Genomic DNA, 283243 nt, shown 5'->3' on the forward strand with positions numbered 1-283243 from the left:
ATAGAACATCACCTTTAGTCCATCCCCTCAGTTGAAAAATTCTAGCTCTGCCATTGTATAAAATATACATTTTGATCAAAACAATGTATGTGAATAGTTTCAAAATTAAATTTGGACACTAAAATCAAAATGGAGGAACGAAGTAAGTATAATATGTGAGGATTTGCTATTTCTAAACCAAAGTGGTGAACCGACGCCCAACATAGATCATATATTGCTAATTTTATAGCTTTAGTTTTCCATTTTATATATATATATATATATATATATATATATATAAATAAAAAAAGTAAAACTTGGTAATCCTTATCCATATTAGTTATTGACTTATTGCCATGGTGTTATTCGTCGGTGAATTTATTATTTCAATTTTCCAACGTGCTCGTATACAAGATTACAAGGAATATAGTCATGGAAAATTGGAGATGGTTTTAAACTTTTTTAATATACATACTCCATAGTATAGAACAAGTTTTTAGCTCTTTAATTATATGCAATGAAATTATCTTTTAAACTGAAAGACATTGTAATATTTTCTTTTAAGCAAAGCTGAACAAGAAGTTAGAGTAGTGTTGAAATATAAATTTCCAAACAGCACATATAAGTGTTCTACATTTGAAAAGAAGATAAAGTTAAACACTTTATAGGCTAAGATGCTAATCCTTCTATTATCATATGATTTGGAAATGAAGTCTCCTTTGGTCTTGTGAAGTAGACTCTCACTTTAAAGTAAAGTTGCCATGATAAATCTCATTTATTAATAGTAAATCATAGTGCCACATCATACACACTAGAAATGTAACCAAGATAATTATATGTTCAATTCACGTTATAAAGCACAGTTGAATGAATGTCAGTTTCCCAAAACCTAAACATGCTTCTCTCATATAGCCATATCAGATCACACCTACAAAAAACGAAACCAAGTTAATTACATACTCAAATGGTAACCAAGATAATTATATATTTGATTGTCATCCAATCAAACTAAAAAGGGATGATTAACAGTGTGTTTGGATAACATTAGAGGAAGGAAAAGAAGGGGAGGGAGGGGAAGAGGAGGGGAGGGAAAGGGAGGGGAGAGAAGAATGGTGAGTTTTCCTTCCAAATCTCTCCATTGTTGGAGGGATCATTTTCCTACAATTTAATCCCTCCATTTCTCTCCCCTCCAATTCCCTTCCTTCCTCATTTGTTATCCAAATGAAAGATATCACATCTCTCCATTTCCCTCCCCTTCTTTTCCTTCCATTTCTTTCTATCCAAACACACCGTAAGTCTCATTTTCTAATATAAATGTAAAAATTAATCTCTTCCTATCTACAATGATACACGTTTAAATTATCATTATCTTAATTTATAGGGAGTAATCACCGCCTCTAAGAACCTGTTCACATTTACTTAATTTCAGTTTAGTTTAGTTCTGTTCAGCTCCTAATTTCCTTCTCTCAAAAAATATTCAGTTCAGTTCAGTTCAGTTCAGCTCTAATCAGTTCAGTTCAGTTCACTTCAGCTCCAATCAGTTCAATTCAGCTCATTTCAGTAAATGTGAACAGACCCTAAGTCATACTTACATCATCATAATCATGCCACATCATCCCTGATCCCTCTCTTAGCAATATTTGGTATACATATTGTCAAATTTCAAAATAAAGAAAAGTACAACATAATCTACTGACACATTAAATAGCATTATTGAAAATCTACTTCACGCAAGAATGAAAACATCTAGCACTATAAATGTCAAAGAAAAAATATCCTAAATATTGAATAGAGTAAAAATTTCAGGATACTATCAAATAATAAAAATTTGAGTATCATAATTAAAGAGAATAAAATACTCCATTAGTTTTAAATTTGACTATATATAAGGTTTAAAAACTTAAGTCGCGACATGATGAAAAGAATAACAATAGGGAAGAGTGAAGGCGGGAGTGTAATTATGTTGTAATGTTGTAAAAAGGTAATAATAAAATTAAAATATTATAATTTAAAGACAAAATCAACAAGTTAATTTTAAGAAAATATATTCTAATTCTTTTTTTTTTTATGAATAATAATATTCTAATCAACAAGTTAATTTTAAGAAAATATATTCTAATTCAATTCTTCTAGAACATCTTTTCAACATCAGTTTTATTTTATGTTAAGAAAATATATTCTAATCAACAAGTCAATTTCAAGAAAATATATTCTAAAAACCAACTTCATATTTTCTAAATTTAACCAAATGTTCACAATAAAAGAGTTAAGCAAAAAAGTGGGTACTCAATTCTTCCTTTTTTCACCGTTTAGGTACTCAATTATTTTTACTTTGCTTTTGGGTACTGAGTTAATAATTCCGGCCAAAAAAATTAAATCATCCAAAGAATTCAGTACCTTGGGTTAAATAATTGAGTACCTTTGGTTAAGAGCATGTGGGCCCCACCCGAATAAAAAAACGCGGGTCACATGCACCCATTTCTTTCCCTTTCTTTTTCCTTTGTTCCCCCTTTATTCTTTCCAAATCGGGAAAACACTGCTGCATCGCTTTCGAAGAACAACGAGCATATTGGGCTCGATTCTGGGGAAAACTACACCTTTAGCCGCCATTTTTTTGAGGTAAGCTCAATTTCTCATCGTTTTTGTTGTTATTTTGATATAAATTTTGGATTTTTTGCCCAATTGTTGATGTTTGTTTCGACTTAGGGTTTTCGAAATTTTGGGGGGTTTTTTGAACTGATTGATTATGGCGAATGGTTGTGTTTTTTGTGTTAAATTTGTTGCTTTGTTGTTCGATTAAGCTTTGATGTTGAACCTTCTTTTTCAGCTTCAATAATTCTTGCTCCATCTTCAATTTGTTGTTAATCATCAACACCATTTCATCCTTCACTTCAATAGGGTGAGGCATGTCAACCCATTCCCATTCAAAGTAATTGCATCCATTGTAGTATTTGTAATTCTCACAAATTTTAAACCTCATGAATGGGTGCTTGATTGTCCTTGATATCCTTTGCATAGCCTTTCTGTTACAGTGGCAGCAATCCATGATATGCACCTTTTGGTTTTTGTTTTTCCAAATTTACAGGAGGAAGAGTACTTTGGCTGGACTGAAGAAGCAGCAGCAGGGGCAGACTTGAAGTACCACCAGCAGGGGAAACAGCAGCAGCTTCCGCTTCTGTGATTTTTTTTTCTTTTCAATTTTTCTTCAAAATCTGGGAAAACATTGCAGATAATTTTGTTGATGAATTTTGTTGCGAAGTACCAGACTTGATGAATTTTGTTGCTGGGTATACTGCTACAGATTATTACTTCCTGTTTTTGGTGTTTTTTTTTTTTTTTTAAATTGAATCAGGGACAAAAGGTTTTGGATGAATTTTGTTGAGCAACAATGGTGATTCTGCCAGGTTCATGGCCTTATAAATACAGAAAATAACGGCTAGTTTCTTTGTCAATTTAATGCATTTATTATTTTTTTTTAATTTAAAAATATTAATTTTTTAATTAGGTATGGTTAGTGATGAGTTAAAGGTGAGTTAGTTCACCTGAAAAACACTTTGAGTACCCAAAAGCAAAGTAAAAAAAATTGAGTACCTAAAAGGTGAAAAAAGCAAGAATTGAGTACCTAATTGTACTCTTAACTCACAATAAAAAGTCTAGAATTGCTTTTGTCAAAAAAAAAAAAAAAAGTCTAGAATTGTCAAAATATTCTCATTCGCATCAAACTTCTAGTAATTGGATGTGTATATCAAATCTCTTTCAAGTTTCAACTAAACACCTTATAAGACTTTGAGTTTAAGTAACTTATTTCCCTTAATTTTGTCGGGTATTTATTTGTTGTGGGCCCAATTAGTGAAGACTAAATTGAAACTTCTGAACCACATTCTTATATTTCATTTACTTGCGTGCTTCCTCAAACCCAAACTTTTTGCCTCATCAGGGCCCAAAAAAGGAACGAAGAATCAACCTTTACGTTACTTGCGTGCTTCCTCAAACCCAAACTTTTTGCCTCATCAGGGCCCAAAAAAGGAACGAAGAATCAACCTTTACGTTATTCGTGACCTCAAAAAAATGCCTTTTATTTATTTATTTATTTATATTTATATTTATTTTTTTAGTTTCTTGCTCGTAAAAGTGGCTATAACAACACTTCAATTGTATTACTGATTATTTGATTAAAGTACGGAGTATTTTCCTAAAAAAAAAGGACGGAGTATTAATTACAAGTACTAATTAATTTTTTTTTACTAATTGCAAAATTAATACTCTCCCCGTCCCAAAAAGAACGACCCATTTGGTCAAAATTTTGTCCCAAAAAGAATGACCCATTTGCATTAAAACACCCACCAATTTGCTACAATATTTGTGCAAATTAGCTTCCCCATATAAAAATTTGATTTTCCATGTTACTTTATTACTTTCTCTCTCTATTTTTTTACAAACCCCATATAAATTTATCGTTCCAATATACTTTTACTTCTTTTTACTTAACTTCCTTAATATCTGCGTAATCAACCCAAATGGGTCGTTCTTTTTGGGACGGAGGGAGTAAAATATTAAGTATGTGTCAAAAATAAAACATTAAGTAAGATTGTAAGAGAGTTAAAGATAAATAGGTACTCGTATAAATTATACGGAGGAAGAGTAAGAAAGTAAGAGCCTGTTCTCTTACGTTGAAATTCAGTTCAGTTCAGCTCAATTCAGTTTGGTTCAGTTCAGTTCAGCTCTTAATTTCCTTCTCTTATAAAATATTCATTTCAGTTAAGTTCAGTTCAATTAGCTGAGTTCAGTTTAGTTCAGTTCAACTGATTTCAGTCAATGAGAACAGACCCTTAGTTTTTGTAGGATTTAAGTAGAAGTGAGTAAGTGACTCAAACTTATTAAAACGATTCAAAATTAAAGTTGAGTCGAATTTTTCAGAATCAGGAAGAGTATTTTAAATAGAAACTACTCCATACTTGCTATGTTATATTCCTATCTATTAAAATCACTTGAAATCGGAAAGGAAGCTTTAACCAATTAAGCTATCCCTCACTCTCTCTGTTTTTTATTATTTGCAACAAATGAATTTTTTTTTATATCAAATGATATACTTTTATTTGGAAAATGATAAACATAACTCTTAGGGCTATGTTTAAAAAACTAAAAATTAAAATATTAATGATAAAATAACACTTATTACACCAATCCGCGCATGATTTGGTCAAGAATTCATAACCTAATTCCATTTTAGGAAGTATATTGAAAGCTTATATATAACCCTAAGCCCCTAAGGATAGGGCTACATATATCATTACCCTTTTTCTGTTTCTTTCATCATCATATGCACTTTTTGTCTTTTTCTATTCATTTAACACCCACAAATAAATTTTGCCTGCTCAGTATGAGTCCATGTCAAACTAACTTGTTACACATAATATTAATATGAAACAGAAGTACTCTATCCGTTTTAAATACTTGCCCTACTTTTCTTTTGCGACCGTTTTTAAATACTTGTTCCATTTTCTTCTTTGGATAGCTTTTATAATATTAATTTATTTTTCTCAACTAGTAGAGCCAATTTTATTACTTTTAGATTCTCTCTTCTCCAATTTAGTTATAGTATTTAAAAACGGAGAAAGTAGTAATTTAGAGCGTAGCAACTCGAGGCCACGAGGAAGTAAGCAAATTGTCTTCACTCATCCTGTGAAGCTGTGACCCCCACACGCACCATCAACCGCCTATATATTCGCTGCATTCTAACCAACCTTTCTCGTATCTTTTCCAATACCATCACCCCACCCCAAAATTCACCATTTTTGTTCTCTGTTATCAAAACCCAAACATGGAAAATCTAACTCTCACCGGATTCCTTAAGGACGTCGCCGGAAAATTTCCCAACCGGAGAGCAATTTCCGTTTCCGGCAAGTTTGATATCACCCATTCTCGCTTAAACCAATTGGTCGAACATGCCGCCTCCCGCCTCCTCGCCGCCGGCGTTGTTCCCGGCGATGTCGTTGCCCTTACCTTTCCTAACACCATTGAGGTATACCATTTTTATTGATTTATTTTTTTCCTAATTTTTTTTATTAATTGGTAAAATTCAGGGTTCTAGTTTCCTTAATTCTGTGTAAATTTAATGGTTTTGCCTTTTATCAATTTTTGCTGAAATCAAATGATTTATTTGTTTAATTTTAATAAATTGATATGCAATACGGTAATACCAATCCACTTTATGTTACATGAACAATTGAACATGAATATGTTCTTGTAAAAAAAGACATATTTGTATGTTTTACTTTTATGTAAGTTTTAATTTTATAATTTTCGTGAGTTTCTTTTATCTTGGTAATATTCGTGAGTTTCATTATGTTCTTTAATATTTGTCTCTTAATGCACATTATATTTTGAAACTACACATTTCTGACGAATAATAAGATTTCACACTCGTATGTTTAATTTGACTCCGCACCCATTTAATACTACTCTGGAATAAAGTTAGTAGGGAATAAAGCAAGTAAAAAACAAATTTATAAGAAATTGGAGTAACAAATTAACAATCAATGAAAAATGACATATTTTTGTTTGTTAATTCTTAACTATTACTTAAAGTTATGTTAATGAATGGACAGTTTGTGATTATGTTCTTGGCGGTGATACGAGTTCGAGCCACGGCAGCACCATTAAATGCAGCCTACACAACAGACGAATTCGAGTTCTACCTCTCAGACTCAGAGGCAAAACTCCTCCTTACTTCTCCGGAAGGCAACACCGCATCCGAAACCGCTGCTGCGAAGCTCAGTATTCCCCACGCCACCGCATCCCTCACCTCACACGACTCCGACCTTACTCTGTCATTCACTCACCCTGAATCGAACCCCGACTTCTCGGTCACCTCACTCGTGAACGACCCTTCCGATATCTCGCTCTTCCTCCACACCTCCGGAACCACCAGCCGTCCCAAGGGGGTCCCACTGAGTCAGCTTAACCTGGTCTCAACAGTCCGAAACATTAAAGCTGTGTATAAGCTTACTGAGTCCGATTCGACTGTTATTGTGTTACCTTTGTTTCATGTTCATGGATTGATGGCAGGACTACTGAGCTCACTCGGTGCTGGCGCAGCTGTGACTCTCCCCGCCTTGGGGAGATTCTCTGCGTCGTCGTTTTGGAGTGACATGAAGAAGTACAACGCTACTTGGTATACCGCTGTTCCAACGATTCACCAGATCATACTTGATCGCCACCTGAGTAAACCCGAAACGGATTACCCAAAGCTCCGGTTTATTCGGAGCTGTAGCGCTTCATTAGCCCCGACCATTCTTAACCGGCTAGAGGAGTCATTCGGTGCGCCTGTTTTGGAAGCGTATGCAATGACGGAGGCAACCCATTTAATGTGTTCTAACCCGTTGCCTGAGGATGGGCCTCATAAGGCGGGTGCGGTTGGGCGACCCGTGGGTCAGGAGATGGCGATTTTGGATGAAAATGGTCAGGTTCAAGGGCCTAGGTCGAAAGGAGAGGTTTGTATTCGGGGTCCGAATGTTACAAAAGGGTATAAGAATAACCCGGAGGCGAATAAGGCGGCTTTTCAATTCGGGTGGTTTCACACCGGTGATGTTGGGTTTTTTGATGAAGATGGATATTTGCATTTGGTGGGTCGGATCAAGGAGCTCATTAACCGTGGAGGTATATATCATTTATCTCTTGGGTTCTACTTGTTTAAAAGCATTAATTTGTTAATTGTGATTTTTTAATTAACAAGGGTGAATTTTATAATTGAAATTTTGTTTTATGGTTTGCTTTGAGAACACACTTTTGAGGGAGTAGATTAACAAAGTTCGTTATCTAATTAGTTCGGAGTTTAACAAAATAAGAAATGTCTTGGGTTTCGCTTGTTTGTGTTAAATTACTAAGTTTGTGTTAAAACTACTATGTTTGTCAAACGTGTTACGTGACAATACTTAATAGGTGCCGTTGTCAAGTCGTTCCAAACTTAAGTAGTGTTTAAACCTTGTCAATTAAATAATTATAGGAATCTTGATATAACTATATCCTTTAATGCGCTATGTACATAAGTGGTTACGGCTATCCTTAGATTATGACACCATTGCTTTCCATGTCTTAGACTCTTGGCTCGTAAGAAATTCCAAAAGCGTTTATTTCAATGGAATGTGACCATGCAGGAAAGTTGATGGGATATGGGTTTCCTAATCCTCTACCTACCTGTGACGATTTCATTGAGACGTGTCTGGTATAGCTCTAGTCTCTACATCCATGTTATTCACCTTTGTTCCTAAATAAGAGATCACATTTTGATGGGAGTCGTACATGAATTTAAAATAAATCTAGTTAGAGTACTCCATATGTTTGCAGCAATGGTCTAGAAAGTAGAGAGGTCTTTTTTCAAGGATGTTGGGAGTGTACACTCGAATCATCTTATACTTGCCTATTTAAATTAGCCGCGCCGCACTTGGGTAGGTGAAACCGTGATAGAACGTAACTTTTCATGGTTGGTAAACTAAGTTTTCTTTAAACTAGTTTTCTTGGTCAGCCAAGGTAGTCACTGTCTTTTTGTTATTCAATGGACCTGCTTTTTCCTCACCTTCGTTGGTTTCTAAATAATGCTCCACTTGGTAATTTACATGTGTGACTGTATACATTCAAGTTGAGTTAAAAGTTAAAATGTCTGATTTGTGGAGTTGCTACCCAATTTTTTTCAGGGGAAAAGATATCACCAATTGAGGTGGATGCAGTGCTGTTGTCCAATCCTGACCTTGCGCAAGCTGTTGCTTTCGGGGTCCCCGATGACAAGTATGGAGAGGAGGTATGAACTAATTTCCATCTTTCTTGAGTTTAGGTTATAAGCAAGATTAGTTGTTAGTCTCTGTCCTTTCATAATTAATCACGAAATGTTCATTCAAAGAAATGTCTTGCATATCATGCCATTCATATGACTTGTGGATGTGGTAAGCTTATTTACTTGGATGTTATGGATATTACTTTTATACACCAAAAGACAATTACACGTGTAGTTGAGTCATTACATGCCTCATGATGATGTGGTTGAGAGGTAAAAGGCATGAGCTGTTGTGTTTGATGTTTCCAGGATCGTGTGTGGCTAAGTTGGATTTCCAGAACCGAAATTGCCTGATCAATGCCTTCTATTACCATTTATGTACTTGATAATGATGTATGCTTCGAGGAATTTGATTCCTTTTGTTAATATGCTCTGTTAATGATGCTTTAAATGGATAAATAATCACAGAATGCTTTTTTCATGGTTAATCAACCAATTGACTAAAAAAACGCGCTGCAAAAAGATGGGGGAGGAAAGAAATTCAGCTGTCTAATTACTTGTATATATACCATTATACAACGTGTTATACTAGTGAAATCCATGGATTTATATGAATATCCTCTCTTTGTTATACGTTGATGAAGTTTTTTATCATTGAGAATCTGGAATTTGTTTGCTTAAATTTATTTGATGATGTTTGTGTTATCATGGTTCTTGCTGTGAACTTGTGAGGATTGGATAGTTGTTGATTTATTACTGCTGCATGGACAGATAAATTGCGCAGTTATTCCAAGAGACGGAGTGGAGATTGATGAGGAAGTGGTGACGAAATTCTGCAAGAAAAACCTGGCATCGTTCAAGGTTCCTAAGAAGGTTTTCATCACTGACTTTTTACCGAAAACTGCAAGTGGGAAAATCCAGAGAAGAATTGTGGCTGAGCACTTCCTAGCTCAGATCTCGACTGCTAAAGTTCCCAAGTTTGGGGCTTAGTGAACGAAGATGCAAGCCTTGTTTTCAAGGTGCCCTGAATTTGACGATGTTCAATGCTGTGGACCGCTTTGAATTTTAGCTAATCAGTGCTGTCCATTGGAATGAACATTGTTATGTTTGAAAATGTTATACCTTATCCTTGTATAGGTTATGGATACAGGGTACTAACTACTAAACGATATATATGTATCAGCGATAAAACTAAGTCATATTAGGATCAAAGTCGAATGATAAGATAATATGTGAAGACTTGGTTGATTAATAGACTTATTTTGTATTTATATCTTTATTTGTTAATGCCAGAAGCAGATCTTTAGTTCTTTAAAAAGCTTGCAAAAGTATCAGGGTATCTCTTAATTTGAAATATCTTACTAGTATATAATTTATTTTAAAAAAAATTCTATGATTAAAACTTCTGTGTTCAAAAAGAATTGTCACATCGCGCTGTTCTGCTCCTAACTTACTAGTCATGATAGTTGGGTTGCTTTTATTAGGCTGTCAATGGTAGAAACTTTGATCGGAGTCGGTCAAATGCAGCATGTCCATGCAAATCACAGCTACACAACAACATAGTATAGAGAAAATGGACTGATGAATCGTGTGTAGTTTGTAGAAAGATGAAAAATGAAGTGGACCTATGTAATAAAGATTTGGAGCTCAGAAAAAGATATGCAAACAAATTAAACTGAGTTTTGGCCACACAATTATGTGTGCTTTGCATTGCAAACAATCGCTAGCCGTGTAGTTATTTGGTTATTTGGGTGTGGTTCATTGGTTTGAGTTTCATTTTCACGGTTGCTTTCGAATTAGGGACACATAATTTCCTTTCATGGCAGATTGGCAGCTCATAGTTATTGTCCCATAGGATGAACAATACAAGAATTTCTCGAGTTTTTTTGAATTTCTATTTTCCGCATAACTTGTTTTATTGTATATTGTTCAAATTTGACATGCATAGTACTTGTGATGTTGCTGTTTTATGTGGTGTATAAACTATTAAACTACACAAACACATTTAAAAATATTTTAATAACGAATCTACAATAGTGATATACTGGGAGCTCGATTTGAAAAATCAACATCAGATTATCAGAAACACATTTATTTGAGAGTAAAAGTGATAAGCTCGTTAGGCTTGTTATTATCAAATATAACAATATCTACATCCGAGGAATCTTGTTATAATCAATATTATGCATTGGGCAGGGTTTTAATCAAATTATTTTTGGAAGATATAACTTTTTATATAACCCTTAACAAAATTGTGCAACATCCTCAACATATTTGTATTGTGTATGCAAGATTTTCGAGTTACTGAAATTGGTGCCAATACTTTACTTTTGATTCCCAAATGAAGTTTGTTGGGACGAAATCTTAAAGTCTAAATCCTCAATCTTTACGCACAATTTACTGATCCAATTAGGTCAATTAGGGTTGTTAAATGCGAGCAACCAGGTTTGTAGGTTGAGAGTTCAATTCACAACTATCCCGGTAGTTTTTCTTACTTTTGGTTTTTTTTTTTGTTTTTCAAAAATATCATGATACTCTAATAAAAAAGTTAATAATATTGTGATAATTTTGAAAATTGAAAACTGATACTCTAATAAAAAAGTGAAAACAACTCTTTCTAGCTTTCTGCTTTTGGTTTAACAAGCCTGATGAACCAGGTTGATAGGTATGCCTATGGGTGGGTAAAAAATCGGATCCGATCCATGTTCCGATCGATTCGATCCGAAAAAATACCGGGTGCCAATTTAATTGGGCTTTGATCCTCTTCTCAACCCTCTCTAGCTCACTCCAATTTCATGAAACATTTTCATATTAGCAGCCCACCCCAAAGTGCCTCCTTTGAGTCCTTTCTCAAATCGACAAGTCTCTCACTTTCTCTCTCCTCCCATTCTACAACCCCTGCATAAACCCCTAAAAACTCGTTCTTCTTCTTCAATCAACAACTGTAGCAATCAATTTGAGTTAAATCAATAAGTTAAAAATGGTGAGTAAAAGACAGAAAGAAGCTCGAAAGAAGTTTAAACAAGAAAACCCAGGTTTATTCCCAACACCTGAACCAACTCCCCCTAAAGATCCCAACAAAAAGAAGAAGAACAAGAACAAAAACAAAAAACCCAAATTTAAGCGTGATAAATCTGACCCCAAAACCCTAGATGATAAACCCCGTAAATCTTCTTTTACTAGAAAACCCTTGAGAGTTCCTGGGTTAAAGCCTGGTGATTGTTGTTTTATTTGCAAGGATTTGCATCATATTGCTAAAAATTGCCCTGAAAAAGCTCAATGGGAACGGAATAAGGTATTTTTCTATCATTTTCTGGGCATTTGTAATTATAATTTTGATGGAATTTGATTTTCTTTGTGAGATTGAATGGAGTATGCATTTGATTGAAATTTTGTTGCAATTAAGATTCTGTATTGGCATAAGGGTGATAATAGATGATTTTTAAGTTACATTATAATCATTAATTCTCGAGGAAAGAATGCAAGTTTTATCTGTTAGAATGTGAAGATTGTTTATTGAATTTCTGGTCTTGATATTGGTTTTTGGTGTATGTTTATACTGTTTTGTAGATATGTTTGTGTTGTCGACAACGCGGTCATAGTCTGAAGAATTGCCCCAACAAGAGTGAAGAAGTTGTTGAACAAAAGTTATGTTACAATTGTGGTGAAACTGGGCATTCCTTATCAATGTGCCCTCGACCACTGCAAGATGGTATGCTCATTTGTGCCATTTGATTCTCCCTGTTGCACTTGTCTTAGATTGATAATTATACTGGTATGAAATGTTAAAATAACTTTGATTTATGCTAGTTAGATTGAAATCGTTTATTGATATGGTAAATTGTTTGAAATTTGATTATAATTTATAATATATTGGTACACATGTTGGGCATTCGTTTGATATATATTTTAGTTTTAGATAGAACTTGCTTAGGTGTAATTGGTAAGCTGTGTTTTGGCGAAAGGAGATTGTCTCTTAAGTTGTTTGACACTTAAAACTCTTTTATATAATCTATATTCAATATCATAGATGAGACTTGGTCTCTTGTAGTTGATCTGAGAGAGCTAGTCATTCCGTGTTAGAAGTGCAAAATTAGATTCAATATTCTGTCTTTTTGTTTCATACTGTTGGAACATCTATTCTCATCGTCCTGTGTTTGTAAGTAGACCCATCATCGAAACCATATTCTTCATGGTTGATATTGGGGGTTGAATCGGTTGATGTGCACCCATTTCAGGAAAGTTCAGCACCCTATCTAATGTAGTTAATGATCAGGTATAGTGTGAACTTGTAGAGCAGATCAAGCTGGTCTAGAATGACATCACTCTTTTATAAAACAATAAATGCTGGACCAAGAACCTTCAGATTGCTTCAAGCCATTGCTTTCCCTGGTTTTTGTTCTTTGTTTCCTCATTCCAAAGTACCAGAGTTTACATGCGTGATTCTTTCTATACCTTTACATAATTTCCTTCTTTTAATGCTGTCTGGTTTGTGGTTTCTCTCCACACGTCAACCCATTACTAGTTACAAATAAATCACTTAGGCAGAAAATGCTTCATCATGATTGCTGTCTCCTGTCACATAACTTGGTATCATCTTGCTTTTCATGTATTCCCTCCATTGCAAATTGTTTGCATAGATTGACTAAATGTAGTTTAATGAAGATAGATGTGATTTTACCCGTATCTTTGATGGTTTGTAAATCAAACAAAGTGTACAGAGTCTTTTAATGGTTTGTAAAATTTTCAGTACTCGTGTTGAATCTTACACCACCTTGAGATTTTGGTCCGAAGCTTTCTCTTATTTATGTTATTCAAACTTTTTGCTTGTAATAGTCCACACCACCTTCCATGAACTGAAGGTCATCTAGACTTATTATATAGCGGTGTTATTACATACATTTCTTCAGTTTATCTTCAGATTAACTCTGTTTTTACTTATTAACTCTGTTAATTTTATTCTCTTTTCTTGGGGTTTATGTAGGTGGAACAAAGTTTGCCTTATGCTTTATATGCAATGAACGTGGACATTTGAGTAAGAACTGTCCTAAAAATACACACGGGATATATGTGAAGGTAAAGCTAGCTTTTGTACATAATTGCAAACCAACACATTTTTATTTTTTTTAATCTAGCTTATCTACATTGCATTATATTCCAGGATTTTGCTTACAAGTGTAATGTTAAATTGATGGGCAGGGTGGGTGCTGTAAAATATGTGGCGGTGTAACTCATTTAGCTAGAGATTGCCCAGACAAAGGAACTGCTCAAGCTGCTGGAAATAAAAGAGGTAATGATCAGATTCTTCTACATATAAATTGCTTATGCAGGAGACTTGAGTTATGAACATCCAATTGAACACATATCCTGAACCTTCTAATTGAAAGGGATGATTTGACCTAAGAAAGTTTGAGAATATATGTATACATGTGTGTTGTTTTTCTCTTTTTATACTCCGCAGGTCACTTTTGATTTGGCATCATTTCAAAAAAAAAAAAAAAAAAATTAGCTTAGATACCATAATCCGTTACTCTGTATTATTTAAAAATTTTCATCACTACCCCACAATTCCAAATTTACAAAGAAAGATTTGTTTTTTCTTTGTTTGTTTGTTTGTTTGTTTTTTTTTTTTTTTTTTTTTTCATTTTCAGGATATAGAAGTATTTTGTGATTCTTACAAGGGTGTCAATATATTATTTGTATGCTGAAGGGGTAGTAAATATTAGGATTATGAAACATCGCTTGTGAAATTCATAGGGGTAATATGTGAAATTCCGAATTTTGACTTACCAAATCATAATGGACTATCATTGTAGAATGAATTAAAACAGAAATGTAGCCATTTTCGGATGGAGAGTGTTATACTTCTCGTCTTCTTGATCATCTGTATCACCATGATGGTGATTCTAAATGCATGTCCATTTCATCTAGTTTAATATTATGAGATATCACTTGTTAGTCATGATGCTATGGAATAAAAAAAAAATTCATTTGTGCTGCTGTATGCAACATCCCACAGCGTCTGATATTTGCTTATATAATGTTTCATTATCAGTATCTATACTAGAGCAGTCACAATCACGAGTTACAAAGCTCTATGGTGGGGATGATCTTGAGGATGACTTCATGTTGGAAGAAGACAAAAAAGTCAAGAATGACTTCAAGAACACTGAAGGTGATCTTGCATCTGAGGAAAACCATAATCATGCAAAGGTAAAGAAGAAACAAGGGCCAAAAGTGGTGAATTTTGTAGGTTGACATTGTTGATCAGAAGTTGAGGTAATTCTTTATTTTGTAAGCAAAAGGCAGATACTTGTAAAATTTGATATAAAAGTTTTCTTGTTTTTGTATCATGCTAGATATCCCTTTCTCTTACTCTTTCTTGGAAAATTTTGTTTCGGTGTTGAGCATTTTTGCATATTCGGCCTGTAAGGTTGTATGAGTTTTGTACTTTTGTATTTCTATGGTTTTTTCTTCACATTCTGCTCTTGTCTCTTGATTTTTTCCCCCCCTCTTTTTTCTCTTTCCCCACGCTTCAATTAGGATTACAATTAATGTGGTATCCATAGCTTGGTCTAGTGGCCGGAGTTTCACTTGGAAATCTTGATGTCCCAAGTTAGAGTTCTTTCCCTTATGCATATCGGGACTCAGGAGCCTTGATTATGTTCGTAACAGACTAACAGTAGTGTGGAAAAGAGTGCTATTCATGACAAAGCATTAGACCACAATTAATTTATCCACATTTGGAAGAAAATTTGTTAAAATTTTAAGATTATCTATTGAAAACGTGGTTGAACCTTATAATTTGCGAATTTGAATTATATGTATATGTATCATGTATGTCAACTTAAATAACGAATCAAGAATAATGTTCTTCTGGATTTAGTCCAGCCCATATCAAGTATTGCTAACCATTTTTGACATTGTCAGCTTTAACATTAAGGAAGAAAGTGGAGACCATTACATTTGGGTTTATACAATAAGAGTACTCTGTTTTTATATCAACTTATTTGGGAATCATTAGAATCTTTCTAATTTTTCAAGCAATTAAAAGAGAATGCTTTGTGTGTGTGTTTTTTTTTTTTTTTTTTTTGGAGTTATATGATAAGAACTAATTAATCATCAAATCCAATCTAATATAGAATTGTTTTAGCTAAAGTACAATTTTATTTATTTCATTTTATTTTATTTATTTTTTTTGAGTTACAAAAGGAATACAAGTTTCAAATGGGGTGAAATGATTTTAACTTAAGACTTATCGTATAAAAATAATATCAAATGTAAAAAACAATTAAAGTTTAAAGTTGCTAGTTATATCAATGCAAGTTATAGTTAAAGTTGCAAAAAACAATATTAATTTTAAATTAGTGAATGGGTACAAAATAAATCATCTTTTATCTTAAATCTCCATATTTGTAAAAATAAAAAGTGGATTAGTAGGACAAAAATGTCAAAAATATTAAAATAAATATAGTCAAAAGGTTGTAGGACGTGACTTGTTAGCTAGCTTAGACGTGGCAACAAGAACAGTTCGTCGTAGACATGATCAGCCCTTCATTTGCTTATTTTTGGGTTGCACTTTGGTTTTCATTAGCTGGTCATTTTTGTACGTGATTAATTTTATTAATTTATTTCTTTGAATCTAATTTATTTTATATATTTATTAATTTCTCTTCATTGTCCGCACTTTTCTGCCCCCCTCAAAAACTCACCCATTCATGGTTGCCCTTTAATCAAGGATCTCTCTTCTCTTTCTCTATCTACATTCCTCATACTCTCTCCCTTTCTCTCTCTTCCCTTTTCATCTTCATTTCTCTTGACTCTACCTTCGTTTCTTCATCTTCGATTGTGTGTCAATCAAACTACAACAAAATGGTACGTTTCTTGATTACTTCTCATCTTGTTTTGATTACATTCGTGCATATAATGATATCATTTGATCATCTATAACAACGAGGGTTATTGTTATTAAAAATCAAGATTCGCGAAAATATGGATACAAACATACTCAGAACTAATCATCAATTTGCATGTTTAGGTCCACTAGTTGTAGAATATTCTCTATATTTTTTAAAGTTATATTCTTTATGATCATTGCCATACTGCCATGCATGATGCAACATGATCATCTATTTGTTTGAATTAGAAAAAAAATATCACAATCTTAGGATGTTATCATTATATGTTGTTGGAAACATTTAGCGTTGATCGATTTTATCCTACAAACCTTCTTTTTTCATCAATTCATTTGTGTTATTGGATAGAACTTTGATCAATCTAGGAGAATGATATGATTTCGCAATTGACTAATGTAACAAAACAATCTTGAAATGTTCTTTGCTACGGCTGACGGGAAGCTTGTATATGTAATTGACTAGATCAATTCCGATTTATATTCATCTAAAGTCAAATCATTATGATAAAATGAAAAGGTAAAAAAGAAAAAAAAACAATTTATTTTTCTTACTAGTCATTTAAAACATAACTATTTTGATTCAATGAAATCACTTAATAATCTTTGTAAGTTACCTTACAACAAAAAAAATTACGAGTTGACGACCATTTGTCACATTCTTGCTATTGTGTTACTATGTACTTCCTCTATTTAAAACAAAATATAGCTCACCATGAGCCTTTGTTAGTCACATAAATAATGAATGACTTCATTAGATGGACGTACAATTAGGACCGGAAAAAAATATTAATTAGAAGTTAGGATTCTTTTGGTCAACCTACATCATAGACCATAATGAACAACATTGTTCAATTATTCATAAGTTTGGTATTAGACATCTGTCGATACAACATACTTCCTCCGTTCTATTAATATTGCAACAATGGACTTTTTGCACTATTCATCACTCTTGTTTGACCGTATAATATAAATTTATACGTTAAGCAAAATGTAGTGATGTGGGATCTTATTGGATTCGTCTCATAAAATACTTACACAATATATATTACCTTTTTTATAATTTTTACTCTTACACAATTATAGATATTTAGCATATAAAATGTGCTTTGGGATGCGTAATTTTCTCCATGTTGCAACATTAATAGATCCGAGGAAGTAGTTAACTCGAATTAAATCTCAATTTTGCTATAGGTAGTGTGAAGCACGTCACAAAAAGTGAGACTATACATTTTCTGTATGAATATTTGTTACATATTCTTGTTTAGCCTCGTGCAAACCATGTGTAATCTATCTATCACAATTACGTAGTATTGAGCATGGTACGTGAATATATGATGAGGATATTTGAGTTACTTTGGGGGGACTTTCGAGTTTGTCAAAACTAAAACAATTACATGATAAATTGATAATCAACAATAGCACTTGTTACATGTAACGTTATTTTTTTTTTGTTGTACTGAATGTTAACCATATGGTGTTGTGATGAAAATGGGAAATTTTCGGGGTCGAAAATATAGGCGAACGCTGCGTCTGGTATGGCTGTGGATGATGAATGTAAGCTCAAGTTTCATGAGCTAAAAGCAAAGAGAACATACCGCTTCATTACCTTTAAGATTGAAGGTCAACAAGTGGTGGTGGATAAGTTTGGGAGCCCTGAGGAAAGCTATGACGATTTTACCAACTCTTTACCTGCTGATGAGTGTCGTTATGCCGTTTTCGACTTCGATTTCACCACTGATGAGAACTGCCAGAAGAGCAAGATTTTCTTCATTGCCTGGTACGTATGCCATTCATTTTCATGTTCTTGCATGTACAACTATAGGTAAAAGTACTAATCATAATATAAATTGTTACATATCTGTTTTGACACTTCGTGGTTTCAAGTAAAGTGAAAATCAAATGAAGAGAACATACACGACTATAGTATGCAATATATCATATATGTACAATACAATACTAAAATGTTGTACATATTGTTAGTGGACCAACTCAACCAAAAGGTTAAACTGATGGTTGAGGTCCATGAATATGTTTTTTTACTCTATCACTCCCCCTCACATGAAAGGTCCTTTGGGTTTGAAATGTGGATGCAACACAGGCCTACCCATACCTGGTGCGAATTAATTCCACTTTGAAGGAGGGGTGGATGAGATTCGAACCCGTTACCTTTGTGTCACGCTGGCTCTGATACCATGTTAGTGGACCAACTCAACCAAAAGCTTACTCAACCAACCGCTTAAGCTTTTGGTTGAGTTGGTCTACTAACACATATTGTTGTCATATATTGATTGACATCATCAGTTGATCATACAGAATATAAAGTTTATAATATCATTTTGACTTTTGACATAATTAATATCGAGTGAAATGCATGTAATATAAATGTAGGTCTCCAGACACATCAAGGGTGAGAATGAAGATGGTGTATGCAAGCTCAAAGGACAGGTTCAAGAGAGAACTTGATGGAATTCAGGTTGAATTACAGGCTACAGATCCAAGTGAGATGAGCTTCGACATCATTAAATCGCGAGCATTATGAACAACGTAACACCTTATAATTTGTTTCGATGAAAATTACTCACTTAATCGTCGGTTTTATACAGCAATTCTACTTTGTTGCTGTTTATTTGTGATCAACATTTGTTGCTTCAAAAGTCCTTTATTCTTAGGGAAAAAAGAAAGGGATCCAAAATGGTTTTTGATTATTTTTCAGAATCGAAATTTTAAGTGTAGTGCAGAGATGTAACATTGTGCACTCTTTAATCATTTTCAGTACTATGATCGGTTGTTTTTTGTGTGCTACTATTATTTGTTATTATTGCCAACCAATTACTTTATTATTGTTCACGAACATAAGTTTTTTAAAACTTCATGAATGATAATTGATAATACGTACTTATAATATCTGGATATCAACTAGCTTAATTACGTTAATTAAAATTCAATTAGGTGACCAATTATGTGTTGCATCATTAATCCTTATTGATTCTCTCTCAAAAATGGCATTCATAATGGGTTAATTGGCAACTTGACCATATCATAAGAAGTGGGCCGCCACCAATATATTGGGCTACACAATTAGGTAGGTTAAAGTCTTTATGGAGGAAAATCCTTCGATAGTTTTTTATGAGGACAAATCCTTCGATTGTTAGATGTTAACGTAATTAACTAAGTTAAGAGAATATTTCGGAGATAGAATTTGTCTATATATATATATATATATATATATATATATATATATATATATATATATAAGAAAAACATAGTAGCATTAATGTTGTATCTTGTGTAGTTGTGTTATTGTGTATGCAAGACACTATTAAGACTATTAATTTTACTCCCTCCGTCCCTAAATTACATTTCTTTTTCTCTCTATTATGTGAGGAATTAATTCTAGAAAGAGGAATGTAATTTAGGGACGGAGGGAATACTAATTTGTAGTTCTGTCAAATAAACAATTGAGTTAAGAAAAGACTTTAGTTGTATTATAATGTAAAAGGTACAACCTGTTATATACGAGTAGTGAAAAGGTTAGGAGTATAATTTATTAACAAATTTTTTTTTTTTTTTTTTTAAATTGTTATAGTTTGATTGACATGTTTGATGATACACAACTTTAATCATTAATTAATATCGTCAATTTTGTATTAGTATGAACTAAAAAATATTAATATTATGAAAATTTACTTTTTCACTAATTCGACAACACACCATAAAATTTGTTTATTATAAGCAATCAAGTTGAAAAAGTCAAATACTCAAATTGTTGCAATTAGAGAAAAAAAAAAGGAGTTTATTATGTATACGTAGTATATGGATCTTAGTTCAAATAATCCATTTAAATATTTAATCACTAATTAAAACTTCTTTCCGTGGACTGAATGAAGGTGGTAGCCGTGGTACTCGCGCACAATTTGCAATTGCAATCCTACAAGTTGTCTGAGAATCCCAAAAACAAGATTTGAAGCATTAAAAATGTGTATCAGATCATCAGCTCGCCTCACACATTTTATTTATTTATTTATTTTTTTTTTTTTTTTTTTTTTGACAACAGCTCCTCACACATTTTAAGGAGACATTAAAGTTCACCTTATCAGTGATTGTACTTTGCTACGTATACCATTTATCATACTTCGTATGATTGATCATTTTGGCCTTTAATTTTGGCAGCATATGGTGCAGTTTATGTGTAAAAATAATCGATCTATTACTGCATACAGAATTACAGACTAAGACATACTTCGTATATTGTTAATAACGTAATAATCAATTGATTCAACATATGATGAACAACGACACTTAATCTAAGATTCACGTTTTTGTGGAATTGAGCTTTTAATAATATAGGACACTTAGTCTTACTCCACAGTAACATTATTAACGTATAAATTGCACGATTTGCGGCCAGCCGGCCAAAACAAATATACAAAATAGTACAATAAGATATTAACATTAATCCCATAAAAGTAAGAAATAAGTCATGAGATTAGAAATTTATTATGTAATCCACCATATTAAGATTATTTTAAATATAAATGTTACGTTAGTGAGAGTAAGATGAACATCAATGGTCAAGACATTCTAGATTACTCCTAGTGGAAAGCATGATTTATTGGTTTTTTAGATTACTCCTAGTGGAATGCATGATTTATTTGTTTTTATAAAAAGTTTTAGTGGGAAACATTGAGAGGAAAACAACTCGTAATATACAAATAAAGTAAATGATGCTTAATAACAATTTGACAGTTAATGTTTTGATATATATATGGTAAGATAAATGACTAAACATTCCAATAGAAGATCTAAAAAGAGTTGGTAAATTACCCCAATAAAGTTGAATCTCAATTATTTAATTAATGATGATAATTTAGAGATTGATTGATGATAAATTTCAAAACAATATGAAATGGGCCTGGGCAACCCGAACAAGGAGGAGGAGAGTTAGGTTCACAAACAAGGCTTTGGAGGTTCCATACTAAAACCAATTGACTATAGCAGGAGTTACTCTTCTACTTTATAAAGTGGAACCATCTCTCCTCTTTCTCCAATGTGGGGACACTCTAGGTTTCAACACTCCCCCTCACTTGTGAGTGTCCTTAGAATTAGAGCACACCAGGCCAGAAAGTACAATATAAATCTTCTTTGGGAATGAACATCCAATAGAGGCCCCTTAACCAGCGGCTGGACAAATACCCAGTTATAAACGGCCCAACAAACCTGGGCTCTGATACCATGATAAATTTCGAAACAATATGAAATGGGTCTGGGCAACCCGAACAAGGAGAAGGAGAGCTAGGTCCACAAACAAGGCTTTGGAGGTTCCATACTAAAACCAATTAGTTATAGTAGGAGTTACTCCTCTACTTTATAAAGTGGAACCACCTCTCCTCTTTCTCCAATGTGGGACACTCACAAGTGATACACATTGGGTTCCAACAATTGATTAGGCAGATATATATATAAACTGTAAACAAAGTACATAATTATGATAGAGGAAAGAGTTGTTTGCAATGCGGGTATTATTCTTACTATTACTAGTAAATTTTCTAAAGTAATCTTTATTCCTTAAGAATAATGTGATAAGAGTTATGAACTATAACTCTTATAAGACTAATATTTTCCGGTGTTATATTATACTTAAATTACTACTGTCTACGTGTAGTAACTAGTATTGTCACGATACTTAACACGATAGTAATAAAAAGTTAAAACTAATTTCAAATTAAGTTATATTAGTATTACAATCAATAAAACTAAGGAAAATATAGAAGTAGAGAACGAAGGAAAAGATGGTTAATTGTACTTGTAAGATAATAAAAAATTAAAAATGCTTATAGTGGTTACAATATGAAATGACAAATGATTAACAAATATAAAATTGTACATAAAATCATGAAGATATCCTTGACATAAAAGATATATCCAGTATTCCAGTATAATCATAGACAATATCCTATAAAGTAATTGTATCAAAGATACTAAAGCGACACAATCTTTTTTTAGGATCAAATTACTCTCAAGATTGTTTGATTTTTTTTATGAATCTAATCGACTTTTTGTTTGTTTTAAGCTCATGTTAACAATTTTTTTATTTTAAAAATAAATAAATAAAAACTCTTTTGGCCAAACTTGGTCATGTTGCATGATTCCCCCTGGGCGTATAAGCCCTATTTTTTTGGCTTGCAAAGGGTAATCTGGAGTTCGGTGATACATTTTTTTCCCCCTCTTAATGATATAGTGGTACATTTTTGTGTACAATTATGCATACATAATGAATCATTAAAGCATTAATTGTCTAAATAATACTTTTGTGTACTACCGAAGTATTATGTATGTAGTGAATCATTAAAGCATTAATTGCCTGAATAAGCTAGGATCATGGTATTTGTGGTCAGATACCTTGATATATATCGTTTAATCAATTAACTAGTGTGTATCCCGGCCCGGGCGATGCCCCGAGTTGCTAATTTGTGTACTTTTTTTTTCTTACTTTAATTTAACAATTATGTTGGAATATTTGTGTAGTTAGTGTGTGTTGTGGTTCGGGCATTGCCTTGAATGTCACTTTTTTTTTTTTACATCATATGTATTTATAATTTAATCTTGTGAAAAATAAATGAATTATATTACCTCTAATTTACTTAATAAATGAAAGGAATATTATAATATTATGTGAAACTTGAAACATTAATAATAGTTGGTTGAGATGGTAAAAGAATTACCTATCTATATTAGAGATTATGGGTTCGAATCTTGTTGTAAACATATTTTATTTTGTTAAATGGAGTGGCTAGCTTACGTTGCGCATATATGTTGGATGATGACATGAAATTGTGACATAGGTACACATAGTTTGAAGAGTGCCACGTGGCACGTTCTTTTAAAAGTACGTAACGCAACTACTAATGACGTGACCATGTGAATCACGAATTTTTGGACCACCATTCTTACACTGACGATAAGGTGGCATTTTATGGTGTCATATTTAATACCATTACTTGTGTAGTGGTGTAGAGTAGGTACTATAGCTACTATAAATATTCTCATTACCTTGTTTCATTTCTTCTCATCCTAGGTGTTTGAAGCCATAAAATGAAATATATTACAAAGTATATCTTTACAAAACACTAGCTTCTTTAAACACATTTTCTATTTGTTCAAACAAAATGAGTTCAATCATTGGTAGCAATGAAGCACAAATTCATCCAACAACCGAGGAGGAGGCCTCTTGTATGGCTATGTGCTTGGCTACGTGGTCTGTTCCGTCCATGGTGTTCAAAACCGTGCTAGAGATGCATGTCCTCGACATCATCTACAACACCGGCCCTAAGGCTCAGCTCTCCGCGGAGGAGATTGTGGCTCAATTACCAACCACTAACCCTAATGCCGCGGTAGCCCTAGACCGTATGCTACGCCTTTTGGCTAGCTTTACTATACTCACTTGCACTCAAAAGGTGGGTTCTGATGGACAGCCTAAGAGGCTGTATGGGCTTGGCCCAGTTTGTCAATTCTTGGCTAAGAATGATGATGAAGTTTCTTATGCTGCTTTTGCTAATCTTATGCATGATAAGATTATCATGGACACTTGGTAAGTTTGACTCGTGTTTCCTTCTATTTCCTTTCTATTCGTTAAAAAATATTCATACGATATTCATTCGATATAAGAGAGAGTTCACATCGGAAGCCATATATATTACATAACCTACTTTATTTTCTTCGTACACATATTATTTTCGTGGTTGATAATCATATTTTGCAACAATATCTTCTAACTTACCTCAAAATATTGCAGGAAACATTTGAAAGACGCGGTATTGATTGGTGGAAATCCTTTTGAGAAGCAATATGGTATGGGCATATTTGATTATCTTGGAACAGATTCGCGATTCTACAAGGTTTTTTATGATGGAATGGACCATCATTCTACCATTGTTATGAAGAAATTTCTAGACATTTACAAAGGATTTGAGGGTATATCATCAATTGTAGATATTGGTGGTGCAACTGGTCTTACTCTTAAAATGATCCTTTCTAAATATCCTTCAATAATTAAGGCTATTAATTTTGACCTACCTCATATTATTAGAGATGCGCCATCAGTTCCTGGTATGGAATCTTCTTATTATCTATTACAAGTATATTTATAGTTTTAATTATTTAATTAATTTATTGTACTATGTAAATCTTTATTGTAGTTTGTACTTTTATTCTTGATTATTATTGGATGAATTTTATTATTTTATATAGGTACTTGCAGGTGTTGAACATGTTGGAGGGGACATGTATGACAGTGTTCCTAAGGCTGATGCTATATTTATGAAGGTATATTTAATAATTTATTTTTTATTTTTCGCTCCCTCCGCCCCTAAATTACATTCGTATTTCTAGTATTTTTTCTTCACATAATAGAGAGAAGTAGGAATGTAATTTAGGGACGGAGGGAGTATTTTTTTTTTTTTTTTTTTGGGTTTTGGTGAAGATTATTTAATTTATTGAACTTTGTTCATACGGAGTAGCCAAATGAAAATTAATTTATTTTTTTTTATTTTTGTTTTTCTAGTTGCAACATTTTTTTTTATAAACAACTTGACTATATATATGATGACTTATACTCCTACTAACGAATAAATATAATTATGTGAGATCTTATTGGAGTTAGTTATTCACTTGCTCTTGAACCATATTTAATTTGTTAATTGGGAGTGTAATAAATTTTCATATACATTATTTTCAGTGGACTTTTCAATCAGGAACCGATGAACAATGTGTGAAACTATTGAAAAATTGCCATGAAGCATTACCAGAAGAAGGCAAAGTAATAATATGCGAGTACGTTGTACCCGAAACACCGAAAACTAGCTACCAAGCTCATACAGCCTTCATTTGGGATGCAATCATGTTAACATTTCCAGACGGTAAAGCAAGAACCAAACAAGAGTACGAGGCCTTAGGCAAAGAGGCTGGATTTGAAGCTTTTCAATTGGTGTGTTTTGCTTGTGATACTTGGGTCATGGAATATCAAAAGAAAAGTGCAAATTAATCGAGTTATAAAATAATTGATATGATGATGAATCAACTTGAAGAAATTTCGTTTGTAATAATCTAGCTATTGTGTAGCTAGAGGATGTTTGTTGGTCGATCTTTTATCATTTGAATGTTTTTACACTTTGAAAATTTTATTTTATTGTCGATCTGCCCTTTTATTTGACACTACTCCGTATGTATGTCTTGCAAATTTCATTATGAGTTGTAATAATACATTTGGTTGTTCTACGTGCAATTATAGATAATACTGGGTTGTGAGCCCTTATTCGATCATGATCATTATCATTAGTCTAAGTACTACTCCGTTACATATTATGTGCAACTTTTGAATTTTTTATATCTTACAATAACTCTCAAAAGTTGCACATAATATGTACTCGTAACAAAGATTAGTATATTATACGGAGTATTATTAGTTTTTGGCCTAAGTAAAGCCTTGGTCATTGTAGGTAAGATGGGATTAGTTGTGGAAAAAGAAAATGTTAGCAGATTGATTGTGAAACTCCTTAATTAAGATTGGCTGACGTTGAATATAAATTATATGCAAATGAACTAATGTGTGAGGGTTGCCTTTTGTTTTATTGATTCTTCTATCTATTATGGGAAAAGGGTCTTTGTCCCAAATGATGAGATAAATAAGCTTCTTTGTTATATATGTGAAACTCCCACTAATGGTTGGTGTTAGAAGGGCATCTTGATCATCTATTGTTAAATTGATTTTACTATTAAAAAAAGATATAAAATAATAATAAAAAAAAAAAAAAAATTCTTATAAAAGATTGGCTACTGCCTACTTGAATTGCTAGCTACGTAGTATTTAGTATCATAATATTTGTCAAGAAAAAATATACTCCGTATTTATGAATTTTAACATGTCATTTCCTGTGTCCGGTATTTTAAACTTGATGTTTCCTCATATTTTTTTATATACTCATACTCGTTTTTGTGGAACTGGCCAGTCATGCGTCTAGATTTATTAGACAAATAGTTTTATGAAATGAGGAGGTCCTAGTAAAACCAAAAAATTAGTATTATTTTCAATTTCATTGAGAAAAAACAATTACAGAGTAACATAGTAGAGTTCATAAGTCTATAATAATATGAGTGTCACAATCTTCTTCCTAAGCAAGCAGTTAAAGTATTAACGATTGTTCTTTCATCAATATAAAATCATTTGTAATAGACTGCCTTAAATTAAGTGCAAAGTCTATTACAAATGATTTTATATTGATGAATTACAAATTATTAGCCAAAAGCATCTTTCATTTAGTTAAACATTTTGTACTTAGCATCAAAACTAATTTTTATATTATAATTAGGTGTTGATTCTCACTTGATTATTTGATTTCTTTGATTTTATTGGGAAAAATTAAAAAAAAGTGGACCCTTGCACCAAATTGACATGAAAAATACTTGTATAACATATATTTGCAAATTGCAACAACCGCTAGAAAAAGGACACATTGGTTGTAGTTAGTGAGTGCCTTATAAATCATGAGATTCTAAATTCAGAAACCATATTAATTTCACATATCCTACAAAATCCAACTAATCCCTTAATTATTTTCCATTCTCTTAAGTTCAAAAGAAAAAGTTTTTTTTGAATTATGGGCAATAATAATGTTACACAAAATGGCCCAACTACTGAAGAAGAGGCCCTTTCTATGGCAATGTGCTTGGCTACTAGTCATGTACCATCTATGGTCTTCAAAGTTGTCCTTGAGCTAAACATCATTGACATCATCAATAATGCAGGCCCTGAGGCCCAACTCTCTCCGGCAGAGATCGCCGCCCAATTAACCACCACTAATCCAGATGCCGCGGTGGTCTTAGACCGCTTGCTTTGCATCTTGGCTAACTTTACTATTGTCACCTTCTCTAACCGTGTTGGGCCTAATGGTCAGGTTGAAAGGGTCTATGGACTTGGGCCTGTTTGCCAATTCTTAGTTAAGAATGGTGGTGGGGGTTCATATACTGCCTTTGCCACTCTCATGTATGACAGGGTTATAATGGATTCTTGGTAAGTGAGACTTTCATACTTGTATGTTTTGAGTTACAAACATGTTTTGTTACAATAATTTATTTCTGGTAAGTAGTGGACTAGTGGGCATAGTGGCTATAATAGTAGTCTTTTTTTCCGTGTGTATCAAATGAATATAATACCTCCTTGAATGTTATGTGCAATTTTGGAATATTTTATATCTCACAAATACTATTGAGGTAGTATAACGCTTTTCTTAATAGAGTCATACTAAGTCCCAAAATAATGGTTGATTGCAGGAAACATTTGAAAGATGCGGTACTTGATGGTGGAGTTCCTTTTAATTAGGCTCATGGTATGGGCGTATTTGATTATCTTGGTACAAATTCAAGATTTTATAATGTTTTTTATGATGGAATGGACCATCACTCAATTATGGTATCTAAGAAAATCTTAGATAATTATAAAGGATTTGAAGGTATTTCATCTCTCGTTGATATTGGTGGTGCAACTGGAGCTACACTCAACATGATTATCTCTAAATACCCCTCAATTAAGGGTATTAATTTTGATTTGCCTCATATCATTAAAGATGCACCGCCTTTTCCTGGTAAGAATAGGTCAATTATTTAAATAATCTTTTCATTTTATTGATTTAAAGATCTTCATTATGAAGTACTAATTTTTTAACAAAAGTTTTTTTTTTTTATTTTGTATAAATTACTCATAATTTTATATAAATAGTCATATATATGAACGATACAAAAGTCACTATTTTACAATTAATAAAGAGACAAAGGAACGTCCGTTCGATACACTTCCCTAAAGTCTTGTTCGTCCACTCCACTTGATTTAGCACTAATTGATCAGGATTACGACATCATTATTGGTTAAAAGTTGATCGAGTTAACATAACATTATAAAATGGATAGGTAATGCTGTAGTTAGGGGCGACTTGTATTACAATTCACTTGAAAAAAAATTAGCTATAATGACTTACAAAGTTAATGTTATAGTGAAGTGAAGGGAGTAGAGTCTTGAAAATTCTTTCCTCAAAATAAAACAAACACTCCTATTTACGAAGTATATTAAAAGGAGTATTCAACAACTAATAAATACTTCGTAGTTTAATAGTATGTATAATATATGATAATACTCCGTAATAATTATCTCTATATTAATGCAGGTATTGAGCATGTTGGAGGAGACATGTACATCAGTGTACCAAAGGGTGACGCTATATTCATGAAGGTGCCCCTTAATTACTTTGAGAGGACTTTTTAATTCTTTTGTCTTTCTTTAACAACACTAAGGTTGACCATATAAAGAATAAAGATAACAAACTAATCACCTTAAGTATTACTATAAGACTTTAGGGAAAATAAGGTTAACCACTAAGGTTGACCACTTATATTTCTATATTTTAACTCCACCATCAATAAGGTTAAAATATATTTCAATAAGGTCCTTAAAATATAGCGTAACTTAAAATTAAAAAAAAAAAAAAAAAAAAAAAAAAAAAAAACCTAGTCATCAGTCAAAGTTAGTCAATGGTATATGATACTACGTATTCCCTGGCCTGAGTGTTTAGATAAGTTTGATTTGCATCAATAACTTTAAACTATTACGGAGTAACGTGTTATAGATTTTTGAGTTCTTAAGGAAGAGAGCATGTCATGTGGCGATTCCCACTATTTTATACGAAGTAATGAAGTATAACAATAAGGTTTATACAAGATTTGGACATAGAATTTCAAGTTCAATATCAAAGACCTTATCACTTAACTATGTCATATTTTTATGTTATTTTATAAATAAAATAATCAAAATGAAGTGAACAATAAATAAAATACTAGTGCAATTTGTTTCAAAAAGAAAATACTAGTACAATTAATAAAATGTCAAGTCATGTTTTTTGCATAGTATAATAAAGTTTTTTTTTTTTTTTTTCCTCCAGTGGACTTTTCATACAGCAGGAAATAATGAACAATGTATTAAATTGTTGAAGAACTGCCATGAAGCTTTGCCAGAAGATGGAAAAGTAATCATATGTGAGCATGTTGTATCAGACGAACCTGGTGAAACCAGTTATCAAGCTCATACAAGCTTTATTTTCGACGCGATGTTGTTAACCATTCCAGGGGGTAGAGCAAGAACCAAACATGAGTACGAGTCCTTGGGCAAAGAAGCTGGATTTGAAGCTTTTCGTTTTGTTTGTTTCGCTTGTGATACTTGGGTCATGGAATTTCTGAAAAAAAACAATTAAATTAATAATGATTTTATATAAATTAAGTTGGCAATTAAATGATCTACGATATTGTAGGCATGTTTTTATTTTATTCGTAAAAGGTAAAACATTATATGGCAATAAAATTTTAATTTATTACTTTCTCGGTGTCTCAATATTTACAACTTTAATCACGTACGGTTGTTTTTCACAAACTATAGAATTTTCATATTTCGGGACTTATATTATCAAGAGAAAATGCATTCATTGTGCACTATCTTATTTGATTTGTTCAAATAAGTATGAGCAATTGAGCATCATGAATTTTTTTGTTTCTAGTCCAAATACAGGCAAAATTGATTTAGTCGTATGTAGCTGCATTGTACGCACGTGAAAAAACAATGCCATACAATTACTGCCAACACTATGGATCGATCATCTCATCATCAATAGTGGTAATATTTTTGCAAGCGTTTGCATGTTCAATTGTTCATGCAAAGGAAAAGAAATAAAATCAAATTAAATCCACAAAACTCGTCAAAAAAAAAAAAAAAAAAAAAAATAAAATAAATAAATAAATAAATAAAATTAAATCCACAAAAGAGCAGCAAAATGTACAAGGTTATTTACAAGAGTAACGGAAGGTCAACCCAAGAGTTGAGCATACCTTTGTTAAGCCCAAAGAAGTTACAAGATATGTACAACAAGAATCGAACCATTGTCACGCATGAAATAAAAAAAAAACCTCATTTACAAGTTTGACCAGTTGATCTACGGCATCTACCCACCTTATTAGTGAGAATATATACTAACAACAATACAAAATTTATATATATAAAATCAAAGAGGTGACTATAAAATCAAAGAGGTGACCATGATTCCGCCTCTACCGTGAGTAAAGATTGGGATATGATCAATCAAAGACTAAGAGCCTGTTCATATTTACTGAACTGAGCTGAGCTGAACTATACTGAACTGAACTGATTGGAGCTGAACTGAACTGATGAACTGAACTGAACTGAGCTGAAATGAATATTTTATGTGAGAGGGAAATTAAGAGCTGAACTGAACTGAACTGATTGGAACTGAACTGAACTGAACTAAACTGATTGGAGCTGAACTGAACTGAACTGAACCGAAAATAAGTAAATATGAACAAGCCCTAAGTGTTGTGTTGCATTAATTGCTTATGGGTTGGCAAGATGGCGCTGTTGGAGACTGAATAAAAGTCAGAGCTTAGGAAGGGTTTCGTGTCCGAAAATTTGTTACAATTATTTTTTAATTAATGGGATATTATTAAATTAATTGTTTAAGTGTAGGATTCTTTGCATCCAAAAAATGTACTCCGTATTAATCAAAACCTTGATAGCACGGAGGGGTTTTTAGAAAAGTGTTTATCGTACACGCCTAAATTCAGTTGTTCAATTTGTTTTTCTGATCATTATTATCTCATAAAATTTAGCCACTAGTCTAAAGAGACTGTAGTATGAGATGTAGGGGAATCGGAGACCATCATTGTCAACATATCATATTCACATACACTACCCATCATCAGAGTATCAAAGATAATCAAAAAGGGGGAAGTGTTCGTCTAACCGCTGTCTCAGCCTTTCTGACATTAGAGTTCATAATTGGTAAAGACTAAAGAGGGGGAGGGGTATGATATGTATTTGTGAAAGCAAAAAAGTATTAGTTTCACCACTAATTAATGAAGAAATTACCAATTTTGTGTCAAAAAGTTTGTTACAAAACTCATGACCACAAATGACCTTTGATTGAAAGTAATTTTTATTGCTGCTCCCATAAACACGTGATATGACTATATGAGTAGGGTGTCAGTTCGGATAATCGGATCGGGTCTGATATAGTCGGGTCGGGTCGGGTAAATTTTTAAAATTGAGTTATACTAAATTATTTTGTCCACGCGAATCCAAATCTGAATCGGATATTTTTCGGATCGGGTCGGGCGGGTGTGCTTTTGACATCTCTACTGAGTGATATGACATCTTTTATTGTATAGCTTAATAGAGAGAGACTACTTTGTAACCCACTAAAGAATGTTAAAAGTCTCATAAATACAACCATCATTAAGAATATCACTTGCATAATTAGTAATCTTCAACTTAAGGTATTCTAACACCTTTATAATGTATCATCAATAACGGAGTTATAAAAGTTGTTTTATACAACTCAAAACAACAACAAAAATAAAGAATTTTAAGGGAATCTTCAACAAGGCTATTAAAGCCATAAACCCAACATAGTAGTTCACTTTTTTTTTAGATGTATATGGCCATATAAAGATTTCGACTTGGTCTTACTATACCTAAATAAAAATCATCATGACAAAACACTTATAGATGAATAGGACAGATTCTTCTTACAACGTATTAATTTATTATATTCTTGTAAGATAAATGTAATCAGACCAAAATTTTTTACAAGATCAACTATATAATGTAGTACTATACAAAAAAAATCTTATTTTATATGCTTCTTATATGTATACTTAAATTGAAAATACAAATTTATTTGTAACAAATAAGTTACACCTTATAATTTATTTAGTATCGAAAATTCTAAACATTCGATTTTTGAGATAGGTGGTCGAGTGGGTATCGAAAAGAGTACAATAAATGGAGTAGTAAGCACTAAGCAGTACGCACTCCATAACTAATTTATTTTGTGATAGTATGGACGTATTGGACATGATCATAAATTTATAATTACTTGTTAATGTCTCAAGTGAAGGATATTAATTGTTTAATCTGTTACAGGGAATACATTTATCTTAGTCTCAAAATGATGGTTGATTGCGGGAAACATTTGAAAGATGAAAAATTTCATGACTCGGGTGTAGTATATATATATATGCATGTTTGATTTATTGATTATCTTGGCACAAATTTCATGGCTTGGGGTACGACCTAGGGGTACACTGAGGTACAACTGTACCCCCATTCCACCAAAAAAATAAATGAAAGAAAGCTGATATTAAAGAGACCGCCTGTATATAATACCTGATCTCTTAGGTGCTGAATCAGATAAACAACCCCTCCCCCCCCCCCCCCCCCTTTTTTGTTATATTTAAAGAGACTACTTATTTTAAAAACTGGTCTCTTACTTGTTAATCTGCTTATTTTTGTATTAGATTCAAAGAAACCGCTTATTAAAAAATGGGCTCTTAGGTAGTTAGGTGTTTTTTATGCCAGATTAGTACTTTTGATCAAATAGACCTGTTACCTGTTTTCACAAATAATAGGTCTCTTAGATAATCTTGTTTATAACCCAAACATGTTTAGTTACTTATTTATAAGCCTTATTCTTAGAGGGTGGATGTATTGCACATGCAAATGCTAATACAACAATAAAATGGATTAATAATGCAATATTTAGTTGGGAAAAATTACATAACTCTACATATTATTTTGTAAATTTTTTTTTATCAAACTTAAATTTGTACCCCAATATCAAAATCCTAGATCCGCCACTTGCGTGTACTAAATATATCATGTATAGAATGATTAAAGTTGATAATATTAATATTATCTAAAGATAATTAATGTAGGGCAAATTTGTTTTTATTTAAATGGAATTAATTAAAATGACTTATTAATTATCTACCAAGTTTTTGTTATACTAGCTTCGTAGCAACAGTTATAGTATTGAAATTATAATTCTTCCAAGGCCACAAAAACTAGCTAGTGCTGATAAGGTTCATATCAATCCAACAACACTAATTATTCAAATTAAATAATTAAGGAATTTGCAATAATAATAATAATAAATGCCCATGATGTTAATTAAACATTATTATACAATGATTATTATTATTTGGTAACTCCGTTGGTTTTGATTAAATTGCTACAATAAACTACTGCATGTAGTGATGTAGCACATGTCTCAACAATTCAACATGCATGCTCAAATGGCAAAACTAGTACTACGTAGTACGTACTCAATATTGGTAACTATGTGGTTCTGATTTGAGTACTACTAATGGCTTAGTGATCTTCATTTAACCTTAACCCATCATAAATTGTTTTATTTGTAACTCATCATGAAGATTATATTCTTATTGTGTAATCTTTTTTTTTTTTTTTTTTTTTTTGAATTTATTTAAATATGTCTAAAAAAAAAAATGACATTTTGGTGTAAAATGCAAACATCTACTTTGCATGTAAACTATAAGTAGAATTTCTACATATATAAAAGCTTTGTAAACATTGACTTGATTGTGGCATTACATAATTTTTAAACATATGAGCCTATGAGGAATATAAATGCAAGTGGTAGCATAAATTTGTTCATAATCTTTTATCTTTAGACTCTATATATGTCTACCAAATCACGTAGGTATTATGTTATAGTAAGTTGTCCATGATTTAGTCAAATACTCAAATACTATTTGGGGACTTTATCTTAGTGCATACATATATAAATGGGAGGGGAAAGTTAAAACGTTTTTTTCAATCACTATACTTGTCTAATTGTATTTGACTGAATTTATCATCTAGGTAATTAATAAAATAATAAGGTTATCTTTATAAGTGATGTTAGCTCATCTGATAATATAGGAAAATTTTCAAGCTCAAGACATTGACAATATATACAAAGTATCAATTATTACATACATAAACAACTCCAAAAATAATTTAGTCCCTTAACATTTATATCTATGTTATACTTGCATGCAGATTAACATGTTATTGCATGCTATATTTGCATGCATTTTATTAACATGTTATTTCAAGCAACAAAGTTTCTGAACTTATATAAGCAACGATGATTGCATATTCATTTAAGCTTTCTTTCTTTCATTCTACCTTTCTCTCATAACCTATAGCTTCTTCCCCTCCTTCTAGTGCTCTAATTTACAAAACAAATATACAAAGTATGAATCAAATAATCAAATCAATTATCTTAACTGTTTTCTTCATCCAAGTTGGGGTTGTAGGACATAATAATGTAAGTTTCTAGCTAGATCATTTCACATTTACATGCATTTGAATTTGTAAGACCATCTCACTATATTATTTTTATTTTTTTGTTTTTGTTCTTAAATAGGTAAAATACATCAATATTACGGTAGCTCAAGATGGATCGGGCACCGTCAAGACCATATCAGAGGCTATTGAAATGGCACCCGAAAAAAGTTTAGCTCCGTACATCATACATATCAAGGCCGGAGAGTAAGTACCGACTATTAATTTTGTTTCAAGTTATATTAATATTTTTTAGTCGACTATTATTATTTCGATCATGACTCATTAAGATAACATATATTCAAATTTAAAGCTTTCTTTTCTTATAGCTAGAGTAAAATTCAAACTAATTATAATAGTAATAATTGAGAAAACTTGAGCTTGGAAATTAATTAATATTGATAAAAATATGCACTAAATGTATTTACTCATTCTAATTTTTTTTTTTAATCTCTGTGAAATAAAATTTTATTTCAGATACGCGGAGAAAAACTTGACTGTTAAACTTCCAAGACAAATTTATGGTTTGTCGGAGAAGGTAAAGGCCGAACCTTGATCACCGGCAACAAAAGTGTTGGACATGATAAGGTCGGAACCGTTGAGACTGCTACTTTTGGTAAGTTTGTTTAATTATTAATTTCCATTAGTTTAGTTGTTTATATTTTGATAAACTATATAATTAAGTTATTCTAGATTATTAATTACGAAGTATTAGGTAGTAACTTTCAACAAATTACCTAAATCACTATAGTGTACTCCGTATAGTAAAATTGAAGTAATCCTGCACACATAGGTCCGTAGTTGGGGCCCAGAGCCCAAGATTGTAAAGCCCAAATTTCGTTCATAAAAGGGCCTCAAAATTAACCGGGAAAAAAATAATCTAAAACAGGGGTTTTTTTGTTTTGATTTATTTTGGCTTGTAATTTTATACTTGTTGAAGATGAATGGGAACAAAATGCAATGGCTTAACATAATTAAACAAGCGATTTGACTATTTTACCAAATATTACTCAGCTCCGTAATGAATAAATTAATTTTTTTTTTGGAGATCTTGTTACTAATTAGTTACATTTAACGGCATATAGCTAGTAAGCTTTCATTGTCTTCTAATTAGCTTTCAAATTTATTGCTACATATGTGAATTTGGAAGTAAAATTGAGGAGGTTAATTTTTCCATTTTGCATACCCTTCAAACTTACAAAAATAAAATCATAAATACATACTTTATAGTATACTTCGTATAGTATAATTGGCTAACTTGTTGTGTACTCTGACATGTCCAGCTGCTTGGGGTACTGGGCTAGTACTTCAAAACATCTCGTTCGTCAATGATGCCGGTCCAATCGGCCACCAAGCTGTAGCACTTCTTGTGGGTGCTGACCAAGCAACGATTTACCATTGTGAGATCAAGGGATATCAAGATACCCTATGGGTATATAAAGGTCGCCAGTTCTACAGAGAGTGTGATATATACGGCACGATTGACTACATATTTGGAGATGCTGCTTGTGTCTTTCAAAATTGCACTCTGTGGGCTCGAAAGCCAATGGAAGGACAGCAGAATGCAATCACAGCCCAAGGGCGTCGGTCGCCAAATGTACCGAAGACGGGTATATCAGTCCACGCATGTCAACTGCGGGCTGTCCAAGAATTGAAACGAGTAAAATCAAAAGTCCACACTTATTTGGGTCGGCCATGGAGGAAATATGCAGTTGTGGTGTTCCTCGAGTCGTTCATAGGCGATCACATAGAGCCTAGGGGTTGGTTGGAGTGGAACTCCACAAGTCCGGTGAATGACTTGTACTACGGTGAGTACCTAAATATCGGTCCAGGAGCTGATATTTCACACCGTGCTCGGTGGCCGGGTGTGCACCCTAATATGACTAGGGTGGAGGCGGAGAATTTTACAGTGGCCCAATTTATCCAAGGACAAACTTGGATAAATGGTACTGGAGTTCCTTATCTCGAAGGTTTATTAAGCTAATTAGATAATTGGTATTTTACTTAATTATTACAACTTTATTTCTTTGTAAGATTGGTGTAATGAATTTGTACAACTCACTGGAGTTCCTTATCTAGAAGGTTTATTAAGCTAACTAGATAATTGGTATTTTACTTGATTATTAGAACTTAGTTTCTTAGTAAGATTGGTGTAATGAATTTTCACAAGTCTCTATTATTTATAGAAAGGGTACCTTCTCATCATGAGTCAAAAATAGCTGGCTTTAAATCTTCTACTGCTATAATCATCATCCCAATCAAAATCGACTTGTGCACTTTTTAACTTTATTAACACAATGGAAGTTATATAGAGCTATCATGCATTATCACGAAATAATTTTTCGTAGTTTCTAATAGTGTATGAGAAGTATATTTATACAACCTAACAATAGATTATGGTTCATGAAATAGGCCCGTAAACTATACAATATACACAATATGTCAATATATATAGGCCCGCTTGTTCTAATGATGATGATTAACTCCTTCTAACCACGAGCTAAATTAATCTTTTAAGGAGAAAGTGATTTTGGAAGTGAGATTCCTTGCTATCCAGTATCCACTGGCCCTAGTGGAATAAGGATTAGGAAATAGTTTTATAGTGGACACGTGTCACGCTTAACTAGATAATAATTCTCCAACAGTTGGCCTACCTTATAAATGAGTAAAAATGTTGTACACGTACTATACGGAATACTACGGAGTATGAGTGAATACGGGATACTTAATTGATCTTCCTTTTCAATGAGTAAACTTATTGATTAATAATCCATTTATTAACAATTGCCTTTTTGCATAAATATTGAACTTTGATTGATAATCCTTTTTTCATACAGGATGATTTTTAGCATGAACATAATCCGCTTCCATTGTGTTATGGTTTTTTTTTTTTTTTTTTTTTTTTTTTTTTTTTTTAATTTTTAATTTAACTAGTTTTTGGGCCTGGGTGATATTCCCGATTATTATATGAAACTAACGGATCATTAATATACATTGTAATTTGTGATTTAATTTTCTTTGAATGAATATGTGTTTTTTTTTAAAAAAAAATTTAAACCATGTGGTTTATACTTATATAAATTTCTTTATATATTTATAACTTGTTTAATAATTAGCTAAGATGGCTAAATAGTCAATTTTGTTATTAGTGGATTGGGATTCGAATCCTCTTGTCTTCATAGCCGTCCCCCTTCTCCTAGCCGCACCTACAGCCCAAAAGGTTTTTCATAAAGTACTTATATACTTATATGGATTACTTACAGATCATTCGTTGGTTGAAAGGTCAACATCTTTAACCATTTGATTTTTAAATTGTAAAAGCGTATAATGTTGATTTACGTATGTGTCAAAGTCTCCATTTTGCATTTAGTCTCCTGGCATTGGGCCATAGTGTCAGCCCAATCAGCATCATAAAAATTCAAAGGTAGCTTGGCCCAAACCAAAATGCAATCATGGGCCTTGCAGATATCAACCAGGCAACGATACATGATATTTTTTGGTGTTTAAAGAGCCACGAGGGCAAGGGTGAGAATCGATCCCAAAATTTCTTGGGATTAGGAGGAACCGCATGAGCTACAACTGATGCTCATATAGTTCTTTTTTTTTAAAAAAAACCCACTTAGGAATGTAGGAGGAAGTAAGTATAGAGTTATAGACCCATATCTTGTTTTTGTTTATACTGATATTATTGATAAATATGAAGTATATTGTTTTATTAATTATATTGTATAAAGTTATTAGTTTTGTGCTCGTGTGATGCTCAGATTATTTATTGAATTTTAAATTTATATGTTAAAATTTTAAAATATATCATTAATACAAAATTAGTTAGGAATTAATGTGTTGTTGTGAAGATTTGCTATCTAGTAAACCTGGAATGAATGATAATAATATTGGTGAAACGGTTCAAATAAATACATAAATTAGCAAAAAAAAAAAATTAAATTATAAAAAAATGTTCAAAGCCCTTTGGCTTGGCCCGAACACAAAACTTTGGGTAATGGTTGAACATTTCTTGTCCCGTAACCTAATATAACCTGATCCAACATACTCATGCCCCGGCCCTAATAGACAGACAGGTCTACATAATAATAAAGTTTTATTAGATTGTGAACTATGTTATTTAACCGATTAATACGGAGCATATAAATTCTATTTCCTTTGCTCCAAAAAATATTATGATATAAAAAATTAATTTATATGATAATTTTTTAGAATTATAATTTGTAAACTAAATTGGAAGGAAAAAAAACAGTTCAGTTTTATTGAAGATTAAACTTACATAGTAGTATATGAAAATCAATCATATAAATCAATCCATATGCGTGGACTATTTAACTAAATTGACGACACCAACTGCAGTACATGTCCATTGAAAAGCTTGGTAATTTTGCAATTTCAATGGAGAAGAAACACTACCATCAGGACTAAATTCATCTTCACAATAACTTGAAGAGTCAAGCCCATCAGCTATTTTCCGAGTAACTTCGAAATAATTTTTGGTGTTGTAATCTTCTTCTACACCTTGTAATTGAAACAAGGTACTTTCATAAGTTGTGTGACAAAAATTTAACCATCCTTTACTAATCTTTGATTTGTGTTGAAGACGTGTGATCAAAGATAATGTATCGGTCATGTTTTGTTTAAAAAGTCGGATGGAATTTAGGCCTAATATGGTAAGATTAGCCCTACCACTTTTAGGGATGGAATTAAGGACATCAACACAAAAGGTGTAATTGCTAACTTTGTCGTTAGCTATTTTTGCGCATGAATCCTCAATCAAATTGGTGTTGTTGGTTTTCGCCGCGACAATGGTTATAGACATTGATAAGAGAAGGAACAGAGCGATGAATTTCAAATTTGAAGTAAAAGAAGTAGCCATAATTACTTAATCGTTTTGGAAATTGTTGATAGATTGTGGTTAGTTGTATAATTTTTAGAGGGTTGATCAGAATATATAGGGAGGAAAAGTACTTCTAAATGATTCTCTATATAATGGAAAAAAAAACTTGTTCCTCTTTTCAACTTCCATAAATAGAATATTTGAAATAAAATAAAATAAAATCCTGATCTTGCGTGTGTAATAATGGTATGAAATCATAATTGTAATAAAATCGGAAAATCTTGTGTGGACTTGGTCCACAATATTGTGGACCCTAGATTTATATACACGTAAGTGACATTATATTCAACATTGTGACACCTAATTTTAATAAAGGAACCTTATTTTTTAATAGAGTACTTTTTTTAAAACTTGTGTAAACTTTAACATTATTATGAATTTAAGTACGATATTATGTTGAATAGTGACCTAATTTGAACATAGTGATTATTATCATTCATATTGACCATTATATTACAAAATTCATTAAAAAAGTTAACCCCTTACAGATTTTATAATGTCACACTAACTTTTATTTCAACATAATAACTTAATTTTAACATAGTAACCTTTTTTTTAATTAATAAAACAATCATATTGTCTCTAATGTTGGTGGTGCACAATAAATTAGTGTAAACCAGGTCCATTTAAGAATTTGTAAAAAAAAAAAAAATAAGGTTCCTTTTTTTCCTTAACAAGATTATACAATTATTACAATAACATCCGCATGATTTGTATTTATGATTTCATGCCATTATTACACACACAAGATCATGATACGGAGTATTACTTTATTTTATTCCAAAATATTCTTTTCATGGAAGTTGAAAAGGAGCCAAACCCAGTTGATAACAGATATCAACAAACTTTTGTTAATATCAACAATTTTTCTTTCTCCTCCCCTCACATGACCAATTTTTCTTTCTCTCTCCTCCATTCCCATGGCCACTACTTCCTTCTCTCTCCTCAATTTTTCTTTCAAATTGGCGTTGTTGGTTTTGGCCGCGACAATGCATTATATTAGTACTTATATACAAAAGTACTATAATATTACAGAATACTCCGTATTATATTAGGATTGTTGTTTTGTAGAAAATTTTGATTAATGGAGGGAATAATTTTACCCAAAAGGGGAATCATGATTTGATTTTATGGGTTTATTGATTTGATAAATGCATTGATTGTGGGTTTGATGAATTTATGAGGATTGATTGAAGATTTTAGAGTAAATCATGACATAATCTTATAAGTCAATTGATTAGTTACAATTAATTGATTGAATCATTTAGAGACATAATTGATTGATTAGTGAATGAATAATGTAGATTTTTTTATTCTCTATAAGAAGAACGAACTCCAATGGTTGTAGCGAGGGACTTGCTTGCAATTTCAAAAATTCCCTAGCTACTAGCTTGACCATTGGAGCTAGAAAACTCAATTAGCTAGTTTGACATTGCTTAGGAATTTAACTTTCCAAACTAAAATGCTTAGAGCAACTTCAATAGCAAGCTAATTGTCAAATTAGCTTGTCATGCCACATAAGCTTTTAAGCTAATTACCATTTAAGCTACTTTTTGCTGTAATGGCTAGCTATTAGCTTACTATTAGTTGTTGGATAGAAAATACATAGAAAGAGCATAATTGGTGCAATGAATATTTTATTTTGGCAAGTTTAATTCCCAAGCAAATTAGCTTGGCAAAGCTAATTTGTCTAGCCAAGCTAATTGAGTTTTCTAGCTCCAATGGTCAAGCTAATAGCTAGGGGATTATTGAAATTGCAAGCAAGTCCCTAGATACAGCCATTGGAGTTGCTCTTACTGCACCAATTAAGCTCTTTTCATGTATATTCTATCCAACAACTACTAGTCTACTACTAAGCTAATAGCTAGTCATTGGAGCAAAAAATAGCTAAAATGATAATTACTTTGGCAAGCTAAATGTTAAATTAGCTTGCTTGTCATTGGAGTTGCTCTAAGCCAAAGGGATGAAAGCTAATTGGGGTAAATTTTGTAAAAATATAAAACTACAACAAAATTTTGATTCATTATAGATACTTTAATTATATAACAAGGTATGCTTCATTATAGCCTTTAATTTTGTAATTTTTTGACCTTTTTTCCCCCGAAAATAAAAATTGCCGAGACGTTTACCATGGTCCCTAATACCCTCCGGGAGTCCAACTGGGTCGGGGGAACAACCCATTATGCCCTTAATTAAACGGTCATTTTACCCGTTCAAACTTGTAGTGATTTCGTAAACTCAAGCCTACCATGGACGTTTATGACAACATATAATGATCATATATTATTTCAAACGACATTCTATGACTCCGAGATGTATCCATTAGGGTCTCAAGGCTTTTCGTCACCGGGCCCCGAAACCTCAAAATTTCCTCAAAAAGAATGGATTATAGCCTTCAATTTTGTAATTTTTTGACCTTTATACGCCCGGAGAAAAAATTTGTCGAGATGTTTACCATGGTCCCTTATATCCTCCGAAAATCCAATTGGGTAGGTGGGACAATCCAATATGTCCTGAAACGGTCATTTTACCCGTTCGCAACTTGCACCAATTTCGTAAACTCAAGCCTACCACAGACGTTTATGACAACATATAATGATCATATATGGTTTATACGGCATTATATGACTCCAAGATGTATCCCTTAGGGTCCCAAGGCTTTTCGTCACCAGGCCCCGAAACCTCAAAATTTCCTCAAAAAAAGAGGATTATAGACTTCAATTTTGTAATTTTTTGACCTTTTTTCACCCGGAAATAAAAATTGGCGAGATGTTTGCTATGGACCCTTATACATACCCTCCAGGAGTCCAATTGGATAGGTGGAACCATCCAATATGACCTAAAATGGTCATTTTACCCGTTCGCAACATGCACCGATTTCAAACTCAAGCCTACCACGGACGTTTATGACAACATATAATGATCATATATGATTTAAATGGCATTATATGACCCCAAGATGAATCCCTTAAGGTCTCAAGGCTTTTCGTCACCGGGCCTCGAAACCTTAAAATCTCCTCAAAAATTAAAGAGTGGATTATAGCCTTCAATTTTGAAATTTTTTGACCTTTTTTCGCCCAGAAATAAAAATTGCCGAGATGTTTACTATGGTCCCTTATATCCTCCATCAGTCCAATTGGGTAGGCGGAACCATCTAATATGTCCTAAAACGGTCATTTTACCAGTTCGCAACTTGCACCGATTTCGTAAACTCAAGCCTACCACGAAAGTTTATAACAAAATATACATATATGGTTTCAAACAATAATATATGACCTCGAGATATATCCCTTAAGATCTCAACACTTTTCGCCATCGGGCCCCAAAACCTCCAAATTTCCCCAAAAAGCGTGGATTATATAGTCTTTAATTTTGTAATTTTTTGACCTTTTTTCCCACGAAAATAAAAATAACTGAGATGTTTACCATGGTCCCTAATATCCTCTGGGAATCCAATTGGGACGGTGGAACCTTCCAATATGCCCTTAAACGGTCATTTTACCCATTCACAACTAGTATTGATTTCGTAAACTCAAGTCTACCACGGACGTTTATGACAACATATAATGATCATATATAGTTTCAACCGAAATTATATGACCCCGAGATATATCCCTTAGGGTCTCAAGGCTTTTCGTCACCGGGCCCGATACCTCAAAATTTCCTCAAAAAGCGTGGATTATAGCCTTCAATTCAATTTTGTAATTTTTTGACCTTTTTTCCCCCAAAAATTATAATTGCCGAGATGTTTACCATGGTCCCTAATAACCTCCGGGAGTCCAATTGGGTCGGTGGAACCACCCAATATGCCCTTAAACGGTCATTTTACCCGTTCACAACTTATACCGATTTCATAAACTGAAGCCTACCACGAACGTTTATGACAGCATATAATGATCATATATAGTTTCAAACGGCATTTATGACCCCGGGATGTATCCCTTAAGGTCTCTAGGATTTTCGTCACCAGGCACCGAAACCTTGAAATTTCTTCAAAAAGCGTGGATTATAGCCTTCAATTTTGTAATTGTTTGACCTTTTTTTGCCCGAAAATTATAATTGCCGAGATGTTTACATACCATGGTCCCATATATCCTCCGGGAGTTCAATTGGGTAGGTGGAACCATCCAATATGTTCTAAATCGGTCATTTTACCCGTTCGCAACTTGCACCAATTTCGTAAACTCAAGCCTAACACGGACGTTTATTACAACATATAATAATGATCATATATGGATTAAACGGCATTATATGACCCCAAGATATATCCCTTAGGGTCTCAAGGATTTTCGTCACCGGGCCTCGAATTTCTGAAAATCTCCTCAAAAAGAGTGGATTATAGCCTTGAATTTTGTATTTTTTTGTCCTTTTTTTGCCCGGAAAAAAAAATTGTCAAAATGTTTACCATGGTCCCTTATATCCTCCGGCAGTCCAATTGGGTAGGTTAACCATCCAATATGTCTTAAAACGGTCATTTTATCTGTTCGCAACTTGCACCGATTTCGTAAACTCGAGCCTACCACGGACGTTTGTGACAAATTATATTGATCATATATGGTTTCAAACGGAAATATATGACCTTGAGATATATCCTATAAGTTCTCAACACTTTTCGCCATCGGGCCCCGAAACCTCAAAAAGCGTGGATTATAGCCTTTAATTTTGTAATTTTTTGACCTTTTTTCTCCCGGAAATAAAAATTTTCGAGATGTTTATCATGGTCCCTAATACCCTCCGAGATTCCAATTGGGTCGGTGGAACCACCCAATATGCCCTTAAATGGTCATTTTACCCGTTCACAACTTTTAGTGATTTCGCTCGTAAACTCGAGTCTAGCACGGACGTTTATGACAATATATTATGATCATATATAGTTTCAAACGGCATTATATGTCCCCGAAATGTATCCCTTAGGATCTCATGACTTTTCGTCACCGAGCCTTGAAACCTTAAAATTTCTTCAAAAAGCGTGGATTATAGCCTTCAATTTTGTAATTTTTTGACCTTTTTCGCCCGGAAATAAAAATTGCGGACATGTTTACCATGGTGCCTTATATCCTCCGAGAGTCCAATTGGGTAGGTGGGACAATCCAATATGTCCTGAAACGGTCATTTTACCCGTTCGCAACTTGCACCGATTTCGTAAAGTCAAGCCTACCACAGACGTTTATGACAACATTTAATGGTCATATATGGTTTAAACGGCATTATATGACCTCAAGATGTATCTCTTAGGGTCTCAAGGCTATTCGTCACTGGGCCTTGAAACCTCAAAATTTCCTTAAAAAGCGTGGATTATAGCCTTTAATTTTGTAATTTTTTTGACATCGTTAATTATAGAACAAGGTATGCTTAATTATTAAACAAAATTTTGACATCGTTTTTAATTTTCAATAGTTTTTTGACCCGGGCGATGCCCCGGATTATTACATGAAACTAAATGATTATTAATTGACATTGTAATTTATGATTTGATTTTCTTGTAATTAAATTTGTTATTATTCATATTGTCATTTGCTACATATTAATATTTTGTGTTAAAAAAATTACATAAAAAATCATATAACTTGGTGGTATGACATTTAGTTCTAGAATTAGGAAGTTGCGAGTTCAAATCTTGTGGATAACTTTTTTAATCTTGTGAAGTTGTTAGAAACGCCTTTTAATATTTTAGTATAGATTGTAAGATTCTTAAAAATAAAAAGACCAACAATAGGAAATCAGAAATAAAGTATTTCCACTTTCATGTTTTTTTTTTTTTTCTCACTTTCATGTTGTCAGTATTCAAAACAATCATGATTTTAATAAGTTTACAAATTTTTTTTATTCATTATATGATATATATTAGTTTTTTTTTCTTTAAATTGGAAACTTAATAATAAAGAGAGGAGTTAATATTCAGAGAAATTCTTAATGGTAGCTTTCGTTTTGCTGTTTTTTTTTCAATACTTTAAAAAAAAAAATTGTTTTATCTTTGGTAGGCTGGTAGCCTTCTAATATTTGCAACTTACATCGATCTGTAACCTTACTAGGCAAAAAAATTAAATAAATGTTAATTTTAACCACATTTGAGGATTTAATCCCAACATGCATGCTCTAGTGAAATCTAATACAAGAGATATTGTCATTATATATATATATATATATATATATATATATATATATATATATATATATATATATATATATATATATATAACTCTTTCATCTAAAGCCCTGTTCACCTAACCTTACAAATACTATAATATTTAGTAAAAATAATTTAAGTTCACTAAAATTAATTTTATTTTAGTACAAATAATTTTATTTTAGTAAAAATTAGTAACTTTAGAGAAGAAATATAATAGAGAATCAATAAAAATAATTTCAATTTAGCAAAAATAATTTCAGTTCAGTAAAATCGATTTTAGTTCAGTAAAATCGATTTGATATCGTTTTTTTTATTTTTTTTTTTTAATTTTAGTAAAAATAATTTTAGTTCAATATATATATATATGGTGAAGTAAACAATCCATTACAACTTAACGAACCAAACACCCCCTTATTGATTTTTAATGGTAAAAATCAAAATTTTATATATATATATATATATATATATATATATATATATATATATATATATATATATATATATATATTACATAATCTATTAACTATTACTAAAACAGAAGTTGCCGACGTCACCATTGCCCACGTGTCGCTTTCTCAATAAAAAATTTCCCGCCTAAATGCAATGATGATGTCATTTTTTTAGAGTTATCATATTTAACATTTTTGAAATTTAAATATTGGAAGCTTCTACATTACAACTAAAACCTATCATTTTATCTTAAAAAATTGAAACAATTTTAAATAGTACACTAATATATAAATGACCTCAGCTCCTACATTGAACTATGAATTAGACAACATTGAACATATACTATATCATAATTTTGATAAAAATAATAAAAATTTAAAAGTACAAAATATACGTTATTCTTATATATAAACATGTATAATAGCGATTTATTTTTAAAATGTACAAATTAAAAATAGGTTTTAATGTTTTATATAAACCGTGCATCGCACGGGGTCTAACCTAGTACCAGTACTAAAACAAAAAGTTGCTAACATCATGTTTTTCCCAAATTGTACACATGTCACCTTGACATAAAATTATTACTCGCCATTGTGCAAGCTTTGATGATGTCATTAATTTTTATTTATTTTTTTCCTTTTGCCTTTGTTTTTTTTGTTTTTTTTTTCAAAAAAAAGGAAATTTTGCAAAAAACCACCTTTTAAATCTTGTTTTTTGCAAATAACCACCTTTTAAAAAAAATGTTGCAATAGACCACCAATTTCAAAAATTTTGTTGCAAATTACCACTTTTTTAGCCAAATTTATCAATTGTTTTACATTGTATTGGTGGTAAGTTGCAACAAAATTTTTAAAATTGGTGGTTTTTTGCAACATTTTTTTTAAAAGGTGGTTAAATGCAAAAAACAAGATTTAAAAGGTGGTTTTTTGCAAAATTTCCTAAAAAAAATTTCAAATAATATGCTACAGTAGAAATTGCTTAATTACTATGTACATAAAAAATTAGCGAAGTAGAAAATTTTAAAAGGATTGATGACATGGCATCATTAATCTATTTTTGTTTTACTCAAAAACATCATTTAATGTTTTGTATTTCCCATTGAAATATTTCATTATTGTTATTTGTCTTATACTCTTATTCTTTCCTCCTTAATTCCCGTGTAATTTTACAAACAGGAATGTAATTTAGAAATGGAGGGAGTACTTATTTATATTCATGTATAATACCCATTTTTCTTAACACGTACAAATTACAAATATGTTTTATAACCTAGTTTAACTCAATAAAAGAGGAATTACACAATATCCAACTCCGCTTAACTAACTAAGCCATAGTAATTTGTTACATGGGTATTATTCATTTTGAAAACATTATTATAAGTAAAATATAGGATATACATACCTTGTTTGTAAGTCCCATTTTTCTTAACTTGTTATAGTTAAATATTACTATATACCTTATTTATCTAACTGAAGAAACACGTCGTATGATATTTAAAAAATATAAAGGTGTGGAATTCCTTTCAAAAATTCTTTCTTGTACTTTTCTTTATTGATTTTTATTTATACAGGACTTGTGCTATCTTGATCAACTTTTCCAATCGATTGATATTAAGTAACTAATGCTAGCCCTCGATTACACTAAACTCAGAAGTAATCGTTTAGTCGAGAATGACCCTAACGTATGCCACGGGATGAAGTCCTTGGACAATGATGTGGTTTTGGCAACTAGCAAGTGCTTGGTAAGCATATATATGGTCCATAAACTTTATCAGATCATAGTAGGAAATTTCAGCGAGTTTGCAGTGCAAAACAAACTAATATAATTCCATGAATGATGCTATCAATTACAACTAGGAATCATTTTATTCAAGCGTGAAGTCTTGAAAAGTATGTTAATGTGAAATGTGGATGAAATTTTCAAAATTAACAAACGTATGTAGGTTACTTAAATGAGAAAATGAGGTTACCTTAATAAGATGAATTATTCTTTCATTTTTTAAACAAAATAATAGGTTTATAGAAGAGGAATTACATAATATGCAACTCCACTTGTACTCTCAGACAATTTGTCCCTTATCTAATATATTTTGCTCAATGCATTTCCAAAAAAACAAAAAAAATCCGCTTAGCTAACTAAGCCATAGTTATTTGTAACATGGGTATTATTCATTCTGAAAAGATTAATATAGGTAAAATGATATAGGATACACCTAAACACGTCATATGATATTAAACAAAAACGTTATGTATTTTAAAGGTGTGGACTTCCTTTCAAAAAAAATCTTTATCGATTTTTATCCATACAGGACGTGCAAGAAGTGGTAGTTTGATCAACCTTTCCAATAAATGATATTAAGGTACTATTGCTAGCCCTTGAAATACGCTAATTAATATCAGTAGTCGTCGTCTAGTCGTGACTCGTGAAAGACCCTAACGTATGCTACGGGGTAAAGTCCTTACACAAAGATGTGTTTTTGCCCTTTTGGCAACTAGTTACTAGTAGCAAGTTAGCAACTAGCAAGTGCATGGCCAGCATATATATGGTCCATAAACTATTACAAGTAGATATCATTCTATTCAAGCGTTGACGTTCAAGACTTGAAAAGTATGACAATGCGAAATGTGGATGAAATTTTCAAAATTAACATTTTATGCTAGTGTTTAAGTATATACGTCCAATTATTCGTCGCTTATAAAACTGGGAAGTATAATGAATTTTAATTCTACAAACACAAATCAAAACACTAATTTCTTTTCTTGTTTTTCTCCACGATTAAATAATCTCTGAAAAAAAAAAAAAACCATATTCCTTACCATCGAGTTCGATGGGAAAATCATATTCTTGCTTACACTACTTATGTGTTGTGGTATGGTTAGTAGTTCACTTGTTGTGCCAATGCGGGCAGTTTGCAGCTGCTGCAGGAAACTCGAGCAGTATCTTGTGCAAACAGCACGAGCGAGAAGCTTTGCTTAAGATGAAGCAGATCCTCACAACCCATAATAGCTCTGTACAATTTGGTTCATGGGTTGGTGAAGACTGTTGTCAATGGCAAGGAGTGGGCTGTGATTATGTCACTGGCAACATTATTCTTCTCAATCTCATTGGCACGCCTCGTAGTCCTCGTGGTTGCTGTAGTCCTCGTGGTTGCTATTTCTATAGCAGATGCCCCGGATTGTTATATGAGTATGGTGATGACAATATCTTCGGTTCGATAATCACAGTTTTGCTAGGACTGAAGCACTTAACTCACCTGAAATTGTACGGCCTCATTTTCGACGGAGATAACGGCGACATTTCCGGATTTGGAACCATGACTCAACTGAGATATCTCAATCTCTCTTCTGTTGGGTTGTTTGGGGAAATTCCTCCTCAAATTGGTAATCTTACCAACCTTCAAGTCCTTGATCTCTCTGAAAATAATTTAGATGAAAATGTTCCTCCTCAAATTGGTAATCTTACCAACCTTAAAGTCCTTGATCTCTCTAGAAATGATGTCCTGAAGATAAATAATATGAGGTGGATATAGTCTTTCTAATTTGCAATTCCTTGAGCTATCCTACTTAGACTTGTCTCAATTAACAGTCGATGCAGGGCAGATACTAAGCCAACTTCCTTCTTTGTCTCATCTTGGTCTCTCAGGTTGTAATCTTAAAAATAACCACTTATCTCATGTTTTCTCCAATGACTCAGCAATAATCCTCTCCATCCTTCATTATCTTGATCTTAGCAGTAATGATCTCAATAACCCACTTACACCAAATCTTGGAAACCTTAGCTCCCTTAGCTTTCTTGACCTCTCTAGTAATATTTTGGAAGGTTCAGTCCCTAATTGGCTTAAGAACATGAGGAATCTTCAAGTCCTTAATCTAGACTACAATGAATTTACCTATGTAGAAAATGGAATTTGGGGGATTATGGGGAATCTATGCAACTTCATACATTTGAATTTATCTAACAATCACATCCAAGGAGAGATTTTAGAGCCTCGAGCAAATATTTCCAGCTGCATTAGTTACAGTTTAGAGTCCCTTGATCTTAGTATCAACAATATTAGTGGTAATTTGCCGTCTTTTTTAGGACAATTGACTGAAATTGAGCATCTAGATATTTCACAGAATTATATTCAAGGCAAAGTCTCACTCTCGCACTTAGGAAGCCTCCCCAAGCTGTCCTACTTGGATATGAGCTACAACAATTTGTCTCTCGACATTCCTACTAACTGGCTACCTCCCTTCCAACTTAATACCTTTAGGATGTCTTCTTGTAAAATCAACCACTCTCCACACTGGCTTCAAACACAAACTAGAATTCAAGATTTGGACCTCTCTAATACTAGCATCTCGGGCGAGCCACATGAATGGTTTATCAACACAAGTAGCCTCCTAAGATTGAACCTTTCTAACAACTTTCTCACTGGACCTCTCCCAAAACAACTCTCTCTAGGTCTGTTGGAGGACTATGAACAGTCGTTTATAGATCTTTCCTCAAACCAATTCTCAGGTCCCATCCTACTTAACTTCGAGAATAATTATTGTGGAATTTCCACTTTACAACTGAACAACAATAGTCTTACGGGACATATTCCTTCATCTCTCGGGAATTGTACCCAATTGCAAATTCTTGATCTTAGCAGAAATAAACTTTCTGGACTAATACCACCTTGGATGAGCAATCAATTATCACATTTGCAAATCCTTAGGCTTCAAGAAAATCAGCTTGGTGAAGCCAATTCTAGAGATGATTCCACAATCTTAAAGAATCTGTGTAAGCTAACATGGTTAAACATATTAGACCTTCAGAGCAACAACTTATCTGGCACAATTCCAAATTGTTGGGAATCTTCTACACAGCTGCAGGTTATAAATCTTTCATCCAACAATCTTTCTGGTGTCATCCCATGCTCTCTTGGAAATATTCCCTGGTTGGAATATTTGCATTTGAGTGATAACAAATTGGGCGGTCACATTCCTTCATGCTTCAGCAACCTCACACTATTGAGATTTCTCAATCTCGGTGGAAATGAGTTAGCAGGGGCTATACCCAAATGGTTTGACACAAGTTTTTCAAGCTTGGAAGTACTCAGGCTGCCACAAAACAAGTTCAGAGGATCTGTTCCTAAGGAATTATGCAGCCTTTCTCATCTTCGTATCATGGACCTTTCTAGCAACCAGTTAACTGGAAATATTCCTCCCTGTTTTGGCAACCTTGTAGGTATGATTTTTCCGGTTAACACCACCTCAGGCAAAGACCTTGTTTCTCCAGATTTACAAAGGGATAACAAAATTAATGAGACTGTGGCAGGAATTGCACGAGAATATAGCAGCGTCCTCAACTACTTGGTAACCATTGACCTTTCCAACAATAATCTTATTGGAGTCATACCCAAGGAGCTTACGAAGCTTTTTGGTGTAGTCATCTTAAACTTGGCTAACAACAGTTTCACAGGCACGATCCCAGAGAATATTGGTGACATGAAGGCATTGGAGACACTTGATTTGTCAGGGAATAAACTGTGTGGAAAAATCCCGGCAAGCTTAGGAAAGATAGACTCCTTAAGCTACCCAAACTTTTCTTTTAATAACCTATCAGGGCCAATCCCAATCACAAGGCACTTCCAAACCTTTAATGACCCATCAATTTACGCGGGAAACCCATACCTTTGTGGAGATCCCTTACCCGATTGCTTGGCACATGACGTGCAGCCTAATCATTCTGACAATCAGGATGATGAGGAGAAGACTAACAAGCTGGAGATGATGTGGTTCTACTTGGATGTGATGTTAGGCTTTGCTACCGGATTTTGGGGTGTCGTTGGAACTTTGTTGCTGAATAAAAGGTGGAGACATGCTCTTTTTAGGCGTGTTGAGGATGCATCCAACTGGCTATACGTGGCTATTGCTCTCAAGGTGTCCAAGCTCAAGAAAATGATGATCAAGCACGACAACTCGAATGAGTGAGCTCTTAATAGTTGAGAATGTGGCATGTTCTTTGTTATGTAAGTGTAACCTTTCATGTATGGAATGGTAGATTATGTTTTCTTTGAGTGTGATATTGTGTTTACTGTCTTTGTACTTCCAATTAATGAAAAACAGTGAGACATTTATCTTAATTGGTTAAACTCCTATATCAATCGTTATCCTTTGTGGATCTCTACTATACAAATAAATGAATGAATGAATAACAGATAAATATATTCAACATTCAAAACAAAGACCAAGAGATATTGAATCATTGATAATGGAAGACTAATATTATAAATTTAGGCCAATTTATTACAGTAAAGAATATACTTTTTTGCACATTATTATTGATAAAGCTTTAGTGACTTAACTAGAAAACAAGGGATATTGATAATGGACTGGCTAATTAGGAAATTAGACCAATTTTTTTTTTTACCAAATTAATAATTCAAGCGCAGCAAAAACACTAATTACTCCACAAAAATAGCTTAAACACAATTACACAAGTAATGGAAAACCAGAAAACTGTATAATCATGATTATATGAAAGAATTAATCAATTAATAAATCAGCAAAAAAAAAATTAAAGCATACATAGCATAAACTAATTACAATTGCAGCTGTAATGAGACTGCCCAGAGAGAGGAGAGAGAAAAAGAGGCAAGTTCTACCTATAGGAAGCAATTTCCGGCCAGTTGAGCTCCGGCAACTCGGAAAAAGACAGAATATTTTTGTCTTTTAAACTCATTTTTTCTGTGAAAGTATGAGAAATTTAGAAATGGTAGTGTAGTGACTTTTTAGACGGATTCACTATACTCTTTCAGGAAAGAATGATGTCTAGACTTATCAATTTAGGTTAATGGGTCGAGTTTGGGGTTAAATTTTGGGTTGTTGGATTCAAGTGTTTAAGTTCTTTTGAGTCAACCAAAATATGATTAATGAATCAAATTGGGTCTATTGGATAAAGTTGGGCTGGGTTCTTTCCAATTACTCAGTTTGAAATTGGATCAAGGGCTTATTCTGATTTAATGAACATAGTTGAATTGAACTGAACTGATTGGAGCTAAATTGAATTGAATTGAATTGAACTGAACTGAATATAGCTGAAATGAATTGTTTATGAGAGAAGGAAATTAGGAAATGAACTGAACTGAACTGAAATTAAGCTAAAGAGATCGGGCCTCAAGTCGAATTATCGAGTTAGGTCAAGAATTGACATGTCTAAAATGACTATATCTTGTTCTTTGAATAGTTTGAAAAAGCAAATTGGGATAAATTTATTATGGAGTATGTATAATGAATGTCATGTTTTTTTTTTTTTTTTTTTTTTTTTTTTTTGTTCAATTTGTATTTTGCATACTTTCCAATGAAATATTTCTATAGTTTTATTACAAAAAAAATGGAAAAATTAAAAATCAAGACAAATCTAATAAGATATCAAGTACGAATAACATAATTGGGTATGAGAAGAGAAACTTCAAATTTATAGAAGTGATAATGCAATATGCATTCCCAAAATTACCCCATCTTAGTTTTCAAAATCTCCAATTTTTAACCTCGATAAGTTCCCAAATGAGAAACTAGCTTTATAGCTTTACAAGATGCAAGTAGTGATAATCAGCCAAAAGTTGCAGCAACCCACATTTTAAGGTTCATATGCATTTAATTTAAGACACAAAATAGAAAAAATCAACGGTAAGTTGGAGCTAACTCATACCTAAATATTTTCAACAACAATTCAACAAAATTAAATAAAAATCCAAACTTTAAAATTCCCATTTTCACACTCTCTCTTCCTCTCACAAAACTCAAAAGAGTTAGTCCAAAAGATATCACCAGCTTTTGCCCAGATTCTCTTCACAATACCTTTCCTCTTTGCTGTTTTTCTCTCTCATCGCCGCCGTTCATTCCGCCTCCGCCGTCTCCGCCACCGTTGATTTGGTACTCTGTTTACTTTCTCTCTCTAGATTCTTTCTATTTTCGATGTTTTCGAGTTGTTTGTTGTGCTGATTCTTAGCAACTGTAAAACCCATTAATTTTATGTAGAGTGTTGATTGTTTGAGCTGAATCTCAATAAATTTTAGTTTGATTCTTGATTTTTTGAGTTGGGGTTGAAAATTTTGGAAAAAGTAAAGAAATTAGAAGAACCCCATTTTGAATTTGATAGTTTCTGATGCAAGTAGGTTGCTCAATTGTGAATAATCTATGGGTAGTAATAGCAGTGAAAGATTGTTGTCAGCTAGGAAATCAATAAACCTAAGCTTAGAAAAGTCGAAATCTTTAGGGTTAGCTTTAGAGAAAGCTGGGCCTAGATTGGAGGAAATTAATCAGAGGTTGCCTTCTCTTGAGGCTGCTGTTAGACCTATTAGGGCAAATGAGGAAGCCCTTGTTGCTGTTGTTGGCCACATTGACCGGGCTGTCGGCCCTGCTGCCGCGGTTTTGAAGGTGTTTGATGCTGTACATGGACTTGAGAAGTCGTTATTGTCAGACCCCAGGAGTGATCTTCCGGGGTACTTGGCGGTACTTAAGAGACTTGAGGAGGCGTTGCGGTTTTTAGGGGATAATTGTGGGTTGGCCATTCAATGGTTAGAGGATATAGTGGAGTATTTGGAGGATAATGTGCTTGCTGATGAGCGGTATCTATCAGAATTGAAGAAATCTTTGAAGGGTCTTAGAGAAATTCAGAATGATGGGGGGAAGACATTTCTTGATGGTGGACTACTTGAGGCAGCCTTAGATAAGTTGGAGGAAGAGTTTCGAAATCTAATTACAGAAAATAGTGTTCCGCTTCCTATGTCTTCTGTTGAGGATCAAGCTTGTATTGCCCCGTCACCTCTTCCTGTAGCAGTGATTCAGAAGCTCCAAGCTATTCTTGGAAGGTTGATTGCTAATAACAGGCTTGATAAATGCATATCAATCTATGTTGAGGTCCGAAGTGCAAATGTACGGGCGAGTTTGCGGGCTCTGAACTTGGATTATCTTGAGATCTCAATAGCTGAATTCAATGATGTACAGAGCATTGAGGGGTACATAGCTAAGTGGGGGAAGCATTTGGAGTTTGCTGTGAAGCATTTGTTTGAAGCTGAGTACAAGCTATGCATTGATGTATTTGAAAGGATAGGATTGGATGTATGGATGGGTTGCTTTGCTAAAATTGCAGCTCAGGCTGGAATCTTAGCGTTTCTTCAATTTGGGAAAACTGTGACTGAGAGCAAGAAGGACCCCATCAAGCTTCTAAAGCTGTTGGACATATTTGCATCGTTGAATAAACTAAGGCTGGATTTCAACCGGCTGTTCGGCGGAGCAGCTTGTGCTGAAATCCAAAATTTGACTAGGGATCTTATCAGGAGGGTCATTGAGGGTGCATGCGAGATATTCTGGGAACTTCTGGTTCAAGTTGAATTACAGAGGCAAACGCCACCCCCTGTTGATGGGAGTGTTCCAAGGCTGGTGAGTTTTGTTACTGACTACTGTAATAGATTGCTCGGGGATGATTATAAGCCACTTTTAACACAGGTTTTAGTCATCCAACGGAGTTGGAAAAATGAAAAATTTCAAGAGAAGCTCCTTATTAATGCCATCCTTGATATACTAAAAGCCATTGAGGTAAACTTAGATGCATGGTCCAAGATGTATGAGGATCCCATCCTTTCATATCTTTTCTTGATGAATAACCACTGGCATTTGTATAAACAATTAAAGGGAACAAAGCTGGGGGGTTTGCTGGGAGAGACCTGGTTGAAAGATCACGAACAGTTTAAGGAATACTACGCTGCTTTTTATTTGAGAGAAACGTGGTTGACGCTTCCTGCTTTGTTAAGCAGGGAAGGTCTGATCCTATTCTCTGGTGGTCGTGCTACTGCTCGTGACCTTGTTAAACGACGCCTAAAGAAATTTAATGAGACTTTTGATGAAATGTATAAGAAGCAGTCAAGCTGGGTTGTGTCAGACAAGGAGTTGAGAGAGAAAACATGGCAGCTTATTGTACAGGCAATAGTGCCTGTATACCGTAGCTACATGCAGAACTATGGTCCTCTGGTAGAACAAGATTCTAGTTCTAGTAAGTATGCAAAGTATACAGCTCAGTCTCTGGAAAAAATGATTATGGCCCTATTTCTTCCTAAACCAAGCAGATATAGCAGCTTTAAAGGAAGGCAATATAGTGGAAAATTCAACAATGTCCCAACCGATCAACAACAACCATCTCCTACTGCTTCATAGTGATCTGAGTGCTTTGGTATTCGTGTCAGCAAGCTGTTCCTCAAGTGTCCAATCAAGTATGCAAAGGCTGATCTTTGTATATATTTTATATCCTTGGAGGTCTTAGTTTGCAGTCTGATATGGCCTTGAATTACTGCTAGACTTCAGTGGTTACTGAGAGTTGTGGCCAGATTTTGGCACACAATTGAGGGCTTTGAGGCTAACAGAGGCGAGGCCAGGCAAGTAAAATTCTACCTCCACCTTCATCAGAGGTAGTATAATGTATAATTTTTGTCAAAGGTATTTAATGTTCCAACCATAGCTAAATTATCATCTAGAGGAAGTGTCGATTCCAGGACCATGAGTATTCCCCTTCCCCCCAGATAAAATCATTAAGTGTATTAGACAAGTGCGTTGATAGAAAACTAATAATAGAACATTCATTCTGTAATTTGTTGTTAGATTTTTCATTTTTGTATGCTTTCTGATTGTGTTGTTTTGGATCTTTTTGTAGAAATATGGAGTTAGTCCATAAGTTTTGTTGATATCCAAAACCACTTGTAGAAATATGTAGTAGTTTGGATCTCTTAGTAGAATTATGTAGTTAGTCCATAAGTTTTGCTGATATCCAAAACCACTTGTCTCTGGGTCTTGCTTTGTGCTTTTTTCTGAAAACAAGTTAAACGACGTTAGCCTAGGTTAAGAACCATGACTTGGAATAAGGACTTGCTAGGTTTGAAGAACAGATCCTTAGATTGTGTATGCAATGTCACTAGATTTAAATGTTATTGATTGATCTTTAAATTGATCAGAGAATAATTAGAATGGTTCTGATGTTGAATTCCCATGTGATTAAGCAACTATGTCTTAATACAGGGGAAATGGATCAAGTTTGATGACTCAGTATATTATCAAATACGAAGTAAATCACCTACTCCATATTAAGCAGCCATAACTAAGTTGGTTCTCCATTTCAAGTGTCTTACCATTTGTAATGAAATTTTGTTTAGCAATGCAAAATGAGAAAAAACATGTGCAAGGACTCCTACATAGTTTCAGTGCAGGAAGGCAATGCAGTATCCCGGACACGGACACCTTCCTCGTAACTATTGTCTGTCAAGTGTCAACACTAAGATGTTAACTCATTGAAGCTCTTATAATACCTTGTCTGGTGACCATCAAAACCCTCCGCCATCTTCCTTATCTGAAATAATCAGCCATTACTGCAGAATTCAGAAATGAGGATGCTGTATAATCTTTTAGTTCCTTATTTGAATGTTGGTCTTAGTTTTAACGCTCCGACTCTCCCACAACAGTCACAAGTTATCCCTGTATGCCACTATCAGTCACAGCACTACGGCAATAATCTCTTCCCTGCAATAACTAAGATCCGGTGGTTATAAATCCGATATGTACCAATCGGTTTGATCAAGCAGTTCAAGTCCTTTTCCAATTAGTGAAACCATGAAAGTAGATCTTTTGCCGGAAGTCCATCTTCTGATTTATAGCAAACTTTAAAATCTCAAATTACTAACCAGTACTTGATCACACATTCACACAATACAGAGTGACACTTCAATGTGCATATTCAATCTACAGAGTACTATTGCAAGAACTGACATTATTGCAATAAAATTGTTGTACTCCCTTCACCCCTAATAATAGTGTAATTTGCTCAATATGACTTACTTCTAAGAGTTGCTGAATAACAAAGATTGTGAAATTCAGTTAATATGTAAATAAATAAAAATAAAAAGTAAATAAAACAAAATTTTATTTAGAGATGGAGCTAGTAATTGGCTTTAACCTGTCCAAAATTATTGAAAGTATTACTCTAAAAATTACATGGAATGTATCAATCAAATCTAACAGTAGAAAAATTATTTTAAATTCATGGATCTAGTAGAAAACGGCTGCTCATAACCTATCCACCATTAACCAATAGCGATTACAGAAAGAAATTACAAAAAAAGTGAAATCTATCATCTAATCAGAAAGAAATTGTTCTTGTTATGAATCACAGGTAATCATCTGCTCTATCTTTTTCTTTTTCTTTTTCCTATTCTTTTCGATCGAAGGAAGAACTATTAGCGGTGGAATTTCATCTTTTCCTTCTATTTTCTGATAACCTTCAACTATGGAATCCATAATATGTTGGCTAGGATACAATCCTTTTTCAAGAAGTTCAAAATAAAATATCAAGGCAAATTTCATTTTTCCTCTACGGCATGCACCACTGATAATTGGCTCATATGCAGGAACTTCCAGTTCGCAACCCTTGTTTACCTTCTCCCTTAACATTCTCACAACACAATCAAAGTGTGTGCTTTTGCACAACATGTCAACTTGATCTTTCTTCAATATATTCTCCCGAGAAATTCCCTTTTCTCTCATCTCAGCTTCGACAGATGATGCAGATTCCATGTTATCTTCTTTGATAAATCCTTCGATAATAAAATTGTAAGTTGAGAAAGATGGGATGAAATTTCCACCTGCTGTGACAATCTCCAGTATCTTCCTCGCCTCAGAAGTTTGACCATTGAGGCACAATCCATGAATGATGGTGTTGTATGTGTAAGCCTCACAAACAATATTTCGGTTCATTATCTCATCAAACACTTTGAGGGCTTGTTCCACTTCGCCCTTCTTGAAATGCCCCCACATTATGGCAGTAAAGGTGGCAGCATTGGGTCTAAGCTTCTTGCCAACCATATCCTCTGAATTACCAGCATTCCTTTTCTTTTTAGAACCAAAATATTGATCAGACATTACAGTTGGTAAGCTTTCGGTTTCCAGTATCTTATCCCACAACTGCCGAGCTTCATCAACCTTACCCTCAAAACAGAGCCATGTCATCAGAAACTTGTATCGGAAATAGTTGATAGAACCACATTCCACAGCAATTTTGAGTTGTTCATAAGCTTTATCCCATGATTGAACATCCAAGAGCTCTTTGATTAATGAAAAGGATGTATTGGTTCCTGGACAAAAGCCCTTTTTAATCATTAGGTTGAACACCTCGATTGCTCTATCCACATCACTCTTATTACAGTATCCATTGAATAACAACAAGTAGGTAACCTTATGAAAAGAAAGTCCATCCTCAATGCTTTTATTGAACAAACTCCAAGCACTCTCGAAATCACCCAATTCACAATACCCCTTTATCAAGCTAGTCATAACATTCACATCCACCGGAATATCACACGAAACCATCTCATCCTTGATCCTCAGAGCTTCCTCCATGTTCCTTTCCTTCACACACGCGACTATAACATTCGTGAAGGTAGAAGCAGAGGGCACATATTTCATACCTCTCATCTCCTTTAACAGCTCATAAGCTGCATTCATGTCAGGTTTCATACAAACAGTTCCAATAACACAATTATATATATTTGCACCTAATACATACCCCAACTCCTTAAACATCCTAAACAATTGCTCGGCATCCTTGAACTTTTTGTTAACAACACTGTATTTTATCAGTACAATAGGGGTATTGACATCTTTAGTTACCCCATTTGAAATCATCTTATTAAGCAACTCCTCAACTAACTGCAAACGACCCCTTTTGATCAACAATTTCAATAGAAAATTTGCAAATGATGGTTTTAAATCAGCACCAAAATACTCAACCATAGCATTAAAACAAACAAGTGCATCACCTATTCTCTGAGTTTGAACATATTTACGCATTAACAACTCAAAAGTTGAAGGTTTTATACAATAATCGAACCTCTCGGCGGTTTCCACCAGACTTTGCACGACTATGGCAGCATCTTTGGGGCATTTCTGACTTGAAATCAACTCAATCATATTCTTCTTCTTAAAATTAAAATCAGCATCCACCAGAATTTGAAGTATAACACAAAAAGCTTGAAATCCAGGATCAAACCCAGGTATTGTCTGAACCCAATTGTAGTAATTTAAGGCATTTGAAGGCTTAACTTGTTTGTTCAATAAAGTGCTGATTACTTGCGATTGAGTAAGAGTCTCGGGATCTTGATGAATTCGTAAATTGGGTTTTGGTAAATTTGCAGATTCAAGATCATTTGAGTCATTTGAGATTGAAGAATCTGAATTGGGTTCTTGGGATTTCTCGGGATTTGAATAAGGAAGAAGGGTTTTGAGTTTAGAGTGAAGAATTGAAGTGAGAGAGGTTGAAGATGAACAGAAATGTTTATGGGTAGTTGAAGATTGGAGAAGCAATGAAGAAATTGTGAGAGATTTTTTCAAAGTTTTCATTTTGCAGTGAACTCTCCCAATCGCAGCAACCATGGGAGCGACTTGTGCGAAGGAGACCCAAAAGTAAAACCCTATTTCACATTTTCACTACTTTTTCTTTTTTTTTAAAAAAGCCAATTTCACTATTTTTTTTTTTTTTTTTAAGCCAATTTCACTACTTGTTCACTTGCACGGCTAGCCAAAACAAAAACACCAAAAGAATTGGCAAAAAAATATTACACATCCAATTTGTCGATTAATTAATTGATCGGTATGAAGCTTTCACAGTGGCATATATTGCAAAAAAAGTATACATTCGATTAGTCGATTTATCAAATCTGTATAAATTTTACGTACTGTCATTTTAACATTTAAGTTGTTAATTGTGACAAATGAGTATAAAATTTTGATTATTTCTTGGATTAGGCATTTAAGGTGCAAGTTAATTTATGTTATTATACACTCTCTTTTGTATTGATTTCTATTTGTTTTAACCAAGTTAATGAAAATAATGATAGAATTAAAATGACCCGAATATTTACTGACCCGATAGTGACCCGACCCAAATGACCCGTTTGCCAGGTCTAATCCCAACCCACCTTCATCTTCTTTAAATTGCTTCAATGGAGAACACCAAATCCGACAAATTCTAAATTCTAAAGGAAAGGTGTTCGTCGTTTGTTTGTGATTTTCGTCCTTCATTGATTTCACCATTGACGGTGCTCATGAGCTTCTTCATCTTCTTGCTCCAATCTCTATTGAAGCGGCTATGAAGCTTCTTTTCTTGAAAATGGCAAAAGGCACTTATTTTAAAGGTAAAATAAATAGAACACCCGATAATATATTTTTCAAGCTTATCACAGTGAGAAAACTTGGATTTCCTCATATGAAATAGAGTTAAATGACCCTTACCTAATGCTAGTACTCATTTAAATCATTCACAAAGCTTAATTTTGTACTTAACTATTATAATCTTGACAATGTGACAAAGGGGTGTTTAGTATTATACTTATCAATGCACAACTTTGACCATGTGTAAAAAAAAAAGACAAATTAATATTTTGTCCAAATTCTACCTGCTGCAACATATTTTAAATACCCCTCTTTTTTTTCCTTTTCTTTTTCTAATCTTCTTTTTTTTATTAGCTTTGGTTATAAAGAGTTTATCTATGATTCATATGTATCCTTTGTATACGAAGAATAGACAAAATGACATGCTAATTTATAAAGGAAAAAAAAGTTTACCCAAAAAATCAAACTTTATATTGAGTATATGAAACAAGAAGTGAAGTGAACATCAATACAGTAAAACAATTAAACACAACTTTGAAATTACAAATATCTACGAAGTAGTACGAACTATCATTTACATTGTACACTTTTCTGCGCAAGACTTGCAGATTTGCAGCAAGTAATTACAATAATTATCTAACCAGCATTATCTAATAATCATTTTCTGGTGTAGAGAGAATCATATAGAGCCTGTAACACCTTCAGCTAATAGAGTATAGGATAATACCAGGCCAAACAGAAATGTCGTTTACCACCAGAAGAAACCTGAAACAAGTACACTTCATTTCATCAGCCTGTTATCGAGTACATTCACAGAATTAAGAATACTAGCAAAGCATAGTACCACTACCATCTAAAATAGCCAAATCCCTCCATTGTTGGAAAGATTTAGAAGGAAAATGGGAGAGTTTCTTTCCCTCCACAATATCAAACCAAAGTGCAAGTTTCCATAGTACTAAAATTGAATTGCAAAATCAGTGTGATTAACTATACCCCTGGAAGATGGTAAGATTCGATTGACCCTGCAATCCGGCATGATGACATACAATTGTTTTCAAGACGAATTTTGAGGTCTGTTAACGTTTCTTTTGTGTGTCTATTTTGAGAAGGGTTGGCACCTACTAAACGACTTGTACTTCGGCAGAGCTAGTACAATAATTCAGCACAATCAACCAGATCAGGGTAGAAATTTGGAATTGAGATGGGGCAATTTATTTAACTATAGGTTTATGGATCCAAGTCAAGAACTACTTTATTCTGGTCATATGTTTTTAGATAACCTTGACCAATGTTAAAAGCTGAGGTAAAAATAGACCATATAGTAGCAGTCAAACTGTAAGGCAAATGCAGCAGCATATATGTCTTGTGAAAAAAGTTCTTAAAAGGCAAACAAAACACAAATATCACACCTCACTTAATGAAGATAGCCGTCTGCCACACGAAACAGAGCATGCCCATATCTTTTTATAGTAGTCTGATTCTCCAGTTAGTCAATTACTTGTGCTTGATCAAGCTGATGGGAGTGTAAACTTTTGTGATATGTCTCCATCTTCAATGTTCTCATACTTTGCTGATGTGAGTTTCCTATTTACTTTTCCTACAGAGTCAGCATACAGGTCATTAATTTTAATATTGTTAAGATGGTGCATCATATGTAAACTGGAAAGGATTTTAGCAAAAGACTTGCAGAATTTTTATAACAAGTGATTATGATCTCACATAAAAGCTATGAAAACTTAGACATGAGGGAGCTACAAATGATCTTCCTTATTAACGGTTGGGTGTTCGAATCCCCTTATCAACGTTTTTATAGTTTATGAGGGAGCTACAAAAAGTGAGGAGGGGTGGAAGGTGATACTTCAACCAGGTAAATTTGCACACATATTCCAGGGTTAAGGACTCAAATTGTATAACATTCCGTGAATAACCCTTAACAGATGGGCTCGGAAAGATTCGACTGAAGGATTCTAGTACAGGATCCAGGCTGAACAATGCACTGAGCAACAAATTGGGAATTTGAGTCAGCAGCACCTGCGTACGCAAGCCTGACGAGCAGCTTACTAAGCATGAATCTGGCATGTTATTTTTTAAATAAATCAATTCGTAGCTATTAGCTAAGAAATCGTAAATGTAATTGTAGGGACTTAAAAATAACATGTCTAGATTTGTCTTCATAGTCTATGCAATTCAAGTAATTAATTCATTCATATGTAAGCAGATTAGACTAGCACACATAATAGAATTGCCTTTAATTATATAATATACAGAGGTCAGCAGAGTAGTGAAGAATTAATAATAGAAGCTAAAAACATTTGAAAAAGTGAACACAATCTGCCTTAAAATTTGAATCAACACAATATCTTCATTATTATAATCAAATAAGATACGATGGAGATCCTAAATGACAGAGATAATATAAGAGTTGCACAAACCTCACACCCATAAAAATATAAAATGACACTTCCTAATCACCAGTAAAAAATCAACTCTAACCTCGAGGCTTTAGGCTTTTCTAGAGCAGCTATGACACTAAGCTCGAAAAATGGCATTCCCTCCACGGCTCCACCCATGGTGGAAGCATATACCTGGGTAATTGTACAGTCTAGCATCAATATAATAATAGGATTTATTGAAACAATTGACAAACAGTAGCTATTTTGTTCAACCTCCTATTTAGTTATTCACCCTTATGCAATTTTTTTTTATTACACTAGTAATGCAATGATGCTAAATTGCAAGGCTAGTAATAGTAAGCAGAATATTCAAGCACATTACCTGTCTGCAAGTCTCCAAAAAGCTCATGCAAAGCAGACCACATGGACTCTTTGCAGAATATAGGTATGTCTGACGGCTAAGAGATTGAAGTCTTTGATGATTGGTAACTTGGTTTGAAATTTGCGTTCATGAGAAAATCAAGAGTCATTCTATCTGGACTAAGACCTCTCTCAAGCATTTCATCGTACATTTTGAAAGCTTCAGGCAAATTACCCTCTTTAAAATACCCAGCAACCAAAGCATTATACATAAGGGAGTTAGGAGTCGCTCCCTTTTCTTCCATCTCTTTGAAAAATTCACGTGCATTTTCTAGCTTGCCTTTCTTACACAGGCCATTCACCAAAACTGTGTAAGTGATTTCATCAGGCATGATGCCTTCTTCTACCATCTCAGCATAGAATTCTAAAGCTGATTGCAGTTTATCTTCCTTCAGAAGTCCATCTATTAAAGAGGTGTATGTTTTCAAATCACAAAAAACCCCTTGTTCGGTCATTTTCTTATGGATTGAGAGAGCCGCTTCAATGTTATTTATATTTCTATAACCACTGATCATGGAAGTATAAATATATATGTTTGGAGACAACCCTGCTTCACACAATTCATCAAAAAGTTTACACGCACTCTTCATGTCCCTTCTTTTGCAAAAAGCGTCAATAAGTGTGCCATATGCAGTTATATCCAATTTAAGACCCTTGCTTATCATCTCATTGAGCATTTTCAAAGCAAGATCAAAATTATTGCTCTTGCAGCATGCATTAATTAGAATTGTGTATGTGAAAACAGTTGGGTAGACTCCTTTCTCACTCATCTCATTATAAACAGAAAATGCAGAATCCAGATCACCTTCCTTCAATAATCCATCAATAACCATATTGTAAGTCATGCAAGATGGTATGAAATTATCTTTCTTTATAAAATTCTCTAGTAGATTCCTCGCATACGATGTTTGCCCATGTTTGCACAATCCATCAATAACAGTGTTGTAAGTGTAATCTGTACAATCAATCCTTAGGTCCACCCTCTCATCAAACAACTTCAGAGCTTTCTCTACCTCGCCTTTCTTGAAATACCTGCTTATTAATACTGTTAAGGTGATAGCATTGGGTTTCACACCCTTAGCAATCATCTCAACATACATGCTATGTGCCATAGCGACATTTCCAATCTTACAATAACCATAAATTAGGTTGTTATAATTAACTACATTAGGTCTGATTCCACATCTTATCATCTTATCCCAAAACTTTTGAGCTTCATCCAACTTGTCATCTCTACAAAGCCAAGATACTAATATGTTAAATGTGGATCCATCAGCCAAACCAGATTCAGCTGCCTTGTTAATTGTCTCATAGGCTTTCTCCAATAACCTACCTTTCAGAAACCCTTTAATCATTGAATTAATATTATAGACACTGGGTTTGATACCCTTTTCAGTCATTTGATCAAAAAGCTCAGATGCTTTCTCCATATCCCCCTTCATACAGCATCCATCAATTATAACTGAATAAGTGGCTATATTTGGTGTAAGTTCATGCTCAGCTAATAGTCTCAAAGCTTCCATCAAATTCTGCTGCTTCACACACGCGATAATAGCTTGGTTGTAGGTACCGGCAGAGGGCACAAAACCTTTCTCTTTCATCTCCATCAACAACTCACAAGCTGCAATACAATCAGGTTTCTTACTAACAACTCCAACAGCACAACTATACACGCCCGGATCTAATTCAACACCCTTATCCTTTGCTAACCTAAAATATCGCTCCGCCTCACTTAGCTCCCCATCTTTTAAGCAAGCTCTCATCATCAAACGAACAGTAGCATTATTCCCAACAAAACCTCTAAAACACAACTTATCATACAACTCCCTAGCTTCTTTCATCATATTCTTGTGAAACACTAACACTTGGATAATATCATTCACATATGACGCCCACACATCAATGTTATTATCAAGCATCCAATTAAAACAACTAATTGCATCATCAAATCTATCAATTGCAAGATATCCAAATAGCAAGTAATTAAAATCTCGTGAATCTAATTCGAAATCAAACCTTTTGGAGCAATCATTGAGGCCTTGAATCATAGTAGTAGCATCAGGAAATTTCGGGGTTGAAACCAATTCTTTCACCGCTGATTGCTGAAACTTTAAACCCCTCAAATTGTGCAGCAATAAACAGAAAGACTCAACCCCATCACCAAAACCTGGTTGATTTTCAGCCCATTTGAAGTATGACATTGCAGAAGGTTGTTCCTTTGAGCTCAATAATTTAGTTGCATCATCAGACTGAGAAAGATTTGTGGGATTTTGATGATTTTGTGAGATGGGTATTTGGGTATTAGCCTCATTTAAATCATTTGAGAAATGGGATTGGTTTAATGATGAAGATTCTGAGACTGGTTCCTGGGAAATTAAGGGTTCTGAAGAAGATAAGAAGGTTGAAGATGAAGATAATGGTTTGTGGGTTATTGAAGAACGCCATAGATTTGATGAAATTCGCAGAGATTTTGCAAACTTTCTCATCTTTTTTGCAGGATTTTGAGCAATGGAGGAATTTAGTGGTGTTTATGAACCCTACTCTTTTTTCAGGGAAACAAAATTGAAGCAGTGCTGCTGTAGTGAGAGTTGCGAGTGATGAAAAGTAATGGACCGGGTCTACCCGAAAATGAAGTGACGGACCGATTCTGTTATCCTGCTATTACCTTTTGGGTTTTTATTCTCTTTATTTACGAGCATATGATACGATACGAGTAGAGCTGTCAAAAACTAACCCGACCTGAACCGGCAATGATTCTAAACCCAACCTCTACCTGGACAATGGGGTGAAACTAGTGACCTGTAATCCGAACTGAGAGTAAGTGTCAGCCGATTTAATCCGACCCAACAACAATCTGAACCCGAACTAGTACTTGACCCAATTAGAACCTGTATCCGAGTCATGGAAGGTTTAATAAAATTTATATATCTTTTGTTCAACTTATATACTGGTACAAATTCGTAACCCACAATCCGATTCAGCTTGTATACCTTTTGTTCTCTATTACTCATATATAGGTTTAATAAAATCTTGATAATACAGATCAAATTATGGAAGACGTAATTATATAGGTTCAACATGAGCACATCGATATTTATTGGAATTGAAATTGAACTAAAACCCAACTCAACACTAACTCGAACCCGAATGTATCATCTATTAACCCACTCAAACTTGACTGACACACAACCCGAAGCTGAAATTGAATCCGATCTGAATATGGCTCGAATTGAACCCGATCTGAATCTGGCTTGAATTGAACCCGAGGACCAGACCTTAACTGACAATGATCTAAACCCTTCTTGTACTCGAATATTGTGGTAGATTATAGCCTTCAATTTTTCCACTTTTCGCCACCGGACCCCAAACCTCAAAATTTCCTTAAAAAGTGTAGATTGTAGCCTTCAATTTTGTAATTTTTTGACCTTTTCTCGCCCAGAAATAAAAACGACCGAAATCCCTTATACCCTCCGGAACTCCAATTGGGTCGGTGGAACCATCCAATATGCTCTTAAAAGGTTATTTTACCCGTTCGTAACTTGCACCGATTTTGTAAACTCAAGCCTACCACGGACGTTTATGACAACATATAATGATCATATAAGGTTTCAAACGGCATTATATGACCCCGAGATGTATCCATTAGACCCTCTCCAATGGTGAGACTAAAGTGAGTTTTTTTAGGATAGATAAGGTATTTTTTGCAAAGAATACCAATAAGTTGATATCTAAACTTAGCAACTCCAAAATAAAGTTGCTAAGTTTAGATACTCAACTTTGAGTCTCATTTGACAAAATCTATGGGCCCTTGTCAATAGTATAATAAGAATTGTAATTTATTTAAGTTTTAATTTTATTTTTTTTCAAAAAAAAAAACTTATAATATGATTTGGTGGGCCATAAATTGAAAGTGACATTAGTATACTCTAGAAAAATAAAAAGTCTCACAATTGGGAAATTAGACTTCACATGAGTTGCTAAATTGAGGAATGAGTTGGGTATCACCATTGGAGTTAAAAAAACAACTCATTTTGTATTTTAATACTCAAAATTGAGTCTCACCATTGGAGATGGTCTCAGGGTCTCAAGGCTCTTCGTCGCTAGGCTCCAAAACCTCAAAATTTCCTCAAATGTCGTGGATTATAGCCTTCAATTTTGTAATTTTTTGACATTTTTTCATCCGCAAATAAAAATTGCCGAGATATTTACCATGGTCCCTAAATATCATCCGGGGGTCCAATTGGGTCGGTGGAACCATCCAAAATGCCTTAAACGATAATTTTACCCGTTCACAACTTGTAGTGATTTCGTAAACTCAAGCCCACCATGGAAGTTTACGCAACATATAATGATCATATATGGTTTCAAACGGCATTATTTGACCCCGAGATGTTTCCATTAGGGTCTCAAGGCTTTTCGTCACTGGGACCCGAAACCCCAAAATTTCCTCAAAAAACGTGGATTATAGCCTTCAATTTTGTAATTTTTTGACCTTTTTTAGCCCGGAAATTGCCGAAATGTTTACCATTGTCCCTAATACCCTCCGGAAGTCCAATTGGATCGGTGGAACCATTCAATATGTCCTTAAACGGTCATTTTACCCGTTCGCAACTTGCACTGATTTTGTAAACTCAAGCCTACCACGGACGTTTATGACAACATATAAGGATCATATAAGGTTTCAAATGACATTATATGACCCCGAGATGTATCCCTTAGGGTCTCAAGGCTTTTCGCAACCGTGCCCCTCAAAAAGCGTGGATTATAGCCATCAATTTGGTAATTTTTTAACCTTCATTCGCCCAGGAATAAAAATTGCCGAGATGTTTACCATGGTCTCTCCCTACAGGAGTCCAATTGGGTCGGTGGAACCATCCAAAATGCCCTTAAACAGTAATTTTACCCGTTCACAACTTGTAGTGACTTCGTAAATTCAAGCCTACCACGGACGTTTATGACACCATATAATGATCATATATGGTTTCAAACGCCATTATATGACCCCAAGATGTATCTATTAGGGTCTCAAGGCTTTTCGTCACTAGGCCCCAAAACCCCAAAATTTCCTCAAAAAACGTGGATTATAGCCTTCTATTTTGTAATTTTTGGACCTTTTTTCGCTCGGAAATAAAAATTGCCGAGATGTTTACCATGGTCCCTAATATCCTTCGGGAGTCCAATTGGGTTGGTGGAACCATCCAAAATGCCCTTAAACGGTAATTTTACCCGTTCACAACTTGTAGTGACTTCGTAAACTCAAGCCTACCACGGACGTTTATGACAACATGTAATGATCATAAATGGTTTCAAACGGCATTATATGGCCTCGGGATTTATCTCTTAGGGTCTCAAGACTTTTCGCCACCGGACCCTAAAACCTCAAAATTTCTTTAAAAAGCGTGAATTATAGCCTTCAATTTTGTAATTTTTTGACCTTTTCTCGCCTGAAAATAAAAATTGCCGAAATGTTTACCATGGTCCCTAATACCCTCCAGAAGTTCAATTGGGTCGGTGGAACCATCCAATATGCCCTTAAACGGTCATTTTACCCATTCGCAACTTGCACCGATTTTGTAAACTCAAGCCTACCACGGACGTTTATGACAACATATAATAATCATATGAGGTTTCAAACGGCATTATATGATCCCGAGATGTATCCATTAGGGTCTCAAAGCTCTTCGTCACTGGGCCCCGAAATCTCAAAATTTCCTAAAAAAACGTGGATTATAGCCTTCAATTTTGTAATTTTTTGACATTTTTTCGTCCGGAAATAAAAATTGTTGAGATGTTAACCATGGTCCCTAATACCCTCCGGGAGTCCAATTGGATCGGTTGGAACCATCAATGCCCTTAAACAGTAATTTTACCCTTTCACAACTTGTAGTGACTTCGTAAACTCAAACCTACCACGGACGTTTATGACAACATATAATGATCATAAATGGTTTCAAACGACATTATATGACCCCAAGATGTATCCATTAGGGTCTCTATGCTTTTCGTCACTGGGCCCCGAAACCCCAAAATTTCCTATACAAACATGGATTCTAGCCTTCAATTTGGTAATTTTTTAACCTTTATTCGCCCAGAAATAAAAATTGCTGAGATGTTTACCATGGTCTCTCCCTCCAGGAGTCCAATTGGGTCAGTGTCACCATCCAAAATGCCCTTAAACAATAATTTTACCCGTTTACAACTTGTAGTGACTTCGTAAACTCAAGCCTATCACGGACGTTTATGATAACATATAATGATCATATATGGTTTCAAACGGCATTATATGACCTCGAGATTTATCTCTAAGGGTTTCAAGACTTTTTCGCCATCGGGCTCCAAAACCTCACAATTTCCTTAAAAAGCGTGGATTATAGCCTTCAATTTTGTTATTTTTTGACCTTTTTTTCGCCCGAAATAAAAATTGCCTATATATTCATCATGGTTTCTTATACCTTCCGTAAGTCGAATTGGGTAGATGGAACCATCTAATATGTCCTGAAATGGTCATTTTACCCGTTCGCAACTTGCACCGATTTCGTAAACTCAAGCCTACTATGGACGTTTATGACAACATATAATGGTCATATATGGTTTCAAACGACATTATATGACCCCGAGATGTATTCCTTAGGGTATCAAGGATTTTCGCCAGCGGGCTCCAAAGCCTCAAAATTTCCTTAAAAAGTGTGGACTATAGCCTTTAATTTTGTAATTTTGTGACTTTTTTTCGCCCGTAAATAAAAATTGCCGTGATGTTTACCTTGGTCCGTAATACCCTTCGAGTTTCCAAATGGGTTAGTCATTATGGAACCATCCAATATGCCCTTAAACAGTCATTTTATCCGTTCACAACTTGTAGTGATTTCGTAAATTCAAGCCTACCACCGACGTTTATGACAACATATAATGATCATATATGGTTTCAAACGGCATTATATGACCTCGAAATGTATCCCTTAGAGTCTCAAGGCTTTTCGCCACCGGGCCCCTGAAACCTCAAAATTTCCTTAAAAAGCGTGGATTAATCATATGACTATACGAGTAGATAGTAAAGATGGTTGTGACTTGTGAGCCGTATATCTTGTCAACTCAGCCTAATCAACTACACATATAGTCACTGAACGTGTTAATTTACCGTATTAAAAAATGGCTTAGGCACAACTCAAGTCCACTTATCATCGGGTCATGTAGTATTGTATTTGCATGATTAAGTCAAATTTCACATGTTTTAAAATGGTTTATGATGTATTCATGATGGTCAATGTCTTACCAACTACCAAGCATATCAAAAACAAATGTGGACTAGGCATATCAAAAACAAATTACACGCAAAATACCATTCCTAATTAACCTATACTCATGATGTACCTTGTATTTTTTGTTCATTTTTTTCTGGTGCAAGTGTCATGTTTAAGTTTAATGCATACCATGAACATCTTCTTTCTTTTATAGTGTGTGAATAACTAAAGGTTTGCACCACAATAAAAGAAAAAATAGCACAAATCAGTCATATTAAACAAAGTTCTTTACTTGGGCACTCCCAATATCAACTTATTTCTGCATTATATTTGTCCATAGAATTTTCTCATCGAAAAGCTTCTGGCGTACCATTCAAATTTGAAAGCCAAAAAAAAAAAACACACATAATTTCTACTTTTTTTTTTTTTTTTTACCTATACACGTAGTATTACCAATAAGCTAAAGTTAAAGGTACCATCTGATTCGTGGAAAATTGGAAAATCATTTTATATAAGTAGGAATAAGAATAATATGGAGGAATAAATTCCCAGTCTCACTAAAATCTCTACATATATCTATCTACTGTCCTGTATAGTCTGTAAACTACACTCTGATTGATAATAATAACAAAAAATTGAGCATAAGGAGCTTGGTCTAATAAATAACAAGAACTTTTATGATTTTCTATTTACCTATCTAAAGCGTTTAGACCTATCTATTGCTGCTGGGTTTGATTAGACCAATAATCTTTCTCCCACTTTTCTACCTGTTTCACCGCATTGGCTTTTTTCCTCAGAAAACCTTGAAGAGCAGTCGGGTCATAAGGGGGTGGCATGCTGCATGGAGCTGTATCTGAAGGACCCTTTACCAGAGATTGCATCATAATCTTCTTCTCTGATTCCACTGCAGAGCACACCATAGTCTCTGAACAAAGCTCGACAGCATTTTTGGATATTGTGGGTTTGAATTTTAAGAGCTTAGAATATTCAGTAAGCAGGTGCAACATGTAATCATATACATAGTCCATCTTCAAATCTTCTAGAATGAAATTGCTGGCAGTCTTCCCAATGGCCTGGGCCTGATAAGTACATGAAAAAATAATTAAACAGATTTCAAGGCTTATACTAATGCATTTTCATCCAAATTCATTGCAGCACATGACAACCAAACTAAAGACTGATACATTAGTTTTTTTATGGAGGAGAACTTGATATCAAAATTAAGAAAGTAGCGAAAGTCTGCTTAAGCAATTAGCAGTTTTAGCACTTAGTTGGATTCTAGTAGTTCATAACAAAAGCTGAACTGTGAGTTGCAAGAATTACTCAGATGAGTATTTGATCCATGTTTAAGGTCTCAGTTTCATCAAGCAATGAACAATTTCTGAATTTTGTGTAAGTTTACCAACATTGTTCATTGCTTGATCCATGTTTAAATTTCCTATAAGTTTACGAACTATGTTAAGACTGTTGTTCAAGTTTCTTTCAATATGCTTGGAGGACACACACAAATCTCTCCAACTCCACTATCTATCTAATTACTCTGCTCAAAGAATCCCCCCTTGTGCAACATTTGTGACTCCTATCACATAGAGACCAACTCTGACATTTATATTAAGTTTGAAAGTCCACATCAAAGGCCAAGAAATAACTCCAATAGAACTTCGTAAAGAAGACTTACCTTTTGCATGTGATTATTCCCCCATTCAACAGCGAACTTAATAGACCTACACTTGTCGTCCATACTGATAGGCCAATAGTGCTCCAAAGGCATCAAACTTCTCGAGAAGAAGTCATAGTACAATGGTTTCATTATCAAAGAAACAGAATCACATGCAAGGATATACTTCTCACTGACAGACCATGCTGATCCTTCAATGTAGATCTTGTATCTAGTCAAGACATACAAGAAAGATATTACCAAATTTTAAGATAGTCGATTCTAGTAAAGCAAGATCATTCTGAGAAACTAGGAAATTACTCATGAAATATGCATGGCATGTACCTGTCTACGCATTGGCTTGCCAAGTCTGACTGTTTAAATCCTTCTTGTGCTTCTTTATTCCAATCCTGCATTTGTTTTTATGGAAAATTGTCAATAGGATGTCAATTCCCACTCTGATTGGTTGAGAAGCAAGATTAAAAATCATATTATCACTTTAGGAAGTTATCCTATGATATCATAATCAAAATTAGCACTAGGCACCAAGAATCGGTAATAACTCGGAGTAATAGCTAGCGTGGAATACTGAAGGAAACTTACAGCTCCTAGAAAGAACAAAAAAATTGAAAAATGATTTACCTGTATAAACAAGCGAGCATTCCAGTCCTGCCTGTCAGTAACATTACACTTGAGAAGGTCCATCCTGTGTGGAGCAACAAAGGGATTTCCTTTCCAAAAAGCATAAGGTTCTCTCTCCTCAAACTTCATCCGCTTGTTTCCTTCTTCTAGGTCCTTTGATAAAAACTCCCATGGCTTCATTTGAATCTCGGCCCTACGTACACATAATGTTCAGTGCTAAATTTCGCATAAAATTATATAGATATAAAATTGCTATTGCAATTCTGGCTACCCAAATTTCTTGTGTATCACACATTCACACAGGGAAACTGGCAGCTGATATGCTCACATGCGGATTGAAATATTGGTGAAACTAGGATGTGGCTAATCAGCCAGTATCATCCTAAAAAAGCATTACTACTAAGTTTCACATGCATCAGGATTTCTTGATGTTAGAACCGGATTGTATAAGAAAATTCATTATTTATTTAATTTAATTGAAAAATGAACGTTGAACCAAATACTAAATGAACCACAAAGGACCTTAGAGGCAACCTAATTGGCAGTGGCAAAGTGTTGTAAAAAGTCTAATGAAAGTATGCAGCAGTTACCAACCTAAGGTGGTTTAAAATATAAAGATGTAATGACAAAGATATTAATGTTTGCCAAGGTGAAGCCATTGGGCTCTGGGAATGTGTCATTGAGCAATTAGGTCAAGGTCAAGTAATACAGCCATCCTGCCCAATCCCTCAGGAAGTTAAAAAGGTTTCCAGCTCAAAATAAAAAGTCAGAGAACATATATTTACCACCTGGAAAGTAACTTCTATATTGAATCGCAAGCTTATATTATAGCAACATAAGCAGCTATGCAAAATATGTAAACTTACCATCCCCAAAAGGACCAATCAGGGAATACGATGTCCCAAGTTCTATCATCTCCGCAATAACGAAACAGTGGAGGAGGAGCCCCATTTTTGGGATGATGAAAGCGTTTAGCTATTACTGGCCAGTCAACACAATCAAACATGAGCTCTAAATCTGGCACTCTACCAGGGTACCTCCTTAACAGCTGTAAAATTCCCCAGAGGGTGAAAACATCTCTGGTTTGCCATGACTTTTGATATCTCTCAACATAGGCCTTTCCATTAGATATCACCAATCTGAAATTGGCAGTTCTTTTAGCTGCCTCCACCATCTCTCTTGTTACACCATCCTTCTGCCAAGGCCGAAGATCTTCATATATCCATCGAAAGTATTCAGGGCATGTGGGAGGAGGAGGAGCATCAGGATCCAACTCTAGTTTTTCAGGATAACCTGCTGGGCAGGTTTGTGTCATGTTATCATCAGAACATTGAAGTGGAATTACAATTTTCTTGCGAGCCTTTTTGGGTGTCTCAGAGGTCGTATTGTTAGAGCTACTTGAAATGACAGTTGAAAAAGCTTGTTGCGTGGATCTTTCAACATTAGACTGCAACCAAAACCAAGATAAGATACATGTTAACAGTAATGTAGAGAATGAAGTATTATACTAAGTAAGTTCAGAATGAGAAAAATATCAACCAAAATCAGATTAGAAAACCATCACCAAGCTAGTGGCACTTAGTACATTTGCAGAACTTCTTTCATTTACGAAGAAATACTAGTCACTGCACTCAATGCTATGCAACCACCCCAAGTTAAGTAAAGTGTAAAATACAAATTAATCAGAGTAAAATAAACAGAAACTGTTCCAGACATTTTGTTTATGTGCTAATCATGCGAAAACTATTCCTTTTTCTCTCATAAATACGCTACTTATACTGGAAATTTCAAGATAATTTGTTATGTATGAGCTCTAGAGTCAATAATCTGTGACACTGCACAGTATGTCAGTACATGGCCTTCATCGCTTCATGACATAACTCTCTAATTAAGAAAATAATTGTCCTGATCTTTAGACTACTAGATTATCAAGTGTCATTACTATACTTGACTATCAAATATAGTTTAATAAGATGTGGAAGCATTATTAATAATTGAGGGTCTTTTGGATCACTACTTTCATTAGATTGTCAGGAAATTAGAAAAAATACAAAACTTTGGGAATTTGTGAACAAGAAATCAATTAAGAAATGTAGGGAATAAAAAAAAAAACCAACCACTGTACTTCCTAATACACCCTCATGATATGCAATTTTCAGTTTTTTCACAAAATACATATGGGTGTTTTAGTATGTACTCGTACTAACATACGAGTAATTTATCCAACCTCATATACATCATTGCATTACATAACTTACACTAGACCAATTTTTGTAGATACATATGGGTGATCTGGAATGTACTCGTACTAACCTACACGTAATGTTGTCTAAAAAAAATAAATATCAACTTTTATCAGTTTGTATTCATGCTAACATAGAAGTAACTTTCAACAATTACGTGATTCCCTTCTACAAAGGTGTCAAAAACTAATTCAACTTAAAATAACTCGATCCAGCCAAAGTGACCCAATCCATAATTTGATGTCACAAAAATCTAGCATGAATCAAATCCGAAATGCTTCAACCCAAACCCTACCAATGACCCAAATTAACACCTCGACCCGTCTACATCAATGCATTTAATAATTTCTACCCGTGCTACAATGTCACGCATGCTAGTGTTTGAGACTTTGAGTGTTTGGTACTCCGTAATTGGTTTATTACCGTTTAACGCAGTACAAAACAACAAAGGGGTAATAACTATGAGTCCACGTGGAGTCAAACTAGCAAATTAATTTTCTTAAGATTCACATGTGATTTGTCCACGTGTCACATTGAGTTCCTCATTGTGGACCCCACTAACCTACTCCACGCAGCAGATCTCGGCCATCTTCTTCCCTCACCACATTCTTCTCTCTCTTCCCTAAAAAAAAAGTACTACTCACTATTTTTAAAATTAAATATTCCTGATTTATCACACGACGTCGTTTTTGAGTGCAACTCCTTCATAACGCAACTGTAGATTCTTTTTCCAATCCAATTTCAGATTTTTCCAACATTGTGTTTAATAACACAATTGTACGAGTACATCTAATACGAAGTAAACAAATACTGTTTCCGTTTTTTATTAATTGCAACATTTACGTGTTCGAGATTACATTTTATAGTAATACTATTAGCAACTTTTCATACAATATCTTTCTATAGTAAAAATATAAATAAAAATCATACAGAGTAATTTAATTTTTTTGACAGAGTAATTTATTATAATAATAAAATAAAATTTTGCACTAAAATCCGCCAAATAGAAACGTTATTAATCAAAACAAATTAAAAAAAAAAAAAAAAAGACTTACAGAGGAATCAAGGAGACGAGTAGAGAGGAAAGCACCGACGAGAAGAGAGAGAAACAAGAAAACAACGATCGAAGATCTAGCAGGAGAGTGTATCATTGGCCGAAAAAACATCTCGAATATATGCCCAAAATACCCCGATTTACTCGATTTATTCACGAAATTGCCATTCATCATCTTACATTCGAGCTCCAGAAACCAAATTGAGCTTCAATCAAATAGAAAATGATTTGAAAGTAATCAACCAGATCAGTTTAAATACAAGTACATTAAAATGAAATTAATTGATTGATTGAAAGAAGAAAGAAAGAGGAAGTCCGTGAAAAAAAGGGGTGGAGTGAGAGAGTGTAATATAATTGACGAAAAAATGGAAAGAAAGAAAGTGTAGAGTGGAAGAACGTGGAAGAGGAAAGAAAAAAGGGAGTAGTAGACTCAGACAAAAAAGAGTGAGGAATTGAAAAATGTAAAGTGGGGTATAGTTTTTTGTATTATGGTTTGTCTTTTTGCTTAGATGTTTTAGTATGGGTTGTTAGGATCAATTATTTAAGTTATTTTGGGGTTAATCAATTTGGATACTAATGCCTTTTATTATTCACTCTTTTTGACTTGTACTCCGTATGCTACCAGGTTCCGTTCTCTTCATCTTAATTTTGCTAAATTTTTTTACTGAACTGAAATTATTTTTGCTGCACTTAGGGCATGTTCTCTTACGTTGAAATTCAATTCAGTTCAGCTGAGTTCAGTTCAGCTCCTAATTTTCTTCTCTTATAAAATATTCATTTCAGTTCAGTTCAGTTCAGCTGAGTTCAGTTCAGTTCAGCTGAGTTCAGTCAATGAGAACAGACCCTTAAATTATTTTTGCTGAATTTAAATTAATTTTACTAAATTGAAATTATTTTTACTGATTTCTTTTATAATTCTTCTTTAAGAAAACTGAATTTTACTGAACTGAAATTATTTTTACTTAATATTATTTTCTTAAGGCGAAAATAACAGGGCCCTAGTATATGTAATTTTATGGCTTGGTAATCCTAATAGATATATGTGAATATATACATACAAAATAACTTGATTTTATTGGACATTAATTGTGATTGTTAATATCTTATCTTCCCTTCCTAAGAGTACTATCAAGCATTTTCTTCAATAACTTGACTGATTAACTGATTTATGACTAAATTGTTAATTTTTCTCATTTAAAGCAAAAGTGAAATCTCATATTAAATTATATTAATAGAAAAATAAAACAATTATATACAAGGGTAATTATATAATTGAGAAAATTGTGAAAAAGGACTTTTTAAGTGAAAACTTGTGAAAAATGACCTTTTAAGTTGTATTTTGTTTGTACGGGGTACTTGGGTGGGCTTGCGAGGTGGTCAACACCGGAGCTCCGGCGTTAACTATCACATGTTAGTCACGTGACTTTTTTTAAAAAAAATTAAGAAAACCCCTCAAATTTCCCCCCTTTCTCGACCTTCGTGAGAATACTATACGAAAGGGTTAGGTCGAGAAATGAGGGAAATTTGGGAAATTTTTATTTTTTTATTTTTAAAAAAGACACGTGACCAATACGTGATAGTCAACCCCAAAGCTCCGGCGTTGACCACCATGCAAGTTCACCCTAGTACCCCATTCAAACAAAATACAACTTAAAAGGTCATTTTTCACAAGTTTTCGCTTAAAAGGTCATTTTTCAAAAAGTCGACCACTTAAAAGGTTGCTTTTCACAATTTTCTCTATATAATTTAAGTTCTTAGAAATGTAAAGCATATACATTAAAAAACCTAAATATATACTTTAAAATCTACTCATATGTCAAAATCATGTATCAATCTATGTAATTAATGTTTTATTATTTTCTAGTTAGTAATCTGCAAATTTAAGAAATTTATATCATTTTCCTAAATATAATTAAAGGCCTATAGTGTTAATTTTATATAGTTTAGCTTGTTAAGATTGTTGTGTAGAAGTTGATGTAAATGCACAAAAGGTCAATCACCGGCCCCCAATTCTACGGAGATATGTCATAACCATTAATGTTGGAAGCATTCTACATGTTTTGTTACGTTACTAATGGAAGAAGTTGGTTTAAGTATTAGTTTTATTTTATGGGTTTTTAGGGAGGTATAAAATTATAAATTACTTTATTAGTAGAAGTACATGTCCTAGCTACATGCTACATGTAGTGGCATGTAATGGGTTTATTCTTAATTTAGAGCAACATTAAATTCGATTGGTTATCTACAAGTTGTTACTATCTTAGTTGAATACTCAATCAATCACAACCCCAAATTCTATGGAGTTATGTCAAACAATAAATCAATGTAATTTGTTTGAGGGGAAGAAAGGATTGAAGACTTGAAGTTAATAATATGATGTACAGCTAGTCAATTATGGCTAATTTGACTATATTGGTCTATTGTGTGCTTTCAAAAAAGGACTAATATGAATTGGTTGTTAGGTTTGCCAATACAGTGGAATTCTTCCCTTTCTTTGAATGTTTGGTAATACTACTATTTCATTTTCATTATTGTGGTTTATAACTCCTTCCATTTCCAAATACTTGTAACTTGTAAGTATATTTGAGTTTGCATGTAATCCTACTTTTAGGAAAAGAATCTTAGTTATAATAAATATGAATAATAAACTGATGGGTCAAGTGGGATTAGTAGGCGTATCTTACTACTATCTTTACAATTTATGAGATGGAAAAAAAACAATAGAGAATTAGTTCAATTGGTATTGGTAGAAATAGAAACAATTAAATTATAGTGGTTTTATACTAAAAAGAAAAGTGTTGCAACTATTGGAGGAGAGCACTCTGTATTAATTTGTCTAAGGTGTATAATGTCGGTGGTATTTCATGATTTGTATCTATCTAATGTAGCAAGTACCTATTTGAAATTTCAAGCACAATGATTTACCCATCTATCATGTAATGTATAGTCTTCTATCAAATAAATTAGTATGAGCATTTTCTAGTGATTTTAGAGTGGAGTTTCATGTTAAAATTGTGAGATGAATTTGACGTTTATGGAGTGAAAAGTTGAAAACCTTATGGATCTCTTTTACGAGCGACAATGTTCAAATCAAACAAAAAAATTTACAACTAGATAAGTAAAGATTGAATACCATCACAATAAGTCAAATCTTATCAAATCAGTTAGAATAGTGTAAGACAATAATACTCATAATCCCATGGGCGGAGACAAATCACAAGACATGCAAGGTAGCATCAATTACCCTACAATTAACATCATAGTCTGTACTTTTTCTCTAATTATAGACCCACCCCAAATAAACAGCAAATTGTCCTAAGTTACGTTTCTTATACGTTTACATCACTACAAAAGTACAAATTATAATCGTGCAAAGTGGCCCCTATAAATCACAAATTCAAAATACAAATGACAAGCAACTTGTTTTACATTCATTGGCTAAGCTAGGTTTATTTGGTCCAGCACCACTTACTTAGCCATCTAGCTAGATGAGACTCATGAGAGTCATGAGACTTCTTGGAGAAACTGGTTTTGGGAGGGATGTAATGGACTAAGACGCACGGGGACAAGCGTATTGTGGTGTTATGTCTCGGGCTTACATATCATGGCGACGTGGATAGGAGCCTAGTAGGATTAAAACGGGGTCAATCTAGTTGCCTCTGTTGGATGAAGCTCTCCTCACCAGATATTATGCCACTCTCACCAGCACAGATCCTTCCAGGTGAACCATAAGGATAAAAAATGACCGCGCTCAACTGGTGGACCACAAGGATTGAACCGAGCAACTGGTGGCATAGGGCATACCAGTACCACTATCAGAAGACTCAGAGCACAAAAATATTGTTGTGATGATGAGAAAATACCTTGATAGTAAGGTAAACAAGCTAAAGACGCATCAGGAAAACCACCGCTCAGGCACTTCAGGGCCTGCAAACACATAATACTTTAGTAGAAGATTCATACAAACTGCTAAAAGAAAAATAACTAAATATGTGTAGTCAGAAAAGTGTACATGTATGTTTATTAACCAAGGAGCAAAAAAATTGGACCTGCCTATTGAGACTGAGTTTGATTAACCCAATAATCTTTCTCCCACGTTTCCACCTGTTTCACTGCACTGTTTTTAGTCCTCAGTAGGGCTTGGAGAGCAGCCTGGTCATAAGGAGGAGGCATGGTGCATGGACCTGTATCTGAAGGACCCTTCACCAGTGATTCCATCATAAACCTTTTCTGTAAACCCACTGCAGGGCACCCCATGATCTCTGAACAAAGCTCCACTGCTTTTTTCGGTATCTTGGGCTTGAATTTTAAGAGTTTGGCATATTCTGTGAGCAGATGTAACATGTAATCATATACATAGTCCATCTTCAAATCTTCTAAAATGAATTCACTGGCCGCCTTCCCAATGGCCTCAGCCTGATATAATAATGAAATTGTATCAACCAAACAGCTTACAAGATTAAAATTAATGCAAATCACCACATGTGAAGTTGTGAACCTCATTACTGACTGATACATCAAATTTTTTTGAAGGAGAGCACCTTGACTAAATTTAATGAAAAACTTAAAAGAGTAATAACTCTTAAAACACCATAAACTACGAATAAACTAAAAGTTGCACTTCCTTCATCCCAATGTAAATTTCAAAACTTGGGCATACAAGACTACCAGCAACAGATGTAATAGCTTTGGGAGTTAAAACACTTTCCACCAACAAGAACAAGATGTTTCAAATACTATGAGAAAAACTAGGAAATTCTGTTACCTTATCCATGTGTTTATTCCCCCATTCTACAGCGAGCTTAATAGACCTACACTTGTCATCCCCCCTGACAGGCCAATAATGCTGCATAGGCATCAAACTTCTTGAGAAGAAATCATAGTAAAGTGGCTTTACTAGCAGGGTAACAGAATCACATGAAAGGATGTACTTCTCGCTGACTGACCATGCTGATCCTTCAATGTAGATCTTATATCTAGTCCAAGCCATACAAGTAAGAATGTATCAGATGTTGGTATAGCTTTAATAAGGCAAAGATCAATTGCAGAAACTAGGAAACCACTCCACGAAACATGCATGTCATGTACCTGTCTAAGCATTGGCTTGCCAAATCTGAATGCTTAAATCCTTCTTGTCTTTCTTTAGCCCAATCCTGCATTTGTTTTTGGAGTACAACTATCAGTATATATTTTGGCTGTTACTTTCCTTTCTGATTGGTTGGAGAAGATAGGATGACTACCACACCCTATCTAGCACCACCCTCTTGATGCATTACCCCCAATCCAATCATGCCCGTAGCAACAGAATAGATATCAACTGGTATATTTCTACACATACTGAATACTGGAAGACTAATAGTGTTAGAAATAACAAAGAAATGAAGAGCATTTTACCTGTTTATACAAGCGAGCATTCCAGTCCCGCGTGTCAGAGACATTACACTTAAGAAGGTCCCTCCTGTGTGGTGCAACATTGGGATTTCCTTTCCAGTAAGCATAAGGTTCTCTGTCTGCAAACTTCACTCTCTTGTTGCCTTCTTTAAGGTCCTTTGATAAAAACTCCCAAGGCCTTATATTTACATCAGGCCTGTGAACAGATATTCTTCAGTAAGCAAATTACATGTGAGGTAATATGACAGATGAAATTTCTGACTCTTCTTGCTACCTACATTTCATATGTACAAACATAAAATTTAGGGAAGCTGTCTACGAAGCTTTGCCCCTTGCTTTACAGAGATTGTTATGAACTGACTAAATGACTAGATTCAGGAAAAAAGGGACAAATCGGCAAGAAAACCGCAACCCGAAAGGGCTGCCGTCCGATGGGTACACGAAAGTGACGAAGACAGGGGAGAGAGCTTTGAACTAAGGCAAGGACACCATAAAATTTTAACTTGCATCAGATTCACGAGTAAATAGCAGCATAACCATATACGAAAGGCTCTGTAACCATACCATCCCCAGAAAGACCAGTCAGGAAAAACGATGTCCCAAGATTTATCATCTCCGCAATAACGAAACAACGGAGGGGGAGCAGCAACACTGAAGGGCCAACGATGGTTTTTTATAATTCTCGGATAGTCATTACAATCAAACATGAGCTCCAAATCAGGCACTTTACCAGGGTACCGCCTTAACAACTGTATAATCCCCCAAAGAGTGAATATATCTCTATCTTTTTGCCAATACTCATGGTACTTCTCAACATAAGCCTTTCCATTAGAGATAACCAATCTGAAATTGGCAGTTGGTCTAGCTCCTTCCACCATCTCTCTTGTAATACCATTCTTCTCCCAAGGCCGTAGATCTTCATATATCCATCTGAAATACTCCGGACATGTAGGAGGAGGTGGAGCATCAGGATCCAGCTCTAGTGTTTCAGGGTAATCAGCTGGACAGGTTTGTGTGATGTTATCATTAGAGCATTTAAGTGGAATTTCAATTTTTCTGTGACCCTTTTTGGCAGGCTCGGTAGCTAAATCTGTTTGCTGCATAGACCCTTCAATAGGCTGAAACCACAAGCAAGATATATGAATTTGTTAACAACAGTATAGTTTTGACAGTAAGGTATCATACCATGCCTGATTTCTGACACTTAATGACTGTATGTGAAGTAAGTGGACAAAAGACAATGTAGTGATTCTTGTGACAACAGTACATTCATTCTATACGCTCTCCTTAGAATGTCTTTGCTTTCTTTCTATTTTTCCTAGGTCCATAAAAATGAATTTCATATTGGGACAATAAATCCTCTTACTAGTATACTAGATCGTTTGGTTCATGCGCTTTACATTATGGGACTTTTATGTCTCGTAGGCTCGTAGAGCCAACTAGCAAAAGAAAGCCTCGATGCCAATGATCCACACGGTTCTTTTTGGACCTTCACTTCCTACTATACACGGGCTGACAGGCACATAGCAGATCTTAGCCGCCTATGCATATTCTTTTTGCCTGTTCTTCAAAATAAATTATACTCTGTATCCAAAAATTAACGCAAACTTGCTCGTTTTAAGTACAATCTTTTTATTTTCCACACAAGTTCGTTTGGAATACAACCTATTTTCTATGTGTGTGCATAAGGAGATTTGAAAATAAGCTACTCATAATTGGGACTTGGCGTCCAATTTGCTATTAAGAGTTTAGGCGTATCATTTTTCTTACATCAAACTTGTACTGAATAAACTGATGAAGCATTAACATTAATAGAAAGAGGAGAAGGGAACAAAGAGCATCAGTAGGAAAACAAACTTACAGAGAAATTACGATAATGAGTAGAGAAGAAAGCACCAACAAGAAGCGAGAGAAAGAAGAAAACAACGATTGCAGAAGTAGCAGGGAACTGTGTCAATGGTCGCGAAATAATCTCATAAACTCGACGTAAACATCTTGAATTACTCACATAATTACAATTCATCTTCCTCCGTTGATCAGTAATCTCTCTCAAACTTAGTACAGCTCAAATGCTCAACTACTATATACTACTACGCATGCAATATACACAACCACTTAAACTTAACCTGTTGAAAAAACAAGGATATATTTAAAAAGAGGCCAAACAATAAACAAACAGATAAGTTGGTTCAACCATAAGATTCAAACCTTGTTTATTGGCTGACAATCTTACTTTTGGTTATGTACTAACAAAAGCACTCGATTATTAAAATTACGTGATTTTTATGACACTAATTTGTGTACTTACCACTAGTATTAGTGCTGATCTATCGAGTAAACTATAATATTGAATCACTTTTATATGATTGAAATTTTATACAAAGTAGAGAGTACTCGTGTTAGTTAGAGCAGTTACAAATTACAATGTTATTACTCATTATTGTATATTATCTCTCTATCTCTTTCTTCGTCAATTAGTCCTTTTTATCTCTCTTCCTCAACTGAAAAGTGTACAAATCATAGTATAATTCTGATAGGCAGACTTCGACTTTGTAGTACTTTGAAAATTTGGATAGTTGTAGACTTAATAGAGATGCACTCTTGTGGTGCTAATTCAAAAGGTGTTGGTAGCAGTTCTATCGTGGCTAGACCAATAGATCTATCGCACTCTGATCTACCGGAAGCCTAAGTTTTCATCTTCCCTGATAAATTTATGCTTAAATGATGCACAGCTATTTGTGGTGATAATACATTTAGTGCGTTAAGAATGGGAGAATCGCCTGACGATTGTTCATATTAGATCATACCTGCCTGGCTGCTTGCAACACCTAGATTGGTATCTGACAGCAATCAAAAACACCAGATAATCTGTAATTCAAGAGAGTGAAATGGTGGAATGTGACATATTTACCAGATTAAACTATTAAAGAACACTATGATCCTGTCAAGTAAGCGACAAATCAAAAAAAAAAAAATGGCAAGAAAATCCATCATACAGGCTATATAAGAAGGAAACAAGTATGATCACTAAGAATCTGACAGGAGTGAAACAGTTAAAGTATTTACAACATCATTAGATTAGATCCACATACTCACATTTTGCTCGACATCCACCAAACTTCCTATTTAGAGTATTGTAAATATGAAAACTTTATATGTAATCAAAACCACCACTTCCAGGTTGCTCTATATCTGGGTGAATCCCTCCTCGCCGACCACCGCGTCCAGGGTTAGGTCCTCGTGGAAACCTGTACAAAAATGACAAAAGAAGAGATAATTACAATATGCTTAACACAAACCTCTGAACCAGAGTGGAAAAAAGGATGATATCCATCAACACACAGATATTAATATCAAGGAGAAAGATAAGATCCATACCTTCCAAAACGATCAGGCTCAAAACCAGGGACTCCTGGTGGACCATAAGGATCATATCGAGCACCAGGTGGTATACCACTGCCGAAATACAAAAGTGAATTGTGACCAAGAGAAAATCTAGAAATGTAAATAAGGTAAGATGCATTGGATGGATCAGGCTTTATTATTATACTCACAGTCCTCCCGGTCCTCCCGCAATGCCAGGGAAACCACCTCTGTCGCCAAGCCATCTAGGATCTTCAGGACCTTCAAACACAATATTATGTCAATCACTACAGAACTTTCACAAAAACCAAAACAGAGAGGCCATATCTGACAAACCTATGAGCATGGATCCACCGCCAAAATCACCCCTGCAAGTGTAAATGAGACACAGGTTACTAATGGAGCAAACACAGAGGTATTCAGGTACGAGTATATAGGATGATGTCAAAGAATGGGAGACACAAACCTAGAGGGATACATTCCAGCACCAGGACCTGGATACAGATCACTACCCCCAAATGGACTGACTGGAGGAACCACATACCTAAAAAGAATTCAAAGCATAAGATAAATAAGGAGGGGGGAGAAGAAAATTAAGGAAAAAGCCTAGAAAACAAGTTATTTATCTTCAGGATTTTAATGACCATTATAGAGATGGTATCGACTATTGAGTGGCGATATGCATACGAAGTACTTCATATAATACATTTATGAAAAGAAAGGAGTACTTAAGGGGAGGACAAGTAATTACCATGGACCTTCCTTCATAATGTTACAAAAAAATTTAATACCATTATCACTCTTCACAAGTCCACAGAGCATTTTATCGAAGCAAAACTTTTCTCTAATGCATTAATCATTAACCTTTAGATGAAACTTCAGGGTAAAGTTTTAACAATTACAGAGTAATGTTTAGTCATTTATCAATTGAGACACTATATTATAAATTTGTTGGAAAATGAAACCAATCAAACCATGTAGTTCATTGTGCTACAGATGATTATAAGTTTGTGTATCAATCTTTTATCCAATATATGACATAGTTCTTACATATAAACAAAAATGCCAACAAAAATTTTGAACTAACATACTAGCAGCAGTAGATAAATCATCAAGCCTTACTTATACTTAGCTCAAATGAGATTTAAAAAATTAAGTGTTTAATAGTTACCCTGTCTGTGGTTCCTGAGAGCCAGTAGATCCTTCAGGATACTTGTTAGCTTCCTCATCAGCAGATAACCTACAAGGTGACAAAAGCAGCAGTATAAAGAAACCAGCCTCTTATCCGCAACAAAATGCAAGTCAATAGCTCACTTCTCAGACTTCAAATAAATTTTATTTATCAATTAGGTAATAATTTAGAATCCAAGGTTAGTAAACGATTCTCACATTAAAAGTGAAAAATCTGAACACACTTCCTAAATAAGACCTTTTTTTTTTGGTTTTTGCATTAACTTCAAAGGTGACTTAGTTGAACAACGTATTTTGCTCAGCATGAACAATCTGAGCAACAGTGCATACCAAGACTAGCATAAGTAAAATTCAAAAGTTTAAATGGCAGTCACCATCACTAAGGGTTTAGAGTTTTAGACATTGAAGCAATTTTCAGGACATGAATCCACAGAATCACATATCAGCTATATGAAATAGACAAAGGTCTTACCTTGAGGGAGCAGTCACAGAACCTCCTGGTGACGATCCATCCAATTTAGAAAGCACATTTGACTCCAAACTGCTTACAAGCTTCCCTAAATTCTTATACTGAGCAGCATAATCACTTCCTGCAGTCTCAGTAACATAATCATCAACACTGCCACAAACACAACATCCATCAATAATCAATAACGAAACAACGGCACAATACTGACCTCCAATTCAAGTAATTATCCAATAAACAGAACAAAACTTGTAGTTAGAAAAAAAGTATACCTTATCCCAAGATGCACAGGCTCAGGAACATTATCATTTAAAGCATCAACCATCAACTTATCACCTATCACCAAGCACTTTACCAACACCTTCTTGTTACCCTTCTTAGGATTTTTATACACGAAGGCATATTTATTTTCCACTTCGTTCCAGTGATCAATTCCAACCTCAGCTGAACATTCAAAACACAACTATTTTATTATTTTACACAAATCTTTCAAATTGCTACAAAGTGAAGAATCCATTGTTCAACTTCATCAATTCAAACCGTCTACAAGCAGCTAAATCTCATGAAAATCACATTCTAGTACAAAACAAACCTCCTAATCACAAATATCAAGAAAATTTTCGTACATATTCAATATTTTTCATTAAAATGATCAATCCCAACCTTCAATGAACAGCCCAAAGACCCAAAACACTTAGATTAATTTAAAGCATATAATAATACAAAAATGTGGAGTATAATCATAACAAACTTAATTCCAATTATCAATTCCAACCTCCTCTTAGCCACTAAAACCTAGAAAAATTACCCCACTTCAAACAAAACAGAAAAAACCCCTCAAACACAAATATCAAAACAAATTAATAAATATAATCATTATAACTATCAACTTCATTTCAATAATCAATTCCAAAGCGAAAGCGGAATAATACCATCTGAAGAGGAAGAAGAGAGAGAATCCTCCGTGAAAGCGGGGATACCGGTGGCAGTGAGGACGTAACCAGCAGCAAGAAACGAAGAGTGGACGACAAATGCTATTTTGTCGTGATCATTTCGGAAATTAGGTCTTGATGCTCTTATTACCAACATTACTGAATCTTCTGTCACCATCTTTATCTGCTTCGATTAGGGTTTGTAATTTCTGTAAGATTTTTTTGATCAATTCGATTTTGGGAAGAAATTGAGCTGAGTATTATCGGTTATTGATCTTGTTTGTCTGAAAATTTTCTTGGGAAGGAAGGAAATAGAAGGTTTTAGAGGGTTTATTGTCGGGCTGATTATTCTTGCCCGGGCCGCGGGCCAAATTTCCGGGTTGGATTAATATGGCTTATCTTAGACTTTAATGAAAATACAATCTTACCCTTAATTAAAATTGTGAAAGGAAGATTAAAAAAATGTATTCCATAGCTTTTACGAAATAGGAGTACTTATTTGTAAAAAAACGAAATACAAGTAATTCCATTTTTATTTATTCATGCATTTTACTATCTCTGTTATATATTATTTGTAACGATTACACATTTTTCTTTTCTATTTATGTCAAATCGTTGCAAATAATATGAAACGGAGGTAGTATTAAAATTATACACATAATTGAGATGATGTATGAATCTAAAGCTAAAATGAGAGGAACGAACTAATATAGACCTTTGAGAGTGAGGGATAGCTCAAGTGGTTAGAGCTCCCTCCAGATTTCCAGGAAATTCTGGGATCGATTCTCACCCCATCCTTGTGGCTCTCTAAACAACAAAAAAAAAAAACTAATATAGACCTCTATGTTCGTTTATATATGCAGAAAAATGTTATGCTAACAAGTACCAGTATTACAAATATTATACTACGTACAAGTTAACAAGTACGAGTAGTCCATAATTGCATAATTGGCATACTTTATACTTCTTAGGTAGAATTGTAGATAGTTTTTACTCTTTATAAGTTGCAAAGTACTCAGACTTCAATAATTCAATGCTTTGTTTGTTGGTTTAGATAAGCCTTGTTGGATTACATGGATATTGTCTCTCTTGTTATATTTTAAATTATTAGGGTTTAATGACAATTGTTTACTATATAAAATCCTTATTATGTTGAGGAATTTTCTAGGTGCATGCAAACCATTATGCCTACGTGTGTACTCAGTGATGGAGTGATGGATTAGTGGAAACTTCATAGAAACATTGAAACCATTTTTGTTTCAAAAAATAAAAAAGAAACATTAAAACCATTGTTACTACCTTATAAGGATTAGTGGAAACTTCATGTATAAACCTTCTATCTTACTATGAAGCTATTGTTAATTATGACCAAATATTTTCGCTTTTTTTTTTTTACAAAAATAATAATTGCAATTGCACCCTAATTTTAACCAAAAGTACTAGGTCGTAACAAGAATTACTCAATATTATTGATAAATTGGTACTCATAATACTATTCCAATGATGCACTTCTCTTCAAACAATCCTCAAGGATGCACCTTAATCCCCAACTTTTACTTGCAAGGGTTCATGGAGGGTTACAGGCTTGTGGGGTGTGCAACATGGCTAGGCCATATGTAAGGGTGGGAAACCCATCTTTGGGGAGGTCAAGCTTGCAAAGAGTTGCAAGAATTTTCAAGGAGGGGTTCGCTTGGAAGATCGGCAATGGGAAAGATGTTAAGGCCATCTGTATGCCCTGGGTGGAAGGGGAAGTTCCAATGGTTAATTCTAACCAAACTCTGGGAGCGGCTCTTGGATGGAAGGTGGAGGACTTCATTGACAGGTTTACGGGAGCCTGGGATGCAGGAATGGTAAGAAGGTGCTTTGAGTGGAATAGTGCAAAGGCTATCTTGGCTATGGAACTCCCACAAAAAGGGGATGATGACTTCATCTACTAGAAATTTCACCCATCAGGGAGATATACGGTGAAAACAGGATACTACTATCTCCTAAAGGAAGGGGGGTTGAATCCAGCTTCATTTTCCACCAAAGACCAGGAGTTCGTGAAGCTTATTTGGAGAATGAATATTCAACCTAAATGGAAACTCTTCCTTTGGAGACTCTTTCATGATAGCATTGCTGTTAAAGTCAACATAGCAAGGAGGGGCGTACAGGTTGATGAAAAATGTGTGATCTATGTGGGTTTGAACCAGAAGATAGTCAACACCTCTTCCGTTATTGCTCTCTGGCTAAGGAAATTTGGGGAGACTCCCCACTTTCTATTAGCCATGATTCTACTGGCTCCAATTCATTGAGGAAGTGGATCCAGAGCTATATCCTGCTCTTTCATAGCGAGGATGGTAAGTTTGGTACTCGTAATGTTTTGTTCATAGCAACACTTTGGGGTCTATGGAAAACAAGAAATGCGAGATGTTTCAAAAGTGCTAATGGGAATGCGAGTCTGGTCAACGAATTCATAAATCAGGCTATGCAAGACCATGAGGTCTTCACTTATAAGCACAATGAAGGCTCCCCTTCCTTGGGCTTAGGGGGCAATGACCCACTCATTCCCCCAGGTTATAATCATGTGCAGCTGGGGAAAAACAAGAGCGGGTATGCTAGATTCATTGTGGAAGCGGATGGCTCGTGGGATAAGAAGACGTCAAGGGCAGGGATTGGTTGGGCAGTTGTAGGGAATAGTTCGGGGAACTCGGGGGTGGAGATGGGAAAATGTGGAGCAGCTTCATCTGCGGTACAGTGTGAAGCATGGGCATGTCTCGAAGCCTTGAAATGGGCTAAGTCGCAGGGAGAACAGGGTATCCTTCTGCTTTCTGATTCTATCTCCCTTCTGGACAACTTGCAAGATCATCTAGGTTAGAATGTCTCGATTACCTGGTTAATTAAGGAAATCAAGGAAGTGGGAGCCACATTCGTGAAATGCGCAATCCTAAAGGTTCCGAGAGAACAGGTAAAAAGGGCGGATGATATGGCAAGGAAATGTCGGCTTACTTTGTTGAACTTTGATTAGTTTTATGTTGTTTTGCTATTGTCAAAAAAAAAAAAAAAAAAAATACTATTCCAAATACTCCATCACTCCGTATCAAATATTAAACACAAGTAAGATTATTCTACTCTACTCCTACTACTACTCCGTAACTTATCAAAAGAAGCAAGTATGCACTGAAGTTAGAACTCGTCAACTTTTTGAGAAAGCGCCCGTGGCACAAAGCCACGAGCACTGATTTCTCGTACAACATCTATCCTCTACAACATAGACACATAGTTAAGCAAAACTGTGCATCCTCTCCTCTCCTTTTATGTCTGACAAACTAACTTGTTGAGGAAAAATAAATTTACTGTAGAAATGTACAAGTATGTACTAGCTTCATCTATCTCGTCCTACAAGTATGCTGTTTGTATGACTATGAAAGAGTCAACCAAACAAACATTCATTTTGTAGGATCAATCCCATCAACATTAAGCGTGGATTTGACTTCATCATTACATTGCACTTATATAAATGACATCACTAACAGTTGTTTTTGGCAATAATCATTTGCAAATTTTGCCATCTATCTATGCATCAAGGATTATATATGTATGTTTACCTGAAAAGTTTGATTTACTATATGCTGCTAATTTAATTACATTATCAATATGATTACTCCGTGGTAATTCTTACAATGGGAGTTAGTAATTAATAACAATGCTTAATTACCCACACACGGAGTACCTTCTTCTTCACTAATAAGATAAGTATGCGAAGTTTATGGCAGGACACATCTTGTTATGAGACTCCTACATTCTTTGAAATTAATCACATTTATATTTTATATATATACCAAATTAATTGAGATATATTTAAGCAGATTAGAGGGAAATATTAACCTTAGTCAACAAGTAAACGAGTGAGGCAAAATTCAAGTATCTAGACATCAATCCAGGTTGTCCCAAACTATAATCCATGGAATTAGATAGCCAATTAGCCATATTATATAATTTAATCAAAGAAAAAAAAGAAACCAGCTAACACTTTGTTGTTCTGAGAATACGAAGAGTGTACGTGAAAACAATGACGCAACGTTCCTAAATGAAGAACTAGTACATAAAATACATATAAGAGCTTAAGCACTCGTTGTAAAACTATTAGGTGCATTTAATACATATATTGTCTTTTTTAATTTTCTTTCAAAAGGAGTACATGTAAGAATGGAAAAATAACTCTAATACAAGTAATTATTTCAAATTCTAAGAACTTTACACTTATAATATCGACCATAGATAAGTTACTAAACTGGATATTTACGAGTCCATTCACAACAACAAAATAAAAAGGATTTATTAATAACACATAATTTTATTACACCGTAATGACATTTAATTAACCACCTCGTAACTTTTTACGGAGTATATAGAGCAAAATCACTATTCCGTAAAAACACATGGGCCAAAAACAATAAAGCTAAGGATGTACTTTAGGCCTTTAGCTCTACACTCAACAATGTTCACCACCATTGCAACATATAGAATGGTGATACATAGACATGAAAAGACAAAAGATTTCATCAAAAGGCTTAGCACTTTGCACCTTTGGGTTCCTAGACTTGAATAAACATTACACTTGATGATTTGATATGATAATACTCTAAAAGAGGAACCCGAAAAGAGATACTCTCACGGATTTTGAAAACACGCGTGATTTTGATATCTCTTTTTCCAAAATTCAAAACCCAATATTATCATTTCATTTCTCTCCTACTAACAAAGTACAGCTAGACTCTAGCTAGTGTTCTTGTAATAACTTCATATTATTGTCTAACCCCAACTACCATACTACCTCCATAAATACTTGCCTATTTCTCTCTATATAATACCTTCTCTTTTTTGCTTCTTTCTTCAACTCTTTCTCTCTCTTAATCCTCTTGTTAATCTCTCTTCAAATTGTCAAATTAAGAAACTAATTAACAAGGTTTTTGTTCGGTGTATGTTCTTTTTTTGAAGACTTAATACATTTGCTTGAGGAATAGTTTAAGGATGTCTGTAAGTTTGTTTATATGTCTCTCTCTTTTTTGTTCTTGCATGCTCTAGTTTTCAAGCTCTTTCATTTATGCATCATGCATGAGCTTAATGTATATCGAAACCACATTAAATTGAAGTATGAGTAACAAATTACTAACTCAATTATCCTGGTAGAGGGTAATAATGTAGACGGAATTTGATTTTAAGTCTTATACTGTAGTTATTATCATCTAAAAAACTTTAACTAACTAAATTAATAGGTAATTATGTAGCTAATGAGGATTTGACACAATTTTGTATTTGCTTGTTCCAAGAAAATAAACTAAGCTCAGCTTTTTTAGCGTGGTCCAAATCTCTTCAATTTGTTCTCTTACTACGGAATAGTTACTAGTGTGTAGTGTCCACCTTTTTACATTAATCAAAAATTTTAACTTGTGACATAAATTAAACATGCAACTCATGATTATTAATTAAAAATAGTTAATTATTACATAATTTTCTTCTCATATCTCTAACATTGTTGTTTTGGTGAGCAGATGGTGGAAGTTTTAGTGCCAAACCTTGATTGTGAAGGATGTGCATCTAAATTAAAGAAGGCTCTTTACAAGCTCAAAGGTACTCCATTTTATTTTTCGTGTTTTTTCATACAAAATTATAATTATAATTATAATTTTTAATACGCGTATAAATATTTGAGATCTTTGTCTTGTACTTAGTATGAAACGTAAATTGGAGCGCTAAAAACAGGTCATTATAGTAGGGGCCATTATTGCCATTTGCACATACATTTCCCTTCTTCCAGACTACATGATGGCCTCCTTTTTTTTTTGTTTGCCACCCTTATATTTCTTGAGTTAGATCATAATTATGTTTGAGTAATTATTTAACTTTTTTAATTAATCAAGTAATTATATTAGCCCTAATTTTTTTTTCTTCCAATTATTACTATGTGCTAAGAGACTATTCACAATGTGGTCAGATTTGCATGTATTTTAAAATTAATACAAGTAGTGAAATATGAAGTATATTATATTTGATTAATTTATTATACGAGTAGAGCAAATTAGTCTTGAACATTATTTTAGGACCGAGGAAGTATGTAGTTATCATCTTCGATATGGTGGTTACTATTTCTCCATTCAATAGCTAGGATATATATTCAGATTATGTTAAAGATTCATCATCAACTTACATTTAAAAAAATGAAATTATTTATATATATGTGCACTAATAAATGCTCATAAAATTTTTGGCGCCGGAAAAAAAGTTTGACCTAGACCAAATGGAAATGTATTGGGCTAAATGCCTAAATGGCCCCCCCTCTCGCAACGTAACAAATGGAAATGCATGACAGTTGAAGAAAAAAGCTGTAATTAGGTGACCAGCATTCTGTTGTTAACTGGCATTTTCTTTTTTTTTTTTTTTCTTTTTCTTGCTTTTATTTTTTCATGTATTCGAAAATTTTAAAAATAAAGAAGGTACCAGCATAATTATGATTATATATAAAAAAGTATGGATTATGATTTAATACTGTAGTATTTATCCATGGTTCATGGACCATGTCAAATCATTGAGTTTACAACGTCTATCTAGCTAAGTCGTAACTTCCTGTAAAAAAAAAAAAAAAAAAAAAAAAAAGCTAAGTCATAACTTTCAACACTTTAATTTGAGACTTTTTTTCAATATGAAAAAGCACGATTATATGTCAATGTGTGTCTATGTTGCCATAATGCTATGCTAAATATGAAGTAAATAATAACCACTTGTATAATGTATCACTTGTTAGAATTACAGTCGTTACTCGTTAGCAAATAATGAAAAGCTCGGAAGATTTTTGAGTGTAGTCTGTGTAGATAGAACCACAAGAGCTATTAATCCTATTATATAGAAGAGATTCAATCCCTAGCATTCTACTAATATACGGAGTAGGTTTTTTAACACTCATTTTCTGTTTTTCCTATTACCTATAAATCTAAATTCAATATTTTCTGTTCATCTAAGTCATATGGTCATTGATTGAGTACGCATGTACATATAATAGTGCGGTAACTATTACACACTAATGTAGACATGCAGTGGTTAATGGTTATGAGTTTATGACTTATGAGAAAGTTATGTCATTTTGATCCTGTTAATCACACTTTTACCCTACTATTGGGCCATGCTTTAGATTTAAAATCATTAGAGTCCACTAAGCCCATATATTGTACTCATATCGGCCCAATTCACAGCCATAAAGCCCAATTATTTATTCTTGTATTTGTTTAAAGCAATCCAATAACAAAGTACTTTCTATAATTATTGCAGGAGTTGAGGATATAGAAGTAGAAATGGACACACAAAAGGTGACAGTAAAAGGGTATAGACTAGAAGAAAGAAAGGTAATCAAGGCAATTAAAAGAGCAGGCAAAGCAGCTGAACCATGGCCTTTTCCTTCACATTCTCACTATGCTTCATTTTACAAGTACCCTTCTTACATTACCAACCATTACTATGACACTTCTAATGGCACCGCCCCAAGTGTCCACGCTTTCTTCCATACTCCGTCTGTGTACTCCGTGGCCGTGGCATCCGATGAGGCCGTGGCTTCCATTTTCAGTGATGATAATCCTCACGCTTGTAGCATAATGTAATTTCAAATTTTTATTTAATTAGTAGTTTGGCCTAGATCACTTATGCATATTGCACATTGTGTTCTTGTTAGTGTATGATCGATGTATTGATTGATTATTTTATGTAGTATGAAAGTGTACTGTGACTATATTTGTCATCTAATTTTTTCTTTTCATCCAAAGGTTCAAATGCATTACGAAGTATTTGCTTCCCCCAATTTAATCACCACGCTTTAACTATATGTTCAACTTTGACTATTATATACTTTGTATCAATTAATACTCGTAACATATTAGTAAGATTAATTTAAAGTTTACATTTTGAAATTTACATTAAGGGCTTGCATTCCATAATACTCCGTAACAAAGATAATAGAGTATATACTACTTTCGTCTCTTTTTATAAGACAATCACCATTGAAACATAAAAAACTTGTATAAAGGTATATAATTTCACAATGCAAAAGGCAAGAGAATAAAATCCAATGTGGTATGCTTTCCTCCAAATCTCCTAATGAAGAGAATCTTTGAAATTGGTAGAAAAGAAAGGAGCCAATTCTCTCATAAATGGACCCCCAAAATCCTCCAAAAGTTTGATGGCCACCTCTCTTTTTCAGTTTATCCCACGCTTGTGTTTGGACTATAGAATATACGGATCATGATGTCCAAAACTATAAGTCTTCACTCGATATGATTTACCCTCTCCATTTAGTTGGTTTTGATTTTTGATTTTTGATTTTTGATTTTTGATTTTTGATTTTTTTTTTTTTGATTTTGTTGTTGTTGTTGTTGTTGTTGTTGTTTTTTGTGTATACCATATACGGGTATCCCTAAATTAATACACGTATATTGAAAATTATTTAGGAAGTGGAGTAGTGTCATTGCTCCTTATCTCGTATCCTAGAGGCGTAGGGATTAAACCTTATGAGAATCATTTGAGGGGTTTTTCTTATCTTCCTCCTCAAGCGAATCTCCTTTTTAAGATGAATCAGTTATTAATGGAGAATATATAATGTGAAAAAATGATACAAACTTAAATCTATGATTATGTTACAATAATTTCTTTTTCGTATTTACCTTTTGTAACTTATCTCATCTTATTAAAACCTATTGTACCTTATTAAAACTATTGTAAAATCAAGGTAACCTTTATCAACTCTTAACTTATTTTTCTAACTCATCATCTTATCTAATTAATATGAATAACTAGGTAACATTTGAGAATACTATTGAAGTTTAAAAAGTATTTCACCTAATTATTTAAGCTAGTGGGTGGAAAAAAAATTCAGCAAAAATTCAAAGTTCTTAATCCAGAGTAACAATGACCAAATTCCTTTTCTTAAAAGATAACATAAGAGACTACCGAATTGTTGTGCAATTGGGAAATTTGTTACAAAAATACAAAAAATTGTGAGAATACCCTATATTACACAATTTCAATTTTAAAGTGGTAGGGTGATTCCATTTGTCTGTTTAATTTGTAGTTTGTACACTTTCATACTTGGACTCTTCTCTCACACCTTAATAACTAATATGCAGCCTCAAGATTTTGTTACCTTCGTTAAATTTTTTATTGTTTTCTATTTTTTTTTCAAACGTACGTGATTTTTTTCGTTATTTAAATAATTTTTTTTTACTATTATTTTTAATACGGAGTAAATACTTCATATCATATTTTTTTGAGTATTTTTTTATTATATATATTTTTTTTGAAATAATAGTTACTTTTACCCTTTATACATCTTAGTATCATTTTTTTTTGACACATAGTTTCATTTATAAACATACATCTATTTGTCATATTTTAATTTCCTTTTGAATATAACTTTTCATCTATTAATCAACATTATATGATGTACTCACCTACATTATTATTCTTTTCTTACAATATATCATTTTGAAACCGAGGGAATACGTGTACGTAATAATCGAGTACTAGTACCGTCGTACGTAGTAGAGTATAGTAGAGTGTAATGTGATTACTGATTGGTACGAGCCTACGATTAACAATATAAGAGTTACAAAGTGGAGCACAGCGAGTGCACGTAACATCAGCAAAGAGACCCTACACACACGCCAACCTCTCATTTCCCCACTTTATTTTTTGTTTTTTCGTCAGTTTAAATGCTCTACTCTTAAATTCAACTCTCTTCATCTTCCTTCTCTTTCTTTTTCAACAAGGGTGAAACTTTCTTCAACTTCTCCATTTTTCAATATGGCACAGGTAATTTTCTATCTCTTCTCTTCTCTTCTACCCATATTGTTCAATACCATAAAAATTCATTCTTTTTCTTCTTATTTTGACTAAATTTATAAGATTTTTGGTTAATTTTTTTCAGCAAAAAGTTGTGTTAAAGGTTCTAACCATGACTGATGAGAAAACAAAACAGAAAGCAATTGAAGCTGCTGCTGATATCTTTGGTACATAATTTCATACCTTTATATCATTTCCTTTTCTTATTTGTTATCGCGTTACTAATTTAAATTATACTGTCAATGTGACAATTAAGAAATACTGTTGATTTATTAATAATATTGCCTCTCGGATTTTGTTGTCGCGTTACTAGTTTAAATTATATTGTCAACGTGACCATTTAATTCTGAACCGAAGAGGGTAATTAGAATATTAAGAAATAGTGTTGACATTTGATGAACAGGGGTGGATTCAATAGCAGCAGATCTTAAAGAGCAGAAATTGACAGTGATTGGGCTAATGGATGCAGTAGCAGTTGTCAAGAAATTGAAGAAAGTTGGAAAAGTTGATTTAATTTCAGTTGGTCCAGCCAAAGAAGAGAAGAAAGAAGAAAAGAAAGAAGAGAAAAAAGAGGAGAAGAAAGAAGAGAAGAAGGAAGAAAAAAAAGAGGAGAAAAAATAATCTTCATTTTCCTAATTTCCAAATTATTAAAATACATACTAAATATTCATAATTCATCATATACAGAGTTGTTTATTTATATATAGTCATTTCTGCTGCTTAATAATAGTGTTTATTTTTGGTAGGTGATAAACTATTGAAACTTTTTTTTTTTATGAAGAACAAGTTGTTATGAATGAAAAAATCATAATTTTAACCTAATTTTTGCAAAATTTGGCATATGCTTTTGTATTTTCTTGGTATGATGAATATATGATGCAAACACTCCACTATGAAATTGGAGATTGATTAGATATAATATCTACATTGTGTAACTACCTTGTAAATATAGTTTGTTCTCAATTGGGTTAAGATTAGTTAGCAAGGATTGTGTGTAATGTGTTCCCTCATTTTATTTATACCATAATTAGATTAATCAAATATACAATTTGCAAGTTTTTACTTATATATTTTGTATATTAGGTACAATCGTATAGAGAATTTAGGCACCATGCGAGATGAAGTTAGAATTTTTTTTTTTTTTTTTAAAATCTTGAAGCCCGCCTGAACTTAGTCAAGACGAGATTAAGATTGATTGTAAGTTTGTAACTATATACATTACACTTGTTAATATATGCAAGTAATGTAATTTTACACAATACCCCAATAGTGACCATTGACATATGTCAATGGCCATGCCATTGAAAAAAGAATAGTGGCATTCTTAGGTTTCACGCTAACTTAGTTTTAGAAGGGTCATTTTTCCATCCATAAAAACGTCCTAATCCACTATAAGTGGACTGAGTGTGGACAAATTTAGCAACTAAGAAACAATAAAAACATAACAAATGGTAGTTCCAAAAATAATTAAGGCACATAATACATTCACAGCATGAAAATGATATTCTACAATGAAGATATGTTATGACTTCATCACGTATTGTGTCATTCTGAACAAAATTGTTCGATAATGACTTCATTTTGTCATCACATTAATTTTATAATAAGATCAACTTTGCCTAATTCATGCTTCATATTTATGATTAATGGCTATCTAATGTCATTATATTCCCTTCATCATATTATAAGGCACTCAGATTATTCTCCTTGGATATCTTCTAATTTTTTAAAGGTATATTTTGAAATTAATGAATCATTCCTATATCCCATCGGCTTATAACAATATGTCTACCTCTGTTTTATTTGAGATCTTATTAGATTCATCTCAATTTTAATTTGCAATTTTGATTTCTTTTAAATTTTCAATTGTACATAGTTGAAACGATCAAAGATGCAAATTGAAGATGGTGCAAAAACCATTTGAGTCTAACTTTAATTCACCGACTATTTAATTTAAACTTTTTACTTTTTTGAGTAAAATACTAATTTGTAATCTGTAAAGTGGCAATAAGTTAGTTAGTTAGCCGACTAGGCGACTATTGTCCAATTGTCCTTACGTTTATCTTAATTCCTTGATACATACTGTATATTCTATGTCTATATAATCAAGCAAGTCGGCCAAAATGAAGAAAAATCCAAGTATATGTAACGCATAAACTATAAACTCTACCATTTTGAACTCCCTATTAAATTACCAGTTCACACGAAGCTAGCTAAATCACCTACTAAGAGCGCCTACCACTCACGACTTTCATATACAAAGTAGTAGCTAAGAAAGCTGCCTTTCCATTTTGGATGATGTCAAATTCAACATATTCACTAAAGCCATCCTTCGGAGATAACATTTTCATCGGACTAAAAATAATAGGCCACGTTTGAACATTTTAGTCGAACACTACTAACATTGACGATTACAGAGTATATCTGATCACTGTCAACATGTAAATCATACACGGAGAATAAATATTATTCTACGGAAGCATTGGTGGGACAAAATCTATCAAAGAATTATTTGTATTGTTAATCAAAATGTAGTACATTATTGTAAACTTCAACTGTAGAAGCTAACAAGTTCTGACCTGGAAGACTGGAATCAAATTATGGCTTTTGTTGGAGGTGCTCGAAGTTCAATCGCTTCATGATCTGTTGCTATCAAGATTTCTTCAGTGTTGACTATGGGAAAAACAGAAATATTTATTCAATGATGCACAAAACTTTAATTCTGAAACTTTATAGTCAAATAACTCGGGAGTCAGGACTATGGAATAGGGATCTTCCAGTGGCCGTAAACAAAACCTGCAATTTAAAGCATAAACTATTTTAGCGTTGCTTATTTTCATCTCTAAATCTTGCTAGCTACATGTCAAAATCCTGACACCATAAAACATTTAACATTTCAGCCTTACAGGGCGCTCCAGGCACCTCTAATTATGGTTTCATTTTTTTTTTTTTTTTTTTTTTTTTTTTTTTTTTTTTTTTTTTAAGGTGGGGGTGGGAGTGTAGGTTAGGGTGAATGTGGTTAATGTTGTTGTTTGATGTCATGTTTATTGACAGCAACGAAACATGGACAGCACATTTGAAATTTGAAATGAATGCATATAACAAGTATTTTTAAATGATAGCCGTCAATTGAGTTGTGAAAGCATACCAAACAAGCATCTCTTCTTTATAAGGATTGCGTCCATAAAATATGATGATGTAGCACATTGCAATCCAGACTTTGCAGCACTTCAATAGAGGTAAGATTGAAATGGAGCGCTGCAAAACAGTCAGATAAATGCTTCGCAACTATATACAAGACCAATCATGCAGAATGACAAGGTCATTATTACAGTCATATATCATAATACATTCTCCTAACAGAGAATACCAGACAGGGGAGCCTGTGGAAACTAGAGCGTGAAAGAATGGATATAGTGGAACATGCATGTGTAATAACACACTTCATCGGTTCTTCCAAATGAAAATTATGAATGATATCTAAAAAGGAGATAATTCCTTGAACAGTCTAATAGTTATTGCATCATGAATCTATTGCCGAACAAGTCGGCCTCTAGCTTCTAAGATCGTGCACCTTCATGGCCAATTAATCAATTATCATACGACTCAAGAACAAGAAGCATTTATGTACAAAAGAAGGTAAGAAACAATCAGATAAAGTTTAATAGCACAAAAGACACACGCACCAGAACTTGGCATGTTGGCAGCAAGAGACAGTATTACACAAGTATAAAGTAGTAAAGTACTTCATAATACATAAGACAAAGCATAAAGTTCATTAAAATTGGCATTATTTCAAACAGAGTGAAAGTGCAGGAGCACATCAAATTATCCATGAAGCCATTAAAAATCAACTGTTCTAATCTCTGAGTTTTAAGAACCTGTCACGTCCTGTTAATGTACATGTTTACACTAGCTGACATTTATAACAAGTTTTGACCATAAAAAGGGGTAGTGTTGCTAATTTTCTATGAAACAGAAGTACTAACCATAAGGTTTAATCTTAGTGAACAACACGACAGTGCAATTTCATAATAAATGCTTGTAATAATTGCACTGAAACACTGGGAGGCACTCTTGATGCTCCACATATTCATCCTTGTGAGTCCATTTTCTAACTCTGATGGAATCAAAATTGAGGAAGAGGGAAACTGCAACTCCTACCTCATAGGGTGAGGAATATTATATTAAAGGCAGATCCACTAGGTGATAATATATGTATTCCTTGCCCGCAAAAGAATTTCCTCTATAGAAATTGCAATTTCACTAGCATGGCAATGATAAGATCTAGTCTCCTTGCCTCAATTCTATCTTTATAGATGATAGCAACTGGCATGAATTAGAGGAAGAAGCAGAGACAGAAATGACTATTCAGAAAATAAAGGAATTACAAGGTAGTGAGACTAGCTCTAATTGAGAAAAGAAAGGTTGGGCACTAGATGACTAGAGCACTTCTTTTCTTTTTGCCATATTTTAAGACTTTGAATTATCATTCTTTTGCAGGAACAACTATACCAAATCACACTAGCAGAGGTTCTCATATTCTCATCCTAGACGGGTGAATATGATCAACAAAATACTCAAGATCCCAGGACAGTTGTGGCCATGAACCCATGATGGAAGTAAATATATATTCGGAATAGCAGCAAAATCAAGTGAGAGAGACCTGATATTGCTTTAGATGATCTTCTCAACAAGAAGATAAGTAGGCTCTGATTTTTGAACAGCATACATATTTGTCAAAAATATTACAGCATACGCACCTTTGATGTCAACATCATCAGCAAAAAATGAGGAAAAGAGCATACATTAAATTACCCAAATGTCTAAGTAAATAAAAACAAAATAACATAGAGACGCACAAAACTGAACAAAAATCACCAAAATCTAAAAGGAAACAACTTAAAAGCCATTGGAAAGATATCATTTTCCACGTGGAAGTAATTGCTTTAACAAAATGGTGATAACCACCCGACAAAGATGACATCGAATGTGGTGAAAGGCATGATGAAACTTGGACAAAAGGCATAAGCATATAAATTAATAAGGCAAAATGTGGTAATGAAAGAATTTGGCATACCATAACATCCAATACAAGCAGCAGCTACAGATTGTGGTGTGTAAATAATCAATGAACTTTCTGGAATAAAGTTACAATGCCAAAATCCTGTAATTCAGTATCTCCTATATCTCTTATATCTTGAGATGCGATGAACATATTGTCCTTTCTCGATCATATCTTTCACTATTTCATGAGCTTCGGAAAGTTTCCCATTGCTTCGCAAGTTTCTAATTAAGGTATTGTACACAAGAAAATTTGGGCTGCAATTTCTCTGTTCCATTTCCTTAAGCATAGAGCATGCATCCTCAAATTTCCCAGCCATACAAAGTCCCCGAATCATGGAGTTGTATGTAAATACATTTGGCAGCTTTCCATCTGCAATCATATCTCTGAACAACTGCTGGGCCTTCTCTAGCTCTACTGCTGCTATATATCCACTGATCAAAACAGTGTAACTGACGACATCAGGGTTGAACCCATTCTTGCTCATTTCATCAAAGAAGTACTTGCAAGCATCCATATTTCCTGCCCGGCTCAAACCATCCATCAAGGAAGTGTAGTGGAGAGAGGATGGATTTATTCCAACTTCCTTCATATGATTCAAAAGATTAAGTGCAGCATATGGCTTATCTCCTTTTCCAAGAACATGAAGAAGAATGTTAAAAGTATGGCAATCTGGAGATAGTCCATTCCTACCCATTTCATCCAGCAACCGATGAACATTATCCATCTTTCCCAGCCTATACTGTGCACAGATGAGAATGTTATACGTTAGGATGTCAGGTAAATGATTATCAGCCACCATTTGTTGATAAACCCAATCAATTAACCTGTGCTGGTTTATTTTAAGAAGGCAAACCAAAATTGCATTGTAGGAATGCTTGAATGGGCGGTAGTTGAATGTCTTTGACCTAATGAATCTTTCAACGATTGTTCTTCGCAATCCTAATTCACGACAACTACCAATCAAAATATTAAATGTTCTTGCAGTAACCGGATAACCCTTCTCAGTCATTTCATCAACTAAACGCCACATTGCTTTAAACTCCTCAGCAGCTGCAAAAATTTTCATCAGCAGATGGTATGCATTCAGTGGATGCCTATAGTATTCCTGCTCACTAGACCATACAAAAAACTTGAAAGCCAATTTGGCACACAAAGTCCTATTTTCATGGTTTACAATCTTCAAAATCTTCAAGAGGACTTCTCTAACAAGCAGGCCTGAAATCCTTATATCCAATTCAAGCAACGCCGATTTCACATTAAAACCCGGACCATCTTGCCTTAGTACATCAAACATCCTATCTGCATCTCTCCACGTAGTCTCAAAAAATTTCTCCTTAAGATTACAGTTACCCTGAAACTGGATATCGTCATCATCCTCTTTACTTGCTCTATCTACTAAACCCGGATCAAAATCCGAACTTTCCCCAAATTCCCTAATCAATTTTTCAATAGGGCTAAACTCTTTGCTAACATCATCCTCACCACAGTCTAAACTATAATTACAAAACACCCGCGATACAGAACGTAAAAATGGGCCGGGGTGCAAAACCCTTCGACCAAATTGTGCAACAGAGTTCATAATCAACAAGATTCAACAAATGGGCAGATCCCATTATCTCAATAAATTCACAAAACCTAACGAATTCGAGAAACCCAGAAACAGATTTGAACATTCAAGTAAGTATATCACCAATTGCAATGTTCCCATTAAAATTAAGAACCCCCAATTCATAAATGTAAATCCATATTAAAAATCAAGATAAAAATATACCAATATTCTTATCAAATCAAACTAAATTAGAATCTTTTAAGCACCAATCATCGCGAAGAGGGTTTAGGGTTTTAGATACGTACAATATAGAAGATGTTAAGGGTTTTGTAGCTTTCAAAAGGATTAGAGAAAGAAGCAGAGAAGCTTACTTGGTTGGTTGGTTGATTATCGGAAGAACTGGAAATCGCAGTAGCAGTTAAGGAAATCACAAAAATGAAAGAAAGCAAAAGATGGAAGATGCAGTGTAGTGAAGATGCTGATTCCCGAGTGGCGGCACAGCCCCAATGTGGAGGTCTCCAGTATCCACCTCTTTTTTCTTTTGTTACAACTTACAACTTCCTGCAAGTGTTTTCACTTCAAAGGAAACCAACTCAAAATGGCTTGCAAAGCGCTGTTTTGTTTACCTTATTTTTACGGGTTTTTAAGTAAAAGATTAATTACAAACTTACAATAATATTGTACAAAGTATTCGTAAAATAAATGGGTTAAGTTTACTACGAGTAGTTTAGAAATTATAGAGTAGTTTAGAACTTTAGATAATAAGATAAGGGTTGATAAATTCCAATAAGATAATGCTTTGTATAGATGAAGTCATATTAGATAACACAACTTGAGTCCGGACAATTAGCGGTAGTTGATAGTTTTGTTTAAGAATTGATTCAATTAGCTTGTGCCTTGTGATAATAAGTTAATCGGATAATGTGATTTTTTTTTTTCCGTCCCAAATGAGCAACGATAAATCCATCTCCTATTATGAAAAGTGATTTAGGGTTTCCGAAGGAAGAATATTTTGCTAAATGAAAACACTTTAAAATGTATAATTTTTCTCATTGCAATTTATTTTTTGGTTCTGCAGTTAGGTTACTATGATTAATACGGAGTAAATGATACTAGAAGGTAGAATATGATTGTAGTGAAAACTTGTACTTACAAAAGTAGTTTAACCTATACATAGTTTAACCTATACAAAAGTAACAGATTTCACATATTAAGTAGTTATGCTAATTCTCTATCAACCCTTGATACAAAGTTACAAACCAACATTATCAAATGTTAAGTCGTATATTTCACTATTCAAACTTTTATGTACATCTAATTTACAATAATATTATTTAAAATGTTGAGCTCAGATTATGTTTTCTTTTTTTTTTTTTTTTTTTTTGGCAGCTAGCTCAGATTTAGTGGCTTGCGTTTTCACATAGATACCGCTCAAGGTTTGTTTACTAATCTGAATTTTTTTTTTTTTTTTTTTTTTTTTTTTTTTTTTTTTTTTTGTATCTTGCTTGCTCTAGTCTCAATGATCAAATAACATAAAGTTGGTAATATTGGAACTCGGAAGCAATTTTATGTTACAGATCATAGTTTGTTCAGCTCCTGCAACAAACACAGATTAGAAGCAAAATTTAGACTACACATACACATGTAGAAAGAGGTTCAAAGAGCCTGTATATAACCAACATGACAATTATAAGATTTACAACATTCATAAACTCTGGAAAATATCCAATTCCTTATTTACAACAGTTGCTAATTCAAGTAAGTCTAGTAGAGTACCATTATCCCACCACCTAAAGCAAACTATTGTGTAAAGAGGATTACAAACACAAATCTCCCAGAAGCAAGCATATCTAAGCACATTATTACTGAAGCCCTGATCCCCCTTCTCTTTTTTGCTCTCTTTTCTGCTCACTTTCCATGCTAGAAATTACAGGAGATGCTTCATTACCTGTCACAAGAAAACACAGCAAAGTTAACATTATTCGAGCAACTTTGATTCCACATACAATTCCTTGTTTCAAACCAAATACAAAGTATATGCTATAAATGTGTTCTTAATTACCTTCTACCATATCATCCTGTGATGGAACCTCAGTACCTTTCTGATACCAGAAAGTGGCAGCATCTCTGAGCCTGTCGAATACACCCTTCCCAGGACTAGCCATACCTGTACCAGCATTATCATAATTTGTCTCCTCACTTCTACCAAACTGTCGTGCCACCTCTTCTGACTCCGTTACTCGCCCTATAATTGTCACTTTATCTCCTTTCCCTTCCTCCCCAACTCTGCTTACATCCTCCTTACGCTTGTGTAAGGGAAGTGCCTCAGTTATAACATCGGATAAAGCCTTGTCTTCTTCCCCAGGCCTCAGTTTCTCGGCCAAATACTCCTTCATTGACACCCCCTTATCCATCTCAGTACTAGGCCCAGTCGTACTAGGGGAATGGACATCACGTTTCGTCCCTGAATCTTGCATCTTCAAGGCCACCGTTGCCACATTACCATACACAGGTGCCTCTCCTCTGGATTCCCCTTCATTCAAATGAGGCTGCCCTTCTTGATTCCCACCATAGCCTAGCGTAGAAGCTACAGCATTTTTGGCTTGTACAGCCTTATCAGTGATAGCAGTTGTAACATTCGACAGTTTCTCCCCATAACCCACTGGCTCGGATGATTTTTCATGCATTCCTGAAGATACATCAGCTGAGTGTTGATCAGAATTATCACCATACCCTAATTTTGATGTAACAGAACTAGTGGCTTGCTTTGCTTTATCAGCAACCATTGCAGCTGCAGATGATATTTTCTCGGTGTAACTTTCTTGCTTCTGTTCTGGCATTTCATGTGATCTCTCACTGTCCGGACCAGTATCTTGAAGAAATACGCTATCCTCAGAACTGACTGACTCCGGAAAAAACTGATCTTGGCTTCCAGTGAAGACATTCTCGTCTTGTCGATTATGTTCTGTTCTGCTCAGTTGAGCATCACCAAGTCTTGAATGATGGTGTGGTTCGTCATGAACATTCATCTTATCAAACTGATGCAGGATTGGAGTAACACCTACTTCTTCACCACCTGAAAGAGAGTAGAAGCACATCAGTATGACATGCTAAAGTTGTAGTAGACTAGTAGCCTTCATTTATCAGCTCTTCTAACTAAAAAAAATTTCTTTAACCAATACCACTACTGAACTTGTTAGCAATAAGAAATAGTTAAAAACAAAAAATTAAACAAGATTAAAGAGTTCCATATTGGAGAGCCTACTTTTTAGTCAAAACAAGTGAAATCAAATCATACCCATGCCTGTTGGATCTCCAACTTTAGTCTCATAATTTCCAGCACGGCGTCTTTCCCCTAGACCTCTAGGAGTATTAGGATCCTTATCCAACATTTCTCCTGAATTCTCAAGGAGGCCACCAAACTTCCCCGTGCCTCTCTCTTCATCAGCACCCATCCGATGATTTCTAACTGTATGAGCTGAAATGGGTGTATTCTTCGATGGATTGGACGGTTCTTCAAACCTATTTGGCCTTCCGGTATCAGTTCTAGACCAATCTAATGTCTCCTCTTGACCTGGAACATAATTTGTAGTAGAAGGAACAAAGGTCTGATAATCGCCTTGCAACTTGCTTCCCGTGGCATCAGTCACCCCTTCCATTGCAGTGCCTTCACCCAATTTACTTCTTCTTTGATTGCCTGGCATGAAGCTTTGAGCAGCTGTAGGATCATATCCTATCAATAACAAGAATAAAGCAATGGTTAAATAATTTCATAAAATCACAGTACTTTCTAGTGCTAGCTAGTAGTAGTGGCTTAACCATTATTAACCTGAAGGGTCCTCAATTTAGATGTTAGATTCTTTTAGTTTCTTAGTTTTGCAATTGTATCATTTTGCAAAATAATATAAACATATATAGATTTTAGGCAGACAAGATTTCTACCTGAGTGAGCTGCAACTGGTGTACTCTTCGATGCATTCGACAATTCCTCTGACTCGTTTAGCCTTCCGGTATCAGGCCTAAACCAATCCAAGGTCTCCTCTTGACCCGGAACATAACTTGTAGTAGTGTGAACAAAGGTCATACGATCATCTTGAAGCTTGTCTTCAGGGTCCTCAAGCGCCCCTTCCATTGTAGTTCTTTCTCCCAGTATACTTCTATGTTGCCCTGGCATGAAGCTCTGAGGCATGTGAGTATCTGTGGAATCGTATCCTATCAATTATAAAAATAAATCATTGATTAAACAACAGGTTAACTCATTTAACTTACAATAGGCGAAAAAAAAAAAAAACAATAACAGTTAATATGTTAGATTCCATCTCAATACAGTAGGAAAACAAGAATTCTACCTGAATGAGCTGCAATTGGTGAAATCTTTGATGCACTGGATGGTTCTTCCGACCCATTTAGCCTTCCTGGAACATGACTTGTAGTAGAGTGATCAAATGTATGAAAATCGTCTAGATATTTGCTTTTCGAGGAATGAGGAACCTCCTCCCTTTCAGTTCTTTCACCCAAATTACTTCTATGTTGCCCTGCCATGAAACTCTGAGCATCCGTAGAGTCATATCCTATCATTTATAAGAACAAATCAATAGTTAAAACAATTTACATAAATCACTCATAATCATGAATTCATGATAATATGATATCTATTAACATGTTGGACTCCATAAGTCCCCATCAGTGATTTCTAAGAAAATTAGGCAAACAAGAATCCTACCTGCAATCGGTATATTCTTTGATGCATGGGACGGTTCCTCTGGCCTATGTGGCCTTCCAGTATCAGTTCTAGACCAACCCAAGGTCTCCTCTTGCCCTGGAACATAACTTGTAGTAGAGGGATCAAATGTCTGAAAGTCGCCTTGAAACTTTCTTCTCGGGGAGTGGATAACCCCCTCCCTTCCAGTTTTTTCATCCACTTCACTTCTATGCAGCCCAGGCATGAAGCTATGAGCTGCTGCAGAATCATGTCCTGTAATTATAACAATGGTTAAACAATTTTAGAAACCAAGTCTCAAAACTAGCTAAAGGCTAATATGTTAACAATCTTAACATGTTAGATTCCATATCAGTTTTTTGTGCTAAAGAAAAAAAAAAGGTCACAAACAAGAATCTTGCCTGCCTGAGCTGCAATCGCTGTATTCGTTGATGCATTGGTTAGTTCCTCTGACCTATGTAGCCTTCCGGTATCAGTTCTAGACCAATCCAAGGTCTCGTCATGCCCTGGCACATATCTTGTTGTAGAGGGATCAAATGTCTGAAAGTCGCCTTGAAACTTGCTTTTTGGGGATTGAATCATCTCATCTCTTTCAGTTCTGTGCAGCCCTGACATGAAGCCCTGACCAGCCTTGGAATCATGTCCTATCACAGTAATGAAATGACAAAATTATCTTCACAAGTAAAACATGCAGAGAATTATTCAGAATTTAACAACATTACAGATTACACTTAAGCTCCAAAGCCATAATAATTTTGGGGGCACAAAGAATCTTGAAGTCTACCTTAGGATACCAGTTGGCAGATACTACATGCAAAATTAAGCATTGCAAGCTATGTGTGACAATTATAGTGTATTATTCAAAAAAGATTTATCAAATCTATATTTGTTCAATGTTAACAATTGGCTCATAAAAATGATGGAAGTATATTATGTTTTCTGTTCCTTACACATAGACAATCTAGCCCCAAATAGGAGGCCTTTGCTTAGACACTCACAATTTCACGAACATATATACTCTACTACTCGGCATATGTCTTAAGTGTCAGGCTCGTCTATTTTATAAAAAAATTCCGTTTTACAGTCCAAAACAAAGTGCAAGTATCCACACCTATGACAAGAGTATGAGTATCCATACATTAAATACAGTTAAAATTCAGAATAACACACTGTATGAGTTTATAAACATACATAAAACTTGCAATACAAACTTACCAGTGCCTGTTGGGTCAATGACTCGGACCTGATAAGTAGCCGGATGATGATCTTCCCCTATATCTTTCGGCACCTGAGGATCTTCCTCTACGCCTGTTGATCCCCCAACAACGGTTCCAAGCTTTACGGGAGGTCCCTTCTTTCCCATATCCAAATCTCCAGTACTATGACCACCACCTAAAAGCGTACCAACAGGAGTGTTCTTTGGTGCAAAAGGTTGCTCGTCGTACTCGTTCAACTTTCCAGTTTCTGTCTTGGACCAACCCAAGGTGTCTTCCTGTCCAGGAGTATGTGTTGCAGTAGTAGGGTCAAATGTGTGGTAAGAACTTTGTTTACTCCTAGCACCTTCACCTGCAGCTCCGAATTGTGGTTCGTGTGTAGGCGTATGACGCCTTGCAGCTCCCTCTTGCCCTGGCATGAGGTGTTGAGCAGCTGCAAGATTATGCATTAGGGTGTATTATATGTCAGATTTACAGTACAAGTAATGTTCTTCTTGCTACTTTTTTCATTCTAGTATGTTCAGTATATCCCACCAATTATTACAGGTCTCTAAGAAACACTATACTCTTTAAGCAGCAAGTTCCTAGCCAATTTAACATGCTACTGAATCATAGATTTTACATTGGTGATCAGTTGATAAATTCCCTTTCAATTTTCCAAATCCAAAAAGAAAAACAAAATCTGTATACTTCTGATATTCCAAAACACAACTATATTTAATTTTTCAGGGAATAACAAATATTTTTGGATTCATAATTGCATTCGGAGTTAATCAGGGAGGTATAAATTTGACAAGACCTCTAAAAACTTAGGCCAAGCAAATGAAGAAATAGGAAGAGAGCCCAAACTAAGGGTCTGTTCTCATTGACTGAACTCAGCTTAGTTGAGCTGAATATTTTATAAGAGAAGGAAATTAAGAGCTGAGCTGAACTGAGCTGAGCTGAATTTCAACGTAAGAGAACAGGCCCTAAAACAAACCCACAAAAAAAATTTTCCCCTCTTCACTAATAATTTATCTACTTTCACGTAAAACACGACAAATAAATATTGTAATATCACTAACATTAAATCAAGTGTACATATGAACACATGTACTCCCTTCGTCCCACTAAAATTGGGTTAAATAAGATAATCTTAATAGGCCCGGAGAAAGTACATTATATGTTTAGAAATGATGCAATTTTTAACTACAGTAGTGTAATGAATGTATTACGTGTGTCGTATGGGGGCTAAATAAGAAGATGGGAAAAAATGACATACTGTGAGTGCCGTGGATTTCAGGGTCCATATCCATCTCATCATCCTCGTCATCATTCTCGTCGTGATCGTGATCATGATCATGACCATGTCCAACGTGCTCTTTAATGGAATCCTTAATCTTCTTCGCCTTCGCCTTTACTTTCTTCAGCACTGATTTCTTTTCACCATGGTGCTCTTCATTATGGCCTATGTATATATGCATGAATCCACGATCAGAGTGCTACTACTATAAGTTATCACCATATGATGTGCTAATTAAATAAATTTAACTACTAGTAGAAATATATAATAATGACATTCTCCGAAATAATTCTTAATACATAACAATGTGTCAATAATAGCTTTTAAAAATCATAATAAGCATAACAACATATTTATACTATAAGGTTTTTTTTTTTTTTTTTAATTTTTATACAAAATCATGTGATATCCTTAATTATTTTTTGACAAGACGGTAAACAAAAAGCGAAATATGGCGAAAAAAAAATAAAAAAAAACATGTAGAAGTAAGTCTTACCGATTTCAATGCCAACATTTTGATCATGTCTACGAGGATCATCATCATACTCATAAGTAGTGGTATGACTTTTAGGGTGATCCATTTGAGAGTTCATAGTTTGTGATCACAACAGTTTAATTTCTCGCTAATAACTTGTGTATGTGTTTAGTTTGGCAATTTTTGGTTTAGAATAGAGATTTTATCGAGCAACTTAAAAAGAATTAAAGATGGAGCTTACTAATAAGGGTAAGAAAAGGAAAAGTGTTAAAGAAGGAAGTTTGATTGGATTTGTGTAATAATACTGATACATACAGCAGAATAAGACAATGCCACATTGCATGGTGTTGGCGCTATAGCTAAGGGACACGTAAGTGTGTGAATCAACACGTCCTTGGTTGGTTAATTCGGTGATTTTAGAGGCAGAGACTCAACTTGAAAGAAAAGCTGATGTTATTGAGTTTGGCCTTTTACGTGGCGGTTAGACCATGGATATAAATTGGGATGTTTATCTTACGCATGTAATCAATGAGAAAGGTTCAAGTATTATTTTATAGTGACATTGAACTAATTAGGATAAGGTATGCTTTAATTTCTGATTGTGATTGTCGGTCGTAGTATAACTGTATACGTCTATAAGAGAATGTAGTTTTTTTTTTAAAAAAAATTGTCTAGGAGTCTAGGACAATAAACTTAAAAGAGCCATTAACTTAAAAAAGCCATGATTAATTCATTAACTAAAAAGGTAAACAAGGATATTTATGTTGAACAATTGTGGAAATCAATCAATGAAGTACCTTCATCGCTTACTTTTGTAATTGGATAAGAGTAAGGGAGCGTTTGGTATTGTGTTTAAAATGATACGATATGATGTACGAGTAGCAATTAAAGCTGCCAAAACATGACACGACATGATTTGAATACGAAAAATTCGGATTAGTGTCAAGGGTTAATTTTTAACATGTTTAATTAAACAGGTTAACATGACACGAAATGTTTAATTAAACACACGGGTCAGTGTTGTGATTTTCAGCACGAAATTAACACGATCTAAATCCTCTAAGAACAAATCCCAATAATATATGGAATGATTGATTAATATATGCATGAAACTAATTACTTTTCATAAAACACTACATGAACCGGGCACAAAAAAGACAGGTTAGTGTTAAGGATTTCTGACACACTTAATTAAACAAGTCAGCATGACATGACTCATATATATTATATATACTATGTGTATATATATATTAAATGGATCGGGTACTCGAGTTAGTCTTGAACCCATTTAATTTTCGGCACAAACACGAACACGACACAATTGCTAGCTCTAGCACAATATGGGCACGGACATAGGGGCCACGGGTCATGGGTTGGGTCACTTTTTTTTTTCCCTTTAAGCACACGGATCGACTGATAATCACAACTTAATTAAATGAGTGAAAATGTACTGATAAGGTGCATTTCATGGACTTGGATTATGTAAGCTATGCTTTTGAAAACTTTGACATGATACACTATGATACGTAGTAGTGGACTAGGTTTTAACTTGTAACTAGGTGTCAAAATCGACCTGAAATAAATCAAATTTAAAATAGACACGATCCGACCTTACCAAATCGTAGACAACCGAATTGACACTTCTACTGGCAGTCTAGCAATAGGCCATTTTGAAAGTAAGAAAGAAAAGGAAAACGAAAAAAAGCGCGCCATTGACATTGTCCACACATCACCTTGTCCTTAAATCCTGAAAATTCAAATTACTCTCACTTTCATCGTCTCTTTTACGAACGGTTTCACTCAACACCTCCATTACACCAAAGCAGAAGCAGCAATCTGCAGAAAATGCGAACTCGATTTCTCACTCCCGACTACTTCACCTCCGATCAAACCCTAAAATTCCTTCGTCTTCCTCTCTCTCCTTTACCTTCTCCTCCCAATTTTCTCTCATCTTCCGATGAATTTCTTCGTTGCTGCTCCAGTTCTTCCGCCATTTCCGTCCCTCACCAGCTCCAGAACCTTCCGATTGACGGCGCTCTCTCCAAATTCTACTCCGATGTTCTTCCTCACACTATTGACGATTTTAATGGCGATTTTTCGTTCAATTCCGGCAGTAGTTATGGCGATGTTCAAATTCCGAAGGTAATTTTGAATTTCTATCCATTTTTCACTTTTTCTCGTCAATTTTGTGTTCGCGCTTTTTGTTAAACATATAACAGGTAAATTCTAGGGTTTTAGTGTGTTATGTAGAGTTTTGATTATGTCGAACAGTTTCTGGAGCTCAGAATGGCGGACAGATATTATATTGTATGCTTTGATTTGATATTGGAGGCTGTTTCAATTTTCTGGAAGTTTTGAGCTCTGGTTGGTGAATTTTAGGGTTTCTGACGAATTTTGATGTTATGTTGGATTTTAAGCTATTTTCGGTAGCAATGATGAATTTGTGCTTTAATTTCACGGAGTATCTATTAATTAATTAGAAGTAGGAATGTAGGATTTATCTACTCAGATGATGATCTCGTCTTATTTAGCCTTTCCAATCGTTTAAGAGAATTGTGAAGTTTTTGGCACTGAGAGCTTGATTGGAGAAAATATGATCATTGTAAGGTTACATCTTTGAAGAGTTCTATAATCTGTGTGTGATTTTCTGTTGTGCAATTGAAATTCTGTCCTATTATCTCGAAATCCGGTATTTCCTGCCTGTTTTATGGAATCTAACAAACTACTATTAATGCTTTCCTATAATGGCAGTGTGTATCATAAAGTGAAGGATGACCAAGTCACCATATTCTTTGATTAATCTTGTTCAGATATTTCTAACTCCTAAGTTTGATGCATGCTGGCTTAAAGTTAAAGTGTCAGTAATGCCAGCTTGTAAGTGCCGGTCTACAGTACTGGTTCTTTAAATTGTTGTGAGTTGTGATGTTAAACTGTATTTCTGTATTATACCCAAAATTTACTGGTGGCCATGATAAATGAATATCCTTGTCACAGAAGTAAATTCCATTCTTGATAAACGTACTTTTTCACTTAAGCAGATAGACTGTTTGTTAGTCATGCTCGTATCTGGCTCTGGCTTAGTTTAAGCATGATGCCTACAAAATATGCGGGACAACAAAATTTTAGTTTGTATATATTTTTTTTAAAGTTGTGTAGTGTACCTATAAAACATACAAGTCGTGCTCAAGAGGAAAACTGATATGATATTCATGCACTCATCATATCTTCTGTTGCAGAAAGAAGCTGGCTTATATTATGAAGAAATAGAAGCTCACAGCTGTTCTGCTTCTGATTCCGTAACACAAGAGAAGCAATATGCGAAGGATGCTGTTGGTGAAAAGAATTACAATAAGGATATGATTCTTCAGTTTGAAGCACCAGAACTTACTCAATTTATGGTAAATAAACCTAACTTTTGCATTTGATGAAAGAAAATAGTTTGTAAGCCCTCTTAGCTTATTAACTAATGGGGTTTGTGTTTATAATATTTTCAGGAGAATGTTTGCATTTCCGAGAAAGAAGTTCAATTATTGTCTGAAGTGCGAGATTATGATGATGATTTGGTAAATGAACTAGCATAGCATACTAGTTGCTGCTTACACCTGCTCTGTTAAATGTGCATTGAATGTATTTTGTTCTCTGAAATGATCTGTATATGCAGATGAATGCATACCTACTGCGGTTTTCCTTCTCATCTAACACTTATAAGCTTTGTGAGTTTGTGTTACTGAAAAAATTTTAATGTTTCTGATTCAATCAAGGTCTTTGTCATCGACAAGTAGAAAACCTCTTACTGCTTTGAACAAAATTTTGTTAAAAAGTTTGACCTGACGTCCTGTCTCTCACTTAAGTTGGGTTTAAAGGTACAACTACAAGAGTCTTTTATGGTAATTGCTAAGTAGCTCAACGAGTCCCAAAATGTTTTAGTTTTGGGATCAGATGATTTGGTAGCAATGATTTTTGTTTTTGGAGCAAAAAAATAAAGTGTCACTCAGCCAGTTGGATGCTGGAATATTGTCATCCCCTTTAGAAACCAGTGAGCTGCTTAAAATACCATAGGCAATGTCAAGCCATGCATGTGGGAGCTATTGCTGTTGCTTTCCTTATTAAACCTCGTCTATAATGCATGCACAATGACCAGGGCATGTTGACTCAAAACTTGGGAGCCGAGCTGTAATTAGTTGATGTAAAGTTCAGTCCTCAACTAGATCCTTCATTGTTGATGTGTTGTTCCTTCTGCTATCTGATTCATATCATAGCATAGAGATTTTTCTGATTTCAAATCTTTGTGATTAAGTAGTTTATGATTCTAAGCAAATTAAGTTTGAATTTTTATATTTTTATTTCTATATTTTGGTTAATGCATGCAGGGATTGCTAAATCTTGTGCCCACAGATCCATTTGGTTTTGATGTTAAAGATCCCGTGAACTCAGTGGATTCTGTTTGTCTAGAATATGATATGACACCAAAGCTTCAGGTACCAGATGACGTTGATGTCTTACCAGACAATATCGATCACTGTGGTACCTCCTTACCCTTGCTTGAAGTAGAAGAGATTGGACCTGCCGATATTGCATACTTTTGCTTGGAATCTCTCTTTGCAACCATTGAAGAACAGCATTCTGCTTGTAGTGTTGACCTTGAACATAGTTGCCAAGATCTGCTTGTCTCTGTGGAAATTGACATTCTGGAGCATATTTCTGATAGTCACTCATCAAAGCTCCCCCTTGAAATTTGTTTTACAAGCCTGAGTCTAGATATTGATCTCCTACAACTTGTAGAAACTCCTTACAGAGAGGAAGACACTGGGTCGATGGATGCTGGACCTATTGCTTTTGTCGATACACTTTTATTTGAAGAATTTAAGATGCTTGATTCAGATTCCTTAGACATTTTTGACACAAACGCTGTATGTCAAACAACTGAAGAAACTAAATTGTGCAATATATTCCCAGAAGACTTGCCCTTCAGAAGTTTTGATGAACTAATTGTCAATTATGAACTAGCAATTATTGATGGCACTTTCACATCACTCTCTGTCCCAGATCTGGTTGATGATGAAAATATTTGGTCATTACATGTTATTTTTGGTAAAATGCTCACGGAATTGGAACCAGTGCCCCTCTCCACATCTGATGAAATTTATCTGGATTGGCACCTTTTGGGAAGGGACGAATGCAATGGAGATGCAAATGCTGCTATTGAGAAGCTGTTCAGTGACATTGATGATTATACGATGGGTTCATGTTTGAATTCTGATGATGGCTACATGGTAGTGCTTGACTTTGTTTTATCAAATGGTCCTTCAGATGGATTGAATATTAGGGAGAACAAGGTAATAATGCCATCTGGAGTGAGCTGCACAGAAATACATCTGATCAATGAAGTTGTTTCAAGGAAGTCACCAGATGAAGACTGCCAAATCATAGAAAATATTGGGAATCTTACTAATGCTGATTTTGAGAACTTTTCAACAGGCAAGTTGTCTGACGATGATTGTCAAATCATAGAAAATGTTGGAATTTGTGATGGTGATTTGCATAAGGTAGATTCATCCGTCAAGTCAAAGCCTCAGTTTAATGATCTGGATTTTTTCTTGAATCCTACAAGTGCTACTGGTGGTATGACGACTGGTAACAAAGTCAAGCCATTAGATGCAAAATCTATGCTTTCTGCTAGGGGTCAGAAGAAAGAAACAGCCAGCTCAAGCAGCATTCAGATGCAGGCCATGCAGCAGTTTGATGCCTGTGAGGGTGTCATTGCCACTTCAAGTGACAGAGATACAACTGTGAGTCTGACCATATATGATCACTTTAGTGATTTTGTTTCCTTTTGGTGGAAGTCAAATTCAGTTTGTTATTTCAATATTTTCTGCTCTTCAGATAAGTGCATTGCTCTTCATGCTATTACATAGTTTGTTTTCATGCTTGTGCATGAAGATACCCATTTCTACTCCTTAGGTAACAGGATATTGCAGCTGTTTCATCGTTTTCTTTTCTTTTCCTTTTTTTTTTTTTTTTTTTTTTTTTTTTTTTTTTTTTTTTTGTAAATGTCTGAAAGCTGAGAACTCCTTGTGTAATTTGCAAGAGTTGGTGCTCCAGCGATTCTTAAATTACCAGGTGGCAAATTTTATTATTGAAGTGAAGTCTGGATGCTTTAGGTTAGCAAATCTAGAGGCTAGACCTCTAGCAAAAAAATTGGCTGTTGTATACTTCATTGATTTTCCTTGTTTTTTCTTTGTGGTTATTTTAATATGTGTTACTCCTTTTTTCACTCCATTTTTATTTTTATTGGCTTGTATGGAACGATTCCTAAGTCCGGCAGTATGCCCTGCTTGGGTTAAGGGCGTCAAGGCTAAGGGTTGAAAATTCAATTTGAAGACGAGAGAGTTATTAAGAGACCTATCCAACAAACCTAGATTTAACCGAATCCAATCTATTGGTCACCTTTTATTCTCCATAGCAATGCAATTGTGCAAGTAAGGCCTTATATATTTGACCCCTTAAAAATCCTATAGTTCTTTTGGAATGTAACCCTTATACCACTTGAGCTCTCAGTTCTTTAAGATATTAGTGAATCTCAGGGTGGCAATCAAATTACATTCTTTATTTGAGTTTGAATCAGATTAATTCTGTAAGGTAGTTATTGGATGGGGTTAACTCTATTAAAAAAAAAAAATGGAACTTCAATTTATTACTTATTTATTTCTCCGTAGGCTGTGTTCTTAAGCTTATGTTAATGCTTGATAGATCCCTCTTAGTGAGCTGACTATCTTTAATTGTTACTCTAAACCACCAGAAGTTGGAAGCGCTACTGAACTATGGGCCTGTCCAGGAAAAATGCAATAAAGTGTCTTCTGGGGCTTCAGATGGTACAAATACATCCAGTTTCCCTATACCTGTTTGTCGCCCAGCTCAGGAATCTGAACCAGCTCATCTTTGTGAACCTTCCCATGACATGCCTATCATTATAAACACTCAAGATTTTGATAAAGATATGATTATCTCTCGGAGAAGCACATATCAGAAAATCTTAACTATGGAGAAGAAAGGAGTACAAGTTGTAGAGAGGGATCTGATTCTACCTGTTGATGTAATACTTAATTCTACAGCGTGCATAGTGTGGTATGACTGCAAGAATATTGGAAAGAAAACCACTGCTCAAGATGAGGGTGCTTCATGCGTTCCTCTCTGCATTGAGAATATAGCCGCAAATGTTCTGACATCTCTGAGCTTTGCATTCACTACCTGTGTTCTGGTAATTGACATCATCTATGCTTAATGTATGCAGGTGCTTTTTCTTAAACTAGAGTTATCATTGTGGAAGTTGGGGGGGGGGTATGTGGGTGCTTTTTCTTAAACTAAAGTTATCATTGTGGAAGTTGGGGGTGGGGAGAAGATCATGCTATAATTTTCCAAGAGCATGGTGAATGAACTTGTTTTCATTGTGTAGTATTCTAGGCATTTATTCAACTTTTTATGTCTCGTAGCTTGAAACAATCCCTGGACACACTCAAAGGTTTTGTTATTCTTATAGACTTTATTACTTTCTCTTGAATCTGCCTCCACTTGCTCTGACCTCTGCTTACATGTACGGGTTTTTGTGGTGTTATGTGTGGTTAAATTTCTATAGTCTAGACTCTAGACCTTTTGTTTATAAACTAGGATTAAATTTTTGCTATGCTCTTCATGTTGACTTGCTTGGTTTATTTACAGTTCATCCTTATCTTGCACTTTTTTTTTTTTTTTTTTTTTTTTGGGGCTTGGCTTGCTAAGTATTGCAGCTTTGTATAAATCTCCTTTCTCACTGTGTTCTTTTTTCCCCCCCTTAATAAAGATTTTCGAGGGAGATTGCAATTTCCTTGGCCCTGTAATGGAGTCCGCAGATGAATTGTATGCAGCGGCAGCCAGTCTTGGCACGAATTTGCAGATTTTCTATTCATCATCCTTTGAGCTGACAGATGAAACTATATTGAATTATATCAGACACTCCCGGAATACATATAAAGGGTTACTTTCTAGACTTCCAGATTCAGAGACACTTGCTGAATCATTTTTCACCAAGTTCCCTTCTATCAATCCACTCTCAGCACATGCAATTATTTCTAGTGGATGCATTCTCTTGGAGTTCCTTGAGTTGACAGTTGAAGGGAGGATCCAAATACTCAGAAAAAATCATGTGCCGGAGGAAAGTGTATCTCTTTTAAGTTTCTTGTGCAAATTCGGGGAGCGGGAGGAATCCAAGTCTGGACTAACTGACTGTTCATCCTCTGTATCATCTCCTTCTGATTCTGGAAGATTTGTCTGCAACATCAACTCAAATGATAAAAAAAGAAAATTTAATGCAAGCTCTTGTGATGCTATGTATGACTTTAGATGTTCTATGCCGTCCAAACACTATGCAGATGATGAAATGACTGATCAGGGTTTGTTAAGGCCATCTGATCCAAAGGTTTCACAAAGTCCCAGAATACGTCTGCAGAAGAAAATGCCTGATTTCTTGTTGGATAGTGAACTGTTTCATGAAGGAGAAGCACCTGATCCTGCCACAAATATGGATCCTTCTAAAGCATGGTGTGAAACATATTTCAACGGGGAACCAGAAGTTCGCCGTAAGGATGATGGTTTTGCTCGATCTAGCTTAACTGTAAATGAAGGATTCTCCGGTCAGCAGAAATCAAGTAGGATAAAAAGCAAACGAGAGGAGAGTGTGAGTGACATACTTCAGGATTTAGATGAAGATTTTGTTGGTGAAGTTGTTAACTTTTATGACAAATCTTTATTTGATGGGGACTTTCAAATAGATGAAAAAACTGTGAAGTCCTCTACAATGGCCTCTGAGGTTGTAAAAGATCATGCTCCTAGATATAATAGGACTGCTAGAAGATTATCATTTGGTAACAGCCCTGACCGGAATGTATCAGTAGCTGATGTGATGGATACTAGGTGTATCTTAGAAGATAGTAGACAGTTGAGGCACATTAATAGTTTCGATGGTGTAGAATATAACTGGAGCAATGACATATGCAAAGCTCCACAGAAGCAGCAGCAGACGGCTAGAAGTACACAAGAAAAATATATGCAAAATTTTAGTGGCCAACTCTCAAAGGAGAAAACTGTGCCTCCCTTTGGTGAAACACCTTTCTCGAAAGCTGTTCACTCAGGAAAATTGCAACAAGGGTCACCTTGGACTATAGAGTTTCTCAACCGTATTAAGGAAAAGAGAAAATTACGTCAACAGTGTCAGCCAAATGCTTCTGTTCCACGCACTGGCTATCATAGGGATATTTCTAGATCCACTAAGAAAAGAAGTCCGTCCATTCTTGAATACTACAAATATCAAGGTGACAGCATGCCTAGGAAGATGACAGAGCAGAAAATGCAAAAGCAACATTCTCAGCTGCACAATGACAGGTCTCATGGATTTCGTCCAATTTGTACACCAATTGACAAGAGAGCTAGACGGGTTGGTTCTTATAATTATGGCTTTGTTTTAATAGGTTTTAACTTTAATTTTCTCAATATATAAATTTATGAAATGCAGAGTTTATCTTTTGCAACAAGTGGAACTGGGAGCCAAACTAAGCTTGTTTGGAGTGACAATCTCTCATTCAGTCAGGACAGCAGGTTTTCAAGCTGAGTATAATATAGCTGCCTAGCTGTTGAGTTGCTGATCATGGCAATGTTTTTAGGTAACATCATTTTATAATCATAAGCAATAATTCACAGGTTGGTTTCATTTTATTTCTTTTTATTAAATTAGAGTACAGAAAGTAATCATTGAGCAGATTAGTTATTGTATGTGGATAGCTCTATCTTAAACTTGTACTAACCGCCATTGATTGCGAGAGTTCTTCGTGCATGTCAGGATATATGTTATACTTTGTTTTCATTTGTAAGTTGTTAGCTCCCATATTACCCGCTTACAATGGTTCAGGTTTTCAACACTTCAGCTGAATGTTTGACAAAAAGGATTGAACATCAGAACTGTATCAGTCATAAGCCTTTCCAAGAAGCTTAATCACCATTTTATATAATAGAAAAATACTGAACTTTACATTTGACTAAAGAATTCTAACAATAAATGTAGTCTTGCTTCTTGGTGCACAATCTGGATCATCATATCTATCAATTGTTTCTCTTCATTTTCTAACCTACATTCTGTTGAGTATAATAATTTATTTCTTTTGACCATTCCTTAAGTTGCGTATGGTCATTACAAGCTGTTGCCTTTCACCTTCGACCTCTGCAAACTTTAGGCTCACTTCTGAATACTTATCTTGCATTTCTCTTAGATCATCCTCCATTGTTTTGTTCTTCTCCTTCAGTAATGTAACTTCTGTCAGTAGATCGCTGGTTTCAGAATCTGTGGCTTTCTTCTCCGAGCATGTTTCTCTTCTGCATTTGGAACGATAATTTTCTAGCTTAAGCAAAAAGTCTTATATCACTAAAAAGTAGAACAAAGGGAATGTGAGCTAGAAGAATTTGTTTACTACACCTTTCTCCTAATGCTCTGCTGGCCCCGTTTTGCAATGACCTGCCTGGAGTTACTGACTGCTGTGTTTTTTTCCCTATGTGTTTTCTTTCATCCACCCTGCTACCACTGTCTGCAGATATTCCAGAGGGTCTGATTGCCTGTGGATTGACAAAGTTAACTTGTTAAGCTTACATTCAAGAGTATGTATGGGTGATACTCTGTCCCACTTAAGGAATCTGAAATTGGATTTGTAAGCATAATAAGGCAATGACACAAAAGTAAACAAGTGAAATGACTTTCTGTTGTGAGGATGACCTTTTTTTTTTCCCCTGAAGGAGAGGATGACTTTCAATTTAGGGGAGAAGAGACTCTTAATGTGGGACAAATAAAGTGTTACTCATTCTCTTTGGAAATGTTTAGAATACTTTCTTCATAAATATCACAAGTATAAGGAAACATACATGTAACTGTGGTCTCATCATCTCATGGGGAAACAATTATTGGCGCTTCTAGTGTACTTACGGAAAATTTCTTCTGGTGAATTTAACCTTGCAATTATGATTAACCTAACAACAGGTAGGGATTTGCCTTCATAACATAGCAACTTGATACTAGAGATGTCATTCTGATGGGCCATGAGTGTGGGATAGAGCTGAATTAGTGGATTGAGTTTCTGATTCAGTGGGGCCAGTTAAGTGGTATGGAGACTGGAGACCCATGTTATCGTATCTTACTCTAGGTTCGCTTTCTATAAGTTTAGGTGCATAGGGGCTTTTAAAGGGCAGAATCATTTGTATCTGAGCATGTCTGTCCATTTTTTTCTGAATTCTGAGTGCCATCTAGCGGCAAAGTGTTAATTTTGAATTAATGCACTAAATCTATGATCTGGGTAAACAGAAAATTTTTCACTAATGATCAAAACTTGTGTAAATTTCCCCCCTTCTTCCCTAATACCTGTTTGTGAACAGGAACCATGTGCCAGGTAGGGATGGCAATGGATCGGAGGTGGGTCGGGTGATGCTTCATCCGCCTCCATCCGCCAAAAATCCATCCATCACCCGACCCATCCATCACCTAATTTTCCTTCATCCACATCCGATCCATCCGTCATCCATGGATGAATCGGGTGGATCGGGTGATAATTCGGGTGAAATATATATATATAAATACAACTTTGCACTTTAATAATTAAAATTAAGATTTGAAAAAAAAATGATCAATTAATTAAAACTTTTATACATCCTTCTAATACTCGTTCCTTTTTACTAAATTAAAAACAAATGTCAATTCCTAACACTACAATAGGCATTAATTTATTAAAAAAATATTTATTTTTATTTTTTTATATATAAATTTAACGGGTGGATGGATGGGTCGGGTGATGGATCGGGTGATGGGTTGGATGTATCATCATCCGTATCCGACCCGATCCGTCACCCAACCCATCCATCATCCATCCGTCATCCGCTTAAGATCGGGTTTTCATCCATATATTTGGATCTGATGGATGGTTATCCATCGGGTTTGGATGATATTGCCACCCCTAGTGCCAGGAAATCATTTGTTAATATATGGGATTCAACTCCCTTACACACATCTTACGTTGTATAATTGGTGCATTATGATGTTTGCTAGCTCATTTCAAGGAGATGTTTCAGGGTGATTGAACCAGGGAAAGGGATTTCACATCTCCTTTCTTGCCTTTATTTGAAGGAGAAAGTTGAAATTGAGCTACTGAATATCTTTGTACCTTTCTACACACTTTTTCTAGTGGACTATTATGCAATGCCTTGAAATAGATATGGCTTCAAGAAATGTTGTTTCTAGCTAAAAGATATGGTTTTTTAAAAGCTTTTGTAAGAACTTTTTTTCTCTATATTATAAGTAGACCTGACAAATGGGTCATTCGGGTCAGGTTTGGGTCGGGTCATTTTGGGTAAGCTAACATTCGGGTTGGTATGAGTCAAGTCGGGTTACGGGTATCACTCTGGTCAGATATCGGGTCGAGTTCGGGTCAGGTCAATTTGGTTCAGGTATGTTCAGGTTGGGTCAATTTCGGGTCAAGTATGTTCGGGTCATATTCAGGTCAAGTCAAAATCTAGTCTGGTCATGTTTGGTTGTTTCATTTGTGGATCAAGCTCAAATCAATAATTTTATACGGATTATATATTTTGTTTTTGTTATACTGTAATAAAAACTATCAATTCAATTTATGAGCTTAGCTACGGTTGAATATGAACAATTTGAGTTGTTTTTGGCACAAGACATTTTTTGTTCAATTATAAGGGAGTAAATTTAGTTCGGGACATTTCGGGTATCAGGTCTGTTTGAGTCAAACACTTAGGTCAATTTTGGGCCGAGTCAACTTCGGGTGTCGGGTCAACTCCATTTCGGGTCTGGGTTGGGTCGGGTCAATTCGTGTTTCGGGTCATTTTTGGGTCATGGGTCGGGTCATCGGGTGGGTCAGGATTGTAAGGTCTAATTATAAGACACCTAATGCTTATTCTGTCGAAATTATGGTTTAGTTCTTCAATTAGGAAGCCATGTCTTTCTGAAGCTGAAATAAAGCATCAGTATCAACATGCACTATTATTAACTCAGCCTATAAGAGTATTCTTTCTAGGGCAGAAAGGGTATAGGGGTATGGTTTAAGATGTAGGCACAACCTTATTTTTCGTATGGTATATGACCCTATTTTAATGCCACTAATAAGATCTCATATTATTGCTGTGAACTATGCAATGTATGGTCACAACACACTTCTATATGTTGATTAGGCCTATAAAAAGTTCGAAATATTACCTTGAGCTGCTTTACTTTCTCTTTAAGAGCAGATACTTCTTTGGAGCTGCTGTCCTTAATCTTCTCTAGATTGGCTATCTCATGCTCCTTCTTCTGTAGATTTTCCCTCTGCCTGGTGAGTTGCTTTCTGAGATTCTCATTCTCCAACTTCATTTCAGACAATTGGTTTTTCAAGTCATTGTGTTGAACTTGAAGCTTTTCTAATTCTGCTTGCACTTCAGCCATAGCACCACCTTCCTTTTCTTTCAAGGAACTTAGCATTTTCATTTCCTCTTCCGCTCTTTTAATTTCTGTCATCGCCAAGGTATATCTAGTCTCTAGCTCTTCCCTATCTCTCTTTGTTTCCTGAAGAGACTTCTTTGTCTCATCCACTAGTGTTGTCGTTTCTTCTAACTTCTTTGTGGAGTAATAATTTTCTTCTGTAAGCCTTTCTACTTCCATTCTGAGTGCTTGATTCTCCTTTGATAAGGCTTCACATCTGTCTTCTACTTTCTTTTTGATACTTTTAAGCTCCACAGTCTCACTTTTGTGTGCGACTAGTAGTTGCTCTTGTTCGTTCTCTTTCTCTTTCAACTGTCTTGAAAGTGTTTCCACCTCAGCTTTACTTCGATTTTGGATTAGCTCAAGCTCCTTGGTAGCTTTCTCGAGATGTTCTTCAAGAGTGTTAATATGAATGTGTAGTTCCCCGGCCTCAGCTTCTGCTGTTGCAGTCAGCTCTTCATTTTCCTTAAACTTTTTTTCTAATTCTTCAGAAAGTTCTCGGAACTCCTCTTGTATCCTCTGGGCTGTAGTAACATTTTCTAGTTTTGTTCTTCTCAAGGTGTCCTCTGCTTGCAGAGCTCTTTGCTCGAGCTCAGCATTGGCATCGTTCACTGCTTTGAGCTCATCTTCAAATTCTGCCTCCTGCCTTTCCAATTCATACTTCAAATTGTTTACTTGGGTTTCAAGGTCATGCATTGTATCTGAAGATCCACAGAATTCTTCTGCTTGCTTTCTGATCACCCTCTCCAACCTTGCTATCTGAGATTCAAGTTCTTCCACATTTCGCGTATTTTGTGTGCATTCTCTTTCTTTCTTAATCAATTCTAGCTGCTTTTGGTTAAACTTTGAAGAGAGATCATCGTTCTCCTTCTTTGCAATTTCAAAATCTTGGGAAACCTCTTTAATATGTTCCTGAAGCTTTTGGTTCTCTTTCATAGTGTCCTCCAATTCACTTTGCAGAATTGTAATCTGTTGTTGCAACTGATTTATTTCTCTAGTATCTTTGTTTGGACTTTGTACTTCTTCCATTTGTTTGTCACCAAACAGCTCATATTCAGAATCTGTATTTTCAAATTCTTCTGGTTTCTTTTCACTTGTCATTTTTCTGGTAAGATTGGCTAGTTCCTTCTCTTTCTTACCTAGCTTTTCTTCAAGGTCTCTCACCACAAGAATCAATTCTGAATTTGAATCTTGTGTTTTCCTCAGCTGTGAACGAATGGCCCTGTTTAAATCCTTCAAATGGCCTTCTTCACCTTCATTGTGGCGATGCCTCGACTGCTTACCCTGAGCTCCCATTTCCTTTGGATGTTCAGCGCCATTTTCTCCATTTTGCTTTGACCTGATTCTTTCAGATTCCCTTCTAAGTGCATCTCTTTCCTCTTTTAGCCTAACCACTTGCCCTGTTAATTCCTGTGCTCTCTTTGTTTCCTTCACAGCTTGCCTCCTTAATGAAAGCAGCTCAATGTCAGTAACCTCTGCCTGTCTCTTCAAAGCTAAATTTTCTCTGTGAGCTGTTCAACGAGACTTTTGGGAGGTTCTTGCTCTCTTTCTCTCAGACCATTATCACTAGTGTCCACATAGTTTATTATATCATCATCGTCATCAGTTGAACTCCAATCTAGCGTTAGGGGCTTTCTTGTTTGATGTTCCTTGTCTGCAGGACTGGGGACTTTTGATACAGGTCTCTTTTCGTGATGTGATTGGTCACTGACGTTCTCCTGCTGGGTTCTACTTTCTTTCTGTTCAAATAGAGCATTCAAAGTGTTTTCATTCCTTGTATCTTTTCTTCCTTCATTGTCTAGAGAATCCGTTTTGTTGTAGTAGTCCTGCCACAAAAAAGGAGGTATTTCTCTTTATAAAAACAACCAACGGACTTGAACTTTGGTCTGAAAATTTCTTTCATGCGCTATATTTCAAATTGCAAGTCTAGACACCTTATGACATGTAATTTGATTTTTTGTTTTTATTTATTTATTTACTTAATATTTAATTTGGGTGTAGAGAGCTACAAGGGTAATGGTGTAGATGGGATTTGATCCCTAGATTTTGGGCATCATCCCAAAGGCTTTCACCAACTAAGCTAGTTGACATCCACATAATTTGAATTTGAGTTGTTGGAATGAAAATTTACTTCATGGGTATTATTAGTTATGTTCCCTTCTGGTTGAGAGTAGCTGTCTCGACTTTGCAAGCTGCCTTCATGTGCAATTGATGCTCCATTTTCTTCAATATCCCTCTGAAGCTCCCTGAAAACAAAGTTATGTTACTTGGACATTGTCATCTTTATCAAATTTCTGGGATGACAGAAGACTGGGAGCAAAAGATTTATATCATTATGCCTTTGACAGTACCTTTGATCATCAGCTCCTTGCATATTTTGAATTGTAACCTGTATAAAATTAACTACTGATCAGAAAAATACTGAATTATCTATACTATGATTACTATCTTAGAATAACTACTGATCATAAAAATGATATTGTGAGGCTATAGTGCTATAGTGCTATATTACTAGAGAGTGAAGAGACTATCTGAAATTCTGATTGGATGGATGGTTTGTCAATTGTCATATCTACTAAGTATGTATCAATGGAAAGTAAGAATCCTAATCTTCTTGTCTAAACTTTAAGCTCTAAACCTATCGTACTTGTTGCTTTATTTCGTTCCTAACATTTCTTCTCCTAGATAAGCAATTACACTTGGAACTTCCACATTACATCGAAATAGATATCAAGTAGCTAACCCCTAGATCTACGATCATACCAAGACTTGTTAGGCGGGGTGAGTTAACTGTGCTATGAAAGAGGGCAACAGCACTTGCACCAAAAAAAAAAAAAAAAAAAAAAGAGGGCAACAGCATTTCCACTCTTCCTTTTCTTTTTTTGTTATTTGATTTGGGGAAAGAGAAGAAATTTGACCGTAAGTCTGTTACAAATAAGCTGAATGAACCCAAGAGATGTAGGAGCTCACCAGCAGAAATGCTCCAGCGTTTGAGGACTTAATTGGCAGGGAAATTGTGGATGGTGCAGTTGCCTCAACATAGTCTGCAAGGTTTACTAAAACTTCTCCCAAGAAGCCTGATTTCGATGATCCCTGGCAGTGTACAACACAAGAAGCAATGAATAGAGATTGCGGAAAAAAGCCACAAATGATGAGAATGAGAGAAACTTTGGCTGTAATCTTACAGTTGAAATTATAAACTGGTAAATTTTGTCATGAATTTTTCCTGTTTTTGTCTCCCTTGTTAATTTTACTGTTTCATATACTGGATTTTCCCATATGCAGATCCCATCTTGGACCGCAACTTTTCCCAATCTGACTGTTGGTTGGCCGACATCCACCGGAACCACAGATATCATCAGCTTTAATTTGGAACATGGCACCTGAGAATTCAGAATGCATAAAAACCAATATACCTGGTAAGCCACATCTTTACAAACCTCTTAATTTATGATCACATATTCAAATTATATCTGTTATTTGCATTTGTGAAATCAAGTAATTGTGAAATTGATAATGCACCTAGTGTCGTGTTATATGCTTCTAATATGACGTAATTAGAAAAATCAAAGAAACAATTCATTTTTATAATTGCAAGGAAGAATAGTGTGGTAGACTAGATTTTTTTTTCCTCTTTATTTTGACTTCTCATAGTGTTCATCATGATGGGGTTAGATTGATACCTGAGCTGCTTGGAACTGTAATTTGAATACAGCTTTGATCTTTTCATTCCTCCATCTTCCCACCTTGAACATCTTGGACTCTTAGACGACTCGATTACCCACTCCACTAGTGAAGATCCTGAAACGTCAAATTTGCTGTTGATCTTTCCCCTTCTGTTTAGTATTCTCGTACATTGGTAGTAAAGCTCTGGTTTGCAGAGATGTAAAGGGACAGGGCACAAGAGAATAAGATTAAAGGGACCTTGTTGTCAGTGAACTTCCTTCTTAAGCCCCAGGTTCCTGGTGAGAAATTTTCTGGTGTAGTGAACTACACAAGTACAACAATTTAGAAATTAGTTAGTAGGAATTGAATAAAACTCTTCTCTGTTTTCTCCTTTGATTTCAGAAAGGTGATCTGGCCCATTCACTTTCGATTTTTTTTCAATTTTCTAACCTTTTCAGTACGTGGGCCCAGGATCTTCAGGGATTTTTTAATTTTATTTTTAATTATCCTTAGTAGAGTGCTTAAGGTAAAGCATCCAAAAGGTTAGGTGAATGGAAAGAAAACGAGTTTACCACCAGGACAAGAAAGAATAGGCAAGGAAAGAAACTTCTCTATCATTCTCTGATTAAAGTTTAATATTGGCTGTGAGAGCAGCAGCTGGAAATCATGTGAGTTCCGAAGTTTGTTTAAAGTGGGCACGTGGGTAAGGACTAAGGAGCCTTTTTTTTTTTTTTTAAGGCAGTGTTAATTAAATGCTAAGAAGCCTTCTCAGTTACATTGGGTGAGTATAAAATATTCGAAGTATATTGAAGTTGATATCTCACAAATCCTTAGAAGGCAATGATTTATTATATATATAGACTTATTATTATACAGATAGTCTGTCTAGTCAGTGTCCACATTTGCCTGTGGTTAGCATTTAATTATCACAAACCTTCTTTGCTGTTCTTGGAGTACATTGAAAGATCATTTTAATGTAACAATCAGGTACCAGTAAATCTAGGATTTCACCTATCCTCTATTCTTTGAGACGTTTGGAGGTGGAAGAGGGGGTGTACATTGTTAATTGGATGGTATTGGATTAAGATTTAAGAGTTTCATGTGAAGACAGTAATGATACTGATGGAAGGATCTGTTTATGCTAGATGGTGCCACCTTTGCTGTATTATGTGAAATAGATAAGCTCCCAAATCATTGACGGAACCTTGATGTCTGAAATATAGGGATATATTACGCCTCCAAATTGTCTTTATACAATTTAAGTCGAAAGTTAGCACTTTGTGGGGGTGGTAGCACATGGAATCATGTCTGTCACACACTAGTGCCAGATCAATTTTCTATTTTCAAGTCCCCTCAACTAGTCCACATTTTCTTCTTTGAAACAAATGACACCAAGGCTAAAATTAAAGAGGAAAAGTCATTTAATTTCGTTGTCAATCTTAATGTTCTTTTTTGATCAATTTTGCATAGTCATTTCGTGTTTTTATAGATCTTTTCTTTCTAGTCTCCTACTGACGAAGTTGATTTGTACTTTAGATGAATATAGAGTCCATGTTGTCCTTTTTTTTTTTTTTCCCCTTATCTATGTTAATTCTGTTAATTTTGGAGCACCAATTCTATTAGGAGTATAAAAGTATTTTAGGTGGAAATCTTTTTGAAGTTAGGACTTGAATTTATTATGTGCCGAATTTGGTCATTGTGATTCTAATTTTTGAATTGTGGAAGAGTATTATTCATTCAATCTTTTATTACATTATTTTATTTTGGGGGACCAATTATGTTATCGTTACAGTCTTAAGTGTACATTTATTACTATTATTTTAATATTGTGTAGTATGTTTCATAAATATTCATAGCATATGGTGATAAATTTTTTAATTAAGATTCATTTAGATAGTAAGGGCAGATGGTGAAGTTTAACTTGCTTAATTTCTAAAAAGTGACATTTCATTTTATTTGGAGACTTTCCAAAGTATAGGCGTATAGCGTAGAGTATTATCTAAGGATAAAAAGATTAGATTATTTTCTTACTACTGATTTGAGTAGTTACGGCCTCACTGGCAGTACTCAGTAGGCACATTTAATTCTTTTGCAGCAATAAATGCTAGAGCATGGATTAACCGAAGTAAAAAGTTAAATTTTGTCGGTAAAAATCTTCTTTCCGTGTGCAGCGGCAGACAGTAATGGTAATGGCCTTTACAAATTAGGAGTACAATTAGTCAACTTACTAATAATGCCATGTACAAGTACTGTAATAATTGTTGACCTCTTTTAGGCTATTATAATTAAGGACTTTCCTAATCCTGCATACGTGTCTAATGTAAAGCTTAATCAAGTGGGTTATAATTTTGTAATTCCCAATAAAGCTTTTGTTATTTCATTGAACTATGATGGGATAGAATTGTACTCATACTACAGTTTATGTGATTGAAGATACAAAAGTTTCTAGTTTTTCTTTTTCATACACTAGTTTAACCTCCACTAGTTTAGCGGCTAAAATATATCTTCGTCCACTATTGCCCCATTTCTAACCTTTATCTTTGCATAGTTGCATTCATGAGTCATTTGAATGAAGAAGCCACTCTTTTTTTTTAACAGTAATTTTTTGTTTGTCCCCACTTACTAGATGATGTTTGTTGTTGAATATTACGGAGTAGATAGTTGCATCTGACAACTTGCTGGGGACGCAGCTATAATCAAGTGTAAACTATGTTATTGGGACAGTCATGGAACATGTATACAACTTTCAAGGTCATGCATTTGTTTTTTTTTAATTTAAGTTTGTTAGCAAAGCCAAGTATATATATTTCATTGTTTTGTTGACAAGGGAATGGATCCCTTCTATGCTGAGAAAATAACTTTTGACACTCACTTGATCTATAATTCTGTATATAATAGGTCACTTATTTGCTCTCACAAAGAGGTGAAAGAGGTCTGAACGAGTCACCGAGATATTATTGATTACAAACAAGGGATGAAGATTTCGAGGTGATAGACTCAATTAAATATCAGTGTAAGTATATGGAATGCTGAAGCTAGTATCCTCTATATTTAATATTGCATTATGCTACATACATGATTCATATGACAAGATATGGGGTTTGATTAAGTTGGGCCTTTCTCTATAGCCACATCTTTGCCTTTGTTGCACATGATTGTGTTGAACATAAAAGAGGATCGTAATTGTTGATTTGCTATTGTAAAGGAAAGAGGTGTGAGGGAATGAGAGAAGTCTGAGAACATAAAATGGAAATGAGTGGGCTAGGATTTATTTTTCTTTCAATTAAGCAATTATAATAATAATATAAAAAATAAAAAACAAAAGTTGTTTTTAGAAGAGGAGTAATATATCAGTCCAATTTTTTATTCATCACTCCCTTAGTTTATGTCCAACTATTCAAACTAGGGAAATTAATCTTATTTTTTTTAAACCAACATTCCAAATTTCATTTAATCACTATTAGTGTCTCCAAATAGAATCTGGTCTTGTTCTAATATTAGGCTTAAGGTTGAAGGATTTCATTTGGCTCTTTTGGTGCTTGCTCCTTTGAGTAGGCATCAAGATATGCTTTCACCAGCTTTAGATTTCGCTGGAAAAGTTAAAGCATGGATAAGAGATGAGTTGGTGTAGCCTCATACTCATTAATTGGGCCTATTTGGATAAAGCAAAGTCTCTACTGGACTTACTGGGACAATATAGTGGGTTAAGTAGAGTATCTTTTTCGGTCCGTGGCTAACTGGTATCCACACATACCGGTCCAAAGCCTGTAAGTGTAACTATAGTTTATAGAGATATACTGCAGCTCAATATGCTTGAATATATGCTTAAGGAATGGAATGGATTGCTCGTCTTTGTGAACATAATTGATATAATACTCATTTTACATCGTTTTATACTTTGTCTATATAGATTTGGGAGCATGTATGAAATGTGTATGTTTTTTTTTGTTTTTTTTTTTTTTTTTTTGTGCTTTTGATTGATTGATTGATGTTAAAAGTTTGTTACATTATGTTCTGTGACTTCTGTCCAATTATATGCTGAAAGTGCATCTTTGGTGAACTCATGAACTTGTAAAATTTTAATACTTGTAAGTGTTAGAAGCATATTTTGGCTTTTAAATAACATATCAGAAGCAAGATCATATCTCCAAAAAAGTTTATATTGCAACAACCTTGTTATGAACCTAAGAAGTCAATTGATTGTGGCAGGCACGTACATTAAATTATTACAATACTGAGCAATGACTTCAATCTGAGGGAAACTGTCACAGCTTCTAAGAGCTGGGTACAACTCATTAATCCTTTTTCTAGTTAAGTCATAAAAGCAAAAATTTTAATTAATGTGATGTTTAGTGGCCTTTGTGACATCCTCCAAATTCCTTTTACGTATACCTATTTACGTACATATGTAATGGTGGGATAACGGGATTTAATTTTTTTTCACGTCCTTTTCAGCTAGTAAAGTCTTAGTTTAGGAAACAAATATAGGTCTAAGGTGAGGTGGAGGCTAACAAATACTTATCTCGTGTAGTTATCTGCGTAAAGATACGAAATATAAGGTTCAATGTATACTATGAGTACTTGATTTTAGCCTTTTAGGTGAATTGGATAGTATGTTTATTATTTCTTGCATGTTTGACTATGTTGCTCTTACAATTTTTTGTTTATATTATCTCTCCCTTTATAATTGACAATCTAATTAACAAAACATGTATTTCTAGAGCTGAAAATTTTCACACATTACATTTCAGGAATCGCATAAATCTAGTGATGCTGAAATGAACACATAACTCCATTCATATCTGCTTATGTAGACTGAAGTGGGCGGTAGTCCGTGAAAGACACACGAATTCTAGACCATGTGGGCCCGAAACCAATAGGATCTTCAGGACCTAACCTTGAATTTACACTTGTAGGTCCTTCCACGTTATCCAATTCAGTATTTTTTTCTCCACATTATCCTTTTTCTATATACAGGTATCTAGAGTCTTAATCTGACGGCTAATATCGCAAGTTGCCAAAGATAAATAAAAGTCGAAATTTCCTTCGATAGAAGAAGATAAAAACCATACTTTAGCTACCAAATATAACGACTTTTAGTTTTTGTTTCATTTTGGAATACAACGAACTTTGGCGTTACATAAAGAGATCAGAGATAATCTAGAGAGAGAAAGAAAGGCGAAGGATGGCTGTTGTGGTAAAGGCAACTCCGTTGACGTTTGTGGTGCACACGCTAGCGGTAGCATGCGCAGTAATGGTTTTGGTTTGGTGCATCCACTTCCGAGGTGGTTTGGCCTGGGTAGCTACCAATAAAAGCCTCATCTTCAACGTATGTTCCCTAACTACCATTCCCTCATATTTGATCTTGCCTTTTTTTTTTTTTTTTTTTACTTTCTCTTTTTTCTTTATATTATTAGTGCCATTTTACATTTTTAATTGTCCCAAGAATGTGACAGATGATTTTATTTTACTGAAATTGAAATTTAATCAATGATTGTAGTTCCCAAATCCCAATTTGGTGGGAACACCAAAAAAAAAAAATATAATAAATAAATAAATAAATAAAATTTAAGAATCCACCAATATCGCAATAATTCTACGTCGTATAAGTTTATTTTTTGAATCAGCTATAAGAACTAATGGGATGCTGTGTAATTGGAGGGTATGCTAGATCACAGTATCCTATTGTCTGCTTGTATCTCTCAGAAGATGATACTTTTGGACTTTTGGTTGGTTTAGGTCTGAGATAGGTGTGTATGTGACAATCAATTTTGCACATGTTTTTGACTTTCTATATTTATTAGTATGTGAGCAGTTGGAAGCCCATTAGCTTTAGTGTCTAGATGATAAAGTCTTTAACAAATGATAAAGAGTAGTTATTTGGAAATTGGAAGAATGTGTCTAGTCGTCTAGATGATATAAGTCTCTTTACCTTTGTTGAATTTGATATGGTGTAACCAAGACTTTTGTTTCTATTTTTTTGGCTTGCTTGAGCCAAAAAAAAAAAAAAAAAAAAAAAAAAAGGCAAAGTTATTCCTTGAACATCCTTGATGAAAAATGTTACTAGTACGAGTAATTCCAAGGTTAAACTTCAGATAGTACTCTCAATTAACTCAAATGCTCCCCTTTCAGCTTCAAGATTCTTAAATCGTCCGTTATAAGTCTTCAAAACTTCCAAACCATGATTTATATGCAAGGAAAATATATACTCAATATATTGAATTTGCATATATGCTATGAAATATCAAACTTCTTACTAACGCAGATTGTTAGTTTCAATGTAAGTCTAAGATGAGGTAATTTGTCTCTTTGTGGAAATGGGTTAGAATACTTATCTTGCAGTTGACTGTGATTGGGTACTTGAGAATAGATTGTGGTGAGCTGGACCTCCTTAGCCCTTTCTGTCTGATTCATGTGGAACGTGTTAAACATGGTTTTTTTTATCAGTGAAAAGTCTGAAAACAATTTTTTTAATAATTTACTCTTGCTTTTCTGATGTGTGTTTTATTCGATTTGGCAGCTTGTGATTGACACTGAAGCTTTTCTTTACAATGTTTGTTAACCGACACCATTAGAGTTAGATAAGGTTTACTTAAAAAATGTAATGTATTCTATTAAAAGGTGATGTTTGGACTTTAAAGATCCCTGAGAAGGAAGGTAACTTGCTGGTAATTAAAAAGAAGAGGTTGCCTTGATATATCAAGTTTCCAGAACAGTTTGAAAGAGTATTCCCATGTATCATTAGTTAGTGGTTCTAGGAGTTAGCTAGTCACGGTGTGAGGTATGAATATTTTTGTATGATAGGTCAAGTGAAGTGAAGTGTGCAAGTCAATTTGAACTAATTCCCCTTCATTTATACTTGAATTGCATATTTACTGGATTATACTTGAACTATGTTTACTGGACTAGTGCTTCTATAGGTTTCACCGTTTCATCTTCCATCTCTTTCAAACATTATCAGATAAATCAGTTGGTTGTCTCTATGAATGGGCTATGAGACCTCCGAACATCAAGGTTTTAGGTAATAAGTTAACATAATGCAATGCTAGCTTACAGAAAGTAAACAACTACATTAGAATGATCAACTACATTAGGAATGTGTCTTTCTGTGATTTAGAACATCTGCATTAAACTTGGAAGGTAGCTTGCATTGTTACAGGACATCTAGGCTATAACTGGTTGAATTTCATGGTAACTTCTCTGAGATGATCTTGTCTTTCCTTCTTTTGCTTTATAACTTAATAAGCAATACTGTCCTTAAAAAAACACTTAATAAGCATATAATTCTGTACTACTTAAATGACTAATCCTCCCAAACTACAAAATAAAGCTAGTCAGGCAATATCATCACACGAACCATTTCATTTACCAAGGTAGCTCTGATGTAACCCTATGTGCCTATATGGTGATGGTTTTATTATCAGCAATGTTGTTTTTTTGATGGGATTTGTTGAGAGTCTGGATTTGCACTGAGCACTTACCATCAACTATTTCTTTTGACAGATTCATCCTGTTTTGATGCTGATTGGTTTCATAATACTTGGAGGTGAAGGTAATAAATCAGACAAACAATTAATCTTTAACATATTGCAATTAGTATCCATCTTTAATTTAACTAAAAATTCAGGTTGTCTTTGTAGCATACTAATTACAATTCAATTGCAGCAATTGTAAGCTACAAATCTCTGCCCTTCAAGAAAGAAGTGCAGAAAGTGATTCATCTAGTGCTTCATGCTGTTGCTCTAATTCTTGGTATTGTTGGTATATGGGCTGCATTCAAATTCCATAACGAGAGTTCAATCCTGAACTTGTACAGCTTGCACTCATGGCTTGGGATCGGCATCATTGTCCTCTATGGCCTTCAGGTAAACTCTTATACCTTACAAAAATTCATTATAGGATGCAAATGTCAAACTTATGATTCAGGAAATACTGTAACTCTGTAACCTCATGAGTCTTGAGCAATAAACAGTGGAAAAATACCGAGCTTATGACTCATGGATGGAAAATGTGAATTCTTGATAGCTACTAATTGGATGATTTCAGAACTTAGTGACCGAGAGGGATTTGGGATGCCAATGAACTTAAATTAGTGTGATTGAGAATTGGCAACACATAAACCACTGGGGCAAAACTTGTAATAGTGACTATTAATCCTTGTTATCCATCACTGCTCTGCTCCCCTTCAGTCCTGCACATTATGTGATCTTCAGTAAGTTCTGTTGGTAAGTGACAGTCACACGATTTCAGCCCAACAAGAGAGAGCTGTTTACTGATGTCTGACTAACCTTTTTGTCAAAATGAATTCTGAAGACGGTTTCTTTTACAATTAACCAGCATAGAACTGTACAAATATTGTATAACTATATTGCTGGATTGTTGTCGAATTTTGTGGTTATATATCTTTAAAAATAGCCCGTTAATGTATTTTACCCTCAACTTCTAATTATGGTACAAACTGGTGGGACAAATTTTGCAGTGGATATATGGATTTGTAACATTCTTCTACCCAGGAGGGAGCTCAACCCTGAGAGCTGATTCACTTCCATGGCATGTTCTCTTCGGGATATTTGTGTATTCGTTAGCCATTGCAAATGCAGCAATAGGGTTCCTGGAGAAGCTTACCTTCCTTGAGAATGCAGGCCTTGACAAAGTTGGTGCAGAGGCTTATCTTGTCAACTTCACTGCCGTCGCCACTGTACTGTTTGGTGCGTTTGTTTTGCTCACGGTGTATGCTCAGAAGGATCAGGCGCCAGAGGAGGACTATAGCAGCTATTCTGCTATTTAAATATCTGGATATATTATTATTAGAATTCACTTATAGGGGAGAGGGAAAACAGGAACAAAGAATATCATATATCATACCATTCTGAATGCTTGTTTCCCTGTATTATTATTCGAGGTTGATGTATAGTCATGTACTCTGTTTTCCTTATCAGCTACGTAGTATATTTGTATTTAAGTGATAATCTTGTTGGTGGTCTTATAAACTGAAAATAATAGAACCTTTGTTGCTAAATACAGTGAATACACTTTCGTTACACTTGCATCTGGATTCTGGAATTGATTGTTATATTACTACTAATCCTAGTAAAGCAAATTTCGATTTCATACGCAAAGATTGTTTTGCTCATTTGTCTGTATAATTGACATCCTAAATAAAATAAAGACTAATGATAAATACATTTATTTTTGTAAATTGAAATATAATAAGCTATTATCATGATTAACACTAATCATCTACAGCTATACTTGTATACTCCCTTGTTGTTATGATCAACAGTATGGCCAAAACAGCATTATCTCACCAAATATCAGTTCACATCATGGGTCCCGAGTGGATTGTCTCGGCTGTATCATGATCATTGAACATAAAGAGTATATGAAATCATACTCAACATTTTATTAAATAATAATTAATTGATTCAAGGATTAATACAATGGGCTGTATTATATGATTGGCTAACTTGTCGGCTTGCTTGGTGAGTCTATCTTCCAATGATTTGTATTCAATCAAGCATTAGCAATTGGAAACAATCGGGAAATTTTTCTAATGGGAAGGACACGGAACTGCCGCGTCATCCTCATACGAGTATTAATTAATTTTCATTACATGTACAATTCATCGTACGTATTCTTTTATCTATTTAACCTTAGTCAATTTTACAACTTTGTTGAGTGGGAAAAAAAAAGTCATTTATTGTTCAAGATATCAATCAAGAATAACTATTTTTATTTAGAATTTAACAAAAAAGTATCCTCCAAAATAGGAATCCCTTTATTTTCGTTTGTAAAAGACAACCAAAACAGGAAATCAAATAAACACTAAACATAGAAAATAATCGTTGCAGTCAACATATCCCCTTTTTGTAACTTATAAAGCCAAATTCATAATAACTACAGACTAATATAGTAATTTACCTGCTTTTACATCTCACTTTATTATCAATTTAATCATCATCATTAACATTAAAACATTGAATATTATTTACCAAATACAAGAAAATACTGTAATTAAAATAAAATTAATTATAATAACAAACGTAAAAAGAGGAGAAAAAGAATGAAAAGGCCATTCTGGCTTATTTATTTCTGGGTTTGGTTGATTGCTTACACCAATAAATCATTCAACCTTAGTTTTCATTCCAGCTAATTAATATAACAACTACTGTCAAAATACCCTTTTATAAACTACTGTCTTTATCAAAAACTTCCCTCAACTTCTTTCTAACCTCTCTTATCTTACTTCCTGCTTTTATTGTTTTTGTTGTACGAAACTAAAATAAACTTGGTATTATTATCAATACCAAGTGATAAACATGGCAACAACAGCTGAGGAAACAGCAAAGATGGTGGAGACTCAAACTGCGGCGCCGCCGCAACCGCAAACTCCTCCACAAGAATCACCTGCGCCGGTTGCAGAGGCGCAGGAAACTGTGGTTGTTGCTGAAGAGAAAGCTGTGGAAGAAACTCAACCTCCTCCAACTGCCACCTCTGAGGAAGTTCCTGAAACCCCTGTTTCTGTTGAAAGTTAGTTATAAATATTCCTCTGTTTTTTTTAAATTAAATTTTTTAATATTTTTTTTTTATTTCATATATTTTGTATGGTAATTGTGCATATCGTTTGTTAATTTTTTTTGTTATTTTGATGGGTGTTTGAAACTTTTAATTTCCTTGAAATTGTCCATGTGTGAGTGATTGGTTTGAGTAGATTAAAGGGAGTTCTTGTTGTATTTTGAATTTTTTATACAAATGATTTTGTTCTTTTTTAAGAAAGGTGTTACCTATTATTATGGTTTTGATTGATGTATAGGATTTCCAATATGATATCAAAGTGATGGTGAGATGATTAAAATGACCAACTAATAAACAAGTCTTTTTAAGAAAATCATGTGATATCTATATAGATGAGTATGTAATATTCAATATTCATGGATAAAAGATTTTAATTATGCTTTATTTGGGTTTTGAAATATGTTTTTGAATGGTACAATACAAATTATTCTGTGCATAAAGCATATAGGTTTTCATGGAGTTTCAATTTTATTTGTTTTTCGATTTCAAAATCTGTGGTATGGTTGATAAACTTGATATAATGATATGATTAAAACTTGACATTTAGCTACCAATTTTTGTCCTTAGAACTATCTTAGTTGAGTGATGCTTGAATTTTGATACTTCTTGAATGATATAGCTTACCAAAAGAAAAGTACACTTTGTACTATTTTTGTGTCTAGGTACTCAAGCTTGAAATAGGTACTAAATCTTTAAAAAGTTTATCTTCCTAAAAAGGAAACTTTTATGTTCATTCCTATAGTTCATAATCTACTTGAAATTGATTTATTGACTAGGAGAAGGTGACAAAAGGATCTTTTGCTCTAGTGTACGCTTAAGGTTTCATTATATATTTTGTTTTTTGGTTCATAAGAGGCAACTAGACAATTTTGTGTAGTTTGAACCTAAGTCTTGAGTATACTCCTTTACGGCTTTATCATCTAAGCGAGCTTACATTAAGGAATTTAATAGTTCACTTGGCCTTTTTTTCTAATTCGCGTAAAATATATCCTAGGGGGGAAGAAGAGATGCGGATTTGCTGAATTATTATTTTGTACTTAGTGAGATTAACAAGCAGTGTGCATATAAATGAAACCAAAAAGTGATTTTTTTTTTTCATTCAATTGCTATGTTATTAACTTGTAATATGATATACTTGTTATTGACTTCTAGTAAATAATTTGACATTAACGTGTTTGTTGGACAGAGGTTACAGAATCCTCTGAGGAAAAGCCTAAAGAAGAGACGCCTGCTGTGGAGAAGCCTGCAGAGGAGAAGTCTTCAGAGGAAAAGCCTTTAGAGGGCTCAACTGGTAGAGGTATCAATTTTATTCATCAGTCTTATAGTAGATGAGTTCAGTAATTGTTATTGCGATTTTACATATATTTTGATTGTTGCATTCAGATGCTCAGCTTTCAAGAGTTCAAACCGAGAAGAGGAACTCACTGATCAAAGCATGGGAAGAAAGTGAGAAGTGCAAAGTTGAAAACAAGTAAGAATACTTTGTATAGATGTGACAATGTATTGTTTTAGCTGCTGTGTCTATGGCTCAAATTGATTGCTGAGGGACAGACTGAATTACTGAAACATGGTGTTTCGAATAAAGATTTGAGTGAACCAGTCCTCAGAATGTTCTCTAGGGTTGTTCTTGCACAGATTTTACATGTTACAAATCTAGTATAGTTTGAACCATATTATAGATTTAAGCCTTTGTTGTCTGAATAATGCATATAAATATGAACGATAATCTTTGATGGAAAACATGGGACACATTTTCATATACTAAATAATTGAGCAGGGCACAAAAGAAAATTGCTGATGTAGAGGCATGGGAGAACAGCAGGAAAGCAACTGCTGAGGCTGAGTTAAAAAAGATGGAGGTATAGCGCCATTGATTTTGTCTCTTTGAGTAATTTGTGCATAAAAGGCTCTTTAGCTGATAAGGATTATTTCATGAGTGCAGGAAAAGTTGGAAAAGAAGAAGGCTGAATACGCGGAAAAAATGAAGAATAAAGTGGCAATGATTCACAAGGAAGCAGAGGAAAAGAAGGCGACAATTGAAGCCAAACGTGCTGAGGATGTTCTCAAAACAGAAGAGCTTGCTGCTAAATATCGCACCACAGGAAAGCCCCCCAAGAAAATTCTTGGTTTGTTCTAAGGAGAATTACGTGAATAAATTATATCGAGAAGGGAGAAGTGAATCAAACAAGCAGTTAGATTGTGAAAAGGAAAGAACAAGAAAGGTCTTAATTTATTTGTACAAGTGTTCCATGGTTTATTTATTTATTTAGCAGGTGTATAGTTTGGGCAGACTTATGAAAAATTTGTTACATGTTTGTTTTCGTATGTGGATATGATTTCTGATGTGTACATAAGGTGTGTGTATTGGACCACAAATATGTCTGATATCATTTAGATTTTCCTGTTTTCTGTTACAAATTTGCAGCACATCTAATATCTGATATCAGTAAGGATTTACAGTTCTTGGATAGGCATTACACACTAACTGCTTAAGAAGCGCGATCTACATATACAAAATGATCTAATGTTTATTCTAAAACTAACCAGCACTGAATGAAGTTCCATTACACAAAGATTAGAGAAAGACAACATCAGATCACTGTCTTTCTCTAATCTTTGTTACTAACTTTAAAATCCCTGACAAAATTTGGCAAGATCGTGTATCAAGCGATTCATGCCTATTAATAAAAGTTCAGTGCAGGCACTAATCAGTTCTAATCACTTATTCGCTTACTGGAGAATCTAGCAACATGCTCATTGCTAAATCCAAAGGATCACCTAAATCATCAGAAACTGAGTATGTGCTTTCCTGCTGCTCTTTCTTCACGCTTACAGGCTGACAAACTTGGCCTGTCATACCTGAATTTGGAATCTTCCGAAAGGACTCTCCGACTTCAGAGTTCCACAGAGAGAGGAAGACATCAGTATTGTATGTAGGGTATCCTAAGGGGAAGCAGAGGGACTCATATGTTAACCGAGCCTCGGTCTCCACTCTGATACTCTCCCATTGTGCCATATGCCGGGTTATATGTGAGTTATTAGATTGTGTAGCTGTTGGGAACATGTTGGTGGTTGTGTATTTCTTAAAGTGGGTGTTCCAATGATTCTTTACATCATTGTCTGTTCTTCCTGGCAGTTTTGCTGCTATTGCAGCCCACCTGCAAATATGCCATGAATACTAATTAAGTAATTAATACATCTTAAACATTGTTTTAACAACCAAGGAGTTGATAGCCTAAATGTATCTTGTTACCTTGCAATCCAAAGTTAACCCGGTCAGGTGCGAGGTCAAAGTCTTTGACTTATGTTAAAAAAATGTTCATGCTCCAAATGTTCAAACTTATACACTTGCTCCAAAAGTTATACTTCTTATAGAATAAGTTAACTTCTTCTATTCTGCCAATGTGGGTCCTTCTCAACATCAAACTATATAGACTAAACATATAGATCAACTTTTATTTTACCAATGTATGATTTATTTCCCATCATTACAAAGTGAAATGTTTGGAAGAAAACAAATTCTAGTGTGAGTCTGTCTCGTAAGTAGTCTAAATGTATAATTGATGATTTTATTGTAAGGTCAATAGTCGTGCACGTATATATGACATCTGAACAACAATATGATACCTATTGCCAAGAAGACCATGAAGTTGTATAAGAATCTTGTTTTCGTGCTCGGAGAAAGGTTCGTGTTTTATCTCGGGCCTTAGATAGTTTGCCCAACGAAGACGACAACTCTTTCCACATCGATGTATGCCTAATACATAACAAACAATGTTACACATTACACTTTAGTAAATGCATATCACATAATACTACATGAATGAATGAAAATCAATTTTATTTCACCTTGTTGGATTTATTGAGGTAAAAATAACTTTACTGAGCTTGATTGAACAACTTTTGGGTTGGATACTTGGATTGAGCCCATGATGGTTAAACAATGTAATATCAATATACATGTTATTTTTTATTTTAGGCCTAATACACAAGAAGCACCAGTGGTCTAGTGGTAGAATAGTACCCTGCCACGGTACAGACCCGGGTTCGATTCCCGGCTGGTGCATGCTGTTTTTAATAATTCTTCCCCATTTTTGCCTCAACTCAAGACAGATGTGTTGCATATATCGCCAAAAACTTTATTAATTGTCGCAATTTATTAGAATCCAATTGCATTAAACCATTCAGAACTTACTGCGGAGAAGAAGAACTCTGGGTTTTACACTTTACCTAGGTTTAGCTATGGAAGAAGAAGAAGAAGATTAGAAGAGTGCATGTGAGAGAAAGGGGGAATCTATTTTTTTTTTTTTTCTTTTATCTGATTGTTTTTTTTTTTTTTTTTTTTTACAGGATATCTGATTGTTAGGTAAGAGTAGTTAATAGTGGAGTAAAATTAGATGGGGTTATTTTTATACATTATTTTTTTTGGGTTAATTAGGTTAATTAGATTAACAAATGATAGTGAAAATCAAATAAGTGACCTCATTATAGGCTTTAAGTGACTGGAAAGTGTAATTGGATAGTAATCCGTGCTATCAAGGTGAATTAAGAGTAGGGAACTACTCTATTTTATTTTAAGAGTATTTCTAAGGTAGTAATTAACAAATTTTCTGTAAAAAAAATTCATCAATACTCCCACGTTCCCACCATCTGTAAATGGTGTTCTTACTTTGACTATTTTTGCAAGACAATCGCCATCAAAGCAAGAACAAACTTAAGATACACGATTATACTAGTAATATAATATGAAAAAGGGAGAGAGAAAAGAAAAAAATACACTAACCTGCAAGCTTAGGGAGAGACTCCCATTTACAAGGACGACCATTGTTGTTGCGAATGAAATCAATTAGCTTTTGATCTTCTTCAGGAGACCAACACCCTTTATTATTATTTTCATTATAATTCTTCTTTTTCTTCTTATATTTTTTACAGCTTATTGTAGATGAGTTTTTTGTGATCTTTTTTATCATTACCATACTAATGTTTTTCTAAGACGTACATTTGTTAATGTGTTTACAAAAGGGGGGACCTCAGCTCTTATTTATAGCACTAAAAAGGTTGAGTAAACTATACACTACATAAAAATAAATAAATAAATAAATAAAAATAAAAAAAATAAAAAATATTTACATCAATGAGTGATAAAACTATTCGAGAAAATGATGATGATGATGAATGTGAATGTCTAAGTTTTAAGTGCATTATCCAGGTTTCCGACCAATTAGTACATACATGTATTTAATGTAGTGTATGTCATTTATTTACAATTTATGCAACTATATGGTCTATAACTCTATATCAAGTAATTTTCTGTTTTTCATTGTTTTTTTTTGAAAAAAAAAGGTAAATTAATGTTTTTTGGAAGCAATATGTAGTTGTTTATGTAATGGAAAATCCTATAGACAAAATTATGTATGTGCAGTGACAGAGCTAGGAATTTCTAACTAGGGGTTCGTTGACAAATAAACAACGTGTAATTTGACACACAAAAAAAAAAAAAAAAAAAAAAAAAAAACACCCTTAAACATAAAGAAAGGTGAATAGCTAATGTTTTACAACTCAATAATAGTTCAATAACAATATTAGATCATACTTTGAAAGCTATAATAAATAATACATTCATTGAAAACTTGAAGGAACACATCTTTCTCAGTTTTGTAAACATGAATTGTGGATTTGTCGAAAATTAGGTTTTTTTTTTTTTTGGTATGGGATGGGCTTGTTTGAATTAGGTGAATCATTTGACATGTCCTAACTAATTAAATTGAAAATTATAAATTAATAATAGTTCGTTCAATTATCATATCCTACAATAATCAACTTATTAAAAATTTAACACAATTAACAAGTTAACAACCCTAACATTGAGATTTAGACAATTAACTGGTTTAAAAAATTGGTTTTAACAATTATAAAAATGGGATTCAAACCATTTAAATTGAACTTTAAATTACTAACAATTAAAGAAAATTAGGATTTTTTTTTAAAAAAAAAAGAAAAAAAAAAATCAGTTTTACACTTCTTATGTTTGTCGATTTCATATTTCACATTTTTTTATGTTTTCTTTCCCTCTTATTTTTTCATATATATATATATATATGACTGTATGTACATATTTAAATATTTGTAGGGGGTGTTGAGAATATTTATGCTTCATGGAGTTATTTTATTGAATTTGCATACGTACATAACATAAACATATATGCATGAAATTAGAATTTTAAATTCCACTATGACCCTATTCTTTTGGTTTTTTTTTTTTTCTATCTATTCAATATTATTTAACTTAACAAAAAAGAAAAGAAAAGGAAAAAAAAAATCGATGATGTTAATAACATGGAGTGGCAGGACTGCAGGAGTGCCCCAAACCATCAAATCAAACCCTTTTAAGCTTTTAATGTTTCATTATTTTGTTATAAATTTTGAAATCAAATTTCATCTACGTCCAACCACTCAATATAATTGATGCTTCTTCTACAAGCTAAATATTCGAAATTAAACACCCTATACTTGTATAAATGGAGAACAGTTCCAGTACAATGGACAGCCGAGCTAAGAAAACTTAAATTATGTAATCTTACAGGGAAGCTTAAATTGCATTTAAGATTATTGCTCACATTTATTTATTTGTTAAATTTAAAAACATGTACTACGTACTTTCTTCCATTTTTTCTTATGAGAAAAATCCCAAAAATATGTAGTAGACCCACAACTGCCACAAGGCCACAAGAACAAGGGAATTAATGTCTTTTGAAGTCTTTGTCTTTAGTGTTTGACAAAGAGTGTGTGTGTCAGATCTCAGAAATTTTGTGGACCAACTTTAGCTACTTGTAGTCTTCTTCAAGTAGTAAGATTTTGTTCTAGGTGAAATTTAATACTAGTAAGATTTTTATTGCTATAAATAATATGACAAAATAATTATCTGAATTTTTCTGCATTTATAAATTTAGTGAATGCCCTGAAAGTATGAAAATATCTAGATTTACGTGATTTTTTCAGCACTATTTTCAGCTTAATTTATTACTCAGCTACCTCGATCTTTCTCTATATCCCCTTTGTTTTTATATAGTTGTAAAAGAAATCAAGAGAATGAAATACTTAAAAGACATTAACCCTATATTATATATGTACTACCTCTTTAACATATTTTGCTTAGGTAGTGCATGTTGCACTTATACTAATCTTTTGTATACTAATCATAAATAAGTACCAAAGACGTATCGATTATAGTACTCTACCTAAAAAAAAGGAACAAATAACTCTCTCTATCTTTGATCCTTTTGTTTGCCTCAAATTTATTTTTGATTTGTCCTTTTGTTATGCTTCATATGTACTGTGAGTTAGGGGTGAGCACAACCGGGTACCCGGTTGATTTTGACGGACCCGGTATTGGAACTGGTTGTACCGGGTCTTGGATACTTGGAACTGGTCTTGGAACCGGTTATACCGGGTCCTCAAATTTTGGACCCGGTATTGGAACCGGTGGGTACCAGTTTCAAATCCGGGTACCCGGTTTCTATTTTCCTTGCTATTTTTACTGATTTTTTTTTTTTTTTTTTTTTTTTTTTTTTTTTTTGCAAGCTATTTTTATTGAAATTTTAACCTGCTTCCTATAACCTACCTGCTTCCTGTAATCTCTGAACTTAGAAAAAAAAACATTGAAAAATGTTTACATAATTAAAAATGTCTTGATAATAAGTTCCACAAAGTCCATACAAACTTCATCAAAATGACAAGTTTACAAAATGACATAAAGTCCATAAAATCATAAAACATCCTACTTTATTACAAGTTAAAATCTCTTGATTCCAAGCATGAAGCACACTTCACAAATACCCTGTAAAAAAAAAGCACATATATTAAAATCATAAGAGTATATATATATATAAAAATTATATATATATTAAATCACAACCAAAATTAGAGAAATAAAATATAAAAATTATACCATATCAATTATTTCCAATAATGTCATTAACTTGTGTGATACCACTATCACCCAATTCTGAAAAATAGTAAACAAGATAAGTAATAAACTTAGTAAGAGAAATAAAATATTAAAACAGATAAGTAGATGATAAATAGTAGTACTACCTTCTTCATACTTCTCGACATCCTCTAAAAACCGCTCAATATCCACACAAATATTAGATGCTCTAAGCCAATCTCGAGCACACACTAAAGCTTCCACCGTCTTTGGCCCCAAACTACTACGAAATTGATCAAGTACTCGGCCGGATGTACTAAATGCGGACTCACTAGAAACGGTAGAAACTTGAATAGCTAAAATGTCCTTAGCCATTGTTGCTAACACCTTGTATTTTTCACTTTTTTCCTTCCACCATTGCAAAATATCAAACATATCCCCATCAACCCTTTTCTCCCTAACTTCTTCAAGATAGTTATCCAACTCACTTTTTTCAATAACCCCTCCTCCACCATCCTCCTCCACCATCTTCCTCATCAAACTCATCATAAAACTTTTTCATTTGCTCATTATTTGGTCCTTTTGAGCTTTCTTGACCATCAACATTCATACTAGAATGATTAAAATCACGAGGATCATTTTTGAGAGAAGAGGCAACAATAGCATCATAATAGTTAAACAACTTTCTAAGAATGTCATACAAATCGTCACACATAACATCCACCTTAACAAAGTCATGAGGAAAAAGCTTCTTAAAAGAGTACTTCACAAACCTAAGCTTATATCGAGGATCTAAAACAACCGCAACTAACATCATGACATTTGTCTTAGTAAGATCTCCATAGTACTTATCAAACTTGTCCCTCATTAGCTTACCCATAACCCTCCTAGTTCTTCATAATTCAACATCAAAAAGAAAAATATTATTAGAGCATAATCAAGCATTGACCCACTTGATCAAATACTACAATTAACGACAAAAGCTACGCAATTTAGCATAATGTTGTAAGTTCATCAATTGGGTTCAATGAATAATCAACATCCCAGATAAAATTCATCAATTTGACCAATTGACTACTCCCAAATTCTGTTAAAAACAAACAAATTTTACAAAATTCAGCAAAAATAACACGAATTAAACAAACTCCACCTATAAATTTGAACTCAACACAATTGAAAGAAAATACCAGAACTTCACAAACCCAGAAAATTACCCAAACATGCAAAGCTAATCCAAAAAAATAGCACAACTAATACAAATTTCATAAACATGAGAAACTAACTACAATTATCATAAACATGCAAAACTAATACAAATTTCAGAAAATTTACGGTATATAAAATTATAAATTACTAAAATAAGTTAAATTTTTTAGTAAAATTATAAAAAGAGCTTGGAAGGAGAAGAAACTTTAACAATATGAGCAACAACACAGTCACGGTGAGAGCTTCAATGGAGAATCCGAGTGGTGAAGCTTGAACGGAGTAGCCGTGAAGGGGTGAGATCTGAGAGCTTGAACGGAGCCGGCGTAATGGAAAGTCCGAGTAAGGTGACCAGTGAAAGGGACAAGGGGTGAGATCTGAGAGAGTGATAGAGTATTTGATTCAAAGTGATGGAGGCTGTGAGATTTTAGGGTTAGTGTTGAGAAAAGATATATGAGTACATTAATATGTTGGCCTTACACAAATTTGGGCTGTAAAAAAAAAATCCAAGCATTCGAAATAGCATATTTTGCACTAAAAAATCCAATTCCAAGACCGGGTACCCAGTAATACCGGGTCCAAGACCGGGTACTCGGTATTGGAACTGGTATAACCGGGTACCCAGTGGGTACCGGGTCCAAAATTATAGGACCCGGAATTGGAACCGGATATAACCGGGTCCTATATTTTGGACCCAGAATTGGAACCGGTATAACCGGGTCCGGGTCCAGACCCACCGGGTCCTAACCGGTTCCAATTCCAATACCGGGTACCCACAGTTTTTGCTCACCCCTACTGTGAGTATGTGACTATATAAGTGTTATAGAAAATCATTGCTTCATTTTCCCATTTACTATATTTAGCCCTATTAAGGTTTCCTTATCTACCACTACTTAATTGACAGTTTGTAACATAAAATTAACAAAATTCAAATATGTCAAAAGGGAAACTTTGGCCAATAATATATATTTAATTATCAATAATTAAATTATAAAACAAATAGATATTTTAAAATTATATATCTTGAACTTGCTTTGGAACCCATTGCTTCTTTTTTTTTTTTTTTTTTTTTTTTTTTTTTTTTTTTTGAGAAAATTTCTTCTGCTTTTTCTGTCCTCTTTCTTAGCCTTACAATTATGGCCCACCTTCTTGCAAGTCTGACAAAAAGGAGGAGCTCAGGAAACTGCTGCTCCACCACCTTACCACAAGGATTTTCTCATCTGCATACAAAGGGACTGTCTTCAGAAATCAGAACCTCAGCATTTCTCCCAATTCTACTGACTCAATTGGGAGAATTGGTAGACCCCAATCATACTCCCAATTCTACTCAGTACTCCAAAAGGGAGGTTAGGAAACCGCACTCACAGAGGGACTGTCTTCAGCATGGAAGTCAAACCCAGCAGTTCCAAGGTGTCACAACAATGGGTCTACCAAGATGCATATGAGGTCCAGAGCTTAATACTACGTATAAGATTCTTATCATCCTCATTAACAAATTGAATAATAAGATACTTGGTATATGCTTTATAACCGTTACATATTATTTGCAACGATTAGACATTTTCTCTCTCTACTTTACGTCAAATCGTTGCAAATAATATGTAAAGGAGGTAGTATTAATAAATATCAAAAATTGATTAGGTGAATAATACAAAAGTTAAATGTAGCATTTGTTTTTTTACTTCGTATAAAAGCACAGTAGTTTTATCTACTTTGTATAATTAACCCCAATGTGACACATTATTAATTATTGTAAGAAATTAATTGTCCTATTGACCCCAAAAAAAAAATATCAATAAATAAATAAATAAAATAAAAAAAAAATTGTGCTACTCTACTATGTCTACTTTGTCTAGCACTCTAGATGTATCTTCAATGCATGAATAGTAAAGTTGAATTTTCAAACCTTTGAAAATTTTAATTTTTGTTCAATTAGCTTTCTTTTTTTTTTTTTTTTTTTTTTGACGATAATTAGCTTTCTTTAAGAAAGGAATCCCAATGTACTCTGTACTTTAATATATTAAATTTTTTAAAATATATATACTGGCATAAAAATTGTAGACATCTATCTTTATTTCTGTATCTAGAAAATGCGGAATAACGGAGTAAGTTTAATGCGGAATAACGGAGTAAGTTTAAGTATTTGTTATTTAATTTTCACATTTTTCACAAATTTATTAATCAATCAAAGTATAATTACACCAAATCATTATTTCAAAATATTCATTATATTGTTGATTAAATTAGACAAGAACAACTTATTTTAGATGAAAAGATTTATCATTCATCTTTCTCTCTTTTTTCTTCATGCTCAAGAAAGCTCAAACACTAAATTGTTGCTTTTTCAGAAGTGGGTTCACCTCATCATCAATGTGAATTAAAAAAGGACGATGTTCATTCATAAAAAGGAATAAAATCACCTTCTTCTTAATGTAACATTTAGACAAAGTTAATAAGTAAAAGAAATGCTAAAAGCATAAAAGTGAGGCAAACTTCATACACGCAAAGCAAAGGCTAAAAATATAATATTGAATCAAGGACAAGTATATCCTTATAATTTATTAGTCTTCTTGAAAAAAAATTGGCACAACATAGTATTACTTGATCTCCAAGTTATCTAAACTTTATAAAGACCTCTCTTTATTCCATTTTCCCCCTAGTATGCTCTAATTATCTTTAGTTTGTAATAATCTCAAAATTAAAGCAATCTTAAATTAAAGCATAATCATAGAACAGAATTAAATGGTTAAGCTAACAATAATTGGAAGGATTAGAGATGGCATGCCAATGTCACAAGGTCTAAGGTATGCTAATGAAGATTACAACAACATACCATACTACAAGCAACAAGCTGAATTCATTCTCAAAGAAATCTCAAGAGGTTCTTTAGCACCTAATCCAAAGATGACCATTCGCCTCGATCATCAACATTCTTTCAAGTATAATATCCCTCTAGCTCTTCCCCTTCCCCTTCCCCCGCGCCCTAGCAAGTGCCCCTCTAAGTTTTGATTTAATTTACGCGAATTTGTATTGCTAACATGGTTTTTCTAATGATCATTATAAGTTGTTTGGTAGCTTGTGGTGTTTGCTTCATCACATTGTGTGATTCTTCATATCCGAGAACACTAGCCTTTCATTACCTTGAGGATTTGAGACAGGAGTTTGAGAAATTTCAAAGCGATCAACTTGTGGATAAAATTACTAGACCATATAGTTTTGTCAAGTTTGGTAAGCATTTCTTTCTTGTATTGTTAATATTGTTTTCCTCTTTTGTTTGTTGATTTAATTTGATTATCTTGAAGATGTTTATAGCGCGAAATCTTATGATTTTTTATTTTTTATAACTTGTGTGATTATATGTAGACAGTGTGATTATCAACATTAGGAAACAATATGTTGACACAAGAACACAAGCTAATCTAAAGAAGTTGAATGCTAATCGCGGACAAGAGTTGAGTATATCAATACAAACCATGTCTGCAGTTATAGAAAATAGAAAGCAACTAGGTAAAAAAATGCTCTTTCTCCAATTGTTTAACTCATATTTTCAATGAATTTTGTGAAAAGCTAAACTAAATTGTATTCATTGCTTTTACTAGATTATATGGAAAGAGTTGTGATGGCACCTCAAATTGTTTCACCAATATGGGGTTCTAGGCGTCTTGAGGTACACAATCTTAAATTCTAAAGAACAATTTTGAAGATTGAAAATGTTATGAAAGTAAAGCTTACAATTCATCATGTGGCAGATCATCGCGATGAAATGGACACCAATTGGCATTTCAATTAGTGTTGTGGTCGTTCTTCTGCTGTGGGCGTCTTTGATAATGGCAGATTATGTTGTCTTGTGCTCGTGACACAACGTTGCAGAAATCTCTCAGTCATTCTTTTTCCTCTATAGTACTGCAGTATAGAAAAATATACAACACAACAATAAAACAGGTTGTCCAAGCTTAAAAACACACAATATAACTTCCTTGATGATCAAATAATACCAAAGTTAATATTTCTAACTGAGATGCAGATGAATATGCAGTACGTACAGCCATCGAACAGTTTACAAACAACCTACTCACTTAAAGACAGTAAATCAGTAATCAAACTATAATCTACATTTTCAACAAGCAATCCCCAGCATACAGCTTTCAACAGGGCTGGGAGCTCCACAGAAATTCGAAACAGAGCTCGATTTCATTTGTATCATACATCTCCAGCAAAAGTCCCTAGATTTCCCTTAATGTCTTTAGTTCGTCCCCTATCTATGTAAACTCGGTAATCTTCTACGTTATGACACCAGAATTTATTGCAGAAACGATCAGTACAACAGGATTCATCTCAGGAATTTGTTTCTAATCTTTCAAACAAGTACTGCAAATCAAAGAAAAAACCAAAATTGCTCTGCATAATAATTAGGCCTTAATAGTCATTTCAAGTTGCTAACCAGTAATTGCTTAACTTTCAACTATCGGTCTCTCCCTTATTATCTAAACACGTACTTATTACTAGTCTTATTCCACATAAAAGTCCACCTGCACTTTTTTTTTATTTGTGATATATACCAATGAAGCATTACTCGTTACATTTAAATTTCAAACCAATAAATTAAGTAGCACTTCCTAAAAACTAGTGCATAACCTTAAACAAGGTCTAACACAGATTAAAAGGGGTACCTTAATGGTATAATAAGAGTGACCAGCTGTCGATAACGTACTCGGATGGGTGCTCCAAACAAGGCCATCCACAAGAGCTGCAAATTATTACATGTTAGCATATCGCGTACACAAATTTAGGTGCATATTGTTCAGTTGAGAAACATGCATTATTAGTCCAAAGTCATCAAGATGATAAATCGGATATTGCAAATAGCTCAAAATCTTGTAGCTCAAATCCAAGTATCCAATTACTATCAAACCAAATGCAGCGAAAATTAATCACAGACCTTCAGCATGCATATGTTTTAGGCAGGTTACATGGAATCTTGAAATACAATTGATCAATCTATGAATATAATATCAACAGTTTCCTTTAATTGCGTTGCACTTGCACCCCCGGTTATATACATGTAGGAACCTTGTGTTACTCCGACTTATGAACTCATATAAGACATGTACACGTGTCTAACTCGGCTATTTTTATCCAAAATTAAGGGTTGATTCCCATCTCATAGAGTCCAAGTAACATTTATAGAGGAAAACACATCAACAACGAAATAAATAAAGAAATTACACCCAGAAATGATATCAAACACTAAACTTATTGAATTTCAACTTCTTGCATGCTTGCTAATTGATTCCAAAAATATAATACTAATGAATTTCATTAACCAACAACTAGATTTACTTTCTTGTGATATTCAACTTCACATTTGAAAACCCAGAAAAATGATTAAGCCCAAAATTATAACAATTGAAGAAAGAACAAGAGTATGTTCTGTTTATGGAACGGCCGTGTGAAGAAGATAATTTACCCACCAAAATACACAATAAAATACGTAGTAAAAAAAAAAAAAAAAATTAAAAAGAGAATTTTAATATGATTTTACCTTAATTACTCTTTGATTTTACCCCAAAATCCTTAATTGAGTAAAACAGTACAGTGTCTGGCAAGCCACTACTAACGGAACGGCCCATCGACGGGAAAAAGCAACCCACAAACCACAACTCCGCCGTGACACCCACCACGTGAGGTTGGTTAAAAGTTTAATGAGGAGGTGATGGTTCATTAGGGTAATTGAATTTTTTTTCATCGGTCCAAAACCGGACTGAACTAATAATAGTAATCCAAACCCGTGGTCTGATTTAGTTTAGTTTGATTTGGTTTTTTTTAAGTCGGAACTAATCTCAATCTCGAGAACCACCTAAAATTTTTATCAATTAAACTAGTTAGTAGTCTAATTTTTGGTGTACTGCTAGTCTACTACTCAATTGATTGTGCAAGATTATAGAATGACCCTCTCATATGAGGTATTGAGGTGTTATAAAATTTCTAACAAGTACTGCAAATTAAAATTACTAAGACATTTACATTTTTGTTTTGTCAAATTTGAGCTCAATTTGGATCAATAAGGGCCAAAATAGCCCCCAAAACCTTTAATGGAACAATCTCCAACACGCAAACTGTGAAACAAAATTAATAAGTGGAGAGTGGGCCCCATTAACGAAATTTTGTTAATGGCGGGATAACAGCAAGATTAGTGTATAGAAAATAAATATATTTTGGGGTTACAGTGTAGAAAGTTCTAAATGGAGGGGCACATCGTACAAAAAGTGAAATTTAGAGGGTTACTAATCTTACTATATAGAGAAACCCTTTTTTTTTGGTGTACAGAGCTGTAGTGTAAGCTATTGATAGGCTTGTTCATCGATCAAAAATCAAATTGGATAAAAATTATGGTTTAAAACCCGAATTAGTTTGGACTAAATTTAGGATTTTTTTTTTTCTTTTATTTGGTTTAGTAGCGTTCATCTTTTGGCTGGGGTTGAATTTTTTATTTTAATATCAAATATTACCCAAAACTTTAACTAATTAACTTAATTGATAGTCTAATTTTTGGTGTACTAAGGTGGTGTGAGATTATAGAGTGACCCGCTCTTATGAGGTGTATAATCCTGTATATTTAATTACGGACAAAATCTACTCTCTTTTAGAGGATTGCAAAATGTAGCTCATTTCTAAATCTATCACTTATTATTTTATCTTATGAAGTGAATCAACTTCAAAATTGGTAAAGAATAACAATACGAAGATTGTTTGTGCAATAGAAGGAAATTGTGTGGTACACTATCATATCATGTTCATGTTTGCCTCCCCTAAAACGTTCACATAGTGTTTCATACTTAATGGGCTTGATAGTCTAATGGTCAATTTGTTGAGAACATTGTGTTGTAAATCTAGTGATCATTATTTAGGTCACTAATCTGCTTGGGCCTCCTTGATCATGACATTGGTTTGTTGTATAAGAGATAAGACCCCCTTCCAAGTTCCAACCACCCAAAGTAATATCTTTATTGAATTTAGGTTTGATTAGTTGATTACCCACAAATAAATAAAATGGTGCAAATCAATTACATGTGATATTGTGGTTGATATCAGTAATGTTATTCGTGATTTGGTCAAAATACTCTTTTCTCTTCAAAGTTAATCTATGATTTCAAAGTATACATAGTTATTTTAAATTATGATGTTATAGACGTGTAAGATTTGTTTTGTAAATACGTACCAATTGGAAATTTATGTGGATCTGTAGTATTGACAATTCTGAGCCCAAGTGTGTATCTAAAATAAGGGTTCCAAAATAAGTAGTATGTTTTCATCTCATAAAATTATTAGTTAGTGTACTTCAACATTTGTACTTATCATTGTTTTCCCATAAAATTAAAAACATTATTGATTTGACTTGTTTTTTATAAATTTATTAGGCCTCCTTCTCTAAAAAGTTTTATTTACAAAGATTTATCTTCTTTTGTTAGGAGGCAAAATCAATTCAGCTAATGAATAATTCAACCACATTTGAATTGATTCAAAAAGACTTAAACCTAACTGATTCACGCACTCGACAAATTTCAATTGAGTAATGAGAATCGAGAATGGGCTCTAACCACTTGAGCTATCTCCTACTCACAAAATATTTGTTACATAACTCAAATATAAACACGTTTTTTAGTTATACATTGGTTTTTAGTCTCCTATGGTATGTCATCACACGTTTATTAGTTATACATTAGTTGTTATTAGCCTCCAAAGTCATTTCAATTAATGGGTCCCAAAGTTGGAGCCGCCAACGGAAAAAACAGATACTTGCAAAATTAAAAATTTGATACCATTGTATATGATCAAGTATGTAATACATTATTGCTTTCACAAAAAAAAAAAAAAAAAAAAAAAAAAAAAAAAAAAAAAAAAAAAAAAAAAAAAAAAAAGAGTATGTAATACATTACCAATATACAAGTACGCATTTTTCAAGTCTTGGTCATTATATCTTAATTAATCGGTGTTAAGTTAGTATTTAAATACGATATTTGGAATCAATATTTTTGTCGGATCTTTTTGGATCAGTATCTCACCAAATAAATATTTGTAAAGTCTGGTATACGTATATGATGTGTACATATACGACGGTATAAACAAATGCATGCATGGAATGAGATACGTATGTAGAACTACTAAAGAATTTCTCCCATTTTTCTCACTGGTTATTACTTCAAGTTGTCTCATCAATCATCATTGTTGATATTATAAGAAAATTACGAAATTAATTTTCTAAAGGTATTTCTTCTAGTTCATTATGTACACTGCTGCACTGCATGCATTATCTAGCTACATTATTCACATAGGCTTCTTTGACTATGCATGGTTTGTGATTTACACAACATGCACATGGAAAAACATAATCATGTAAAATCGATTTTATTATAAGACTCATCTCGATAAATAATTTCATAATATTACTTTTTTGTGATTTTTTTTTTTTTTTAACTAAAGATAATTCTAGGCAAAGTTATACAAAGTACCTCTTAAAAAAAATAAAAATAAAATAAAGGTACTTTGTACTACATATATTGTTAGTTAAGCGTTAAAAATACTCTTAGAAAAAAATAATGACACATTTAATGTGAACAAATACAGTACAGAAGGTTTTGCGTAGAACGGACTCATGTGAGTCCAGTTTATAACCTTCAAACACATCACCTTCATTTTCTCTCTCCTCCATTATTACAATTCTTCATTCATCACCATTTTTTTTTCACATTTTCTCTCTCCTCCATTATTAATGAGCTCTTCTCTAATCGAAACCAAAGCATCAGCAGCAGATATTAAAGAGCGATAATTCGCGACCGTAACTTCCTTCATCTGCCGCCACACCGCAACTTCCTGCATTTGCCGCCGACCATTATCTGCCGCCATCCACAACTTCCTGCATTTGCCGCCGAATTCTCTCCGCATCAACTCAAAGAAGCTCATTTACATATTGAATTAAATTACTTGAACCTGCTGATATGTTCTATAGGCGAGTTCAATACGACAATACTATCTAATATATATGCCTTTCAGTTCTATTTTTTTTTTGTTGCTGTTCCTGCCAGAAATTCGAAAATGATGCAAAAGTTAGAGCTCAGAAATGGAGAAATTGAGAAAGAATCTGACTTTGTGAACACAATTGAGGGTAAAGATAATGGTGTCTAATGTAGTACTCTGTACGGTTTTGTAAAAGAGAGGAGCTCTGACAACAGTTTATATGCCTGACCAATATTATCTAATACCTAACCAAAATTATCTAATTTCTAATACTTATTATCTAATTTCTGACAAATATTATCTAATTTCTGACACTTATTATCTAATTTCTTATACTTATTACTAATATCTGACCAATACTATTTAATTTCTGATACATATTATCTAAGACCTGATCAATATTATCTAATACCTGACCAATATTATCTAATTTCTGACACTAATTATCTAATTTCTGACCATTATTATCTAATTTCTGACAGTTAATTTTTTTTTGTATGATGGACTCACGTGAGTCCGTTCTACACAATACTTTTCCAATACAGTATGTCATCATTCAAAGCTCACTAAGAATATAATTTAAGTTAATTTCCTCAAATGTGGATGGTTCAAGGAAAAGCATCTATACCATTAATTCATATAATTGAGTCATTGATCATTGAAGGTTGAATTATTTTTTTTAATTAATAGCTTATATAGAGAACAAAATAACTTAGCTGATTTTGCATGAAAGTTATTGATAACAAACAAATGAATTAATATTATCCCAAACAAACAAAAAAATTTGATTACCTTGTTAATAATTAATGAAAAGGTGTTAAAAGATAATATAATTCACACACATGATACATACCAAACCTTCTAAAGATCTTTTTTTTTTTTTTTTTTTTTGGAGGAATTCTAAAGATCTAATTAGATCTATTAACCAACTTCTTGTATCATCATTGCTAGGCTTTACTTAATGACGTTATAGTTCTTAGCATATTATTAACATTGAGTGACAAGTATAGAATTGATATTGATATGAGTTACGAAGCTAGAGCATATACTAAGTATATAGTTATAGTTACTCGATACGTCATAATCTAAACACATGTGGATTATTACATAAAATTATAAATTGCAGCCATGTTAAGCTGGATTGCACTCATTGTTGTTTGTTAATATTACTCCAATTGTTTCTTTATTTTTGCATTATTTTTATTTTACGTTTGTCGTCAGTTTATTAAGATTGTCAAAGCACATCTCTAGACATTAATATATATACTTAGTTATATGAGTGAAATTTTTTAAAAATAAATAAAAGTACGTATATGAAAATTGAAAATAGACTCCAAACCGAATTTATCATCATCAAGATCTCTTGTGATAATATCTTTTTCTTATTTAGAGTATTGAAATATATATAAAATAACCAAATGCAATTAGTTTCACAAGCAAAAAGAAACAAGCTAGGTACGTAGTATCAATACATATAACAACAATTATTTGTCCTTTTAAAATTAAAAAAAAAAAAAGTACGGAGTAATAATTTGTAATATGATATGGTTGTTAAACGTCGCTCCCCTTTTACTAGGCATCGCTCGCTTTTTTTAAGATTTTCCATTTTTACCCCTATCAAATAAATAGCCACGACTCACTTTACGGTACTCAAAACTCTCGTACTTCACTCTCATACTCTCATTTACTCTCATTTTATTCTCTAAAAAAAATAAGTAAAATCAGGAAAACAAAAAATTTGATTACAATAATAAATTTGATAAAATAATAATACTAATTACTCTAATCACAAAATTAATACTAATCATAATAAAATAATAATAATAATAATAATAATAATAATAATAGTAATACAAAGATTACAATAGTAAATTTGATTAATTAATCAATTTAAGAAAAAAAAAGAAAAAAAAAAGAAAGCACTACATACATCCGCCCAAAACATTAGGATCCACCTCTTGGTGGATCCTAATTTTTTAAGTGGATCTACCTAGGTGGATCCACTTAAAATTTCCGGATCCACCAAGGAGGATCCGGAAATTTTAGGCGGATCTCCCACATCCGCCTAAAATTTCCGGATCCTCCTTGGTGGATCCGGAAATTTTGAGTGGATCCACCTACGTGGATCCTAAAATTTTAGGCGGATGTTTTATTTTAATTTTTTTTAAAAAATAGTACGACGACTTATGGAATCCTCCGACGAAGCTTTCGGTGTCCGAATGTTGTCGACATCCATCGTCCTAAACCTGTTGCTAATGCTGAGTAAATTTTTTTTAAAAAAATTAACTTGGATTTTTGGTGGTAGATCGAATGTGGTGGGCCGAGGTCGGATGTGGTAATTCGGGATTTTTTTTTTATCACGTGGTAGTAAGTGGAGGGGTCGGGAATGATATTATACCATTATGCACTACAATTTACACAAAGGGCAATATCGTCCTTTCATGTCAAAAAGGGAGCGTTAGTATGTAAAATGAGAGCGACGTTTAGCAGTTGAGATATATGCCAAATTAAATTTTTTTAAAGTAGTGGCTTGTTATAAAATACAGTAGTGCGTAGAAATATAGAATCAAATTCAATTAATTTATAAATCATCTTCTTAATTGTTTGCCGACAATTATGTACGGCCTATTATTTTATGTGCTCGTAGGTCTCGTAGTACGTATACAAAAACACTATTGCATTAATATTGCTTTAGAGTTTTGACCACGTACATATTTACCACAAATACCTTATAATACAATTTCAGAATGCTTTTTAGTTTGTAATATTCGTTGATTAAGCTTATTATATATTTTATATTATACTACCTCCATTTTCCAAAAGTTCTTAATTCTTACTTTTTGCATACAAATTAATATCATTGGAGACACAAGGTTAATGGGGCGAGTTAATGTAATGAACCAATAAATAAATAAATAAATAATTAGAGAGTATAAAATGTAAAATGGTGTATGAAAAAGGTAAATAAAGTACTCCCTCCGTTTTTTTTTATATGCATCACTTTGACAATTGCACTATTCACATATCATGGTTGACTTAATTTTTTCACCTCTAAAAAATGAATAATTATTATTATATTATATATCATTAGATTCGTCATAATGTCTAGTTTCATAATATAATTTTGTTACAATTTTTACTAATACACAATTAAAGATATTTATGGTCAAAGTAGCGTCTCGACAAATATACTGGTCAAACTGATGTATATAAAAAAAACAGAGAGAGTAAGTAATAGTAAGTGAAAATGCGTAGATAACGTGAGATAAGAGGAATATAGTAGTACTCCGTGTAAGAACTTTTAAAGACAAGAGCTTTTCAGAAATTTTTATACTACCTCCGTTACATATTAGTTGCAACTTTTGCCATTTAGGGGTGCTACCTATTAGTTGCAACTTTCTTTTTCTTTCTGTTTTTGGTAAATTTTTTAGGCCAAATTTACTTCTTTACCCTTACTAAAAAAATCATAATCTCAATTACATTTTATAATGTGACCAGATTATACCATTTAACCAACATCATTAATTTAATGATTCCCACCAAATATCTTTTTCCACTTATTTATTGACCAACCAACTTCATTGAATGATTCAAACCACTTTACATTTATTTCCAGATTTGGGGAAAATTGAAAACCCTAGTTCATCTAAGTTCATCCTCTTACTCCTCCATAGCTTTCTCTCTCCGTCCTCCATGACTCTCTCTCACCTTCCTCCATGAATTTCTCACTCCTCCCTCCATTTAACCCACGAAATCTGTACGCCTACCTCAACAAACCCACGCAATTTCTCCAGATCTTGACCAATTGAGCACGATTTCCTCACAAATTGCCAATATTTTGTGTAAACTTCACGAATTCAGCAGATTTATTCACGAATTCAGCAAATTTCTTCACGAATTCAACAGATTTTGTGTAAACTTCACAAATTTCCCAGATCTCTTCACGAATTGAGCAGATTTCTTGACGAATTTAGCATATTTCTTCACGATTTCAGCACGAAATCTCTTCGACTACCTCAACAAACCCACACAAACTTTAATTGTGCACGAAATCCTCTAAAAAACCCACAGATCTACACTTTAATATGGTGAATTTGAAGCCCCTATGTGACGCAATCTTTGCGAGTGATTGTGATGAAGAAATGGCGCTCCTTGTTAAGTGTATTGAGTCCATTGAGCAGGGCACTCCGTGGGCGTTAAATTTGTACATTCATAACAAAGGTCGTGACATTTTGAGTGAGAAATCGCTCGAAGCTTTGCTTGAAGTTCTCGGCGAGGTGGAGGATGAAAAAGCGGAACAACAAGCCGCTGTCGCATTGCAGTTGGGGGCAGAAAAGGTGACTGATGGTCGTGTTGTTGATGGTGGGAATTGCTCCTCGATGAAGGATAAAAAGACTGAGGGGAGCGGTTCCGATAAACGAAGGCAGCCGTGGCCTCGAAGGGCTAGACTACGTTCTAAGAGGGCTAAAATATGTGTCCCCGATGAAGAAGAAGCTGCGGCTATGCCTTCTCCTCCTGCCTCTGCTGGTCTGAATTCTGAGAAAGAAAAGGTTGGATCGGGCCTACTTGTGAATGAGGACGGGGTTCAACTATCTACCACTGTAACAATTATAAGCATAAACCTTATCTTTTTGTTTCATTTTTCTTCTTAATTATAAGCATCCTTATCATTATTGTTGGTTATATTGTTGGATGGTTGTGTGTTGGAGGTTGTTTGTGTATGCTGAATATGGTTGCCAGCGGCTTCTAGTTGCTGGCCAGGGGATGTTGGTTGTTGTTTGCTGGTTGTTTGTGTATGTTGAATATGATGCTTGTTCTTTGCCTCGAAATGTTGTTTGGTTTGTTGAAGATGGTATTCCCTGTTATGTAGTCCCTCTTTATGTTGCATGTTCTTACAATGTTGCCTCTGGTTGCCTATTTGTTGTTGTAGTCCCTCTTTCTTTGTTGCCTTGTTGCCTGTGGGGGTGTAATGTGGTTGATGGATGATGACAAATGCTCTTTTCTATCATGTTTGGGCCATGGCCTCAATGATAATTTTAGATGAGAGACCACTGAAACTAGAGTGCCTTAATTGTTGTTAACTTGAGTCCCTTAATTGTTGTTTGTAGAGTCCCATGTAAACGTGACTAGCTACCATGCCCTAAATCCATATGATGAAGGGACTCAATTGATTTATGTATGGCATGTAAGAATTGCTCCAATTGTTTTAAATGCAATAGTTGTTGAGGTAACTTACATGATGCCATAATATGTGATTAAAATATTGACCCTCTGATGGATAATTACAATCAAGGTTTAGCAAAAGTGTTCCCCTAATTCATAGGCTTCCCAATACATAATAAGCAATAGCATTTCACTAATTAATAGGCTGCCTAGATTTTGCATTTCATTACATTATTTACACATAACCAACTAGATTTTGCATTTTTCATACCATTATTTACACAAAAGGGTGGTTAGGTGTGGCAGCCTATTCATAAGTTACTTACCTTAGTCTGCATCCACCTCAAGATGGTTGTCTTCATGTCCTTGTCCCTCATTTCCTACTGGTCTGAATCTGTCATTTAGGAACTTCACTCCTTGCTCCACTAATTCCTGGCTGACTTCTAAAATATCTGGTAATGACCCTAGATTCTCAAGCCTTTGTTTCTTCATGTGTGGTATCTTGTAATTGTTGCCCCCTTCTTTCTTTAGAATTTCCACCATGCATGACTGTAAAGTGATCCAAGTATACTTGTTCACCATTGGATCAAAGAATTCATAAGCCTCTTCAACTCTTTCAATTAATTCATCGATGTTTTTTGGGAATGAATGGTATTGAAGAGATTGAATAGCCCGAAATAGGCCTAAATCAAGCACATTCAGATCAGGAGATTGTGGTGGTTGGTATACTAGCTTGATGTTGAACCCATTCTGAGTTAATGCAGCCTGAAACTCATCATCAGTTGGTATTTGGTGAGGTCGGGCGTTGTCCCATTGAATGGTTATGTTCTTGCTTTTCTGTGGTGGCCAATTTTTTACTATTGCTGGAATAACCTTGTAAAGAAGCATGTTCCTTATGACTTCTTTAGTTACATGCTGGTGTGCTTTTGTTTCCCAAGTACCTGCTGCTCTGTTCTTGCTGTTTTTTTTTGCCCTTTGTTGGTAAGTAAATGGAAAAATTCCATACTTACCATCATGGAGCATTTCACCATTTCTATGAAATAATGGTTTCGAAATGAGTCCCATAAACATGGCCTTTATCTTGAATCTCCTTGACATTTGACACATGTAAGGTTCATCTTCTTTTGCCAATAAGTAGAACCTCCTTGTCTCTGGACTGAGATAAAACCATTTTTCGTCTATATGAACAGCATGTTCCATTGACACAAATGTTGGATCTCTAGGGGGAATGGCTGGTTGAATATGTGAAAGAACCCACCTAATTCTTTGAACCTTGTGATTGTCTGTCAACTTTGGACGGTGAGTAGCTGTGTGAGTTCTTAATATCCCCCTTTTTTTCAGCCTATGTACTGTGACATGACTGATTTTTAAGGCACTTGCGTAGCTTCTTTCAGTTGTCCTCAAATACAAAGGGACTGATTGGAGTAATTCAATTGAGTACACTCTTGGTTTTGGCCCTGTTCTCCCAAATTTTTTTGTTCTGACATCAACCACACCCCCTTCCTGTCTTTGTTTCAGCAAATCTTGAAAAATTCTAGTGATTGTTGACTTGTGCACACCATATTCTACTGCAAGTTTTGCTTTATATCCTCTTGGTAGTGCACCATCTGTTTGTTTTTCTAACATGGCATCAACAATCATTCTTTTTTCTGTAAGAGTAAGCTCTGGCCTCTTCCTTTTGTTCACATTTTGATGTTGTTGATTATCTGTTTGTGCTTCTGTCTGTGCTTCTGCTTGTGCAAACATCTCTGACATGAACTCTTCTTCCATTAAAATCTGATTAATGTTGTAAAAGTCATCATCATCCATTGTTGCTATGCTTCTGTTTCCTTACAAATGCAGAAAAAATGAAGTGAAACTTTGAAGATGGTGGATTTACGGAAGGGAAGATGATTAAAGGCTGGAGTTGCAAGAATTGTTTTGGGTTTTTTTTATTTTTATTTTTTTTTTCTAGTGGGTCTGTAATAATTTTAGGGACATTGTGTTTAATGGAGGGAGTCAGAATTTTGTGAACTTCATTGAATGAAGGGGTCTGTAGTTCTGTACCTATGTATTTATATGGTCTCCTTAATTTAAGTGGAAAATTTGGAGGGATTGTTGTTTAAATTTGGTGAAAAATTTGGACGGAGGGAAACTTTCTCTCTCCTGAAAATTCTGGAGGGAAACTTTCCCCCTAAAAAGTCTGTACAGATTTCCCTCCCCCAATTAATGAAAATCTGGTCCCCACTTTCTCTCTCCTCAATGTTTAATTGCTTGCATTTACTCACTTAATTTTAGCTTACCAAATTTTGTCTAGGAGTCCGCGAAGTTGCCAAACTTGCAACTAATAAGAAACGGAGGTAGTACCTTTTTCTAACAAGGTTGCTTGCATACTTGCATGACGCTAGAGTGACAGCATATTACGTTATTCACGTATATGCAAATTTATACATTATGGTTTAATGTATTGACTTTAATTATTTTATATTTTTATATAAGTGTCCTCACATATGGGAGATTAACTCATAATAATCTTTTTTCCTTTAAGGCTTACATACATGATTATAAGCTAAAGGGTTTCATTTTTGACCGACTATTGGATATACGAACGTGAAGGAAATGAGTTTTACCTATGATTGATCATATATTATTACTGGTCATCACTCATCAGCATTACAAATAATATTATGATAAATTTGACCATGTTATAATTTATCAACTTGAACTTAATTAAGCTTGATTCATTCCTAGAAACATCAATTCAGTCAAATACTCATCAAGCTATATTTCAAATGGTTAAACAACAAAACGGCACGACATATACTTTTTTTTTTTTTTTTTTTTTTTTTTTTTTTTTTTTTTTTTCCGATAACTATATTAATCTACATGTTTAATTTGTTATGATGTGTGTGTGGGTTTTTTTTTTATTTATTTACCTTTTTTTTTTTTTTGAAAAATGTGTTTTTTCTCATAATAATACGAAGTAGCTGACTTTTATTTCGAAAAAAGTGATTTAAAGTTAAAAAAAATCGACTCCTCTATTATTTGGGCATTATTGACAATATCTTAATTGCTATTAGCTAGCCTCACTAAATTGTCGGCATTGATCAACATTTTGTTTTCAATGTACATTGCCCTTTACTTCACTGCCTTACCCAAACCTCCACACCACCACATCAACCTTGATCAACCACCAACTTTAAGTGCCATTAACAACCGTATGCATAGAAAATATTAGACATGACCCCTAACCAAAAAAAAAAAAAAAAAAAAAAAAAAAAAAAAAACTAATTTAATGAATATTGCTATGGTACATAAGTAAATTAAGGACCGATTAAATGTTGGTGTAGTGGTGATTGAGACTACACTTGGTAGGGAGGACCTGTGTTCAATTCCCAGCAACAACAATTAGGAGGGGAGTGGAACCTAACCACCCAAATCTAATCCCCAAATTCGGCTTAGCCTAAAGGGTGGATTGGGTGGAACACCAAAAAAAAAAATAAAAAAATAAAAAAAGAAACATAAGTAAATTAAGGGAGAAAATGTTGAGAATTGAATAATCAACTATTAATTACACTAATTTATTTTTTTAAAAAATACACCATTTAAATTATGTGTATCTTTGTACTGATGACAGGCATAGTGGTATGTGCGAGGTGCACCTTTCGCAATAATAATGCTGGTTGAAATAAACACATACGTACAATTTTACTTAGCAAGCCAAAAATTCTATTTTATGAAAAAACAATGAGCAAGAAGCTAAGCAAAGTAAACGTCTTATCAACCAATTAATAACCAAGCAGCAACTAGATACATTTATTAAACTTGCGTTTACCAGTTACAAGTATATAATAAATGTTCCAAAATTTCAAAATTTATCCTTATAAAATTTACCTAACATGAGCAAGAAACACAATAAAGAAATCAAATTTAATGAACTGTCTTTATTCTAATGAGTTAAAAATTCATACTCGTACGTTAACTACCTACACTTGTTAAACTTCAACCTTGTTAGTTATTAAGAAAAGTTTTGAGCAAATATATTTAACTTCAACCTCGTTGATTAGTTTAAGAAAATTTGATTTATTTATTTTATATATTTTACTACACTACTCACACAATTCAACTCAATTAAACTTCAAACTTGTTAGTTAGTTATAACGAAAATTTATTTATTTTATATATTTTATTACTACTTGTACAAACTCAGCATTTAACCATTCAACTTCATGGACATTTTCAGCGAAATTGAAATTAGTTATTGGTGACAGAAGATTCTTTACAATCATCAAATATGTATGATTAGTTTGTAAGATTCCAAGCTCTTTTTTTCTTTTTATTGCTAAATGATGCCAATTCAAATCAAAATGCATGACAATAATTTAATAAATTATTATGATAGGCTTGTTTTTGTGTGGCAGTCCAAGAACCACCAAGACTAAATCTCATTTTTTAGATCTTAACCACCATCGTATGGTTATTAATTATGGAAAAAAAATTAATCAAAGTCCACAACAACCTTATTACTTTATTAATTAAAAGCTATTTCATCAAGTAGTAGTCTAAATTTCCATGCATGAATCACATCATATATTTATTTATATGCGTTATGTTGAGAGTTTGATACCACTACAACTCTTTCTTTGAATTTAAAGATTGCACCATCATATGGTGAAACATTGAAGTGCATATGTAAGGGTCTGCTCTCATACGTTGAAATTCAGTTTAGTTCAGTTCAGCTCAGTTCAGTTCAGTTCAGTTCAGCTCAGTTCACTTCAGTTCAGTTCAGCTCCTAATTTCCTTCTCTTATAAAATATTCAATTCAGTCCAGTTCAGTTCAGTCAATGAGAGCTGACTCTAAGTTGCTCTACATTAGATAATCGAGACGAGAACTAAGGAAAGACAATTACAAACTTTTCCTTATAGTTGGAAGACTAATATAAGCTTGAAAATGACTCCTTTCATCACTTTTGAGTTATAGGGTGTACCAAATCTCAAACTCTAGTTCTTCTTCTTTTTCTCATGCACTTCGTATACAGGTCGCATGAAAATAGATCAAATAATTTCAATCACGGTATCACCACTATTAGGCCCGTTCACTTCACCTTATTTTTGCTGAACTAAAATTATAATTACTGAACTGAAATTATTTTTTCTAAACTTAAATTATTTTTACTGAACTGAAATTATTTTTACTGATTTTCTATTATATTTCTTCTTTGTAGTTGCTGAATTTAACTAAACTGAACTTATTTTTACTGAACTGAAATTATTTTTACATAATATTACTTTTTTAATGGTGAAGTGAACAGGACCCTATAAACATGGTCAATTAGCCCACGCACATTATAACATGTTACCCTTAACAATGTGAATAATCATCTCTCAATATTTTTTTTTTTAAACCAATCATCTCTCAATAGATAAAAATTAATTTTTAGTTTCAATTTATACGTCACCCATTGTAAATAATTTACTTAATTAAAAAGCCATCCATCAATATATAGGTCACCAAATTTATAAAATAATGCACAACACTTTCTGAAATATTTAAGTGACAACACTACTTTTGCACTAATTTTGTCTCTAGAAATGGTATATTAGAAAATATTGACAAGTCTCTATCATTTTCTTTTTAAGTATAGTTATTATAGTCTAATAAAAGTTCTAATAAGGCAAAAATATATTGTTTTAAAAAAAAAAAAAGAAACATGACAACTAATCTAAGCTTTAAATAGGAAAGTAAGGTCAGCTATTCATTGCTCACACATACACAACATAACATCATCTTTCTCTTCCTTCTCTCATTTGCATTGTCTTCTTAAACACTTTGATCACCTTAATATTAAGGCTCTCACTTTATTTTGTTTCAATTCCTAAATTAAACTTCATTACTCTTTTCTTCGAATTTCGAGTAAATTCTTCAACTACATTAGGGTTATTTAATTAGCCACCTTGCTAAAAATGGGTTCCAAATCATTGAATAAAACAAAACCAAAAATAAAGCATAGGAAAGGTTTATGGTCACCTGAAGAAGATGATAGGCTAAGAAACTACATTCTTCATCATGGCCATGGATGTTGGAGCAATGTTCCCATTAATGCTGGTATGCCTTTTTCTTTTAAAATTTTTTTTACAAAAAATATTATTGTAAATATTGTCGGTTAATGAAATATTATTTGACTTTTAGTTAATACTTGTACTTTTGTTATTATAATTCAATTCATATTATTATTAAATATTTAAATTACAATTTAGATGGCCTGAATTATTATTTTTTTGACTGATTTTACTAGTATTTCTGTTCTCCACTTCTTTGTATGAGATGGCCTTTACCTTAATTGAGCTTTGGTTATTAAGCTTTATCAAGTGTCAACGTATGTTATTGTATATTCTTATTAATATATATATCGAGGAGAAAATAAAATTAAGTCTCCCATTGCAAAATTGCAATTAGAATCGATCTAATACTACATTGATAAATATAGATAGTATAAGAAAAAACATAATCATGTACTCCGCGTATATGTAGGAATGAACTTTAATTTATTGTATAATTGGTTTGTGTAGTTTTCAAATATCAATTTTTTTGCTGTACAAATCATAATGTAATTAAGCTTAAACGCATGCATATTGGAAACTGTACTGTGCAATGAGTGAAAATGCATGAATTGAACAATATAAAAAATGGAAGTACTATTTATATGGAATTATTGTTTATAATAAAGCTAAGGCATCAATATATGAATGAAATCAAGCATAATTATATTCCTTATAATAAAAATAAAAGGCCTAGTACGTACTTCTTTAAGTGTTCATAAAAGGCCAGTAGGGTTGTTCTAGCTTTGCTTTAATAGCATTAAAAGTATTGAGTTTGATGTTTAATAAATTAAATTAAATTAAACTAAACTAAAGTAGATTCTTAATTATTGAAAAAGAAGCTGAATCGGAGCTGCATTATGAGCAATGTGGTTTCTTAATCGTTGTTTTATTTTCAATAATAACTGTACAATATCCAATTATTAGTGCATGCATATATGTTTACACGAAACAGTTACATTACATTGTTTGAGTAATATGAGAGCTTATAGACTATATAGTCTTATCAAATTAAATTTAATTAAAGTATCACCTAAGTACATCTAGAACAAATCAATCCAATGTTATGTTCATATATATAGTACAGTAAGCATTCTATTCATCTGAAAGTATAAGAGTTTCAATTCATGTAGGGTTTATACAAATATCCTATTTAAATACTTATAAAAACTCAAAAAAAAAATTTATACTCTGTACTAGTTTATGGTTAGATTTCATATCATGTCACTGCTTAATTACTAGAGTATAATTAAAGTATGCGATACATGATATTAGTTCATGTTCCGCTAGTTTTAGGACTGTATGATGGACGCTAGAGATTCAAAATAACCCTAGGTAGTACGTAATATTCCGTTGTATAAAGAGTCTTTTTATAGAAAGATATTTCATCGTGTCTTAGTTATGAAGGGTTAGGATCGGAGTGGCGAGCAGAGATTATAAGAAAACTATCTATCATATCCCGATCTGAACACAAAAAGATGAATACCTTCAATAATTATAATCCGTACATACTAATGCAAACAATATGTTTTGAAATGGTCCTTATGTTTAGGGCATAAAAAAGGACAATTAAAGAATTATTGGTATGCTTTTTCCAAATTACTGTAGAACGTTTTAGAATTAGTATGCACGCATCATAAATAGCATCTTAGAGTAAAAAATAACAAGATTTTAAAATGTACAAGCAAAAGATAGTGACAATGACAACAATAATTTTAATTAAAAGAGAAAATTAAGTACTCCAATTGCTTTTATAGTTGACTTTCTATTGAGAATAATCACCTCATCATTCTTTGTCTTTAGATTTGTTTAATGTGTACGGATTAATCACTGTGCTCTTACATTGGCCCTTATAATTTAGAAATTTACTAGCCAATTAAAATTTCAGGACTGCAAAGAAATGGAAAGAGTTGCAGATTAAGATGGATTAATTACTTAAGACCAGGGCTTAAGAGGGGTACTTTGAGCCCCCAAGAAGAGGAAACTATTCTAGCGCTTCATTTTGCTTTTGGAAATAAGTAAGTTTACATTATTTAATCGCGATTTATTTGATTAAGTTTAATGATCTGATATGATGATTATCTAAAGCAAAAACTCATACAATAGTGTTAATCACCTCAAAAATATGTAAAAGTCAACTTTGCAAAGGGGTTACTTGTATAGGGTTATTATATTAAAGATAGTTTACAATCTACTCGTATTCATTTCTTCGGTTTTGGAATTCTATTATTTTTATAAAAAAAAAAGTTGTGAAAGTTATAAAAAAAAATGTGAAAAAATTGTAAAAAACCTACTCCGTACTTTTTTTTGGCACGTTTTACCTAAAAATATAGCAAGACCCCACTTAATTAATAATATATTTTGTTATATCAAAGTATCGTGCAAATATAATCAAATTTTAGTCAAATCAGACCAAACTAGTCCACATCAAATCTATAAAAAAATAAGAATAAGATATTTTATTATTAGGTGAAGAGAAAATACCCTAAATTGCATCCCTTCTCTTTCTCCCTCTTTTTTTACTCCGTAAGTAATTTGGTCTTTGCGTAAGAAAAGAGCTAAGCAAGTACTTGAGTCTCATCAAATACTTCTATATTAGCATTGTCAGGTGAAGAGAAAATAGCCTAAATCGCATCCCTTCTCTTATTTCTCCCTCTTTTTACCCCGCAAGGAATTTAGCTTTGTGTAAGAAAAGAGCTAATAAGCTAGTATGTGAGTCTCATTGGATACTTCTATATTAGATAGTTTTACCAGTAAATTGTCAATTCTATCATTAAAGTTGCTTCATCTTGGCAGTCTCCTCCTAGCTTAAGTTACTCTTGGCATTAAGCCAATATCAAACATGCAGACAAAACATACCACTATAATTCAATAATTATCAAATGATTAAACTATATTAGGCACAACATTAATTAGGTTTTCACTCATCCCTAAACTTTAACTTAATTAGAACTATACTTTTATGTTATAAAAAATAAAAAAAATCATCAAGCTATATATAGTAATTTTAGCCATGAAATAGCAAAACATTGTCTAGGAAAATTATATCTAATTGCGTAAATATTTTCATTTAAAGGTGTGTTTTCTTTAAACATGCATGGAATGATAATAGTGACAATATGGTAAAACTTTGTAATAATTTCTCATTATTTTCGTCTAAGGTACTCAACCAAGATAGTGTACTGGATTTTTTAAAAACTTTTTGTTCTTATAATCATCAATATTAAAGTTTTATAGGAAGAATATGCGATGATTTATTAGACCTTTAACGTGTTACAAACTTCGTATAACATTTTTTTTTTTTTTTTTTTTTGGTTAACAGATGGTCTCAAATAGCACAACATTTGCCTGGAAGAACTGATAATGAGATCAAGAATTTTTGGCACTCATATCTCAAGAAGAAGGTACCAAGGAGAGAAAAAAATGAACCAACATCAGAAACCCAATTCACTAGCTCAACCCTCCAAGAGTCACCCGTAAACTCGAACGCCACGACTTCAAGTTCCGATCAAGGATCTACAATGAATAATGTTACTCAATTAGCTAGCAACAATCAAAGTACCCTACCAAGACTCTTCTTTGCTGAATGGTTTAACTTGGATAATACTTTAAACAATAATTATGGACATTATAACGCCCAAGTTAATCAATTTCCTAGCTACAATAATTATTCCAAGGATATTGATCATGTTACATATAATTTGGATTTGGAGGATGGACGTACGCAAAGATTTATGTACAACGAAGGATCATGTAGCAATAACGATGAATTGTACTCGTATAATGAAGCAGAAAATGTCGTGTTTGATTCACAGTTCAAGATTGAAGATCAGAATTCAGAAAATGTGCTTAGTGATTTTTTATACGGAAGTGAAATCCCAAATAATTATTTTGTGGGAAATAATTTAATGTATATTTAAGGGGCTTAAGATTATAATTGTTTATTTAAGAAAAAGTGTATTATATATATTTATATTTATGGCTTGCTTTTATTTTGATCTTTGGGTTAAATTAAAACTGTATAGCTATAGAGTGATGAAATCATAAGATTGATGAGAATGTATTGAGAGTTATAATATATTTCATTGGTCACAAAATGGTCTTATCATATAAGACGGTCTTACACAAATGTTTCTCATGCATGTCCAATAGTTTATTTTACTTTATTTCATCCTTTTATATAACTGTCAAATTAACTCAAGATCTCAAATTCTCATTATTCCTCAATGTGTACATATAGGTTACAATATATTCCTAATTATCTTGGACTTAGAAATAATATCAAATCAAATATTAACATAAAAGATAACTAAGGAATCCTAACAAATATTTCCTAAATATTATCTTTCCATAACTATAATATTATCTCAACATCCCCCCTCAAGATGGAGCATGGAGATCTCGAATGCCCATCTTGCGAAGAATAAACTCAAATTGTGCCTTTCCCAATGCTTTCGTGAAAATATCTGCTAACTGTAACTTCGTAGACACATATGACGGACATATGAGACCCTCTTGAATTGCATCTCTAATAAAATGACAATCAACTTCAATATGCTTGGTTCGCTCGTGAAAAACTGGATTATTAGCAATATGTAGAGCTGACTGACTATCATAGAAAACTTTCATCCCTTGCTTGTGTTCAACCCCTAAATCTCGAAGCATTCTCTTCAACCACTTCAACTCACATGTCACGCCCGTGATTGCCCGATACTCTGCTTCTGACGAACTTGTAGCCATCGTAGGTTGTTTCTTGGTCTTCCACGACACAGGAGAGAAACCAAGCAACACAAACCAACCAGTCAAAGATCGTCTAGTCAATGGACAACCTGCCCAATCTGAGTCACACCATCCTTCTAATTGCAAAGCACTATCAGATCGAAGAAGAATACCTTGGCCCGGGCACTTCTTTAGATAACGAACTACTCTCAAAGCTGCTTCCCAATGCAATTCTGTCGGAGATCGCATAAACTGAGAAAGGATATGCACTGAATATGCCAAGTCTGGTCTAGTCACAACCAGATATATTAGACGTCCTACCAGACGCCTATATTTCTCAACATCTGCGAACTCTTTCCCCCTTGAAACTGCTAGCTTATGATTCTGCTCCATCGGAAAGTCTGCAGGTTTAGCACCTAACAATCCTGTCTCTGAAATAATATCCAAGGCATACTTTCTCTGACAAACATAAAATCCATGTTTGCTACGGGCTACTTCTAGTCCCAAAAAATATTTCACGGCCCCTAGATCTTTCATTTTAAAACATTCACACAAATATGCTTTAAAGCTTTCCAACGCAAACTTACTGTTACAAGCAATAATCATGTCATCCACATAAACTAACACATTCAATTGTAATTTACCTTTCGTCAAAGTAAACAACGAATAGTCGTTATATGATTGCTTGAAACCATATTTTTTAAGAGCCACGGACAATTTCTTGAACCAACACCTAGGCGCCTGTTTTAGCCCGTACAATGATTTATTCATTTTGCACACCTTTTCTGAATTGTTTTTCTGAAACCCGGGGGGAACTTTCATGTAAATCTCCTCCTCCAACTCTCCATGTAGAAAGGCATTGTGTACATCCATTTGATGCACTTCCCATTCCTTCACCGCTGCTACAGCCAGAAAAGTACGAACTGTAGACATCTTTGCCACCGGAGCGAACGTCTCATTGTAGTCGATGCCTTCCTCTTGATGATTTCCAAGAATAACCAAACGAGCTTTCAATCGAATCAGTTTGCCTTCTTCATCTCTCTTCTCAGTGTAAACCCACTTGCTTCCAAGTGCTCTCTTCCCTTCTGGAAGTGTCTCCAAGGTCCACGTACCTTGATCTTCTAAGGCCTTAATCTCGGATGCCATTGCTTCTCTCCACCCTTCATGTTTCATTGCCTCTTTAAAGGTTCTCGGAATCCGTGCCTCTGTCACTGCAACAATATAATTTCTATGTTTCTCGGAAAACCGATCATAATTAACAAAATAGGTTATAGGATAAGGAGTACCTGAGGAAGATGATTCCGCGGATGACAACGATGGGACTTTATTTTTCCGAATAGTATGCATGACACAATCACGAAGCTTTGTTGAAGGAAATTTTACCCGTTTTCCTCGACCCAACTCCTCTTCATATTTATCTTGGGAGTGCAAAATTTCTGTACGGGAAGCTTCCCCTTGCTGCTGGTCAGTGTACTCCGCAACCATGTTGCGGTCTTCCCCACTACTCCGCAACCTGGTCGCGGAGTGCTCTGCCACCTCTGTGTCGAGCTGCTGTTGCGGGCTGCAGTCACTCCCAACACTCGATGCATCCCTCCTCTGCTGCGGGCTCTGCATATGCCCAGCAGGGATGGTGCTGGTCTGCTGCTGGTCACGACCAGCCCCTGCTGTGCTGGGGTGTTGGGGCTGCTCACAGCCAGCACTCGATGGACCCCCATTGGGTGCTCCATCTCCATCTCCTTCGACACCTACAACCTCTTCATCCGCCCCACGTAAGTCACCCATGTTCCATTCTTCAAATTCATCGAATTCATCAACATTACCAACACCAATCATCTCCTCTCCTACTCCCAACTTCGAATTTTCACCCAATTTCTCAACATAAGGAAATACATGCTCATGAAATTTTACGTCCCTAGACACAAAGTACTCCCTCGTCTCTAAATCAAACAATTGCCACCCCTTCTTTCCATACGGATAACCTAAAAATACGCATTTTCTACTCCGAGACTCAAATTTATCTCCCTTACTTCTTTGATTATGTGCATAACACAAACATCCAAACACACGAATCAACTCATAAGAAGGAATTTTGCCAAACAACATTTCATATGGAGTTTTATTACCAAGTAGTGGACTAGGAGTACGATTAATCAAATAACAAGCCGTCAAAACACACTCCCCCCAATATTTAATTGGCAATCCACCTTGAAATCTCAATGCCCGTGCCACATTCAAAATATGTTGGTGTTTTCTCTCTACTCTCCCATTTTGTTGAGGGGTACCCACACAAGAAGACTCAAAAATAATCCCGTTTTTGACAAAATATTCCTTTAGATGATTAAATTCGGTTCCATTATCACTCCGAACCACCTTTATATCTCTATTAAATTGACGTTTAATCAAGGCAATAAAATTGAGAAAATGAAATTCAACTTCAGTTTTATTGCTAATCAAATAAATCCAAACGCCCCTAGAATAATCATCTACAATTGTCAAAAAATATTTAGCACCACACGAAGAGGGAACTTTGTAAGGCCCCCACAAGTCTGTATGAACTAGATCAAACAAACTACTAGCCTTATTTTCACTAATAGGAAAACTATCTCTAGATTGTTTTGCTCGAGGGCATACATCACACACATTATTATTTTTTCTAATTGAGTTACTCACAGGCGGAAGTAACCTCAAAACTTTTTCCGACGGATGACCCATGCGTTGATGCCAAAGATCGACCTCACAATCCACTGTTAGCACCTTTACTTGCGGCACACCTCGGAAAAAATAAAGTCCATTGTCTCGTTCACCCACGCCAATCACCATCCTCGTCGACTGGTCCTGAATAACACAAATTTTGTTAGTAAATTGTATTGTACATCTTGACTCATCACTTAATTGAGTAACAGAAATTAAGTTACAATTCAAATTTGGTACAAATAAAACATTATCAATAACAAGACCACCATCTAGTGTAACCGAACCCAATTGATTCGCGTTCACCGTTTGACCATCCGGCAATCCTACCGGACAATTTTGAATTGTTTTAATGTTTCTCATAATTGACAAATCATTCGTTACATGATTAGAGGCTCCGGTATCTACGATCCACGGGACTTTTGTCTTACCTTCTAAGCGAGACTTAGATTTATTACTCAATAATTCAATAATTTGTTGAGCTTGGTCAGAGGTCACACCCACGAGGCCTTGCGTAGAAGATGATTGATTACTACTTGCTGCACTATTGTTGTTCACGCCACCTTGTACAGCATTGGCGCGATGTGTAGTGTTCGTAGAGGCATTATTACGCCCCCCACTAGCACCACCACGGCCACCACCTCTTCCCCCACGAGCACCTCTGCCACGGCCCCTTCCACCTTTGCGATTCTCGTCCCACCATTCGGGAAACCCGATCAATTGGTAACATCCCTCTTTGTCATGTCCTTCCCGATTGCAGTGGGTGCAAAAGGGTCTGTCACCATCGCTTGACTTAGCACGCGAGTCTACTTTAAACGCCATAACATTCTCCTTAACCTTTCCATCCTTAGACCGAAGTCTTTCCGTATTTATCACCGCTTGATACGCATTGTCCACATGAGGCAGAGGATTTTGCGCCAACAACTGAGCTCGAATTGCCTCATATGGATCATCTAGGCCAATCAAAAAATAATGTAGGTAATCTTCATCTCTAATATCACCTACTTGCTTGGCAATATTACATGTACACTGCCCACAAGAACACTTCGGAACTCGAGAATATTGTAGCAGCTCCGTCCATATTTTAGATAAGCGTCCAAAATACTCCGTCACCGACTCCGTGGACGTCTGCTTACACTCTCCTAAAGAGTTCTTCAACTGACAAACTCTAGTACCACTAACAACACAATAACGTTGCTGTAAGTGTACCCATAATTCCCTCACATAGTCATAGTCTCCAATGGTAGATCGTAACGAATCATCCAATGTATTACTAATCCAAGAAACAAGCATGGAGTTGACTGCTATCCAGTGTTTCCTCTGTGAAGAATCGGCAGCAGGCTCCTTGATCGAGCCATCCACAAACCCAAACTTCCACTTAGCAATCAACGCTCTACGCATAGCCTTAGACCACTCATCATAATTCTCACCTCGTAGCTTAATTGGGGTTATGATAATTCCGGGATGATCACTCGATCCCAGGTGATATTCGTGATCCACAGGGGGCGGTGGTGGCGGAACATCATCATCCTTCGCCATCACCGATTAATTTAACGAGAGAAAAAAATTTTATGAATTTTTAAACCTTAGCTCTAGATACCATGTCAAATTAACTCAAGATCTCAAATTCTCATTATTCCTCAATGTGTACATATAGGTTACAATATATTCCTAATTATCTTGGACTTAGAAATAATATCAAATCAAATATTAACATAAAAGATAACTAAGGAATCCTAACAAATATTTCCTAAATATTATCTTTCCATAACTATAATATTATCTCAACAATAACACATGGGTAAAATGCTATTGTCTCAGCTTGTAACAACTTTAGTCATCAATGATTATAACAAGGACAAATAAGTAATTATTGCAAGTGAAAGAAAGGAGAAAGAAAAAACTAGGACGAGATCAAGAAAAATGATAAAACTGTCTAAAAGGAAAGAGAAGGAAAAAGTAGTTGTTTACTTTCTTAGGTAAATATGAGTACGCCTATCCTTACCCCAATCTTTGAACCTAACTCAGATAAAACGAACATTATAACAACTCACCTCAAGATCAATCGGTCACAACAAAAGATATAGGTGCGACTCAATTATGCACGTGTGTTTATAAACTAGGGGTAATAGTTTAAAGACTTTAAAGTAAAAAGATTGCTTGTTAGCATGGGTCACTGCCATCTAATCAAACACTGAGTTAATCATTTGGAGGGTTAATAATCATCCTTAAAATATAGAAAAGCAGCCACTTTATCCACCAGAATTTGCTGGCTTGTGTGAGAATATACGGACCAACCAAAGAAGAGACCTTCATCTTGTTAAAGATGATTATTGATTGGTTTAATATTTGGAACAATGTAACTTTACCTGCTCAATTAATAAGGTATTAGTACATTTCTTCTTTAATTATCTTATCTTTGCCATTTTAATCATTGACTTCTAATCATAAACCAATGCACGCCAAAGTTGATGAGATAGTACTTTGTCCTGATCATATTATTGTTGGAATTATTAACATTAATGATCATTAATACATACTAGTACATTTTTTTCTTCAATTAGGTTCACTAAGCTTCTTGTACATAGTTATGCTTTTATTACTCTGTAACATGAGACCAAGTGCTGATCGAAGGAAATTTGTTCAATCAAAATGATAACTCCGTTCTTGTGGTCTTTATGCAAAACAAGCCCTTTAAGCGTTTTAGAGAGCGAGCAAGAAATTAACGTTGTGTTTGATTGGAAGGATAAAACGTATCCATGAAAATTAAATTTTCTTAGTATTTATTATTTGGTGTGCTTAGAAGGAAAAACCATTTTTTCTTCAAATGAAAAGTAATTATCCCGAAAATAAAATAAGGAATGTCGATCACATTTTCCTGAGTTAAGTATAAAACAGGGGACTCAATTGTTGCAAAGTATGGGGAAAGGGGACTCAATTTATTTTATGGAGGAAAAGGGGATTGAGGTTAAATTTCCAGTTAAAGGGGTGTTTTTAGGTGACTTAACTCACATTTAACCCAAGAAGAATTAAGTCCCTTGTAAAGAATTAAGTCTCTCATTATTGTCTTGATTAAACCAAATGAATTTAATACCTTCATTAATCATTCTTGTTTTTTTTTTTTTTTTTTTGAAAGAAACGTGAGGCTTAATATTAATCAAGGAGTTAAATTACATCCAGGTCCGCAATAGTGGATACACTATGCGGAAAAGAACTCAGAAATAATTGTTCAACCCCACCCATACAAACTAGCCTGACAACTAAGTGTGCAACAACATTCCCCCCTTTCTTCAAGAAAAGGCATTAAAGCCACCATTCAAAACATCAATATCTTTTTTTTTTTTTTTTTTTTTTTTTTTTTTTTTTGAAATATCAAAACATCAATATCTTCAAGAACTAGATCAATAGGAGTTCTTCCATTACGAGATAACACTCCCCTCGCTGCACAGTGCACACTCAGCTCTTACACCTCCATGTCCACCCGAGACAGCAACATTATATGATCTGAAATATAATCGTTTGAAATTAAGAGAGTGCAACAACAAAAGCTTTGTTTTTTTAAAATTTGTTATCCAAAAAAAATAATCTTTCAATAATAATTTCTTAACAAAAAAAAACCAAAGCATGTTCTTCATCTTCATGGTTATAGCTTATTTGTCTTTCTTTTGTAGCAGAAGCACACATCAGTAGTTTCAATAAATACTTGCAGAGCCCTGAAATTAAAAATAAATTATGGACTGTATTAAAATAAAAAATTAGGGACTCAATTCTTTACAAATTAAAATATTAACAAAAAAAAAAACATACTTTTTTTTAATTGGTTAACCAAAGGGACTCAATTGTTTCCAAGGGGACTCAATTCTTTCCCCTTAATTAATTAAAACCCACCGATAACCCAAGCCCGTTCTAGCCCAGTCCCCTTTTCCTCTTTAAAATAAATTGAGTCCCCTTTTCCTATATTTTGCAAGAATTGAGTCACCTATTTTAGACTTAACTCCATTTTCCTTCCTACTGAAATTTCGAACATTAGTTCCATATATAGAACTCTTAAAAGCCCTGTAAGCTAATTAAAGAAAATTAATTAATTTACATAATTCAGACTTTTAACTTTGAAATATACTTAATATATACTTAGACATCATAATATTTCTGTACATAACAGAGAAACAGGTAAAATTCCTAGACAGTAATCCTTTGTACAGAAAAATGATATTTTGCTCATCTCCTCATTTGTAAACTAAGAGAAAATTCTACTATTGGACATGTAAAATCCACTGTAAGAGCCATCTCCAACTGAATAATCCATGAAATTACTTCCTAATGCACTTTGTTCTTGAAACTTAAATGGAAAATCCAGCATCCCCTTCTGCATAACATCTCCTACTTCCTGGCTGTACATGTCACTGCTCGACGTTGAAGCAACTTCATTATACCCGAAACCATGCACAAAATCACCCTGCTGCTTCTCTGCTGTGAAACCAAAATCATTCTTTACAGAAGTTGGTTGCTGATAACTTAGCTCATTTTGTCCTACAGTGTAGTCATTTGGAAGCCAGTCACCGAAAACAAGTCTAGGTAAGATGTTTTCGTGTCCTTGTACTTGTTCTGCGCTATCAATAAGTTCAAGTTCACCCCTTGAAGCTTTGCTTGTTTGGTTTATACAAGAACCATTTTCTTCTGTGTTAGAGATAGCGAACTTATGTTTCTCAATATTAGCTTCAGTATCAGCAGATTCCCCTGCTCTTTTCTTCAGGTAAGAGTGCCAGTAATTCTTTATCTCATTGTCAGTCCTTCCAGGCAAGTGCTTTGCTATTTGAGACCATCTGCTCAATTGCATAGAAAAACGTTACACTCAAATGTAATAGTGTATATGACATTTCAGAAATTCGGCTTACAATTAGACACTGAACTATCAGCCAAATAGATCCTTTCTTAATGAATTCTACCAAAGACAAGGTTGTTGGTGCAACCATGACATATTCACAGTAATTCTTGCTACAACACTTCAAACAGAATTACAAAAATGTCTTTTTCGGATATTCTTAGATATTTTCCATAAGAAAATGACATATCCTTGGGAACCAATGAAAGATTACATCCTAATAAACTGAATTCAATATTTTAATCCCGCTTACATCCTTATTAAACTTTTCAGAGCAGTTGAAATGATCAAAAGTTAGACTAACACAATTGAATAATACATCATAACTTTAGTCTACTTGCAAATGATTAAGCATCTTTTCAAAGATGAAATTGAGATGAGTTCTGAACTTACTTGTTCCCTAAGGTTTGGTGAAGAGTCAGAATCATTCCTTCTTCTTGAGTGCTAAACATGCCTCGTTTTAATCCCGGTCTCAAGTAATTAATCCATCTTAATCTGCAGCTCTTTCCATTCCTTTGCAACCCTATATTAGCACAGCTAGTGATCAGTATAACTGCCGCCTCACATGGCTCATTTAACATAAGTAGTAAAACCATCATTAAATTCATGATAACGAACTTTTGAAAGAAAACTTTAGCCACCATGTCAGATACATGCACCTTGCTACTAACCAGATATCCTAAATTCACTGAAGTTGCTAAAAGGTTGTAAGGTACACGAAAATAAACAATTTGATTTATATTCTCATAAAAGTTATAAGGCTATAAAAATAATCTATTATACAAGTGTTTCATATGAGAGTATTCTGCTTCAAATCACCCAATCAATTCTGAAGTATGTTACTCGGATTTTGCATTTCACTTCATTCCATAACATACACCAGTGTTTCCTAGGAGAGTACACTTTTTTTTGGACCAAAAACAGAAAATTTTTCAATTGAGAACTTAGACACATTCAAAGCATAATCATATGAATAATTCTCAGTTTTACAAGAGCAATGACCCTTAAACAAGTTCTGTGAAGTTCATTCATTTCAGCGAGTTTAAAATAAACTGCTAGACTTACCAGCATTGAGGGGCACAGAACTCCAGCAACCAATGCCATGCTGAAGAATGTAGTCTTTGAGCCTTTGATCTTCTTCAGGTGACCATAAACCTTTCTTGTGTTTCTTTGTTAGCTTTTCGGAAGACCTTAACCCCATTATCGCGAATAAGAAAGAATGTAAGCAGGGGTGAATGATGAGGAAAGTAGAAGACAGGCAACTCTTGGGTTGGAATATGAAGCAAATTAAAGCTGACTTACAGCCAACAATTCTCTATTATAAAAGAAAGGAAAAGAGGCAATGAGATTATTGCATCTTTAGTTGTCATTTAGCAAAAAGAATCATGTTTATACATTTTCATATTAAATTAGTAAACAACAAAACAAATGCTACTTGTCTCTAGTTTGTTAAAAGCCATTGATAAAATCATTTTTTTGGATACCTATTTAAATAGGGGAGTTTTACAGCAAAGTAATTTCTCATTAGCCTTTGGACCACCAAAAACTTAAGTCTTTGCTTAAGATTCCTTACACACTTCCTAACTTAATAAAAACATTATAAATTATGATGAAATTTGGCTGCATAAATCAATTAACTATAAGATTTTCTCATTTAAGAATTAAGATTCTAATTAGCAACTTAACTATTGAAGAATCATAACAGTATTTAGTTGCATACTTAAGGTAGTTTTCAAGATTATGTCAGTGCAACATTTTCATTACTATGTTATTATTATGTATGAAGGAATCAAATTCTTAAACAAATTCTATTAGATCATAGACAGAGTTACAGCTTATGTTACTCATGTATCATTATCAAAGATTGTCACAAGGATACCTATCTAACTATCAAACTCGGCCATCTTTCGAGGGGAAAAAAAAAAAAAATCATCTTTTTGTCAAGGATTCCCTGGTTCTTTTTCTCATGTCAAAATCTGAAAGGTCTAACAAGGGTACTTAAGGTGAAATAAAGATTCCAGAAAATTTAAACTTCGCCCTCGAACATTAAAACTGCCAAGTCTATCAGACAGATAAACTTATAAAAACAGAAGACAGTAAAGCAGGGAAAACAGGACATATACCAGATTACCTGGTCTTAGTCTACTTAGCAAATATTCCAACAACTAATAGAAATTCTCTCTTCCTTTTTACAAATAATATAATCCTCCATATTATATATTTCAACAAGTTGAATAATAAAATTATAATTAATATCTTGTTTTTAGTCTTTTTACAGACAGATAGTTCATTGATCAAGTTGACCAATATGACCTTGTTGGCTGCTCCTACATTAAGAATTAAAATAAAGTTGACAAATACACAAAAATACTTGATTAGAGACAATGGAAATTAATAGCAGCCTTTGATTCTATTGAAGTGCTTATGTATTCAGAATACACCCAAGTAGACGTTAGGATACCGTCTCATACTACGTACCTTAGAGAGAAAAAATCATGTACGAGGTTGTATCACTATTATGTACTCGTACTGTAAAGTTTCAAGATAAATTGCGACGATATAAATAAAAAATAAATAAGGGGGGAGATGATGAAATTTCATAGGATTATATAGATTTTTAACTCGAGAAATATAGTATTCATGTAAAGAAATACATGATTTGTAGTTCAACCATTATTCAAAGATATCTCTCCTTGTTATGATTGTGATTAATAAATAAAACAAAGACTTAATGCAATAATAAACATATAATCATTGTAATAATTAACAAGAATCAATTAATCTGGTCTAAATTAATCATAGGAAGCCGACAATGATTACACAAAAGGCCCATACAAATTTGGTTTTAAAAACAAACTTGCTGAATGACAGGTCTAAACTTTATTTTTAGAATGACAACTGCACATTATTTTACTAATGTGAACTTGCTGACAACCTAATTTTACATATAATTTCTTTATAGAATTATTAATTAGAGCATGATTTGTATCATCATAATACATTATTCTGATAATAAACCTGCTATATTCTGCATAATTTCCACTTAAAAAATTAGATCAGCCTGTCCACTGCATAGCTACATAATCTGGTCAACTTCCACTAGTTCGCTCAAACTCTTCATATCACCTCAAATACCCTTGTCGGTCATACAGACTCTACCATGGATATGGATACTTAAAAAACGGATGATAAACTTGCATGTTTTTCATGAAATAGCCGAGTCTAACACCTAAAGATGTAATCTTGTTGGCCATTACTACTCGAATGTAGCAGGGTCAAAAACTCGTTGACAGTTTATTATTCCAAGAACTAAAATTATTGTTTTATTCTTCTCTTCGGCTTCATTAATTAGCCTTTATCTGAACTTTATCGTCTATCCATAACTATTTTTACTTGACGTAAAAGGAACAAAGTCGAATTGTCACGAGTTCCTGTTAGTCTATTACTTCCTATAGGAAGCATATTAAACAGTAAGGGTAGTAACCAGTGAGCTCTTAGTTCTTAAAGTACAGTTGAGAAAATTAAACAATAAGAAAATTGGTTTACATCTTGAAGATATGAAAATCTTTCCTTCATATTCAATCAAAAACTATTAAAATCTTGTTTGTCCGTCATCACAAAACAGAAATCTCAATGATGTCATATATTGACAAAAAAACTACAATTTGAAATTAAGATGATTAAGCCAAAAAAGGTATAACATCACATAATAAAATAGGGAGTTGGTTATGACTTCAAATTGACTGGAATATATCATAATGTGTGGCTTACCAAAATAAATAATTATGTACACAATAATATAGAAATAAAAAATGCAAGTAAACCACATTACATTTTGATCAAGGTAAACTAAAGCATATGATAGTATAGCCAGATAAGGTATTTAAAGCACTAATGTTTTGTTACATGAACTAATCAAGGGCATTACCTCCTTTATTATTGAAACTATTTTAGTACCAAAACAAATACTCTCCGTCCGAAATAAAACATAGCATAGTTTTAAAAGTTACTGCTTAGGTTGTGTTATATGATTAATATCTATCCACGAAGAGACGAAGACCAATAGAATATTAAGAGACGTGACAACTTTTTCAGGGCTTTTTTAAGTAGTAGGTGTAACTATTTAGGATACATTTTATAATGGTTCAAGAAAACTCAAGCTTCAAGCCTTCAATTTCTATAAAAAAAAATGGCTGAAGCTGATTCCATCACCAAAAATCTATTTACATGCTGATTGGATAACATACTATTACTAAATTACTAAAAATAAAATAGACTTTAACTCCCACAAGTTGTAAATCAAGATTCTGTGATGTATTATCCTCTTCTCAGCTAAAATATTTTATCTATGCTCCCTACCAAAATACATATATCAAGTACAGAATTTGGTTTAACTTCCATACATTATAGAATTAATCACTTACAGAAGTACAGTAAGAAGTATGATAATCTCAATTAACGCGAAGTAAGGCATGATTAAGGCTGATGAAGACGGCTCTAAATAATTAACTTAATTCCACTGATTATAAATTAGACTTTTGTTAATTATTTTTGGAACCAAATTAGAGAAATATTATGGGGTTTAACTTAAAAACAATTTATTTCATTAAGTCTATCTAATTAGCAGCAGTAAAGTTTATATAAACAGATTCTGCCGGCCCTTTCAATGAATTGAAGCATGGTTATACAACTAACTTTTCTGATAAAGAATATGATGATACAGCTCAAATGTCAACTGAATGAGTATAAGCAAAAATCATATTGTAGTTTGTACAGCTTGGACTGCTTTCCTTTCCCCTAGAGAAAACATAGTATATAAACCTCTTTATCTTCCTTAATATGTTCATGTATATACTACAGTAATATACTACCTCCGTTAAATATTACTTACAACTTTGAAATAATTTATATCTCGCAAATATTATCTCAAAGTTGCAACTAATATGTAATGAAGGTAGTAGTGTAGTACTATACATATATTTTTAAATTTTTTTTTTTAAAAAAAAAATCTACTCTTATATTCTTAATATAAACCTTATGCAAGAAGCTTGGTAGTATATTGCTCAAATTATACAAACGGGATTAAGACAAGTCACAAAGCCTAAGTGTTGGGATGTTGGATGGTACAAGGGGTCGTGTGGCAAGTGCACAAGACATGTGCAACTGGCATACCGGGTTCCGGACACTATTTAAAACTCCCAAGCCCCTTAAGACATGATTATTAAGGATGAATTATATGTTTCCAGGCACTATTTATGACTCCCAAAGCCCTTTGGGAACCCTTGGAGGTACTTGGATGCATATCCTCGCCGAGTGAAAAAATAATATACGGATGGAAAATATGAAGGCTACAATACACGAAATCGGAGCGATTTAGGAGGTGTCAGGGTGTCAGGATTTCACGAAATATTACGGGGTCGGATAATATGGTTCGACCCATATATGACCATTATCTGGCTACGTACAGGCTATGTGAAAGCTTAGAGCCAATACAAGAGGCGTGTACGAAAACGAGTAAATTGACCGTTTTAAGGCAAATTGGATGGTTCCACCCACCCAATTGGACTCCCGGAGAGTATTAAGGACCATGGTAAACATCTCGCCAATTTTAACTTTCGGGCGAAAAAAGGTCAAAAAATTACAAAAATGAAGGCTATTATCCACGCTTTTTAAGGAATTTTTTATGTTACGGGGTCTGGCGGCGAAAAGTCTTGAGAACCTAGGGGATACATCTTAGGGTCATATAATAACGTTTGGAAACCATATATGACCATTATATGTTGTCAAAAATGTCCGTGGAAGGGTTCAGTTCATAAAGTCGGTGCAATTTTCGGACGGGTAAATTGATCGTTTTAAGGCATATTGGATGGTTCCACCAACCCTATTGGACTCCCGGAGAATATTAGGGACCATGGTAAACATCTCGCCAATTTTTATTTCCGGGTAAAGAAAAGTAAAAAAATTCCAAAATTAAAGGCTATTATCCACGATTTTTGAGGAATTTTTTATGATACGGGGCCCGGTGGGGAAAAGTCTTGAAACCCTAGTGGATACATCTTAGGGTCATATGATAACGTTCGGGAACCATATATGACCATTATATGTTGTCAAAAATGTCTGTGGTAGGCTTCAGTTTATAAGTCGGTGCAATTTTCGAACGGGTAAATTAACCGTTTTAAGGCAAATTGGATGGTTCCACCATCCCAATTGGACTCCCGGAGGATATTAGGTACCATGGTAAACATCTCGGCAATTTTTATTTTCGAGAGAAAATGGTCAAAAAATTCCAAAATTAAAGGCTATTATCCACGCTTTTTGAATAATTTTTTATGTTTCGGGGTCCGATGGCGAAAATTCTTGAGATCCTAGGGGCTCTTAGGGTCATATAATGTCATTTGGAACCACATATGACCATTATATGTTGTCAAAAATGTCTGTGGTAAGCTTCAGTTCATAAAGTCGGTGCAACTTTCTAACGGGTAAATTGATCGTTTTAAGGCATATTGGATGGTTACACCCACCTAATTGGACTCCCGGAGGGTATTAGAGACCACGGTAAACATGTCGGCAATTTTTATTTTAGAACGAAAAAAAGGTCAAAAAATTCCAAAATTAAAGGCTATTATCCACGCTTTTTGAGGAATTTTTAAGGTTATGGGGTCCGGTGGCGAAAAGTCTCAAGACCCTAGGGAATACATCTTAGGGTCATATAATGCCGTTTGAAACCATATATGACCATTATATGTTCTCAAAAATGTCCGTGGTAGGCTTTTGTTCATAAAGTCGGTGCAATTTTCAAACGGGTAAATTGACTGTTTTAAGGCATATTGGATGGTTTCGCCCACCCAATTGGACTCCCGGAGGATATTAGGAACCATGGTAATCATCTCGGCAATTTTTATTTCCAGGCGAAAAAGGTAAAAAATTCCAAAATTAAAGGCTATTGTCCACGTTTTTTGAGGAATTTTTGATGTTATGGGGCCCGGTGGCGAAAAGATTTGAGCCCCTAGGGATTCATCCTAGGGTCAAATAATAACGTTTGGGAACCATATTTGACCATTACATGTTGTCAAAAATGTCCGTGGTAGGCTTCAGTTTATAAAGTCAGTGCAATTTTCGAACGGATAAATTGACCGTTTTAAGGCACATTGGATGTTTCCACCCACCCGATTGGACTTCCGGAGGGTAGTAGGGACCATGGTAAACGTCTCGGCAATTTTTATTTCCGTGCGAAAAAAGGTCAGAAAATTCCAAAATTAAAGGCTATTATCCACGCTTTTTGAGAAATTTTTGAGGTTACGGGATCCGGTGGCGAAAAGTCTTGAGACCCTAGGGAATACATCTTAGGTCATATAATGCTGTTTGGAACAATACATAACCATTATATGTTGTAAAAAATGTCCGTGGTAGGCTTCAATTCATAAAGTCGATGCAATTTTCGAATGGGTAAATTGACCGTTTTAATGCATAATGGTTGGTTCCACCCACCCGATTGAATTCTCGGAGGGTATTAGGGACTATGGTAAATATCTCAGCAATTTTTAATTCTGGGCGAAAAAAGGTCAAAAAATTCCAAAATTAAAGGTTATTATGCATGCTTTTTGAGAAAATCTTTGATGTTACGGGGTCCGGTGGAGAAAAGTTTTGATACCCTAAGGGATACATCTTAGAGTCATATAATGCCGTTTAGAACCATATATGACCTTTATATGTTGTCAAAAATGTCAGTGGTAGGCATCAGTTCATAAAGTCGATGTAATTTTCGAACGGATAAATTGACTGTTTTAAGACATATTGGATGGTTTAACCCACCCAATTGGACTCCCGGAGAGGATTAGGGACCATGGTAAACATCTCGACAATTTTTATTTTCGGGGGAAAAAAGGTTTAAAAAAATTCCAAAAATGAAGGATATTATTCACGCTTTTTGAGGAATTTTTTATGTTACGGGGTCCGGTGACGAAAATTCTTGAGACCCTAGGAGATAAATCTTAGGGTCATATAATAACGTTTGGAACCTCATATGACCATTATATGATGTCAAAAATGTCCGTGGTAGGCTTTTGTTCATAAAGTCGATGCAATTTTCAAACGGGTAAATTGACCGTTTTAAGGTATATTGGATAGATCCACCCACGCAGTTGGACTCCTGGAGGATATTAGGGACCATGGTAAACATTACAGCAATTTTTATTTCCGGGTGAAAAAAAGGTCAAAAAATTCGAAAATTAAAGGCTATTATCCACGTTTTTTGAGGAATTTTTGATGTTACGAGGCCCGGTAGTGAAGTCTTGAGCCCCTAGGGGATCATCTTAGGGTCATATAATAATGTTTGGGAACCATATATGACCATTATATGTTGTCAACAATGTCCGTGGAAGGCTTCAGTTTATAAAGTCGGTGTAATTAATTGACCGTTTGAAGGCATATTGGATGGTTCCACCCACACAGTTGGACTCCCGAAGGGTGTTAGGAACCATGGTAAACATTTCAGCAATTTTTAATTCCGGGCGAAAAAAGGTTAAAAAATTTCAAAATTATAGGCTATTAATTATCCACGCTTTTTGAGGAACTTTTGATTTTACGGGGTTCGGTGGCGAAAAGTCTTGAGATCCTAGGCGATACATGTAAGGGTCATATAAAGCCGTTTGGAACCACATATGACCATTATATGTTGTCAAAAATGTCTGTGGTAGGCTTTAATTCATAAAGTCGGCGCAATTTTCGAACGGGTAAATTAACCGTTTTAAGGCATATTGGATGGTTCCAGCCACCCAATTGGATTCCCGGAGGGTATTAGGGACCATGATAAAAATTTCAGCTATTGGCTTTAGTTCATAAAGTCGGTGTAATTTTCGTGCGGGTAAATTGATCGCTTTAAGGCATATTGGATGGTTACACAATTACACCCTCCCAATTGAACTCCCGGAGGGTATTAGAGACCATGGTAAAAATCTCGACAATTTTTATTTCCGGGCGAAAAAAGGTCAAAAGATTACAAAATTAAAGGCTATTATCCACGCTTTTTAAGGAATTTTTGAGGTTACGGGGTCCGGCGGTGAAAAGTCTTGAGACCCTAGGGGATACATCTTAGGGTCATATAATGCTGTTTGGAACCATATATGACCATTGTATGTTGTCATAAATGTCCGTGGTAGACTTTAGTTCACGAAATCTGTGCAAGTTTTGAACGGTTAAATTGACTGTTTAAAGGCATGTTGGATGGTTGCACCCACCCAAATAGGCTCCCGGGGTGTATTAGGGTACATGGTAAGCATCTCGGCAATTTTTATTTCCGGGTCAAAATAAGTGGAAAATTGTCCAAAATTGAAGGCTATAATACACGACTTCAGATTGATTTTTGACATTTTTTCAAAAAATGAATTGTATGTGTTGGATGACTCTTAGGGTCATAAAAGGAGGTTTGAAACCATAAGACACCGATATAAATGTCCATAAAATACCAATAATGAGTTTTGACTCTATTATGAAATTCATAAAATATAGTGATGTCATATAAGCGTAATAATGTAATGTGATGTGATTTGACTATATTAATGTCATATATTTATAATGATATCATATAAGTGTATTAAAATGATGTGACTTGACTATAGTGATGTCATATAAGCGTATTGAAACGATGTGACTTAACTATAATGATGTCATCAAAGCATATAAGAAGTGATGTGACTCGACTATAATGATATCATATTATGTAAATAAATTTTTAATGATGTGATGTCATAATATGACATGAGTTGACAATAATGATGTCATAAAAGTATAATTATGCTATATAAGTGATGTAATATGGGTAAAATAATGATGTGATGTAACCATAATAGTGATGTAATTTGACAATAGTAATGAAAATGAACACATTATATGATATGATGATTGATTTGACAATAGTGACTATTCATTGTTACTATTCACTTGTGTGTATTGATTTGACAATAGTGACTATTCATTGTTACTATTTACATGTGTGTTGATTGATGTGATGTGTGATATATTATACTGAGTAGATTGGTATATTTGAACAAACTATTCATGTCTGTAATGTAAGTATCATATCTTATCTCATGTAAACAGTAACCAACCCAAATTGTCCCCCAATTACTCTATTTTGGGGACAATCACTATATTCTAGATCCCGGTCCTGAACCTCAAAAAAAGCACAATAAGAGAAATATGGGGTGTAAAAACTGTTAAAAACTCATCCCCCTCTTATATTCCCCATCTTCTAGACTATTTCAGCAAATTTTCACAATTTTCTAATGATCGCCATTTTCCCCGTATTTTCCCTTTTTGGGACCCACAAAAAATATTTCCGGGAAAAATAAAAGTGTCAAAATATTGATTAATACCCGATCTTTGGATTCCACCAAAAGAAAGGGATGTTATTATCACATTTTCACAAGTTTTGACCCATTATTGGTAGGCAACTCAATATACTATATTTTAACCATTTCAATCTTTTGATCTGTTCTAATTTTGATAAACTTATTTGTTCATCCCCAAGGCATTCACAATACCTTACATATTTCTGTTCATCTGATTCTTGACATACCAAAAGGATGCTGCAGCAAATCATTTTCAGAATATTTGCATGATAACAAAACATGTTAGCAAGCTAGAATTCTCACCCAGGATCAGGCATTGCCCAGAATTTCAAAATGCCGTAACAAACAAAGATATCATCAATACGCAAAACAGATATCCTCCCTACCTCATTCATGACCAGTCATTACAATAGCAGGACCATTTGATCTGCCAAAAAACAGCTACTGAAAGTCACCGAAGTTTCTGTATAACATACTATGCAAATACTACCCTGCCTTAGTTGTATACTAATCTAACAGTTCAAGAAAATGTCAGGAAATTAAAAATAACTACCTGACACAAGGAACTGGTCCCAAATATTCCCGAGAACAGATGACGAATCTAATTAACAAGTCTCCAGTTAGTGATAAGTCAAGGTTAAGAGTAACTTCCGATATTTGAATGAGAATAAAGGCCTTTGTCTTTCGCAGTGAACTTATAATTTCTATCATGGGTAACTGTTGGAAGCAACAATTACATGGATCCAGGCTAATCTCAGGGAGAGATCATTTTAAACTGGAATCTTGACAACTGCTGTGGAATGGAGGATAAGACGGGTCCGTATCTCTGTCATCAAACAAAGAACTCATATCAGAACACTCTAAATTTCAATAATAAGATTTCATATGATGCTTCTTTTATGTTTCCAAACATGGAAGGGGGAGTGGGGTTTACAGGAATAGCCGAGTAGAAGAAAGGGTAGAGAACTATAGCGCCTTTGCAAAGGTCAAGAGCTAAAGTAGAGGGAATTCAGACTATGGCTCTGTCCTATTCATCTGACTAGTTATATTGGAATTATATTTACTGATTAAATAGAGTTTAGCTAACTGAAACTGATAATTGTTGTTACAGATATAAACTTAAAAAGACTTTCTATCAAGGTTGAAGAGAACAATGCATACATGGTCAAATTGAAAAACACCAAGTATATGACAAACCTAGGGTGGACTACTGACAGGGATCTCAATATCACAGGAATCAAGCCAAGACCATTTTTACAAGACTACATGTCTATCAATTACTAACACACCATGACATATTAGGAGTAATTTATAAATTGATTATATTGAAACATTTGAAAAATAACAGATCCACATCATAGATAATTCAGCAAACTAATTATCCCTTTTTCTTTTTTATTTATTTATTAAGATATGGGCAATTGGAAACAGAGGAGACAGCATATTTAAACAAGAGCAAATTTACTTCAATATATCTATATGGCCAAAATTTTACTCCTTGTCTAAAGATCTATCCATCCAATGATGAATTGACAAAAGAATAGGTGCAAGAGGCATATCTGTTGAATGAAGTCAATCAATCAATCAATCAATCAAAGCCTTAATCCCAAAAGTGGGGTCGGCTAACATGAACCAAATTTGATTATTCCGTGTAGTCATCAACATAAATCTTTCTCCTCCATCCCTTACGATCCAAAACTTCATCCTCACGTAAATCCATGCACTTCATATCCTTCCTCACTCCTTCCAACCAAGTCATCTTTGGTCTCCCTCTTCCTCGTTTAATCCCTCCATGGTCCCACTCTTCCACTCTTCGCACCGGTGCACCCTCGGGTCTCCGTCTTACATGTCCAAACCAACGCAGACGATTTTCCCTTAATTTATCTACAATGCCCGCCACACCTACTTTCTTGCGAATAACCTCATTTCTGATTCTATCTCTTAAAGTGTTTCCACACATCCACCTTAACATGCGCATTTCCGTAACCTCCATCTTTTTAATATGCTCTTTCTTAGAAGCCCAACATTCTGTACCATAGAGCAACACTGATTCTATCTGTTGAATGAAGTAATGGATATTAATGTTACCACCTCAAGCCAATATAATACTCGTACAAGGTTTCAGAGGCAGTCACATTTTAGGCATGAAAAATTTAGAGAGTAGTTCCTTTGAAGAAAATAAGATAAGACCAGAGAAGACTTATATGAGATTCCTGACATTGGTGAATGACTCAGCAGAGACCTCAGGAAGGGTATTGAATGACATTTTATCCTCGCTTGTGCGCCAATGTTCTATATGCACCTATTTTAGCCCAGCCTTGTTGCAGACGAGGCATAAGCCTTGCCTGGCATCAGGTAATGCCTTAGCCTTATGCCTTACAGATAAACGTCAATGTAGAATGATGCATATGTCTTTGCTAACTTAAAAAGTTGGTCATTGATCTTCAACTTTCACAGGATTCAGTCTTTTAAAGATCCAGAAGCATCTTACTATTCCCAACCCCTGACCTAGGTTCATAAATTTTGGTTGTTTGATTGATAAAACGCCAAAAGATGGAGTGCAGCATGAACTTCTAGCTCTCATAAACAGCATGTCCGGCTTCTTTGAGTAATTTATATGATTATAACAATGCTCATCAAACATAGCACAAGGCCACAGTTTGTCAGGTATAACTTGACTCATAAAATGATAAAGTATAATAGCAGAACTCATTAAATCATGTACAAATAATTACATTAAATACATTGTCACTTATAAGATTTATAATTTCAGCAGTAAGCTTCTTGCCCAATCAGTCTCATGCCTAATTTGACTCATTAAAATATAAATCAGAGTTGGAAAAAAAAAACAATGCAGATATACTTTACTGAGAAATATTAAGAAAACAAAACTGGCCTCATACCTGGACATTGTCATAGAGTTCAAACAAAGGCACAGCAAGAAGTTTCAAATTTTTCGGCACGGCAAAGTACTCTCTCTCAGATAGATGCACAATGTAGAGTTTTTTGCACTCCTGCATTATCGGATATATGAATCCCAAAATGTTCAATGAGCAAACCAGGATAACCTAAAACTGGTTCTCTTGCAGTTGACAGCATTACAAAAATTAACCTGAGAAAATATTTACCTTTGGTTTTGTAATATGAGGAGGGCAGTAGGGATACATAATAGTTTCAAAATTTGGCCGCCACCAAACACCCACACACTCCCCTATCTGAAGCAGCCAAAAAAAAAAAAAAAAAAAAAAAAACGGCATATTGAGCAGTTAAGACCAAAAAGAGAAAATAAAAACACTTTCCAATGACACTAGACTCAAACATTGACACAGCAGATACAATACGCAGAACAAGTACAAAGGAATAACCAAAAAAAACACACACACTACCTGCCATTCTGGGTGTAGAGAAGGTGAGTTTGCAGCAAGCTTGCTGGATAATTTCCTTTTCAGACCCTCAATCTCTGCAACATAAGTCATATTACCATACTTCAAATCTCCAACAGAAGTAAAGCGCAAGGCAAATGACATGCTCTTTTTTCATTGGGGGTGAGGGGTGGGGAGGGGGACATACCATTCTCACCCGGCTTCAACCGGCCACCAGGAAGTTTGCAGAATGTGTTTCCAATTTGGAGTAGTAGTATGTGTGGGTGATTGTGCTCCTGCACCTGCAATACCAAGCAACTTAATGGCAGAATGAACAAGCTATACAGTTTGTTCTTGCATCCTTCTAGTGGTTCTCTAAATTAATTCAGCAGGAAGATGAAGATAACTTCAGAAGAATAAGCAAGCGATTCATTCCAATCATGCTTCATGCCAATTGATACGTTTCCTCAAAGAATCAAAACTTTGCTTTAACATTCATACCTCTTAACCTAATTAGTTCAAACAAAAGCATGCAAACAAAACAAGAACACAAGCCCTAGAAGAGTGTACAATTGGAAGACACACCACCCCCCCCCCCCAACACACCCAACAGTCTGAACCCTCATAGTTTAGTAAGTAATGATCTGAACAACACAGTGATACCCAATGCAACGTTCTAATCAAAAAAAGGCGTTAATCAACATCAAACTTTGATTCTTATAGATGTGTGGAATGTAAGGAAGGATTTTTCCTAAGGCAGCCATTAAAACTTCAAACTTCCAACATCAATTGCTTTCATCACTAGAGTTCAAGAATTTAAACAGCACATTCATTATGCCCCATCAATCCAATAATGGAGAGAGAGGGAACTCGGAGCAAAAAGGAGTTCAGAATCATACCAGCAGAATTGCTTCCACACTTGTTCTCATACCCTCCTTCATGTAACTACAAGAAAAGAGAAAAACAGCAAACTTTTCAGGCCAACCAACAAATACCAACATCTCAAACCTGAAATCTCAAGTTTCTACAAATAATCCAATTCACAATTCTGAATTCCAAGCCCTAACAATGTATCTAAATCTCCCAAACTTATAACCCTTTGCAATGTTCAAATTAAAAAAACCCAATTCAAACCCCAGAAAAATACCGCCCTTTTTAATTTAAATCAACAAAACAAAAATGAAATCAAGAAATTGAAGAAACCCCAACAAAATTACAGCAAAATAACAGATGGGTCAAGGTTTATGCAGGGTTTTAAACCTGAAATTTAAAATTAAAACAAGAAAAAACCCAGAAAAAGGAGGAGAGAGAAAACAAACTTGACTTTCATGCGAGCAAGGCGATCAGCAACAGAAGTATCTTTCTCCATCTTAGGCTCTTTGGTGCCGAAAGTGTAGCTTGATAATGGGTATGTGTTTACAACCGGTACTGGGTTCAACATTTTTTCTCTCTTCTCTGTAATTCAAGCTACCTCTTTCGCCCAAATTCCCTTAAATTTTTCTCTGATTTGCAGAGAGAAAACGAGTTTTTTTGGAGAAGAGAATGAGGGGGAAAGTAGTAAATTATGCAAGATTTGAGGGGAAAAGGGTTAATACTTTGGGAGTGCTGGAATTTATGGTGGTTTTTTTTTAAAAAAAAAAAAGGGGTGCTGGAAGGCCCTCGCAAATTTGGGAGTTGTTACCAAACCTTATAGGCTGCTTCTGGACCAGATCTAATAAATGACTAAATGCACACATTAGAGAGTCTTGGACCCTAATCAATCACATTTTTACTAATTGTATGATTACTTCCTCCGTCCCAAAAAGAACGACCCATTTGGGTTGATTACGCGGGTATTAAGGAAGTTAAGTAAAAAGAAGTAAAAGTATATTGGAAAGATAAATTTACATGGGGTTTGTAAAAAAATAGAGAGAGAAAGTAATAAAATAACATGGAAAATCAAATTTTTATATGGGAAAGCTAATTTTGCACAAATATTGTTGCAAATTGGTGGGTGTTTTAATGCAAATGGGTCATTCTTTTTGGGACAAAGTTTTGGCCAAGTGGGTCGTTCTTTTTGGGACGGAGGGAGTAGCAAATTGGTGGGTGTTTTATTGCAAATGGGTCATTCTTTTTGGGACAAAATTTTGGCCAAATGGGTCGTTCTTTTAGGGACGGAGGGAGTATTAAATTTTAATCGGGAAAGGGGATTAGTGCGTTAATTAATCAATAGACAATGAAAGTGAGGGATAGCTCAAGTGGCTAGAGCTCTTGGGATCGATTTTCACCCCGTCCTTGGGTCTCATATAGGGTTGTTCATCGGTCCAAGATCGGACTGACCCGGATTGGACCGAAGACCGAAAATTAGAATTTTAAGAACCGAAGACCGGACTGATTTAGCTAGGACCGGACCGGACCGCTTTGGGCCGATTTAAGAATTTTTTTTAAAACTAAATATTTAATAAAGTTATGAAAATCACGAAAAAAAAGTAAAGGAAAAACTATATTTTTACATTTTTTTTTTGTATGTTTAGTAAAAAAAAACTAATAAAGTCAAAGTTTTCTAAACTTATTAAGGATAATTTTAACCATTATTTAAGGTTTCACGCATTTTTAATAAGAAAAATCGATTCGGTCCAAGACCGGTTTTTATAGGGTTTTGGACCACACATGAAAAATAAATTTCAAGACCCGAAGACCGAACCTATTTGGTCCAGTCCAAGTTTGGTCCAGGGTGGTCCGGTCCATTTTTTCGGTCCGGACCAATTTATGAACACCCCTAGTCTCATACACTCATGTCAACAGTTGACAATGGTCTTTTTATTCATATACTAACTAGTGTGCAACCCAGGCTTCTGCTTAGGGTGATACTTTGAATAAATTCATTTTTATATTAGACGCTCTAAAAGTTTTGTTAACTTTATATTGTGGGTAAAATAGAATACAATGACAAAAACAACTTATTTTGTATTATTCTACATTCTAATACTTGTATTTATATATAAATGTGAATTAATTAAACATAATTTATTTCTAGCTAAGATGGTAATATATGTTGTTTTCATTCAACGAGGTTTTGGGTTAGAATCTCTTTATGTGGACAATATCATGATATGACATGACCTTAAAAGTCGTTAATTCAATATGAAGCCCTACACGAATACGACCGAGTTAGAGACCACATAGGCCATATTGCTATGGCCATACGGCCCTAGTAAAAGGGGTTGCAAATCACTTTGTACAAAGCCAGCCCTTCCTAGTTCATATTCTCAGATTGCAATTTCACTTTCATTTTATGGCGAAACCACATTAAACTGGTAACACAAGTACACTAACATCACCAGAAATGCGCGCCAAATAAGCTTCAACAACCAACACCGTCAAAAAAATAAACCCCACTATTTTTCCTCTGGTAATCTCTGCTACCAAAAAACCCCAAATTCCGCCATTAAAATGGAGAAGAAGCAGAAGAAACAACAGGTAATTTCCCGCTTTTTTGCCCCTAAACCCAAACAAACCCCTTCATCTCCTTCTTCAAACAACGATAAACCCTCTTCTTCTTCTTCTTCTTCTCCTTCCCCTAAAATCACTTCCACCGTTTCTTTCTCCCCTGCCAAACGCCTTATAAATCCTCTGAATTTAGTAATTCTGTTAAAAAAACCCAAGCTTTCCCCTCATACCCAGAATCCAATTCCGTCTTTTCCCGATTCTAATCCCACCCTTCATCACAAATTCCTCCAGAAGCTTCTAGAACCTTCTGATGATGTTCTAGAAGCTTCCATGAAAAAACCCCAACCCCATTTGAAGGAACAAGAAAATAGTAAACCTAAGTATACCCCACTTGAGTTACAAGTAGTGGAGTTGAAGAATAAATACCCAGATATTTTGTTGATGATTGAAGTTGGTTATAAGTTTAGGTTTTTTGGTAAAGATGCTGAAATTGCTGCTAGGGTTTTAAGGATTTATGCTCATGTTGATCATAATTTTTTGACTGCTAGTATTCCTACATTTAGATTGAATGTTCATGTTAGGAGGCTTGTTAGTGAAGGATATAAGGTGGGTGTTGTTAAACAGACTGAAACCGCATCAATTAAAGCTCACGGGTCGAACCGTGCTGGCCCGTTTACTCGTGGGTTATCGGCATTGTACACTAAGGCCACCATCGAGGCGGCCGAGGACTTGGGAGGTGGTGAAGAGGGATGTGGGTCATTGAATAATTACTTGTTTTGTGTGGTTGAGAGGGATGTATTAGTGGAGAATGTGGACTGTGGTATTGAGGGAGGATTTGAGGTGAAAATTGGGGTTGTTGCTGTTGAAACATCAACTGGGGATGTTGTTTATGGGGAATTTAATGATAATTTTATGAGGGCTGGACTTGAATCCATCCTTTTGAGTTTGTCTCCAGCTGAGTTGCTTCTTGGGGAGCCTCTATCGAAACGAACACAAAAGGTAATTGGCTACTTCTCTTCCTTGTTTGCTTCAGGCACCTGATTTTGTTTGATTTCATGTGATATTTTTAGAATTGTTCTTGTAATTTCCTTGTATGGTAAGATAGATGATTATATTCTTAAATTGTTGAGGTTCTGCCAATGCAGTTCATCTTTTCTTAACTAGTATCTATTGTACCTGTAATGACATATCCTGGAATTGGAAAATTGAATATGAATAATTATGTATTTGGGTGAGAAGTCGCATTTTATCACCTATATGAGTTGTCTATTAAATAAAATCAGCATATACTTGATCCCAATACTAGGATAGGCAAGAACGAATACTGTTCAAAACTTTTATTGTTTGTCATAGACAAAATTTATGTGCAATGTGTGTCAAACACTTTTGATTGGATCACGTATTGGTTTTCCTAATTTCTTTGACTTTTATCTACATAGTTGTTATTGACATATGCTGGCCCTGCATCTAATGTGCGTGTGGAGCGTGCCTCATGTGATTGCTTTAAAGATGGTGGTGCACTGGCTGAATTGATGTCTTTGTTTGAGAACACTAGCGAAGGTGGTTTTGAGCATTTAGAAGATAATCATGGAGAAGTTGCTGGGGAAAGAAATGGACCAGCAATCAAGGTATCTTGCTGCTAAGCTGTCTTCAATGACCAAACTTTTTATATATCTATTTTGAATTTTAGCTGCTCTGGTTGGTAACGGTACGAGTATATGACTGTATGAGCTTTCATAAATTGAATTTTCAATCTCTGATAGTTGATGCAAGGTTAGCTGTTACTAGTACTTCACGTATGATTAACTCCAGTGAAATGGTGGACTAAAGTTTTTTCTTTCTATAACTTGTTTCTTTTCATTCTATACATCATCCCTCTCACTCTCAACCTCCTTTTGATCTTCTCCTCAATAATTCACCAATTCCTGGAATTTGACCTTGTCTTATAGGGGATCATGGGTATGCCAGCATTGACTGCGCAGGCTTTGGCTGTTACTGTGTGACATCTGAAACAATTTGGTCTGGAGAGGATTTTGTCTCTTGGGGCTTCATTTCGGCCATACACCAGCAATATTGAGATGAATCTCTCAGCTAACACACTTCAACAACTAGAGGTAAGTTGCAACTTTGATATGTCTTCTTACTCTTCTAATATACTATTCTATGTAGGGCTTCTCTCCCTGATCCTCTCTATGCAGAATCAGTAACCTAAAATCATAAAAATAAATAAATTAAAAAAAAATAAGGGGCTGAGCAAATAAAAAATGTATCAAGGGAAAAAATGGTATTGTACTCCGTATAATTTATGCTTGCAAAAATTTAAATGAAGTTAGGGACTTCTGTTGCTAATTAGAATTGGAATCAGGAGCAAAATAAGGGTTGAGGAGATTGGCTAGTGAATCAATCTTTGGGGTTATGATTAAAGCTCCAATACACTATGAGGTAGTAGTGTTTTGTTAGAGACTATTAAACAAATGACCCACAAGTAATAAGTATTAGCTTCATCAATTAATTATTTAATTTGTAAATATCTTATTTTTCTTCCCTCTAATAACTGTTATAAGAAATTCCATTATGCCTTTCAAGGTTTTGAAGAACAGCAGCAATGGGTCAGACTCTGGTTCGTTGTTGCAGACTATGAATCATACTCTTACAATATTTGGCCAAAGGCTTCTAAGGCATTGGGTATGTGTAGAACTGAACTGTAGCTTTCAAGTAGTTTGAATTTCATCTTTGATCTGCAATTTTCATTCCCTTGTCCAGGTAACTCATCCGTTATGTGACAGAAATATGATTGCTGCCCGACTTGATGCTGTTGTTGAGATTGCAGAATCTATGGGTGGCTGTAACACTTCTGTTGGATACCAGCATCTTTGTGAGGGCGACTCTGATGCTGCAGCTGCTCCAAGTGAGATAAATTTTGTGATATCTTCAGTTTTGACTACATTAGGACAGTCCCCTGATGTGCAACGTGGGATAACAAGAATTTTTCACAAGACAGCCACCCCATCTGAGGTGATGAAGTTGTTTTAATCCTTCATGCTTCTTATTGAAAGCATTTGAAGACATTTGTTGAATCCATTTAATTAGAAGTATACTGTATAAATTAGGGTTTAGTGCAACTCTGTTTTATTCTGAGCAACTGGCTCATACAGTTTATATCATTTCATCCTGGGTTTGTTGTCACTTTCAATTCATCATCTTGTTTCAATTGCATATTTTACTGAACGCTGAATTTTGCAGTTCATTGCAGTTGTTCATGCTGTTTTACTAGCTGCAAAGCAACTTCAACAACTTGAAGTCGTAACAGTTCAATCTGCATTGCTGAGAAACTTGATTCAGACTGCTGCTTCATCCAGCTTGATAAGCTGTTCTGCCAAGTTTATGTCATCCTTGAATAAAGAGGCAGCTGAGAAGGGGGACCTTTTGAATCTCATTTGCATTGCTGATGGCCAGTTTTCTGAGGTTTGTAGCAAGGACCCATCATCAGCTTCTTACACTAAATTGAAGGCCCTGATTTTTGTCCCTGTTTATAATATCATGCAGGTTGCCGAAGCCAGAAAGAAGGTAGAGGTGGCTAATGAGAAATTGGAATCCCTTATCAAAATGTATCGCAAGCAGCTTAGGATGCATACCTTGGATTTTGTAACTGTGTCTGGGACAACTCATCTGATAGAGGTATTTTGCCTGATGGCATCTATGTATGCCATTTGCTGTGCTTGTACTAAGGTTGTAGTGATTTTAAAGCGAGCATTTACCCAATAAACAAATTGTATTTGACTATTTGCAGCTGCCTTCAGAGACTAGGGTACCTTCAAACTGGGTGAAGATTAATAGTACAAAGAAAACAGTTCGCTATCATCCACCAGAAGTTTTAACTGCTTTGGACCAGTTATCATTGGCAAATGAAGAACTAACTGTCATTTGCCGCTCTACATGGGATAAGTTTTTGGGGGAATTTGCTAGGCATTATGCAGAGTATCAAGCTGCTATTCAAGCACTTGCTGCTTTAGATTGTTTGCATTCTCTCGCAGTTTTGTCGAGAACTAAGGTATGATGTAGGAATAGTAAGATAATTTACTTTTTAAGTTTGCATTATTGCTCCTCTCTCTTTCCCTTCGTCTTTCATGTTGTATTACTTTGACCTTTATGCTCATCTTTTGATATCTGATGGCTCTATTGCCAATTTCAGAATTATGTACGTCCAGTTTTTGTGGAAGATAAAGAACCTGTTCAGATGCAGATTGTCTCTGGTCGTCATCCGGTGTGTTGTAAATTATATATCTCTTTGTTTATTGCATTCCTAGGCTTCTAGTTGTTGGGGGATTGAATCTTAAATTTATTATTTTAAATTTTTCTGGCTGGATAAAAATTGCTAGACAATATGTTGCACAAATTATATCGTGATTTATTTATTTACTTTTTTGTGTTGGAGGGGGGTGGGGTGGAGCTACACTATTGTCCAGGAAATTGACATGGAGCTTTAAATATTGTGTTTAGATTTAAGTTTAGATGAAACAAGGTGCTTTAAGGATCAAAGCTAGGGATTGAATTTTTCATCTTATTGTCCACCCATTTAGAAAGTAGATAGGTCTGGTTAGTTGGAAGCTTGGGGACCTTGGTGGGTACTAGGTAGGGTGCTATGTTACTCCTGGTATTTGGATATATTGGAAATTTTATTTCCTTACTTTTTTTTCTCTTAGCATTGCTGTTTATTTTGTTCCATTGAGTATGTCAGGATATGAACCAAATTTTCTTCTTACATGACATAGTTGGTAATTAATATGAAGCAAAAAATTTTAAATTTAGGTCACATGTATTGCTTATAAATGTATGCTAAGGCAAATATATTAAATCTTTGTTGTGCTTCTTTCTTATTAATGGAGCTTTGTAGGTTCTGGAGACTATTCTAGAAGACAGTTTTGTTCCAAATGATACTTTCCTTCACGGAGATCAACAGTACTGTCAGATTGTTACTGGACCAAATATGGGTGGCAAGAGTTGCTATATTCGCCAAGTTGCCCTCACTACAATTATGGCCCAGGTAACTATAATCTAGTTATTCCGTCCTCCCCTTCCCCCTCCCCCCCCCCCCCCCCCCCCCCTAAACCCCCAATCGCAAGTCGTAAGTTCTTCTTAGTATAAGGTTGTTATTTTAGAAGACCATTTAATTGGCTACTTCCATTTCTACATCCTCTGTCTTAAATATTACTCAAACTTTTGCCTTATGTTTGATCATTTGATGCCTATTCAAGTAACTTGGTCAGATGGTCTAATGTTAGTTGAGAGCTCCAAGCCATGCTATATGTTCATTCTTAAGATAGCCAGTCCTCTTGAATCTAGTTTCCATTTTCATTGCGTGGATGATATTAAGTCTTGGTCTGGATAATTAATATCCTCTTGCCGATTTCATTACAATGTACTACTCTTATGTCATCATGCTGTCTCACCACTTAGATATCTGTGTTAAACCTTTTGATATTTGAATATAATGTTAACATGAAATGATTTTCGGTAAAGACTAAGGTCTCTTGTCAAATGTTTTAGGTTGGTTCTTTTGTACCAGCATCCTCTGCTAAACTTCAGGTGCTAGATGCTATTTATACTCGAATGGGTGCTTTGGATAATATTCAGCAAGGAAGGAGCACCTTTCTGGAAGAACTTAGTGAGGCTTCTCACATACTCCACAACTGTACATCACACTCTCTTGTAATTATGGATGAATTGGGGAGAGGCACAAGTACTCATGATGGTGTTGCTATTGCCTATGCTACTCTGCACTATCTTCTGAAGCAGAAGAAATGCATGGTGCTATTTGTCACTCACTACCCTAAAATTGCTGATATTCAGAAAGAATTCCCTGTTGCAGTTGGAGCATACCATGTCTCATATCTGACAACAGGGAGATCTAAACCTGGTGAAACTGATGGCAATATGGACCATGAAGATGTTACATACCTCTACAAGCTTGTGTCGGGTATCTCCCAGAGGAGTTTCGGTTTCAAGGTTGCTCAGCTTGCACAGGTCAGGTGTTGTTCATCCTTTCTACACATGCCAGTATCTCTAACACCTACCTCAACCCAATCCACCCAACATACACCAAGGGAAAAAAAGCAGACTAGGCCTCACTTATTTCAACAAAGCTAGATAAATGAGTAGTTTATACTTTATTTCTATTTATTTGGCATGAAATTGAAAATGTTTATTTAATTCTTGCAGCTTCCACCATCATGTATTCAGCGAGCAATTGAGATGTCTTCAAAGTTGGAGACATTGATCCAAAGGAGAACCATAAATCGTCTACAAGAAACACTGATGACAGATGGTGCAAGTGATGCATGGGATAATCCATCAAATCTTGCTGATTTGCTGAATAAAAATGACAACAGAGGCATGATCCAATTGACTGATGCTTATATGAAGTTCTTTCGGAACCTGTGGTTGATCTTGGGAAATAATGACCTTGAAAAGCAACATGATACTTGGAAGTCTGCTAGGAGTGCTGCAGCTGAGTTGATTGCATGGTAAGCATGAATATGAGTTATTTCAACCCTCCTACCTCTTCAAAAACACCAACACTCGCTAGATAAAGGGATCATGTGAAAATTTTCTTTTTCAATCACCTTCAAAAATTTTGCTCACTGCTAAAAGTAATCAAGAGTGTTAGAATTCACCGCCTGGAGCTGGGTTTTGTAAGGCAAAGCTTTTTGATTAGGCACAATTAAGTCTTACTCATCCTCACACCTCAGTCCTGCAGCTTGATTTTGTCCGTTATTTTCATTTAATGATAATTTCTCCAGAAGTAAAAAGATGTTCCTATCGAAAGCTGTTTGGGTGAAAAATGCTTGTTAAACTGTTAGGTCATAGATACTTCTAATTTCTCCGTTCATTGAGAAGAATGGTGTGCACACCCTGGGCACTGCTATGGTGCAAAGGGACAATTGAGTGAATGTTCATGACTCATGAGCTAGATGTGAAGCTTGTGCTAGCATGCTTTATTTTTCTTGAATGGATTAGATAAAATATAGCAGCCCATTATTGCCCTGTTTTTTATGGCGTCAGGGTTTGCCGTATGTGCCTTCCTGGCTTTTCCTGTTAGAACATGTTTGGACAATTGGATGACTTGATTAAGTTGATTGTAGTTTAGGCGTTTCGCTCCTTTTCTATGAAGTCTATGGTAGTATTCAAATTTCAGTTTCTCATAACTTGCAGCTCTTAATACGGAGTAGTTTGAAATCCGTTTTCAGTTTTGCAGATGAGTTATGCTAACACTTTGTTCTATGGCATGTAGAAGTGGCAAAAATGACAGTTTCAACTACAAAACAAGAAGTTTCAACAGATTTCCCCCCAGCACTAACCCTAGTTCCCTATGTATAGAAGTATTTCATGTAAATTAATGTAACAATATGAGTGCACATTTTGCAGTGTCTTGGGATGCAAGTGTGTTTACTATGATTTATAACTTGATCAACTCAATTTTGTAAATCTTGTTAGGCTGATGCATCAGTTCAGAGAGCTATGGTCAAGCATGTAGAATTACTTTTCCCGCTGATTGAGTTGGGTTTTTTTTTTATTATTTTTTATTTTTTATTTTATTATTATTTATGCAATTTCTCGTATTTTCTTATCATCAAGTTGTTCATTTGAGGTGGTTTCTTGAATACTACTGTTCTTATCATCGAGTTGTATTAACAAATTTAACACAGTAAAGAATTTATGGATGTTATCCATTTTAAAGGTAATATGGATTTACACTCAACGAACATCTGATATGCATTAGAATGCTTGTTAGAATACACCGTACTGTTGGGATATCCACCAAGGGAAGGTTTCGGCTGCTAGCAAATACTCGTAGAAGTGTCAAGTCACTCAATTATTAATTACAGGTAGTATTAAAATATAAAAGGTACGTGTAGCAACAATAAATTTATGATAAATTCGGAAATACATCTCCACTCCGCTTGTTTACATACAAACCACAAGCAAAGGAGTAGGGAGCTCTCTCAAAGAACCATTTCTTGCAAAGAATACCGCGCTGCAGCGGCTGCAGGATTATTATAAACTTTTGAACAATAAATAGCAACAAAACATGTAATCTCCACAGTTTGGCTCCAATAGAATGAATTAAAAATTTTGGAGTGCTCCATGGATAGCGAGGCACAAATCCCAAAACAGCAGGACCAAGTCATGGAATGCACAACCAGTAGTCTACAAGTACTCTACACCGACATTTGATCTCAACCAGTTTCAAGAAGACTAGGCTGATCATCATCAAACTAAATAAGATTGATTGTGAATGATACATATGGATGTGAATCTGCTTCACCTGCAAGTCCAACCATTGCTCCAACTTCTTCCTCAGCTTTCCAGTGAACACTGCAACCGTAAGCATAACAAGAAAGAGGGGAAAAGATCAGCAGAGTTCCAAGGAAAGATTTCCCATGACTTCTTTAACTAGAAAGTAGTTTTTGCATCAGAATTTCAAAAGTAAAGGGAGATAAAGGCCATGGTGTGAGGAGGTAAATTTGAGACGAGGACAAGTTTGTGAGGCATTCAATAAAAGGAAAGCATGTCATTTTGTCCTAAGAATCTATCATCAAAAGATGCAATACTGTAAATAATGAAACGACAAATTTCAAAAATCTCATCACATCTCATTTTTAGACAGTCAATGTTCTACTGCATCATCTTTTAGAAGCCAACACCATAAAGCAGATGGTGAGATGCAGTCTATTGTTAGTTACCTGTTTCCAGCACTACAATGTTTTTCAAGAATTGAGCGTACTTTCTTCTCACTTTTCGTGGATGGAGCCAAAACGCAGGCCTGAAAACAAATAACCAAATTCAATAAAACAGGACCAATCAGATGCAAGATGCAACACAGTGAAATTTAGATCAAAGGCTAGGTACCAAGAAATTCGGAGGCAAGCCATATCTCAATATGCTCTCAGAAAAAACACGTACAGCACAGAAGTGCATCCATGAGCTGAACACCTGTAAAGACACTTCAAGTAAGTTCCTGCAAATAGTCTATTTTTATTCACATAATAGTTTCTGTAAATAGAGGAAATTGTCTCAGTCTCAGCAATAAGTTGTAAACAAGCATGGACAAAAAAGCAATTTTAATTGTGTTAGTATAACAGTATATAATGATGCTGTTATATGGAAGGAAGACTACAATACATTTAAAAAATAATAATAATAACCAAAGCAATGTTGTACTCATTGCATTGCTTTGGCTTTAGGTGTTGAGTCTAATTCAGTATTTAGAGTAAAGTGAAATTGTTGAAATTCAAAGACTGGATAATTCAGACAGTACTTGAGGTTGATGCCATTTAAAGTTTGGAATTTCAAACAGTAACTAAGTAAGCTATCTTTTAGTTTTCCTTCAGTAATTAAGATTTACTATAAATGGCCCTTTCACAACAAGGCGATACTTTAAATGACTCCCCTTTAACAAATCACAGTTTAAAAAATTTCCAGCAATTATACAATACTCATTTGCACAGATAATCCCCAAAACACTTAATGACAATGTTTTTTGAAGCAAGAATCCCCCTTTTTTTCGTATTGAATTGTGACTGTTTCTGTCCTCATTTTCCATGTTTCAACACCCAACTCAACTCCCACCCCTGGCTCCTCCTGTTCTTATCTCCCTCTTTAATCAGCATAGCAGGTACAAATTAGAAAGCATTGTAAGATGTAAATTACAATAAGACACAAGCATGAGAAACAGAACAACCCAATTAGAGCCAGGAAATAGAAAGCTAAATTTTATGGTATTATGCTGTAAATGTTAAAATGATTTAAGAAATTGAAATTTCCATACCACCCAAGACATCCAAGGACTCCTCACACTTACAGCTTTGTCTTCTTATTGTTTTCCCCAATTCTACTAATTGGAGATAGAAACATGATTAGAGCAGTATCTAGGTCAAGCTGTCTGACATTAACAGAAGGAAAAACAAAATAATCTAGGCAGCTTAAAAATGAACAATCTCAGCAGCGTCTTACACTTAACAAGGCAGAAGAACCACTAGTTAGATTGATACGTCAACCGAGGAAAATAGCATTACAACCTCCACTAAGCCTCAATATTGGAATGATAGAAAACCCCCACCCCCCACTGATTAGGGTCTGTTCTGATAATCCAAATTTTAGATTTAATTCAAAATTCGACTATTGATGATTAAATTCTGGAAATTCTACCCCTACCCCAGAGCTATGGGTTAAATAGGATGGGTGAAAAAGGAGGCAGGGGGGTCCCAACATCATCCACCATTTATAGGGAGATGAGGCTGACTATTACAGAACTTAATATATGATAATATAACATGAAATGTCCGAAAATTTTGTCACTTGAAATGGAACAGTTTCAGAAGAAAATCTACCTAAGACACAAGCCTCCATATAGCACATCAGAACAAGTTCTTTATTCTCCATACGTTATAGACTTAATATTAAGCATTGTCCTGTGGAAAGATTATCCAGAACTCAGAAAGTTACCTCCCCATAACTGGAGTAGCACCATTGCAAAAGTGCACTTCTCATTGTTTCCTGGTCACGTGTCAATTTTTCCAACTCTTGCTTCCGTGAATCTTGTGTTTCTTGGTCATGTTCAAAATCTCGAATCTGATTTACATTTAAGTATAGAAGCAATGAGGAAACCTTTCAAGATTTATAATATATTTAAGGAAGGCCGCTTATTAAATCAGACTGCTCGGGGGAAATAAAAAATAGAACTAAAGCCATGACTGATGATGGGAAATATCAATGAAGTTCAAACCAGTAAAACAGGTGATAAGGAAAAGTAAAAGTAAACGAAGAACCTGAAAACCTCTTTCGCGAGCTTTTATTCTGAAGTTATCAGCAACACGGTTAAACAAAGTAACAGTGTACAGAGCATATTCATTGTCCTCATACAGCTTTTTGGATGACCTGGGGACCTGATTGATCATAATATAGATAATGCACCGCTCTGCAGATTAGATACTGTTTTTGGCATGAGCCAATATTAAAAATTAACGTTTACCGAATCCCTTATTGAGACTCGAGAGGACAAATATTATAAATGCGTTCCTTACCACATATTCTGTCAATGTCTCGTAGCTTGCTAACCAGTCCTTTTGTGAGAACTTGGAAACAACTGCCAGAAGAGTAACCATATGCTCTGATACAACAACATCCTCCGGCTTTACTAAGCTGGAAAGATCTCTCACCGCTAAGCTGATATGGTAAGAAGCTTGTCAGCGGAAAATATGACAAGAAAGTCATTAAAGCCAGACAATAGTAAGCTTAATTGGACCTTTACCTTCCACTTTGTTTCCGGTGAATTGCATTAAGTTGGCTACGCACATTGCTATACTCAGCAACACGGACCTAGCAAAAGTGATATGTTCCAAGTTAATCAATCATTTAACAAATAATTAAAGAAATAAATAAATGTTACAAGATGTCCAAGGCTTACATTAAATAGCCATGAAAATCGAAAACCATAGAGATTTATTGTATTACAAAAGTATTTCTTATTTAAGCGTAAAACAAAATAATTTATTTCATCAAGTTGTAATATCCCCATCGACATTAGTATCACCAGCAAAATTAAGAGTTAATCCCAGTCTAACTTGATCAGGTTCACATATACAACAACAAAGCAATAATAGGTTCACATATCCATTCACAGAACCTAATACCAGGTTAATCTAATTTGATTAACTACATATGTTGCAGAAGGTTTTACACAAACTAGAAGGTAGAAATTAAGCTGCTTTTATAAAAATGTTAAAATTCAATTCCAAAAATGCTTCTGGAATGAAAAAAATTCTGAAATCCATTCAATTCAATTTTGCAACAAATATCAAAAGCTGACAGATTTTAGTCTATTAAAAATTTTCTATGCAGGTTCGATTTGTTCGAATCTTGCATCTTCTCTTTGGAATGGTCCAATGACAGAATCTGATACAATATTTCATTTCAACTGGAGAAATGATCATAGATCCATAGAGTAATTCAAACAACTTTTTCTTAAGCCATTCCAAATTGAATGATCAGTCCCAAATACTTGAGGGAAGACTAATTGTCCTTTTTGTCGAATTAGACACTAATTATACAGCCATGAGGAAACAGCTTTTTATATTTACAGCTAACCCATCTTTGGCGTGAGGGAAGACCTTCAGGCCTCTGTAGGAACTCCCATGGGAGGCAGAATAATCAAGTAACATTTTATCTCAGGCCAAATAACCTGATAAGTGCTACATAACCTTGAACAAGTACATTGGTAAAGTTGTTGTAAGATACTAAAGTATCTTAAGCTTTCTTAAGCCAAGCATTATGTTAAAAAAAAAAAACTAGTTCTTCAAAGAGTCAAACATCAGTTTTGGAGAAATGATGCATCATGAGTAGACCTTATTGCGGAAGCTTACATAGGATAAAGGAAAGAAAGTTGGACATTTTAAGCATAGGTAAAAGTAATTGAAATCATATAGAAGGACGAAACAGCAGAATTCTCGAGCAGAGAAAGAGTTGTAGAGACTGCTTCAAATTTCAAAAAGTGCACCTACAGGATTACAACAACTCTTAATACTTCACACTTAACCTGTTGTCAGACCTACACTTAATGTTCAGCATGTTTTTATTTGTTCACAAAGATGCTGGCTACAAAGCATAGCATTATTCTAGTTACAAAGCATAGCGTTGCAATCCTAATTTTCATCAACAGCTAAATTGCATATCCTAAGTTAAAATCCAATTATACCACCTTATGGATTGCTACAAATCAAATGCTAGTACTTCAACAGCTATTAATTAGTTTTCAGACCTAAACTTTGTGTGATCGTGTTGTTATGTATTCACAAAGATATTGATCAGTGATCACAAAACATAGCATAAACATCCTAAATTCTTCATCAACAACTTAGTTACAATCACACATAAAGCAAAACAAAATAAAGATAAACCCGGTACCTTGAGGTCATCTTCAACCTTAGCCACAAACCTATGAATGCCATCAACAACCTCTTTCAAAGGTGACATAGTCGGATACTTCGCTTCGTCCCAAACAAATCTACCACAAGAAATTCAAAGCACCAACCAAAATCACAAACAAAACTCTAAATTCATAGTCAAAACACAAATTATAGATCCTTCAAAACACCTCACCTAGTAAGATAAGAATCAATAGGAACACCATCAACTGTCAAACCACCACCTTCAACACCCGAAGATCTCTCCAATTCTTCGATCTGACGCCTGATCTTATGCGTCACACCTTCCACAAATGCATTCGCCTAAAAATCACCAATCAATCAATCAATCAAATTCAATTCAATTACACATTGTCGCTAAATTCAATTACAATTGAACAATCATACCTTCAGAAGATCATCAGCAAGTGATAACAGCGAATCTAGGGTACCAACACGAAGATTAGGCACATTAAACTGCAAAATTGACATCCAATATCAAATTAAAAACCACAAATCTCGTCAAAATTGAACAAAACTCAAGAGAAAAAGGAGATTTAAATACTCGATAAAGAGGAGTGTCGAAGGATTGTTTGGAGATGGAATCCTGCAATTGAGACCATAAAGTAGAGGCAGATGATTGTACGGGAAGAGACACCATCCAGTATCTCGTCGCCATTGTTGAAAAAGTCGAGCTTTCTCTCTCTAAGTGTGAGTTTCTCTCTCTAAAAGATGATGGATGTCGTTGTTGAAGAAAGAAGGGAGGAGAGAGAAAGAGAGATCAGAGAAGAGTGTGATGATGTTGATGAGGTAGATGACAGACTGCTCGAAATTCAGGAGATGCCTACACGACAATTTATTTTTACCTATCATCAATCAATCAATAACATAAGTATTAACATAGTTTAATCTAGAAGAGAGTAATTTAACATTTTAGGGGAAAAGAAAGTATCAAATTACCTTGAAAAAAATACTTGGTTGGGGACTTGGGGTGGCCGGGGTTACTCGGTCAACAAGGTCTCAAGGATTACTCGGTTAATCAAGGGTTACTCGGTCAGTGTTTTGGTGTGTGTCGGCTTGCCATGGTATGACCAGCCACACACCAAAAAAAAATGCTGAAAGTAAAATTATGGTATTTAATTAGAATAACTAAGAGGGAAGTATTATATACGAAGTATATATTTTTTAGTAATTCATATAAACTAATTAAATTAAACTAAATATGTAACATGATTTGTAAATTAAGAAGGAAAAAAATGTAATGGGATGCAATGTATGCACCTATAAGTGCCTAAGCAGGGCGACGGTGAAGGTGTGCAAGATGAATTCAATAACTGCAAGGGTAATTACATTTGCTCATTGAGTCATTGATAAGGAATTAAGATATGATGTGTTCAAAATTGACCATTGTAGTACATGTTGATTTTGAGTTCAAATCTTACCGGGGTTTATTGGATTATGTTTAAGAAAAAATACAAGGTCGTGTATATCTATGAACCTCACTTTGAATGTGCTTAAAGCCATTTTTGAATCTAATTACTCGTTGAATAGCTCATATTGGTACAAATATGGATACATAGAGCTAAGATAAACAAAGAATACAGTTTAATATACATTCACAATTTCTATATGAATTGGTTTCAAGATAGATCTTCTCTGATGCTGCTCAGGAATTGTCTGAGCTCTTGTGCTTTCCGAGCATGATCAGGTGATATTTCCATGTCCGAGGAGTCACTCAGATCAATAACATTAACTAGTTCTACATTACCTTGACATTTTGACACATAACGTGTCATTGGTACCGGAGATGGGCTCAAGAGATCGATCACATCAGTTTCCATACTAGTTGGATGCTCTGATTGATCCACACTAGGATAATTTTTATTATCAATGTTGCTCTCATATTCTTCTTCCAAAAATGTGTCAGAAATAGTTAAGTCTTCAATGCTGCTTACTGATGTGGACGAGCTGTTGCATGAGCTTAGTTGGTATCTTGCATTATCTTCAAAATCAAGGTCGATTAGTGGACTATTAGTTCTATGATCATCATCTCCAATGACACCTGGCTGGTGGGTTGGAAGTTCCACACACGACCCACCCATTAAGTGGGCTGGATCTGACCCGGCCCATAGGCCACCTCCAGAAGCTACGTCTTCGGACCTCTTTGGTTTACAACTGTTATGATTTGAGGTTGACTTGGATCCAGCATTGTCATTAGACTCAATATCAAGTAACAGGTTTTGGAGTTTTGCATCAACTTTAGCCACAGAAGCCGTGTCATCTGATTTCTTTGGCCTTGCTTTACGGCGATTCTGATTCTTTGTTTGAGCTTTTCTTTCCTCAAATTCTGCAATCTTCTCAGGACAAGCACTGTAGGAGAAATGTGATGATCATTACTAATTATGAAAATTGACACCTATGGGACATTCTACCCAGGATTGACTGTTGTTTGCGGCAATGCAACTATGCAACAGACATAAGAGATTAAAAGAGAACAAAAAGAAAAGCCAAGGATTAATTACTACCTCCGTACAAGATCAGCTGGTACTACGGAGGTTTCAAGGCCATCAAAATCTTCCCATGAAACTTCAAGGCATTCTTTACCTTGTACTCTTCTGTGCTTGCGAACTTCAGAAATAGGACATTTTACAGGCATCTGTCAATGGGATAGGCAAATTATGACTTTTTTCAACACACACACGATCTTAATCATCTTATCAGATTTGTCATGATGCGTATCTTATTAGTCCTCACTGGTGGAGTGGTGGTTACTACTGTCATTCGGTGCAAACCTAGATACTAGAAAGACTGTTGTACATAAAACTCTGCTGGTTAAGAAATGGCTGGCATCAAACAGATCATATCCTGAGGGTGGTGCATTCGAAGGTATAACTGCTAGAAGGTGCACACTGGAGATCGCATAAATAAATGGTGCACTTAATAAAACATAGAGATAGTATTATTGAGCAATATTCCCAGATTTATCTTGCAATGTAGATAAAAAGAATTAACTTTGGAAAGTGTATCTCAATATGGCTGGCAACTTTTTCAGTCCAAAGGGTAATTTTATCTAAGTGTATTCCAATGCTAAGATAAATCAGAGTCGATCTCTCATATCATCACAATGTATTTAAAAGACTAAATCATTGTCTCTCAAAACAAAATTACCTATCCCCCCACCACACACTCCCGGCACAAAAGAAAGAATGAGCTACAGATTATCAATATATCAGATAAAAGAACTCTTACTCTGTCCAATGGAAGTGCAGCTCCTAACCGTGAGGAAGACAATCTCAAATTAGCAAATTTCCGCAGTTCTCTTTCAGCAATCCTTGGAAGGATATACTCATCTGAAATAGATTCAACAAAAGAAGGAAAATCTCAACAATGACTGCATACCAATTATCTTGGTATAAAAAGGTAAAAGGTTTCATTTTGAAACTACAAGATAATACTAAGAAGCTACCAATTAAGTGAAAATACCAGTAAAATTCATCCGACTTTATAAAAGAGTGCAAGGCAAGAGAGCTGTTGGTAACTAGTTACCACATGATGATGATGGACATCACATTTGTTATTGGCCATGTTTTTTTAGAAGGAACCCTAGACTATGAAAAACTAATACTCCCAAGGGTTCCCACAAGGTCGTGACAATCTGAGTCAGGAAACCTGACGATCCATGACTGCATTTTTTCCAAGTTTCATAGTCCAGTATAGATTTAGCCAATTTAGTTGAATAAATAGCTTCCATCCACACCACTAGCCATATGTTTGATTGATGATGATAGACATCTTTGAAAACTAAATTCTCAAAAAGCTATAATTATAGTCATATCATCACTTTGTAACGTGTAAATTTTCAAACAATTGTCTCCTCACAATAGTAAAGTTACTAAAGTAGATAAAGAAATGTCATAATAAATGATATTGCTAGACAGTAAACTTATTCAAGTATCTGTTGAAATAGCAAGAACCTGTTTTCTCAGGAGGCCATTCAAATAACTTAGAACAAAGCTCCTGAAGCTCAGCACGATTAAAAGGATGCACAGCAAGGACCCTGAAACATATGAACAAAATAATTTATAAATAATAACGTCCAAAATCTAGTTGCTCCTTCCCTGGTAAAAGAAGCAAATGCAATTTGCATACAGGTACCCTTAACTTTGTCTTCAGATATATCCCCTTTACAAACTTAAAATTTTATGCATGAAATAGATTACAATTCCATACTTGGATCATTTAAAAAACAAAAAAAAAGTGAGAATATTTTACTTGTGCCTAACAATTGTAGAGCCAACCAGACTGACCTAGTGGATAATTAGGAATACAGAAAACAAAAAATCGTACCAGTCACAATCAAATAAAAGAAAGCAATCAATCAAAGAAAGCCTTAATCCCATAAGTGGGGTCGGCTACAATCAAATAAAAGCAGTATCGGGAATATATAGGCATTACCTGTACACAGAATCGGAGTCTGCTAAGTGACACTTTGGATTCATATATGCTTCGATTACTGGCAAAACTTCATAATCTTTTTTTAGAGGGAGCTGATCTCCTGAAGGAAAATGACGAAATAGCTATTCAAAGATTTCTCATAGATATATTGGTCCACAACTTACTTATTATGGAAAACAGCACAAGGTGTGTCAAAATTTTAACTTTAAAACACACCCACATCGAAAGTCCCAATAAAAAATGAATGACAAATCATGAAGCTGAAAGTAAGTTTGTCGGCTTGCATTTTGCACATTGAATTACAAATGAAGGGACAAGCATTGAATAACTAAATCTACTTTTTCTACAAGCACCAACCTTTCTACTAAGTTTCAGGCTATTCAGTGTTTGCATCTTCTTGCTAAATATACTTAGTATCCAGAACAACAGGTGCATAAACCATGCAATGGTTAACTTTTAAATGTCAATTTGACCTACCAGTAGCCTTTATTTGGGGATCTGGAAAGTTCTCTTTCCCACGACGCTCAGATATCTTCCCTTGCTTCTTGGAGGTTTTTAACGATGTCAAGTAAGATATACCATCAGAAGTAATACGTTGAAGAACAGCGTCTTCGTTAATTGATCTAACAACCTGGCATGCCGATTCCTGTAACCAAGTGAAAAATAATGAAACTCTAAGGCTTCATTAAGTAAAAGTGATGCACAGTTGTAAACTCCACCTTAAAGAAAGCTAAATTAGGTTTTCATACTTACAGGTCCAAACCCACGAACTCCATGAGAATAATCACTCCCTAAAAGAAGGGCAAGGGCAACCTGAAAGACAATTAAGTTGTCAACCAGAGCCATACTCCTCGACCAGATGAACTGATGTCCAAGCTAAGATAACAACTCACCAGTGAACGCCTTCCAAGTCCAAGTTTTGTCTCTATGTCATTCATTTCGTAGCAAACTACATAACCTCCTTTATCTATTAATCAATCAAACAAATTATATATGTTGTAAAGATACATCTTCTTATCGAACAAAGCAGAGGCAGTTTAAATTTTACCACTCACCAAGGCATATATCTCTATACACAGTTCTTGCACCAAAAAGGAAGATGTCTGAATCTGAAGTGAAACATCCATCCTGAAATAAATATAGGAAACATCAAACTTATAGCAATTGAGATTGCCCTTCCTCCCAGTAAAAGGGTATACTACTTACACACAGTGATTCTGAGTTTAGTAGAGCACATTGTGCTTCAGCTTCTTCAATCCTGAAATATATTTTTTTTAAAAAAAAGAATTATAAAAAAAGTTTACACAAGTGCCTATTGTAAATCGAAAAACCACACATTCACAACTGATCATCTGACATCATCCCATACTACTAGTGGCATAAAAAGGTTGACTTCCATAATTTGAGGGAGAGGGAGGGGGGAGTTAAAAAGAGCTAGACATTTGACAGAATGTGACATATAGTCCCAAAAGAACTGCATCCAATCTTTTTTCTAATAATTTGAACACTGGAGATCATAATTATATAAAAACACATCTAAACATCGGCTTAATTTTAAAACATGAAGGAAAGAAGAAAACTAGAGGTAAACAAAGGAAGAAAAAATTCTCTGTAAGCCAGCTAGAAGTGGCCTTAATATCTTTAGCTGAAATACTAAAGCTCAGTGTTAAAGCCAGATCTGACATTGTCTAATAAATAAAAACAAATAATAATCATACCCATCTAAGCAAGGGATACCAAGTGCCTTGCCCAGGAGTTTTGCCTCTTTGATCATACATGAAAATTCAGAACCCATATTTCTTCGAAGGGATGTAACTTTTTGTCTGTCTACATCATCCTGTGTGACCTGTCTTGATTTAACATGTCAAGAAGAATCAATGATAGTTTTATTCTCTTTTCTTTGCTTAAGAGAGCAAACAACATACAGCTACAGATATCTACCTCATTTACTGAATTCAAGCGCCTTCTATATGTAGAAATTTTGATGGCTGGGATAGCTCCATCTATTAAAAAACAAAGATGACATAAATAATGATAATGAACATATACTGAAATTAGACTTCAAGGAGCACTATTCTGATTGTCAATTTATGTAAGTCATACAAAGTCGAAAAAGGTCTCATTTTCGCACAAAATCCACAATCACATAAGTAGTCTCAGTATTCTAAACCATCTAAAAAAACATTTCTCATCAGACCAGCTAACTTGTTACGGTATACATATTTTTGCTCAACTTTAAGCAATTTTGTTGCAACTTCTTTCTTTTAGGAACTTCATTGATCACTTAAGGACTAACAACAACAGCAACAACCACAAAGCCTTAGTCCCAAATTATTTGGGGTAGGCTAACATGAATCGTCATAAGGAATCGTATAATATAAAGAAACGGAAGGAATCGTCACTTAAGGACTAACATTTTACCTAAATTAAGTTGTGTAACTTCAATAGTAAATAGTTCATCTGACACCAGACCATTAGACTTTTGAAAGGGATTAACGAATGTGCTATCTAAGTTTGCGATTAACGACAATTAACAACAACGAAGACGGAAAACAAGCAATAAACGAGACAAGGAGAATTTACAGTGGGAAACCCGAGAACCGGGAGAAAAAACCCACCAATCCACTATGGAGTAACAATTTGATGAAGAACAATGTAGATTACAAGCTTTAATTACCATTCAAGCTCCCACCCCAACTCACCCTCTCAAACACTCAAATTCTAAGTGTTTGGGTTTACATGAGGCTCTCTCTCTCTACATCTTTCCCCTCATCTTATTACTCACTTACAATGACAAATCATGAGTATATATAGTGCTAATAATCCAAGGGCTAAATTATAAGTAACTAGCAAAGGAGAAATCAAGACTGTAAAAACCGAGGCTCAAACGCGAAAACAGAGGCCCGAGAAACCTAATGGAGCGGGCGCTCCAAGAGATAGAGCGGGCGCTCCAATGGACAGGAGCGGTCGCACCATTAAACTGGAAGAATAGGCAAAACGAGCCTCGAAGGAGCGGCCGCTCCGAGTTCCCCTGCTGAACAGCTCCTCGTAAAACAGCCATATCTTCCTCGTTTCTTGGCCAAATTTGGCTTATGACCAGTCGTTGGAAAGCTCTTGAGACGAGCTGTCACCTCCAACTTGAATCATCTCAATATCACTTTTAGATCTTGAGATATGGTCAATTGAAGTCAGCCCTTTGTCATCCACCATTGCTTAACACCAAGCAATAGCCCATAGCTTAAACTCCTAAGCTATGCACCCCTCTTTGCCTTCTTGAACCGTTCTCCACACTCTCAAACCCAACAACTTTCTATTACAAGAATGAAGAATTTGTAACAAACTCATTACAAAATCACTAAGCTTATCATTCCATCCGCAATGAAAGCATGCATAGAAAGGCAACAATCCAAAACGACGAAAAGAATAAAAGGATTAAGAGGGCATACCAGTGACAAAAATAACACTGCAATTCAAAGAAATGAGAGCCCTTAATCTGTGAAAAAGACCTCTGAGGTAAACCTTCTCTTTCATAGCACAGTGTGACCTATTCACACTCTGCAGCTGCACCATCCAACATGACAGATCTATGCACACCCTCTTATTCCTGCAACCCAAATTTTCAAGAATTACATCAATATTTTACCCACAAATTAATTAAAACCTATTGATTCATCATCAAATATGAAACATAACACTACTATATGTCTATATCCAAACCCAAATGAAGAATAAAATTAACCCAATCAACTGAACTCAAATATTTAGTAATACAAAAATTTAAAGTGAATTTAACCCAATTGAACACTAATTAATTAGAAATTGACCATAATCCCTGAGAAAGAAACCATCTTTACAGTTTAGAATTATACAACAATACTTCAGGGGTATAGTAACATTGATAGTGTAATTTAAACGAGCAATATACAATTAAAACATAAACTCATAAAAATGGATAAACAACAAACAAAATTAAAAAGTGAAATTAGTAAGAAATAAAAATGGGTTCGAGAATTTGGCACAAAGAAATTGAAAGAGTGAGATGAAAACTAGAATGTATGCAAAAACTCACTGAAGATGATGAAGCGGTAAAGTTTTCTTGCAGGATTCCAAGATATCCCACAATTTAGTGACACCCATTTCTGCTTTCTTTCAGTAAATTGTGCTTTGAGAAGACGAAAATGGAGGAGAGAGAATGATGAAGTAATTTGGAGAGGAAATGCAAGAAATGAGGAAAGCTGCAATTTTGATTTTTGAAACATAAAATGTGACGTTGAGAATGGTGGGTTTGATTTGCTTTTCGGTTTTTTCATTTGTTTTAAGTTTCAAGGTAAACCGGATTATTTACTGAACCGTCCGGTTCGTAATTTCATGGAATTTTAGTAAAGATTTCCTTTTTATTTAGGAGAACAGAAAATATTTCCTTAGAGCTAGCAAAAAGTTATGTCGTGTTTGGTCTTGTGTCAATTTCGTGTTGTTCACTTGAACTATCAAAAACTGTGTAAAATGTAGGATAATTGTATAATTTGGCAATTTCATCTAAATGGGTAGGTGCTCGGGTTGGTTTCGTGTCGTGTCAGAAATTGTCAACTCCACTTAAATACATTAGAATGAAACTATTTCTTTATGTGTCTTTAATGAAGTCTTGGAAATCAAGAACAGATTTAGAACATGTTTAGTACTCCCTTCCTGAAAAAATCTCTTCTAATCTTTCAGAAGTCCTACAGGCAAGATATTGTCAAAATCTGTTAAGGTGCAATAATCAGGAATACAGGTTCAAGAGGATAATTGCACAGCTTATACTTCCGAAAAAAAAAATATATGTACTCTTAATACAAATTCTCTTGTAATCTACATTCATTCATCTAAATCAAGACTACTTTTACAAAAAGAAGACTATTACTGTATAAAATACTACACAAGGTTCCAAACCATACACCCACATTAGAAAGGGTGTTACACTGCCTCTTCTGCGATTTCTTTGAAGTCTAAGTCAGCTATGGTTTCCTTGCCAAATAGCGTGAATCCAACCGTCACCTACAAAAGATAAGGCGTTTAATTAAGGGAAGGTCCATTAATGGCATTAAGGATACCGCACTTATAAGTTATAAGCAGTCTTGTTAAAACTTATGTTGTTGGTTAACATAGATATTTCCAATAATTTTTTTTAGTTCAAATTAAAGAGATCGTGACTAAAGTTTTGCACACCCAAACTATTACTGCAGTGGAAATACCATACCCTCTCATTCTTTTTGTCCACCTTTTTGAGGATGCCTGAAAACTCTGCAAAGGATCCAGAAACAACTCTAACAGTTGAACCAATTTTCGGAATCTTTTTCTTTTTTCCTTTTGGAGTAGACTCTGAAGTCTTTGTCGTTCGTCTTTTTAGACTTGAATCAATGAGTGTTTCTAAAGAACCAGACTCAGACTCAAGCTGAGGCACTTCAGAGCTAAGTACTGGTTTCTGACCATCTTCAAAGGCTTGATCAGCTTTCTCCTGCTCCTCTTTTGCTTGTCTAAATATTTTTTCCATGTCATCGTCAGACACTGGTCTGGGCTTGTTTATTTGTCGTTTCCTGAAAACATGGCATAACAGATTTAACTCCGCTGATGTCTGGAAATGTACCCAGGAATGAACTGGCCACGAAAAAAAAAAACAAGGGTTCACTCACACTCAGCAAGAAAAATATGATCATATTTACCTAAAATCACTTGCTTCATGTACAAAGCATATAAATGTTCCACTTCATGCATCATTCATTCATTCCAGATGGAAATTATTAGTGTTAATAACTAGCCATTCATGGCCCGTTTGTAGGCACTAGGCACGGAGTAGGCAGTATACATGGCGGTGTTGGTTGAAGATATGTATGTATATTTTAAGGAAAAAAATAGTATGTATGTGTCCATCACTCCATTGTAACGCAACTTTACTTTAAGATTTGTATTTTCTAAAATTTTATTACCACTCATAACAGTATAGCCATTTCAGGTGTGGCATTGGTTGGGAATGGAAATCTATGAATAGAAAACAAATACAAGAATATGAACAATGTTAAGATGGACGTTGGCATGCGTCTTTCCTTGCAAAATTACACATAACCTCAAATAGATTGTTAAAGTTAACAGCTAAAAGCCTACAACTTATAAGAAGTGGTTCAAGAAAAGCGAATTAGTGCTGCCAAATTGAGCCTAAAAGTGCAATTTGTTTACTGAGGAGCGATACATTTCTGGAGAAAAAGAAATAGACAGAACATAGCAAAGTCAAAGTCTTAAAGGTTTGCCTCAGGTACAATACAGCATAGAAGATTCAAAGTTTACTTTGCATTAGGAAATAAAAGCGAAGTTGTAATCCTGAATTTAAGGCCTGTTGAGTCATTTATTGAAACCAATTTTAGTCCTGAGGAAGTTTCTCTCTAATTAAAGCAGAATCAAACTGGTTCAATGGACAGTATGACATGATAGCATGCCATATGCAGCATTTTACTGATCAAATTCTACAACTTTAAAATTCTACAACACAAATACTGAGTACATTACGTTCACAAGGTACTAATAATACCATTTACAGCATTTATTTTATTTATAAGTTATTCTAATTGTGAATTAACCTACCATTCTTCACAGACGAAAATTCAAGTATATGGCTAACCAAAGCAAAAATTGGATAATAGTAGTTACATATGACATGGTTAGTAGCTATGTTACTCGGACTCTTTCATTTACCTCACGTGTCCGTGTCGACACGACTCGTGTCGGACACCAACACCGACACTTGGACGCTTCATTTTTAACTAAAAACACAATTTTTTTCAAGAAAATGGGCGAGTCCGATACTTGGACACCCGTGTCTAATTGGACACTTCATCCGAGTCCAAATAACATAGGTTAGTAGTATGTGTTGCTATTGTTGTTTAGTTATTTTTACCTAGATTTTCAGCACAAAAATCATAATGGTAATACGTCTCTTCAAGCCTTCATTAACTTTGGTGACACACAGCTTAAATGGTTGATAAGTGATCATAATTGCTGGAAACAAAAAGGCAAACACTTATAGTATACTTCTTTAAATAGCCTCATCTCTCATATAAATCACTTTCACCCTAATGGCCAACCCTTTTCACAACACAACCATATGAACTCAACCAAGCCTTACTGACCTCCATGCAATTGGGACATACTATTCATTCATCCATGCTTTGAGAAGCCAAAAACATCAAAACCAACGTCCCGTAAAAGAAAAGCACCAGCATCACCACCAGCGTCAACCCAGTGAAAGATTTAGTTATTGCAAACAAAGCAGGAAAAGGAGTTAATAATAGCTTACGTGTTTCCAACTTTGGATCCAACAAATCCTCCTATGCCATCGTATTCTCTTATGAAGTCATGTATCTCTTTGTTCATCACACACTTTAAAAAGACACATCCAGGAAATAGAGGTTTTGGCTTGATGGAGAGAGTACCATTCTTCAACTTTCTTTTCACTTGTACTGCAGGCATATAAAGCTGAAATAATAGTAAGAATTGTTTAAAAAGTGAATATGGTCTATAGATATACTTCACTCTTCATTGTACTTCGCAGTAACACCATGGACATCAAGTATCCTAGTTCAGTTCTTACAAAAGCATGCTGTTCATTTAAACAGAAAGAAAGGCCAAAAGTTACTAAGTCACTTCTAGATTAGTTTCAATGTTTCCTGTTACACAAATCCAAATGCCATCTACCTAGAAGCAGATTTTTCAACAGAACCCATCCACAATAGAATGTCACATTGTCTAAGGCTCTAAGCCTTTATATTAAGGATTTTCACAATACATCTAAAATCATGACTACTATTTTCGGACGGAGGAAGTAATCGAAGACTCCGCAATGATGCACCACGACTCCATGAGTAAAATTGCACTTCACAACTAAGCATAATGTCAACACCTCAAGTCACAAATTGCTATTGATTAATCCCAATATAACTCCAATTCAATCACTGAATTGATCTACAAGTATACCCATAATTGACCACTTAATTAAATAAGCATCATCATCAAAAGAAAACCTCATATTTCTTTCACTTAACCACATAACCTTATTACACAAAAATGTCCTTAAATAACCAACAAACATTTCCCATAAAACAGCACTATAACTTGTAAGAAGTATATAACAAACACATCACCAAAAAAAAAAAAAAAAAAAAAATATTGCATTTGCAGAGAATTGCAACATGAAAAGGACGGAGGTTTGTGCACAATAGGTCACTGTTTCGAATCCCACAACAACAAACAACAACAAGAAGAAAAACTTGAAATTATCACAAACCCATATACCAAAAACTCTGAAAAATCTCAAATTCATCCCAAAATTACCTTAAAATCAATGTCAGGGTAATTATTAGCAAGAGAACGAGCAAGCTTTTCAGCAGTTTCATGACCATTGACCCGAGCAACCCGAGCGACCCACCATTGAGGACCCAATTGGGCCAAAGTATCAAGATTAAGTTCTTCAGTCCAAGAAGCATATCTCTTCTTAGGCTTCTTAATAAGCCTCATCTCAACTTCTTCTTTCCAATCAAAAGCTTTACTCTCTCTTCTTTCATTCCTGAGCTTTCTTCTCTCTTTTGCGGGTAACTTCTGTTCTTCTTCAAGGGAATTTAGGGTTGCTGAGATTAGATTGAGGCGTTTGAATTTGGGGATGAATGGGATTGAAGAGGGAAAGGAAGAGGAGAGAGAAAAAGGGTTTTGAGAAGAGGGATTCCATTGTAGGATTCCTTGGTTCATTTTATCTTTCTGGGAAAAGAGATGGAGGGAAGGAAACCAGAGTGTTTCATAAAGAAAGTAAATTTTGATCTACTTGTATCTGTGTTACCCTGTCATATGCTCTGTTAATCCTCTTCCAAATCGGAAATTGAATACAGGCTTGTTCACTTCAGCTTAATTTCAGTTCAGTTCAGCTCAGCTCCAATCAATTCAGTTCTATTCAGCTCTATTCAATTTATTTCAGCTCCAATCAGTTCAGTAAATGTGAACAGGCCTTGAACTTTTGATTTCCCATAAGTGATTAGATCATGTCTCAAATTTGATGCTTGGAATCGTAGCAACACTTGTAAGGATAGCTTTAGATTATTGAGTAGTTAGTGTGTTATGTTAAGACTTCGAGCTAGTCATTGTCCAATCACTTAGCAATTTAGCATGACTTAATTGCTCCTTTTGATATTTAGAAATCAGCTAAGTATTGTGTGAGCTAATTTGACTATCGAATTTGATTATTAACTTGCATTAGTTATTTGTGTAAAGGTTAAGTAGCAAAAAGGTTGTTGGATTATAGCTACTTTATTATGTATAAGATGACTAATAAAGTAGATGTTTAATTTATAGACTAGTTATTGGCTCGGCCGATGCCCCGGGTCATTATAAATTTGTATTTTTGATAAAAACTAAATTTAAAAGGTTAGTGTTCAACAATCTTTATAAGTGAATAAAACTATAATAATAAAAATAAAATAGAGTAATAATTTATGTAAAAATTATGGAGTAGATTTTGTATCTGGTATTTAATTTGTAGAAAATTAGTAACATCCAAGAAATCAACAACCATTAGTAAATGATTAATGTCTTAATGTACAATTATTTAGGAGTTACGTTATATGGGGAAATTAAGTGCAAAGGTTATACCTGAGTTTTAGGATAATAAATGATGACACATAAGGTGTCACATATTGCTTATGTGGCGTCAAGTTATATCGAAGGAACGGTAACACATGGCAATAGCATGTTGTCCAATTGAATTTTACTGTAATATACATGGCAATAGCTTGTTGACCAATTGAGTTTAACTCTAATAATATTATAGATAGATACGTATGAGTTTGATTAAATTTGGTAAAGAGTACTGTAGTAAATTTGATTAAATTTAGACTATGAGAATTGTTTGGTTATCTAAAAAGTTCCTACTTCCTCCGTCCCCGAAAGAACGACCCATTTGGGTTGATTACGCGAGTATTAAGAAAGTTAAATAAAAAGAAGTAAAAGTATATTGAAAATAGAAAGATAAAGTAATAAAATTACATGGAAAATCAAAGTTTTATATAGGGAAGCTAATTTTGCACGAATATTGTTGCAAATTGGTGGGTGATTTAATGCAAATGGGTCATTCTTTAGGCTAAATGGGTCGTTCTTTCGGGTACGGAGGTAGTATAACATCGTGCTCATGCCTTGGAATCAAGTCGAAATAGAATCAGATATTTTTCGGGTCAATTTCAGTTTAGATCGGTCTAGTCGTCCAATCATATTTTGACACCTCTCCTATCATACTTTCATACTTCATCCGTCCCTAAATTACATTCCTCCTTTCTATTTTTGGTAAGTTTTTTTGTAGTAAATCAACTCTCTTTTTCTGTTTTATATTTAATGCTTTCTCACTCATCCTTACCTAATCTCACTCATAATCCTTGTGCCAAATTACAATGAATATGATTGGTTAAAAATTTTCAGTTAGGAGCATGTGATTGGTCCTTTTTTTTGCAAAGGATTGATGACATGTCATGAGTAATAACTAATCTATCTTTGTACTTCTCATTGCATTATCTAATTATTATTATTTGTCTTATTCTTCTCTCCTTAATTCCCGTGTAAATTTTCAAAGAGGAATGTAATTTAGGGACGGATGGTGTACATATTACCATTAAAAAAATTGAAAAAAAATCGAAAAGAATAGAACTTAGAAAAATGCGAAAATAGCCCAAGTACCAAAAATCTATCTACCTTTTCCTGAAAAATTTCTCATCCCAATCAATATCTACATATCATCACTCCCTTTCCAAATCTCGAAATTTCCCTTTTGTTTCTCTCTCCTCCTTCGTAGGTCAGCCAAAGAGGGCGAAATTGAACATTCAAAGTTAAATTCAAGCACAAAAATCCACCCCCTTCATCAAAAACCTCTCAACAACCCCTTCATAAAAAACCCACATCAAAAATGGCGTTAGAATTATGGGAAACATTGAAAGAATCAATCACAGCATACACAGGATTATCTCCTGCAACTTTCTTCACTGTAATTGCAGTAAGTTTGGCTTTCTACCATATGATTTCTGGGTTGTTTGGATCATCAACTGCTCAGCAACGTCATAGGTCTATGGAAGAAGAGATGGAGCCTTTGCCTCCTCCTGTTCAACTTGGTGAGATTAATGAAGATGAATTGAAGCAGTATGATGGTACTGATCCTAAGAAGCCTTTGCTTATGGCTATTAAGGGTCAGATCTATGATGTTTCTCAGAGCAGGTTTAATTCTAATTCTCCGTTTTTAATTGTTATTTTATTGGTATATAATTATTCATGTGTTCGGAAGGTTGAATTTTTCTGGGGTTTGGATTTTGTAATTGTATTATTGGTTGTATATAATTATTCATGTGTTTGGGTGGTTGAATTTTTCTGGGGTTTGGATTTTGTTGTTGTATTATTGGTTCAATTTAATTATTGGGGGTTTGATTGATTTATTTAATTTGGAAGATTTTAGGGTTTTAGTTGCTTTTTAAAAGGTATTTTTTTGTTTGGTTAATAAAAGTTTTGAATTTTGATAATTTGTGGGTTTTATCTCATTATCTGGTTGTATCTTTGACGGAATATTCTATTGCTGCTAATTGAGATTATTAGGATTTATCTGTGTATTAGTATCGTTGTTTGGCATGTGTTTGATTAGATTATGGTGTTGAATTTGTGTTTTATGGTATAAAAGCTTAAGCTTGCAGTTAATGGGATTTGGGGGTTTTGCCACTGTAGGCTGGGGAGTGTAATAAGGATTTTTTTAGATGCTGCTTGTGCTGAACTGCTGATTATTGCATGTGAGTTTGTGTGTATGTCTTTTGAGTTGTGAGTACGATCCTTGAGTAGTCGGGTGCGTAGGAGAGGACCCTAATCAGTGTTTTCAATAGCTATGGAGGTTTGATTGACAAATGACAATGGCAAGTGAATTTTAAAATTAAAAGTATCGACTTTATTTAGTTGGTTTTCACTTTGTTTTTCTTATCCTGTCTATGGTGGTTATGCTTCTGTTTCGGAGTATAATATGCACTGGAAGAGTATTTGGTGGAAGCAGGATTGAAGTAGTCTTGGATTGTTCAATTGTGTGGTTCATCAGTCATTCTATTGAATGTTTCTCACAATTCGGTTATTTGGCATCTCAATTATGGGGGATTTGGTATTTGTGCATTCGAATAACTCATAGAAAGTGTGATGAGTTTAAGTTCTCGTCCTTCTTTATTTTAGAGCTACAATAATGATAAGGACATATTATGTGCTTCGAGTAGTTCAGAATGTAGCATATGATTTGAACATAAATGTAAGCGGCGTGGGTAGTAAAGGGGTTGCTATAATGATGGGTCATGTTGCTGTCCAATTTGGTTCTGAAATAGCCTCCCTTCTTGTTTGAATTGGACTTTGTGTTTTGTTAGTTGAACCAATACACTTAAAATTATTATCACTTTAAATTCTCATCTGTTTTTCACTTTTCAACTGCTTTGTTTGCCACTGGAATTAATTCTGCTAAATCGTCAATGTCATAATAGCATTCTATGAGTAGATTAGTATTGTTGATTAGGAAGTTAAAGGTTTGTTAAGCTCTCTGATAGTCATTTTGTTTCTAGACTGTTGAAAGTTAACGCCCCTCCTTTTTAAGCTAAAAGATGCGGCTGCCACTTCTTAAACAGAGAAAGGGAACTTGTATACCCCTGTCATAATGAATTTTAAATTCAACTAATTTCTTTTGGAAAGTTCTCTGAAAGGAAAACAAAAAAAATTTCTGCCCATGTTGCTTGTTTCCAACTTTTTATTTTCATATCTGTGCAACTGGAGTTTGTAGACCATCTGATAATGCACCTTTTGTATCATTAAAAAAAGAAATTTGAACTTCATATGTTGCTTGTTTCCAACATTTCGCTTTCTTAACCATGCATCTGTGCAGCTTGAATTTGTAGGCCTTCTAAAGATGCACCATTTGGATCATAAAAAATGTGTAATTTACAGATTTACAGCTACTAGTATCTCTATTTTACTCTGATGCCTGACTTGCTTGGTTTGTCTGGTTTTATTTTATTTCATTATTACCTTGCTGCCCACTTTCCACTGTCTTATTTTTTGCAAACCTTGTGTTTCTACATCCACTTTGATGCTCAGATGTCTTCTTGTTCATCGTTTAATTTAGCCTGTGTTCATTGTGTAATTTGTATTTGTTTTTCGTTTGAATGAGGGAGTTTCAAATCCCAAAAAAAATCTTCTTACTGTATTATGCATCATCTAATAGTTTCAGATTGCTTTTGAAAATAATTACAACTCTGAAGGAATGTGAATTTTCAGAAAATTTTACAATCTGTAAAGGCAAATTGGCATCCTGTCAGTTCCATTGTGTTGTGAAACGGAGTAGAGCACTTTGGAAACATATCTGCAATTGTCACAATATTCCATTTCATATAAATAGTAACAGTGGTGTTATGCATCCTACTTTGTGTGCTAACATTTGAAGTATTGTTTCAGGATGTTCTATGGTCCCGGTGGGCCCTATGCGTTGTTTGCTGGCAAGGACGCTAGCAGAGCTCTAGCCAAGATGTCATTTGAAGAAAGTGATTTGACAGGGGATATTTCTGGCCTTGGTCCTTTTGAGCTAGATGCATTGCAGGATTGGGAATACAAGTTCATGAGTAAATATGTGAAGGTCGGAACAATTAAGACGAAGGATGTTCCAGTAACTGACGGGTCCACTCCTAGTGAAACCACCGAAGCAACTGAAGCTCCAAGGCAGGCGGAAGACACCCCATCAGAGGAGCCTGCAGCAGAGACTGTGGAGACTTCAGCTACCGATGCTGAGAAAAAGGACGAGTAATGTACTTTGTTAGCTGTATACCGAGTTTTGGAAAACAAGTTTACAAGTAGCATGAAGGAAGTGAGGTGGGGAAAGAGTAGGTTTGGTGTTAAAATTATGTGGAATGTTGTGATAACTCTGAATCCTTTGCACAAGAACTTATTTCAGATTATTTGAATTACTATTGTAAATAATCATGCTTGTATGTGGATTCCATTGAATAAGTTTGATGGGAATACAGCTGAAATTATTGCAATCTCGTCTTGCATACTTGCGCATTCCATTTTTTTTTGGTTCTGGAAAGAATATCCCAATCAAAGTCAGGCCAAAGTGTAGGCAGAATCTCCAATGGTACATTCTGATGTAATTCTACATTCTCTAATACTCTCTTCCCCATGCGCTCTTAAGAATTCGAGAATCTAAGCGACTGCCATATCAACACTCGGCAAACCTCAATTAGGACTTTACGAGTGCATGAAGTACTCTGTAAGCCCGAAACACTTGTAATAATCTGCCTAGAACTTTACCGGATTCGTTTGATTGAAGTGATCGTACATAGATTTTTAACATCAATACATGTTTGATTGCTGAAGCATGTGATTTATACCAAAATTGTGTGGCTAAATTGCTAGCTAAATGTGTAATGCAATAAAAACAATAAATGTTGTGATAGTAACCTAAAAGGATCCAAGGAAATGCTGTTTGCCTAAATCCCCCGTAACTCATCCAATTGCTTCGTAGTACATTATGATTTGGGTTTGGCCCCTCTAAAGACTTTATTAGCTGGTTGAGTTGTCATTCATAATTGAAAGTAACGTTCATATATACAACTATACAAGAAGTCAGGGTTCCTTCCCGTCTCGCCTTGTGTCGTAAAATTTTTCCATCGTGTCATATCTTCAACTCATGTAAATTTAAGTCTTACTCGATACTTTTTTTACACTAGGTCTTTTATACAATTATATTTGTACTAGATGAAACCCGTGTGATGCACGGGTCGTTTATATATATATATATATATATATATATATATATATATATATATATATATATATATATATATATATATATATATATATATATATATATATAAAATATTTTTTCTATTTATGTAATTACATTTATTACTTCGTATTTTATTAGTTGTACGTAATATATCATTTTTTCGTATTTGTTTTAAAATATTAGATAAAATCCTAATCTCATAAGTTAATATTTTGTATTTAATTAATATAACCATTAAAATCTATCTCATTGGTTAATTATGTTTATGTGGCACTTGAATTATTTAATGGATATAGCTCTAATTTATAATCCTACGTGGCACGTTAACTAATCTTAGGTGACATAATCCTATTGTAGCAATTTAAAAATACTTATCATATGTCGCGCTCTAATAATTTTTAAAAAATAAAAATCCTACGTGGCGCTCTAAAAACTCGGGAAAAAACTCCCCTTTATATATATAATAATATATATATATATATATATTAGATTTCTCACTTCTATTGAAATAATTACCGTATGACAAAATCTTCAATTAACTTTTTTTTTTTAAAAGAATAAAATGTTTGTTAAAAGATAATGCATGTAGGTGAAAAGGATTAATTTTTTAAGGTTTTTTTTTTTTTTTGTTTTTTTTAGTACATAAAGATAGATGATAATTATCAATACTTTTATTTCTTTATTTATTTTCTTGGTGAGATATATGATCGATTGCTTGTGCCAGTGAAACGTATAGCACATAATTTTTTTAGTTTTTTTTTTTTTTTTTTTTTTTTTTTTTTTTTTTTTTGAGTACATAAAGATAGATGATATATATGTCCAACTATATTCAATCTAAATTTGATGAATTGGATTGTTATTTTTCACCTTGACTTTTATAATTTTAATATTTTAATATTTTTTTAACCTATGTGGCACACATTAAATCCCAACCCTACATCGCACATTTATGTGGCGCTTTATAATTTTTTTAAATTAACAAAATCCTACGTGGCTCTCTACAAACGCGGGAAAAAACTCCCCTTTATATATATATATATATATATATATATATATATATATATATATTAGATTGTCTTTCTCGCCATTTATTTTTATGTCCTAATTATAGCCATGTATTGCAAAATCAGAAGCGTGAAAATAAATAGGAGAGTTTTAAAAATACTAAACTCATTGTCAATACTATCAACTACAAAACTTTTAGTCAATAACTCCATTATATGTGTCATACCAACATACCATGTACAAATTTTATATTAAATGTTGTAGGATACCACCAATGACCTAAATACCTAACATCATACAAACATATTAAAACCTAATAAGCTAATCTAGCTCTAATAGACACAAATTCTTGTGTAAGACCGATAAATAACCCGTTCACATGATTTCATATTCCATAAAAAATCACACGTATAGCTCGGATAAAAACCATACCGTCACCTAAATTGAATTTGACGCAAGGCTGACTTGTACAACATCACCAAATCCAGGTAAAATCCTAAAAAGGGTCAAAATCAAGTAAAAGTCCTATTTGGGTTCTCAACTTTAGAAACTGGTAAAACTCTAATCATAGCTTAATTAGAAATTTCAAACCAGTAGTTTGATTATCTCATCACACATTGACACTTTCCCTGATAAACCCAACATTTAAACATCTAATTTCAAGCTTAAACTCATCCGTTTTCGGATTATCGTAAACTAATCATCTGATTAATCTATTGTCAGAGTATACAAGCAACCTCAATCAACAACAACATGGGACCATATGCATATGAATTATGAAACCCGTGGTTGTCTCTTTCTTACACTAAATGACATATCTATATACCCTATAGTTTTGCCTTTTCATAATTCTTGGTTTATTAATCTCCTACTAAGCTTACAGAATACAAGAAAACAACATATATATTACCATATTCTTTTGCTGTTTAAACCAAATATATATACTTCATATTTTGGTACTTAAACATGTCAACTCAAAGTTGTTCGTGTACAAAAAATTTGGTTCTTTTGATGATTCTTGGGAGTTCATTGATCTTCTTTTCACTCTTCTTCGATCAACCAGCTGCGTATCATCAAATCCAACAAAGATCTGCGCGACGAGTTCTGCATCAGTCTGAGACTCAGATTCATGTAAATTTTGGTAGTTCAGAGGAGGTTAGTGTGACAGAGGTAAAAACAGTTCATGCTGTTACACATATTTCTACTCCAACAGGGCCTAATCCGCTTCATAATTAATCCGGGTTTTTTCGAATTTTGTTGCAGTTTTATAGAAATTTTTTATCAGTTTTAGTTCTAATTAAGTATGTTAATAGTGTATACAATACATGCCAATTTGTTATATGAATATATGGTTTAAAAATTTGGTGTTGAAATATTTATATATATTTGGTATTCTGACATATTTTTACCATGAGTTTTTGGTTCTGTACTTTTGTATAGATGAAAAGTTCATTACTTGATCTGAGTTTATGTGTGAACATGAAATTGAGAGTAATACTATTGTCATTGGATTCAGAATAAGTTTTAGGTGATTTCGGCCATTGGCTAAAACAATCATTATAATGTTGATTGAATAGAATAAGTAGATTGATAGCGCGTTGACTGATCTGTTTGACAAAATAAATTAAAAATGAACAAGATAATACATTAGTTGGAACTTGGAAATTGTTTGGTTGATACATAAAAGTAATAAGATATTCGGTTTTTCCAATAAAAGTATAGTAGACAATTGTTCAATTGAGAAATACTTGAGTTTTGTATAGCAAGTACAACTTCTTGAGACGCCGTGAACTATTTTTCCAAAATAAAAATATCTCATAAATTTTTTTTATTCGGTTATCCTTGAGACCTGAGGTAAATCAAATAATTAAAGTAAATATGTATAAGTCAATTTTAACTCTCTCATGATTATTTAGTGCGAAACAAAATAATCATGTGAGAGTTAAAATTCTAATATTATATTTTTCGCAATATAAACACATCTATATTGTATCACGGATTTATAATTTTACCAATGACTTGTTTAACTACTCGTATTTAATAATCTAACATTTTAAAATAGCAAAATTTATATAAAGCCAACTTCTTACAACCAACCAAAAACTTTGTATGAAATTCAACAAGCTAAGCAAGCTCTAGGTATGATATACGAGTACTTCAGTACTAAGTACTCCTAGATAAGAAGCCAATTTTAATGCTCAATCTTGTCGTTTAGCAAGCATTTTATGTTGATTAGACTTGATTTATAATAATACAAGGTTGTTATAGCAGTTTTCAAGCTTAATTCGGTGTTAATTTATGTATATAGATATACCAAACACTGCACGTACATTAATTAGCTTGACATTCATCATATAACTCTTAACTAACCATCTTATTAAATTATCTACAACAACTGCCAGGCACCAACACGTATGTACTCTTGACATCGTCAAATTAAACTTTGTCTAAATTAGCATGCATGAACTTAATCATTTAATTTAACGGATAATTAGGATTAGCCAACTAACACCAATGCTTAAGTTAGGATATACTCATATTAATTATATACTTAAAAAAATGCTGAATAAGGGTTTTAGAAAGAGTACTTGAAAAAATTGCGACATCAATTCGGTCATTCATATTCATATACTATAAGATATTAAGACATGAGATGTCATCATCTTCATGTTCCTTTTTAATACGGTATGTAAATTGGAGTAGCATGGTAAATGGTCCCAAATGTTTTTGTGTTTTAATAACACCACCCTCCCACAACAAAAAATTAAAAAATCACTTTTTTTGGCACATACAAAAATAATATCATCTCTTTGCCCCGAATTGATAATTACACATAGGGGGGCTTAGAAAAGTTAATTACTTGTTACATATTGTAGATTTAAGTTATATAGCTAGTAATCGTGTGAATTTGTGTGTGAACGGAAACAACAAGTACACAATACAACTATAATGTATGTATAATCAAATTGTAGAATCGTGTACTTTAATATTTGTGTCATGAGACTATCTAGTGTCTACCATACAAAGTGGAAAAAGATGATGATCAAATTTATGCTAAAAGTCAAAACGTGATAGATTTTCAAGAACAGATGGAGTATGCTTTAACGATATATTACGAATTAAATAATGTACCATAGAAAGAGAAAAAAATTAATCTCGATCGATCAAACTGAAAATATATAAATGTATATATAACCCTAGCTTGAGAATTTTGTTCACATAAAGGACTTTCAATTTTTTGAACATGTCAAAAATGAACTGGCCAGGCATGTTTTTGTGGGCAACTAAAAATGTTAAAACCCAATTCTTGACCAAATAATTAATGGTGATTAAACATATAAAGTCAGCCATTTGCATGATGAGAAAAACTTAAATAATTGATTAGTAGCCTCCAAGAAAACATCAATAATGCACGTACCTTATGATATGATTATATGATATGGTTAGTTCTTCATTTAATTAATACTTACACTACGTGTACTAATAATGCATGATTTCAAAATAAAGCTTTGACAACCAAACTTAACAAATCTTACGATTATATAACACTATAACAGCCCACAAAAACAAAACCATGCATTAATTTGATCTGCAAATCTTCCCCTTTTCTAAAAACACATTCTCTTTCATTTCAAATTGAGTTTTTCCTCCATGATTAAACAAAACACTTCATTACTCGTTCTTTACACGTTAACATGCATACTAACATTGCTTCTGCAATTCTGTGATGGCAGCCGTGTTAATTTCATGAACGGCGAGGACAGATTGTATACATTACATAGGAGATCAATACCAGGAGGTTCTCCTAATCCAATTCAAAATCGTTAAGGCTAGCTCATGATCATCGTGTTTATCGAAGATTGTACAATAAGTTTCAAGGGATAGGATGAAATTCGCATTGGTGTCTTTGTTTAACGATGTAATATGGTTGATTTAGCTGTATATTTAATTTTGTTTTCATAATCTTCTGCAATGGGGGTGTTACAAATTTTGGCTGATGATTTGCCCTACATACCTTATTATATATATGTATAGATAGATATGCATGCTCAGGTGTGTATATATATATAGTTAGTTCTTTTCACCTTAAAGATTCTTTTGTATGTACAAGATTATAGAGTTAAAAATTTAAACTTCTTATTGCTCAGGTTGTTCTATTAATTATATCATGCTTAATTTCTTTGTAAGTTAATTACTTTGTGATGGTACTTTTTTTTTTTTTTTTTGGAGAGGGTTGCAAACTTGAAAGACTTAAATGGATACGACTTTATAAAAAAAATAAACATCACGCTAATAATATATTGTATTTTTAAACAGGGGCGGAGCCCCATTAATGAAGGTGTGTGGACGGGTTCATTTGAACCCACAAACGCTATGTCTACACAAAAACCATATTGTGGAATAATGCAACTTCAATTTTCAAGATTTAAATGATACAAGTAAGACATAAGGTCCTACTCCTAACTGTAGGTGCTATTGTGGCTGAACTAGGGAACTATATGAGCATATGCAAATGTTGAAATGGCCTGCTATTCTTGCCAGACAATAACAACTTAATGTTCAAATTAATTAATAATGAATGTGTTTTGATAAACAACTAACACCCTTAATATGTTCAAACATTGTGAGCCACACAAGACTTAGAACATTTATATCATATTGTATTATTATTGTTGTTGTATAGTTACTTGTGTCCTGAGTCTCCTGACAATATATTGTACCAACCTACCTAACAAAAAAAAAAGGTTTCATAAGAACAAACTACTCTCTTTGCAAATTTGAACAACAAAGGATAATGCAAAGATGTTACACCACTCATTTTAGTAATGTACTAAGTGCATGTATGAATTTCTAAATGAGCATGTTGCAATATATACTTAAGTATACAGGAGTATAGAGGGTTGTTGATGGAGCTTACGAGGAGGACAAGTAGAACAATTGTTGTACTTTCACCGATGACGGATCTAGAATACTAAGCTTGAATTGGAAGGGCACTTAGTGAATAATTATGCAAACATAGCTATTTATACATCAATAGAATATAATTTAAACCAATAAAAGAAACTTAAAGTATTTTTAGTGGGGCCCGTGCCACCCAGGCACCCACATAGATCCGACAGTGCTTTCACACATGTACATTTGTTGAATGTTCAATCACAGTCGTTGTATAACATTATTGCGTGTTAGACGACCAATCCAACTCAATCAAAAACTTAAACTGATGTATGAAGCCCTAAATTGTCTTCTATATCTATCATTGCAGCCTTTATTTTGTTAAAAATTTTCAATTTATTTACAAGTTTGTCATCATTGATATACCAACTATGTAAACAATTGATATTAATTACCGGTATATCTTTCCATAAATCCCCTGTTTACGAGCAAACTGAATAATTAATCATACGCCAACATAACAATTCACATACATAACCTATGTAGAAACCGACCCAAGTAAGCAAAAATGGTAAGATATGACACGTTTTGGGAAGGCGTAAGAAGGATGACAATTGGCAAAGAAGACACAAACTTTGGCGAGACGACCAAATAGAAGAGTAAAAAAAAAAAAAAAAAAAAAAGGGGAGGAACACAAGCGAGAAAGAAGGTGAAAAAGATAGTGGAAGAACGATGCTCTTGTCTTTCCTCGGAACTTAAACTCTTAAACAAAACAATTCAAGTAAGATTGTGTGTTTCTTTCAGTTTCTATCGTGTTAGTGTAACAACTTTGCTACCATCCACGTGGGACTTCAACCCTCTTGGTGTTCTACAAAACTCTTCTATTTTTCTGTGACTTTTCATATATTACTTTATATTATAATTTTATAACATAATTATAATAATACTAATAAAGTGAGTGAACTAAAGAGAGTGAGTGAGTAAGTAAGTGAGTAAGTGAGTGAGTGAAGTAAGTGAGTGGAAAGTGTATGTGATCACTCTATGTTGAGATTTTAGCGGTGCTCCCTAAGTTTTGGGTAGAGTTGCATAAAAGTGGGCAAATTTTTTTGATAATTAAGGTTAATTATCTAAGAAATAATAGGGGAGAAATTATGGGAGAGCAAATTAGGGCTGAAGATTGGCTACCTGAAGGATGGAAGATTGAGATCAGAGTTAGGAAAAGTGGCAAAAAAGATAGAGTATAATTCTTTATCTTAATCTTCTTTTTTTATTTCTCTTAATTATTCACACTTTCATTGCTTAATTTTAATGCATTGGTTATTAATGATGTTTTTTTTTTTTTTTTTTTTTTTTTCCATTCTATTCAATGTGTTTGTTCTGTGTTTGATAATAGTGTGCTTTAACTCTTCTATTTTCAAGAAATAGTAGATGCATGTAGTATAATACTCTGTATCTCTGTTTTGCTTATGATATCATTAATTCTTCATGTAGGAAACTTTTTATTTTGTACTTCGTATAATGGATTGATACGTAATTACGGCCTCACAGGGTGTTTTAGGGATTCAACGGACTCATAAGGGTATTTTAGTAAAGAAAACATATATGAAGTACGGAGTATTTATTTTTACGGGTTTATTGGGGTTGTGATATCGATCAATGTTACTACTAGATAAAACTTCTTTTAATTCTTGATGTTAATGTAGGATGTGCTTGTAATATAGTTTTAGAATTAGCATATTAATCTACCTTGAAATCATCTCCTACACTACTGCTACACATGCTAGCTATTAGATATGTCTTACAAGTTCATTCATTATGCTTTTATTAACTAAGTTTGAACTCTGAAGTAATGTTTTTCATTTTCAGTACTATACTGATCCTGTAAATGGATATATATTCCGGTCTATGAAGGACATTGACCGGTATCTTCTATCGGGAAAGTTAGGGAAACATGTAACCAAGAACAAACCAAAGGACAGTGAAGACGCGAATTTTGATTTTATTCAGCATACTGTAAGTATATACAGTTTTAATCAACAGCTACCAAGTTTAGAATGAAACATCTTTTATGATTGTGATTTGACTAGTTTCTATAACTTTAACATTGTTGTGAACTAAATCAATTTTCTGTTGATGTGAAATGAATTGAATCAACTCACCCATTGTTTTGATTCATTGCTGTTGAGAAAGGATGAACCAAAAAAGAAGAAATCGATCGAGTCAAATAATGGAGATACGAAGGTAGAATCCTCCCTTATAAAACTTAATTCTAGTGTACTACATCCTACTATAACCTATATTATGCCTCATTTATTTCTACATTCCAATATTGAAAACTTGTTATGTTATGTTTAACTGCTGCTCGAAAACAGAAGAGAGCCAGGAATGAATCCAAGGGAGGAAAAACCGGAGCTGAAAATCCAACGGAGACAGTGGAGAAAACAATCAGTAAACCTTTGAGAGGAGGGAGGAGTTGTAGATCAACTAAGAAGAAAAGAGAATCAACTTCTTTCTTTATACTTGATCCAGATCAATGTAAGTAGTTCAAGGTGAAAACTAAAGAAATGTATCAGCTACAAGTTGTGCAGATAAGAATTGAATCGTCGATAAAAATGTTGAATGTTAGATTGGTTGTTGTAGGTGAAGATAGCAGTGCTGTCAGCATTCCAAATATATCAGAAATCATAGACTCGATGCTTAAGGAAAAGGAAAATCCTAAGACTGTCTATCTTTCTGCGCCGGCCATAGGATCCCTTCTTGGAGAAAAACTGTCTGAAACCAGGACTAATAACAGCAATAAGAAGCCTAAGTTTGCTGTCAACATTTGCAAAGACAATGTTACAAGTTCCAATAAGTTGTCTTGTACAGGTATATCATCTGAGCTCAAAGTAAAGAAAGAGGATATGGAGTCGAAAAGCATTCCAAGACCGTATCAGGATCAAGAGCCATCTGCAGTAGATCAGAAGTGTGACAGAATGATCACTGATAGTAAGGCTAAGGAGGGTCCTGAAAGTCCTCTTTTTGCTGATTTGTTCGAGGATCCATGTATCGATTTTGCTATTAAAACTCTTACAGGCACCAGTGCGTTTGGCGTGTAAGAGGACTTGTTCGTGTTGCTTAATCGACAGAAACTTGCTAAAACATAGGTACATACCTTAGAATGTGAAGATAGATGCAAGGAAGAGCTTGCATTTAGAAAGAATAGGGTTCTTCTTAGAACTTGTGACAAACTCTCTTTCTTCCACCCTCCCTTTTTATTTCTTGTATTGACAATATATCAGCAACAATGTATGTTGTATAGATATATCTAATGTCAGGTGTATGTTTAAGTCTCCTGTAAACTTGATTTCCTTAATTGGTCATTAACATATGAAGTTACTCCGTATTTCATTTTTAAGATCAATGATTTTATATCAAACAAATAATTTTGATCATAGACATACTCTTAATATTCATGGGGTACCTACACCTATATTATGGAAAACAAGGTTAGCGATGCACAGGGCCGTCTCAAACATTTTTGGGGCCCTGTTCTAACCTTAAAAATTAGGCCCTAATCTAAAGTAAAAAAAAAAATATATATATTAAAAATTATTTCAATTTTTTTTTCTTTTTTTTTGCAAAATCGGTATTTCAGTAGTATTTGTTTTTAGGAGAAATCGATATTTTAATATAAACCATTTTGTAGTACAAAATTTTGGTATACAGAGGGTCTGATAGGAATCTTTTTCCACAACTTCTAAGTCCAGATGATTAAAAATTTAAATCCCATTGCTGCAACTCACAATTAGGGAGTACCCACTTCAAAAATTTCTTAATCTCCACCTTCAAAAATCGTAAATTGCCAATATTAATTAATTAGTTAATAGAAAACCTGAATATTTATGAAATTGTAATTATAAAAAAAAAATTAAAAATTATAACACTTAAACAGATAAAGTATGATGAATTTTAATTTTTTTTTTTTTCTGTTCTCACAATAAATTTTTATTTGTTATGGAAGAAGATATGAGATAGAAAATTTGAAAGGAAATATATAGAAGTGAATTAAGTTGTTTAATTGTGGAAAACATGAAATCAATTCCTCCCTTAAAACTAATTCTTGAGAAAATCTCTTCATAACCGTTGTGATTGATAGAGGAAGGCAAAAAATGCTTAATTGAAAAACTGATGATTTGAGTAAAACAAGAAATTAATGACAAAATAAAATTGAATGAAGGAAGATGAATGATTTTAAGATTTTCAACAAAACTGAGAGCATATTACGAGGAGAAGAATCTGGGAATTTGAGTTAATGAAAGAGTAAATGAAGGGAGGTGGAGGAATATGGAAGATCACGTGAGCAAAGTCAGACAATTTTTTTTTTATTATAAGCTTAAGTATTGGGCTCCCTAAAATGGGCCCTTAACATTTCGGGGCCCTGTGCTAAGGGTCTGGTTGCACAGGCCCTTAGCCGGCCCTGGTGATGCATCTTGTATGCTAAAAAATGCTAAGTATGGGATTAAGACAAGTCACAAAGCCTAGGTGTTAGGATGTTGGATGGTACAAGGGGCTTTGTGGCATGTGCACAAGACATGTGCACCCAAGGACAAGGCATACCGGGCAATATTTACGACTCCCAAGGCCCTTAAGACATGATGATTAAGGATGAATGATATGTTTTCGGGCACTGTTTATGACTCCCAAGACCCTTTGGGAACTCTTGGAAGTACTTGGATGCATAATCTCGATGGGTGAAAAAGTGATATACGGATGGAAAATATGAAAGCTATAATATACGAAATCGGAGCAGTTTAATTAGGAGGTGTCAGGACCCGGTGTCAGAAGTTCACGGAACATTACAGGATGCATCCTGGGGTCAGATAATATTGTTTCGACCCATATATGACCATTGTCCGGCTACATACAAGCCACGTGAAAGCTTATAGCCAAAACAAGAGGTGTGTACGAAAACAAGTAAAATGATCGTTCTAAGGCATATTGGATGGTTCCACCCACCCAATTGGACTCCCGGGGGGTATTAGGGACCATGGTAAACATCTCGGCAATTTTTATTTTCGGGCGAAAAATAGTCCAAAAATTCCAAAATTGAAGGCTATAATTCACGCTTTTGGAGGAATTTTTGATGTTACGGGGCCCGGTGGTGAAAAGTCTTGAGACCGTAGGGGATACATCTTAGGGTCATATAATGTCGTTTGAAACCATATATGACAATTATATGTTGTCAAAAATGTCCGTGGTAGGCTTCAGTTCACAAAATCGGTGCAAGTTTCGAACGGGTAAATTGACTGTTTTAAGGCATATTGGATGGTTACACCCACCCAATTGGACTCCCGGGGGGTATTAGGAACCATGGTAAACATCTCGGCAATTTTTATTTTCGGGCGAAAAAAGGTCCAAAAAATTCCAAAATTGAAGGCTATAATCCATGCTTTTTGAGGAATTTTTGAGGTTACGGGGCCCGGTGGCGAAAAGTCTTGAGACCATAGGGGATACATCTTAGGGTAATATAATACCGTTTGGAACCATATATGACCATTATATATTGTCAAAAATGTCCGTGGTAGGCTTCAGTTCACGAAATCGATGCAAGTTTCGAACGAGTAAATTGACCGTTTTAAGGCATATTGGATGGTTCCACCCACCCAATTTGGTATTAGGGACCATGGTAAACATCTCGGCAATTTTTATTTCCGGGCGAAAAAAGGTCAAAAAAATTCCAAAATTGAAGGCTATTATCCACGCTTTTTGAGGAATTTTTGAGGTTACGGGACCCGGTGGCGACAGGTCGTGAGACCCTAGGGGATACATCTTAGGGTCATATAATGTCGTTTGGAACCATATATGACCATTATATGTTGTCATAAATGTCCGTGGTAGGCTTGAGTTTAGGAAATCGGTGCAAATTTGAAACGGGTAAATTGTCTGTTTAAAGGCATATTGAATTGTTGCACCCACTCAAATAGACTCCCGGAGTGTATTAGGGTCCATGATAAGCATCTCGGCAGTTTTATTTCCGGGTCAAATAAGTGGAAAATTGTCCAAAATTGAAGGCTATAGTACACTATTTCGTATCAATTATTGACATTTTTTCAAAAAATGAACCGAATGTGTTGGATGACTTCTGGGGTCATATAAGGAGGTTTGAAACCATAAGAGACTGATATAGATGTCCATAAAGTACCAACAATGAGTTTTGACTCTATTTTGAAATTCATGAAATATAATGATGTCATATAAGTATAATAATGTGATGTGATGATGTCATATAAGTGTATTGAAGTGATGTGACTTGATTATAATGATATCATCAATGTATATAAAAAGTGATGTGACTTCACTATAATGATGTCATATTATGTAAATAAATTTTTAATGATGTGATGTCATAATATGACATGAGTTGACAATAATGATGTCATAATAGTGATGTGATTTGACGATAGTAATCGAAATGAACACATTGTATGATATGATGATTGATTGATTTGACAATAGTGACTATTCATTGTTACTATTCACATGTTGATTTGACAATAGTGACTATTCATTATTACTATTCACATGTGTGTTGATTGATATGATGTGTGATGTGTGATGTGTAATATTGAGTAGCTTGATATATTTGAACAAACTATTCATGTTTGTAATGTTAAGTATCATATTTTATCTCATATAAACAATCACCAACAACCCAAACTGTCCCCCAACCACCCTGTTTTGGGGTCAAGTGTTAAGTCAAGCTACACCTAAATGAAATTAATTTTAGGGCATGTTCGACAATAGCTTTTAGTGGTTTGACTAAATTTTTTAAAAAATATATGAGTGTTTGACAATGTAGTGGTTGGAGTAGTGTTTAATGATAGCGGTAGCTTTTATCAATAGTTGATTAGCTTTTAAAGATTAAAGGTAGCTATTGAAAATTTAATCTATAGTTTTAAAGAAAAAATATTGATTTTTATATGTAACAGCTAATCAACCATTATTTTATCAAACCTTCATACCTTACCTTCACAGCTATATTTTTCCAAACACGACCTTAATCTATACTTCTATACTTAGTATTTAAAAACTATAACCAGGAAACTAAGAAAGACACATGTCCTCATCCATTCTATTACACTTCTCTAACCATAGTGCCACATGTCATCTTACACTATTAATTTTTTATTGCACCAATTTTTTTAATTCTTTCATTAAACTTATACTTAATCCTTCATACACACTTCATCTCTCCCCTTTAATTCAACCGTTTCCTATTCTCTCTTTAATTTTAGCCCTTTCACCTTCTATTTAAGCCTCCTTTTCGATTAAAGTTCCATAATTTTAATTTCTTTAATCATGTTTCCGATTACATATTATACCCTATAATGACTTACTGATATTTCTTCATTTATTTCTCAATACAATTTTATATGAATAACCCGTGCATTGCACGGGCCAGAAGGCTAGTTATCTTAAATAAATCAATAAATCATCCATTTGCTCGTACTTCAAGTTAGTTCTCGTGGACCAAGCTAGGAGAAATGGGACCAAGTTGTCAAACTTACCCATCACAAGACTACCAAATTTCAATGTAGCGATTGCATCATATGACAATATAACTCTCTCTCACAGCCTTTACACATTTGGGGTGAAATCCTTAGAGCCCAAACCTAGCCCAAAAACCAAAAATATTGAGTATACGACACCGTTTAAGTTCTGTTCCAAGTACAAAAGCGCGCGAAATAAGATTATTCCAGGCAACTCAACTGTTCTTGTGGCCGCCTCTTCATCGCCGCAAATATTCTTCCTCCGTCGCCGGATTTCGTCGCCACCGTAGTTACCACCATATCTTCCGATTATCTGGTAAGATTTCTATGCTTTCTTTTGAACTTGTTGTTCTTCCCATTTCCAGCATCAAAAGATCTACAAAAATTTGATGCGAATTTTGATTAATTTGTTTTATAATGAATTTCAAATTGATTGTGAATTTATTATTGTCTGAATTATTGTTGGGTTTATAAGTTATAAACTGGGGTAATTGCTTTTTTATTTTATTTTTTTTGAAGGTTATACTGGTAAAAAGCAAAATGGGGCCAATACAGGTGAAATGTAGCTGTGGTGAACACAATTGCCAAGAATGGGCTGTTATTGAGTTGCAAGGTGTTATTGAAGCTCAACCTCAATTCCAAGATTGTCTTCAAAACCTCGAAATCGGACGACTTTGCCGTCCTTCATCTCAGGTATTGTATTGTTTTCGACAAATTTGATGTTGTTTAACAATCACGTGTGTTATGATAAGATGTTCGGAAAAAGTTGTTACTTTTACGTTTGAAAGGATAGAAATGACAGAACTATTTTAAATACTACCTCCGTTACATATTATTTGCAACGATTTGACATAAAGTAGAGAGGGAAAATGTCTAATCGTTGCAAATAATATGTAACGGAGGTAGTAGGTCATTTTCTATAACTCTTTACTCTTTAGTTGTCATGACTCGTAAAGTGAGTGTTTCGGAAGAATGTACTTTGTAACAATTAATTTCGCATGCCAATTGGAAACCATTGAGGCCTAACATTTCAACTTTCATGTTTGTTGTTTGAAGTGTTTGTGTGACATTATTGTTTGGTACATACTCATTGTTCAATTTGTACTAGTGTGAGGTGTGACACAGTGAGTCAGTGACATCGAATTTTGGATGTTGATTTATATTGTATCCTGCAGGAGACATACACCTTTACAATTGGGTACCATGAGCTAACTGGATCAAAGATGAAGCTGAAGAAGCCACTTTTAGTATTGAAGAAGGTAAAGCATTCTGATGAAGAGCAAAGCATAAGCTCCAAATCATCACCCGCAGTGGAGTTGGATGTGATCGGAATCATTAGGCATAAGATTCTGTTCAAGACTAGGCCGAAAGCCCTCATATCTAGCAGCAAGAAGGTTTAGCATGATCACTTGGCATTATAAAATGCAGTGTTTGATTTCACAACAATGTAATGGTTTGTTTATGTTTCCTATTTGTGGGATAAGTTTTTCATTGTATAACAGGGTACTGATAATGTAATGAATTTTATGTGACATGAGTGAAATCTTTCTTATACGTATTCAAAGATTCTGATGACTTACATTTACAATTAATGTAAATGACACTTAGGTTCACTCCTGTCTCCTGGTGTATCGACTTTGCATAATAATGCAAGGAAATTGCACGATGTCGTCTCGCCACCAGTAGAGATGCTGGATTGCTGGTAGACATTATGCAGAAGAAGTATACCCTTTTCAGCTTTGGTTCATTTTAAAGACAAAATGAAACCAATATACATACACTGATCCTCAATAGTCATGTTGAATTTGTGTTAGACAACAATAAATCCCTGCATCAATTGGCATTGGCTTTGTTGCAGCTATTCTGCATCAATCAGCATTAGTATTATTGCAGCCATCTGTCCTGTAAGTCCTAATTCAGGCCAGACCAACAAGCTAATGACATTTCATCCCCCCCAAAATGCCTAATTAAGGTCACGGCCATGCCAACAACTTAATAACATGCACCACAAGGCACAAACTAAATCATCTTGCGTTGAAGACTTGAAGTATGTACTGTGGACTGTGGTAAAGTGTCAAATAAACGACTGTAGATCAAGTGAACCAGAATGCCTTAGTTGCTTTTCATGCAGCCAAGATGCAACAAATTACCTATTATGCGTATTAGTTGAGATTCAACAAATTAAGTTTCGTGTCTACACCATGAAGTTCAAGTAACCTTGCAACTAACAAGCACCTCAGCAAGCAAAAGGGCAATACTGAGGACAGTCCCTTGTGTGGGAACATGAAATCATTTGAAAGGAAAACTAAAACTAGTCATATTAGGGAACACCGTGACATCGCTCAAAGTAGAATATAAATCTTTCATAACCGAAAAAAATCTGGAGATAACATAGACATCTGTAGCGATTAATAAACGTCTACTGCCAAACATATTAAAACAACTCAAAATTGCACTGTTCTCAAACTCAACCCAAAGCTAACTAGGTAAGATGAATTGTTTATCGCTTTCCACCTCCACCTCCAAGCTTGGGGCCTTTAGGTCCAGCACCCTTGGATGCACCCTTTCCTGAGACCTTCTGGGACTTAACCACCTCAGCTTTCTTTGCCCTCTTTTCGTCTTTAGTTTTCTTGATTCTTTCCTTGATTTCACTATAAAACCAAAAAAAATGGAAGGTCATGACATGCTCAAATGGGCGTCAAGTTTATTGGTTACAAGTAAACAGTAAACTTGGTAATTCAATGACACTTAGAGTTACACAAGAGTAAAACTAACCGAAGAGCAGCCTCTCTGGCAGCATCTCTAACTTCGGGCTTCTCAGTTCTCTTCTTCTGGATGACTTCCAAAGTAGCACCAACAATAGACCTTGAGTAAGGCTTCTTGGTGGCTCTTCTCCTCTTCTTCACAGCTTCAGCAGAAATATCCTGCAAAATAATTAAAAGACCAAAACTTGATGAGCATCAAAATAAATGTAGATAACAGACAGTACAGGGCATATACTTGAACCTAACATTAGGTGCACAAAATATAAAAGTACAAAGAAATGGGAGAAAGAGGAGAATAGCAACCAACTAAAAGTACAAAGAAATGGGAGAAAGAGGAGAATAGCAACCAACCTTCTTGTGCTGCTTTCGGTACACAGCAGTCCAGCAAAGCTTTGCTGGCTTGAGACGGTTGTGGAAATACCTCTTACATTTGGAGTTAACAAAGAGGAAAACCTAGATTTGCCGAATCATATCACTAGTAAGTTGACCAGTTTCTAGCAAAAAGCCCACCAAGATAACAAGTTATAAACAAAAAAAATACAACTTATCGTACCTGTGAATCTCCACGAACAAATCTGATACCCCTACCTGGATATATCTTGGCGCCGCTGAATCGGCATAGCTCAGTCCTGCAATGCAAAGGATAAGAAGCAGATTCAATATACATCCATCAAAGAAGCTATACAGAGCAACAAGGTCTCTCGTTTTTTAATAATGATGCAACAAAGATATAAAACATACTTCAAGAATCGAATCTAAGCAAATTAAAATATCATAGCCAGCATCCATAATTATGAGACACAATAGAGTGTAATTGTAGATCAATAAAATCGATTTCTCTCTCATATCACACATTCTAGATTACTAAGATCATTTACTCTCATAGTAGACGACTAAATTATAACGTTCCTCAGTCATCCCTGACACAAATTGATCTCCAGTTATTGCATAAAACTGTAGAGCGCCTCAATCATAATGCCAATGATTCACTATGATCAAACCCTATATGTGAAAGCTCAACAACAAAGTAGAGCCAAGGTAATTCGAGCCGGGGTAAAGCGAATGTTCAAAACACAACATAGAGAACATGGTTGCAAAAGTCCAATCAAAACATAAAGACAAGCAAATTACATTCCCTAATTATCATCTCAAGCTAATCAAAGAATACAATAGTTTTCTCAACAGCATGAACATAACAAGCAAACCATGTATAACAATTAAATTACATTCTCACTACTCAGAAATAGTTTTGTCAATCTCATTTCACATCTTACAGTGAAATGACAATCTAACAATGACATAATTCATTAAATTACCAAAATCATTAACAATTAAAAGGGGGAAAAACACTAACTTTCTAGTTTGAGAAGCTCAGATTAAGTGACATATTATAGTCCAATTCACATCTTCAACCTCAAAAATCAAATCAAACGAATAGATGCAAAACTCAAACTCATACTTTTGTACCAAATTAACAGATTAATATGATGAATTTGATGATAACATTAACAGATTACACAGCACGAATTCGTAGCAAATTAAATCAAAGTACCATAAATCACAGATCAATTAACAGCAGAAACTTACAAATTTGATACAGAGAAAGAGGGATTAACGCAGGGAAGAAGGAGAGGAGAGAGAAAATTACTTGAGAACCATGGTTGATGACGATGTTGTTGGTGCTGCCGCTGGGAAATCGCCGCTGTGGTTGCAGAAACCCTAAAGAGAAAATATATTGATGGTTTGGAAATGATAAGTGGTTATAAGGCAAAAACCCTAATTCTTTTTTGGGCTTCAATTTGTGGGCTTTAGGTGAGGTTCTTGGGCTTTGCGTTTTTATTTTCAACCACTGTGCAACCTAATTTGGTCTCTGGACCTACCCACAATTCTTTTTTTCTTTCCTTTTTTTAAAAAAAATTAAAAATGAAAATCAAGAGGGTTCGTTTGGTATCACTGTATTTTTCTGTTTTTTGGTTTTTTGTTTTTTAAAAGTATATTATATATGTCACATAATGAATCAAAAATTATTTAGACTTATTAAAATCATGATAATTTTGAAAATTGACAACAAAAAAGTGGAAACACTTTTTTCTTGTTTCCTGTTTTTGGTTTTTAGTTTTCAGAAAAAACTGAAAACTGAAAACAAAAAATGATGCCAAACAAGCCCGACATCCTAAGTTGTTTTGTTTATTATTTTTTTTTTTTTACTTTGAGTAAACTATTGGAGTAGCTCTCATTGAAGCAATTGTAGTACTTTCGGTATAAATATATATATTTGTAGGTGTTCAGTAAGTATAAAGACTTCAATCGGTCACATGATAAACTAGGTATTGTAAGAATTTAGGTTGTGTAGTTTCATATGAAAAAAATAATAATACTCCGTAATAAATAAATAGCCAATTATGGGAAGATCTAAGCTATCAAATATGCTAATTGTAGTAATCTAAAAAAATGCTAATTAAGAGCCAAGTTGAAAGCATTTGCTTTAATTATGGGCTAAAAACAATCACAGGTTCACTCACAAAACTTTAACAAACTTCAAACATTTTCTTAATATTGTGTTTTTAGATTCTTATACAAATTCATTGATATAAAACAAAGATATATTAATGATTTAAATCTCGTCTTATAATAATTGTGAGTGACATTTTATCATTCAATCTTATTTTTATTGATTATTGATAAATTATGTTATTGTATAGTACACGTAATTGTTTTTTGCAATTTAAGACACATTCTAAAATATATTTCAATGGTTAAGTTTTTTTTTAATTAATCCTTGAGATAAAAAAAATAAAAAATAAAAAAAATAAAAAAAAAAAAACAAGTAATGATGGGTCAAATCAGTGTTACGGGTGAATTTATCCATTCGGGTCAACTCTAAAAAGTCTAGAAGAGTCGGTTTAAGGCAAACGTAGAAAATCAGAGAAATAACACCAATTTTCTCTCTCTTCTTCCTCCTTACTCCTTACCCAACAATCCAATGAATATCCACTTTTTTTGTTAATTAGCTTACGGGTCAGAGATTCAGGTAAATCCCATTGTTTTATTTCTTAATATAATTCTGGGTATTAATTATGCCATTAAATAAAAAGTTAAATTTATGAGAAAATGGTACGAGTATTGATTGAGCAGTGAAGATGACTCGATATATGTGCAAGGTTTGTTATTTGGATCGATTTAATTGCATGAACAACTTTATCTGAAAATTTATGTAATTTTAATTGTGCCAATTTTGTTTGTTTTGTAATTCAGCTGATGGGTTTCATTGGTTTTTGTTGGTTATTTGATCTGTTAGTTAAAACACGACTCTTGATTTGGAAAATATGACAAAATTGCGTTAATTAATTGTGTGAGAAGTGTAATAATGCTCTTGAATTAATTGGGGTTTTCTGGGGTTAAGCTTTTATCTGCAGATGTGTGAAATTTGGTTTTGTATGATTTCTGAAGTTTGGTGATACGGAGTATATGTTTGTAGGATGTGTTGTTGGCTGGTTAAGATTTAATTGCAGTTAAAAATGGGAGATTGGTTGCTAATGCTAATGCTCTTCATAAAGCTGGTTAAGATAGCGCCTTTTTGGACTACGATTTAGACGCTTGGGTGTGATGCTGCACTGTTTTTGTCCTAGTAATTATTCCCTTGTTACATAGCAATTGTGTAATAGTGAAGTTTTAAAGAAAGACATGGAGTTGAGGAAAATAGATTCAAAAGTTGAATCATTATCTGTTTTTGATGGGTAGCAACCCTTATACTCACTTAGAATATGTTTGGTATAGTGTTTTTAAGAGGATGAAATGGAATTAATTATTTGTTCCATCACCCAGTGTTTGGTATGAGAGGTAGGGTAACACACTCTAATTCATAAAAGTTCTATTACCACCATTTGTTACCCCTCCCAACCCTATGGTAACAAAAGTATATCGCTCCTTAATCCTAAATTTGATACGAGTGATTCCTTTTCTTAGGTATACCAAACAACTAATAATGGTAACAATTAACATTACCCATTTACCCATTCCTCTTCTTATATGTTTCCATTCCATTTCATTTCCTAGATTCATACTAAAAATTCACCCTAGTAACTTCCTATAGGGGTGGGTGTGTGGGTGTCGGTGGTTGCAGGGATGGTGGAAGTGGTGGTAGGAGAGTTGTTGATGGTAGGGCTCAAGGCTGTCTCAAGGAATATCTTTTTACATAACTTTATATCACCATTCAGCAATTATGCTGTACATTTGCATGACATCCTCTAGGTTGTGGTGATCCTAGTAGATGCGGGGCTTTAAGTTTGTAAACAAAGACATCTTTTGTTAATATCTATACTTAGAACCCTTTCTTGTTTTCAGATTTTCTTTGCTGGCCTTAAGAGGATTTAAAATGCCAGTTTAATGTTTTCATAGTTCATTTTATCTGTCTTAGATTAGATAACAGTATTCTTTGGATATCTCCATTGTTATATATTGTATCATGTAACTATGGCCTTGTTTGGCAATTGGCTGTTGGCTGCTGGCTGTTCCTCTTGGCTTGTTTGACCAGCTGTATGTATTGGCTTTTTATGTTAGCTGTTTGACTGTTGGCTGTTAAAAATATGTTTGGTAAAATTGGTTATTGGCTGTTGGCTGTTTAGGGCTAAAATTACCTTCGAGGGCATTGATATGTTTTATTATCTTTCTAACAACAATAATGATTTTTTTTTTTAAACTTTTACTACCAAGTAGTATCACCGCTACTCCCTATTTTTTTTTATAAATAATAAATTCTTTTTTATTTTTTATTTTTTTTTTGTTTGTTTTGTAAATAGGATTATTATTTACTACTACTACTAACACTTTTCACTGTTACTTCGTATTTTTTTTTCATAATAATTTTTTTTTATTTTGTTGATTATTATTATTATTATTATTATTATTATTATTATTATTATTATTATTATTATTATTATTATTATTATTATTATTATTATTATTATTATTTTTCTCACATGTAAAATACTGCTTACAAAATTTCAATAATACAATCCAAAATAAATAATAGAACATAGGTACGGAGTAGTAACTTAGAAAAAATAAATCATAAGAATGCATATTAATAATCTAATATTGTCTTCTGACTCGCTTGGCTCGTCTAGTTTCCATCAAGCTAGCAGCAATGTTGTCACGAACAATTGTCATCTCCCTAGTTGATGATTCTTGAACACATTGAGGGACATTAGTTTCATTGGACCAAGTTATTCGATTTACATTCACCAATTCTTGGATTTCTCCATCATTTATCCTCTCCCCTATGTGATTACTTTTGCTTTTCTTTGGGGCCATCTAAACAAGTTAGTAAAAACATTATTACGTGGCTATTTCAGCTCATATACTACATAGCATAATGAAAAACCAAAATTGTGATACGAAAGATGTAAATAACAACTACATATAACAAGATAATTAAGTATAGAATAGCAAGTTTTAAAACTCAAACTCTTAAAATTATACTCACAAGGACAGGGCATATGAAAAATGTAAATTGCAAATTCATTCCTAAAAGATATAAATTGCAAATTCAATGTTCTAATACATGTTAGCAACTACTGTACAAATTAATTTTGTATAATTAAATTTTGGGTGAAAAGGGTGATAGTAGTAAATCTAAGCAGCAAACACTAATAAAGACGTCATTTTGCTTCCTCTTCATTATGCTCATGCATTAAGCTAGTTGGGATCTCACTTTTTGATGAGATTTTTTTTTTTTTTCAATTTTTTTTTTTTTTTATAAAAAACAAATCAGAACCCATACATTTACAAATTGAGATCTCAACAAATTTGTTTTAACTAACCAATAAGGCTTCTTATTAAATTCTTCCCCAATTAAAAGATAATTAAAGAGCTTCATGGTAAATTATTCTACCTCAAATTCAAATTAAATGAGCATTTTCTACAGATCTAAAAAACTTAATAACCACAAAAATAAAAATAAAAATAAAAATAAGAATAAGTAACCAAGTAATGTAGTCATGCAGATGCCGGAGCTTGATTATGAATTTATACTCCGCCGCTCCCGACGCTCTAGTGAAAGTGATACCTTCACCCAAACTTCTCCCAACTTCTCTCTGTAGTATAGTAGCAGTATAGTGGGTAATTTGGTTTTTGGAGAGAGAAAGGTAATTGAGATGAAAATGATAATAGGTGTCATGAGGGATAAAAATGTAATTGTTATCATTTAAGCCAAAAGCCAACCCAAAAAAGCTACTCTCACTAGCTTTTGGCTTTTGGCGGAAAAGCTGGCTTTTTAGCCAACCAAAAAGCCAATTAACCAAACACAAATTTTGGCTGTTTGACCACTTCCAAAAGCCAAAAGCCAAAAGCTATACAAAAAGCCATCAAAAAGCTACTTACCAAACAACCCCTATGACTTGTTTGAGTTGTTTTTTCTGCCATTTGTAGTTTATAATCGAAGTTTTTTTTTTATTCTACATTTTTGCTTTCATCTCTTAGCCCTAAGGCATTGTTTGAGTAAATTGGAGACAAAACCCCCGTGCGGCGTTAGGTTTTCTATGTTTATAATTAGTGTTCTCTTTGTCCTTCAGTGTACCTGCTTTGCTCTGCATTATATTGACATTTCAAGAAGATTGATATTTTGGACTTCGTCGAGTAATGAAGTATGTCTTTTCCACTCCTCCTTGCTTTCAGATTAAATGCTTCTGAGATGATTGTTGTTTATTATTAAAATTTGATAAAGGATATTGATTTATCATCCTCATACCTCATTCCAATTGCTGATACTGTATATTGGTTTTCTGGTTAGCATCTGTAGTTCTGTCTGTCCATGGACCATGGCCTATATTCTTTAGTTCTGTGCAGGGGGGTTTCATAAGAAAATTATAACCTTTGGTAGGTTAATGGGAGATTTTGGATCCATCATCTGGCACATTTGCTTTCCTACAGTATTTTTCATCTTGTAGTTCTGGTAATGACTTAGTTTCTACTGTGCCCTGCACAGATTAAGGGATTGAGACAGATACTAACCAATGTTATCATAGGTAGTTGTATATTTGGGAAGGGTTTAGAGGCCCTAATTCTTCCTGACCTATTGACAAGAACTCTCCCTTCTCCCAATCTCATGGCCTACTTTCTATCTTGCTTTGTGCAGGTTAAGGGATTAGGAGGAAAAGATGTGAAAATTAAGAAAGATCTTAACTTTCATATTTTCATAAATTGGATTAGTATTTAACATGCTCCCCTGTGTTTCTGCTGTCATCATCTCTGTTCCTATGTATTTGCGTTATTATAATTTACAACATTGTTGTGACTCTTGTGAGTCTATTTTACCCCATGGTATGTGCAAGTGATGAATAGAAGGGAGAAAACGGCAGACAACTAGAATAAGACTTAGTTCCTTCTTGAATTACCATACTCTCTTCACCACCCACCCCATGCATGTGTTCTGTTACTATTTACAATATTACTGTGAGTCTTAAAGGTCTTGAGGTATGAAAGTGAGTAGTAGCTTCATTTTAGGTGATTGGTGTAAAGGCCATGTGATGTGAAAAATCGGCAATTTAGGGAATTCTGAGATGAAATGATTCTTTGGACTCGAAATAATATCATAGATAACTGCTCCATTCTTTAGTTTTGAAATCTGTTTTTTAGTAATTCACTTGTTGCTGTCTATACTTTCTGTGTTTTTGGGCAGGTTTCTAACATATTTTTTTGCGTGTCAAAATATCTTCTTCAACACTTTTAGTTTTGCACTGTTTATATACTTACTTTGATCGCCAATCTTTAAAGATAAATATGGTCAAAGTTGTGTATTGACAGCATGCTAGTCAAAGTGTTGCATTTTTTTTTTAAAAAAAAATAACAGCTAAAGATTGGTGATTCAAAAAACTAATGCAGAATCTTCATTCAAGTGTATGTAAGAATCTAATCATTTTGTTGTATGTGCTCTTATCAGGAACAGAGGACGTGTAAGGTGGGATGAAGCTAATTTGGGAGACATTGAGAAAAATAAACCTGTTAGGCAAAAGATCACTGAGCCAAAGACACCCTATCACCCAATGATTGAAGATGATGGTAAGTCATCTAAATTTGATTCTCACAAGTGTGTCTGTATCCACATATTTTGCGCATTCACTTTTGGAGTTAAACATCATGTTTTGACTCGGGATTTTTTTTACCTTATACTGTTGGATTGTATATGGTAAAAGCAATGGGATATCTTGTTTCTCTATGCATGAGACTAATAGCTAAACTCTGGTATCTATTACTCCCTCGTGCTACCTGTTTTGGTATCTAAGTATCACTCATTGTACACGTGATACATGCTATGTATATGCCTTCTACTGAATGCACAGTGTAACAGCTGCGCCGCCTTCCTTTTTATCAAACGGGTGCAAACAGTATTTTCTTACTCTAATAGTAAGTTGATGCAGCTGCTCAAGCATACCATAAAAGATTTCCTCTTGCTTAAGTGTTTCTGCGTCATATTGTTTCTTAGAAAGGGTTCAGGGAGTTTTTTTTTTTTTTTTCCTTCCTGAAACGGATCTTGTTTCTTTATGTTGCTGGATTTTTAACCTGTTCTGTTTATTTCTTACTTGTTTAGGTTCTTTGTCTCCTATCCGAAGTGCCTTTGATGAGTGTATTGAGGAGGCTGAACGTGCTGAAGCTATACGTGATGCTTTGAATGATGTTGCTTCTTCTAGTAGCAAGAGATCTCATCGACATGGTGGCTGGACTTCATCAGAGGATGAGGGAGATGCTATGGAGCAGGATGATGAAGGTATTGTTTCTGGTTCATTCTCTCCTGTGAGGAGAGGGGGGGGGGGGATCTAACTTGAGTCTGCTGATAGTGGCTTCATCGAAGAACTCCTACTGTAAGAAAAGGCATGTCCCAGTATTATAAGTAGTCCATACTATGTAATACCAGTTGCATTTTTGAATTGCATTTCTGATAAGATTACAAGTAAAAAGTATGGTGAGAGAAGGTTATTAGTCCAAGTATGGCTTGGATGGGCAGGAATGAATGGGTGTCTTCAACTAGTTTTTTTTTCTTTTGCATGAAAATGGTATGAGCTGGCTGTAACCATGTATGTACTGTGTCTTGCAACTTCTTAACACTGGAAGGCAGTCCACTGTTTCAATCTGAAATTTTATTTTCTGTACTGTCAGATTCTGATTCTGAGAGGAGTTTGAGCTTCAAAGAGCACAGATGAGCCCATTATGACGAGTTTCTGAAAGTGAAGGAGCTTCGACGCAAGGGTTCTTTTGCTGAGGAAGAATCTGATGAGGATGGAAACATTGACATCAAGAATGACTCATCGTCATTGAGTCCTGCAGTGAAAGCCATTGCCATACATGAAGGCAAGCCTGGTGCAAATGGTGTATAGGAGCTGCAAGAATTAGTCAAGTTAATGCAGTTTTGTGCTCTGGTTAAATAGTTTACTGTTGTTGATGCAATGGTGCTGTACATAGACCACTTGTAATACCTCTTTTGTCGGATATATGTTCCTAAGAAGGGATGTTTCCTTTTTCTTCTATGTACTGATAGTCTGATACACAAATTATGACAGTCCAATGTTTTTATTGTCATTTGGTTCTAATTTTGTTTTTGGTATTAATGTAATGAATGGGTATAATTTTAGATATCTTTGAAAAAAAATACACTTCGTATTAGCTGCAAGTTTTTTTAGCTGTAACCCCTTTTTATAATTCATTAAGATGACTGTTCTCTTTTGGCCTTTTACCCCTCAAAAGCTTCTACAAGCAGGAAAACTCTCGAAAACTGGAAATTTTCTCCTAACTGTAGGTCTTTTGGTGCATTACTACATACGTATATAATTCACAATTAAGGTGAAGGTGAGAGAATAGTGTTGAACACATCTCTGTTTATATCAACTTACATAAGGGTATTTTGGAGTAGAACTATAAAAGCCTAAATTTACAGGTTCCCCACTCCCTAAGTTGTAAGATCCACAGGATCAGTCTATTAGAGAATGGGTCAACTTAAGGCAAATGTATCCCCTCCGCAGATCGAATCAAACCCTTTATACAAAGTAAGTCTTCAGCAGGCCACACTTACTGAGAAAGGCGGATATGTCTTGGAAAGAGAATGCGCAATAACTTCACTTTCTCATGATATACCAAGCAAAATAGAAGGAACCCTCATTCATGATTGATAAAATTCCTGCGTAGGATGGGCAGAAGTCAACTTTCTCATCTTAGAGATATATATATATATATATTAAAAGAAGAATTACAAATCTGTCTCGCAAAGCTAAAAGCACCTATTGAATGTTCTAGCTCCTTGTTTTCAACTTACTTTACATGGGTCCTAACAAATCTCAATTGACGGCAAGTACAAAACAAATGATAATAGCTGTATAATGAAATGCAACAGGCAACCACCTTCATCCACTTCACTTTGAGCTTCCTTAGATGAATTTGCCCTAGGGAAGAAAATCTTTAGAGTACAGCATTCATCATCTTCGGAATGCATTGCTCTCATCTGACGCTCTTCCCTGACGAAAATGGGAACGACGACGGACACTTTCCTCAATTGTTGAGCTCCCCCCTTTCTCAGCACCATACACACTCTTCTGAACAGAAGTTAGGAACGACTTGCCCTGGGAACTGCCTGCTTGGCTAGCTTCACGTGCATCATCGTCAGCAGCCTTCTTCAGTCGTTTCCATCGTTGCTCTTCATGTGTCTCAGCATCCATTTGCATCTCTCTCAACCTAGCAGCCCTCTCTTCTTCAGAGAGTTGAGGAGCCTTGCCTCGCCGCCTGTATGAATCCTGCCTAGGTGGCAGAGCAGTATGCTTAGATTCACTGTCTTGGTGTGACCTACCATTATCTATTGCCTTGTGAGCATATTTATCTTTATGATGGTCTGAGTGGAATTCCGAATGCTTTGGTCTCTCGTTTCCTCTCTGAAACTCGTTATCTCTATTTCTGTCTGATCTTTGCTTTACAGGGCTTCTGCGCTGCTGTTTCTCACTTTCATAGTCTCTGTGGGAACGACTATGATGTCTAGTTCTGTCTTTAGAGTCCTCATCAGAATGTAAATGTTCTTTTTTCTTGTTCTTCTTCTTCCTTTTCCTCTCTCTTTCTTCATTGCTATCACTTTCCGTGTCAGAGTGACGCTCTTTCTTTTTGTGCTTCATCTTCCTTCTCCTTTCTCTCTCCTCATGACTATCACTTTCAGATTCAGACTGATACTTGGATGAGGAGTGTTTTTTATGTTTTGATTTTACCTTTTGGCGCTCTTCATCATGCGATTCACCATCTTTCTTCTTTGTTTCGATCTGAAACAAGAGGCTTAAGTGTTAGAAAGTCACTTATATACACAGAAGCAACTTCATTTTAAATCAAGCAATTGAGCTAATTCATCACAGCCATTACAGGGCAAAGAAGGAATCAACAAACCACTAGGTCAGAGAGCAGCAGCCTAGAGAAATGTGAAAGAGGACATGTGATCACATATGAAAAAAAAAAAATTGCTGACACAATAGAGGAATTCTACAAAGCACATAAGAGATAAAACAATAACTTCCTATCTGGGACTCTGGGAGCATATGCCTGCTAATCAGTTTTACAAAGCTCAGGACAATTGAACCTCAATGCACTAATGGCTGTGTGACTAACAAACAATGGACATGCAAACAAACTAAATCATTCATAGTGAGCAAAAGTTGACCACAAGTCTGCAGGCAGACAGCAGGCCAGCAGCCAAACTGACTCAAAAGTTACAGGACTGTAACTCTGTAGGAAAAGAAATATAAAGAATGATTGCGGATCCAGAGAGGAAACTTACTGATTTACGAATCATAGCCATCTTTACTGGATTGTTTTTTATTCGAGCCAGAGCTTCTTGCTCCCTTTGCCGAATCATCAGCAGTGGGTCAGTATGGAGTTTCCTCCAGGCATCATTGGCAGATTGTGGTTTGTCTTCAAACAAAGCTCCAGGGACAGCTGGTTGCTGCAATTTCAAAATCAAATTAATAAGCTACAATCAGAAAGTACAGAAGACCTCACCAGAAATACAAAAAGAGAGGAAGGGAGGTACACATGAATAATTTACTTTTAGGCAGCAATAACACAGTGATAATAGGGTTAGTATCCACAACAATATTCAGGATCAACAGTTGATTCAACCATTGCAAGGAGTCAAAGCTTTTTAACAACTACAATATGATAGCACAGTACACATTTTCAAGAAAGGGGACTGCCATTGAAATAAAACATAGGATAATAACTACAGGCTTGTCCTATCCTTGTAGAACACCTTTGGGAGAGCATTACTGCCTCTTACAGATGATCTTCAGCTCCCTAAGACTCTAAGATGACAACTTTACCCAAGAAACTTGAAAATCCGAAATATCAAGTCTTTAGGTGTTCTTGCGACAATATTATCATATGAAACCTAATAGTCTTCAGGTGGTCACCGACACAAGCAAAAGTCTAAAGCCCTCACCTTTTACTTTTGATCCAATTATTAACCCTCATAACTACACACCATATTCAACCGACACATATCTCATCAAATTGATTTTACACAACTAACGCACAACAATTGCATGAGAATATGATGTACTAAAATATGTTCAGGGTGCAACATATAGCAGCCCGTATAGTGGTTTAATTCAGTAAATTTCTGGTTCACGGATGAGGTTACAATACCTTCTAAGATTGATGTCAATTACAGTGGTTTGAATAATCCAACTGGTTAGACAAATAAATTGAATGGTTGTAAGGCAATAACACCTATACGGGCTGCTATACATTCCTTTCCCCAAAATGAGTCTCCAACCTTTCTCTACTTCACCTTAATGCCCGAGTCAGACCAGATTATCACAAGAAATCAGCTCAATTGCAGCCACCGGCTTTCTCTAAACCCCATAATTCATCTCAAATCCGAATCCGAATCCGAGTAACACTAAATACTCCTACATATATATTTAGCTAGGTACCCTATGTAGTGAATAGGCATGTTGCAACTATTAGGTAGCTTATTATGTATTTATCAATCAGCAAAAATCCTTCTTTTACATATGTTTGATCTAATTCAATTGTGCATACAAAATCAATCAAACCAAAATCAGATTATAAGAAGTTAAGAACTCACTGCTTCTGCTGATTGTGCGGGTGCCGATGCCGATGCCGATGCTGGTGCTGCTGCTGAAGCCGAATTATCAACACCAGGCAAAGATCCAAGTCCCTGAAACCCATCAGAAGTGGGTTTTCCAACAGCTAATCCAGAATCATACAGAAATTCCAACCTTTCCTGCCTCCTAAAACATCAAAACCAAAAATCATAGGTTAGCAAATTAAGAACCGTAACCCTAACCCTAAATCAGACACAAAATCAAATCTAAAAAAAGGGTAATGAAATTGGATGATTAAAAGAGATAATGATTGATTAATTACGGAGTAAGGCCAGCTTGCTCTTGAAGAACACGGAATTCATCGCGTTCTCTTTCCTCGAGAATCTGCTTGCGAAGCTCCTCTAATTTGCGTTGTTCTTGGTCGTGTTTTTGCTCGGCTTTCCAAACGTTTTCGATGTTTCGGAGACTTCCAGTATGCCATCCTTTCTTGTTCAGAAACTTCAACGCCATTGTTGCTGCTCAAATCTCCCTTTCTAAGATGATATGCTCTTGTTTTTGAGGGAGAGGTCTTTTTTTTTTTACTCTGTATTGACTTTTGGGGTATGTAGTATGTTTGGTTTAAGCTTTAGGGTGGTGTGGGAATTTAGGGCTGAGCAAAACTATCTGATAATCCGAAAATCCAAACCGCATCCGATCTGAAAATTTAGGATAACCGATCCGAAAATATTTTCGGAATTTCGGATATCGAATCGGATATTGAAATTTTGGATTTCGGATATCCGAATATCCGAAATATCAGAAAATAAGTACTTACTTTACTAAAAGATTCAAGTCATTCAACAACTTTTAGGCCCAAACCTAAAAGCCCAAACCCTTATTCATGCCCTAAAAACACAAAATTCACCCAACACACACCGCCACTTTCCTCTCCCCCACTGTCACACTCTCTCTCTCCTTCCTCTCTCCTATTCTCGTTCTCCTTCCTCGCTCCTATCTCAAACTTTTAAAGATCAAATTCCACTATCTTAGATCTCCCCCCAAACTGACTCACTGAGATATGTATAACTATTTTCATTTCCTACTTCGGTAGCGGCGGCGACTTATAAGCGGTGGCTCTCTCTCACGGTTGCTCCACCAACTGCAACTCGGCGGCTCTGTCTCAAAAACTGAGCCTTTTCTGATTTATATTTTTTTTCAGATTTACTTAGGATTTAAACGATATATTTTGTATGTAAGTGTTAAAATAATCTGGGTTTTTAGATGCAAGTATTTCTCATTGTATGTGTTAACTTTGATTGTTATATATTCTGAAATTTCAGGGTTGTTTTTTATGATTATGAGTTAAATTTTTTAAGAAAATTATTATTAAAAGATCGGGTATTGGATATCCGAGTTATCCGATCCGAATTTTTCGGATATTTGATTTTCGGATATTCGAACTATTTCGGATCGGATACGGATATTAAAATTCAAGATTTTCGGATACGGATATCCGATCCGAAATTGGATTTCGGATACGGATATCCGATCCGAAATTGGATTTCGGATCGGATATCCGATCCATGCTCACCCTTGGAATTCAAAGACCAATCGAACCGGCTCTTCTTCTTACAGGGCATTTGGAACGTGGGAACGAGTGTTTTGGGATTAAAATGTGGGAAATAGAAATATATGACAAAACTTTGTTTGGGTAGCGGATTATTCGATGGGGAATAAATAACAAAAATACAAAATTGCTCTTACTAATCTTTCTCCTCCATTTTTTTCATTAATGGCAAAAATATCTTTTTCCACTTATTCTCATTCCCACCCATTTGTTACCTACCCTCCCTAGGTAATGAAATGGTGGGAATTCACCCCATTTATTCCCAATCTCATTCCCTTCTTTAATCTCAATCCCATTTAACAAACAAGAGATTTTGTTTTGTTTGGGATTAAAATTCCCATTCCCACCCTCAATTCCCATTACCAAACACCCCCTTGGAGTTTAGGATTAAAAAGTGGGAATGGGATTGAAAATTAATTGATGGAATACATGAAAATATGTCAATGCTTTGTTTGGATAGTGGATGGGGATATATAGGGAATAAATAATAATTTTACAAAAATACCCTTACGAAGATTACTATTTCATTCTTTTCATTAATGGCAAAAATGTCATTTTCCCCCTATTCCCATCCATTTATTACCTACCCTCCCTAGGTAATAAAATGGTGGGAATTCACCTATAAATAATCTCATTCTCAAACCCCTTTTTATTCATATTCCCACCAAACAAACAAGACTTATTTTTTATATTGGGATTAAAACTCCCAATCCCACCCTCAATTCTCACTTACCAAACACCCCTCTGTGTTTTAATAATTGTTACACTTATCAAATTCGGCTGTATTTTAATAAGTGTTATAGTTTCTTTTTTGGCAAAAAACTACAGTACATTTAAAAATTATCTCTCTCTTCTCTCTGGTCCTCATCCTAACCCACTACTACTTTTTTTTTATTATTATATCTTTCATCTCACATTCAATACTTTTCAATAAATTATTAACCTCACTATCTTTCTTTTACAATTTCTTTAATACTCCAATTACCCCCATTGACTCATTAAAGGTTTGTTCTTTTCAGCTTAATTTCAGTTCAGTTCAGCTCCAATTAGTCCCGTTCAATTCAACTTGGTTCCTAATTTCCTTCTCTCATAAATAGTTCAATTCAATTCACTTCAGTTCAGTTCAGTAAATCACAACAGGCCTGAAGTCATGTCATATGAATTCTCTCGTTTTACCAAAAAAAAAAATGTTGTACACAACCTTTATACGAACATTGTGCGGCCCTAAAATTTAGTTCAGTGACTACATATACGTACGATCAAAATTTTGTGAGATTGATGAATATGTTTTTGCTGAATTTTTATGCCAATGCATATGATCATTTTTGAAATTGATAAATACCAAATTTGATTTGGAGTTGTGAGATGTCGATAGAATGTGATGGATAAAGATAAAGAAGATTTTATAACAAGTATGAGAGAAACCTAAGGTGAATTGGATAAAGTTAAAAAATGAGATGACAAAAAACACCAAAAACTAAAGAAGGACATGACAAAATTGATTTTGGAAGAACAAGAAATAGATTTTATTTGATTATTATTGTTGTATTTCTATTTTGTTTAGTGAAAATTCAAATTTATCTAAATTAGTATCAATTCGATAATAAACCATCCTTATTTCTTGATCACGGAAGATTGGAGGGTGATGAGTGACATAATATCACTAGCTCATTTGACTTGTCTTGCACTAAAGCTCCTTTATGTTGTTGATGTGATCATAATGATCCAAATAATTAGGAATACTATACATGTTTGTTTGGCTCCCCCAATAAAACAAAAATAACAATTTCACCCTTTTTCCCCTATTTTTTAGAAGACCGTTGAACATCTGGATAACGGCTAGTTTCTCAACTTCATCTCTTTCTTCTTTCAACGTCACATTTTCTCTCTCCTTTGCTTCCTGTTTCACTGCCTCTCAAAACTCCCTAAAATCCTAAAATCCAAAATCAATCAAAATTTTAATTTCTAGGGTTTCTCCTTATCGATTCAATTTCCCCAAATTCCCCCAATTACAACAACAATGAGCCCACCAACAATGGCGTCGGAAAACCCTAAACCCCAAATATCATCTGAAATTTCAACTCCAATGCCGACAAACCCCCAACAACCTCGTCGATCTCGACCTAGGGTTCGTGAAGTTAGCTCCAGATTCATGTCACCTGCGGTAAAACCTCCGACGAACATCCAGAAGCAAGTCCCATCAACGCCGTCGGAATCCCAGATTTCTAAAAACCACGCTCTCCGACGATCTAACACCGATTTCCGACCGTTGCAGTCGAGATACGCCGACGAAAATCGACCCGATTCGTTGAACAGGAAATCCGTTAGCCCGGTTCGTTCTTCGTCGAAACCTAGGGCTGCTGTTAAGCTTTTTAAGGAAGGTTCTAGAACTGATACGCCGGTGCCAATGCAGGTGGGGCCTAGATTGGTGAGGCAACGGAGTTGGGATTCCGCCGCATCGAAGTTGTTGCAGGCTAATGGAATTTGCTCTAATGGTGAAAATGATGATGATGATGGTGGGTGTTCTGTTAATGGGGATTGTGAGTCAGTGAAATCGGAGCCGAATGATAATAATAGTAATAATAACAATTGTCAAAGGAATTCTACGCCGTGTTCTAGATCAATGGAGTTTTCGTATTCGAGTAATGATCAACAACAACAACAAAATGGGGGTTGAATTCTGTTAAGGGTGTTAGTAATGATGATAAGTTATTTCACAGGTCAGTGAATAAGGTGGCGCGTAGTCTTAATCTTCCTCCGATGCCTCCTGGACTCGGATTTTCGAGGCCTCAAGGGGGGACGGTGGAGGTGAAAAAGGCGGTAGTGAGGAAGGGTGGCAACCAGCTAGATGATGCTCAAAGGCTTAAGTTGTTGCATAATCTTCATCTTCAATACAGGTTTGCCAATGCTAAGGCAGAGGCATGCTTGAATTCTCAGAAAAAGCAAAGTGAGGTGAGTCCATACTCCATGATGGTATTTGATTTATTGTATTTCAATTGGGTATACATATGACTTGAACATTGAAATTGAGTTCTTGATTTATGTTATGTAGTTGCTATTTAGTTGTGTGTTTTATAATCCCTGCTTAAATGTGCTAGAATTCAATTATTTGGTGTTCTTTAGAGTGACAAGTCCCATAGATTTTGCAAATTAAGATTTTTCTAGCATTGTGAAAGAAACATGATGTGGATACTTTACAAGCTATGACATACTATTGACCTAAATTAGAGATGCTTGATTGAATTATGAACATAGATGAGACTAGTGCACATATTGTAGGCTTAGGAATCAAAGATTAATAAATTATCTTGCTAAGGATAATCTAGACCTTTTTTAAATGCATTGTCGAAAACATCTTGTTCCGAACATGTAATTTTGTATATTACGAGTAGCACTTTAAAGTGGAGGAAGGCATCTTACATATCACTCCACCTATCTTAAAGGAAACGCGGTTAAAAAAGAAATTGCTATGTATGTGCAATGCTTATGAGCAACATTTTGCTACTTGTGTGTTGTGGATCAATGTCTAAATTTCTTCAATTGTTGCAGAAACTGTTATATTCAATGGGAGTAAAGATATCAGAGCTTCAGGATTCTGTAAAAAGCAAGCGTGTTGAAGTTAGACTTCTGAAAGAAGCAAAACTTCTATCAACAATTCTTGACACTCAGGTGAGGCTTCTAAGCTTTGATTTTGCTACTGTATGTCTAATAACACCACTCAATTTCCGAGATTGGCAACATGAGAATCTTTTAATGCATCATATCTAGCACTAAGCTACCAACTCTACTAAGAAAAAAAGAAATTACAAAAGGAAGGCCATCATTCAGTGCGAACTGGCACCTCTGCAGTGAGCTAGGTAGTTGATTGTGAGTTCTGTATTCCAGTGTTTGGTCATGAGGAAACTTTCTTTGTTATAGCCTAGTCAAAGATGGACAATTTCTTTGATATATTTTTATGGTTGTATCTATATCCGTTTTTAAAGGTTCATTTGATCTTTTCTGAGGTCTAACATCTCCATTGGCATTCCTTCAAAGAGCACACTTTACGTTAATCTTTCAAGTTACTATAATAAAGAATTAATCAGTACTATGCTTTCTCAGGTTCCCGTTTTGGACGAATGGTCTGCTTTAGAAGAAGCTTATTCTTCTTCATTGCTAGAATTAACTCAAGGTTTGCAGAATATATCATCTCGACTTCCACTCAATGGTAATGTAAAGGTAAGATATATGTCTACTCTTGTGCTCTAACCTCTCTTGAGTTCCCCCATGTCTCTCTTTGATAATGTCTATGGGTCTTTTTCCAGGTTAACATTAAAGAGATAAATGAAGCAGTGAATTCAGCATTGAAAGTGGCTGAAAGCATTTGTTTGCAAGTGCAAGGCTTCGTGCCCAAGGTGAAGTCTTGTTAACACTTTTACTATGTGATATAATGACAAATGAAATTGAAAATTTTTATACAGTTAAAATTCAAGTACTTAGTACTGGATGTGCAGATTAATCTTAATGCTAGACTGAGACTTTGTATTATATATTTGCAGGCAGAGCAAGTGGATGTTCTCATATCCGACTTGGCTAGAGTACATAGTGGAGAAGTCACGCTTGTTCAAGAGTGTGGTGATTTATTGTCTAGGACACATTTATCACAGGTAATTTCACATCCCTGTTATTAATTACCCAAAACTCCCTCTTTCCTAAGAAATCTGTGGTTTGTTTACTCAATTCTGTGAATATATAACCTCTTTACAAAATGTGGCCTATCCATTTAAGGGCATAGGATATTGTCTGTCCTATTTCTCATTGTTAGTTTTTGAATCAACTAAGATGGTGCTACAACTTAAACCTGACGATATGCTACTGATATTCAATTAACTTTCAGGTAGAGGAATGCAGTTTAAGAGGACAACTGATTCAATTCCAGAAATGCAACCTTTCTGGATCTGAAGAAAATCAAATTCTAACAGGATCGTCATAGTTCACACAATCACACGCCATACTTAATTGTCAGTTTGATTAGTTTGGTCGTCTGATGGTGATACGCACATAACTCAAGTTCAAGAGGTCAACAGCTCAGACTCGCCTTTATATCACCTTCTGTATGTAATCATTCATCCTCATTCTTTTGCTACGTCCAGCCAACATAGATTTTTTTTGAAGGGCTGTTGATATAGAGAGAAAAGATGCAGTTCCACCGGAATATTCCTTCAGTAATTGCATCAAATCTGTATAGTGTAATTCTATCATTTGATACAAACAGAAAAATCAAGGAATAGTCCCTTGTGGCTTGCGACTTGCGAGGCGATTGGTTGATCAATACTTATCTGTAATCAGTTAGTCTAACCCTCTTACCTTTCCCCCTCCCCCTCATTAAAAGGAGAATAAAAAAATTGTCTCAAAATCAAACATTATGCCATTTAATTATTCATTCATTATGATGATTGTTCATTCCCTATTGATAGCATATACTTGGGTCATAACTTTTTTGTTTTTTGTTTTTGTACTCGTGTCATATCTTTAAGTTTTGTGAAACTGTGACAATTATATCCGGATGAAAAGAGTAATTTTTATTGTAAGGGAATGAGAGGAAACTAAGGGCCTGTTCACATTTACTAAACTGAGCTGAACTGAATTGAACTGATTGGAGCTGAATTGAACTGAATTGAGCTGAAATGAATATTTTATGAGTAAGGGAAATTAGGAGCTGAACTGAACTGAATTGAACTGAAATGAATATTTTATGAGTAAGGGAAATTAGGAGCTGAACTGAACTGAATTGAACAGGCCCTAAGAAAGAAGTAATTGAAATGACAAAGTTTTCAGTAGACTCAAGCTAAATTTAGCTTAACTTATAATATTTTTAAGTGAAATCAAATGTCACGTGTCAAGCTCAAAATTGGTATATCTGTATGCAAAATTGCAAATAGCTAAATTAATCTTCATCATCAACATCATGCTCTTTAGTATGTTATTTGAAATAAACACCATTATTCATGATGAAAACAAAGTGTTACGATTTCCAATTTCTAATTTAATCTCATTTATGCTCCAACTAGCTTAACTAATTAAAATCTAAAAAGTGTTACACAAAGCGTGATTACGAGTATGTTATTTACAATTTGCAACTTTCTCCTCCTTTCTAAAATCTAAAATTGGGCCTGACTCCTCTATTTTGGGCCCACATTTAGGAACACTATAAATTTTACAAGGTAGTATAAATAGAGTATCACAGATTCACAGCCACATCATAAATAGATTATCATCTAAGTGAGTCTTCAACTTTTTCAATGGCTGAAAAAAGCAACTCAAGTTCATCAATGGCCACACAAATTTGCAACCAAATAGCCACCATTTTCACAAAGCCCACCACCACCCCTCCACCCTTAGACCTCTTAGTGGACCATATAAAGACCACCTCGGCCCAAAACGGCTGCATCTTCGTCTATGGAGTGGGCCGTGAAGGCCTAATGCTCAAGGCCCTATGCATGAGGTTAGCCCATTTGGGCCTCTCAGCCCACTGTGTATTTGACATGACTACTCCCCCTATTGGGCCCACTGACCTCCTTATTGTCTCTGCTGGGCCTGGAGGATTCTCAACCGTTGATGCAATCTGTGGGGTAGCTAAATCCAACGGTGGTAAAGTGTTGCTTCTTACAGCTCAGCCTGAGAGTGGATCCTCTGTGAAGTATGCTACTGTTGTTGCTCATGTGCCAGCTCAGACAATGGCTGATGATCATCAAGGTGTACACGTGGAGGAATCTAGGCCGTTGCTTCCTATGGGAAGTCTTTATGAAGGAGCTTTGTTTGTGTTGTTTGAAATGGTTGTGTTTAGGCTTGGTTTTGAGTTAGGGCAGACCCCTGAAGCTGTTAGGGCTAGGCACACTAATTTAGAATGAAAGTTATTTGCTACAAGTTTGTGATCAATGGCTATAATCTTACGTTGTACTTGTTCAGTAAAAGAGTTTGTTTAGAGAATTAGAGGTAGTAGCGGACCGGGTTTTTTTTTTTGAAAAAGTTGCTCAACTTCGCATAATTTATTTATTTATTTGGTGAAAGAGAGGGGCAAGCCCCAAACTTCGCATAATTTATGGATTGGGTTAGTGTAAGACTAAATAGCCCGAAAATGTAATTTAAGAGTTTCTTGTCCAAACCCGGCCAAAAAAAAAATCAACAAGTTTGTTCTAATTAATGAGTGTTTGACATTAGACTTCACTTAAAGCACTATACATGCTTTTCTAAATTAAGGGCATGTTCACTTTAGCTTAATTTCAGTTTAGTTCAGTTCAGCTCTAATCAGTTTAATTCAGCTCCAATTAGTTCAGTTCAATCCAGTCCAGTCCAATTCAGCTCAGTTCAATAAATGTGAACAGGCCCTAATACTTTGTATAATCGTATGAAATATTAGCTTAAGAATGTACTACTTCCGTTTCGCATTATCTGCAACAAAGGAATATTTTATATCTCACAAATAATACCCTTTTGTTGCAGATAATGCGAAACGGAGGTAGTATAATAAAATATTGTATTAGCTTATCTTTTTGTAAATCTTATATTAATTAAAACGGAGTAGTAGATTAGACTGATTAGTGATTAGTAGTATATACTATTTCTATGATTAGTTATTAATGGTTAATTTTATTAGGGTTAAGTTGCATATATAAATTTCTGTTAATATTTGACGTTTTCCTATCAAAGACTCAAAGTGTAGATATTTTTAGTAAATTTTCAAACCAATCAATCCATCTTTACATACAGTTGATGTTACGGATTTGATAGTTGGCAATGTCGTGCAAACCCACAAAGGTGTCAAACTCAAGCATTGAACACTAACAAAGACGCCAATTATTGGATGGAGATAAAGGGATAAGGGGAGAGTAAAGGGGAATTGTATGATTCATTCTAACTCCTAGTTCATTCACAAGTAAATCAAACTCGCTCGTAACCCATTTGGAGACAACAATCAAGTTGTTTCGTTTCTTATCTACTTTTTATTTTTAAATACTTTTTATAAGCGCAACACTTACCTATTTAAACAAAAAAAAAAAAAATCACAAAAAAAACTACAACAAAATAACCTTATCTCGTTATGTAACTTTTGAGTGATTAAAAGTAATAGCACTCTAATTAACATATCCCAATACCCTCAGTTAATCAAATACTTGCTCCTAATAATACACGGAGTATTTTTTTGTACAAGTAGCTTAGTAATAGTACGTACAAACTTTAAAAACCATAACAATGGTGTATGTAAAATAATTTCAAGAAACTTATTACATCATTATGCTCTTGTGTATATTGAAGGTTACTTTTGTCCCTTTGTTGGGTTAGATTTTTCCACAATATGGATTTATTAAAAAGTAGCACTATACTCTAACTCTTTGGTTGTATCACTTTTATGTACTCAACTACTCAAAACACATCTAAATTTTGTAGAGGGTCATGAAAGTGATAAAGAAACAACCCAATCCTAATGTTCAATAAAAGTGAATAAACAATTTAGAAAAGACCAAAAGTTAAAAAAAAAAAAAAAAAAAAAAGTGGGGTCAAATGAGGAGATAAACACACATACACAAGTAACACAACCACCAAAAATATAATTTTTTTTAAAAAAAATCTAGAGAAAGATCCAAATATTACTAAAAGCTAACTAATTAGTTGCGCATCTTCTTCTTCTTCTTCTGCTACGAAAATAAAGTTGGTATTGAAGGTGCAGTATTCCGGTAGGCTGTAGTTCACATCAATTTGTAGTGTTCTTATCACCTGCTTTGTCCTCTCCTCGTGGGACCACCTGTGAGACAACATACATGTTAGCTACAAGTATTTGATTATTTGTATAAATCATCAATTAATTACTTGGATATAAAATTGTACGAAGTATGTTTTATCAACAATCGTGTTTTATGTAACACTTTTACTACAATTTAAGTGTGATTAATACATTAGGTAACGCTATGGCAGTAATGTCAACACGTAACACTTTTTTGTGTACCAAAATAATATCTCATATTTTTTTTTTTTTGAATTTGTATTTCTCATTAGACCGGTTTTAGAGTACGGAGTACAAACTATTGTTTATTTTATTTATTTTTTCGAAGTTACAACTAAACGTATTTTTCTTATCTAATCAAATGAGTCATTTTTTTTTTTAAAAAAAAATGACTCATTTTTGTAAATGAATAAATGTTAGATCCAACTTATCCAAATATAGAAAACAAATTGGGATAACAAAACATTCCAAAAAAGGAAATTTGGCCGGTAAAAGAAGATACGGAGAAAATACACAACAAATTATACAAAAATAAATAAGGAGAATTTCTGACACACGTATTCACGTTAAGAAAAAAAAAAAAGAAAAATCTTTTTTAAAAAGTGAAAATGAATTGTCAACTGATAATCTGCCAGGCTGTCACTAAAAAGGAACATAAAGATTGGATATTTTATGATGCAAGACTATTAAAGATCATTATATGAATACACGTAGTTGTAAAGGGCCCCACCTTCATGAAAAAGATCATGGTTGTGAACCGCCCCCACTCTTAAATATCTTTTCCTTTCCCCCACAGTTTAGTGTTTACTAATCTTACTACGAGTACTTAATAACAATTGTTACTGCTACGTAGATGTGTCAAAAACTAACCTAACCGACTCAATTCGAAGTTGACCAATGATCCTACCGAATTCAATCAAGACATTCGAATTGACACCTTTACTATTGCGTTTATTTCAGCTAAAAACAAATTTTATCCTTGATATTTTCCAAAAGTGAAGAATGTTACTCCATATATCATCTAATTCTATTTACTTTCGTTATTCTTATAATCTTATTCTCCTCAGCTACTCCCATCTAGGCCATCATCTTTATTGTCACGTAAAAACAAATGAATGAAACTGTAGTGTAAACAAGGCAAAGAGTTATCTATAAACATTACGAAGTAAAATAATATGTTTCAAATTATGATTTTTTTTTTTTTTTTTTTTTTTTTTTGGGAAAACTATTACTATATGATATGTTATTCCTCTTAATTTAATTTTTCCATTTCCCCGAAGAAAATGAAAGAAATTCGATCCAAAAAATGCACAAAAACATACCTGGTCACGTGTCATTTTATAAGGACGAATAATTCCTCTTTCTTTTTGCCTGTTACAAGTCCTGCTCACTCGATCTGTCGAATGTGCTGCATTTTTAATCCAACAAAAATTATTTAAAATTGATATATCGTTATTATTAAAGCACATTTTGTAAGAAATGAAAAGATCTTATAAATATCACAAAAACATCAAGTATATAATCTTAAAAAGGTCAAGATTATCACGCTATAAATATCTGAAAGTACTCAATAGCCATATTCTGCGTTACTTTCTGCGTGTAGGACACAACAATGAATAATAACCCTTTCTTCCATAATTTTTAACCCATTTCTTCTTAAAGAATTTTTTAACTTATTAATATTCGACATTTTACATTCTACGTATCAGTATCAGTTTAAGTTTTTTTTTTTTTTTTTTTTAACTGTTCATTAATGATATTTAAATTACATTTTTTTTTTTGTAAATTCATTAATTTTATAATTTTATGAAATATATATTAATATAAATTATAATAGTATCATGGAGTAATTTTTTTTTTTAACTTTACATTTTAAGTTGTCGCGTATAATGTTATATCTCCTTTAATAGTCAAATGTGAACTATGTACGAGACCGTTTTTATTTAATATTCTTAATGGGAAGTAAAACTAAATATTTAGTTTATTGATAAAGACATAATGTCTTTCAAAAAAAAATAAAGACATAATATTCTAAAAAACTAGATTTTTTTAAAAAAAATAAATTACTGTAATAAGAGTTGATACAGTATTAGACAATAAAAAAGTGTTAAAAATAAATACAAGATCAGATTTTATTACTAAAGGGTGGATAAGTTGTATTTTTGTGAGTCGTGTGACATGTGGTCATAATCTTGTTACAAGTAAAGGATATCTTTTACTTACACAAAACCTGGTCTTGACTATTGAGTAAGATCTTTGTATATTCCTATAATTAGTAAAAGTTGTACTACTCATTAGATATTTAGATGTTAAAATTGATCACATAAATAAAAATTTAATTGTCAAAAAAGTGCAACTTTATTATGTCATTTAATCAACCACACACCCTTTAATCCTTTAATTTGCCTAATTCTACCATTAAAGTGAGTATATAAATAAAGATCAATAAATTATTCTTTTTTGCCCTAAAATTACATGCAAATTAAAACCCAAATAATTAGAAAATACAAGTAAAATAAAAGCAAAAATAAGATCTATGTATATATATAGATTATGCTATCCTTAATTATTATACTCCTAATTATTTATTTGATTTTTTTATTATGAGTCATGATGACCATTTTAGTATATGATTATAAATCAAACGTTATTAACAACGATTGTGATTTATCAAAAAATCTCAAAACTTATTACACAATTTTATAATAGTATATTTGTATATAACGTGAATATTAAGGGGTGATAAGTACGAACAAAATTGAAGCCCTTTTGTTAGTACTCCGTTTTTAAAATGTCATTTTAATTATTTCCTTTATTTTCTTACCCTAACTCTATAATGATCTTTTTTTTTTTTTTACCTTTTGTATATTTATTCACTAGCCACAACCACCACCAACACCAACTCCAACACCACCCCACAACCACCGGCACTACCCCACCGCCGTCACCTTCAAGGCTTCACTAGCACAACCCTAAAAAAACCCTAACACCTTGAAAATCCACCACTATCCATTCATATAACCACCCAAACCCATCAAAAAACCGGCAACCCTAAAATTCTCAAAAAAATAAAAAATAAATAAATAAAAAATAAATATGAAAACGTTTCTACTGTTATATCATCAATTTTGATGCTAACAAATTACGGAGTATGATTTTAGATTTGTCAAATTCAACCATAAAAACTCAAGTTCGTTCTTAAATTTTCAAGGTCGACTTATTATTTAAACCCTCAAAAATCACGTGATAAAATAATTAGAGACGAAAAAGGGAGAAAGGACGGTGGTGACGACCACACCAAGTAAGTATGATTGTATGAATGTGGTGTAACAACTAACAAGGATAACTTTCTTATTCTCATTCTTTCCCTTTCCTTTTCCCACTCCCTCTCCCTTGATAATCCAAACAAGCCTTATTGCATGCTAAAAATATCTAATTTGAAAAATATCTTTGAAAAATAAAATAAAAAAATAAAGTAAAATTACCTGATCTATGATGTATATCAAGGGTAGACTCAGAAATATCAGGGACAAAACGGTCAAGTCTTGAATTAATCTTGGTAGTTTCTTCATTGCTGCTTCTCTCCATCAAATTCCGTACAAAACTTGCTTCCATTAATCTCAAAAAATCTGAATGTTTTTCGTTGGTCCATTGCATTTCCAACAACCCTTTTTTACTTTTATTCTTCTTCTTACTAATAATAGCATTACTCGTATTATTATTACTATTACTATTACTATTACTATTATTATCGTTATTACTACCACTACAACTCGTACCGATATTTTCTCGTCGGTCCATCTCGCCGGAAAATTTTCTAGATCGCCGGAAAAATATCGCCGGCGAATGAGTGATGAGCAAATTAATTATTAATGATAAGAAAAAGATAAAAATTGTGGTATTTTGGTGTAGTGTCTAGTAATAGTTAACAAAGTGGTGGGGATTTTTTTTATAGGCACTTTTTTGTGTGTGTTTTTGTTTGGGTGTGGGAGGTGTGTGTTTGAGGCTATAGCCTATGGGATTGGAAGAAATGGATTAGATGTCACACAATGTGATCGTGTTTTGGTTTTAATATAAGGTGTTTCATTCGAATATTTTTTATTTTATATTATATTTTATATAGGTCTTCTTCTTTATACACTTTTGTCTCATGATAGAAGATTTTTTTCGGGTGATTAATAAGTTATTGCCGATAGAAAAGTCAGACTCTTTTCACCTTATTTTAGAAACTCGTTTTTTATTTTTAACACACTTGAATCTCGACAAATTAAGATATCTTTAAAATGTTATTGGTTGTAAAAATATCTTTCATTGCACATTTACTCATACGTACGTCATGTCTCTATATGTAGTAATATTTGATGATAATGGTAGTAATTCTACATTTGATTTTTTTTATTATTTTTTTTAGTAAAATATCTACATTTGAATTATTTGTAAGATAAGTTTGATCCTTTTAGAATCAACGGAGCAATAGATTTAATTTATTTTTCAAAGTTACCGTACATAGGAAGTATAACATTACTATAATTGTATATCAAATAGATCATTGAAGATGCATTTGATTGACTCATAAATCTAAACTTATTTATCCTGAAATTGAAAAATATAAATATTTAACGCTTTTTTTAAAACTGTAATAAAGGATATATAGCTTGTCTAGAGAACCATTTCAGGGTTTCAAATCAAAGATTTGAACAACTATGATTGTTAATCAAATGTTTAATAGGGCCAGCTGGAGTATTTTATTTTTAAAAAAGGGTGATCAAACTATACTAAAGCCATGCATTGCAACATATACAAGATTTTTTTAATATACAAGTATTTATATTTTGACATATGAAAGATCTTTAATGCAACAGCTGTAGCACCAATTAGAATTCAACCAATCTTACTTATTTAAATTAAATTCCCTTCAATTCCAATTCTCCAAAAGACCCTTAGCTTTTTTTTTACCCTTTTTTTTTTTTTTTTTTTTTTTTTTTTTTTTTTTTTTGAGGGATGATTCATGATACCATGATATTTGGCCATCAAGGAGGTTAATCTTGAAAGCAGTTTCATATCCATTTGTCTAGATTTGCAGGCATAAGACACCTCATCCATTGCATGGACCTTGAACTTGTGGCATTATGTATTTGTTACCATTGTTTTGTCCCCCTTAAACCATGTGCCATTGTTGTAACTTTTGCATTTCTAACCTGCACTTTTTTTTCTAAGTGGTTATACACGTAGTATACTTTGTCAAAATGCATTATACGAAGTAATTGATAAGCATGCTCCACCAAGTTGACGTGGCGGAGTTGTGACATCGCTTTTTATCTCAATTTTCAGTGATTTAAAGGGATCAAATCTCATAAATCTCATTAAGGTAATATAAGCATCATGCTCTATGATACATAATACATTAGGAAATTTAAAAACATTATTTGTGTATGGGATAATATGTGAAGCAAGACCGATATCTTGAAGAACACATGATCAAACCTAGGATAATTACTAAGTACGCTGATATGTACCACAAAGCAGACATATCGGCTTGTCGGAATTCGGCACGTGGCAACAGAAGCTTGACACTTGGCTAAAGAAGCTTTGCATGGTTGAGAGCCACATGTCAAGGATGATCATTATAAATAATAGGTAAGACCTCATTAATGAGGGCATTAATTACTCTCTACTCTCTCTCTCTACTTTCTCTCTCATACTTACCTTCTTTTCTTCTTAAACACATTCTGACTTTATCATCGGAGTGGTTATCCGCGGACCACCCCGGGGTTAGCTAACTTCTCTTCATTGTGTAGGTTCTCAGCTTGCCGATAGGAGTATCAGGATCTCGGGCCCGTGTTTTTGGGCAATCGGATCTAGACAGAAACAATTTGTTAAAGCTTTACGAAACAATAATATATAGTAGTGGATTCAAGATTTCCAACCAGGGAACCGAATTGAAGAAGAATTAACTAGCAAGCAATTGAATAGGAAGTGTATGATACTACTAGTACACCAATCAACGTAATCCCTAATATGGGCAGTTTACAAAATGAATATAACTCACCCGAAAAACAAATGGGGAACACCGACCTCTAACACTCCCAACAACAAAAACAAACACCTCACCACGTACATCAAACATAACACCTTACAAAATATGTTTTTAAATTTAAAAAGAAAAAGAATATAACAAATTAACAATACTTTATGCTACTCAAGGTACTAAAGAATACTATTTAAGTACACCTACTACCTGTTTATGCCAAATTTCGCCAAAGGGCGTCCTCAGGCTGGGACGTACGACGGCTAGAGTAATAGGCTATAGAAAACGTAAATTAAAGCAATAAATGACAAGGTAGTTGATTACGCAGAAAACCCAAATGCGGGAAAAACTGCGGGTGGGTGCAAGACCACCGATTCACTATGAAAAACTGATGATTACAATACTTCGAGAGCTTTAAAGTTTAAGTGCTAAGTAGTACGAATGATATATCCTAATTGACACAAATGTTCTACTATTTATACTCAAACAGACAAGGTTAATTAAGCTGGGAAGATAGCCGTTGGGGATGCGTCAAACGTCTCCCATGATAATAGGGGACCGTTGCTTGACCTGGTCTCGTAGCTATCCTCTTGATATCTTTGAATTATCCGGGGAAAGATCCCATCAAAATAGGGGAAGCAAACTGCTCAAGCGGAATATTCTTCAAGACTTAGTCAAACCGAGTTTTCAGGAAGATATGTCATACTCGCTGTTCCATCGTCCCTTTAGTCATGCGTCTTGTCGTGCGTCGAGACGAGCCTGAAAATTAACCATAACAATTTGCCCCCAATTATTGGATTGATCGTGGGAAGATCAAGAAAACAATTAACTTCCCACTAACCTACTAAATTTGAAAAACTGCCTTAACTTCTCTCAACCACTTGTATAAATAACCGTGCCTAGCTAATTTCTACACACTTCCCCCAATTTCTCTTTCTCTCTCTTAAAAATTCCCAAATTAATTTCTCAACTTCGCGCTGATTTCTCCGGCGGTTTACTCGAATTTCGGCCACTTCTTCAGGTAATCTTCTCTTCTTGAACTTTGATTTCTTCTACATTCGTAGTTGTCGTTGAAGGAATTATGTCTTCGATAAGTGCAATTACTAGATATATCAAGGATCACTATTATGGAGATAATAAGTTCATTCTATTGGGGCGTCATCCTCTATTGCTATACTATGAGAGATGATCTTTGGGCTAGTCAAATGGTCCAAAGCCCTTTAGAATGGATCCTATATTGGTCACACACAAGGGTATTGGGTTAAGCAAGTAAGAGGCCTATTAATGGGCCTCATGAGCAATTAACTAATCATGCATAGTTGGATTGGAATTAGGTTTTGGGCTTTTGACATGGGCTCTTATTTAGAGATGAGATCTATAAATAAGATCCATGCCTAGGGTTTGTAAGAAGCAGTCATAATTCACACACAGTGAATTTTTGACATCAAGGCAACCAATCCCAAAACCCTAATTCTCTCTCTTACTCACGGCTCTCTCTCTCCCCTCACGTATGTACGGCCGCCGCCCATAGATGGTGGTTCGTGGTGGTTATCGTGGTGGTTATTGGTTAGTTTGTCGCTCTTCTCCGTAGAAGGTCAATTGAAGGTTTCAATTGCAACTAACTAGCATTAGTGGAGGTCTTAACTTGTGCCCGTGGACCAAGTAGAGGAATCACGCTTGGGGTTCTTTATCTCCCTTTGTTCTTGCTCGTTCGCACGTGGAATCACGCTTCAAAGGTACAATTATTTGTTCTTTATGTGTTATGCATTAGATCCTTGGATTAGGTACTGTATGAATATGATTCATGTTTATTTCCGCTGCGTAGTACCTATAAACTCCTACAGTGGTATCAGTTAGCCTATTGCATTTACGCATATTGCCAATAATTCTTTGATAATCCATAATTTTAATTCAATTAGGAGGGAGAATATTTAATTATGGTTCAATTGTTACTTTTAATGTGATTAAACTTTTGGAATCGATTAAATGCGATCTAATTATGCTCAAATAGCCATGAAGAGGACCGAATTATGCCCTAAATTGTTCGAAAATTTCGAACCCCCTAACCCTAATTTCGAAAATTCCAAGCCCTAAAATATGATTTTTGTGCTTGATTTTGATTTAATTCGATTTGTTTTATGTTTCATAATTTTAATTGAATTGATTTATCATAAAAATGTTTTATGTATGATCATAGATTTAATTTTAAAAGTTATAATTAAATTGGGATTAATTTTATGATGAAACCTAATTTTAAAGTTGAATGTGATTTAATTTTAATTTTATGGACTGATTTAATTTAATTAGGATAAATGTTATTTTAATTAAATTAAAACACAAAAAAAAATAATAATTTTGGTCGGCAACCGCGGCTGGGTGGCGCAGCCACGGCGGCTGCCGACCAGGTGGTGGTCCAAGAGGGAGGGTTAGGGAGGGCGGCGGTCCATGGTGGCTGTGGGCAGCAGCATGCAACCGTTGTACGGCTGGTGCCGCTGCTGCCTTGCGCGGCAGTGGCTGCTGCAAAGCAGCCAGCCACCGTGGCTAGCCTTGGCTGGCCACGCACGGTGGCCTGCATCCCAGCAGAAGCAGCTCCACGCTGCTGCCCTTTGTGGCAGTGGCTGCTGTCACAGCAGCCAGCCACCGTGGCTAGCTTCGGCTAGCCAACCACGGTGGCCGACGTTGGTGGTTGCGGTATTTTAAAAAAAAAAAAATTCAGTTTTTGAAAATTTATTTCAAGATAATTATGAATTATTTTGGGATAAAATCAGTTTTATTTTGGATAAGTTAAAATATTTTGAAAATATGATCTTTTATTTTAAAAGATAAATTTGGTTTTATTTGGATAAAATCTTTTATTTTAGGATAAAATCAAATATTCAAAAGTTGTTATATTTGATATTATCCATATTTAAGTTGTTAAATTGGTAATTATCCTAAATTAAAGTGGTTAATTTTGGATAAGATTTGTTAGGATATTCTGAGCATATTCCAAAAGGATAATAATTGATTTAAATAATGTGATTATCCCATAATTATTTTTGGATATAATTGATTTAAAATATTGTGATTGGCTAGTAATTAGGATAGAATTTCCTAACTTTGTTAGGATAATCTTTGAGGATAAATATGATTTATCTTTTAAGATTAAAATAAGATTTAATTCTATCTCATGACTAATTTAGAATATATGATATTTTATTGATGATCATGAATAATATATGATATTATCTAATTGCTTTAATTAAAATATGAGATATTTAGATGCCATGTTTCCTTAATTGTGAACATTCGATGTTGTAGTTTAGGAAAGCATGATGAGTGATTTATTATGTGGCAATTTTATAATATATGATGTTGTTTATTGCTATATAATGACTAGTATGGCCCAGTAGATTGCTAAATATGATCTGCGCATCGTGATGTATTTTTGTAATCTTAGTACGGTCTACGAACCGATAAAGTATTTTGTAATTTTATTTTATTTTATTTAAGTCGTAGATAGAATAGAGTAGAATTACAGGTTGCAGTTAATCCAAGAAGCCCATGAAGTGAAGGCCCAAAGGAGCAAGGTGGATGCGATCCATGATGGTTCAAGTGGGAGCATTTACTTTATTAGTTTTCTTAGGATTAGGGGCCATGCTATGTCTTATTTATGCATTCAGTATTTTATGCATGTTAGATTTTATTGATGTTTTATGATGATGCGCTAGAGTTCACTATTTAGTCACAACATAATAAATCTAGATCCCAGTAATATTGATGCAGCTTTTCCAATTAAAAACCCGACGAAAACCTTGATCGTTTGTGATGGGTCAGCCCTCAGCAGAGCATCATAATATATCTTGGGGAAGTGGGGGTAGGACCGCATATCTACACTTTTAATTGGTTATATTCAACAAGGTTACCTAAAGCGTTTAGAACCTTGAAGCTAAGAGTAATAATTAAACATGCGATGGTTAATTAAACCAAGAATTACAAGAGTTGTAATCAGTAAAGAGTTTACTCACCTTGAAAATGTAATGGTTGATTGCAGAGCCTCACTCTGGTTAATTATTGCACAAATAAAGGATCTTGGAATCACTTAATTCAAGTTGGGATCACTTAAATTGAATAGAGTGTTTTAAAGTTACCAATTTAATTCGCTTATGGTACTTTAAATTTTAATAAACATAATTGAATTTTGCGTTTACTTGTAAGTAACATATCGTTCTAATTTTATTTTTATATATAATCTCCTCGATTGAAAATAAAGTTGAGAAACGTTCTCAAAAAGTTTAAAAGATAATCCATAAACCTATATTCTAATTTTGCTAAGATTGTTCTAAAAGGCAAGTTTTAGAAATCCATGTTACATGTCTAAGGTTGGTTTTATTCAAAATGTTTGAGTAAAATGCCAGCACATCTTCATTTTGAAAAGTATTTCAAGGGATATAATGAGATGAGAGGTACAAACCCTCCAAAAGACAAGTATAAAAGTCCAATAAAATCTCTTATCTTCAATATGATTGAATATAAGAAAGTGATTGGAAATCTCAATGATCAAAAGTTGATCAAATGACAGTATTCTTCATCTACTTTATATAGAGTTTAATGCTTGATTAAACTCAAATATAAATAATGATAGAATAGACTTAGCATAATCATGAAAAGTGCTTAAAGTAGTTGAGCAAGGTATCATTTTGAACCTAAGAGAAATGTTCTAGGTGGCTCAAACGGGAAAGGTTTAGGAATATATGAGGATTGCATTAAGAAGTTATAGGCCAAGAAATGCAAACAAGTTGCTACTTCTCAAACCTAGAACTACTTACATGCTAAAAGTTGTTATGAACAACAAATGTTTAAAATTAAATGGATGAATTCCAATTGATTAGAAACTACCTCATATAGTTGGAAGGTAAAAGAATGGAAATGTTCCAATTTAAGAATTATATTATAGAAATTGATTTAGCATATTGCTACTTCTTGGACATATGATGTCTTGTTTAGATCACTCATTGCACAATTTGGTCGAACTAAAGGAAGAAATTAGCTAAAAGAGGAATAAATCTACAAGTTTAGAAGCAAATGTTGCAACTTCACAAGTAGAATCTACAAGTCTGGAAGCAAAAGTTGCAACTTTACAAGTAGAACCAGTATTTCACCACTAATAATTGGCTAGAATTTAATAAATGTTATTCATTCTTGCCATTATCAAAACACCATTCAATGTTAGTAATGACTAAACATCGAAGATTCAAAAACGTAGAATAAATGTTATTCTATGCTTCTTTGAGTCATAATGTGTTTTGAATTGCTAAATAGGTTTAAAGTTCTATATGATAGAAATAGTTAAACCATTTCTATATATATATATATATATATATATATATATATATATATATATATATATATATATATATATACATATATATATATATATACATATATATATACATATATATATACATATATATATATATATACATATATATATATATATACATATATATATATATATACATATATATATATATATACATATATATATATATGTATATATATATGTATGTATGTATATATATATGTATGTATATATATGTATATATATATACATATATATACATACATATATATATATATACATACATATATATATAAGTTGTCTCTAAAATGTCAATTAATTCGAATAAAAATGAAAATTGCATGCGGAAGATCCAAAGGGATGGACTTTCAATATCATTGAATTATGAATCCATTGATATATGTAATTATCATTCTAATTTGAAACTTTGACAAAGTCACCATTTAGAAAAATGATGATGCGAACTCAAGGTCGAATACATATCGATGTAAGAAAACCAAAGGTTCAAAGGCTAGAGACAGACAATGAAACTTCATTTGTGATACGATCACTATTTATGCTTAGTTGAAGCATGGAAGTGAAAATTTTGAAAAGTTCAAAATGTTCAGTATGAAGTTCAGTATCAACTTAACAAGAT

The 283243-nt window shown here is 34.2% G+C and overlaps 34 protein-coding genes, 1 long non-coding RNA gene, 1 other non-coding gene and 6 pseudogenes across 40 annotated transcripts; 24 read left to right on the forward strand and 18 right to left on the reverse strand.

Annotated features, from left to right (window-relative positions):
* The first annotated feature begins 5719 nt into the window (after window positions 1-5719).
* On the forward strand, window positions 5720-10020 carry LOC145609687 (oxalate--CoA ligase-like). The gene is made up of 4 exons (XM_081665138.1): window positions 5720-6001; window positions 6588-7638; window positions 8673-8776; window positions 9521-10020. Exons 1-4 carry the CDS (start codon window positions 5801-5803, stop codon window positions 9737-9739), a joined length of 1575 nt encoding a protein of 524 aa, XP_081521264.1. The 5' UTR covers window positions 5720-5800; the 3' UTR covers window positions 9740-10020.
* Window positions 10021-11602: 1582 nt separating this feature from the next.
* Window positions 11603-15126, forward strand: LOC145606687 (uncharacterized). Its single transcript, XM_081662507.1, has 5 exons — window positions 11603-12044; window positions 12320-12461; window positions 13734-13825; window positions 13949-14039; window positions 14805-15126. The coding sequence occupies exons 1-5, from the start codon at window positions 11730-11732 to the stop codon at window positions 15005-15007; spliced, it is 843 nt and encodes a 280-aa protein (XP_081518633.1). The 5' UTR covers window positions 11603-11729; the 3' UTR covers window positions 15008-15126.
* Window positions 15127-18186: 3060 nt separating this feature from the next.
* Window positions 18187-19471, forward strand: LOC145606688 (actin-depolymerizing factor 7-like). The gene is made up of 2 exons (XM_081662509.1): window positions 18187-18441; window positions 19053-19471. Exons 1-2 carry the CDS (start codon window positions 18200-18202, stop codon window positions 19201-19203), a joined length of 393 nt encoding a protein of 130 aa, XP_081518635.1. The 5' UTR covers window positions 18187-18199; the 3' UTR covers window positions 19204-19471.
* A 4244-nt stretch (window positions 19472-23715) lies between these two features.
* On the forward strand, window positions 23716-25841 carry LOC145608950 (O-methyltransferase 13-like). The gene is made up of 4 exons (XM_081664529.1): window positions 23716-24252; window positions 24457-24770; window positions 24922-24986; window positions 25399-25841. The coding sequence occupies exons 1-4, from the start codon at window positions 23831-23833 to the stop codon at window positions 25702-25704; spliced, it is 1107 nt and encodes a 368-aa protein (XP_081520655.1). The 5' UTR covers window positions 23716-23830; the 3' UTR covers window positions 25705-25841.
* A 1475-nt stretch (window positions 25842-27316) lies between these two features.
* On the forward strand, window positions 27317-29956 carry LOC145607557 (O-methyltransferase 13-like; annotated as a pseudogene).
* A 1447-nt stretch (window positions 29957-31403) lies between these two features.
* On the forward strand, window positions 31404-37744 carry LOC145607558 (putative pectinesterase/pectinesterase inhibitor 61). Its single transcript, XM_081663174.1, has 4 exons — window positions 31404-31551; window positions 35441-35518; window positions 36186-36872; window positions 37740-37744. The coding sequence occupies exons 1-4, from the start codon at window positions 31404-31406 to the stop codon at window positions 37742-37744; spliced, it is 918 nt and encodes a 305-aa protein (XP_081519300.1).
* A 1488-nt stretch (window positions 37745-39232) lies between these two features.
* On the reverse strand, window positions 39233-39784 carry LOC145607559 (cell wall / vacuolar inhibitor of fructosidase 2-like). Its single transcript, XM_081663175.1, has one exon. It carries the CDS (start codon window positions 39782-39784, stop codon window positions 39233-39235), a length of 552 nt encoding a protein of 183 aa, XP_081519301.1.
* Window positions 39785-50229: 10445 nt separating this feature from the next.
* LOC145609201 (receptor-like protein EIX2) lies at window positions 50230-52497 on the forward strand. The gene is made up of 2 exons (XM_081664745.1): window positions 50230-51599; window positions 51690-52497. The coding sequence occupies exons 1-2, from the start codon at window positions 50231-50233 to the stop codon at window positions 52343-52345; spliced, it is 2025 nt and encodes a 674-aa protein (XP_081520871.1). The 5' UTR covers window position 50230; the 3' UTR covers window positions 52346-52497.
* A 1421-nt stretch (window positions 52498-53918) lies between these two features.
* LOC145608103 (exocyst complex component EXO70A1-like) lies at window positions 53919-57089 on the forward strand. The gene has a single exon (XM_081663705.1). It carries the CDS (start codon window positions 54554-54556, stop codon window positions 56567-56569), a length of 2016 nt encoding a protein of 671 aa, XP_081519831.1. The 5' UTR covers window positions 53919-54553; the 3' UTR covers window positions 56570-57089.
* A 4960-nt stretch (window positions 57090-62049) lies between these two features.
* LOC145608190 (pentatricopeptide repeat-containing protein At3g54980, mitochondrial-like) lies at window positions 62050-66992 on the reverse strand. 2 transcript variants are annotated; one of them, XM_081663801.1, is made up of 4 exons: window positions 64340-66991; window positions 64058-64149; window positions 62974-63161; window positions 62050-62329 (listed from the first exon to the last, which is right to left on the reverse strand). In XM_081663801.1, the coding sequence occupies exon 1, from the start codon at window positions 66861-66863 to the stop codon at window positions 64416-64418; it is 2448 nt and encodes an 815-aa protein (XP_081519927.1). In that variant the 5' UTR covers window positions 66864-66991; the 3' UTR covers window positions 62050-62329; window positions 62974-63161; window positions 64058-64149; window positions 64340-64415. The 2 variants fall into 2 exon arrangements, with proteins under 2 accessions (XP_081519927.1, XP_081519928.1); XM_081663802.1 differs by lacking the exon at window positions 64058-64149 and having other exon boundaries at window positions 64340-66992.
* Window positions 66993-72109: 5117 nt separating this feature from the next.
* LOC145608086 (uncharacterized) lies at window positions 72110-77596 on the reverse strand. Its single transcript, XM_081663686.1, has 6 exons — window positions 77213-77596; window positions 74781-75361; window positions 73915-74107; window positions 73618-73682; window positions 73294-73504; window positions 72110-72694 (listed from the first exon to the last, which is right to left on the reverse strand). Exons 1-6 carry the CDS (start codon window positions 77384-77386, stop codon window positions 72332-72334), a joined length of 1587 nt encoding a protein of 528 aa, XP_081519812.1. The 5' UTR covers window positions 77387-77596; the 3' UTR covers window positions 72110-72331.
* Window positions 77597-81262: 3666 nt separating this feature from the next.
* On the reverse strand, window positions 81263-84641 carry LOC145607939 (uncharacterized). The gene is made up of 6 exons (XM_081663531.1): window positions 84464-84641; window positions 83167-83720; window positions 82606-82798; window positions 82300-82364; window positions 81977-82187; window positions 81263-81627 (listed from the first exon to the last, which is right to left on the reverse strand). Exons 1-6 carry the CDS (start codon window positions 84623-84625, stop codon window positions 81265-81267), a joined length of 1548 nt encoding a protein of 515 aa, XP_081519657.1. The 5' UTR covers window positions 84626-84641; the 3' UTR covers window positions 81263-81264.
* Window positions 84642-85606: 965 nt separating this feature from the next.
* On the reverse strand, window positions 85607-88824 carry LOC145608862 (putative proteasome inhibitor). Its single transcript, XM_081664457.1, has 9 exons — window positions 88555-88824; window positions 87895-88066; window positions 87629-87775; window positions 87137-87205; window positions 86432-86509; window positions 86302-86333; window positions 86157-86226; window positions 85981-86058; window positions 85607-85850 (listed from the first exon to the last, which is right to left on the reverse strand). Exons 1-9 carry the CDS (start codon window positions 88730-88732, stop codon window positions 85754-85756), a joined length of 921 nt encoding a protein of 306 aa, XP_081520583.1. The 5' UTR covers window positions 88733-88824; the 3' UTR covers window positions 85607-85753.
* A 1894-nt stretch (window positions 88825-90718) lies between these two features.
* Window positions 90719-91411, forward strand: LOC145607560 (uncharacterized). Its single transcript, XM_081663176.1, has one exon. The coding sequence runs from the start codon at window positions 90719-90721 to the stop codon at window positions 91409-91411; it is 693 nt and encodes a 230-aa protein (XP_081519302.1).
* Window positions 91412-93421: 2010 nt separating this feature from the next.
* LOC145609520 (heavy metal-associated isoprenylated plant protein 31-like) lies at window positions 93422-96261 on the forward strand. Its single transcript, XM_081664980.1, has 3 exons — window positions 93422-93573; window positions 94089-94167; window positions 95860-96261. Exons 1-3 carry the CDS (start codon window positions 93568-93570, stop codon window positions 96183-96185), a joined length of 411 nt encoding a protein of 136 aa, XP_081521106.1. The 5' UTR covers window positions 93422-93567; the 3' UTR covers window positions 96186-96261.
* A 2020-nt stretch (window positions 96262-98281) lies between these two features.
* Window positions 98282-99240, forward strand: LOC145609014 (heavy metal-associated isoprenylated plant protein 39-like). Its single transcript, XM_081664591.1, has 3 exons — window positions 98282-98388; window positions 98504-98585; window positions 98822-99240. The coding sequence occupies exons 1-3, from the start codon at window positions 98380-98382 to the stop codon at window positions 99037-99039; spliced, it is 309 nt and encodes a 102-aa protein (XP_081520717.1). The 5' UTR covers window positions 98282-98379; the 3' UTR covers window positions 99040-99240.
* A 1553-nt stretch (window positions 99241-100793) lies between these two features.
* LOC145608338 (pentatricopeptide repeat-containing protein At1g55630-like) lies at window positions 100794-105596 on the reverse strand. Its single transcript, XM_081663952.1, has 3 exons — window positions 103499-105596; window positions 101567-101676; window positions 100794-101214 (listed from the first exon to the last, which is right to left on the reverse strand). The coding sequence occupies exon 1, from the start codon at window positions 105063-105065 to the stop codon at window positions 103593-103595; it is 1473 nt and encodes a 490-aa protein (XP_081520078.1). The 5' UTR covers window positions 105066-105596; the 3' UTR covers window positions 100794-101214; window positions 101567-101676; window positions 103499-103592.
* Window positions 105597-106808: 1212 nt separating this feature from the next.
* On the reverse strand, window positions 106809-113048 carry LOC145608680 (uncharacterized). The gene is made up of 10 exons (XM_081664285.1): window positions 112748-113048; window positions 112231-112416; window positions 110971-111402; window positions 110153-110399; window positions 109759-109961; window positions 109385-109606; window positions 108978-109247; window positions 108334-108768; window positions 107098-108111; window positions 106809-106983 (listed from the first exon to the last, which is right to left on the reverse strand). Exons 1-10 carry the CDS (start codon window positions 112842-112844, stop codon window positions 106898-106900), a joined length of 3192 nt encoding a protein of 1063 aa, XP_081520411.1. The 5' UTR covers window positions 112845-113048; the 3' UTR covers window positions 106809-106897.
* Window positions 113049-114571: 1523 nt separating this feature from the next.
* Window positions 114572-122588, forward strand: LOC145607561 (protein SHORTAGE IN CHIASMATA 1-like). The gene is made up of 7 exons (XM_081663177.1): window positions 114572-114868; window positions 115963-116124; window positions 116221-116289; window positions 117097-118515; window positions 119526-119984; window positions 120564-122192; window positions 122271-122588. The coding sequence occupies exons 1-7, from the start codon at window positions 114572-114574 to the stop codon at window positions 122364-122366; spliced, it is 4131 nt and encodes a 1376-aa protein (XP_081519303.1). The 3' UTR covers window positions 122367-122588.
* Window positions 122589-122799: 211 nt separating this feature from the next.
* On the reverse strand, window positions 122800-130499 carry LOC145608597 (uncharacterized; annotated as a pseudogene). Its single transcript, XR_014105846.1, has 8 exons — window positions 129950-130499; window positions 129452-129649; window positions 129237-129359; window positions 128618-128655; window positions 128398-128512; window positions 126006-128092; window positions 123225-123361; window positions 122800-123124 (listed from the first exon to the last, which is right to left on the reverse strand). The product of XR_014105846.1 is annotated as an uncharacterized LOC145608597 (transcript).
* Window positions 130500-134925: 4426 nt separating this feature from the next.
* On the forward strand, window positions 134926-138979 carry LOC145607797 (transmembrane ascorbate ferrireductase 1-like). Its single transcript, XM_081663392.1, has 4 exons — window positions 134926-135261; window positions 137436-137484; window positions 137598-137797; window positions 138412-138979. The coding sequence occupies exons 1-4, from the start codon at window positions 135118-135120 to the stop codon at window positions 138718-138720; spliced, it is 702 nt and encodes a 233-aa protein (XP_081519518.1). The 5' UTR covers window positions 134926-135117; the 3' UTR covers window positions 138721-138979.
* A 1213-nt stretch (window positions 138980-140192) lies between these two features.
* On the forward strand, window positions 140193-142971 carry LOC145608234 (remorin-like). The gene is made up of 5 exons (XM_081663846.1): window positions 140193-140462; window positions 141694-141804; window positions 141891-141978; window positions 142285-142366; window positions 142450-142971. Exons 1-5 carry the CDS (start codon window positions 140252-140254, stop codon window positions 142642-142644), a joined length of 687 nt encoding a protein of 228 aa, XP_081519972.1. The 5' UTR covers window positions 140193-140251; the 3' UTR covers window positions 142645-142971.
* A 258-nt stretch (window positions 142972-143229) lies between these two features.
* On the reverse strand, window positions 143230-145483 carry LOC145607563 (transcription factor MYB17 pseudogene; annotated as a pseudogene).
* TRNAG-GCC (transfer RNA glycine (anticodon GCC)) lies at window positions 144503-144573 on the forward strand. Its single transcript has one exon. It is a non-coding gene; the product is annotated as a tRNA-Gly (tRNA).
* A 6891-nt stretch (window positions 145484-152374) lies between the features above and the next one.
* On the forward strand, window positions 152375-153062 carry LOC145609753 (uncharacterized). The gene is made up of 3 exons (XR_014106060.1): window positions 152375-152576; window positions 152702-152865; window positions 153001-153062. It is a non-coding gene; the product is annotated as an uncharacterized LOC145609753 (long non-coding RNA).
* Window positions 153063-164142: 11080 nt separating this feature from the next.
* On the reverse strand, window positions 164143-165624 carry LOC145607564 (uncharacterized). The gene has a single exon (XM_081663178.1). It carries the CDS (start codon window positions 165622-165624, stop codon window positions 164143-164145), a length of 1482 nt encoding a protein of 493 aa, XP_081519304.1.
* Window positions 165625-169731: 4107 nt separating this feature from the next.
* Window positions 169732-173813, forward strand: LOC145609704 (transcription factor LAF1-like). Its single transcript, XM_081665164.1, has 3 exons — window positions 169732-169900; window positions 171782-171911; window positions 173216-173813. Exons 1-3 carry the CDS (start codon window positions 169759-169761, stop codon window positions 173811-173813), a joined length of 870 nt encoding a protein of 289 aa, XP_081521290.1. The 5' UTR covers window positions 169732-169758.
* Window positions 173814-181540: 7727 nt separating this feature from the next.
* LOC145607565 (transcription factor LAF1 pseudogene) lies at window positions 181541-183386 on the reverse strand (annotated as a pseudogene).
* A 9496-nt stretch (window positions 183387-192882) lies between these two features.
* On the reverse strand, window positions 192883-197478 carry LOC145609096 (pre-mRNA cleavage factor Im 25 kDa subunit 2-like). Its single transcript, XM_081664660.1, has 7 exons — window positions 197216-197478; window positions 196796-196841; window positions 196105-196198; window positions 195921-195994; window positions 195663-195749; window positions 195438-195548; window positions 192883-193360 (listed from the first exon to the last, which is right to left on the reverse strand). Exons 1-7 carry the CDS (start codon window positions 197335-197337, stop codon window positions 193289-193291), a joined length of 606 nt encoding a protein of 201 aa, XP_081520786.1. The 5' UTR covers window positions 197338-197478; the 3' UTR covers window positions 192883-193288.
* Window positions 197479-199210: 1732 nt separating this feature from the next.
* LOC145606852 (DNA mismatch repair protein MSH3-like) lies at window positions 199211-207014 on the forward strand (annotated as a pseudogene). Its single transcript, XR_014105448.1, has 13 exons — window positions 199211-200324; window positions 200765-200953; window positions 201275-201439; window positions 201912-202010; window positions 202089-202340; window positions 202569-202790; window positions 202872-203003; window positions 203116-203376; window positions 203518-203589; window positions 204220-204369; window positions 204873-205349; window positions 205545-205849; window positions 206573-207014. The product of XR_014105448.1 is annotated as a DNA mismatch repair protein MSH3-like (transcript).
* A 203-nt stretch (window positions 207015-207217) lies between these two features.
* Window positions 207218-213112, reverse strand: LOC145606853 (V-type proton ATPase subunit C-like). Its single transcript, XM_081662695.1, has 11 exons — window positions 212853-213112; window positions 212696-212764; window positions 212484-212611; window positions 212289-212388; window positions 210637-210704; window positions 210410-210551; window positions 210155-210271; window positions 209832-209957; window positions 208236-208319; window positions 208070-208149; window positions 207218-207701 (listed from the first exon to the last, which is right to left on the reverse strand). The coding sequence occupies exons 1-11, from the start codon at window positions 212964-212966 to the stop codon at window positions 207602-207604; spliced, it is 1128 nt and encodes a 375-aa protein (XP_081518821.1). The 5' UTR covers window positions 212967-213112; the 3' UTR covers window positions 207218-207601.
* A 668-nt stretch (window positions 213113-213780) lies between these two features.
* LOC145608701 (single-strand DNA endonuclease 1-like) lies at window positions 213781-221003 on the reverse strand. The gene is made up of 14 exons (XM_081664307.1): window positions 220812-221003; window positions 220189-220346; window positions 218684-218745; window positions 218461-218588; window positions 217949-218000; window positions 217798-217870; window positions 217636-217709; window positions 217496-217555; window positions 217220-217388; window positions 216743-216842; window positions 216262-216344; window positions 215537-215637; window positions 214813-214943; window positions 213781-214657 (listed from the first exon to the last, which is right to left on the reverse strand). The coding sequence occupies exons 1-14, from the start codon at window positions 220877-220879 to the stop codon at window positions 213928-213930; spliced, it is 1989 nt and encodes a 662-aa protein (XP_081520433.1). The 5' UTR covers window positions 220880-221003; the 3' UTR covers window positions 213781-213927.
* Window positions 221004-221429: 426 nt separating this feature from the next.
* On the reverse strand, window positions 221430-225568 carry LOC145608799 (uncharacterized). The gene is made up of 4 exons (XM_081664395.1): window positions 225101-225568; window positions 224067-224245; window positions 221979-222315; window positions 221430-221776 (listed from the first exon to the last, which is right to left on the reverse strand). The coding sequence occupies exons 1-4, from the start codon at window positions 225509-225511 to the stop codon at window positions 221696-221698; spliced, it is 1008 nt and encodes a 335-aa protein (XP_081520521.1). The 5' UTR covers window positions 225512-225568; the 3' UTR covers window positions 221430-221695.
* A 1930-nt stretch (window positions 225569-227498) lies between these two features.
* Window positions 227499-230838, forward strand: LOC145608843 (membrane steroid-binding protein 1-like). The gene is made up of 2 exons (XM_081664434.1): window positions 227499-228010; window positions 230258-230838. The coding sequence occupies exons 1-2, from the start codon at window positions 227706-227708 to the stop codon at window positions 230601-230603; spliced, it is 651 nt and encodes a 216-aa protein (XP_081520560.1). The 5' UTR covers window positions 227499-227705; the 3' UTR covers window positions 230604-230838.
* Window positions 230839-238188: 7350 nt separating this feature from the next.
* LOC145609645 (uncharacterized) lies at window positions 238189-240722 on the forward strand. The gene is made up of 5 exons (XM_081665097.1): window positions 238189-238266; window positions 239352-239498; window positions 239676-239726; window positions 239858-240020; window positions 240126-240722. The coding sequence occupies exons 2-5, from the start codon at window positions 239391-239393 to the stop codon at window positions 240581-240583; spliced, it is 780 nt and encodes a 259-aa protein (XP_081521223.1). The 5' UTR covers window positions 238189-238266; window positions 239352-239390; the 3' UTR covers window positions 240584-240722.
* A 4814-nt stretch (window positions 240723-245536) lies between these two features.
* LOC145609308 (uncharacterized) lies at window positions 245537-246479 on the forward strand. Its single transcript, XM_081664821.1, has 2 exons — window positions 245537-245710; window positions 246193-246479. The coding sequence occupies exons 1-2, from the start codon at window positions 245558-245560 to the stop codon at window positions 246415-246417; spliced, it is 378 nt and encodes a 125-aa protein (XP_081520947.1). The 5' UTR covers window positions 245537-245557; the 3' UTR covers window positions 246418-246479.
* An 881-nt stretch (window positions 246480-247360) lies between these two features.
* LOC145608911 (large ribosomal subunit protein eL24) lies at window positions 247361-249513 on the reverse strand. The gene is made up of 5 exons (XM_081664496.1): window positions 249431-249513; window positions 248336-248411; window positions 248134-248235; window positions 247793-247941; window positions 247361-247668 (listed from the first exon to the last, which is right to left on the reverse strand). Exons 1-5 carry the CDS (start codon window positions 249439-249441, stop codon window positions 247518-247520), a joined length of 489 nt encoding a protein of 162 aa, XP_081520622.1. The 5' UTR covers window positions 249442-249513; the 3' UTR covers window positions 247361-247517.
* Window positions 249514-250669: 1156 nt separating this feature from the next.
* LOC145609025 (protein phosphatase inhibitor 2-like) lies at window positions 250670-257369 on the forward strand. Its single transcript, XM_081664599.1, has 5 exons — window positions 250670-250813; window positions 254355-254426; window positions 255722-255840; window positions 256370-256546; window positions 256936-257369. Exons 2-5 carry the CDS (start codon window positions 254422-254424, stop codon window positions 256977-256979), a joined length of 345 nt encoding a protein of 114 aa, XP_081520725.1. The 5' UTR covers window positions 250670-250813; window positions 254355-254421; the 3' UTR covers window positions 256980-257369.
* A 593-nt stretch (window positions 257370-257962) lies between these two features.
* On the reverse strand, window positions 257963-261492 carry LOC145607985 (uncharacterized). The gene is made up of 4 exons (XM_081663586.1): window positions 261193-261492; window positions 260891-261056; window positions 259580-259744; window positions 257963-259070 (listed from the first exon to the last, which is right to left on the reverse strand). Exons 1-4 carry the CDS (start codon window positions 261378-261380, stop codon window positions 258246-258248), a joined length of 1344 nt encoding a protein of 447 aa, XP_081519712.1. The 5' UTR covers window positions 261381-261492; the 3' UTR covers window positions 257963-258245.
* A 2916-nt stretch (window positions 261493-264408) lies between these two features.
* Window positions 264409-267885, forward strand: LOC145609277 (protein ENDOSPERM DEFECTIVE 1-like; annotated as a pseudogene). The gene is made up of 6 exons (XR_014105995.1): window positions 264409-265428; window positions 266026-266145; window positions 266578-266694; window positions 266781-266870; window positions 267015-267122; window positions 267353-267885. The product of XR_014105995.1 is annotated as a protein ENDOSPERM DEFECTIVE 1-like (transcript).
* Window positions 267886-268741: 856 nt separating this feature from the next.
* LOC145609255 (uncharacterized) lies at window positions 268742-269569 on the forward strand. Its single transcript, XM_081664783.1, has one exon. The coding sequence runs from the start codon at window positions 268758-268760 to the stop codon at window positions 269364-269366; it is 609 nt and encodes a 202-aa protein (XP_081520909.1). The 5' UTR covers window positions 268742-268757; the 3' UTR covers window positions 269367-269569.
* A 1227-nt stretch (window positions 269570-270796) lies between these two features.
* LOC145609710 (uncharacterized) lies at window positions 270797-274992 on the reverse strand. Its single transcript, XM_081665173.1, has 3 exons — window positions 274723-274992; window positions 272560-272645; window positions 270797-271258 (listed from the first exon to the last, which is right to left on the reverse strand). Exons 1-3 carry the CDS (start codon window positions 274892-274894, stop codon window positions 271208-271210), a joined length of 309 nt encoding a protein of 102 aa, XP_081521299.1. The 5' UTR covers window positions 274895-274992; the 3' UTR covers window positions 270797-271207.
* Between the last annotated feature and the right edge of the window lie 8251 nt (window positions 274993-283243).

The sequence above is a fragment of the Chenopodium album genome, chromosome 23 (assembly GCF_948465745.1).
Source record: "Chenopodium album chromosome 23, dcCheAlbu1.1, whole genome shotgun sequence".
Taxonomy (NCBI): Eukaryota; Viridiplantae; Streptophyta; class Magnoliopsida; order Caryophyllales; family Amaranthaceae; genus Chenopodium; species Chenopodium album.

What these genes read in the sequence shown, in the direction of transcription:
- LOC145609687 (XM_081665138.1), top strand. Translation starts at nt 5,801, where the DNA reads ATGGAAAATCTAACTCTCACCGGATTCCTTAAGGACGTCGCCGGAAAA. An exon ending in CCTTTCCTAACACCATTGAG is followed by an intron (nt 6,002 to 6,587) that starts GTATACCATTTT and finishes ATGAATGGACAG; the next exon opens with TTTGTGATTATGTTCTTGGC. An exon ending in ATGACAAGTATGGAGAGGAG is followed by an intron (nt 8,777 to 9,520) that starts GTATGAACTAAT and finishes CTGCATGGACAG; the next exon opens with ATAAATTGCGCAGTTATTCC.
- LOC145606687 (XM_081662507.1), top strand. Translation starts at nt 11,730, where the DNA reads ATGGTGAGTAAAAGACAGAAAGAAGCTCGAAAGAAGTTTAAACAAGAA. An exon ending in CACACGGGATATATGTGAAG is followed by an intron (nt 13,826 to 13,948) that starts GTAAAGCTAGCT and finishes ATTGATGGGCAG; the next exon opens with GGTGGGTGCTGTAAAATATG. An exon ending in AGCTGCTGGAAATAAAAGAG is followed by an intron (nt 14,040 to 14,804) that starts GTAATGATCAGA and finishes TTTCATTATCAG; the next exon opens with TATCTATACTAGAGCAGTCA.
- LOC145606688 (XM_081662509.1), top strand. Translation starts at nt 18,200, where the DNA reads ATGGCTGTGGATGATGAATGTAAGCTCAAGTTTCATGAGCTAAAAGCA. An exon ending in AAGATTTTCTTCATTGCCTG is followed by an intron (nt 18,442 to 19,052) that starts GTACGTATGCCA and finishes ATATAAATGTAG; the next exon opens with GTCTCCAGACACATCAAGGG.
- LOC145608950 (XM_081664529.1), top strand. Translation starts at nt 23,831, where the DNA reads ATGAGTTCAATCATTGGTAGCAATGAAGCACAAATTCATCCAACAACC. An exon ending in AAGATTATCATGGACACTTG is followed by an intron (nt 24,253 to 24,456) that starts GTAAGTTTGACT and finishes AAAATATTGCAG; the next exon opens with GAAACATTTGAAAGACGCGG. An exon ending in AGATGCGCCATCAGTTCCTG is followed by an intron (nt 24,771 to 24,921) that starts GTATGGAATCTT and finishes AGGTACTTGCAG; the next exon opens with GTGTTGAACATGTTGGAGGG.
- LOC145607558 (XM_081663174.1), top strand. Translation starts at nt 31,404, where the DNA reads ATGAGATGTAGGGGAATCGGAGACCATCATTGTCAACATATCATATTC. An exon ending in GACATTAGAGTTCATAATTG is followed by an intron (nt 31,552 to 35,440) that starts GTAAAGACTAAA and finishes TTGTCGGAGAAG; the next exon opens with GTAAAGGCCGAACCTTGATC. An exon ending in CGTTGAGACTGCTACTTTTG is followed by an intron (nt 35,519 to 36,185) that starts GTAAGTTTGTTT and finishes TGACATGTCCAG; the next exon opens with CTGCTTGGGGTACTGGGCTA.
- LOC145607559 (XM_081663175.1), bottom strand. Translation starts at nt 39,784, where the DNA reads ATGGCTACTTCTTTTACTTCAAATTTGAAATTCATCGCTCTGTTCCTT.
- LOC145609201 (XM_081664745.1), top strand. Translation starts at nt 50,231, where the DNA reads ATGAGGAATCTTCAAGTCCTTAATCTAGACTACAATGAATTTACCTAT. An exon ending in CTGTTTTGGCAACCTTGTAG is followed by an intron (nt 51,600 to 51,689) that starts GTATGATTTTTC and finishes AGACTGTGGCAG; the next exon opens with GAATTGCACGAGAATATAGC.
- LOC145608103 (XM_081663705.1), top strand. Translation starts at nt 54,554, where the DNA reads ATGGGTAGTAATAGCAGTGAAAGATTGTTGTCAGCTAGGAAATCAATA.
- LOC145608190 (XM_081663802.1), bottom strand. Translation starts at nt 66,863, where the DNA reads ATGAGAAAGTTTGCAAAATCTCTGCGAATTTCATCAAATCTATGGCGT.
- LOC145608086 (XM_081663686.1), bottom strand. Translation starts at nt 77,386, where the DNA reads ATGATGAATGGCAATTTCGTGAATAAATCGAGTAAATCGGGGTATTTT. An exon ending in GCAAGCCAATGCGTAGACAG is followed by an intron (nt 73,505 to 73,617) that starts GTACATGCCATG and finishes TGTCTTGACTAG; the next exon opens with ATACAAGATCTACATTGAAG. An exon ending in GGAATAATCACATGCAAAAG is followed by an intron (nt 72,695 to 73,293) that starts GTAAGTCTTCTT and finishes TGTACTTATCAG; the next exon opens with GCCCAGGCCATTGGGAAGAC.
- LOC145607939 (XM_081663531.1), bottom strand. Translation starts at nt 84,625, where the DNA reads ATGAATTGTAATTATGTGAGTAATTCAAGATGTTTACGTCGAGTTTAT. An exon ending in ATGCTCGCTTGTATAAACAG is followed by an intron (nt 82,365 to 82,605) that starts GTAAAATGCTCT and finishes AAACAAATGCAG; the next exon opens with GATTGGGCTAAAGAAAGACA. An exon ending in GGAATAAACACATGGATAAG is followed by an intron (nt 81,628 to 81,976) that starts GTAACAGAATTT and finishes TTATTATATCAG; the next exon opens with GCTGAGGCCATTGGGAAGGC.
- LOC145608862 (XM_081664457.1), bottom strand. Translation starts at nt 88,732, where the DNA reads ATGGTGACAGAAGATTCAGTAATGTTGGTAATAAGAGCATCAAGACCT. An exon ending in TCTGTGACTGCTCCCTCAAG is followed by an intron (nt 87,206 to 87,628) that starts GTAAGACCTTTG and finishes GTCACCTTGTAG; the next exon opens with GTTATCTGCTGATGAGGAAG. An exon ending in TCTCAGGAACCACAGACAGG is followed by an intron (nt 86,510 to 87,136) that starts GTAACTATTAAA and finishes AATTCTTTTTAG; the next exon opens with GTATGTGGTTCCTCCAGTCA.
- LOC145607560 (XM_081663176.1), top strand. Translation starts at nt 90,719, where the DNA reads ATGTGTGATCTATGTGGGTTTGAACCAGAAGATAGTCAACACCTCTTC.
- LOC145609520 (XM_081664980.1), top strand. An exon ending in GGCTCTTTACAAGCTCAAAG is followed by an intron (nt 94,168 to 95,859) that starts GTACTCCATTTT and finishes TAATTATTGCAG; the next exon opens with GAGTTGAGGATATAGAAGTA.
- LOC145609014 (XM_081664591.1), top strand. An exon ending in AGCTGCTGCTGATATCTTTG is followed by an intron (nt 98,586 to 98,821) that starts GTACATAATTTC and finishes TTTGATGAACAG; the next exon opens with GGGTGGATTCAATAGCAGCA.
- LOC145608338 (XM_081663952.1), bottom strand. Translation starts at nt 105,065, where the DNA reads ATGAACTCTGTTGCACAATTTGGTCGAAGGGTTTTGCACCCCGGCCCA.
- LOC145608680 (XM_081664285.1), bottom strand. Translation starts at nt 112,844, where the DNA reads ATGAACTCTCAAATGGATCACCCTAAAAGTCATACCACTACTTATGAG. An exon ending in ATTGCAGCTCAGGCAGGCAA is followed by an intron (nt 109,962 to 110,152) that starts GATTCTTGTTTG and finishes GCTGCATAGAAG; the next exon opens with TGAAGTGGATGAAAAAACTG. An exon ending in TGGAGATCCAACAGGCATGG is followed by an intron (nt 108,112 to 108,333) that starts GTATGATTTGAT and finishes ACTCTCTTTCAG; the next exon opens with GTGGTGAAGAAGTAGGTGTT.
- LOC145607561 (XM_081663177.1), top strand. Translation starts at nt 114,572, where the DNA reads ATGCGAACTCGATTTCTCACTCCCGACTACTTCACCTCCGATCAAACC. An exon ending in CATTCACTACCTGTGTTCTG is followed by an intron (nt 119,985 to 120,563) that starts GTAATTGACATC and finishes CCCTTAATAAAG; the next exon opens with ATTTTCGAGGGAGATTGCAA. An exon ending in TTGACAAGAGAGCTAGACGG is followed by an intron (nt 122,193 to 122,270) that starts GTTGGTTCTTAT and finishes TATGAAATGCAG; the next exon opens with AGTTTATCTTTTGCAACAAG.
- LOC145607797 (XM_081663392.1), top strand. Translation starts at nt 135,118, where the DNA reads ATGGCTGTTGTGGTAAAGGCAACTCCGTTGACGTTTGTGGTGCACACG. An exon ending in ATAAAAGCCTCATCTTCAAC is followed by an intron (nt 135,262 to 137,435) that starts GTATGTTCCCTA and finishes TTCTTTTGACAG; the next exon opens with ATTCATCCTGTTTTGATGCT. An exon ending in CATAATACTTGGAGGTGAAG is followed by an intron (nt 137,485 to 137,597) that starts GTAATAAATCAG and finishes ATTCAATTGCAG; the next exon opens with CAATTGTAAGCTACAAATCT.
- LOC145608234 (XM_081663846.1), top strand. Translation starts at nt 140,252, where the DNA reads ATGGCAACAACAGCTGAGGAAACAGCAAAGATGGTGGAGACTCAAACT. An exon ending in AAGTGCAAAGTTGAAAACAA is followed by an intron (nt 141,979 to 142,284) that starts GTAAGAATACTT and finishes ATAATTGAGCAG; the next exon opens with GGCACAAAAGAAAATTGCTG. An exon ending in CTGAGTTAAAAAAGATGGAG is followed by an intron (nt 142,367 to 142,449) that starts GTATAGCGCCAT and finishes TCATGAGTGCAG; the next exon opens with GAAAAGTTGGAAAAGAAGAA.
- LOC145607564 (XM_081663178.1), bottom strand. Translation starts at nt 165,624, where the DNA reads ATGGATGATGATGACTTTTACAACATTAATCAGATTTTAATGGAAGAA.
- LOC145609704 (XM_081665164.1), top strand. Translation starts at nt 169,759, where the DNA reads ATGGGTTCCAAATCATTGAATAAAACAAAACCAAAAATAAAGCATAGG. An exon ending in CAATGTTCCCATTAATGCTG is followed by an intron (nt 169,901 to 171,781) that starts GTATGCCTTTTT and finishes TTAAAATTTCAG; the next exon opens with GACTGCAAAGAAATGGAAAG. An exon ending in CATTTTGCTTTTGGAAATAA is followed by an intron (nt 171,912 to 173,215) that starts GTAAGTTTACAT and finishes TTTGGTTAACAG; the next exon opens with ATGGTCTCAAATAGCACAAC.
- LOC145609096 (XM_081664660.1), bottom strand. Translation starts at nt 197,337, where the DNA reads ATGTTGAACCCAGTACCGGTTGTAAACACATACCCATTATCAAGCTAC. An exon ending in CTTGCTCGCATGAAAGTCAA is followed by an intron (nt 196,842 to 197,215) that starts GTTTGTTTTCTC and finishes CTTTTCTTGTAG; the next exon opens with TTACATGAAGGAGGGTATGA. An exon ending in GTGTGGAAGCAATTCTGCTG is followed by an intron (nt 196,199 to 196,795) that starts GTATGATTCTGA and finishes TTGGTATTGCAG; the next exon opens with GTGCAGGAGCACAATCACCC.
- LOC145606853 (XM_081662695.1), bottom strand. Translation starts at nt 212,966, where the DNA reads ATGGCGACGAGATACTGGATGGTGTCTCTTCCCGTACAATCATCTGCC. An exon ending in CACCGGAAACAAAGTGGAAG is followed by an intron (nt 210,552 to 210,636) that starts GTAAAGGTCCAA and finishes TTACCATATCAG; the next exon opens with CTTAGCGGTGAGAGATCTTT. An exon ending in CATTGTAGTGCTGGAAACAG is followed by an intron (nt 207,702 to 208,069) that starts GTAACTAACAAT and finishes TTACGGTTGCAG; the next exon opens with TGTTCACTGGAAAGCTGAGG.
- LOC145608701 (XM_081664307.1), bottom strand. Translation starts at nt 220,879, where the DNA reads ATGGGTGTCACTAAATTGTGGGATATCTTGGAATCCTGCAAGAAAACT. An exon ending in TTACCGCTTCATCATCTTCA is followed by an intron (nt 220,347 to 220,811) that starts GTGAGTTTTTGC and finishes TTTGGGTTGCAG; the next exon opens with GAATAAGAGGGTGTGCATAG. An exon ending in GACTTGGAAGGCGTTCACTG is followed by an intron (nt 217,556 to 217,635) that starts GTGAGTTGTTAT and finishes ATTGTCTTTCAG; the next exon opens with GTTGCCCTTGCCCTTCTTTT.
- LOC145608799 (XM_081664395.1), bottom strand. Translation starts at nt 225,511, where the DNA reads ATGAACCAAGGAATCCTACAATGGAATCCCTCTTCTCAAAACCCTTTT. An exon ending in GGATCCAAAGTTGGAAACAC is followed by an intron (nt 222,316 to 224,066) that starts GTAAGCTATTAT and finishes CCATGTTTTCAG; the next exon opens with GAAACGACAAATAAACAAGC. An exon ending in TGGACAAAAAGAATGAGAGG is followed by an intron (nt 221,777 to 221,978) that starts GTATGGTATTTC and finishes TATCTTTTGTAG; the next exon opens with GTGACGGTTGGATTCACGCT.
- LOC145608843 (XM_081664434.1), top strand. Translation starts at nt 227,706, where the DNA reads ATGGCGTTAGAATTATGGGAAACATTGAAAGAATCAATCACAGCATAC. An exon ending in TATGATGTTTCTCAGAGCAG is followed by an intron (nt 228,011 to 230,257) that starts GTTTAATTCTAA and finishes GTATTGTTTCAG; the next exon opens with GATGTTCTATGGTCCCGGTG.
- LOC145609645 (XM_081665097.1), top strand. Translation starts at nt 239,391, where the DNA reads ATGAAGGACATTGACCGGTATCTTCTATCGGGAAAGTTAGGGAAACAT. An exon ending in CAAATAATGGAGATACGAAG is followed by an intron (nt 239,727 to 239,857) that starts GTAGAATCCTCC and finishes GCTCGAAAACAG; the next exon opens with AAGAGAGCCAGGAATGAATC. An exon ending in TATACTTGATCCAGATCAAT is followed by an intron (nt 240,021 to 240,125) that starts GTAAGTAGTTCA and finishes TGGTTGTTGTAG; the next exon opens with GTGAAGATAGCAGTGCTGTC.
- LOC145609308 (XM_081664821.1), top strand. Translation starts at nt 245,558, where the DNA reads ATGGGGCCAATACAGGTGAAATGTAGCTGTGGTGAACACAATTGCCAA. An exon ending in TTTGCCGTCCTTCATCTCAG is followed by an intron (nt 245,711 to 246,192) that starts GTATTGTATTGT and finishes TGTATCCTGCAG; the next exon opens with GAGACATACACCTTTACAAT.
- LOC145608911 (XM_081664496.1), bottom strand. An exon ending in TTGTTCGTGGAGATTCACAG is followed by an intron (nt 248,236 to 248,335) that starts GTACGATAAGTT and finishes CGGCAAATCTAG; the next exon opens with GTTTTCCTCTTTGTTAACTC. An exon ending in GCCAGAGAGGCTGCTCTTCG is followed by an intron (nt 247,669 to 247,792) that starts GTTAGTTTTACT and finishes TTGGTTTTATAG; the next exon opens with TGAAATCAAGGAAAGAATCA.
- LOC145609025 (XM_081664599.1), top strand. An exon ending in CCCAATGATTGAAGATGATG is followed by an intron (nt 255,841 to 256,369) that starts GTAAGTCATCTA and finishes TTACTTGTTTAG; the next exon opens with GTTCTTTGTCTCCTATCCGA. An exon ending in TATGGAGCAGGATGATGAAG is followed by an intron (nt 256,547 to 256,935) that starts GTATTGTTTCTG and finishes CTGTACTGTCAG; the next exon opens with ATTCTGATTCTGAGAGGAGT.
- LOC145607985 (XM_081663586.1), bottom strand. Translation starts at nt 261,380, where the DNA reads ATGGCGTTGAAGTTTCTGAACAAGAAAGGATGGCATACTGGAAGTCTC. An exon ending in GAGCAAGCTGGCCTTACTCC is followed by an intron (nt 261,057 to 261,192) that starts GTAATTAATCAA and finishes TTGATGTTTTAG; the next exon opens with GAGGCAGGAAAGGTTGGAAT. An exon ending in CCGCACAATCAGCAGAAGCA is followed by an intron (nt 259,745 to 260,890) that starts GTGAGTTCTTAA and finishes TTGAAATTGCAG; the next exon opens with CAACCAGCTGTCCCTGGAGC.
- LOC145609255 (XM_081664783.1), top strand. Translation starts at nt 268,758, where the DNA reads ATGGCTGAAAAAAGCAACTCAAGTTCATCAATGGCCACACAAATTTGC.
- LOC145609710 (XM_081665173.1), bottom strand. Translation starts at nt 274,894, where the DNA reads ATGCAATGGACCAACGAAAAACATTCAGATTTTTTGAGATTAATGGAA. An exon ending in TGATATACATCATAGATCAG is followed by an intron (nt 272,646 to 274,722) that starts GTAATTTTACTT and finishes TTAAAAATGCAG; the next exon opens with CACATTCGACAGATCGAGTG. An exon ending in ATAAAATGACACGTGACCAG is followed by an intron (nt 271,259 to 272,559) that starts GTATGTTTTTGT and finishes GTTGTCTCACAG; the next exon opens with GTGGTCCCACGAGGAGAGGA.